Source organism: Sarcophilus harrisii, chromosome 4 (assembly GCF_902635505.1).
Source record: "Sarcophilus harrisii chromosome 4, mSarHar1.11, whole genome shotgun sequence".
NCBI classification, from domain to species: Eukaryota; Metazoa; Chordata; class Mammalia; order Dasyuromorphia; family Dasyuridae; genus Sarcophilus; species Sarcophilus harrisii.
In genome coordinates, this window is record NC_045429.1 from 97,831,666 (window position 1) to 98,105,940 (window position 274,275).

General features: G+C 41.1%; 3 protein-coding genes across 15 annotated transcripts; all 3 read right to left on the minus strand.

Moving 5' to 3' along the window:
- Positions 1-318: 318 nt before the first annotated feature.
- KISS1 (KiSS-1 metastasis suppressor) lies at positions 319-10,825 on the minus strand. Its single transcript, XM_031937188.1, has 3 exons — positions 10,704-10,825; positions 4,464-4,579; positions 319-818 (listed from the first exon to the last, which is right to left on the minus strand). The coding sequence occupies exons 2-3, from the start codon at positions 4,564-4,566 to the stop codon at positions 523-525; spliced, it is 399 nt and encodes a 132-aa protein (XP_031793048.1). The 5' UTR covers positions 4,567-4,579; positions 10,704-10,825; the 3' UTR covers positions 319-522.
- Positions 10,826-14,453: 3,628 nt separating this feature from the next.
- Positions 14,454-33,723, minus strand: GOLT1A (golgi transport 1A). The gene is made up of 5 exons (XM_003770579.4): positions 33,587-33,723; positions 31,260-31,351; positions 25,286-25,464; positions 20,080-20,137; positions 14,454-16,650 (listed from the first exon to the last, which is right to left on the minus strand). Exons 1-5 carry the CDS (start codon positions 33,609-33,611, stop codon positions 16,612-16,614), a joined length of 393 nt encoding a protein of 130 aa, XP_003770627.1. The 5' UTR covers positions 33,612-33,723; the 3' UTR covers positions 14,454-16,611.
- An 8,493-nt stretch (positions 33,724-42,216) lies between these two features.
- Positions 42,217-222,969, minus strand: PLEKHA6 (pleckstrin homology domain containing A6). 13 transcript variants are annotated; one of them, XM_031937198.1, is made up of 27 exons: positions 222,905-222,969; positions 97,088-97,168; positions 95,130-95,244; positions 93,163-93,267; positions 92,447-92,519; positions 89,179-89,279; positions 83,792-83,994; positions 80,383-80,922; positions 76,099-76,612; positions 75,325-75,411; positions 73,925-73,978; positions 68,717-68,797; positions 67,543-67,611; positions 65,648-65,728; positions 65,219-65,368; positions 64,050-64,145; positions 61,325-61,436; positions 60,586-60,725; positions 58,897-59,046; positions 57,596-57,725; positions 56,950-57,056; positions 55,624-55,800; positions 54,587-54,754; positions 54,374-54,507; positions 53,359-53,504; positions 46,441-46,564; positions 42,217-45,845 (listed from the first exon to the last, which is right to left on the minus strand). In XM_031937198.1, exons 3-26 carry the CDS (start codon positions 95,229-95,231, stop codon positions 46,449-46,451), a joined length of 3,636 nt encoding a protein of 1,211 aa, XP_031793058.1. In that variant the 5' UTR covers positions 95,232-95,244; positions 97,088-97,168; positions 222,905-222,969; the 3' UTR covers positions 42,217-45,845; positions 46,441-46,448. The 13 variants fall into 13 exon arrangements, with proteins under 13 accessions (XP_031793058.1, XP_031793057.1, XP_031793060.1 ...); XM_031937197.1 differs by lacking the exon at positions 222,905-222,969 and adding an exon at positions 143,864-144,181; XM_031937200.1 differs by lacking the exon at positions 222,905-222,969 and adding an exon at positions 122,695-124,496.
- Between the last annotated feature and the right edge of the window lie 51,306 nt (positions 222,970-274,275).

A 274,275-nucleotide genomic window follows, 5' to 3' on the forward strand; every position in this document is an offset into this window, starting at 1 on the left:
GAGATGGAGAACAGCACGTCTCTGACTGATATGATGTACCAGCCTTCTCTAAAGCCTTGCCCCTTGGTAAATGTAACTGAGATAGAGGAAGTGACAATATCATAAGGAATGGAAAAGGTGGTAGAAATGATAGTGTGCCAGGCCTGGAGTCTGGAAAAGTCATCTTTCTGAGTTCAAATCTGGCTTCAAAAATTTACTAGTTGTGTGACTGTGGACAAATCACTTAATCCTGTTTGCCTCAGTTTCCTCATCTGTCAAATAAGCTAGAGAAGGAAATGGCAAACCATTCTAGGATCTTTGCCAAGAACACCCTGAATAGAACCCTGAAGAGTCAGACGCAACAGAAAAATGACTAAATAACAATGGAATGAGCCACAAAGCTCATAAGAAGGAATTGATATAATTTCTTTTATCTCCTTAGGACAGTGAACTTTTCCCCTTCCCTTCCCTTCTCCCTACCCCAAAGAGCCCACCCCCCTTGCTTGAATTTCGTTTTAAATCCCAGGACACACAGGGTCTCCCTCAGGCCTTAGCCCGGGCCTTCCCCATCCTCGTCTGTCGCTTTCCATAACGCAGGCCGAAGGAGTTCCAATTGTAGGCTGATAGGTCTTTCTCCCGCTCCACCAGCAGTGCGCCTTGGGATGCAGGGATCAATCGGCTGCGAGTGGAGCACAGACCTGGCCACAGCGGGTCAGGGGTCTCATTTGAGGGACAGAGTAGCGCCAGTCTCTGAGTCTGTACTGTTTGTTCTGGTTTCTCAGAGCACCGGGGTCTCCGTCCCCAGGGAACCAGGTGGGCCAGGAGCCAACCCCGCTGACCTAGGGCAGAAAAGGCAGATGGAGATGTTGAATCAAATACTGCCTTGCATTTCAACCCTATGTGGCACTGAACCCCACACTGGATTCAGGGTACCAACACTTCTCCAGGATATTCAAAACCTTGCTGCTCCCCATCCCTTCTTGCTGTAGGATTTTAAATCAGAAGACTTGAGTTTAAATACCATCCCTGTCATTTACTGTCTGTATGGCTCTGGGCAAATTGTTTCAGCTATCGGGGCCTCAGTCTACTGTTCTGTAAAACGAAGGGTGGACTAGATCATTTCAAAAGTCCTCTCCTCCTTCCTCCTCACTTCCTTCCTGCCCTGTCCAACTCTAGTATTCCAAAATATGACTGTAATTCTGGCTGAGACCGGGGACCAGAGAAAGGACTCAAAACACAGCCATTTCCTTTCCTCTATTCCCCCCAAATACCCTGAAGGGAACCCTGGGTACATGTTCCTGTCTCAGAATATTAAGTATATAATCTATAGTCCCCTTTGAGGATCTTTCGGAAACCGGTATTGCCCAAAGAGGTCCTAGCATTGTATATACGGTAGAGGGAACTGGTGTGCTGCATTTGATTACCTCTGTCTGAAAACAAAGTTGCTAGGAGGCAATAGAACTCTGCTGGGCTGTAAAGTATGGTTGATAGCCCACACCTCCTATAGTACCTGTACATAGAAGGTGCTATTCTACAAATTCAGAAGCTATCTTGGAGCTATAGAATCATCTAGTACTTAAAGTCTAAAGGGATCGTTGAAATCACCTCACCCAGTGCCTTAATTTTATAGAGAAAGGAAACCTAGGCTCAAAGACATTAAGGACTTACAGGTAGAAGGGAAGAAAGAAGGAAGGAAGGGAAAGAGGGAGGGAGGGAAGGAAGAAGGAAAAGAGAGAGAGGAAGGAAGAAAAAGAGGGAGGAAGGGAGAGAGGGAAGGAAGGGAGGAAGAGAAGGAAGAAGGGAGGGAGAGGAGAGAGAAGAAGGGAAGAAACAAACATTAAGTTTCTAATATATGCTAGACACTGCAAATATTTACAGATATTATCTCATTTAATCCTCACAACATTCCTAACCAGAGTTATTATCCCCATTTTTCAGTTCAGAAAAATAAGGCAGATAGCAGTTAAGTGGCTTGGTCAAGATCACATAGCTAGTGTTTGAGATTACATTTGAACTCAGGTCTTTCTGAACTCTAGGCCCTGTGATCTATTCATTTTAACACCTACTTGCCATATGAGTCTAAAGTCAAATATTTTCACATAGAGTATTATAATATATTAATGTGTAGTTATATAAAGATTATATAGAGTCATATGTAGATTATAATATTTATCATGCCTATGTACAATATATGTATATTATATGTATAATACATTTTAATATAGTAATATATAAAGATAATATAGAGTAAGTGTTAGAATTGGGAGTTGAATTTGGGGTCATAGAAGCATAGAATCACAGACTCTTGGACAAAGAAAAGACTTCAAAGGCCAACCAGGCTAACCCCAACCTGAGCACTGATAAGCAGTCCTTCAGAATTTGCTTGAAGATCTCCAGTAAGAGAGAATTCTCCAGCTCAAGAGGCAGCCCATTTCCCTTTTTTTATCATTGGGATCAAGGGATGGATCAAGTTTTTATCATTGGGAACTTTTATGTGATATCAAATCTAATTCTGCTTTTCTGAAACTAATATCCATTGCTCCTAGTTCTTCCCTCTGGGCTCAAGTAGAAGAGATCTAATACCTCTTTGATATAACAACCCTTCAAATACTTAAAGAGCTCAATTAGTCCCTTAATTTTCCCCCCTATATACATGCTATATATTCCCAATTTCTTTAACTAATCCTCATACCACATGATTTCAAAGCATCAGACCATTTTGGTCACTTTTATCTAAATACTCTCCAGCTTCTTTAAATGTTCTTCCTTAAATGTGTTATACAGAACTGAAAACAGTATATAGTTTAGCCAGGCTACAGTGCAATGGACTTGTCACCTCTTTTCCACTTAATGCTATGCCTCTCAATGCAATCTAAGATCAGATTGTTTTTGACTCATATTGAGTTTGTAATTCACCAAAGTCTGCAGATGTTTTTCAAATTAATTACAAAATAGTCACTTCTCTTTCCCACCTCCCTCTATGTAAACTTCATTTTAAAATTATTTTTCAATTCAAAATATTTTTCCTACTTATTAACCATCCATTGAGAAGGCAAAAAATTCAATACCCATCATACATAAGAAATCATGAAAAATATATTGCCTATGTAACCCTGAAGTTTATTTTTTGAACCAATATATAAAATTTTACATTTATCCCTATGAAGTCATATCTTAACTGATTCATAAATTAACTGATTTAGATCCTCACTCTATCCTCTAACATTTCACTTAGCTTTATATTATTTGGAAATTTAATAAACATAACATCCATACCCTTAGCCAAATCACTGATAAAAATATTAAATATGAAAATGCCAGTCAAGAATCCTCCATCCCAGTTAACATTGAATCATTTGTAATTTCTACCCTTTGGGTCTGGCCATTAACCATCTCAAATCCATTTAATTGTACTATTTTTATCTGGCCTACATCTGCTTATTCACAAGAATAGCATGAAGGATTTTTTCAAATCTTTTGCTACGATCTAGATAAACAATTTTTGGAGCATTTCCCTGTTCCACCAATCTAGTAACTTTCTCAGAAAAGCAAATGAGCTCTGTTTAGCTTACCCTGTTCTTGATGAAACTAGGTGGGTTCTTTGAGTTCGTGAATTTCCTTTTTAGCTATTTACCAGTCATCCCTTTATGATCTAGAATTTTGCCAAAGTATCAAAGTCATATTCATGGTCTTACAGTTCTTATCATCCCCTCCTCCATAGAAATTTTAGACTATGAAATCCAAACTATTTTTTCTTTGAGCCCTTTGAAATCTTTTCTCCAAGTCTAAGCTGCACATCAGACTTTGGCCAGCCTTTCCTATCACAAGTTCTAAGATGATGTGGCTATTTTCCTTCTTTTCTCTCCCCCCACTCCCATTCCTATTATTTCTGCTTGAGCCACCTCCTCACGTCATCTGACTTAATTCAGAGATCCTTCTAACACAATACACTATCTAGACTTTTAGATTGAATGTCACTTTGAGTAAATAACTCAATCTTTATCTAAAATCATCTTTAAAAGAGAAATGATAAGCACAATGGCTCTACCACATCCCCCAAAGTTCTGATTACAGTAATTGCTGAGGCCCATAGGTGAGATCTGAGTGCCTAATGAATTGAATTATCTGGGTGACCTTAACTTGAATTCTACTTTCCTGCTCTCATTTTCCCATTCAGCTGATGAGGTTAATAAGGGACTAATTTAGAAGGTACTTCAGATCTAAGACCTTGTTAAGCTTCCTATGATTTTTGGCAGGAAGAAGAATAATATTGCCAGCTTTGAGTTCACACAATAGCTCTAACCAATTGTGGCAGATTAGTTGAAATGAGAATTCCATGTGGGGCAGGGGAGGGTGACTAGCTCTTGATGACTGCACAATATTCTGGTGGAAAAAGTGAGAGAATAAAAATGGCCCAGATTTGATGAAGTTTGGACTAGTATCCCGAGTTTCCTGAAGCCTTTCCTGTATCAGATAGCTTGTACCTGTGAATCCAGGGTTCCCAACAGGAGCAAACTTGTCTAAAGTCTCTCCAAATGGGAATACAGAGAGGAACAGTAGCAGCTGCCAACACATTGAGGTTCTCATCCTGCTAGGTGACCTAGAACAGAGACAGAAGGAAGAAGGAACAAAGTTAGCTGATGTCCTAGACTGAGGTTCCTCACAGGGTCCTGTAATGAGTGCTGGAGGGTAATTGAGAAAAAAAAAGATTATCAACCTTTTGGAAGATCCCACTTTGATGGGAAAGTTAGTTATTTTGAACTCCATGAACTTCAAATCTGATGGAGAAAGAAGAGAACCAGGAAACAGAATTAAGTACACTCAGAAAACAACTTTTAAAGAACTACAAAGTAGCTATGGCTGAGTCAAGGATAATCGCACTCCCAGACTAAAAGGAACCATTTTGCCCAGGTGAATTCCCAGCCCAGAGAGGTCCAGGAACTTGCTTAAAGTCACATAGGTGACAGAACTAGGTGTATCAGATCTTTTGACTCAAAATTCAGCACTTTCCTAGATGTCACACTATCTAAAGTACTGAAGGTGAATCAAGTGGGCTTTGCCAAAGAGAAAGCTACATCAAGCCAATTTGGTGGTGACGGGTTAGGATTTCCCAAAGGACTATGGCCAGAACAGAGTATCAGAGTTCTTAGGGAAAATATTCCTGTGTAAATCTTAAAGCACTATGGAAATAGGAGTTTCTTCTTATTAATATCAACCAAATTAAGAAATATTACTTAAAATCAAATAACAATATTACTATTAGGGTGTTGAGACACAGGTTTTCTTAAACCTGTATTAAACTGGACATTTAAAAGAGCTCTGGACTTGGGTCCAGGAGAAAGAGAAGAAAGTGATGGCTCAGGCCAGATTAACTCCCTTTAAAAGACAACAGAACTGAAATGCTTCCCTTTTTTGTCTGATTTTTGTGGAAAATAGAATTGTATGAGCATGTGCTCATAGCAAAGTCTGCCCACCCACAAGTGCTCGTTTGTATATGTATTTAGGTGTATGTTGACTTGTAGATTTTAGAGGGTCATATGATTGAAAGAGTACCAAGTGTGGAATCACTTACATTGGTAATCTATTTCCTGTGTGTGACCTTGAGTCAGTCATTTAACTATCTCATCTATAATATAAGGGCTGGATGGCTAATTGGTTCCATAATGCATAGAATACCAGTTCTAAATTCAAGAAGATTCATCTTCCTAAATTCAAATCTGTCCTAGATATTTACTAGCTATGTGATCCTGGCCAAGTCATTTATACTTGTCTGCCTCAGTTTCCTCATCTATAAAACGAGTTGGAGAAAAAAATGGCAAATCACTGCAGTATCTTTGCTAAGAAAACCCCAAATAAGGTCACAAAGGTCAGACATGTTTGAAAATGACTGATCAACAATATACGGGTATTGGGCTAGATGATGTCCCTTCCAGTTCCAGATCTATGACCTTATTCACCTCTCAGTGTCCAGTTCTTAGGATTATGATTTAAAACTAAAATGGGATTTCAGAGACCATATAGACTAATACCTTAATTTTATAAGAGGAAATAAGCTCAGAAAAGTAAAGCAATTTTGACCAAGGTCACTTAGACAAGTGTTAGAGCTAGGATTTGAACCCAGGTAATTTCCTCTTGGTTGCTGGAAAATAAAAATGTTATTCAAGTATAAAAATATACCTAGCAATAAGGCTGTTCAGTCATTTCTGCTTCTTTGTGACTCTATTATAGGTTTTTATGGCAAAGATACTGGAATGCTTTGCCATTTCCTTCTCCAGCTCATTTTACAGAAGAGGAAATGAAGGCAAACAGGATTAAGTGACTTGGCCAGAGTCACACAGTTATAGTAAGTTTCTAAGGCTAGATTTGAAATCAGGTCTTCTCACTCCAGGCCCAGTGCTCTATCTGCTGCTTGCTGCCTCCTAGAGCTAAGACACACCGGATGAAAAATCTGTTCTCTAAATTCTCACTCAGAGTAGGAGAAAACAATCAAGGTGTTTGGTGCTGGGAGTGATCTGCCTGTAGTGGAAATAAGTTTCTTCATCTGTAAAATAATGGGATTGGATAAGATAGTTTATTAGCTCCCTTCCAGCTTTAACATTCTGGGCTTCCATGGGTCTGTCATATTTAGGTCTGGGGTTTCCTGTAGCAGAAATAACTATCAAACTGCCCCCCCACCACCTCTTGCTAGCTCCTTTCCTCATGAGACATCCTTTTCTTTGATCCAGCCTACTTTCTTCCTGCTACAGCATGAACCTATTTCTTTCTTCTTTCCTCTGTCTTCAGTGGAAATGAAGAAAATCCAATTTACTGGTAATAGCCTTTAATAGAATAAGGGACTGTCATTACTTTGTCTTATTATCTAAAATTCAGACACCCCCGCCCTCAAAAAGCCATTTCACCTGATTCATCAGATTAATTGTCTCCATTTCCCGATCTCCTAGAGCCCTGAGTGGGTGTAAATGGAGCAAGCAGCTTCTTCTTGAGGAAGAGGACTGCCTGCTCTTTCCTCTTGCCCTTCCCAGATAATGCCCAAATAATGGGTAGCTCTTTTCCACATTCTGCCTTTGGACAGTTCCCAGGAACAGCTCAAAAGATTTAAGAGAAAAGAAGTTGGGAAGAGATAGGAAAGAAGAGGAGTCTCTGTGGGCTAGATAAAGAGGAAGAGCTAGCAAGAGACAGACCCAAGCTCCAAACTCAAATTTATACTCAAGGTAACGGGGCTGAGGATGCAGGGTCAAGGGAAATGGCATGAAAATGACTTCTGTTCCCATGTACAAAGACCCGTGACCAATTGTTGCTCATAAGAAACAGATCCAGTTACAATACAGAGAATTATGGAAGGAAGGAACCTTGGATGGACATTGCTGGATCATGTGACTTAAGAGTTTAGAGGGAACAGGAGATATCTAGTCCAATCTTCATTTTTGGCAGAGTGAGAAACTGATGGCCAGAGAAGTATCAGCAATAACACTAAAGCTCTACTAGAGTCACCGAACAAAAGCACCCCCATACACGCCTGATGGCAGTTCTTCTTTGCTCTTCTCTCCTGGACTCAGTAAGCAGAGGAGACAAGAAATAGAGGTAGACTGAGAGCCAAGAAATTGAAATTCCAACATTAACTAGCTGGGGGCCCTTTAACAAGTCACCTCAGTTTTTTCATCTGAAAACTCAGTGTTGCACTGGATAACATTCGAGATCCCATGCAGCTCCTGATCTTGGACAGATACTGCAAGGGGCCAAGTGGTGTGCAAAGGCTTAGGGAATCCCGTCAGTGGACCTACTAAGCCAGTCCACAAATTTTTGGATGGAGGAGAGCCCTGGCAAATACTCCCAAATCCTGAGTTTTCTAAAGTTTGGATGATTCTGGAGTGGGAGTTAGTAGATCAGAAGAGGAAGAAAACAATAGAAATAGTGAGTGAATGAATATACTTTCTTCCTTCACTCCACTATGTTCATACCTGCATATCTCTTGTCTCTGTCTCTGTCGCTGTCTCTTTCTGTTTCTGTCTCTGTCTCTCTGTTTCTGTCTCTGGTGTGTGTGTGTGTGTGTGTGTGTGTGTGTGTGTGTACCCATTAACAATGAAACTGCAACTCCAGACTCCTTAAAAATTGATCACTGCAGCAGCCCCTGCACCACAATGAGGCTCATCAAAGGAAGGGAAAGACCTCTGCTGGAATATTAGATCAACTGGCAGTGACCAAAGCATATCAGGTCCAAAGAACATTACAGCCAGAAGGGTATATATTCATAGATCATCTTGTTTAGTTCCCTATATAACAGATAAGGGGACTGACAATCCTGAGTGGCTTCTTCTTGATTATACAGCTATTCAGGAAGCAGAGTAAGCTCTTAGTCTACTTCTAGATTTCTTCAAAGCTCACTTGGTACTATTGCCTCCTTTCCCTCCACCGAAGCTTCCATGGGATCCTAGACATGGCCAACTGAGACCAAAAAATGAAATATACTGTATCTCATCCCCATATAGATCTTATTACTTGCTGTATATATTTCACATAGCCTTCTGGCAACAGCATCCTCCCTTTCTGCTCAATCTCTGGCTCACTAGGACTCCCTCAGTGAATATCCAAATGAGACCTGTCTTCCCTGGAAGGACCTCATGCTACTGGATCTTCCTTAGACTTCATTTAGACTGATTGCTTCCATGCTTCATTGCTTTCGGCTGATAATAGTGGACTGAAGGTGATCCAAAAAGCCAAATAGAGCTCTGTTCTTATTTTTGTCCAGAATTTTCCTATAGGGAATTCCAGATGAAATAACTTTCTCTTAATTCAGATCACCATCTACTCTTCAACATATGGTCTCAGAGAGTTACCTGGGACACTGGGAAGTTGAGTCACTTGCCCAGAGTAACACAGTGTGGATGGAGAAAAACAATATGAAAATGTCTTTCATTTTTTTTACATGTTTTACATTTTGTTTTACAAATAAGAGTTTACATTAATTACTCTGAATCTCATTTTCATCATCTGTAAAGTAGGTTAATGATATCTGCCCTATCTTGCATAAGATTATCAAGGCTTAAATGAAAGCTATAAGAACTATGTAAATTTAAGAAGACATTATTCTTAAGTCTTACTTTTACATAATCAGGTCAGAATTGGGAGTTCCAAAATATTGATCAAATGCCCAAACGGAAATCTGTCTATAGTAGAAAAAAAAAAAAAAAAAAGCAGAGGTTTTGCTCTCTATACACAGCTCTGCTGATCTTCTCATTGAAGTATTTAAGGGGAGCTTCTCCCTCCCTTTCCCCAGAGTCAGATCCTCTAAACTAAAATTTTAAGGTTTTCCAAGGCAAACTGATGCTTACTCTCATTCCTTGGGCTCTGATTGGATGCGTAGGGGTCATAGGTTGATGAATTCAGGGTGGAAATGAATAAGGAAGAATCTAGTGTAAATCTCACTGAAGGACAGATCTTAAGTGACTTCCTCAGGATGACACAGCTAATAGGTATCAGAGGTCACATTTGAAACCAGATCTTCCTGATTTCAGATCTAGCACTCTAGTCATCATACCACATGCCTCTGCCCCAAATCTTCCCCGCCCCCCCCCCCCAGAAACTAATGCCTTTTCCTTTTTTGTGTGTGCTTTAAAGTTTTTTTTTTTTTAAATAGCATTTTATATGGGGCAGCTAAATTGGTGTAGTGGATAGAGCACCAGAAGGACCTGACTTCAAATCTGACCTCAGTCACTTAACATTTTCTGGCTGTGTGACCCTGGGCAAGTCACTTAACAACAAAATAAAATTAGTATTTTATTTTTTCAAGTACATGCAAAGATAGTTTTCCATATTCACCTTTGCAAAACGTCATGTTTTAATTTCTTCTCCCTCTCCTCTCCCCTTTCCCCTTTCCCCTCCCAAGACAGCAAGCAATTCAATGTAGGATAAACATGTTCAGTTCTTTTAAACATATTTCCATATTCATCATGCTTCTGCCCAAAATCTTTACCCAATTTAGTTTTCCCTGGTGGGCTTCAGATGGTGGCTTTGACCATTATTGTAGCTGCATGCAGCTAGTTGATTCTTGTTAAAATATTTCGTATCTCTTGGATTTTTTTAGGGGCAGGGGGAATTTTGATTTCATGGGTGAAGGGGGCTCTAATATATGTATATGTATGTATGTATGTAAAACCTTTCTCTTTCCTGGGAATTCCATTAACAATGAAATCACAAGTGCAATCCCTCTTAAAAGCTGATCACCCTAGCAGCCCCTGTGTCACCAATGCAAGTCACACCTTCTCTGCAATTTTTTATAGTTCCCTGAGGAACTGAGAGTCACATAGCCTGTATGTGTCAAGTATCTGGGTACTTCATCCCAGATCTTCTCTCCTCTGAGTATCCACTACTCCACTGATGTCAATTATTTGGAATTACTCTGGGAGGTATATGCAAATTTAGGCAAGTGAGTATTCTTAGGGGCAATATGAAAGAGAAAAAGTAACAAGGGATGCATTTGTAGAGCACTTTAAGGTTTTGAAAACATGTTTCATAAACAAATAATCTCATTTGACTGAAAGAGGACATCAGAGTCCCTACTAGTCCCCGTGGCCAGCTACTCAGTCCTAATCTCACCTGAGATCCCAGTTGACATGCTCTGACTTCACGTGCCAAACAGTTGCTCTGGGACCAACTCTTTCATTACTTTCGGTATCCAGGCACCCCCTCCCACCCTTCCCCTGTGTGGATGCTGAGATGTCACTTACCTTGGCTCAGCCTCAGGGCTGAGAACACAGCAGGGGATGTTGGAGCCTCAGATCACACTCCAGGGAAGCAGCTTCTGGATTAGTGAAAGGAGCTCTCCTCCCTTCCACTCCCCCTCTCTCTCTTTGTCTCTCCCTCTGCAAGTGGAGGATTGAGTCTATGTTTTATTAAGTCCACAATGACGTCTTCAAGCTTGGTCCCACCTCTACTTTCTGTCCCCTCCCTTATCAATTCTTCTTTTAAAAAATAATAAAAAAGCTCCTTACTCATAGCCCTGTTTTCTGCCCCTTGTCTTTCTTTACCTTTTGTCTTCCATGAGAGGACCAGCATCTTTTCTTCTCTCTCATTTTCCATCCTTTTTGTACGTTTCATTTCTCAAGTCTCATTCTCTTAGTCTCTTCTTTCCCTCTCTCCTAGAAATGTTGGCCATTAGCTAACCCCTAAAAAGGCTCAAAATGAGGTCCTAAAGTAGGTTCTGGTTATAGCAACTTTTTCCTCTCTCTGTCTCTTGGTCAAACAACCTTACTACAAGTCTACCTGGGCAGTGTTAGAAATAGTTATAACACCATTCATAAATTATAACTATTTATTATTATTAACTTGATTAATAAGAAATCATAACATGATTATTGATTATGATTAACTATGGAGTAATAATAAATCATTACTATTTATCATTAACTATTGAGTAATAACAAATTATGGCAATAAATTAGTACTGTTTATTATTGATTATTATTAACTATTGATTACCAATAACAAATTATTACTTTCAGAGGTAGCATGGTTTAATGAAGGAGTATCAAATTCAAATATAAATGGCATCATTGAACTATACAGAAAATCCTTCTAGCTGAAAATTGACTTAGAAAACAATTTATTAACATCTATTTTTTTTCCTGAGGCAATTGGGATTAAGTGACTTGTTCAGAGTCACACAGCTAGGGAGTGTTAAGTGTCTGAGGCCAGATTTGAAATCAGGTTCTCCCTGAAGTGCTCTAACCACTGTGCCACCTAGCTGCCCCTATTAACATCTTTATTGTTGAGTAATTTCAGTCATTTTGGGTGTTTTTTTTTTTAGCAGAGAGACTGGAATAGTTTTTCATTTCCTTCTTCAGCTCATTTTATAGATGAGGAAACTGAGGCAAATAAGATTAAGTGACTTGTACAAGATCACCCAACTAGTAAATATCTGAGGCTCTAGGATCAGCACTCTTTTCACTTTTACCATTAGCTGCCCCCTATGTTAACATTAGCCATGCTGTATTGTATTTTTATTTATTTTGTTAAATATTTTCCACTTCCATTTTAATCTAGTTTCCTTACTCCCGGGTATATTGTAGTGTCATTAATGACACTAAGGGAGGATCAGTGTCATCAGCTGTGTTTGATACTTCTGCCTTACTGATGACATGCTGGTCTTGAAGTAAAAAACAAACAAACAAACAAGCAAACAAACAAAACCCAAATTTTTAGTTCTGTTATTATTAGTTTTGTGATTCAGTTAGGCACTTAACTTTTGTGGCTCAGTTTTTTCATCTGTAAAATGGGGAATAATGTCATCTGTAATACCTATGTCACAAGGCTGTTGTGGGGCTTGAATAAATCAAAGAATATAAACTTCTTTGCAAACATTTCAGCAATTACAAATGTCAGTGGTATTGTTAGCATAAACTTTTGACGGATATCAAAGGAAGGGAAAAAGGCAAATTGCACATAGAGGCAATAAAGATCCATAGTCTCTGTATCTTAGAGACTTTGAGGGGATAATTTATGAAAGATTCATATTATCAGATTTATTTATATTAGACCCACTTAGGAGGCACAATGCAGGCAGGAGGACCAAGTTCAAATTCAGCCTCAGCTATTTCCTAATTGTTTGATCCTGGGCAAATACTTAACTTGTGCCTCCCTTAGTTTTCTCAATTGTAAAATGAAGACTTCCAGACTTCTTGTGAGGATCAGATGAGATATTTGTGAAGTATTTAGCACAGTGTCTTGCACATAGTAAGCACTTAATAAATGTATTTTTTTTTCTTTTCTACTTCTGCTTAAATACTTTTAGGGATCAGGATCTCTGATTCAGGGTCTGCTCTTTCTTTCCTCATTAGCATCCACCATGGAGACAGCATGGCCTGATGGGTACTGGGTCAGGAATATCCATATGGGTTCAATGCCCAAGTCTGACACGTGTTAGCTGTGGGATCTGGGTAAGTCACTGTTGGAACTGGCAATAAACACCCAGTATTATGAGTTGCAGAGAAGGCACTAATTTTCCCCAGCTTTGGTGGGGAAATGTCCTCATCAAGAAGGTCCTTTGGGGCAACTAGATGGCACAGTGAATAGCATGACAGTCCTGGAGTCAGGAGGACCTGAGGTCAAACACACTTAGACACTTAACACTTAGTAGTGTGTGACTCTGGCCAAGTCAAACTCAATCGCCTCATAGAAAAAAAAAAAAAAAGCAAGGTCCCTTTGCCAAAGAAATTATAGGTCAAGTCCCTATGTCAAATCCCATGAGAAAGCAGTTTTGTCTCTAGCCCTCTAGTTCCACTATGCCTTGAAGACTTGCTATGATCTCCAAGCTCTGTCTCAGGCTGCTTCAAAGGTCTCTGCAAAGGATTTAGTAACATGTCTGGCATATAAATAATATGCAAATATTTATATTTATATATAATAACATATATAAATATATAATTTATATTTATATCAAATATTTATATTTGATTGCTGATTGAAAGTCAGTAAATCATATAACAAACATTTATTAAATACTTATGTGCCAGGCACTGTGCTGAAGGTAGAAAGGCAAAATCATAGTCTCTACACTAAACGAGCTCATATCCTAATGGGGAAAGAAAAAGGAAAGAAGTATTTATTAAGCACTTACTGTATATTGCTAAGTACTGTGTTAAGTGCTTTTTAAATATTACCTTACCTGATTCTCAGGGCAAGTTAGGGTGCTGGTATCAATCCCCATTCTAAGGAAATTAAGGCAGTCAGGGGCTAAGTAACTTGCCCAGGGTCACCCAGTTAATAAATGTCTGAGGCTGGATTTGAACTCATGCCTAATCTAACTTTGTAGTCCAGTGTTCTATCCACTGCCCCAATTAGAAAGCTCATGACAGATTAAGATGGAGGAAACAATATGCAACACCAAGTTGGTGTGGTTTGTAGACATGTGGAGGGGAGATAAGTAAAAGAAAACCTGAAAGGTAGGAGGAGACCAGGTTGTAAAAGGTTTTAATTTTTTGTTTGTTTTTTTGCTCTTTGGAAGCAATCAAGGTTAAGTGACTTGCCCAAGGTCACACAGCTAGTAGTGTTTGAGATCAAATTTGAATTCAGATCCTTCTGACTCCAAGTCAGGAGTGCCACCTAGCCACTAGTAAAAACCAAACACAGCATTTTTATGTTGCTACGGCAAATAATAGGAGCCACTAGTGTTTACTGAGCAGAGGACATGATATTAGCAGTCCTAGTGCTTTAGATATTATCTTAGCACCCAAGTGGAGGATAGATTGGAATTAGAAGAGACTGGAAGCAGTGATATCTACCAGAAGGCATAAGCAGTTTCTATTTTTGTTATTTTTACTAATTTTAAGGAGCATGAGGAGAAACCACAGAGTTGTGTTATTTTTCTTATTAGTGATTTGGAACAAATCATTTTTTTGGCAATAATTTCCAATTTTTCTTTTGAAAATGGCTTGTGATCTTTGATCATTTATCTATTGGGAAATGGTCTTGATTTTAATTATTTCTGCTCATTTAGAGGAAACTGAGGTCCAGATAAGTGACTTATTTAAAGTCACACAGCTAATAATTAGCAGAGCTGTCTGGTGTGAAGACTTTTTGGCAATTGTCTATCTGTCCCTTCTGATTGATGAAGGCCCAGAGGATAGGATGTTTGCAGGGTACAATATAAAAGGCATTAAAATTGGACTCAGAGGATCTGGCTTTGCTGCTTACTATCTAGATAACTTTGGATAAGTCATCTGACAAATTGGTACATCAGTTTTCACATCTGTGAAATGAAGGATTTGGATCAAAGCTTCTTAAACTGTGGGTCACAAACCTCTGTGGGGTCTAGTAACTGAATGTAAGGGGTGTGAAATTATGATTTATTAACAATAAATGTTTGATTTGTATACCTATTTTATATGCCTAATTCCCAGGGTCAAATAAAAATTCCTTGGGTGAAAAGGAGTCAGCAGTGGGAGAAGTTTAAGAAGCCCTATAAATGACCTCTGAGACTCCTTCAAACTCTGAGCACCCTCATTCTGTGGGAGAGAGGTCTCCCAAAGGAAGGCAATTGAGGACCACCTTTGGCCCCAATATCTCTGCTCAGAGGAAGGGTCCTCCTTGAACATCCCAAGAGGAACAATTGCAGCTACCCCCAGGGTAAAAAGGGAGGAGAGATTCTGGAGAATACCAAAAGTCAGGAGGGTGGACTGAGGAATATGGAGAAAAGCCCCAGAATTCAGGTGAATATCCTACTCCTAACGCTCCCAGATTCAAAGTAGTCATTTCCAGGGATTTTCCTTCCTTGAAACACAGACCTATTAATATCTCCACCAGTGTGAAGGGCAGTGCCTGAAACAAGTGAAGACCACAAAAACATAGAAAGCTCATCCAGAGCAGCCACATTTGTTCTCCTTCCCTCCAGAGAGAAAGATAACTCAATATCCCCTGAGAATAGATCCCTTATGAACATTTTTTGTCTTCCCAGACACATGGAGGTATAGTGGGGAGCACTTCTGGAGTGAGAAGGCCTGGCTTTGAGTAGTTCTGGCTCTGCCACTAACAATAGGTGATCTTGAGTAAGATCACACAGTCAGTAAGTGTCTGGGTCAAAATTTGAACCCAGGTCTTCCTTCCCATTATACCAAAATGCCTCTCTGGGGAATTATGATCTGCATGGATATGGAGTTCCCACACTGGGAATTCTTGCAGCTGAAATGACCATATTTCTTAGCATTATCTGAGTATTATTTTCAATCCATGGACTAATAACGTTGATGACATAATTCCTCTTTCACAGTTTTGCTTTAGGATCTTCTGTCTGTTTTTGGTGGAAAGGTTAGAGAGGTATGGTCTGGCTTCTTCCACTACACAGCAGCTCCTTAGTGGTAGTTACTCCCATCCCACTACCTCACCAAATTCAAAAGTCTCTGAAAAGAGAACCTGTAGAAGCCTGGGCAGTTGTCTTTTCCTTTCACTGGATCCTCTCCATCTTTTACCCTGTCCCACATATACATCCAAACACAATCTGTTACCAAGTATAGGATTCGGTACCCAAGGGATGCTCAATGTCATGGATTAAATGACATAAAAGTGCTTCTTTCTAGCAGGCAGGATTGAAGGTTATACAGGGAGGGAAAAGTTCTACTTTAAGAGTTGTCAGGTACAAGGATAAAAATTGCAGTACTCTTAGACCAAGACTGTCATTAATTCATATCTGAGAAGGTATAGGTATAGTCTTGCCTAGAGGCTGGGGAAAGGGAAATGGAAAGGAAAGGGACCAGGATGGGGAAGTGGTGGGGGGAGAGTGGGTGGACAAAATGATCTCCCTAGACCATGAAGACATTAAGACTAATTTTTAGACAGGCAGCTTTTTTTCAATCTGGAAATGTACTTTAAAAGTCTTTCTCTTTGTTGTCCATAAATACAAGGCAGTCTGTTCCCCATGGGTCTTTGTTCTGAGTCACTCCTTTCTCTTAGGGTTTCCATGGGTCTGAGATTTTGTCAGAGCTTATATTAAGCACACTGGAAAACACTAGATTCAATCACTCAGCTTCATCCTCCAGCCCAATTCCGAAGGAGGATTGGAATTTGTCAAGCAAAGCATGTGGGGGCGGTGTCCAATCTTCCCCAGGTACAACAGTCCAAGTTCAAGGAGTCCGCCTCTGCTGATCAGACCATGGAGCTGGTGCCTTGGAGCCTCTGGAACAGCTGTGGGAGCCAAGAATAATTATTGCAGACAATGGCAAGAGAGTGGATTCAATATCCAGGTTATTATCAAGGCTGGCCTTGAAAGTCAGCTGGAGTGCTAGGCACAGATGGCGAGGGGGCAGAGAGAAATGGAAACCCTGGCTGGATCAAGGCTATGGCATTCTCCCTATGCCTCCTAAGCACTCAGTCTGTACCAGGTGCTACAGAGAAGAGACTGAGTCCCAGGAACTGACTGTAAGATAAACCTAAATTATTCTCTTCTGAGGAGCATCTAGGATTGTTTTTAGGTGAATCCATATAGGATTGTGTGCTATAGAATTTCTTATTTCCAATCACATATGGGTAAGCTCCCAAACCATAACTCTTCTCATTGATTGCACCTACTCTATTCTTTCTGTCACTCTACTTAGAGTTTAGTTAAATTATGAATGAGTGAATGAAGTGAATCAAAAAAAGTCCTCTTTTCTCACCTTGTAATTAGTACCAATTTTTTCTGTGATTACTGACTATCTTTCCTTTGTTCTCCACTTTGAACAAGTGCTCTAAACCCTATATTATTCAACATGTGGACATGGAAAAACCAACTCATAAATCAGTTCTATCTGCTCAAAGCTACTAGTATCAGCCCATCTGACTCCTATTACTTCCAAAGCAGCATCCAGTGTGGCTCTGCAAGACCTTTCTTAGTCTGTCATCAAATCAACTCCTGAAATTACATCTCTCTCATGAAAGCCTTCTCTGTTTAACTCAGCCCAAAAACTGAGCTCCTATAGTTGCTCTCCCTAGTCTCCTTAACTTTCTTAATCTTGATCCATATAAAAGCACAAAATAAAAGTAAATTAAATGAATAAATATTTCCAAAAATACAAAATACCTAGAATAACAGACTAATAAGTAGAACATTTAAACAAATCAATCTAAGAAACAAAAACTGAACAACATATAAATGAATTCCCAAAGGAAAACCAAAAAAGGTCCTGATTAAATTATAAACAGACTCAACCAAATATTCAAAGGACAATGAACTATAATTTTAAATAAATAATTTGCAAAAATTTGCATAGGAGATCTTACCAAACTCCTTCTATGAGACAATTATGATCCTCACCTCAAACCAGGAAAGGATAAATCAGAGAAAGAAAATAATTTATATTCTTAATTAATATCAATGCAAAAATATTAGCAAAGAAATTACAATAATATATTTAAAATATTATTCACTATGACCAAGTTAGATTTATGCCAGGAATGAAAAGATAGCTCAATATTAGGAAATAATAAACATAATAGACCACATTAACAGCAAAACCAGTTGAAAATCTCAATTGTATCAATAAATTTTTTTTAAAGGTTGTTGACCAATTAGAGTAGTTATTTGTGTTAACACAAAAAGCAGAGGAATAAATGGACTTTTCCTTAATGAGACAAACAATAGTTAATAAAAGAGTTAGTATTATTTGTATTGGAAAAACAATGAAAGCCTTTCTAATGAGGACAAAGGCAAAGAAGGACTACCATTGTCACTGCTATTATATGTTGTAGTTGTAAGAAAAAGCAACCTTAGCATTAAGAAAAGGAAAAGAAATTGAGGGAAGAGACATTGGCAAAGAGGAGACAAAAGTCATTTTTGTCTGAAAATCATATGATAAGGGGAAGCTAGTTGGCCCAATGGATAGAACACCGGCCCTGGAGTCAGAGGATGTGAGTTCAAATGCAGCCTCAGACATTTAACACTAACTGTGTGACCCTGGACAAGTCACTTAACCCTAATTGCCTCACCAAAAAAAGAAAGGGGGAAAAAGGTAAAAAAATACTATATAGTTAACAAAAAATAAAAAACCAACCTATAACATCAGCAAAGTAGCAGAATATGAAATAAATTCACAAGTCATCAGTATTTCTATTTCTTATACTACTTATACCATTAACAAATATCAGCTGGAAAAGGTAGAAAAAGAAATACATTTAATGTATTAAATACATTAACAAATGGGGATCAAAAACTATATAACACTGCATAAATAAAGGAAAACAAATAATTGAAGAGATTTTAATTGTTTCTATAATAAAAATAATGTTACTACCTAAATTAAATTATGTGTTAATGCCACGTCAATTAAACAACCAAGTTATTTATAGAGCTAGAAAAATATTAAACTCTCTTAGGATCATAGATATTGTATCAAGAGACTATCTGATCTAGTACCAACATTTTACAGATAAGAAAATTGAAATTCATGGGGGTTAAATGACTTGCTCAAAATCATAAATGTAGCCAGTGTCAGAGGTTAAATTTGAATATGGGACCAATGACTCCAAACCAGGGATCTTTTCTATCATGTTCATCCTCCCTCCCTCCTCCTCCTCTTCCTCATTTTTCTCCTCCTCCTTCCCCTCCTCCTCCTCCCCCTCCTCCTCCTCTTCCTCTTCTTCCTCTTCTTCCTCCTCCTCCTCCTCTTTCTCCTCTTCCTCCTCCTTCTTCTTTATCTCGTTCTCCTCCTTTTCCTTCCCCTCCTCCTCCTCCTCCTCTTTCTTCTTCTTCCTCTTCTCTCTTTCCCTCCCACCCCCTTTCTCTTTCTTCTTCTCCTTCCTGTAAAGTCAATAGAGCATTATGAGAACTAGAGAAGACAGGTTCTGGAACCAGAAAGCTTGTGATGAGGCAGAAACACTATTTGCTTTGAAATCAGAGGACCTGGATTTCAGTCTTAGCTCTCCATTTTGCTACCTGCATTTTACTCTACTGACCCCTCTAAGCCTTAGTTTTCTCATCTGTAAAAGGAGAGTAGACTAGATGATTCCAAAGGTCCTCTCCAACCCTACACTCTGTATATTCATAGTTCTTGTTCTGCTACTTACTATCTGGATGACCTTTGTCTAGCCAATTATCTTTTCTGGACCTATTTCTCTGCAAATAACCATACCTGCTCTTGTATGTCAATAAGATAATATGGTTAACAATCTGTAGAGTGTCAACTTTAAGATTTCCTTCCTTTCTCTTCTTTAATGGCCTCTACTTCTGGCCTCCCATCAAATCTCCCTGTCTTCATGAAGATCCTAATTTCATCTCTTTCATGAGGCTATCTTTGGCTGATTGAAAGAAATAGAATGACATTCCTGATGCTACCCTGGAGAGAAGTGAAATTCCCAAGATGGACTTTGCACCAGCCACTGTCACACAAAAAGAGTTAGGAAGTGGCTTATTTATGTTTATGATTCCATCGGTCCCCTACATCACTGAAGTGACAACTCCCAGAGAGAAGGGTCACTTTAGTGAACAGTCTAACACTGCATGTATTTTAAATCTAATTGGTTTCTGGGTGTTAAGGGAAGTAATCCCAGGCCCTGGGAGCAGGGACAGAGGTAGAAGGAGGTGGAACAGGAAAGGGAAGTGCTTCTTTGCTTGTCCAACCATTTAACTATGTGACTTACCGAACTGAGAAATGGAATGTTAGAAGCTAGGAATCCAAAAGCAACTGGGAAAAAACCCCTGAAAAATAAGAGAAAAGAGTTAATGACAATATAAAAGGATATTGGGCAAGAATGGAGAAAACCATAATAGAATGGAAAAGCATTAGATTTAGCATTTAGATTTAGACTTGAAGAGTTGGATTCAAACTCAAGTTGTATTTCTTCCCACCTATAAAGTAACTTGACATCTCTGGCTCCTTGTCCCCGTGTGTAAAAATGAATGTATGCTGGCAATGATTATTCTACAGAACAAATAATGAAACATTCTCAATCCTCGTGGCAGAAAGGCAAGGGGCTGTTATGACAAGAGATTGAATAGCTTGAATAGGACTGAGCATTGTGGAGAGCATTTTTGCTCATCTTTCTTTATTACAAGGGAGAGTATAAATCTGGTGGTAGTGGCAGCGGTGATGATAGTGGTGGTGGATGGTGATGATGGTGGTAGTGGTGAAGGTTGTCTATAGGTATTTCCCTGGAGAAAAGACCCTGAATCAGGACTGGATGTTGCATCGCAGAGGGGATGTATGCAGCATCCAGATATTGGGCTGGCTTGGATATCCAATAAGATTTACAGCTGGAAGGGGTCTCGGCATATGATCACTAGCTCAGAGATTTAAGGTCATAGACTGTAATTTAGAGCTGGAAGAGACCTTCAGAGCCATCTAGTCTTCCTTTTCCAAATAAGGAGACGGGGCTTCCAGGGGTTAAATGATTTGCTCAAGGCCCCTCAGCAGCAGAGAGGGCTAGACCTTGGGTTCTCTCACTCCAAACCCAGGGCTCTCTCCTTTATATATTCTGCAATCCACAGAACCCCAAACTCAGACTGCAGCAAACACAGTGGTTCCCATGGAAACTTAACCCAAGAAAAAAAGAGAAAGGAGAAAGTCCGTTGCTCTAAGCTCCACTCCCTGGGGTCTGGTGGCTTGGTATATGAGGTCCAGTGCTTTCATTTTCAATATCAGCACTAGGAAGCCAAAGATCGATCTAGGAATTCACAGCCCCATCTCATCTGGGGTCACCCAGCTTCTGGTAACTTTCCCCACCAGTATCCCTTTTACCTCCTCACTCAAACCTTTCTGTTCCAGGTAGACCACTTTCTCCCTGTCCTGTAATTCTTAGATATCAAAAACTGCTGCTTTGGGGACTGTTGGTCACTTAAATTCTCCCAGCTTGTTTCCTTATGTGTAAGATGAAGGGGTGGAAGTTAGAGGAATTCTAAGATCCCTTGCAGCTCAAAATCTATAGATTTTTATGAAGGATAGAAGTCCAATTCACTGATATATTTTATGGAGATTCTTCATTCTTCCCTTTTCAGGAAAAAAAATCAATATATTTGCCCTCCTTGTATTCTACACCTTTTCTCTTCCCCAAGATTTTTCCAAGATTGCTGACTGAAGCTTAGCAACCACATGGTCTTTTTAAATTTTTATTTTTTTCTTTTTTATCATCTGTGCTTGTGGTTCGCCTGAGCCAGATGGATGACTAGAGTTTCCTAAATGTCAACTAGTCATCAACTCATTTATCCTGGGATTCCATTCCTACTGGCCATTTTTGTACTATCTTGCCCAGACCAAAGAGGATTCTCATTGGCAGAAGAAATAGTGGAAAAACAAATAAAGTAGTTTAGCTTTCTTATCATCATCCATAATCATTACTCTATTCACTATAAGAAGTGGTTCCATCTCTTTTTTCCTTCTCTCTATCAATTCTGTTTGTTTTGTACAAGGTTTAATTTCTTAGTCATGAGTCCTATTCTTCTGAGTCTCACTGATAACCATGAGGTTAAATGTCTGTCCACGTCCTAGGCTCTCTATGAGTAATTAAGTGGCACTGTGGATAGAGAGCTGGGTCTAGAGTCAGAAAAACTAGCTGGGCAAGTAACCCTGGGCAAGTCATTTAACCTCAGTTTCCTCATCTGTAAAATGAACTAGAGAAAATAAATGTCAAACCATTCCAGTATCTTTGTAAAAAAAAAAAAACCACCTCAAAACCCAAATGAAATTATAAGGAGTTGAACCCAACTGAACACCTAAAGTCTCAAGTTTACTCCATTTACTATTCCATACTTTGTACATTTGTACATAGACATCTAAGGTCATAGGTTTTACTGATGTCTCTCTTAAAAATTGTATTCTATAATTTGGAACTCAAAAATTAAAAAAATGTTAAAATGTTTTTGTTTATGTATAACTGAGAAAAATAAAATTAAATATAAAAATTATATTTCCTACTACATTGGCCTGCTCTTCTGTTTTCTTCCAATGTTGTTGCTATTTTCTAGGTTAGCTAACAGCAGATCTTTTCTGGGCAGTATTAGCCCTTCCTCCCTTTCTCTGCATAAAGCTCTCTTGATCAGATTTGAAAAACTCTTAGTGAATGTTTTTAATTGGCCCTTCTCAGATGCATGCCATCTCCATACAAAATCCCAGCATTTCTGTGTCTTAAATATTGATCCAGAAATGCAGATTCCATTTTCTGACACTGTCTTTTTAGTCCAATCTGTGGTTCCCTTTCAAAACTGCTTTTTTTTCTTTTGGAGTTCTTTCCTCTCTATCCTACTCTTTTTTTTTTTTTTTTTTTTTTTTTGGTCAAGGACTTAGTTATGCTTTCTGGGTTGCCTCTAGTGATTCTTGTGCCCCCATCACTAGATTTATTTGGAAAGCCTCAGAAAACTCCTGTGTCATGTTCTGAATATGTTCTAGAGAAACAGCAGACTCCCTATGTATTTTCATGTTGTCTCCTCTTGAAGGATAGGGGCTCTTCATGTTTTTAATGTGGGACGAGGCTCCCAGTGGATGCCTGTATTGCTGATGGTTTGAATGAGCAACTGCATTGTAGGACATTGTAGTGCCCTAGAAAGAGCACTAGGGACTGGGAGTAAGAAGACCTGGAATCTAGCTCTGTCTCTGCCTCTCACTATGTATGTGACTATTAAACAATCCACTTCATCTCTCTGAGCCTCAGTTCTCAGAGCTATAAAATGGACATCATAATCCTGCCTTGCTTATCTCATAGGGCTAATACTGGTGAGAACTATTATTTTGATAGTGCTTTAAAGTTTGCAAAGGAGTATACATATATGGTCTCATTTGATGCTTTTAAAAACTTCATAGTATTGTTATATAAAATAAAGGTTTATTATTCTTGTCTTATAGTCAAAGAAACTGAGGCCAAGGGTTGCCATGGTTCAATTATTATTTTTATGCTATTGATTCCCAGATCTGTAAATCCAGCCCTGGTATCTTTCCTGAGCTCTAGCCTCACATCAAATGCCTTTGGAACACCTCAAACTCAACACATCCAAATCAGAACCCAATCTCCCCTCTTCTAAATATCCCTGTTACTTCTGAGGGCACCATCATCCTCCCCCAGACTCACTATTTAAATATCACTTTTTTTTTGCTCATCTCATATATCAGTGATTCACCAAGTATTAAGGGCTTACTATGTATAGTGTGCTAAGTTCTGAGAAGGCAAAAAAGGCCGTTTTCAATGGCCTCATATTCTAATGGGAGAGATACCATATAAGATTTTTTACATCTAAAATAAATACTGAGTAATTAGAAGGTAATTTCAGAGGGAAAATGATGAGAGGAACTGGGAAAGAACACCCCTGGAAGATGGGACTTGAACTTAGTCTTGAAGAAGATCAGGAAGGTCAGGAGGTAGAGATGAAGATATGGGAGACAGGAAGGAGAAATGTCCAAAGTTGGGAGGTGAAGGGTCTTGTGCAAGAAATGGCAAGGAGATGGGTGTTGCTAGGTCATGGAGGGGAATAAGGAGTAAGAACACTGGAAAGATAGGAAGGAAGCAGGTTGTGAAGGACTTTAGAGGCCAGATGGAGAATTTTATAATTGATCCTGATGGTGCTAGGGAGCCAGGGTATGTAGCACTCAATAAATGCATGTTGACTGACTGACTCAAAATTCAGCACTCTAAACAAAGCACTAGGTCACCTGTTTTTGGTATTATCAGATGAGAAATTGGGTAAAAATGCTCCTTACTCAAAAATAACATGGAGATACAGGCTATCATAGACTGATTAATTGATTGAAATGGGGCTTGTTCTTCTACAATTTTGTTGTTCAGTTACATCCAACTCTTCATGATCTTATTTGAGGTTTTCTTAGCAAAGATGCTGGAGTGGTTTGCCATTTCCTTCTCCAGATCATTTGCCTGTTGAAGATATTAGCTTGAAAAAAACCAAGGTCTCCCATGTCACCCAGGGCCAAGATCTCCAGTCATCCTGATCTATACCTGGCCACTGGACCCAGATGGCTCTGGAGAGAAAGTGAGACAGGTGACCTTGCACAGCTTCCCTCACTTAAATCCAATTCACTTGCATGTCCTAGCGTCACCTCCCTGATGTCACGGTCCTTTTAGAGAACAAAGGGCAAATAAAAACAACAGATGAAGAAACTGAAGTAAACAGGTAAAGTGACTTGTCCAGGGTGACATAACTAATAGGTGTCTGAGACCAAATTTGAACTCCACTCTTCCTGCACTCTAGCTAACTCTACTTTTTATAGTGTTGCACAAAAGCTGGTAGTTGCTTTTTGATTCTTAGTCTAAGTCTAAAAGAGACAGACATTGACAAAGACACAGAGAAACACAGGGTCAGAGACATAGATACAGAGACAGAGAAGGTGAGACTTCAGTTACCATCCCTATCTCCTCTGCACCAGAAATTTGGACTCCATACCAGGAAAAGCCCCAGACTCTGAGAAGTGTGAGTGTTTATTTTCCCAAGTCTTCATCTTCCTGGCTACTAGCTCCAAACCATGGCAGGAACATATATATATATAGCTATCTCTTTTTTAGGTCCCTTTTATCTGGGGTCTAGACACACTAGAATTAGCTCCTTGAGGATCGGGGCTATCTTGTTTGTATTTGGAATATAGTGAACACTTAATAAATACTTTCATCACCTATCACTTTCTCTCTGTGTATGTTTGCCTGCCTTCTGTCTCTGTGACTCTCACTCTCCATCTCTCTGTCTCTGTCTCTCTTTGTCTCTGTCACTCTGTTTCTGCCTCCATGTGTCTCTGTCTAAATCGTGTTCTGTCTCTGTTTCTGTCTCTGTCTGTTTCTTTATGTCTCTGTCTCAAACTCTCTTTGTCTCTGCCTCCCTCTCCCCTCCAATTCTTGCCAGGAAAAGTCCACTCACCTGAAAAGGTTGATAAAACCATAAGTCTCCAGGGCCATCCCCAAAAGAGGCCAGCGCATGAGGACAATTATCACACCCCCGAGGAAGAAACTTGTCCCCTTCAGTTTGTGCCATTGGAAGAAAAATCCAAAAGTCCTTCTCAAACCAATGATGAAGGAGAGACCACAAAGGAATAATATCTATGGAGAAGAGAGAAAAGATTCATGGAGTGGGGATACAGAACAGATCACTGACGACTGAGCCTTAGCTTAGGGATTGTACATCAGGATTTTTTTTTGTCTTCTTAGGGGCAGAGGGAGAAAATACTGGAAGGACTGAAACAGGCATGTGGTAAAGTCCTAAAAAATCTTTAGGAAGAGGAAAAACCTCAGTTGGACTGGTCTAGATGGGAGGGAAAGACCTTTTTTGCATCAGGGAAATGTACAAGATAGCCTTTTAAGGGTTAATTTTTAATAATATATGTATTTTATATATGTCATATAATACATATATCATATATTATATATGTCATATAATATTATATATATATTTGTTCTTCCTAATTCTTCCTAAATTTTCACAGATAAAATTTAATTGCTCATTACACGTTCCCTAGGAAACAGGTGGAGATGTTTCTACTCATTTTATAGAGAAGACAGTTGAAATTCAGAAAAATTAAATAATTTTGCCAAAGATCACCGAGCAAGCAAATAGCTGAAATGGGTTGGACAGCCAGGTCAGACTTTTGGTAGAAGGGAAAGCGCTTTGGAAGAATGAATAGATGATTGAACTTGCTGTCAAAAAGATGTGATGGGTGTCAGATTCCATTCTGTATGATTAATAATCAAATCATTTAACCTCTCTGAGTCTCAGTTTCCCTATCTTTAAAATGTCTAATGATTCCCACAATATCTGCCTCCTAGGAATATTGTATGACTCAAATTAAGTAATGCATAGTTCCTCTACAGTGTTGCCTTTTTTATATAGAAGAGTATGATACAGAAAAGAGCAGGAAAAACTATCGTGCAAAGAAAAAGATTTAAATCAGTTGGTAAAAGGTGGAGAATTGCTTCTGTCATAAATGATAATTTAGATGCCTAAAAAGAAGAGGAAATTAACGTCAGTTTAAAAATGTCAAATGTGAATAAACAGTTTTCAGATGAAATTTAAGCAGTTTGGGACCGAAAATAAACTGTGAGTAAATATTAAGATTTAAATCACCTTGTAAAAAATGTAAGACAATGATTCATTTGCATTTATTTAATATGATGTTTTAAAGAATCAAAGAAAGGGCTTTTCTTATTAAAAACTTATAAAAAATCTGGATTTTTTCAGTTTTGTGTTCAAGAACACACAATAAGATGGAAGACTATTAGATAGTTTGAGCTGCATTATAAACCCTCAATCATTTAAATACAGTGGATTTAAGACTTAAAAGGGTAAAATTTTAAAAAATGAGAAATCATATAACTCTTTAGCTACTTGGTGTATAACTAAATAAACTATATATATATATATAAACACACACACATACATATATATATATATAACTAAATAAACTACTGTTTTCATAGTAGAAATCTGATGAGTTCTTACTTTTAAAATGAAAAATTAATTAGAATACAAGAAAGCTGTAGTTTATGCTACTGAAAGATAAAAGAGAGAAGATCTAGAAGACTGTAGCTAATGAGGGGAAAAAATGGCAAGTGAAGATTGAAGAAAAAGTTAGATTAAAAGAAGTTCTGTTGTAGCAATGTACGGAGCAGAGTCAATCAGCCATCAGGTGACAGAAAGCTTCAACTACATAATTCTTGATTGCTTGAAGAGAAACTCAACCTCTGTGGACAAAAGGGTCTTTAACATCCTCTAGAACTTCAGAGGGGTGCAGCCTCTCATAAATCCCTGATTTCCTTTACTGAAGCCATCTGGTTTGAGAGAGAGGAGCAGAAAGAAAAAAAGAGTCTTTGGAAATGCAAAAATCCCAGAGGTGTTAGGACTTAATTGGACTAGGCAAAATTCTGATGAGTGAAAAGCTGGCTAGGTTGGTTTGCCTTGCTGAGGCAAACAACATCAACATCATCTATTTGCTGTGAGTTCTTTTCTGACTGGATTCTGTAGCATCCTGATGGATGAATAATTGGCTATGCTGGGCTGGATAGTCCAAAGTTAGCTAGCTGATGAGTTTTGCAATTCTCTGTCTTAAATAAAAAGCTACTTCAGAGGAAAAACTGTCCAAATTAAGCGGTAACACTTTCTCAACATCTTTTAAAGGTGATTCTAATTTTAAAGGGCTTGTTTTGGTTCAAAAGAAGAGATGAGGGCCAGCAGAACAAGCAATTATCAGAGTAATTCTGAAGTCTAGAGTTGTGAGTTATACCAAGGAATGGGTTTTCCCCCCTTCATGTATTTATTTCCCTGCCACATTGCTCTAGATGTATATACCCAATCTTTCCCACACACACTGAGCACATTTGTGGGATAATCTGAACCAAGTTCATGGGTAAATTGTGATATATTTTATTCTTCCTGCATTAGGTTTAACATTTTATTACCTGTGATGCCATTATTATTTCCTTGTCTTATTGCTAAGTAAATGGTTATTTTTTTTTTTAGATCTAAGTGTCATTGTTGTGAACCTCAAAGGGGGCTCAAACGATAAAGTCGTTAATACAAGCAGAGTATTTATTAATCCTTCACAGGGACACTGAGAGAATTTGAATGTAAATGCAAACTGATAGAACTTTTCAGAAAGCCTAGACCTACCAGTGTTAGAGCAAGTAGAAGTGTTGACACCAACACAGAGAGTGAGAAAATATCAATCCACAAGACAAGTCAGAGGTATGAGGCTCTAGATAAATGGGTGGATGGAGAGAGATCCCATGAATATCCATGGGTAAAGCATTTTGAAAACTTTAATATAAATTAAATTTTAGTTATTATTCTTAATAAATATAAAAAATGAATAAGTGTAAAACAGTGTAGTGGTATTGTGGGAAAAGCATAGGTCCTTAATATCAAGGGACCTGACTTCTATTCTTGAATCTCACATTTATTAGCTGTGTGACTTTGGATCAATTACTTTTGTTTTTCTGAGTGTCAGTTTTTCATGTGTGAAGAGAAGATAATAAACCTTTCACTATCTATCTCATATTTTTATTGTGAGGAGAATCTGAGTTGCAGCATTTTTATTAGTGAGGACCATAATGATAGCTGTTTCTAAATATATGAAAAGCTATCTTTCGAGAGAGAGATTAGACTCTCAGAGTGAGTAAAAGTAGCAGAGAAGCTGATTTTGATGTCTTTAGCATCTTAATAATTACCATTATACTCAGATTAGAATGAGCTGCCTCAAGAGGCATCAAGTTCCCCATTCTATTCTATCATGAAACAACTAGATGGTGTAGTGGATAGTGCACTGGACCTGTTCTTAGGATAACTCTGTTCAGATCCAGACTTAGGCACTTTTTAGCTGTGTGCCCCTGGGTGATTCATTTAATGTCTGTCTGCCCCATTTTTCTGGTCTGTAAAATGGAAATAACAGCACCCATCTTCCAGGGATGTTGTGAGGATAAAATTTGTAAGATATTTAGCAAGCCCTAAAGTTTTAAATAAATTCTAGCAATTAATATCCTCAGAGGTCTTCAAGTGGAAGTTGGATGACCTCTTGTGGGGGATATTATAGAGAGTTCTTGTTCAAATACAGGCTGGACCAAATTAATCCAACATCCATTCCCATTCTAAAGTCCGATAATTCACTTATTTGTCTATACCACTTACTGTTCCTGTCCTTACCACTTTCTGGATTCCCATCCCCAGACCCAAAGATTACCAAATTATTTCCTTGGCAGGCTTAGTGGAGGTCAGATCCTCAGGAGACATGTTAAATCAAACATTCATTAAGCACCTACTGTGTGCAAAACCATCATGCTAAACTCTATGGATGCTTCTCACAGTAATAGCCCATGTCTCCAGTGGATAATAATCCTTGAAGATTAATCTGTAGATTCACAAGGTTGATAAGGACTAAGAAGCTGCCAGAGCCACAGAAAAGCTGAACAGTTTGGCCCCAGAAAACACGATCTGGAAATGTTAGAAGGGGAATGATAAGCCATATTTCACTGACATCCTACCCAGCACCATGTCTGCTCAGCCATTCTGCCTCAATGAATAAGGATAACCATTTGTATAAAAGTTGGTAAAGTACTTTTATCGTCTCTGATTGTGAGGAAGGTACTAAAGATCTACATACATCAAAGGTAAGGAAATAATGACAAAAAATCCTAAAATTATAATAATAATGAGCATTTATATATTATATTAAAGTTTTCAAAACACATTCCTTAAGTTACCAATTTGATTCTTTCAATAACCAGTGAGGTAGGTGCTGCTATTATCCACATCTTACAAAAGAGAAAACTAAGGCATGGAGAAACTAAGTGATATATACTTCAAATCAAACCCAGGTTTACAGTCTAACAGGCATCCAGGGATATGCTAGAAGCCAGCTCGAACCAAGCTGATTATTAAATTTTCAATGAGCATCTATAGCTGGGAAATAGCCAAAAGCTACAAATTTGGGCTGGATTTATTGTTTTGTTGGTTGTTTAAACTTAAGAAAATGATGGAGAAAATGTTGAGTGCAAATTACATTTTAAAGTGTGTTATGGGTACAGAGTTATTGTTTGTTGTTAAACATTTACCAACATACTGCTGTAGCATCCTCAACTCTTCCCAGTCTTTCACTTCCTCCATTCTGTCAGTTGCTAGGTTAATTCTTCTTCCTTAACACCTCTTGGATCTTTGCCCTTCTCTCCACTGATACCACACCTAGAACCCAATCTATTGGCAAGCACCTCTGAACTAATCTCTCTGTACTCTCAGGCTGTCTGTTCTACAATCTATCTGGCACAGAGTTGCCAAAATCATATTCCTAAACAAGAGCAGGGTACTAGGTGGCATAGTGATAGAGCACTAGCTTTGAAGTCAGGAGGACCTGAATTCAAATTTGACTTGATACAGTTACTGACTGTGTTATTCTGGGCAAGTCACTTAGCCTTGATTGCCTACAAAAAAATTTTTAAAAGCATAGGGGAGGTTATGTCACTCTATTTCTTACCCCCCAAATTCTAGCTATAATCTATTGCTTCTAGGATTAAAATACACTGAAATACATTGAAAACTCTTTACAATCTGAGCCCAACCTATATTTCCAGATTGATTCCATTTAATTATCCCTTCACACACTATACACTTCATTTAGACTATTTACTCAGTTTCTTGTATTCAGCCTTCTATCCCCCACCTGTGCTTTTGCTCAGTCTGTCCTCTATTTCTGGAATGCTCTCTCTCATCACTTCCACCCTTTGGACTTTCTTGCTTCCCTTCCAAGGCTTGGCTCAAATGTCATTGTCTTCAAGAGGTCTTTCCTGATTCCCTGGATGTTAGTGCCTCCAGTTAGCCAATATCTTTGTACTTGATTTTTATCTATGATATATTTGGGGCAGATAAGTGGTTCAGTGGAGAGTTCTGGTCCTACGATCAGAAAGATTCACCTAGCTGAGTTCAAATCCACTTCAGACTCTTACTAGCTGTGTGACCCTGGGCAAGTCACTTAAACCTACCTCAGTTTTCTCATCTGTAAAATAAGTTTGAGAAGGAAATGGCAAACCACTCCAGTTTATTTTTCAAGAAAAAGAGCTGAACACAATGGAAAAACAACTAAATAACAAAATGTTGTGTTTCCTTATCTATTTAAAAGTGTTAATTTCCCCCCCAGAATGTCTTGCTTTTATAGGGGTATTCTATTTCTAACTCAGTACCTAAAGCATAGAATGTACTGAGTAAGTACTTGACGATTGACTGGTTTGATATCTCTGTCTGTAGCAATAGATTAGCAGAATGTCTTTGGATTTACTTTCTTGGTTCTTGGACAGGAAGGGAATGGGGTAGACTTGTTGGGAGTATTGGGGAAGAGTTGTAGGGAAGGGTGACTTACATTTCCGAAGGCCAGAAGCACAGAGTCAAAGTACAAGAGGATCCCAAAGAGAATGAAGAAAATGCCAAAGCCCATGATACCCATGCCAATCTCTGCAAACAAGAACATAAGCAGATGGAATGGAAGAGGTTGTCAGAACAAACAAAACATCCAATTGCAGGATGATTCCAGGACATGAGGGGCTGAATCACTGCTGCTGCCTCTCTAGACTTTTTCCCCACTGGACAAAAGGTACAAAACAGGACATTCCCCCTTTCCTCACAAAATTACGCCCCTTTATCAATTACTTTCTTTACCTCAAAATTAATGCTTGGGATGTAACCCAAGTCTCAAAAGCCAGTTGTATGGTGAAGACTGATGAACCACCCTCACCCATGTGATGGGTGGGCTAGGGATGGCAAGAGTGGGAGAGAAGAACTTCAAGATCTTCCTTTTCCCAGGGCATAAATATACATATAAACATAGTTATTTATATTTATATGTAGCCATTTTTATACAGTTATTTTTATTTAGATACAGTTATTATATTTAGATAGTTACATATATATGGTTACATGTAGTTATATTTATATGTAGTTACTTATATTTATGTATAGTTACATACAATTATTTATGTTTACATATATTTTATTTATATATAGTTATTTTCATTTATACATAGTTATTTATATTTATATGTAGTTACATAGTTATTTACATTTATATACATTTGTTTGTTCCACGAGCAAAGCAGAATTAAATTAGCCCAAAAGAAATGTGAAATGAGCAAAATTAGAGAAGCTAGCACAAATGTTCATATGGACTATTTGTGGACTACCTATAGCAGAGTACTCTGAGTTCGTATTAGTCTGATCAGCTATGTTGAACACATTCTAACAGTGATGTCATTTTGGTCCTCTTTAAGAATAAGAAACAATAACCAATCATTCCTTTCATAGTTGTCTAGAACTCTACCTAGCTCTTGCCTTAGCTTTGAAAAGCAGGTTTTCCTACCACTGGGTTAATCCCCATTGTATTTCTGGTGGATACCCAGTCACATCCTGGTTCAGCTGAATCTCAGGGGGTAAGGAGTTAAGATAATACTAAACATGTCCACAAGTCACAGTTCTTAGACTTATAAACCTTTCATTGACTGCTGCTCTTCAAAAAAAAGTCAGGAATAGAGGGAGATCCTAAGTGGGAAATGCCAGAAGGGTCTTCAGGATGGGTTAGATACTTATTAGAGTTTGTTGTGGGAAGTGGGAAGACCTCAGGCTAATTAATCTACCTCAGACTTGTTGGTCCTTCTCTTGTCTCTGAGGTCCCCTAGTTGTGAAGATTCTGAATGATAAAGTGGGAAGACTCAATCGATGTAATACCCAGGAATGTGTTGTACTGAAACCACACCAGCTCCTAATGCCTTCCTACTTTGGATTACATTCATCTACTCCAAGGGTTCTTAATCAGAGGGCCCTGAACTCTTTTTTTAAAATTTTTCACAAAGGATTAAGGATGCTTCTCTATATATCTTGATTGTTCATGTCACTAACCTATTAACTACCCACATGAGACTGTGAGCTTCTTGGGTAAAGAACTGATTTTCTTTTTCTTTGTATCTCCAATGCTTCACACTGTGTCTGACATACAATAAGCACTTAATAAATGTTGTTGCCAGATTGGTTGACTCTGTTCAGCATTTTATCCACTACACTATGTTACAGGTCTTTCTGACTGAATGACTCCAAAGACTCAAAGTTACTAGCTGTATGACCCTGTGCACTTCATTTAACCACATTTATCTTAATCCACTGAAGAAGGAATCACTCCAGCATCTTTGCCAAAAAAAACCCAAGGACAGTATGGATGTGCTATGGTCCATGAGGTCCTGAAGAGTCATACATGACAGAATAATAAAATGCTGCCTTTGTTTTGTATAATCAGATATGATAATATATTTAAACAGGCGATTAATATACTCCACACTCATCTCTGCCCTATACTAGCATCCCATTTCCCAGTCTCCTTTCCACCAGGCATTCAAGCATGAGCTTTGATCTGTTCCCTTGATGTCAGCCTAGGGATTTCTGAGGGCATAAGTCTAAGCCAAGGGATGGATGTGGAGGACCCCTTCCTTTTGAAGGCACAAATGCCACACCCAGCCTAGGTCATCAAAGCCTCTCATATTGCCAACACATCAGCCTCTTGCCTCCCAGCTCCAGAGGTCAGTGACATTTCCTTGCTTCCACCCCAGCCCTGTCCCTGGGGGTGGAGGGTTTCAGCTTCTGCTCATGAATCCAAAGTTTCTCTCCCCAGGCCCCACCTCCCCTTTTCCCCTGTTCCTTACTCACTCTGCCATTCCGACACCGAGATCATGGCTACAGCCTATGAGGGGAGCTCTTGGAGGGTCGCCCTGGGGAGCCAGTGGGTGGTATGAAGCCTAGAGCTGCCTACACATGCTGTTGGAAGAGTGAACCTTGGCAAGGTTGTGAAATCTCTTCCTGGACAAATCATTAACTTCCAATCCTGGAGAAGGCCACTTAAAGACACAGTCTCCTTCCTCCAGCCTCTTCTCAAAGAGTCCTTTCCACTAATGACCCAACTTCCACCATAACCCTACAGGTCTTGTTTCAGGGCACATAAATTGAAAATCTGTCAGTCTTCAGCAGGATAGAGACAACTGGGCTTTGCACCAAGTTAGCAAAGAACAGTCAGTTCAAATAGAACAATTCCTTGGGCCAACCACACCTCTGCAATCAGTGTCCCCAGCAGTGACCAAGTGTTTGTGTCCTATATTCTTGCCAATGTCCCAGGTGCCAAAATAATTGGTGACGGCTCTTCCAGGACCTGCTTAGATCAACCAGTATTCAGCAGACAAACAACATTCAGACTTTTGGTTTCACATGGGCCCTTGTCCCCTTCTCGAAGAGGATAGATCCTTTCTTCTCTCCTCCGATCCCTCCATCTCAATTACACTATCCATTCCTCATGTTCTACTCTCATCCACTTGAATCCTGTCCCTGATATGGGTGTTCCCCCCCCCCCCCCCCCCCGCAACCGTGCTGATCCCAGCCCCTTCACATTTTAGTAAGGTGATGTTGGTCATTTGTTGTGGCCTTAAACATTCATCAGCCTTCTTCAGATGACCATCTCCATATTTACCTTGATTGATCTTAGCCCACATACAATGACCTATTGTTGACTTCCACATGAAGTTTTTTCCTAACAAAATAGGACCACCAGAGTTTGGACTCCACTGACATAGACTTCAAAAAGCCAGGTCATTTTCACAAATAATCTAGCCCTCTCCATCAGGGTGGAAAGTAAACCTTGGACTATAAACACTTTGAGGAAGTTCAAAGGGACATATGTGGTACAATGGGAAGGGCTGTATTTCTAGCCAGAGAGCCTGGATTCAAATGCTGGCTGTGCCATCAAGCACCTATGTGATCATGATCAAGTCACAGTCTCTATAAACCTCAGTTTCCTCATCTGTAAAATGAAGGAATTGGTCTAAACCAGGGTTTCTTAAACTTTTTCCACTTGTGATCCCTTTTCATCCAAGAAATTTTTATGCAAACCCCAGGTATATACCTGGTATATAAAATAGGTGTGCAAATCAAACATTTACTCATTCTAATTTCACAACCCCCACATTCAATTACACATCCCCATATGGGATCACAATGCCCTTTGAGATCCTTTCCAGTAGTTATGCTTCCATGAAGAAGAAGGAAAAAGAGGAAAAAGGAATCTCTGAAACTCAGAAATCTTACTAGTCTTTCTCCCTACCCTACTCCATACTTTGGCCCTGAGTGAGAACCCTCCTCCAACTCAATATTGGTTACCCTTCTCTGGAGGCAGTCTCTCTAGCTTGTACGCCATTGCCAAATTCTTCTTCTCCCATCAGTTCCAACATCTTTGTTTTAGATTTTGTGATGAGAGGATGACCCCTACAGACCCAGTTTAGTGGCCCCTTGTTGATACATAGGCAGTGAACCAATAAGATAGAGAGAGAGAGATGGACAGAGGAAAAGAGAAAGGAATAGGAAAAGGGAGGCGAGAGGGAGAGGGAGAAAGAGGGAGAGAAGGAAGGAAGGAAGAAGAGAGGAAAGAAGGGAGAAAGAGAGACAGACAAGATAGAGACAGAACCAAGTCACTCTTGTGTATCTGCACTGAAGAATTGATTTATTCTCCTATTGGTCTCTCCTCTTTTTTCTTTCCTTCTCATAAAAGACCATTTAATCCAATACCCTCATCTTATAAATGATAAAACTACTAGAGATTACTTTGGAGCCCCAAGGGTAGGAAGAATGGAACAAGGTCAAAACCCTCACCCCCTCTACTGAGTCATTAGTTTTCATTGTTTGACATTGGACAAGCCACTTAATTATTTTAAATCTTAATTTCCTTCTCTGTAGAATCAGCAGGTCAAAACTAGGATCTTCAAAATTCTTTAAGCTCTACTATGCTATCCTGTAACAGGAATTTTACTAAGCACCTACTCTGCACCCAGAACTGGATCTGACCCTGTGGAGCTTTCATAGTTGCATTATTTGAAGCATGGTCCCTGCAGGCAATTAAATGGCAATGTAGATGTAGTGCTGAGCACAATAGAGTCAGGAATTTCTGAGTACAAATATGGCATAGACACTTCCTAAATGTGTGAGCCTATGCAAGTCACTTAACTCTGTTTGCCTCAGTTTCCTCATCTGTAAAATGAGGGGGAGAAGGACATGGCCAGTCATTCCAGTATCTTTGCCAAGAAAATCCCCAAATGGGGTCATGAAGAGTCAGACATGACTGAACAATAAAAATGGTCCCTACTCTCTTAAGAACCCCAATTCCATGGCAGTAACAGAGTATGGAGTATGGAATTCTTCCATCCATCCCTCCCTCTGGACCATAATCACCTTCCCTATTTGGGAATAGCAGAATATCTCAAAGTTGGTGTAATTCATTTGTCCTCTCCCAGATGCCAACTGGTCAGGTTGGGCCTTGGATATAGTGACCCCTAGTGCACAAGGAAACCTTATTCCATCATACTTCTTCCCTAGCCTCCAACTCTTGCCTAGGCTTTCATAAAAAAAAGCCTTCGGGCCTTCTAAAAGAATAAGAATTCTAGTGGCAAATTCATTTGAAGGAATCTCCAACCTTCTTGTATCTGTAAGCCACTGTCCTGGAATACCTTTGTATTTTATTAATCACAACAGCATCCCTCACCCTCTGCAAAAGTGTTCAAAGTGTTCTTAAGAAGTATCAGGATACTATCTGTTTTCTTTTTGTTTTTTTCATTAATTAAATACAAAATAAGAAAAAGAAAAAAAAAAACAAAACATTGTAATGTACCCAATAGAACTTCAGGGAAGATTCAAAATATGTAACAGTAAATTTCTATTTCAAGAAAGCATATATAACAATAGAAGAGATTATATTCATTACTATTCATCTTTTCTTTGCTTCCTTATAGATTATTCTTTTGTTCTCTGCTGTATATTTTTAATTTTATTCTGCGGTTAGGCTACAGTTAAGCAAGGATATATTTATATATACATACATGTATACACATATACATAAACCTACATGCACACATACGCACACATAGAGAGAGATTTAAAAACAATATTAATATGGCTGACATATAATGCAGATTTCTCTCTTATTTGAATCTTTACATTTGACTTGAAGATCTGAGATCAATGATCTACTTTTTTTTTTCCTAATAAATTCTACTCCTGATCCTTGTTATTGTCTTTGTGTTAAATCTCTTATTTCCTCTCCCTGCTAACTCTTCTACTTTTTTTCTACTCTGTAACTTGCCTTCCTATTATTTAAATCCTGTCCACCCATAGATCCCTCCTTATCTTCTCCACCCCCCACCTTTTGCCTCCCTCTTTATTCCATTCCCATTAATCTACTTTCAAAAGTATATAATCTCCCTATCTACACCTACTATCAAATGAAAAGATCCAGACCTGGAAACAGACTGATTTGGGGATTAAATCTGATTCTGGAGGGGACATAGCTTTTGACCATGGGAGGAAAAGCATGGAAATGTCACAGGCAAACCAAGAGATTCAGTCCTAAGGGTAGTAAAAAGATTTTATTTTAATTCTCTTTCCCTAAGTAGCTAAAAACTCACTAATTTTTCAGGTCCTTGTTTATGGATACAAATAATGGGATTACCATAATGATTGATATTTCTTTTACACTTTATTGGTTACAAGGCACTTTAAATACATATATCTTCATAAGATCTTATATAATCTTCACAGCAACTCTGTGAGGTAGGTAATTTATTATCTCTGGAAAAGAAAAATGTGACTTGGAGAGCTGAAGAGATTTACTCAAGGTCCCAAAATTAAGTAAGTGGTAAATCTAAGACTGTTAACACAAGTCTAACATTCTGCTACAGCTAGAAGGGACATGATATTAGTTTTACTATTAGTAAAACTAATACTATTTACTATTAGTATTAAAATACTATTAGTATTAAATACTAAATTAGTATATAATACTAAAATTAGTATTAAATACTAAATACTATTAGTATTAAAACTAATACTATTTACTATTATTACTATTAGTAATAGTAATCACTGTTATGCTTGAGAAAGCATAGTGACTAGCTACTATGAGCTCAGTAGAGCATTTAAATGCACTTATATTTTATTGATCACAACAGCATTTATATGCGCTTGAAAAATAATAAGCTATATAACTCTTGTTTCCTCCTCTAAAGCATATTTTAGATGAGTTCTCACTTCTTTTAGCTTTAGTTTGTTGCTATCATTTAGATAACCTAGGAACTTCAGTATTTTGTTATAACAAACAGGAATGTGTAAAAGTCAAAAAAACCCCAAGACTCATAAGATCATGGGATCACTGCTTTATGGATGGAAGGCTATCTAATACAAATCTCATTTTACAAATGAGGAAACTGAGACCCAGGAACATTACCCACCTGTGAACAACCTTCCATCAAGAATCTGACCATCGTTGGCTCCTTACAGTACTGCTGGGGGTTCTTCTCCACTGAGATGTGCCGGGAATTGTTTCTCCATGTTAGTGTTCCTCATCATGGTTCCTCTGACTATCTGCTTAGCATATAAGTTTAGCAGAGCTTCTCTTGAAGCTCATGCCTGCACTAACTCTCATACTTGCAGTTCTCCACGGCAGTCCCTTCTTCAGTTATGTGATTCATGCTCTGTTGCCTTCATCTCCTGCAATGCCCCTTAACTTCCAGAAGATGGCATCAGTTGTTCCCAGTTATATTCCTTTCATCATGTTCACTATTAGGTCTGCGATTTTCCTCTGCTCCCAGTAGATAGCAGTTATTCCTCTTCTCAGAATACTGTTTTTCCACTTCCAAAATTCGTGGCTCATTGGTACTGCAGCTCAGAAACATAATTCCATATGCCTATTTCTAAAGCCTTCTTTCATGCTATGGTTCTCATAGCTCTCATAGATCTCCCACTGACTAGTGGAAGCCTCTCTCCTTGTACCCTATGAGCAGGTCTTTTTATCCAATTTCATGTTGGTTCATAGTGACATCTTAGTTTATGTCCTCTTTCTCCTAGTTCCTGGGTTGCATGCCAGCCAAAAAGATCAGCAGAAAGATAATAAAATATGTTATAGTCGGGTTGATTAAATCAGATCAGATTTCTCAGTAAATGCTTTTATTTTATTCTGAACAGTGAATTCATTTGCAGACTTTCCTTGAAAACTTAGGAGGAACCTATTTAAAAGGCTGAAAATATCTGCTAAGCATACCAATTTACTTAATGATCGAGGGTCAGCTGACAAATGTGTGAAATGAAAATTAGATTGACACAGAAAACTTAACTCACCTCTAACTTGAAAAGGCAACTGAGGATTTTTCCATGAGAGAGCCAATGGAGCTGATGAATGTTCTTAAATTAAAAGGGTAGACTCTAATGAAATGAACAGTTTTCACAGATTTTTCTAGAGCAGGTTAGCACTCAGCAGTCTTTTCCTTTGTTGCCAATGATTTCCCATTCTTGCTGCAGCTCATAAATGGTATATATTTGGCATCTGGTGACAGAGCTTTCAAGTAAGCATCACTGCCAAAATGTGGGCTTGTCATGCTCTCTCTACTGATATCAATTCTGACTCATTTTGACCAGTCACTATTGTTCTCCTTCTTGAAACCATTTAAAACTCTAAAGGGAGCATCTGAATTTTCTCCTCAATACTACAATTTAGAAAATATGCCTACTGCATTTGTATTTTGCAAAAATCACAGGACAATATAGGTTTATAAACCAAGTCAACCAATCAATCAATAAGCATTTATTAAGTGCCTTCTAAGTGTCAGGCACTATGCTAAGTACTGGGAATAAAAAAAAAAAGACAAAAGACAGTCCTTGTTCTCAATGAGCTTACAATCTAGTGGAGTGTACATGTAAACAGTTATGTGCAAAGCAAGTTAGTAGTAAATAGTAAATAATTAACAAAGGAAAGGCACTAGAATTAAAAGGGATTGGGGAAGACATGGGAGACAGCCAGAGAAAATGAAATCTTAGCCGCAGAAAGAAAAAAAAATCTTTCCCAATCCTCCTTGAAGTTTGTACCTCTCTGGTAATTATCTTGAATTTATTCTACCTCCACCTTGTTTGTACATAGCGGTTTGTATGTTGTCTCTCCCATTGGATTGTGAGCTCCTGGGAAACTGGATGATCTTTTGCCTTTCTTTATATTCTCAGTGTTCAGCATAGTGCCTGGCATATAGTATGTGCTTTTTGATTAGTTTTCTGATTTGACTATCCAAACAGTATTTATTAAGTGACTATTATATGAAAGACATTTGTCCTAGGGATATAAGATAACATAAGATAACACCTACAAGCCCAATTTCTTCCCTTGAGATACTTACATTTGACTGGGAAGATGCAGCCTATAAATGGATAAGTACATTAGAGAGAAGACTTTATTGGGGAAATCAGATTCCTACAAATGGAATGTAAGCAGTTGAACTGAACCTTAAAGGAACCTGAGGATATTAAGAGGTAGGAACAATAATCTGTTTATGGATGTTTAATAACCAGTTCTTTGGGGTAGGGAGTACTCTTGATACACTTTTTAGTTTAAACTGAATTATTACCATTTTCTCAATCACTTTCTTAATTCTAGACAATCAACAAAACAATGAATCAAGCCCTGATTGGTTGTAGCATTTGCCAATTTCCAAGGTATAAATAGTCACACTGAAAATATGTTCTCAAAAGCTGGTAAGTCAACTATCATTTATTAAGTCCATCAAATAACATTTATTTAAGCACTTTCTGCCAGGTGCTGTGCTAAGCAAAGGTCAGTCCTCTGCTCTCAAGGATCTTACAGTCCAATGGACTGTAAAACAAATTCCTTAAAGGGTTTCACTTTTGCACTTACATGTCACGGCATCACCTCCCAGCTGTCATGGCCCTCTTCAAGAAAAAAAGGACAAACAGCAGCACAGCATAGTGCCCTGCACATAGGAGGCACATACATGATGGATGAAAGAATGAATTTTTCCTAAATCTATATTCTAATCTCTCTGATGAACTCTGTTCTTGCACTAATTCTTTGATAGACATCTTTAACATCTCTATCTATATATCCTAGAGGTATCTCAAAGTCAATAGACCATATCTAAAAACAGAACCCATCATCTCCCCTGCCCCCAAATCAACTCTTCCTCCAAATTTCCCTATTTCAGTTGAGGGCATCATCACCTTTCCAGGCACCCAAGTTTGCATCATAAGTGTCATTCTTGACTCTTCTCCCTCCTTCAAATTTGACATTTACTCAGTTGCCTCCACATTTTCTCTGGCATTTATTCTTCTTTCCAATTACATGCCTTTTACTTGGACTATTTCTAAAGCCTTTTCATCAGGTTCCCTGATTTCTGTCTCTCCCCTTTTCACACAACTCTCAAGTCAACATTTAATGACAGCTCAGATCACATCATGTTTCTCATCAAAAATCAGTAGGCCAAAACTTACTATCATTTGACCTTAGGAAAGCTAATCTCCCCCAGTTTGGGGGACTTGGAACTCAGAATTCAAAAAGTGGCACTCAGTTTCTTCATCTATAAAATGAGGATGTTGGATAAAAGTACCTCTGTTCAGTTTCAGAGCCATCCTTTCCACTTCTATATCAATGATTTCATGAGCATATGAAATGACACTGGCTCAGGAGCCAGAGAACTTGAGTTCAAATCCCACCCCTGATGTTTTGAGTAATTCATTCAATCTCCCTGGGTCTTAGATTCCTTATTGTGAAACGAGGGAACCCAAATTATGCTTTGTAAGGAAGATGCAACACCCCCCAAGAACAAGTAGGGGGTAGAATCTCCAGACTTTTTCTGGGGTTCAATAATATCTTGTCTGGCTTTGTTCTAACCCCATTGCTCCCACAGTCAGGGAAATCACTCCCCTAAAAATCTTCCTATTTTTTATCATCCCACTCTTTCTGATGTCCGGGCCTGATAAGCCTTTATTCCACTAGATTATAAATTCTGTGAAGGCAGTTGTCCTATTTTATCCAGACCTTATCTAGATAGATGCTCCTTTTATGTCTTCCCCAGTGCCTAAGCACTGTGCTCTGATTACCACAGATACTTAACAAATACTTGTTGAGTTATTGCTAAATGAATTACCCTTGCCCTCTTCCCAGCACAGAGTTGGAGACACACCATATGTACAAACCATGAGTTTTATTTCCTGTTTTGGTTTTATACAAACTTATACTTATACAAATGCAGTTCCCCTTAGGAGCTAAGACTGCTCTAGTAGTCGCTACATCTAAAAAGAATGTCTGCTGAAAGAAGGAAGCAAATGATCACCGGTTCCAGGGACGCAGGATCTCCCCCCTTCCTGGGTAAGAAAGATGCTATGGGGATGCTACAGCTTCTTGGAGTTCTCTCAACTTCAAATCATCTCCTAAGGTCACTTTGATATCAAATAAAGACACCAACATCACAGGTTTCCTTGTTAGGTTTATTGTCTAAATCTAGCAAGATTAAATTGTCCCCAGAATGTGCATAAGTATAGTTCTCTCCTGTGGAGTTTTCTTGGTTACAAGAGTGACCAGGTGGAAGGTGTTACAGAAAGACAAGGGAATCGATTCCATCTCAACCAATTGTCATTCCCTCCTCCCTCCCCCAGCCCCTTCTCTCATAAAGAGCAGGATTCTACTTAACCCCTGGGCAAGGAGAGTCCATTATAATGGGAATATAGAGTGACCTTTGCAACGGGTCAGTCCCAGACATGACATGGATGGAGGCAATTATTGACTGGGGCAATCCTACGCTATTTTCCCTGCATGGATAACATCATTGAGATTTCCTCCAGATCATATCTCTGAGATGGGAGTGGGTGGAGGCAAGTTGGGAACCAAGTCTCCCATCTCATTTGCTAGGAGATAAAGTTCATGCTGGGCTGGTTAAGTAAAGCAGCAAGCACCAAAGCATCTCTTGAGGTGCAAAGTCAAGTTCTAAACTCCTACTGAGAATCATGAGCCATTCCATCCTATGGGTACAGAGGCTTGACACAAGATTACAGAGACCTCCTGATTGTCCATGCCCGCCCCACAAAATTGTTCCTTGTCTGCTTATCTCATGGTAAGAAAGCAACTAGGACTGTTGCTTTGCCTTATTTCAGTAGAGAAAATCAGTGGATGGGTTGGGTCTGAGTTCTCTTGGCAAGGCTGAATGGCTACATCATCTGTTGGAATCTTTCTTGGCACACGACCTTGTTTGGCAGCCTGGATGCCAGGCTGAGGGTACTGATCCCAAGAGTTGTCTAAGGGACAGTCCCCCAGGAGAGGGAAGGAACACAGTTGGAGATGCTTTACAGATACATGGGAATGGGAGAAGGATTGGATCAAACCAAAACAGAAGATCCAAAATGTTTTCAATTCTCCATGCTACAGGGAGAGCAGTTAGCATCAGAAATCCCCAAATCATTTTTGTTTGGCTTTGGAAGACATATCATGGTGCAGCAGTAGATTTTCTTTCCTGGTTCTTTTTAGCTTTCGCTGACCCAAGTCTGAATTTCCAGGCTGGATGAGAATCGGCTGAGACTTACAAATTCATCTGCACTCAAGAAATTAACCAAAATATCAAGTTCTCTGAAGACCTTCAAGAGAAAAATCTCCCAGAGATTTCTTTAACATCTTTTTAAATGAGGTTCTTGCTTTTTCTGGACTGGGAAATATTCAGCAATCCATAAACAGGAAGAGCTTTATTTCTGTGGAAGGGGTGGTGGTGGTGGTACTGAGACTTCTATTCCTAATCACCCCATGAACTGGCAACTACATCAACTTGGACATTCTACAATTTGAAAATAGATTTGCCTTTAACAAAAGCAGAAAATAGATCTATCTTAAAAGTCCTTTCCCCTCTACTTTTGAATAAAAGGGGGACTAGAAGATGGAGTGGAGAGGTCCACTTGGGGGCCATGACCTGAAACAGTATAGAAGATAAGGGAAAGAGAAAAATAGTTAAGGTCAGAGGCTCCAGAAATGGATAAGACATCCAAACAAATATATATTATTTATAATATGTATACTTTCCATAAAACATATATTAAGGCATGTAGAGAAACATAAAGAGCCAGCTTTATGAAATAATAGGTGAGAAAGAGATGGGAGAGGCGCAGACGTTATTTCCTAGTATTTTACATGTATTTCTTTTGAAAATTACTTTTTTAAAAAAGGGAGTGGGGGAGAGGAGACAGAGATAAACTCCAGGAAGGATTGACAGTCCCCAGAAATCCATTCAAAGTGGGGGGAGAGGGGTTTCTTCACAGAGAGTTAAATGGGGCAAGAGGAGCAAGATTCTAAAGAGAAAGATCACCGGATACCCTTCTTTCTCCACATGCACCCTCATTCCCAAACAGGAAGGACAAACCAGGTATGTTTCAATTAGGCTTAGAACAGTATGCAGAGGTGAGATCAAAATACATGAAGAAAATTGATACTAGCTGTCATCTTTGAGCAATGAGGTGTATGTGTATAGGAGAGTCCTTTAGGAGGCAGTGACTTATTTAGGAAATTTATATGGGCATAGCAACTATTCTAGCCAGTAAGAAGGGAAAGGAGTTGGACAAGGGCAAGAGGATGCTAAAAAGTTGCTGTTTGCAGCTCTCCTTAGGTTTGAACTAGGTTATTGGGGTATATGGGAGTGCTCTATATCAGTGACCCTAAGGCTAGTAATTATGGCAAAAAGATGGCATCCAGAGACCAGACTTACTCTTTTCTAGCTGCATCTATCTTATATTATTGAATAGGAAAGGATAAGATGACCTGCTCATCTCTATATATCCTCCTCCTCTGTATTGGAAGTGCCAGAAAAGTCAACATATTAGAATTCCGTGGTGTCTGAAACCTGGCGCTGATTGGGAATTTTCTGCAAGAATGAGAGTATGGATTAAGTGATGGATTGGGCTTTTGGATTCTGGCATCTGTCTGCAGGAAACTAAGGGATTGGGACCAGGGAACTGTCACTAAACTGGCTAAGTAAAGTTTTCCCCATTTCACCTTTGCCAGCTGCCATCCCTACACTTGGGACATCCATCTATCCAGAGCCTCTTCCCAGGTTCTCATCAATGACCTCCCAATTTGAATAAAAGGTATGAGACTGAAGCAGCACCTGCCCAAGCAGGTCTTCCTCAGGCTAGCTTGGGGGCAAGGGGTGCCCAGGAAGAGGGCTTTTGGGAGTGATAAAGTTCTCAGAAACGCCAGTATTGTTTCCATTACTGAATGGTGACTTCACTCAGAGAAAACAAATTTTGAGCTTCTTTTTCAGTTCTTTCTCCCTCCCCACCCCCCAACTTGCAAATCAATGTGGGAGAAGGCTCCCCAATCACTTTCCTCTGCTTCCCCATCGCTTCACCCTCTTTGACTTGTTCTTAGACACTACACAGACCCGCTGGTTCCCTAACCACTAACCCCACCACCTGTACCACCACCACTGAGCCCTGTGACTGACATTCACATCCTTGCATTCTTCTCTTGACCCATTATACTTGTCTTTGGCACAGTCAGGATGACCAGTCCCTCTTCTGTCCCCAGAGGGCGTCCGTGAGCCGAGATTGGTTAAAGCTGAGGGTTTAAATTGAGAGCTAGTTGGGGAGAATAGTAAAGGGAGACTGGGGATTCTTCCCTTGGTGTCAAGGTTATAGGCTAAGCAGGACTTTTCTGGGGTTGGGGAAGGAATAGGTCCATTCTTCCACCTCCTGGCCCATGTGCTCCCCTCCACAGCGGGTTCTGATGTACACTTGCACCAGCTGTAGGAGTTCCTTTTCATTCAGTGCCAGGTGGCGTGCTGCACCCCATGCCAGTCCTTAGCCCTGGTCCGGTGACCCTCACGGAGCAGAGCAACAGGACCATCTCTCCAGAATGGGGCCATGATCCAAGAGGCCATGAGGATGCATGTATTCTTGAGGTATCTGTGCTCCTCTCAGCAGCCAAAACCACCCCAGGCCAGGCTCCCCACGGCAGTCCTGTGGGTGGGGAGCATGGTGGAGGTGAGATAGTATGGCGGAGGACGACTTCAGAAGGTGGCTCTGTGGAACTTCACAGCATTGACCTCAGCCAGGGCTTGCACTAGAGAGAAAGAGGGACAAAGTGAGACAGTCGTCGGCATGGATCAGTAGCTATCCTGAATCCACCCATGGCCGTGGGTCCCTTCAGAATAGCTTCTCCAAAGAACATAAAGATTTCTCTAGGGAGTGAGTCTGCTGGGAGATGGGAGATGTGCTCCTAAGATATCCTGACAATAAGGACCCTCCCCCCTTCCCCCAGCAGATGAATAAAAACCAGTGATCTGTCCACTCCCCTCACGCTAAGGGCTAATAGTGCAGTAGACCAATGACACCTAGCTAAAGACGCCCAGTGAGGTTCATCTCTAATGCGGCTTGTGGCCCGGGAGTGTCTCTTGCGATCTGTGCACGGGCGGCTAGTGCATTCTAGGCTAAGTTCACTTCCTCCATCGGACCCGAGATCCAGGCCCAGGCCCAGGCCCAGGCCCAGCCACTGCATGGTAGCTTGGTAAGCTCAAGCAGATGGATGGACCAGAGCAGAGCAGCATGAGAAAGGGGGAGGGAAGGAAGCAATGTCTACATGAGGAGAGGAGACGGCTCTGGAGGTGGGGCAGGGACACTCTCGGGGACGGATCAAATACAGTAGAAAAGATGCTTACGTCACAGCTCAGACCCGCATAGAATGGCTGCTGTCGGTTCCCCGCGGGGGATCAGACGAGAGGGGGTTGGCTGGTGGAGTCGGGGAAGCAGGGGAGGTGGGAGGGCTTGGGGTGGCACATTGAGCTGGAAACAGAAATGAACAGGCTTGTGAATGGCAGGGAGATGGGGGGCGGGCAGGGTAACTGAGGGCGCCAGGAACAAGATCCCTTCCCAGAGGGGAAAAGAATGAGGGGCTCGAGGCAAGCAGGGAAGGCGAAGCTTGCGGCTGGCGAGCCAGCCCAAGCACAGGCGAAGCCCCCCCGCTCTCCCGGCGGAGCACGGGAGGGCGTGGCTGACGTTGCTGGGTGATGGCGGGAGCCAATGAGGGCCTGGGAGGCAGGAGACCTGATGTCCAACATCCCAGCTGCCGCGGCAGCTTTCCGGGTGACTTTAGCTAGGTCGTCCGCTCTGCGCGCCATCATTCACTCATCTGTGAAATGAGGATGGGCAGGCACGGAAAGGTTGTGATCCAGAAGAATGGAGGGAATATCCCTCCCCCACTAATGGGATCACAGCTCCATCGGACTAATGGAGCAAAATGGGGAGCTCCGCATCCCCTGCCCGCAGGGCTATTCCAGGGATACAATGAGGTAGGTAATCTCTGCAGGCGCTTTTAAATGACACATTTTGCAAATGAAAAGTCAAAATAATAATATTTGCAATTATGTCATATTTGCAATTATATTATTTTACAAAATATAGTGAAATTTCACTAATTAGAACCTTTTCTTCTCCCTCACGCCCAAGATGAGGGCCTAAGACAAGTCAACCTAAATTAATGGAAAAATGAATTAGACTGTTATGTTAAAAATTATTTTCAAGAATATTGTTGATTTTCACTAAGCTAAAAAAAAAAAAAAAAGTGCACCTCTAGCAGAGGCACAATGGGTACCTGCTTGAATGAACTTTCCCAGAGATTAAAGACTCCAAATTATGTTTTTATCTACATTCTGTATCTCACCAAACCTATTAACACTCAATATTTGTAGAATGCAATTTGTGTTTATATGCTATTAATTTACATATAAAAAACCAGGCATTCTTTAAACAGTTGGACCCATGACTTTTAAGGGTCTCTTTCCAACTTTGGCAACTTAATAGTTTAAAGCAAATTTGTAAATATTTCCCTTATGTTCTAGTATAGGCGATCAATGAATCTATTTCTGCCTCTTTTCAGGACCTGTGTGCGCACACAGCACAACCTTCTCCCTGAATGAAGTTCAAATTAGTGAGGTTTCACTGCATCATTATTTGGCTAGCACAGTGAAAAGGGGAAAGCAGGATGGGGTGGAATTTGAAGCACTTTCCAGGCCCTTATTTTAATCCCAAGGGACCAGGAAGAAGCTAGGAACAGGTCTCCCTGTTTCACAAAGGCACAGAGAGAGAGTTAGGGTCTTTGCCAGGGTCACACAAGATATCATCCAGAAGTGGAATTCCAGGTCTCACCACCTTCCTCATTGGACCTCAGTGCCCCTTCCTGCTCTCTGCTCAGCAGTCAGGAAGGGCAACCTTAAGGAAGGATGGGTTCCGATTCTGCTTTTACAACAGTTTTACAGGTGTGGTTATCATGAACATGCAATAACCATTTAGCACAGATAAGTTTTGGGAAATTCACCCATCTCACATATACGTGGCACTGGATTCTCAAGCAACAATGAAAATATTCATCAAATGTACCCATGCAGTCACTCCTGTCCACTCTCACATCACACATATTCCCTATACTTACACCTACACCGTGCATTCACCTAAGTGTATCAACAGCTTATCCAACTCACACTCATCCTAATAATTATGCCTCAAAGTTTTCTTCCCTTCCCCTCCCACCCACAGCCTCCCCCTTGAAATTAATTTATGTTGCTTTTTATAAATATATTGAATGGGTCCATGAACAGTTGGGGTTCTGGTCCAAGTGTTACTTGGGACCCGCTCTCTATTAGGGCAAAGTGATTCAAATAATTGGCTCACCATCTCCCTAATTGTAAAGACATATTTGGTAAATTCGGGATAAATTCGATGGAGAATGCATCCAAGAGAAGGCATTTTAACTCTACTATTTATCCTTCAACAATGATTTAAAGACATCGAAGTAAATACTTCAAAATAATACAAGCTACATCCTCCCAGTAAAACGTGAGCTCCTGGAGGGTAATTTGTTGTTTTTAAATTCCTAGGACCTTACAAACAGTGGATGGCTGCTAAATATTTGCTAATTCGATTTATATTATTTAGAGGTCATTTATCCAATAACTTTGACTAGCTGGGGTACAAATGAGAACAAGAGAAGTAAGCTAGAAAGATCCATGAGCAGCCAAAATTGATGTTAGGAAGTCCATGTTCTCAAGTTAACACCCTTTATCTGGGGACTGATTCGGGCCTTCCAAGCAATAGTGATTCAATAAACACTTGCTGAGCTGGATCAAGTTTACTGACAGATAAGCTCCTCCATCAGAGCCTTGTCCACTCTTACACACATAACTCCAGAAAAGTCTGTTGTGGTTTCAGGGATAAGGAAAATAAATTAGACTCGTAAAATTTAGGAGGAAGATGGGTAAAAATGGGCTGTTAAGGCAGGGATGCTGAGTAGCAAAAAGTCACAGCTCACAACTGAATGAAAAAAAAAAAAAACCTAAAAGCAGGAAGAGGAATTAATAATGTGGCAATAAAAACATTTTCCCCCAGGAGCCTTTGGGGCAAACATCCCTATCTCAGGGATTCATCAAGTCATCTTCATGAAATAAATGAGCCTGAGTTAAGCAAGGCCTGCCAGTATACTCTAAGAGGCAGGTACGGTTATATATAAAAAACTGATCATGTCACCACCTCTGTCTGATCTCAATTTCTTCAGCTGTAAAACGGGGATCATTACAGCCCCTACCTCCCAGGGCAGTAAATAAGGGGTTTGTAAAGTGCTTAACGCAGTGCTTGGAACATAGTAGGTGCTTCACAAATAGTCATTTCTTTCCCTTCTTCCCACAGACAGGCAAGGATATTTGTGTCTCCACCACCTAGCACAGTACCTGGCATCTAGTAAGTTCACAATAAATGTTTGCTGATTGATTGATTGGAAGGATGTGCTTTGGTCATCTGGGAAAGGGACTTAAGTGGAACCATTGCTTCTCTGCTGCTGCTGCTGCTGGGTAAATGAGGTCCCCCTGCACATCTCCCCAGTCACACACACAGAACATAACATGCTAGGCTCACAGGACCGCAGGATTCTGAGCAAACCCCTCATTTTGACAGATAAAGGCAAAGAGGCCCACAGAAGGAAAATAGCTTGGCCCCAAGACTACAGTCCATGAGAGAAGGGCAAAGATTCAAACCCACAACTTCTGATACCCACTGGGGCTCTCTTTGCTCTGACACACCCACGTATACACACACACACACATGCATGTCCCAAACTGCACACGTGTGCACCCCCTTCCCCCACGCAGTGTATAGGGCTCCCCATGGGACAGCTCCCGCTGCACACCGGCTACAACCATCGGGGGCTCTGGGCCCTGGAACCCAGAGCAGCAGGGCCAGCGAGCTGTGCCTGAGGTTTGGCAACATCCGAGTCATTCTTTAAATAGTTGGGGTTTGGGCAGAGCCCAGGTGGCCGCTTGCTCCGGGTGCACGGGCTGAAACCTAAGCCCGTGTGTGGAGAGAAGGAATCGGATAGGTCTGTTCAGGTTTTGTTTTCATGGAACCTCTGGCTGGAGGCCTGTGGCAGAAAAAGCAGGGCCTTGGGGCCAGGCTAGGGAAGGGTTTTTCAGTAAAAGGTTTTGTTTTTATTCCCTTTGAATCAGGAAGTTGCCTTTTGCCCAGAGCACAGAATTTGACCTTTAGAGGTTCAAGTTCAGTTTGTGAAAGAAATGTTGGCAAGTCCTGCAGGAGCCTTCATGCCCAAACCAGTTCTACACAGTCTCATGCCCTGTATTCCTGATGCTGGAACTGCCTTGTCCCCACCTCATCCCGCCCTCCGTTCCCCAGTTCTTATCCCATCCATCCCTTTGCCTCCCAGATATGTCCAGAGTCAATGGACAATGATCCTCGGCCCAGACGATTCATGCCGTAGTGTGAAAAGTGAGAGCCTGAGTTCAAATTCTGGCTTTGACATGAAGTGTGTGACCAGGGCCATGGAGCTGAAGCTCTGGATCTTTGTTTCCTCATCTACAACATGGGGAGAATATTATTTATGCTACCTAGCTGCTGTATATTATTGTTGGGAAGAAAGTGCCTTTTTTTAAAGCATGGTATTAATGAGCTAGTATTATTATTCTGTGGCTGGAGTCAATGTATTCATCCCCATCTTCCCGGAGCTAAAATTCCTCTTGCCTTTGAGAAGAACCATGTTTGTGATTATTAAGCATAAGGATGAATAGTTCTTATTTATGTATAATGGTGGTACTTCTTTCCTACTGAATACTGAGCTTCTTCTGGGGCCAAATACCCAAGATTTCCTGGGAAGTGCCCCAGGCAAAACATTTTAGACTCCATGGGATGACCACGGCTACACATATAAAATCATCAGATCCTATTGTCACAGGCTGCTTGTATGTCTAGCCCTGTTTTCCTAAAGGGGAACTGGCTTCTCTCATCTCTCTCAAAAAGGTCCCCAAGGCCAGGAAAAAATCTAGTGTCCCCCGTCTCTAGTGTAATCGAATCTAGCTTTCCTTATTTCTAGGTTCAAGTCACCATGATCAGCTGATCGGCTCATGGGGACCACCCTTCCTTCCCCTTCTTTCATTAGAGTACTTAAAACTTTCCACACTTACCTGCCTTATTCACCTCAGCTCTTGCTATGTTTTCCCTACTCTGCAGTGAAATAAGTCTTTTAAATGTTTCCCCAAATCCCTTCAATGAACCTCCTTCCTTCCTTTAATAAGAATTACACATCTTACCCCTTCCATTCATTAAACTTTTGCCCACCCCCTAGACCTTCCTAGACAGAATTGTCCCCATTCACAGCTAAATGCAGTCACAGCCTGCTCATCTGCCTCAACCTCCTTGTGTCTGCATCCAATCAACTTCCAATTATCCATGTTCTTCCTGGAAAACAGGAAATTTTTAAGCTCTTGCCAATAGGTCTGGGCTGGGAGACAAGCCTGCGCGGCTTTGCTCTCCCTCCTTAGATAACTCCATGTTCTCTGTTTACTCTTGCCTGTTGCCTACTGCCCAGCAGAAGCTGGAAGGGAAAGACTGGACATTCCCTTCCCACACTGGGGATCGGCTCTCAGGAGCAGCCTTTTAAACTCAGCCAGTGAAGTACTTCCCTTGGCGCGGGAGTGAAGGTTGAAAGATAAGAGGGACTGCTAAGAGATGGCGATGTTCGCGTCCAGTGGGAAGGAAGGAAGCGGGGCATTTCTGGAGTCCTGTGAATTCCTAAATCAGACACTCCCATCATAAAATGCACAAAGTAAAATCTATGCCCCCAACAAATGAAAAACTTTGATTATTTTTGGATTGGGACTTGGGGGGCTTGGGAATTATCTGTGCTAGGGTTCTCCCACTTGATAAACACGAATAATTAGGAGCTGACAGGATTCATATGCCTTCTATGTGAAAGGAGGTCTCAACTGGCAAACCCACCAACGATACTGTCTTTGTTTTAGTCCTTCCAGTCTCATCCAATTGATCCTTTTGGGGAGTTTTCTTGGCAGATACTGGAAGTGGCTCTCCATTTCCTTCTCCAGCTCATTTCATAGATGAGGAAACTGAGGCAAGCAGGATTAAGTGATTTGCCCAGGGTCACACAGCAACTGGATTTGAACTCAAGCCTTCTTGACTCTGGGCTGCCTAGCTCTCTAGCAGGGGTTCTCAAACTACGGCCCACGGGCCAGATACGCCTGGGACAATTATCCCCCTCACCCAGGGCTATGAAGTTTCTTTATTTAAAGGGCCACAAAACAAAGTTTTGTTTTTACTATAGCCCGGCCCTCCAACATCTGAGGGACAGTGAACTGGCCCCCTATGTAAAAAGTTTGAGGACCCCTCTAGAGTCTAGAGTTATAACTTGGAATGTTTGCATCTGAGGCAAGTACCAAAAACCAGGCTTGGGGCACAAATTGTTCCCTTTGTCGGGGTTTTTCTTCGGAAGGGGGTGAGGAGAGGGAGAATTCAGATACCAGCTCATGGGGAAAAGGTCACTGCTGGAGAGATTGCCGCCATTAGGTAGGAACAGAGGGGCTGATGGAGGGGCTCATTCCATCCCGCCACTGAGCAGTTTCCTATTTTAAATATTTATTCTTGTTCACCAGCTGCTAAGGCCCTGAAGTGTCATCCCTTCTAAATGTGGGTCTTGGGGCAGTGACTCCAGTCTGGCTGGGGCTCTCTCTGCATCATTCTTTTGTGGATATGAGCTCCCTGACAGTAATAAACTGTGTCTCTTCCATGAGGTGTAAGAGTTTCCCAAGAGCAGAGAATATATTTCTTCTTCCATTAAACTGGATGTTCCCTGAAGGCAGGGCCAAGCCTCCTCCTCCCTGCCTACCATGGAGACTCAACCTCTCTTGAGGTGCACAAGCTGGGGGGCTGGCAAAGAGGTGGCAGATAATTGAAGCCAATGGCGGGAGATGCAGAACCGGGCACAGAAGCTGGTTCCTGCCAGTTACCGCCAGGCCTGCCGATCTGACTCCGTCATTTGGACTCCAAGGGACCTCCACTTGGGGAGGGGAGCTAGGGATTGGTCACCTCCATGGAAACTGGTGAGGGTGAGAAGGAAGCCCCTCTTCTTTATACGCTCGATGGTAGAATCCTACCCTGGAGAGCCAGCAGAGGTGGACAAACCTTAGTAATTCACCCTGAGCTCCATTCCTCTGTGCCCAGGCCCAGCCCCCAGCCCCGGGCCAGACCGGGGAGCCAATCTCGCTGGCAGAGTGGGCCCCCCCTCTCACCAGACAGCATGCGGCCCCTTCGGGAAGCCTCAGTCGCCAGGGTGCAGGAGATTTCAATCCTCTTCTCCTGCTCCTGAAGCTGGCTCTCGGGGTCCTGTGGCACGTCCACCGAGTCGCCCTCGCCCACGGGCACCACGTTCTGCATACTGGGAAGCACAGACACACACCCCCGGAGGGCCAGGGTGATGCAGGGGCCCCGCAGGGAGCTGTGTCTAGGCTAGCCTCTACGTGTTTGTAACCCAGGGTTTACACTGTTTTTTAGATACTGTTTTGATAATAACTGTGTCCCGATATAATTAGCCTCCTCTGCCATTCTAAGTATCTCATGCTATGCATTTCAAAACATGGTCTTGAGAAGGGTCCACAGGCTCCAGCACGCTGCTAGAGGGGCCCGAGACACCGAGAAGGTCAAGATCCCCGGGGAGAGGGAATCAGTAAGTGCACTTCCCACGGTTACAATCAATCAAGCAGCAAACCTTTACTTGCACCGACTATGTCCCAGGCACTGTGCTGGGTGGTAGGACAGAAGCCCTAGAATGAAGCAGACCTTGTCTTCGGGAGGTTTCCATTTTATGGGAGGTGAGCTCTCCCTAAAGGAATATGCTGATGGGGAAATAGGCCGGCCTGTCCCCCCCAACATCATTATCTGAGTGAACCCTCAGGCTCAAACGAACAGGCTCTTTCAAGGAGAGCAAGGTCTTTCCCCAGGGGGATGGGTGGGTGAGGGGGGGACATAAGCCGGGGTCTGTGGTTGGCTGTGCTGGGGGATGATTTTGGGCAGACAGCCCAGCCCCCAGGGGAGCCCGGAGGTCCCCGTAAGTCCCAGCCAACACAAGTCACAGCCTTCTCTTCTCCCAGCCCCAAAGCGGGGAGCGTGTGTAGCTGACAGCCCTCAGTGAGAACCAGAAGATGCTAGGGACAAGTGGACCTGAAAAGCACTAGCTCTGGAGTCCCCTGAGCTCTGAGGGCAAGAATACAGGTGAAGGCACCTCCTCCCACCCCCAAGGCCAGTCACCTGGATTTGGCAATGAGAGTTTTGATCCTTTCCACTTTTTTCTGCTTCTCTTTCAACTCTTCTGGACTCAGGGGCGTTTCTGGCTCCAGCTCAATGTACCGCTCAGGGATGAAGACTTTGTCGGGTGTGGAGAGCTACGGGCGTGAGGATGCCGTGATTACAGGTTGCTCCCCGCCCGTGGCCCCCGAGTGGGAGGCAGGGGTTGCCGCTTACCTCCTTGGTGATGTCCACGTCGTAGTGCTGGGGCTCCAGCTCCATCTTTCGAAGTCGGGCAATCTCTTCCTGGGGAGTCTCGTAGGTCTGCCCGCCGGGCTCCTCCGCCCGAAGTGCCGCCTCCAAGTTGGAGATATCTACCTCGTGGATACTGCGGTGACGGCGCACCTAGGAGCCAGCAAAGCCGTGGCCACTGGGAGCCGGTGGCCCCCTGCCCCAACCCTCCCCTGTCAGCCACAGCTGGCAGAGACGTCTCCTGGTTATTAAACTCCAAATCCACTCTCTGCCGTCTTGCACAATTTGGTCCCATCCCGCCTAACCACTTTCCCCCCCACTACGCTCTGAATAGGCAGGTTGGCTGCTCGGGGTCCCAGAAAGAGACCCTGCCCATGACTTTGGGCCAGTACTACAACGGACCTCAGTTTCCTTGTCTGAAGAAGGATGGAGCTGAACTAAATGACCTCTGAGGTCTCTTCCAGCTCTGGAATTGGGTTCCTATAATTCCCTTCTGGCTCTGAAAGCTCCCTCATGCCTTCCCCCTGACTAGAATATAGCCTTCTCCTCTCCTCCTGTCTGAATCATATCCCTCCATCATGGCCCAGCTCAAGTCCCATTTCCTCCAAGAAGCCTCCCTGATACCTCTGGCCAGCCCTTCTCCCCTAGGACTCCCCACATGATATCATCCCCTAATTCTCCTTTGCCTCACAAAAAACCCTAAATGTCTCCCATGAGTGTCCTGTCTTCCCAAACAGATTGCGAGCTCCTTGAGGCAGGAACCATATTTTATGTTTTCTTCTCTGTTCTTTCTCCTTAAAAGCCCAGCGTGGTGCTGCTCTACATCTATAGGCCTCTCACAAAGGCCTGTTGAATTGCATTGAACTCTGTTTAAAGGGACCCTTCTGGGCCCCTCAGAAAGGCCTCTCCCAGTCACCCCCTTGAGGAGCTTCCCACCCTTCTCCCAACAACGCCCACTGGCTGGGCCAGGGGCAGGGGAGTCTCATGCCCCTGTGCCCACGGGGTGGCTGGGGGAGTTTTACCACTTTGTAGGAGGGTCGGGCAGTGGGGTCAGGGGATGGGCCAGCTGGGAGTTGTAGGCTCCGACGCTTCTCCTTCATGGAGGTGCTCTGATGCCGCCTCATGCGGTCGATCTGCTCCTCCACACTCATCTTGGCCTTCACCTCGTTGGGAAACACTGCACTCTTGGGACGCTCCTGCTGGGAGGGGGTGGGTGGGCGTGTGTGTGCGTGGAGGGGAATGGGAGGTGCGGATGGTTCCCTTAGTTCCCTCACCCACCCCTGGCCATTCCCAACTCCTGCCTTGGCCCAAAAGCCACCTCCTTCCAAGAGCCTTCCTGGACTGATCCCATCAACCTCCAGTTCCACTCCAATCCCTGCTCTACTCTGCATCCCGGAATACGTCTACATTATGTTCACCTGTACTTTGGGGAAATTCTCTGTGAATTTTCCCATATCTTTTTAGAATGGCAGAGGTGGAAGAGACCCCAGAGGCCATCTAACCCAAAGCTTCTACATTGGTGACCCCATGTGGGGTCCTGTAACTGAATGTGAGGGTCATGAAATCATGATTTATTGTCAGTAAGTGTCTGACTTGTATAGCTCTTTTATATACCTAATTCTGGGTAAAAATTTCTGGGATGAAAAGGGAGCATAAGTAGAAAAAATGTAAGAAGCTCTGCTCTAGCCTACGGCAGGAAGAGCCTCCTTTAAATCCTCCCAGACAAAAGCTCTGTGGAGCCTCCACTTGGAGAGCTCCTTTTACATAGGGAAAGCCCTGATTTATCACATGTAGCTTTCCTGTCTTCCTCATCAGACTGGCAGCTCCCTGAGGGGAGCAACTGAGTCCCTCTCACTCCTGGCAGGCTGTGAGCTCCCCAAGGAAGGGGACGAAATCAAGAGATGGGAATGTCAGAGGCAGACTCAGACGATAGAAGGAAGAATTTCCTAATCTAAGAGAGAGAGACAGAGGAAGAGAGACAGACAGACAGAGAGAGAGGAAAAAATAAGAGAGAGAGAGACAGAAAGAGAGGGAAAGAGAGAAGAAAAGGTAGAGGGAGAAGGAGAGAGAGAAGGAGAGAGGGAGAGGAAGGGAGGAAAGGGAGAAGGAGAGAGGGAGAGGAAAGGGAGAGGAAGAAGAAGGGAGAGGGAGAGGGAGAGAAAGAGACAGAGAGAGATGGAGACAGAGAGACAGAAGGAAAAAGATCACTTAACTCCTCTGGTCTCAATTTCCTTATCTGTCAAATGAAAGGCTGGACTCAGTGAACTCTACATTCCTGATCTTAAGGTTCTTGAGCTGTGCTCTCCTTCTTCTTCCAGCCCTCTCCACCTGCCAGGCCAGGTACTTACCCGGGAGAGGGACCCGTTAGAAAGCCCACTGGCACTCCTCCTCACCACCGTCGACGGTGCTACCTCCTCATCAGTGGGGGACTTTGTCCGAGGGGGCACGATGCCAACTAAGAGGAATTAGAAGGGAGAGGATTCAACAAAGAAAGGTGCCTTGCTGAGGGAGCTGGGGGAGAGCAGGATTTCCTGCAGACAGAGGGAAGAGAGACTCAAGGACATCCTCGGACCTTTTCACAGGACCAACGGTCAGACTAAAGACCAAGACAAGTGGTGTGGAATTCTAATAGAAACAGTTACATGTTGACTTAGAAAACCACAAATTAACATTATCTGTGCTGTATTTTTATTTCTTTTGTTAAATGTTTCCTGATCACATTTTAATTTGCTGCTTTTGAAAATGACTATAGTTTGACCCCTCTGGGATAAGAGATGCTATACATAGGCTGTACCATACTACACATCATTCAAATCTGGGGCAGCTCAGTGGCGCATTGGGGAGAGCACCAGTCCTGAAGCCAGGAGAACCTGAGTTCAAATCCTCCCTCAGACACTTAACACTTCTAGCTGTGTGACCCTGGGCAAGTCACTTAACCCCAACCACCTTGGGGCAGGGGTAGAAGTCCCAGGGAATGATGTAAATGGGACCTACCTTTATTGAGAGCTGCCTGCTTATCAGCCTCCAGTTCTTGTCTGGTGGACATGAGACTGATGTCTCTGGAAGCCTCCAGGGGAGACGTCTGGTGAGGGTCCTTCTTGCTCTGCTCATAACTTCCCTTTGGCTGGGGAAAGACGACAGAAGAGTTAGGGTTAGGTTGGTTAGCACCAACATAAAGGTCCCGCACTTCTTATTCAGTACCATTCTTCTCAGTATCTCCTTTAAAGCCCACTGAGCATACAGGGAAAGAAACAAGGACCACCAGCCTGTCTTGGGATATAATGGGGGACTCTGGCTTCTGGGGGACTTCTCGGTCAGCAGCAGGCTCGTACCCCAACCTGTCCAGTCACTCTGCACAGTGCTGACATTCTTATTTAGGACGTCACAGGGAGAGGCTGGCTGAGGGGCACGGGACCCCAACATGTGAGGGAGGAACTTTCAGAATTCCATCACAAACTTGAGTCAACAGGGGCCAATGGGAAATCCTTAACAGGATCCCAGAAGGGCAGAATCCTCTCAGTTTATGGACACGGAGCTCCTTAAAGGACAATGGGGTTTCAGATTTAGACCGGAAAAGACCTTGGACAATAGAGGCCCAAAGAGATTAAGTAATTTGCCGAATGTCACACAGATAATGTTTGGCAGAGCTGAAACTAGACTTTAGGTATCCTGACTTCAAGTATATTATACTGTATTATCTCTCCAAAACTACTTCAGATCTTTGAAGATTGGAGGGGACAGGGGAGTTCCGGGCAAGAATTGAAAGCTAGAAAAGGTGGTAGAGAAAAAGATTATTTAAGTACTTATTGCCTGGAGAGAGAGACCAGGCAGTTCTTCATTAGAAAGAATGGAAAAGAGACTGAGAGGGAAAGTATGGAAACCGAAGCAGTCTAGGAATGGGCTAAGAATGGGATGGTAGTACTAGAGAGGAGCTGTCCTTTCTCCAATGGCTGTCTACCAACCAGTGGTATAATACCATCATCCTTGGGTGTCTTTGGGCTTCAAGCTGGGGGCAAGGAAGGAGGAAACGCAGGAGAGAGCTCATGTTCCATCCTGTCCAGAGAGGACAAAGGGGAACGAGGACCTGGGTTCTCTGGCCTGTCTCTCTCCTCACCCTAGAGATGGTTGTGCACAGATTCAGCTGGGCAGGAAGCCCCCCCAAATTAAAGCTGTAGGACAGTTAGAATAAAAAGGGAGCAAAAAAGCAACTCCCTTTTCTATTGCCTTGTCCACCCTCACCCTGATTCCTTTCCCCATTTGCACCCCCTTCCCTTTCCCCTGCAGAGAGTGGGTACCTGGCCCCTGGCTGTCTCGCCACTTCGTTGCCATGAGGGAGAGTTGGGGTGCGGCCAGAAGCGGCTTTCACTAGGGAGCGGAGGGACTGTTGGAGGAGACTCCAGGGGGACATACGCTTTGGGGAGGGGAGGCCGAGGAGGGCCAGGTTCCTGAGGCAGAGAGGAAGCCAGAGTGTTATGAGCAAGAACAGCCGCTGAGAAGAGGACAGAAGAAAGTGTTAGTGGAACCATGGAATTGTAGAGTGTCAGCTCGAAAAGGAACCTTGTTCTTATTGTGAACCAGTCATATCTGACTCTTCATGACCCCTTTGGGGTTTTTGGCAAAGATACTGGAATGGTTTGCCATTTCTTTCTCCAGCTCATTTTGACAAATGAGGAAACTGAGGCAAACAGAGTTAAGTGTCTTGCCCAGGATCACACAGCTGGGAAATGTCTGAGGCTGGATTTGAATTCAGGGAGATGCATCTTTCTGACGCTAGGTCTGGTGCTCTTTCTGTTGTACCACCTAGCTGCCCCAAAAGGGACCTTAGATACCCACTTGCTCAACCTCCTCATTTTCCAGTCAGGAAACTGAGGCACATGGAAGTTAAAATGATTCACCCAAAGTGGCAGAGCTAGAACTAATGCCCAAGCCTCCTCCCAGATCACTACTCATTCTCCACAACAAGCTTCTAACAAAAAAACGGACCATGATCACTTTTGGCAAGTCCTGGGATACTAACAAAGCTAAAACTCCCCTTCTAGTAATCAAAACTTTCTATCCAATGCCGCTGTATCCCTCCAGGCTTTTCCCTCGTGACTTCTCCACAAAATAATATTTAGATAGCATTTTATGGTCTACAAAGACTTTTACATAAAAGTATCATTTCAGCTCCTTAAATGACTCCATGGGAGACAGGGATCCATCATGTTACTCAGAGTCTAAGTGACCTGGCCAGGTAAGCCACAGAGAGGTGTAAGGTAAGCCCGGCACTGTTCCGTGGTTGCCTTATCCTCATTGCCGTCTCTGAGCTGCTGAACCCATGTGGAACGCCTTCCCTTTGCTCCTTGGCCCTTCCAAATCCTGCCTGGCCATCTCCTCCCTGAAACCTTCTCCGACATCTCCTGTCCAGAGAGATCTCTCCCCTCCTCTCCCAAACATGCACATGCAGCTTTATACTTCCTTATGTCCCTACTTATACTGTTCTCTAATTGCTTCTTGTGTTTTAATCTTCAATTGTCCCAAGAGTATTTTATTGCTTTGTAAGCCTCCAGTGACCAGCAGACGCCAAAAAAGGCAACTGAAGAATGTCAAAGCAGGTGAAGAAGGCGCTGACTTATCACATCATGGTCTCCTAGACCCTTTCACGCTCAGAAGCTCTGGCCCCCAATTCTGGTCAAGGTACCAAGGTACCAGCATGCTTTGCTTCTCAAGTTAGGACTCAGGAGTAACCCTGAGCTCAAAGCCATCAGGAAAGGGCTCTCCCTAGGAAGGGATCTGAGTGAGGGTGAAGAAAAAAGGTGAAGGCGAAAGACAGAGGAAAGAACACAGGGTAGTGGGACGAGGGGCAAAGACAGACAACTGGAAAGGAATAAGTCAGTGCTTAAGAGGAGTTAGAATAGATGGATAATTTATGCAGCCTAAAGATTTCCTCTCCTCCGTCCTCCTTCCCTCCCAAAATCTGGAATTCCATCCTTTTTTTTCCTTACCTCATGAGGCCCAGGCTTAGTGGGAGACCCCTGGGAGCCAGAAACCATGGAGAATGGGCTCAGGGGGCTGGTGAGGCTGGCTGAGCTGAGGGGGCTTGCAGGGCTATTGGAACTGAAGGTGGCTGAAGGGCCGAGCCCTCCTTGGGAGAAGAAAAGAGGAGAAAGATAAGAGTTGGTGGGGCTGGTACAAAAAGGCTGGACATGCGGGCCCAAAGCCGGTGCTTGGGATAGTTAAAGGGATAGGCTCGCCTGTCTCTTCTAACAAATAATTCAAGACTAGTGGAAAGGTCAATGGAGTACATTAGGGTCACAGAGAGAACAATGGTGTCCCAGGGATGACTTAAAAAAAAACTAAACCAGAGTTCCATTTGGGATAGGATAAGAAAATAACCAGAGGGGAAAACTTATACTTTTTACATTTTATCAAGGAGAAGGGGAATTGTAACCAGGAGCTTGAGCCCTTAGATATTCTGTTTAGGGAGTCTACCCCTCTGGAGCCCCTCACCTATCTGGGAGAGATAATTAAACTTTAGGGAAATGGGGATCGCTCCAGCGCCCTTAGAAGGCACTGGTCCCAAATGCCCAGGAGGCCCTTAACAGGGCAGGAAGTCATGGCCACCATAAAGATGATGCTCAAGCCGGGGATGTCCAGGATTAGGGTCAGGCCTACAGTGGGTGGGCTTGTGGAGGTTTAAGACACCAGACGGGCAAGGCCAGGTGGAAGGGGGATGAGTCCCACCTCGGTGCTTGGCAGTATCTGTGCCCCGAGATGAGTTATTCTTCCGAAGGCCCTCCATCACATCCTGGATCCTCCAGATCTCCTTCTGGATTTGCCGGTTAAGGACATCATTCTGAAAAAGCCACAGGCATAAAGGCAAGGAACCAGCTCTGAGTCTTCCTCATCCAACCTTCTCTGTCCTTCCTCAGTCCTCCAGCCCCATCCTCCATCATTCATCTCTCTAGCTTAAGATCCCTTTACCATCTTCTCCTTTCAGTCCCTAAGCCTAGAACTGGGAGCAACAGGAACCTTCTGATTCTCTAGGAACAAATACTAAATTCTCCTTTCGATATTTATATTTCCTTCATTATCTCCAGTTTTCTTATACTTTATTCCTGTTCATTTACTCCCAAGGTTCCAACTTAGGGCTTCTCATTTTTCCTTGCACACAAAGTTTAATTTTTTTTACTTCATGTCTTTGTACTGATTGTGATTCCCACAATGTCCCTTCACTTCCCTGAATTCCTTTAAAACAGGGGTCCTCAAACTACGGCCCATGGGCCAGATGCGGCAGCTGAGGATGATTATCCCCCTCACTCAGGGCTATGAAGTTTCTTTATTTAAAGGCCCACAAAACAAAGTTTTTGTTTTTACTATAGTCCGGTCCTCCAACAGTCTGAGGGACAGTGAACTGGCCCCCTATTTAAAAAGTTTGAGGACTCCTGCTTTAAAAAATCAGTTTAAAACCTATCTTCTGCAGGAAAACTTGCCTAGTATATCAAGCCACCCATAGCAAGTGCCCTCTCCCAGCTATTTCCTTCAATTTCTTATTGTTGTTTAATCAATTAATGGTATCTGACTCTGTGACCCCAAATGGGGTTTTCTTTCCTAATTTGCCATTTCTTTCTCCAGCTCATTTTACAGATGAAAGTGAGGAAGTGACTTGCCCAGAATCACACTGCTAGGAAGGGTCTAAGGCTCTTCCCGACTCCAGGTGGAGTCACTGTGCCATCCATCTGCCTTGTATATATTGTATGCTCATGGTTCTTTATACATCATCTTGCCTACATTGGGGAGGGGGGGGGCAGAGACTGGCTATGACTTTCTTTGTATCTCCAGCTCTTATCCCAATGCACAAAGAAATCCCTCAAGGTGACTGACTGACTCTCATGGTGGGGGCTCCAATGTGGCTCTTGGCTGGATCCTCACCCTTCCCCTAGGCATTTCTTCTATAAAATAGCTTCTCATGGAGCATGTTGGAGAGTGTAGGGTGCGGAGACAGAGTTCAATTACTTTGAACAAACTGGAAAAAAAAAAGGGCTCAGACCAGATTTAGGACTATGGTATTTAGCCCCATAATCTAACCTGAAGATTCCCTTATCTGGCTCCCCCATAACTAATTCAGGTACAAAAAAATGAAATAACTTATCCTACGTCATCTAACTTAGTGATAGACTCTACATTCAAACTCAGGTTCTCTGACCTCAAAATCCAGGGCCAGCCCCATCGTGTCACCCTGTCTGTAAGCGAGGGAGTACCACATGAGCAATATTCTACCTTCAATTCCAATTTATTCCACATTCCTCTCTCATAATAAAAGCAGATCACATTTCCCTGATCCCATATTTACAAGAGTGCTGGAAGATTACATGCATTTTGGGTTTTTTTTACTCCTCATAATAGATAGCACTTATGTAGTGCTTAAGGATTTATAATGTGCTTTACAAATGTATCTCGTTTGATCCTGGAAAGTGGGTATACTTAGTATCCCTATTTTACAGAGAAGAAAACTGAACTAAGTAGCAGCTAAAATCTAATTTGAATTCAAGTCTTCCTGACTTGAGCTATAGCACTTTATCCACTCTACTACCAGCTGCTTTCTGAGCCAACTTAATAATTTATACTTCTATCGTGCTTGAAGATTTAACAAAGGGCTTTTCTCACAACAGCCCCATGAGGTAGGCAGGGGCAGTGTGCTGAGACCCAGATGGAGAAGCTGTGCTCAACACTCGCTGGCCCCCCTCACTTCTAGTTGAGGGCTTTCCCTTCTTGCAGAAGAGTTACACCCAGACTTAGGACTAGTGACCGAGCCAAGGGCCACCGCATGCTTAAGCATCTCACGAGTTAGATGCAGCAGTGGCTTGTGCCTTGGTTTTTATTTTTTATTTTCAGTGTTCACAATGTATCTCACTAGGGCATTCTAGGCCCACTCTTCTGAAGAGGTCATGACTCACTGTTTTCATAATTAATCAGCTCCACAGTAAGGGTAGAGATTGAGACCAGGGGAACCAGAGAGAGATGGGAGAGAGGGGCAGAGTTGGTTAGAAGGTGAGAAAAGTGGTTTGCAAAGCTAGCTAAGGAAATGGTAGGCTTTTGTGCAAGACAGAAAGTGCTACAAAGCTTTTGTGGTGACAAGGCCAGAGGTCACCACATTCATCCCCCTGCCTCCAGGCCAGCCTACAAAGAAACCAAACTGACAAATGTCTCTTCTATTCTTAAATTCAAAAAAGGAGATGACACATTTTCTTCCATTACCTTCCTGTGTTCTAAAAACATTATAGTCAAGAATTTTTTCTTGAATCTGAATTGTGCCCCTAAGACTTGAAGTCTACTACAATCTTGTCCTTTAGCTTTTTCTCTTTTGCCTCCTTAACCCTCCTGGGCTTTAAGGCAAGTGAGAAAGCTGACAAGATCCCTTTTGCCCTAGATTGAAGGAGCCCTCCCCCTGTCCTAGGGCCCTGCTCACCTGGTTGTCCAAGTTGAGCTGCTCCCAAAGATCATCATGCAGGGCAGAGACCTCCCCCTCTAGAGTTTCATACTCTATCGTGCTGTTAGTCAAAGCCTGTAGCAAGTGGGGAGGGGAGGACAGCTGAGAAAGCCTTGTCACCAAGCAGTTCCCCTTCCCCCCAAGTCCCAGGAAGCAGGAGCCAGGTGGTCCAGAGATGGAGGAGAAGATGAAAAGCTGGGGGATGTTCCCACTTTGGGCATGGAAAGTGCTTGGAGGCACATGGAGAGCAAAAAGAAAAATAGCCCAGGGAACAAATCTTGGTTAAATCAAGGTGGCAGTAGAATACTTGCTCCTTCCCCTTCCCTGCTCCCCCTGTATATACAGCCTCTAGAAACAGAAACAGAACAGAAACTATCCTTTTCTCACCAGAGGATATTAGTCAGAAATAAGAGCTTTAAAGTAAAAATCAACACTCTCCATCAGCCCAAGCACATGGATGGGCAGGAGGAGGTTAATTCTGTGTCCTCCCCCATCAAAGACCTGATCATTCCAGGTGGCTGGAAAGCAAAGGAACTTAAGCAGGGAGAAGGCAACAAAGACCAGGGCCTGTTAGTAAATTGTGTCCCAGCCAGGAGGAGGCTTCCTTCCCTGGGGTTACTGACTCATCCAAGGTGGGGGAAGGAGGAGTAAGTTCCCCTAGAAAGCCAACCCCCCTCATTTTACAGATAAGGGAATTGAGGCTGAGAGAGAGGAAATCATTTATCCAAGACCCTACAGGCAGGAAGTAAGAGAGTCAAAACTCGTCAGTGCGAGCCACTAGGCTCTTCCATCATCCTCCTTCCATCTCTCACTAGAGATGGGCTGTATTGCCCATATGGAGCAAGATGGGCAGAGCTGCCCCTCTCTCTTGGTCTCGGTGAGCATTGGAAATAAAGGCATTAAAACAGCCAGGGAAACAAAGTCCTCTTAGATCTCCTACTTCCCCACTTTGCCTCAGGAAAAGTGAGTCCCAGTGTCTATCTGGTTAGTGGGAAAAGGGATGACTTTATTTATTTTACTCTCCATAAGCTAGCATGTTTACCACAGGCCACGAGGGGATGCTGGTCCATCACTCCCCTCCAAGGACAGGTGGGTTTCCTAAAAGGCCAAATTTCTGGGAATTGAAGTTCCCCTCCTCCCCCAGTTACCGTAGTGGCCTGGGACAACTCGACCCGAATGTTGATCAGCTGGTTCTGCAAGGATTCCTTTTTATGCAGTAGCTTCTCAGGATAGGCAGGCTGACTCCCAAACATTTCCATCTCCTGGTGGGTGCCCATCAGAGCACTCTCTAGGCTCTCCTGAGGATGGGGAGAGGAGGGCTGTTGAGAAGGGTTTGGATTCCCCCAGAGGGCAACATGTGGTCTGGTTTCATGGGGACTTAACCAGCTTACTCAAGGAAAGCTTCAAACCTGCCTTGTTTTCCCCGGGGCACTGAGTGGATGAGAGCCCAGGTAAAGGTATAATAGAAACATTCATTCCTCTGTTATGGATGGATAGAGATGGCAGCCCCGATAGCCTTTGTCGGACTACCTCTCTGGCCCGTTCCATTGACCTTGGGATACCTTCAGGATCCTCACCTTCTCTGCCCGGAGCTGCTGCACAAGCCGGTCCTGTTCCCTCACCACCTTGTTCTGCTCACATAGTTTACCCAGGAGCTTCTGAGGTCCAAAGAAAAAAGGGAGGAAGAAGAAAAGAGGAAGATGAACAACTTAAATCATGGAGCCTAAGTTGACTGGACTCATTCACCAGGTATTACCTGCTGAGATCTACAATATCCCCCAATATCCCAGGCTGTCTAAAACTCTATAGTTACCTAGGCAACAGAGAAATTGAGGGATAGGTCCCTTCATTTTGGAAGGGACCCTGCCCAAGATCCCATTGGAAAAGGAGGCACTAACTTGTTCCTGAAGTGAGTCAACTAACCACCAAGGGACTGAGAATTTTTTTGTGCCCAGCAATCCCTCCTACTTTTCCTTGGTACTCAGTTTAAAGTGACTGGCAGAGCAATGGAACTGGTACAAGGCGGCTTGGGTTGAAGGCCCATTTATGTCTCTCACTAGCTATGTGATATTAGGTAACTTACTTCTCTGATCCTCAGTTTCTTCATCTGTAAAGTGGGATAATACTTGCAATAGAGTAGGAGAACACAGAGGGCTAGCTTGGGAAGTCCTATCTCTACAATATATTAGCTGTGTGACCAAGGACAAATCACCCTGCTCTCAGCAACACCATACAACTCTTGTTATTGCTAATCTCTATTAAAACAGAGTGGTTTCTGCACCAGGAATTCTCCTAATTAATAATTGTTTAGTTCTGGATTTCACTACCTCCTTTGTATGATTGTAATCAGATATTACTACAATGTTACAATCACTGAGGGATCTTTGGGATCACAAAATGAAGAGGCTACTAAATTAAGGCTAGGTTCTCTGTGTTACTCTTTTCTTTCAATAATAACTCACATTCATACAGGACTTGAAGGTTTCTAAAGAACTTTCCTTATAATCCTCTAAGATAAGGATTATAAGCATATTATTTTCATTTTACAGATGAGTAAACTGAGGCTTTGAGCAGTTTCATCTTGCTCAGAATAATAATGCTAGGAAATGTCAATAACGTCAATAACAGGATTTAAAACCAGGTGTCCTGATTTCTCTAGGCTTCAATGCTGAATTTACAGAGTAAGAAAGTCAGGTAGACAGGTAAATGAATTGTCCAGGGTCATATGCTAGCAAGTAACTAAAGCTGAATTAAAATTCAGAGCTTCCTAACTCTTAAGTCTGCTGTTCTCTCTATTGTATCCCTAGCTGCCTCATTAGAGGGCAATTTATATTTCCATATCCGTAGCATTATCTTCCCTACTAGGATCAGAGGGTCTATTTCTAGAGCTGTACAGGACCTCAGAGACCATGTAGTCCAAGCCTCTCATTTCTATCCTAGCCTATCACTCTCAAGTTACAAATGAGGAAACTGAGGTCCTGGAAAGTTAACCGATCTATTCCTCATCTGAGATGACACAGGTAGTAAGTATCAAAGGTTTAATCTCAGGTCCTCTGGCTTCAGAGTCATTGTTCTTTTCCCTGAACCACACTCCTGGAAGACTATAAGCCCCTTGAAAGCAAGAATTACAGAATAAGTGGCCAATAAATCCCAGCTAATTGATTTTCCCTTTCACTTTCCCTAACCCTAAGCCACGTCCCACAGTCAGGGGAGAGCCACGGGGCTGAGGATAAGCCACTCTTCTACCTGTGATGGGATCCAAGCCTGGGAGATGTGTCCACGTAAACAGGAATAGGAGGGTAGTAAGAAAAAGGGGGCAGCTGGTTAGGACAAAGTGTGTGAGTCAAATGGATGGAAAACCAATAGAAAGAGAGATGGATGGGAGAGAACCTCCAAGGAGGAGAGGGCGGATGAGGGACGACAGCAGGAAGAGCTTGGACTGGACAGAAGAAGTGGGGAGAGCTGCTCTTACATCGGTATCTTGCTCGTTTAACTTGTAGGTATGGAGGCCATCCCGAAACACCTCTGAGTAAGAAGGAACCTGTTGAAGAGAAAGTCGGTTACTATGGCAGAAGTGATAAAGTGAGAGATGATGGGGATGCTGACCTCCCAGCTTTCATCCAGCTGTTGTTCAAGCTCAACCTCCATCAGCATCTTTGTGGTTCCAAAATGTGGGTTGGAGCCAGGGTCTGTGCTACTAGCTGAAGGGCTAAGAAATCTCAGTCCTCATTCCTGGGATGGGGGACATCCTTGCCTCTTTCTCACTCTGTACCGAGTCCCCATCCCTGAGGGGGGGGGGTGCCCCTGCCTCTTTCTCACTCTGTGTCTCAGTCCCCATCCCTGAGATGGGGAATATCCTTGCCTCTTTCTCACTCTGTACCTGAGTCCCATCCCTTTTCCTCTGAAGTCAGGTGGATTTTAGGGATGACTTGGAGATGTTACATTCACCTTTTGGACCCTCCCCCTGTAATAACCTGTCCCCTACTTTCCGAGGTCCATTACACTGCTGAGATGGAGGGAAATTAGAGCGGCGTGACTTTGAATGATTCCCTAGAGTGGCAGCAGGGACTGTAAACTGATTGTTTGGGGTGAGGGCACATCTGCAGCGAGTAAAAGTAGCCACGGAGGAGGAGAACGTTCACGAGCCAGTTCTGCTAGACAGAGCTCAGCCAGAATGAGGAGAGCTCTGTGGCTGGGATGTCCCACCTCAAGGAGGCCATATTGCTCCCCTAGGTTCCTGGCCCTGGGATGGCTCCAATACTCCTATCCAAATCCTTCGTCCAATCTGCTCTTGTTAAGAATGGAACCAATTTTTCAGACAGGAGTTCTGGGCAACGAACGACAGCATCTCCCACCCCCGAGCACTGATGACCCTGGGGCAGCATGAGATGTGGCATTGGCCGGGCGCTGCATGGATGGCTTGGATGGAGTGACAAAGGCTCTGATGTTCCCCATGTGAGTGAAGGGCTCCAGAGCTGGGTGGTGCTGGCAAAGGGGAGCTGGGCCAAGCGCGTTTTGATGGAGATGACACTGGGGAGGCAGGCGCATGGGGCAGGTGGAGCCCCAGGTCCTGGATGAGTTGGTTCTACCATGCACAAGCAGCTGAAATGACATTAGCGGTGAGCGCTGCCAGGCAGGGGTCTTACTTGCATGAATAGCTGGGCCCTGGGGGAAGAATTTTCCACCATTCGGTTCACCATACTGATGAGAGTCTCACTCTCATTCATCTGCAGCAAAGGGAGGAAGGGACAGTTCAGACAGACAAGCCCCCAAGCGCGCACGCGCGCGCACACACACACACACACACACACACCCCTTCTCATTGCCATGTTCCCCAACCTCCGCCACTGGACGTGGCCTTAGGTTTGGTTTAGGGAACAGCGGCAAGCTTTCTCTCGGACACCCAGCCACCTCTGGTGAGATTCAGCTGTATTTTTCTTCTTTTAGTTTCTCTTTCTGAAATTTGCCTTCCAAGACACATCACACTACTCTACAACAGGGGCTATACAGAGGCTACCGTACCTGTGCAGACAAAGGTTTAACAAACAAACAACACAACAAGAATCCCAGCCCGCAGGCATCTCTGCCACTTGTGCCCCAAGCCACGTTCCCTGCCCTGTTTCTGTCTTCAGGTCCCCACGCGGCTCAGTTCCAAGGACACAAGAGGCAGGCCCTGTGAGGTGACTGAGACCTGAGCGGGCTCGCTGCTGACATGGCTACTCTCCTGAAATTTGAACTAACTCAAAAAGGGGAGAGCCAGAAACCAAAGCCCTGCCGGGCAGGCAGCCCTTCCAGCAGCAGATGCCGGAGCTTGCTCTCCCCATCCCAACCCACCTTCCCTAGCTCTACAGTAAAATGAGATTGCTAACTGCAGTTTCCAGAGCTGGGCTGTTACTGTCGCATCCAGGGAGAGCTTGGATGAGGCTGCAGAGCAAATAAGGAGGCTGAACCAAGCAAGCTTTGTTAAAGGGACAACAGAGACTGGTGGAAATTCGGATTGGGCCGCGGAAGGTCATCCAGATGGCCTGCCGTGTCATGACCGAGCATGAGGAGACATAAAATAACACGGAACAGGACCGGGGAATGAATATGCAATTAAATGGCATTCTCTGGTTAGGAAGAAACTGAAGGCAGGACTCTTGATTTTTTTACCTACTGGATTTCTAAATTTCAAGAGCATCGAGGACACAAAAGGGGAAAACTTGCCGAATTTTTTTTAGTGGTAAGAGCAGCTCATGGATGCCTTCTGCAAGTCTGCAGAGCAGGAACATCAGATGACAAATTAGGAAATATCCTTGACTGTGTCCCTTTAACGCAATCATTCCAAAGGAGAAGACAGCAAAAGACAGAGGAGTTTTTTAGGGAGGTTTTTAGGCAGGGAGGAAGAAAGCAGGTCTAGGAGGCAGCGTAGGCAGGTTAGGAGAGGCAGGTGAGGAGATTTCAGAAGGTCACACAACTAGCTCGTGGCCAAGCTGGGCTTTGAGCCCAGGTCCTGACTCCAAATATAATGTTCTTTCCACAGAATCACGTAGCCGGGGCTGGTGGCAAGACTGTAATCATGGAGAAGTCCTCCTGGAGATTTATGTCTCCCCTTCGCATACCCTTTAACACACATGTGGTCCTTAGTCCCCATTCCACAGTCTGGAGGAGTTGTATTTGCCTGTCAGCTGAGCAGGCAGAAATGTGGAGACAAATGTTTGTCCTAGTCTTAAAAACCTTAGCCTTGGAGCTTCCTTTTCTTCTCCAAGATCTGCTCGTAATGGCCCTACTAACTTACCTCACGTAAGTCTTTTCACTCAACTCTGCCCCTTGCCTTTCCTGGCCAGATGTATTTGTGGCAAAGTGCAGGAAGTAAGTGATTTTAGAAGTAAGGGACAAAAGTAATTTTTTAGTTACGGCTGATGATTTGTGGCCCCAACTAGGGTTTTCTTGGCAGATTCTGGGCTGTTTTGCCATTTCCTTCTCCAGTTCATTTTACAGGTGAGGAAATGAGGCAAACGGGACAATGACTCACTTAGGACCACACAGCTACTACGTGTCTGAAGTCAGATTTGAACTTATGAAGATGAGTCTTCCTAAAAAGATAGTGTCTGGCCCTCTATCCCTCACTCCATCTCATTGTCCCTCCTGTCAATGAGTCAATCCAATTAAAGATGTTCTGATTCTTCTCTTCCAGCTAGATCAAGTCAGAAATCAACAGGCTTTCATTAAGCACCCATAATGTGAATACACATATAAATATGTATATAAGGGAAAGGAAGGGAGGAAACTTCCATCCCCTTTCAGAAGTAACAAATAGCTTCAGAGACATCCGGTGTATGTGCTTCCAGGCATCTGTCCACCTCACTTCTCCTCCTGAGTAAGCTCAGGAGAGAAGGGGGTCAGAGCTGAAGGAAAGATATTGGATGGGTATTGGAATGAATGTCCAGAGACTGAGGCATTCAGGCCCAGGTCCACTGTGCCTATTATTCAATTCACAGGCTCTTTGGATCCCTTTCCCCTTCCTGAGGGAGATCCTCTTTGGCCCTCCTAGTCCTTTAAGGATGATGTAAGGGGCAAATGAGGTGAGAAAAAGGGATCACGAGATCCAAACCTGGAAGAAACGTTAGGAGTCATCTAGTCCAAGCTCCTCACTTTACAGATGAGGAAACTGAGACCCTTAGGTGACTTTTACGGCAGCAGAGCTGTGACTAGAATCCAGGTCTTCCTGATTTATTATTTCCTCCATTATATCTGTGCTAGCTAACACAATGCCTTGCAAATATAGTAGGTGTTCCAAACATACTTGTTGATTGATGGAGTCTGGGAAATAACAGTGAATGTGAAGCATTATTCTAAATGATTATCTCATCTGTAGGGCAGCCATGTGAAAAGTCAGTTTCTGAGAAGCATTCAGGTTGTCCTAGGGCAGGAAATATTGCAGGAAGGGGCGTAACTCTCTCCTTGCAGAATCCCAAGCAGGTTTGGCATCCTGGGGCTGGGATCAGAGAATGGAAGCCAGGGGATTCTCTCCAGGTGATTCTAAGATTTAAAGCTGGGAAAGCACTTGGAGAAATCAGCTTGTTAGTTAGTCCAGTTGTAATCAAAGTTTGGTTTAGGAACTTACCTAACTCTTTAAGAGTGTCCACAAGGACAAAACTACTTTCGTAATAATTCGAAGGTGTTTTGATTTCTAATGCAGTAATATAACCCAGATAAACAAAGCTCTTTAGGTTAGGGTATTTGATCATTTTTAAAAGCATAAAGGGGTCCTGAAACCAAAAAATCTGAGGCTCTCAGATCTATATTTTACAAATGAGGAAGCAAGTCAGGAAAGAGAAAATGTTTTGGCCAATGCCCAGCTCTCTCCCTTGATGTAGCAATGTGAGCCTCTGGGGGAAAGGACCAAGTCTTCTTCAACCCCACAGTGCCTGACCCTAAGATGGGCACAAATTAAATGCACATCCACACTTGAGGGTTCTGAGATTTCATTGTAGAAGAACTTCCTCCATCACCCAGCTCACAACCCTTAAAGTTTGAAGAAAAACCTTTAAGTCTCAACAAAATTCCATCTTCTTCAAGCAGACTTTCCTGATCCCCCTTAATTCTAGTTCTCTGAGGTGATCTCTAATTTAGTTTTTCTATATCGTACTTAATTGTTTGAATGTTGTCTCCTTCGCTAGAATGTAAACTCCGTGAGGGCAGGAATAATTTTCACTTTTCTGTACATTTCTAGTGCTTAGCACAAGCTTGGCACATAGTAGGTACTTAATAAATGATTATTGACTTGACAACCCCTTTTCAACTTTGTAAAGGCAATGGAGAAAGTGCTTGAATTATATTCAGGAAAACATCTCTCCCTCACTTCAAATCCAGTCTCAGATAATAATTAATTGTGTGACCCCGGACAAATCACTTCACTCTGCCTCAGTTTCCTCATCTGTAAAATGAGCTGAAGAAGGAAATGCAAACCCCCTCCAGTATCTCTGCCAAGAAAACCCCAAATGGGGTCACAAAGAGTCAGATATGACTGAAAAATGATTAGACAACCCCTTTTCAACTTTGTAAAGGCAACTAGATGGTTCAATGGGAAGAGTGATGGAACTGTACTCAGGAAAACATTTCTTCCCTTAGTTTAATCCACTGCAGATCCTAAATAGCTGTGTGACCCTATACAAGTCACTTCACTCTGCCTCAGTTTCCTCATCTGTAAAATGAGCTGGAGAAGGAAATGGCAAACCCCTCCAGTATCTCGGCCAAGAAACCCCCAAATGGGTTTTCTGAAAAATGACTGAACAGCAGCAGTCCTCCTAAGGATTCTCCTCTCTGCCCTTTTTTAAGTCTGTCTTTGAAGGGCAGATAGGCAAGGGTGAGTCAGCGATGAGCAGAGAGGTAAACAAATTGACATTATCTCTAGAAAAATCTATTAGGGCTTGCCTGCCTCTGGCATAGACTTCCAAAAAAACAAACAAACCAGGAAGGGTTTTGGGGGAGCTGAACTGAAGACAAGAAGAGTGGGTCTTATTACCTCCTCAGCCACCAAAGGTAGGGAGTCAAGACCTTGCGTCTCAAACCTACTTCTGCTAAACTTGACTCAAAACAAGAGCCTTCATTTTTACGTATGACAGAGTCCACCCTTCCTGGGATATTTTGAAGACCCGAGATTTAAGTCAGTAAAGACCCTTCCCCCATAAGGACTGAAGCTCCATGAACTGTAGCAGGTGGTTTTTAGCCGCAGTCAAAGGTGGTCATTGTCTGGGGGTCACTATTATGCGATGAACTTTGCCCAGCTGGTCTCCTTATTCTAGACCTTTCCAACTTGGGAAAACTAGCTACAGTTCGTGCTTTTTGAAAATCTGACTGAAGCATAACCGAAGGGACAAAGCCGAGCTGACCCTCTCTGGACAATAGGAAGGGAAATCTGCTGTCACTGCGACTCTGCCTTGCCCCTGGAGCTAGGGCACGGAAGGATGAACATCTCTAGGGCAAGCTGGGCTCTGCTAAAGCTCAGCTACAGCTGCTCCCTTCTCTTCTCCTGGAAAAATACAAATTCCCATCTGCCTTCTGGGGCTGGTCTGAGGCTGGGTGATGTAAAACAGGAGGTGGTATTCATTATTCATGTTGTCCTTTATGGTTCTCTCTCTTTCTCTCTTCCTCACCACCCCCTGCCCTAAAGGGCTCCAAGAGGAAGGGCGTAGGAGCAAACCAAAACAAAACCAAACAAAAAAAGACCAGCCACTTTGTTGTATGGGGACAAGCCAACAAAGATTATAAAATGGGGGGGGGGGGGAGATGGGGATGGGTGGGTTGGGTAGAAGGCAGGGCCAGGAACGGGAGGGATGGGGATGGAGAGGGACGCACCAGCTCTGGCCTACCTGCTGATCCAAATACTCTAGGTTTCTTTGCAAGTGAAGATCTAAAAGTTCGTCCTACCAAGAGGCCCAGAGGCCCCCCACCAGCAACACAAACAAACAGGAACAGGACAAAAGAAAACAACAGAAAAGAAGAAGCAAAGCAGTTAGGTGTTAGTTGGGCAAGGACAAAGGGAAACCTCTCTGGGTCCTGAGGCATTCCAAAAAGGGGACTGCCAGTGGGGAGGAAAAGACGAGGATGTGTAGATAACTGGTTTTGGTTTTAGTTTTCAGCAGTTCCCTGTAGGACTCCCCCCACCAGAAGGGTGGTCGTCCCTTGAACAATGTCCTCTGGTCCATCTTCCCCAATCCAGGGGTACCCACGCTGCCCCTCGCCTGGGGGATGCTCAGGTTCTGAGGGAACAACCCCCTCCCAACTGCTCCTGGGTCTCCTGTGGCTCGGCTGGGAGTGAAGGGGAAGTGAGCCTGGGGGCTGGGACAGGGGAGGATCCTGGAATATCTGTGGGTCTGTGGTACCATTTAAGGAGGAAGCAGGAGGTAAAGGCCCAAGGGGGTGGCCCCCACTGTCTTCCCCTGCAGCCTATGAGTTCTGCTGCTATTCATCCAAGGTTCCCAAAAAATTTGAGAGAGGGATTCTTTCTGATATCATAAGGGACGCTGGAACTTCAAGCTAAGGGGAAAAGCCAATGAACCCAACCTTGTCATTTCACAGAGGAGGACACTGAAGTCCACAGGAGTGAAAATTACCTGATGACAAAGCTATATTCCTTTGGGTAAAAGACCTGTTCTACTGGATGGGCAGGGAGAGAGTAATAACGAGATCAGGAGGGAGATTTCCATGGGGGAGGCTTCCCCAACAGCTATGGCCCTGGAGCTCCTCCCTTGGTTAATGTGCCCTAGAAAAGTATTAGAAAATAGTGGGTATTTCTGGAGCACATAAATCTTAGGAATATACTTCAGAGAGGAGCTGAAGAGCAGCTAAAGTCTTTACAGGGCACCACAGCAAGTTACTCATTCCCTTTGCCCCAGACCAGCTTAGCTGTGGCCCTCGAAATGATCTTCCTGTCTCTCCTCACCACCAGGAATCCTGGTCTCTGCCCCCCTTCTCCATATCCTGGAGAGGAACTATCAGTCATGGTAAGATGCCTAGAGTTCAATATTCCCTAAGCATTTCACTTGCTTATTCATCCAGAGCACGGTGGGCTGTCCAGGGGCAGAGTGGGACCTTTGGGCTAATTAATGCCAGGCTCAGGTGAGGAGGTAAGCAAACATGATGTCCCATGGCTACTTTCTAAGGAAGCATCAGGCCCCCAGCATGTCTGACCACTGTCCCAACTCATCCTTCAAGGAGGGAAGGAGGGAAAGAGATCCCGAAAAACCTACGGCGGGAAGAAGGAACATACCATTTTGTCATGGACTGTGGGAGATGGTGGATAGTTGTAAGGGAATATTCCTGCAGGGACAGGCCTCCGGTCACCCAAGTAATCATACTGGAAGACAAAGCAGATGAGGCAGTGAGGTGATCCTGACGCGGACTCCCACAGCAATGTGTCTCACCGAGCTCACCCGCCTATTTCTCCCAAGAGCGGAACCCAAGCTGCTCTCTCCCTGGCAATGGGGCTCAAGACCTGAAGGAATAAGCAGCCCCTTCTCCCCTTTCCCATATGAACAGATGTAAGAGAACGTGGTTTCAAGCACAGCAAATGGGCAGCCCCAAGGGCAAGGTCCTGCTGATGAACAACCAGTCAGTTAACATTCGTTAAGCACCTATTATGTGCCAGGCACTGGACTAAGTGTTGGGGAGACAAAAATAGTTCTTGCCCTACATTTTAATGAACAGATGGGCTAAATTTGATGGAATGACAGAAAGCCATTTCCCCTATTGGGCTGGCTGAGTGTCTCGTAGACAGAAAAACTGGAGGAGACTTGGAGATGATCCCGTCCAATCCCCTTATATTTTTAGCCCAAAAAGGCAAGTCCTAGGGAAATGAAGTGACTGGCCCAGAGTCAGAAGGTTAATGAAAACTAGAGCTGGTAGGAAAATGCAAACCTCCCCTTTCACTGGGCTGTCCTCTCCCACCTTCACAGACCCCCCTCTCTCATTCCTCCCTGAGAGATTCCCCCTGGACTCCTGGGGGGGGGACATTGAAAGTCAGGACCAGAATGAGGAGATTCACCTTGGGGGAGCTGACAGATCTCCTCATCACGTAGGCGGCGGGGTCGGCATAGATGTCCTCACTCCGTGGTGGCAGGCGCTCAAAGCGGGCACTCGGGGACCGGGCCGGGGAGTAGACGCGAGCCCGGCCGTAAGACCCTTGGCTAGGGGACCGTGGCACAGAGTGGGAACGCGGCTGCAGGGAGAGGCGGCGGAGGGAGGCCGAGGCGGCGTCCAGTTCATCGTAATAGACGGGCTGCCGGGCAGGGCTGGGGATCCAGACCCCGTCCTGACGCCCGTAGCCAGGGGGCTCCTTCCACTCGCGGAGCTGGTAGGCGGTGCTGCCCCCATTTCGGAAGGAGTGGCGCTTCTCCTCCAAGGCCCAGGGCGGGCTGATCCGATCATAGGCTGGCATGGAGCAGATACTGTCTGGGCGCACCCCTGGGGGGTAGTACTGGAAATCATCTGGGTACTGGGGGGAGTACGAGCCATAATAGTCGGGGACTCGTCGGGACACAGGGTAGAACCTGGAGGGGCTGAAAATCAAAAAGAGCGAACAGAATCACAAATCCATGACTTGTTGACAACATTGAAAGAAACCTATTTAAAAAGCTCTCAACTTAAGGTTATTGAGTCTCTGGGGTCCTCCCAGTTATTCAGGGGTCTTCAAATGCACATGCAAATCCATAAATAAGCAAATATCTCTTTTACAGAACAAGTGTGGTCCTCCCAGTTATTCTAAGTCAGGGGTCTTCCATTGCACATGTAAATCCATAAATAAAAATACCTCTTTTACAGAATGGGTTAATAACATCTCCACACACGCATATTATTACATAAACTAGTTTAAGAGGGATAAAGTGGAAAGATGGAAATTCTAACTCTGGCATGAATTGTATAACCCAGGACTCTGTTTCCTCCATTGTACGATGAATCATGTCACTTGAACTACATCTTAGCCATGCAGAACTGTAAGAAAAGAACAACACTAATAGAAAAGCACAGAATACATTTTCTTTTGGAGTGAACCTATGATTTCATCCACATAGGGAATTCCTAATGAGGAACCTCTTTTTCTCCAAGGCAATCAGTACCTTCTCTGACCTGCAACCAGAGAGTTGCCTGGGACACTGAAACAGTAAATGATTTGTTCCAGGATCACACATAATAGATATCAGAAATGGAGTTAGGAATATCTGTACCCAGACTTTACTGACTCGGATTTCTATCCCCTACATTATAGCTCCTGTTGTCGAGTCATTTTGTCATGTCTAACTCTTCACGATCCCATTTAGGGTTTTCTTGGCAAAGATGCTGGAATGGTTTGCCATTTCCTTCTCTAGCTCAGTTTACAGCTGAGGAAACTGAGGCAAACAGGACTATCTGGCCCAGGGTCACTAATGAGTGTCTGAGACTAAATTTGATGCTTTCTCGGCAAAGACACTGCAGTGGATTACCATTTTCTTCTCCAGCTCATTTTACACTTGGGGTTTTCTTAGAAAAGTTATTGGAGTAGTTTGCCATTTGCTTCTCTAGCTCATTTTACAAAAGAACTGAGGCAAACAGAATTAAGTGACTTGCCCAGTATCTGAAGTTTGAACTCACAAAGATGAATCTTCCTGGGTCCAGATCATGCTTTATCCATAGTACTACCTAGCTACCTCCTTAAAAATCCACTGCAAATAAGTTATTCTTCTACAGCTTCCCCAGGGACCTATCCTAGTGTTTATTCATCAGCTTCCCCGCCAGAAAGTTCTCTCCGAGGGTTAACTAAAACCTTTCCTGCTTTGGCAGAAGTCAGTGGTCTTTGAGAAGATCCATATGCTTTAGGAAAGTGACAGCTTTCCTAAATCGCTTAGTGGAGGATTGATTAGAGCGGGAATATTGGAAGCCAAAAGACCCATTTATGAGACTACTGTAATGGTCCAGGTGAGAGGCGACAAGGGCCTGAGCTAAGCCGGTAGTCCTGAGTCCCGAGGACGAGAGATGCTATCACTGTAAAGCTAACAAGCCGCTCATTAGCTATGGGGATGGGGAGCAGGGGAGAGAGAAGGCTTAAAGATAGCTCCCCATTTACCCATCTGGGTAACTAGAATGGTGATGTTCTCAACTGAACCAGGCAAGTTGGAAAGAAGGATGGGTTGGGGGTAGGGGGAGATTATGAGTTTAGTTTATCTCGCTACATCTATGAGACATCTGGGTGATGGTGTGTGACTGGAATTCGGGAGAGAGATGAAGGCTGCATATAATCATCGGTGTCCATCCAAAATCTGAAATCACCAGGCCTTGGAAGGCAGGGCCTACCACCTCAGCCAAAACCTCACCTGTCCACACCTGGGCATCCAGGGCAGAGCCACTCAAATAAGCAGAGTGGTTGGGAACTCTTTCTCAACACCTCATCCTGCCTCCAGCGGAGAGCCCACTAATATTTCCTCCTTCTTCTAGCTGAGGAAAAATATTGTTTCAGTAGCAGGGGGTAGACAAACTACCATTCTTCTGATAAAATAGGGGAGCCCCCAAGTACCCTTTGCCCGGCTACTGTGCCCTCCAAATCCTTGAGGCATTGTCATTTTCCCTCTTGCTGCCCCCTAAAGACTGCACAACCTTTCCATCCGCCCTGTGACTGCACTTCTCCTCTATATGGGGTCTCCTCCAATCAGAAAGTCAGCTCATCAGCATCCAGACAACCTTGATTTTCTGTTTCTATCCCCAGCACGCAGAGCTTGGCACATAATGCTTTTGCATTCTATCTTCTTTGAAGAGGTGATAATTGAACCAGTGGATCAGGAAAAAAAAAAAAGAGGAACACTAATCTCTGAGGCATTTTCCAATTGTAAAGCCATAATCTAGTCTAACAGCCTTACTTTACAAATGAGGAAACTGAGGCTGGAAGAATTCAAATAACCCTAAAGTCCCAAAGCCAATAAATGGTGGCTCTTTGTCCAGAAATCCAAGTTTTCTAGCCATAAACAAATAGTCTTTCTATGACATCACACTGCTGGGTATTTCTCCATCTCCATCCCTCGACCTATTCCATATCCTCTAAATTAGGAATAATAATAATAAATAGCTAGCATTTATATTGTTCTTTAAAATGGAAAAGACATTTTACACATGTAGTAATCCTTCCAATACCACTGTGATAGGTATCAGGAGGTGCTATTATTAATCCCATTTTACAGATGAGGAAACTGAGGCTGATGGTTAAGGGACATGTCCAGGATCATACAACTAGTAAGTATCCAAAGCTGGATCTGAATTCTGGCACTCGGTCTACTCTACTCGGTTGTTCTTATGTTCTAATCAACAAGACCTCCAGCAGCAAGGAATAAACAATTCCCCAGAGCTGTGGCGAAGAGCATAGGAAGGATCTGGAATCAGACTTTGCCATTTACCACCCATGTGATCCTCAATGAGGAGGTACAACCAGAGAGCCCCTAAAGCCCCCTTTTAACTGCCAATCTAGGATCCTCTTTCAGGAGCCAGGGAAGGATCTTTTCCCTTCCTTCTACCCTTTTCCCACACAGAATAGCAAAACTACTCACGTCTTCAACCCGCTCATTGCTGACTAAAATCCTGCTCTTCAAGTTACATCTTTCTGGCTTCTTTTTAAATGCAAAGTTAGTCTCCCCAGAGGATAGAAGCTATTTTTCATTTATACCTCAGTATAAATGGAAGCAGATCCCAGAATTCATACTAGAATGAAAGTCTCCAGGCAGAGTCTGAGGTCTCCTCCGAGAAGGTTATCCAGACCTGCTGGAGGCCAGACCACCCAGCTGCTCAAGGAACCATGCTGGGCGCTCCCTAAGCCTCTTCAAGAAAATGGTCCCACCAGGGTCTGAGGAGCAAAGACTTGGAGCTAGAAGAAACTTCAAGGTCTCTTATTTTTTCAGATAAGGAAAATTAAGGCAAGAGGAACTACTTGAAAACAAAGGTTATAGAACAGAATCAGAGAATCCTAAGTTTGGAGTTGGAAGTAAACTTAAAAGCTACATGTCCAGTATAAACCCCCCCCGCCCCTTTTTAAAGATGGAAAAGGTGAGGTTCAGGGGGAAAGGCACACAGGTAAAGAATTTAGGCTGGCTGTGTTAGCAACACTATTCCTGGAGAAATTAATGCCCCTCAGGGAGAGACCACCAGGGACAGGGATGAGAACCTCAAAGACAGGGAGGCCAGAAGAGAACAGGTCTGGGCGGAGCTGAGGGGGTCCGGGAGCCTATTTTACTAATAGCCCGGCTCTGTTCCCAGTGAGACACTAGTGGGTACCCTGCCAGCCCTTTCCTGAAGCTCCCCAGCCAGCTCTCACCTCCTAAGATCCTCTGGTGGCGGTGCTCCCCGACGCAGGTTCACCCACTGCTGTAGCTGGTTCATGGAGCTCTTCCGCTGAGCAATCTTGTCTGGGTTGGTTCGAGGAGGAAAACTGCGACGGTGACCGATGCTCTCCCCGTCTTGGGGGGGGAAAGCGGTGCTCCCTGGCCTGCTGGGAGAACTATATTGCCAGCCATTGGGTTGGGTCCCTCGCTCCCCACCCGGGGGCACCCGGGGGGCTTCTGGGTAGGGGCTGCCGGGCTCCAGTGCCGGATCGGGGCCATCGGGAACACCGTTGGCTTTCACCAGTGGTTCCTTCTTGATTTCTGGTTGCTCCAGCTTCCGCTCTGTCTTTTCACAGCCTCGGCCATCTCCTTCCCCTCTGGTCTTGGTCTCTGGCTCCGGTTTGGGGACGCTGTTTCGGGGCTGGTGGTGGTGATGGTGGTGTTTGCTGGGCGGGATATTCTCCGAGTCGGGCTTCTCAAGGCTGCGGGAGGCCGAAGGTGTGCCTGTCAGGAGATCCAGCCCCTTCCCGGTGCTGAACAGGGTGAGAAAAGGAAAAGAAAGGGGGAAGATGGGGACCAACAAAAACACAAATGGCCAGTGTAGCAAGATTTAAGCTTCCTGGAGCCCGCCCCACTCCTGCTTGGCTCCAGCCACACAGGCTAATATAAAAATACAAGTCCTTGCTAAGTCTATCCCAAGGGTTCTTAACCTTTTTAATGTATATCATAGACCTTTTTGGTAGCCTGGGGAGGCTGTGGGACCCCTCCTAAGACTAATGTTTTTAAACAGTTAGAGGTTTGTGAAAATAATGATTTTCTCAGGTTAAATATTACAGCTCTAGCACAGCACACAGTCATTCTCACAGGTCTCCTCCTCTCCTCTTCTCTCTTTTCCTCTTTACTTCTCTCTCCTCTCTTCCCTGCCAACCCACATTTCTCACACCCTTTAAAATATAGCTAAAAAAAACCCTACCTCCACATTATACCAAATTGCAAACCACTGCTTGCCATATTCGACAAGGCTCCAGATATGTTTTCTTTCTGGTATGCTCCTTTGTAAGTAGCCCAAAGTCTCAGCCTCTCAAACAGGAAGCTCCCTGAGGATGATGGTGATGTCTCCCTCAGTGATCCCAGAAGAAACCAACTTTTCCCTATCAGAATGGGAACTCTCCAGACCACAAAGTTTCTTCTATCAGACGAGGAATTCTCTGAAGGCGATCATATTAATCCCTCTCTCAGAGAAGTATGTGTAGCCCCATCAGGAAGAAATTGCCTTTTTGTCAATGTGGATACAGCTGGAAGATGGGAACTGACTTTTGTATTTGCAGCCCCAGCATTTAGCAGAGGGCCTGGCAACAGCAAGCACTTCAATATTCATTCATTCTCCAACTCCCAGACATCTTCCTCATCAGCTGAGAGCCGTCTCAAGTATCAAGATCAGTGGTTCTCAAAGTATGGTCTAGAGAATCCTGGGGATCTCCGAAACCCTTTTAGAGGGTCTACAAATTCAAAAATTGTTTTTATTTCCAATATAGTAAAAGTCTATAAATATAACCCAGATAAACAAAAACGCTTTGGAGAGATCCTCAATAATTTTTAATGGGATAAAGATACTGAAAACAAAAGTTTGAGAACCACTGGCAAGATCTTGCTTATGCTCTTCCACAAGATCGACATCCAATGACCAGAATGGTCAGAGAGCTCTGCCCAGAGGTTGGATTCAATAGAAGGGATTGACTTGCTTATTTAAGGAACAGCATTCTATGTTTCCACAGCCAATGGTCAGGCCCTGCTATACCTGTGAGTCAGTCCCACATGCTACCAAGTTAGAGAGGAAGTTGGAGAAGACAGTAAAGGTTACAGGTCCAAGCACTGAGATCAGTTATAGGGGAGACAAAGAGAGAGATCACAACATTTCACTTGTGAAATGGAGAGGGATAATGATCTCTATTAAATCAGAGGCAATACAGTTACAAGGAAGCAACAAAATAAATGAATGAATGAAAATAATCTAAATAAAATAACCCAGTGAGCTTCCTGAATGTCAGGTTTATAGGACATTAGACAGTGACACAGAAACTCCTTCCTCTCATCCGTGGTACATAAATCCCTCTTCTTTCTCTCCACTCATGCAGAAACTACTCTAGTGCAGATCTTTAACATCTTTTGTTAAGACTATCAACCAACCACTAAGTAAGTACCTAATATACCCCCAGCATTGTGCTAAGTGCTAGGGATACAAAAAAAGGGAAACGCCTGCTCTTGCCTTCAAAGAGCTCACAACTAATGGAAGAGAAAACAAATACATATATATTTGCGTATATGTGTGTATGTATGTACACAAACATATATATAAAACACATATATAAAAACAAATTATAGACAAGATTAGTTAGAAATAATTAATGGGGAAGGCACTAGAATTAAGAAGTGTTAAGGAAGGCTTCCTGTATAAAATAATACTTTAGCTGGGAATTAAAGAAAGCGTGGGTGGTCAGCAATTTAAAGTAAAGAAGGAAAGAGTTCCAGGCATGAGGAACAGCCAGAGAAAATGCAGGGAGCTGAGAGATGGGGCGCCTTGTTCATGGAATAGCCAGGAGGCCACGTCACTGGGTGGAAAAGTACCTGGTTAGGTATGAGGTATCAGAAGACTGGAAAAGTAGGAAGGGGCTAGGTTATAGAGGAATAGCTTGCTGGCTGGTCTCTCACCTCAAGTCTCTCCCTGTTTCATTCAATCCATCTTATTATCCACTACCAGAGATATTCCTAAAGCATGGATCTGACCATGTTAATCCCCTGCTCAATAACTGAAGTAGCTCCCTCTTAGCTCTAGGATCAAATAGAAATGTCTCTGTTTGGCTTTTAAAGCTCTTCCTAACCCGGCCTCTGCTTACTTTTCCAATAAGGACATTTTCCATCTTATTCTCTTCCACAAACTCTGTAATCTAACCATGCTGATCGCTTTGCAGGAACCCAAACATAACACTCCATTTCCAGTTTAGTTCATATCTACCTCTCAATGTACATTTGCATGTATGTTTGTGTGTGTGCGTGTTTTGCCTTCCCCATCAGGATGTAAACTTCCCAAAACCAAGAATTTTATTGTTTTTTTGTTTGTTTGATTGCTTTTTGAAGTCCCTAACATTTGGAACAATATCTAGGACATCTAATAGATGTTTGTTGACAAACCACCTCTTGGGAAGTAGGTTCTCCCCTGTCACTGCTAGGTCAGAAGTAGTGGAGGTGGGCAGACAGGTAAAATGACCTTTAGAGACCTCACTGGCAGTAGTGTCGGGGAAGTCAGGCAGGTGAGAATGAGGAGGATCCCGAGTGTCCTTCCTTGACACCTTCCCACTATCCTTCTCTCCTTCTCCACACGGGGTTTGGCCCAGTGGTGCTTACCTGTGTCGAACAGCTTGAGGGGCTGACCTCTGAGCTGGGGGAATCTGTACCCGGGCTGCCTCCCCCATGGCCTGGATCCAGGACTCCTGCTCCTCAGGGCTCTCCGCACTGAAGAAGTAGGTGCGGACCCCAGCATGCTCAGCCTGCGGGGAGAGGCAGTTCGTGGGATCAGCCCTAGGCTCTCCTGCCCAGCACACCGTCACCTGCAAAGAGAAGAGACCAAAGCCCACCAAACAGGCAGGCAAGGGGGTCATTCTCTGGCCACTTCCCTCCTTGGTTCTCAGGGTCAGTGATGGGGGTTGGGGTGGGAGCTATCCCAGACATTCCATCTAAGATCCAAGTGCTCGTTTCAGTCTATCTGCTCCTGAGGGAGCTGTAGGCAGCCACACCACAAGCAGGGCAATTAAGCACCCCCATTTCCCCCACTTTCCATTGGATTCTGTATTTTACTCTAAGGAAAATTACCCTGGATTTGAGGGAGATTCCATTGCCTGGAACCCTTGACTTTCAGCCTAAGAAACTGGCACCATTTCTCCAGTGGACGGGATGGGGTGAAGGGAAAACAATCAAGTCTCTATTTCCGCAGGCATGCAAGGGGGCATGCACTGTTAGCTGGGCAGGACATACTACCTAGTCGGTGGCCACAGGCAGGCACAGCGGGCGGGAACCCGGAGGAGAGCTCCTGTCCAGAGGAGGGGGATCCTCACGCGATGGGAAGGAGGAGAGATAGAGAACAGGTCAACCAACCACCAGAGAGGAGAAGAGAAACAATAGAAGGATGGATATAGAGAAGGAGTAGGGAAGGAAAAGGGGCAGGAGGTGGTCAACCAACCACCAGAGGAGAAAGAAGCAGTAGATGGATATAGAGAAAGAGTGAGGAATAGGAAAGGAAAGGAGGCAGAAGACAGTCAACCAACCACCAGAGAACAGAAGAGAAACAGTGGATGGATGGATATAGAGAAGGAACAAGGAGTAGGGGAGGAAAGGGGCAGTAAGGCAGCAAGAGGAAGTCATCTACAACCCTATTTTAGAGTGACACAGATCTCTTAGAGACTGTGTTTATTAGTTCTCTCATCTCCTGATGGATGAAGGAGCCAATATCAAGGGCGTTGGGACTGGCAGTTAGAACTCTTAGATTAGCTCTGCCTCCAATATCTTTTCATTAATGATTAGAGCTTAACTTACAGGGCTTAATATAGTACCTGACACATAGTATGCATTAATGAATGCTTCTTGAGTTGAATTATTAAACCAAACTAGGAACCCTCTGAAGACTGAGATTGCACCTTCCCCATCAGAGTATAGGAGTTTTCCCATAGCTTGGATGGGGGCTTCTCCTAGAGACTAACCATCTTTTTGACAGTGCCTCAAAAATAAAAAGGTTCTGTGACCAAATAGTCCAGCCAAGAATGGAACCCTAAGCAAGCACCAGAGGCCCTTGGATCAGAAGAAAATTCTGAAAAGCAACATGACTAATATGGAATTATTATAATATGGAATAAAATTATTATAACATGTATAACCTATATTACATTGCTTGCTGTCTTGGACTGGGGAGAGAAGAGAGGGAAGGAAAAATATTGGAGCTCCAAGTCTTATAAAAATGAATGTTGATCTGGTGGTTCAAGACAATTCCAATAGACAGGGATGGAAAATGCCACCTGCATATTGAGAGAGAACTATGGAGACTGAATATGGATAGAAGCATAGTATTTTCACTTTTGTTTCTTTCTTTCTTATGGTTTTTTTTCCATTTTGATCTGATTTTTCTTGCATAACATGACAAATATGGAAATATTTTTATAAGGATTGCACATATTTAACCTATATCAGATTACTTGCCATCTTGGAGAAATAAAGGAAAGGAGGGAGAAAAATTTGGAACACAAAGTTTAACAAAAGTGAATATTGAAAACAATCTTTGCATGTATTTGGAAAAAAATACTATTGAACCCCCCAAAAATGAATGTTGAAGGTATCTTTACATATAATTGGAAAAAATAAACTACTACTGAGGGAAGGAAACAAACAAACAAAAAAAAGATACCAAAAGGTATCTTAGTATTCCTAGAGGGTATATGGTCAGGGAAAAAGCAAAGCCGGGAAAATATTTGGAGGTTGTAGGAAGGAAAGACTAAAGGAATTAATTCACTATTTCAACAAATACTGTGGAGCTCTCCTGGGGGACAATAAAGGAGGAAAACAGGAGACTATGTTATTGTAGAACTAGACCAGTCAAGCTAGAGATAGAACTTGTCTATGTGAAACAAGTAGAGGACACCTTTTAAGCAAAAAGAACTGCAGAGGAAAGGAGTGGTCTTAGAGTATGAAGATTTATGTTGGACTCTGGTGCTGCCCGCTTTGCCTGCTCACAAAATCTCTGAGCCAGGAAGAGCATCAGAAAGCTTCCAGTTTTTCTATCTTTGTGATTTTGGGCCCACCAATTCAATTTGATTCAAATCAAATATTTATTTGGCACCTACTATGTATGGGTACTTTTCCTCTCTGGACCTCAGTTTCTTTATCTGTAAATTGAGGGGATTAGACTGGATAATCTCTAAGGTCCTTTCTACTTTTAATATTCTATGTCTCACACTGCTTGCCTTCTCAGCAGGTGGGGGAGAGCTGAGAGAGAAGGAGAGAATTTGAAACTCAAAATTGAAAAAAGTATTGGGGTAGCTAGGTGGTACAGTAGATAGAGCACCAGCCCTGAAGTCAGGAGGACCTGAGTTCAAATCTGATCTCAGACACTTAACACTTACTTCCTAGCTGTGGGACTCTGAGCAAGTCACTTAACCCCAACTGCCTCAGCCAAAAAAAAGGTGTTAGAAATAAATAATGTTTCTAAAACTCATTGTACACTCGTACAATGAATGGTTTTAAAAAAAAACCTTTCAATAACTATACATTAAAATAATTGGTTTCCTTTGTATCTTATTTTATACTTTTAAAAACTTTAATCAGAGAAGGGGTCCATAATTTTTACTAGACTATTCAAAGGATCCACAACCATCAAGAAAAGGAAAGACCCTTCACCTAGAAAGAAGGTGAAGCTTCAAGGGGTTTAGGGAAAAAGCTTAGGGAATATGACTGAAAAAACTCCCCAAATGGAGAGTGAGCTCAGCTCCTGAGATTTGCTCCACCGGCTAGGAAGAGGTTAACGCACTTGTCATTGGACTGGGCAAGAATAAACCTATTAAGGATCCAAGAGTTCCCTTGGTGGCCGCTGCTGGACAAGCCTCCTCTCTGTCTCTGTTCCCCTTGCCTCCCTGGGGAAGGGTCACTGAATAGGCAGTCACAGACAGGACCCTTTGTGGGCCAATGGGCAGAGCTCTCTCTGAGTTGGTGCCAGGTTGGGGGAAGGGAAGAAAAGAGATGAAAGAATCTGGAGCTTATGGCATCAGTCTGTCAGTCAGTCTCTATTTCTCCAATGCCTGCTGTCTCCAGTCAACTCTGCTAGGCCTGGGTGGGGTGTGTGTACCCAAGCGGGGCTGGTGGGGAGGGCGAGACAGTCTGCTCCAGCGTGTACACAAGTGTGCCTGTGGGGGTGTGTGTCTGTGTACATCAGAATGTCTTGTTTTGGGTTAAATAGCACATTCCCATTTCCCCAGACAGATCCAGGGCTCCCTGGAGTCAGGGCTCTAATAATTGTTCTTTCTATTCACACACCCCCTACACACACACACACACATACACACACCCAGGAGACTAGAAACTAATTATGTGCTATTAAATAATTCCTCCCCTCCTGCCTAGCACAGCCCCCATTCCTTTCTGAAACCCTGTGGTCACTAATCCAAGGACAGGATCCTTAGGATTCCACAACAGCACCAGGAAGGTCGGGGGGTACAGAATAGTACAGAATAGTCAAGAATTTAAAAATCTCGGAGAGTCTAAGCCTCGGGCATCTCTACCCAGGACCTGCCAGCGGCTCCCCCAAAGACTTGACTGTCCAAAGGTTAGTATTATGGCCTTGGTTTTGTATTCTACACAGAGCCAATGATCAGAGAAATCTAATGGCTCCATCAAGGCAAGAGGAGGAGCCAGGGACCTCAGGTGAACAAGAATTGTTAGACTAAAATCTTTCTATTAGAAGGAATTCACTTCCTGCTTTCCCCCACAAATGGACAATGAGGCTCTTGGGGCTCCTGCCTTGTGACTTTAGGCAAGTGCCTTTAACTTCTCTGGGCCTCAGTTTACTCAATTGTAAAATGTAGAGTTTGGACTAGAATCCCTTCTAGGGCTGACCTGGAATCACCTGTAAGGTCTCTTCCAGTGCCAACCTCCTGTGAATCTCTAAACAAGGCAACGGAGATGGAAGTTACAAAGGAGAAGATTCTAATTCCTATAACTTCCTCTCGGAATTATTGAATACTGGAGTGGGCTGCCTTGGGAGGATGAACAATTTCTTTTCGTGGAGGTGTCCAATGAAAGGCTGAATGGCTACCTAGAGTTTAGGAGGGGAAACCTGTCTAGATATGGCCTTTAAGATTCCTTCCAGCTCTGTAATTCTAGATGGCCTGAGGATGGAGAAAGTGACTTTTTAAAGAAACATCATAAGTTTCTCCACATCTCCTAGTAACTCACAACACAAACGCTGGAAAAGAATTGGAAAATTGGCTTTGCCAGGCTGGATCCCAACACTATTCTGGCTTTGCTCAGGTTGTTCATCCCAATGTCCTGGTACACGGCTGGGGTCTGAGAGCCTGGTCTTAGGATCCCCCATAAATACCACAAGAAAGACCAGTACATAGATACACACCAGGGGTGAAAGGGCGCAGGGTGGGATGCATAGCAGGGTTGGAAAACTCCATGGAAGAACTGTTCCCCAGGGCAGGGTTAAGGGAACAGAAGACAGACTGATAGTACTCCCTCCTCTCATCTCCCATTTCTGGGAAATCTGTAGGTCTCTTGATGTATCCGTATCTCAAGAGATCCTGGGAGGAATCCCACCAGAAGAGAGCCTTCCTGGAGAAGGGGGGGATCCTCGGCCACAACATCATCTCAGCCTTGAAATACCCTTCCCAGTGTTCTGGGTCAACGCCTAAAATGACTAAAAAAGTAAAGTCATCTTATTCCCTCCCAAACCCAATAGGGTATAAATATCAAAAGCTCTGGGTTTGGAATCCGAGAACCTGGGCTGAAATCCCAGCTCTGCTATTCACTGACTGTATGACCTTGGGCTTCCACTTCCTTTTCTATAAAATGAAGGGGCGGGACCAGCAGGTGTCCAGGTGTTTCTGAATCCTAAGATTCTCTTTGCTAATGCAGAGTTGACTTCTCCACACTCCCCACTACCTCGGAGAAGACCTGGCTGGAAAGCTAGAAAGGTAAGGAGGCAGGAAGTAGCCAGGATGACCTCTGCCCAGCCAGGGTGGCCCACTGACCTTAAAGGTATGTTTTCGGCTGATGTTATCCGAGGGCTGCACGGCTCCCACCCGGAAGCTCAGGAGTGGGATGCTTCCCAGGATGCTCTCCTCCTTCTCATCTGTAGAGGAATGATTGAGACAGGGAGGTGAGGCAGGGCTGGGGAGAGGGGACCCCAGGCAGGGGCCTCGGCTACTTTGTATGCCCTGGGGCCCCTGGCTGGTAATAGCTCCAATTCGCTCCCCTGCATTGCCTCCTACCTCCCAGCTTCCAGTACCGCCTTTCGGCGCTTTCTCGGATCTCATTGGGGATCCAGTTCACAATGCCCACTGTTGAATTATTCATCCTGGCTCACAGAGGAGCCCTTTGGATTAGCCAGTCCAGACCCCAGCTGCCAGCCAGAGGTAAGGCTGAATAAGCCAAACGGGGGCAGGGTAGGGGAAAGGCAGGCCTGGGCCTACTGTGGTAAAGACAGTCAGCTTCACTTTTCCCCAGCACTAAAACAAAGCATTTGTGAACCCAGATTAGTTTTTTTTTTAAATTGGGGCCTTCTGTGGGTTATTGGCTTTGAACTTTACCAAATAAAAATTGATCTATCACAAATTTAAAATCTTCAGGCTGTGGAAAGAAGAATGTTCTTAGATTAAAAATGCACACATTGATAAAAAGCCATATTAAAACAAAAACAGCCCCTTAGGGCCCTATACAATTGTTTAGCTGGCCTCTGCTTAGTCTACCTTGGGCCCTTTCCCATCCTACACTTTCCCTTTTTTTATCCTCTGGGTTGGAAACACTTCCAATCAACTTTAATTTCAGGCTGTGCGGGGAAAAGAAAAAAATCCAAAACACCTTTTAATGCTTAGAATTGTTTCTAGCCCAGGGGCTCCTCTTCATTCGGGTCCTTAACCTCACAAAACAATGGGTTTAAACCTCCTTTTTCTCCTCCAAGAGAAGACAAGGTCTCCGAGTTCCTTCCAGCTCCAGCATTCTAAATTCAAGAAGGCTTTGGCTGTGGCCACATTAGTTATGACCTCAGGGATTAATTATCAGCAGGGAGATTAGCTGGACCTTTTACAGAATGTTCTCTGGAGGCCCCAATGTTAGTTTCCTCTGGAAGTGTGGATAGGAGTGTTCACTAAAAGCAGGATTCTACCAAATATCTCAGTTTTCTTCCCCTCTGGAGACTTCCTTGATGTTTCTCATTGCCCGACAACTGGCAGATCTTGCAGATCATTCCCATCCTAAATCCTATACCACCCCAGGACAAATCCCACCTATCACCTTCCTACCCCCCTCCACACACACACTGAGCTGAAACCATAACAGCCTGGGGTTTAGGGATAGCTGGAAGGGGGTGGGGGGAGTAACTGGGTACAGAGTTTGTTTGCCAAGGTTAATGATTCACTGGGAAGCTCACAGGAGAACCCAGGAAAAACAGAAAGACAGGTGTCTGGCATCCCAGAGGTCAGGGAATGGAAGGAATAATGGCCTTTCTGGTTGCAGAGAGGCTTTGCTCTAGGTCCAACTCGTGTTTATGGCGTATTCCCCTGATCTCATCTTTTAGAAGTTGCTATTCTTTCATTTTGTTCCCATCTTTGGGAGGAAGTAAATAATGAAAGGAAAAAGCAACCCAGTCACTACTGGTGAAACACCCTCAAGAACAAGAATAATCTGGTCAAAGGTGACTTTAGTCCCTTGGGAATGGTGGCAGGATTCAAGCCAAGTGCTCCAACAAGCTTACTGCCTAAGGTTTTTGGATACAGATTCCCGGTAAAGCTGTGATCCTCAAGGGTCTAGAATATAACTTAAAATTAAATTATGCATTTTAAAATAAAATAATATATTTGGTATTATTTTAATATATATTTATGTATAATATCTATCATGTATAATACACAATTAAATTAAATATATATATATATATTTATTCTGAATGACCACTTCTTAAACAAGATATCCATGTGAGTCTACTGAAATGGCACTAATTATAGTCAATATAAGATCTGATTAAAGGCAAGACTTTAGGATCTAAATTTTCATTTTCCCTCTTTAGTTAATTTAATGTTATGTATTTATTCTAGTTTAGGAAAAAGGTCAAAGTTTTGTGAGTCTCATGAAAGAAGAATTACTTCTTATGTTAAAAGCACTTTTGTTCTTTTACTCCTGCTCCCTTCTCCTGTCATTTCCTACTTGTAAATTTAAATGTGAAAATTTACAATGATTGTATTATATTTATTTAAAAACCTTGATACTCGGGGACACAATATCCCTGCTTTGGAAGGAACTAAAAATTAAAACAAATTATAACTATTAGCACAGATAACCTCCCATAAACAATATAAATATCTTATATGTGCATAGGACAGAGATTTGTTTTAGTTTGTGTTCTGCCTTTCTTTGTATCCCTAGTATTTCAGAGACTCACATACAGTCGATGCTTAATAAATTCTTGCTGATTGATTCTTCAGTTGTTAGTGATGCTCACCCACACTCTGATTCGTATAATTTTTGGATTTGCTTCCCTATGTATAAGCTGTCTCCCCACCCCACGCTAAACATAAGCTCCCTGAAGACAAAAAATATTTTGTTTTCAGTTTTATATTCACACCACCTCTCACAGTGCTTTGCCGGTAAAAGTCTCTTAACTAAATGTCATTGAATTCAGTTGTATAGTGTTTCTGAGGGGAATTTTTATAACTAACTGCCCAGTCCCCAGAGTTGGTGAGATGCTATAATTCCCTGGAAGGAAAAGGGGGCAGTACCTTCTGTAAATCTATAGCTGAGGAATCTCAAGCTTTACTCTGAGGTTTTTGGGTATAAAATCTTTCATTTGATTTAGGTCATCTTACTCCTTTCTTCTTCTGCCCCACATCCAGTATCTTCTCCCAATGTTGTCCTATATCTTCCCTGAATCGGTCAACAAGCGTTTATCAAGTGCCCACTCTACATCATGTTCTGTGGATGGTGGTGGTCCTTCACTTTTGAAGAAAACCAGTTATCTCACAGAGTGATGTCTTGACTCAAGAACAAATCAGATTTAAGTGAGGCACAAAGTGGTCAGTCTCACTTTCTCTTCTGAAGTCATTAAAGTCCAATGGCAGGACAAAAGTCCAGACCACTGGTGATGACATGGGATGTGTGAAGGACCTTGACATCTTAAGGACTAAACCAGATTGTGTGTGTGGGGGGGGGGGTGCTCAGAAAGTGGGACTGGGCAGAGAAAGTATGGCAGGTCAGTCTGGAATTGTCCCTTTTCTGGGAGTGGGGGAGGAGGGGAGGCAAATTCACCTTTGTAGTAGAAGAGGCATCGGTCCACCAGAACAAACCAGCGTTTATTCCATTGCTTCACCCCAGAGCTGGCCTGAAGGACACATAGAGAAACAGATGGCTTTCAGCATGATACAATGGAGAGAACACTGAGGAAGGAGGTCTGAGGTCTGAGTTCTAGACTCTGTTCTGATGCTGATATACTATGGGATCTTTGGGGGGAATCACAACCTCTCAGGTCACTCAGAGGATAAATAGAAAGCAGAGAGCTCTGTCAGTCGGTCAATAAACATTTGTTAACTGCTGGGGATACAAACAAAGCTCTCAAGCAAGTCCCGGTCCAATGTGGGAGAGAAGAAGCAAACATGGGGGTCCAAACAAGGTGTAGACAGGATAAATTCCCATCAGAGGGAAGGTACTAGAATTAAAAGTTTCCTTTCTATAAGAGGTGGGACTTCTCTAAGACTTGAATGAAGCTAGGGAAGCCAAGAGGCTGAGGTGAGGAAGGAGAGAATTCTAGACATGAGGCAATGCCTGCAGACTGGAGATGGAGCTCCTCGGTGCAGGAATAGTAAGAAGGCTGGTGTCTTTGTCCATGGGAGCTAATAAGAACCCCAAGTGAAACAGGATAGAGGGAGACAAGATCAGGAGAGAACGCTGGGGGGGGGGCACCCACAGTCTCTTCAGAGGCACAAGGAAGATAGAATGGTGTCCCAGGGAGCACTGAGGAAAGGTACCTGTTTGAAGAGCCAGCCACTCTTTGTGACAGCGGCATTGGGGTTTCGCTTCATGGAGTTGGAACGTTTGCCAAAGGCTATAGCTTTGCGGGAAGTACGGGGTGCCTGAGGAAGAAGAAACAGAGAAAAAAATCAACTTTGCTCACCTCATCCTTTACCTGCTTGTTGCCATATCTTCCAGGATGGCTGCCTCTGCTTAGAGGTGCTAATCCTTTAGTTTTCTCCTCTCACATCTCTCCCTCTCTCTTTCCCCCTCTCTCTCTTTTTTCTCCCTCTCCCTCTTCTCTCTTTCTTCCTCCCCTCTTGTCTCTTGTCTCTCTCCTCCTCCCTCCTCTTCCTTCCTTTCTTTTTTCCCCTTTCTCCCTCCTTCCTTTCCTCTCCCTCTCTTTCTTCCCTCCCTCTTATCTCTGTATTTCTCTGTCTTTCTCTTCCTCTCCTCCTTATTTTATTCTCTCTTGTTCCCTTCCTCCCTCTCTCCCTTCCTTCCTGTCTCCCTCCCTCCTTCTTTCCTTTCCTCCCCCCAGCCCCGGACTCTCGCAGCATCCAAAGCCTAACTAAGACTAGGAAGGAGTCAGATCTCCAGTCCAGTCTGTTTCACCACTAAACAACTTCTGTGACCTCGGATAAACCATCTAGCCTCTTTCCTTAAAAGCCCAATAAATTTCTCTCGTGTATTTTAGGGGCGATCTGTATTTCAGCTTTAATTATTTTGGTTGTCGCAATCATAGGAACTGCCTGTACCTGTTTCATAGTTCCTTTTTTGTATGAGGAAAACACCTCAGATATCAGTGATTTGCATAGTAATTTGCGCAGAACATTAACCCCCCACCTCGCCCCACCCCCATGCCATCAGAAGCCTTTCCGATTGGTTGGATAAGCCAAGAGAATGAGCTCAATCCAGGATCTCTAGTGGATGAATCCCGCCCTCCATCTCCTTTACCCTGCACCCCAAAATAAGCCTGGGGGCATTTGGTAAAGTATGATACCATTCTTGTCTCTGGGCCAGGAGGAGCAGATGCTCCAGGCAGAAAGAATCCTAATGAGCCATGTTCCACCAGGAACTGAATATGAAGCTAGGCAGAAGTGAGGGCCCACCTAGATTAGGACCAGAGAGATTTTAAATTCACATTTCCAGTGACCTTATCCTAGTATACTATTTCTGAACTTATAAATTTTCTTCTCTGTAAAGAGGCCCTAGAAAATGTACTCTTGTGATGTGCGATGAGTGTAGCAGCTGGTATTAAAGAAAAAAAAAAAAGAAAAAAAATTAAGAAATGTCTCAGTCAGGCATTAAGGGATGAGGGGCAATGGCAAAAGGGGATGGGGAGAAATCCATGAAAGATCAAGATCAAGAAAGGTCCATGAAGTCTGGTTTCTGAGGTTAGAGTTAGAGATCAAGCAAATTTCAAAAATAGTAAAGGAGAGGAACACAAAGGTTTCTTGGATTGATTTAATCTTTCAGTGAAAAGAGCCCTGAACTTGGGACTGCCAAATGCAGAGTCACAAGATCTGAATTTGAATCCACTAAGTGATCTAAAGACCACATAGAGGTAGGTCACCTAAAAGCCTCTTAGGTCCCATCAATAATCTGTTCCTATAAGAGAGTGGGACCCTGGGAAGTACAATGGAGTACAAAGCACTGAACTGAAAACTTTATAGAGTTCTCTCATCCTTAAAATAAGGAAAAGAATATCTGTGATACTTACCTCACAGGGTTATTATGAAGAGTAAATGAAATAACAAAATGAAGTTTTCCTTTTTTTTTATTTTAAATTATATAATTTTCAGAACTTTCAGGAATTTTAGAACAATGGGAGCACTCAGATGAAGGAGGTAGAAGAAAGGGCCATCTGGATGTTTCAGATAGTTGGAGCTTGGGATTAACTGTCTGATTTGGTTGATTCATTTTCTAAACTTAACTACAGTCTCCCCAGACTCTGAATGAGACTCTTCAGGAAAAGACTTACCCTGACATTGGGCCGCTCTGGGGGGACCTCAGACACCATGTTGTTGTTGGCTGTGTCACTGGAGGTGGTTGTCGAGCGCTTTCCACCAGTTTTACTGGACATGTCCGAGGCAGATCTGAGCCCCAAGGAAGAGAAGAAGAAAACTTGTTATGGTGAAGAAGCAATCATTTTCCCCTCTTCTTCCTTTTTCTATCTCCTTGTCCTCCTAATTCCTGACTCATGGGCCGATATCAATAGAAAACTGGTACTCTGAACCTCCCCCCCTTTCTTTACAGAGGCAGGGAGTTATGAATATAGAACACTACATGTAAAGTAATGTTGATTGGTTTTGCTGAATTATGTTTTTCCTCATTTTTTTTTAGTTTAGCCCCAGCTATAAGGCAAGGTACTCAGGGGGAGAGAGGTAATGTTGGGAAATATAGGAGAATAAAAACAAAATATATTGACAAAATATTATCTTTTTTTAAATGAAAATAAAATCAGCATTTCCTAATAATCATAAGACCATCTCATTCTGGATTTGTGGCAGCCCTCTTTGTAGTGGCTAGAAACTGGAAACTGAGTGGGTGCCCATCAGTTGGAGAATGGCTGAATAAATTGTGGTATATGAATATTATGGAATATTATTGCTCTGTAAGAAATGACCAACAGGATGATTTCAGAAAGGCCTGGAGAGACTTACATGAACTGATGCTGAGTGAAATGAGCAGGACCAGGAGATCATTATATACTTCAACAACAATACTATATGATGACCAGTTCTGATGGACCTGGCCATCCTCAGCAATGAGATCAACCAAATCATTTCCAATGGAGCAGTAATGAACTGAACCAGCTACGCCCAGAGAAAGAACTCTGGGTGATGACTAAAAACCATTACATTGAATTCCCAATCCCTATATTTATGCCCACCTGCATTTTTGATTTCCTTCACAAGCTAATTGTACAATATTTCAGAGTCTGATTCTTTTTGTACAGCAAAATAACAGTTTGGTCATGTATACTTATTGTGTATCTAATTTATATTTTAATGTATTTAACATCTACCGGTCATCCTGCCATCTGGGGGAGGGGATGGGGGGTAAGAGGTGAAAAATTGGAACAAGAGGTTTGGCAATTATTAATGCTGTAAAGTTACTCATACATATAACCTGTAAATAAAAGGCTATTAAATAATAAAAAAAAAGACCATCTTATTCTGGAGAAGACTACATTCCAATTATCCCAGAATACTATTCTCACCTTTTCTGAAAAATTAGCAACAGCTCCTATTGGCTCAGTCCCCACAGCGATTCAGGGCAGGAAAGAGACTCTAAAAGCTCACCCTCCTTTTCCCCCTCTAGTCTAAAAGAGTAAATAAGAAGAGCTGTATCGTTTAATTGACTATGATTTCTACCTGATTTTCCTGTTTCCATTCTTCATTTGGGGAGTCAAAGTCAAAGGGAAGAGGTAATAAAAATTACTAGGACAATGGAGCTCCAAAAGAGCTCCCCATGCATCCCACTTACTCAAGAAGTGATTCTTCTCTGATTACATATTGAACCCTTTCTGATCACCAAGTGTCACATCAGATTTCCCTCTCAGCTCATACCATCAGAACTAAATCCGATGGATACATTTAACAGCATGTTACAAATACATTTAACAACATGTTACAAATATTAGTTGCCTAGTGTCTGATGATCTCTGTGCTCAGCACTGAGGGGCATTGCATGATAAGTAAGTATGGCTTCTGCCCTTTTGGGGCTCATAAACTGGCCTAGCTTTGAAAATTCTGGGGCAAGAAGAATCCGCACTAGAGAGGTTCCCAACACTTCTGCATTTTGGAACATCCTAAATACTTCCCTTAACTTCCCTTCTGAGGGAAGTAATGCATCTTCTGATACATAGACAATGGAGATTGAAGGAAGAAGGCACAGATGAAACCAACAGCATGAAAGAAAAGAGGGCAAACTTACTTTCTCAAGTCAAATCTTTTGTTTTCTTCGGGGATCTGGCCCGTCACTGGGTGCAGAAATGTGTTCCGTCTTTCATTGTGGCTGCAGGAATAGGAAAGATATATGAAGGTGAGAGGGATAGGAAGAAAGGGTGAATAAAAACCAAATAAATATAGATGATGGAAAACAAGATTGGGGACTGGTTATCAGGCCAAGAGCCCCCCCCCTTCCTCAATGGAGAGACAGTTTGTGTGGTGCAGTAGATGGATCCCTGGATCTGCAATTAGGAAGACTTAACGGCAATTCCTCGGGTATTTAACTTGCTTTGTGACTCCAGGCAAGTCATTTAAGGTCTCCATGCCCCAGTTTCCACATCTAAATACAAGGGTTGGACTCAATGACTTCTAAGGCCTTTTCCAGCTCTAAATCTATCAGCCTATAAACTCCTGAGGAAATGAGCAGGTAATGAGATCTGAATGAGATCCTAGCCCCTCCAGATCTACTCGGTCTTCTTCCCAAATCACCAGAACTCAGGGAAGTTTCTCTGTATCAATGTCAGCCTTTGACAGATACCCCTGATGATGGGATTAAAACAGTCAGACCCGACCCCTTCACTACTACTCAAGAATTGCAGTGGGAAGGAAAATAGAATCATTTCCCAAGCCAATCTAAAAGAAAGTAGGGTCACAGATGGAGCTGAATATCAGGATGTAAGGCTTCTTATTCCAGGAACAATTCCTGCCAACATGGAGCCTTGAATACAGGAGGCACACAATAGCATTGATGAAGGAATAAACAAACTCCCCTTTTTGTGCTCTCAGCTCCTCCAGCATGCCTCAGTCTCCCCTCTTTAAACAGGGCTTGGGATAATTCTTTGGTATTGAGCAAGATTCACTCATACCCCCAAACCAAAGCTCATTACCAAGGAAGAAAAAAAATCTTTCTCTGACCAAGGACTGCTCAATGAGGCCTGAAAGCCTGGGAATTGTCAAACCCTGGGGTAGAGTGAGGGCATAACAGACAGATCTAATTAAGGGATGCTGTGGACTGGGAGGCAATAAGGGTGTTGGGGAGAAAGCCTGCCAGGAAGAAAGCAGGAGCGGTGATTAACTAGGCACTGGGTCTTTGCAGAGACAGATGGGATGGCAACATCGCAGTTGCTATTCTGGGAGGCCCCTGTCTGGGCTCCCCTGGCCGAGTGAATGTCACAAATGGATCTAACTGAAAGTGAGCTACTGCACCGTACCAGGTAAAGGGGAAAGGGATAGGGGCATTCATTCAGAGGTAAGGGCTCTGGTCATCCTGTGTAATAGATGCTTCTGAGCAGCTGAGACAGACAGGGCAGGATACACTCCACCCTGGCACAGGAACAGGGTCTGATTTGGTTACGCAGTGGATTGCCCTCCTTTATTCCTCTCTACCTGAACCCATGGAAAGGTGCCCAATATTTTACTTAACAAGCTATGGGGCAATCGATTGGAAATGTAGATTAACCTAACACAATATTACTCTGCTGTAAGAAATGATAAATATAATGATATAGAGGATGTTTAGAAAGAGATAGGAATTCATGTAAAGTCAAGTCAGCAGAACCAAGAAAACCATATATACAATGGCAACTGTTCTGTTCAGTCACTTCAGTCATGTCAGACTCGTCATGACCCCTTTGGGGCTTTCTTGGCACAGATACCGGAGTGATTTGTCATTTCCTTCCCCAGTTCATTTTACAGATGAAGAAACAGAGATAAACAGGATTAGGTGACTGGCCAGGGTCACACAGGTACTACATGTCTGAGGCCAGATTTGAACTCAGGTAAACGAGTCACCCTGACTCCAAACCCGACATTCTATCCACCACCCCACCTAGCTATGCACGCACAACGGCTACAGCATGTAAAGAGAAAGGAAAACAATAAGAAAACAAAACCGAACACTGTGAAATTATAAGGACCAAGCTTCAGTGCCAAAGAAAACAGGTGAAAAAGCGCCTGCTATAGGATTCTTTGCAGAGGTAGGATACAATAGGTATTCAACATCAAGCATTTTCTAATGTGTTTGTTTTCCTGAACTATTTTTCCCCTCTTTTTTTTATTGTTAAGGAATGACTCTCTGAAAAAAGGAAGGAATACATTTGGAAAAGTAGGTAAAAATAAAAACTATTTTTAAAAATTATTAGTTCTTAAAATCTATGTGACAATTAGTTCCAGAAGAGAGCATAGTCATAGGAACGCAGATTTATTGTTGGAAGGGACCTCAAAGGCTACGTACCAGATGGGATGGCAACATCGAAGTTGGTTTTCACAGATAAGGAAACTGTTTAAGACCCAAGGTTACACAGAGAGTATGCAATAGAATTATTAAACTCGGATCCTCTCACTAAAGCACTTCAAACTTTGGTGCCTTTAGCCCTGGGAAGGTGACATATGTAAAGATCTCCAAGAGTAATATATTAACGCCAACAAGATCCCACCCATCCCATCCCAAGCTCACAGACCTCAGTTTAGCTGGCAAGACAGTTGAATTAAATCAAATTAGCTGAGTTCTGGAGGGCCTCAACAGCCTCTGGATGATTTGTTATTCTTACTCTAATTCACTTATTTTTAAGGAACTGAAGCAGGACCCAACTTCAAAAATAGAAAGATGAATAAGGAGGAGAGGGGCAGAGTGCTGATATGGATCAAAGAATTTGGAAGAATTATAAAAATTTACTGAAATGATAACCACAATCAGCCTGGTCTAGAGACCTGATCAGTAAAGAAACCTTGTTATATTAATGACTTTCCAGTCCAAACTGGGAAACTTCCCAACTAGGAGGCCAAATCTGGCCAACCTCTACTGCAATGGAAACAGGGTGTGATCTGGTGGTCCATTTTGGGGATCCTCTATTCCTTAATCCCTCCCTTCCTATATCCATCAAGGAATCTTTCCCAAATTCTATCAACAAAGAGTATTCGAGTCTAAACATTTCTGCATATCCTCATCCCAAGAATCACCCCAGTGAAAAATTTCTCCTTATTCCTTCCTCCACCAAAAAGGGGAGAACATAATAGCAGGAGTTCTTGGGAAGCGGAGCTCTCTATCATTTGCAGCACAAAGGAGCAACTTGGGACCAGTTTTCTCTGCCCAGGAGTTGTCTCCCAGCCCTTCCTGCTCTGCATATTCCTTATGGGAACACACACGAACACACACACACACACACACACACACACACACACACATCTCCTCCATTCTTCCTGAGCAGTTCAGAAAAGGACAATTCTCTTCGTACCTCTGACTTTCCCACCCACCAACTTTCCCAAGTAATGTCCTCTCCCTTGTCCCAGCTATACCGATTCCAGATGAAGTTTCTCCTTCATAAACACTGCAATGCAGCAACCATTGACCTAACCACCATCCTCTTCCCCGATTCAACCCCTACAGGCCCCCCACCCTCCTTTCCTAGGACCCAAATGGGCTGGGTTGCCCCCTGGGTCAGCCCAGCCCCCTTCAGCTTTCCTCAGCTCTGGCTTTCCCTCACACCAAGTGCAGGGAGGGGGGGATAAGCAAGCCCTACCTGACTCTCCGGTCAGCCCGAAACTTCAACATCTTCCTGAGCAGCTCTGTAGCCAAGCCGGCAATCTTAGTTTCACTGGCCCCCTGAGCCTAACAGCCCTCTGGGAGGGAAGTCCTCCAGCCACATGCCCTGGTCCACGGTCGCATTCCAGGGCCACGGGAGAGCCACATGGATTCTGCTGAATGGACCCCACCTTCCCAGCTCCCAACTCTTGAGGAACAGAGTGGGATGCTTTCCCTTGGTGGAGAAAAGGGGTGCTCAGGGGGTATTCTACCAGGCCTGCTGTTTTTTCAGCATTCTGCTTAAATGCCTGAAGGTTGGAGACATGCAGGAGGTACACCAAGAGAAAAGAGGATATAATCATCCCAGTTCAGGTCCCCAAGGAAAAAACGCTGAAGTAGACACACACTCACAAGTGCACACACACACACACACACACACACACATACAGAGCAGGTGTACAACTTCCAGGCGGCTGGACCTCGATGAGCTAATGACACTGAAAGAGGCAGGAGGGCGGCGGGGATAGAAGCTGCATTCTAGCCTGCATGGCAGAAACTCATGCCAGCTCTTTAACTGCAAGAAAGAGACGTCCTCTCCACCTCTTCCACCTTGGCCAGGATCGTGGCACCCCGTTAGGCAGGAAAACCAGGGATGCTTTTCTGATGTCTGGGAGGATCCTGGAGCCACAGGGGTTAAAGGAACTCTGGGTTCATTTGCTGCTGCTGCTGCTGCTGTGGTTGCTGCACCCGCCCAGGGAGATGGGATTGATTGAATAAGTCTCCCCCCTTAGTCTGCCCAGCCCTTCTATGGCAACAGAGGCTTAATTAATGAAGAGGCGGCTGTAATCATCTCCTCAATGACAAGTTCCCTTTGGAAACTACACCAGGTTGCTCTTCCCAAGACTTGATTATAGAACTAATGAGAGGGAATACCAGCAGGCTTCCGGTCCGGGAATAGGGATGGTGGAGGTTAGGAGTTGGTGGAGGGAACCCTGGTCCTGGCTTCAAGGAAAATGGATAAGAAGCTTCCTCCCGGAGCATCTAGGGGAAGAGGGGAGCAAAAGGGAGAAGAGAGGGAGACGGGCCTGGTGTTTATTCTTGAAAATCTTCCCAGATGCAAGATGAGAAATTCCAGCCGGTGATCAAAATCTACATAGAAGCAGGCAAGTTCATATGAAAGTCCTTTATTCCCCTGAATTCTCAGTAGTCCGATAATGGTTCTACATCCACCTCATTTTCTTGATATTTCCCAGATCCTTGGGACAAAAGCCCTTCTAAATCGATCCTCTTCCCCTGCCTCCAGATAGGACGGAGCACTCCCCTCCCCTGCTCCCAAGTATCTCACTGGTTCTTCATGATCACAGATGGGGCTCATAATGTCAGCAAGTTCTTCCTGATTCCCAATTTAAATCCATATTGACTCAATGTCAGCTCATCCCGCTCCTTGGGGGTGATGGGCCACAGTAGCTCCTGCTGGTTTCGGTTTTGTTTTGTTTTTTTTTTTCCCAACAGCATCAAACATTCTATTGACATCACGGACAGCTGTCAAGGTAAAATCTGTGATGACATAGCAAACATCAAGGGGGAGTCGCTAATATTATTCTTTGAAGATAGAAGTTGGTTCAGAGAACTTCATAACCAAGGCAGCAAAATGCCTGATTTCTCCCTGTCCAGGGAACGAGGTAGCCTGATTTCAAATGAGCTCAACCTTCAAAAGCATTTAAATTATACCCTGTTAAATAACTCTATCGAGCAGTTAATTCATCCTATTGTTGGGAGACTGGGGCAGGGGTTTTATATTTTATAACTGATTTATATAAACATTTTATAATGGCTTTACATCATGTTATAACTCTCTCTTCTGAGACGAAATAGTGTTATATATATGTTTTATGTGAGATGTTGAACTAAACCTAATTTCTGCCCTACTTCTTCCCAGTTATCCTAACAATTTTTGTCAAACAGGGAGTCCTTAACCTAGTAGTTTCTGGATTGAGTTTATTGAGTATAATGTTACTATGTTTTATTACTTTTGTGTATGGGAATTCATAATTAACAGCAATATTAATTGATATCATTTATAGAGGACCTATCATGTGCCAAGCACTGTGCTAAGTGTTTTACAAACATCTCAATTTGCCCAGCCCTTCTGGGAACAAGAGTTTAATGAATGAAGAGGTGGTTTTTACAATAATCATGTGAAGAGGCTACATTTAAATTCAAGTCTTTCTGATTTAACCCCCCCCCCCAGCCCCCACTCACCCTAACCATTATATCACCTATTTTGAAAAGGAACAAAGAACCAGTTTGGGGCTCAAACAGAAGGATTTAGGTAGGAGGAGGGAATGACAGTTCCAAATCAGCTTCAGCATACCATTCTAAATGGTCACAAACTACCTATTTACTTGGAGCATCTAATTCCTCAAAAAGGTCCTGCCACATACTATCTGTGTGACATTGAGCAAGTAAATAAATGTCTTGGGCCTCAGTTGCCACATCTGTAAAATGAAAGATTTGGCCTTTTGAGGTTCCTTTCTAAATCTTTGATCCAAATAACAATCTCTTAGTTTTTGCTCTGAGACCTTATTATGTTCTTCATTCAGCAAGAGCTGAGGGAGAAAAGGAAATACCACTGGCTGATAAAAGGGCCAATGTCCCCCTTAAGAATCCCTCCACCTTTCCTTTCCACAAATGCCTTATCATGAATGTGGGGCTGCAGAGGGCCCACTGAAGCCTGGATCTCTCAATACCAACTCCTAGCCCCTCTGTACTAAGAACTGGGTATCATATAGCTGGAGATACTTTTTCTTTGTTCTCCTTGCTTGCTCAAAAAGTTAATTACTTCCTTTCTATAAGAGCAATTCTGGTACTGCCATGTCACCCCCACACAAAGCTTCCTGGCCTGGTTCCCCCCTGAATATACAGCTTGGTTTTGCTCTATTTTCATTAGGAGGGGAAGAAAATAAAACTTATCTTCACAGAAGGAGGAGAACTAGGGCTGGCACATGAGGAAAATTATTTCTCTTCCCTTGAAAGAAGAAAATATCCTCTTTTCAAGTCAAAGAGGTCTCTCACAGCCTTTGGTTAAAGTATAAAAGTTAAATTACCTCTTCAATGGCCCAGAAAGGTACAGTGAGGAAAAAGAAAAAGAATCTCAGGGGTCTCCCTTACTAGTTATCTTCTCTCATTTAGGTCCAGGAGCCCCACAATTAAATTATCAGTCAAGATGGCTTATCCAGAGCTATTTGCAATTTAATTCCATAGCTATCTGTTAAGCAACAGCTAGTATTTATGGAATAATAGCTAGAATTTACACAGAGCCTTGAGGTTTGCAATGAATTTTATAAATATTACTTCATTTTTATCCTCACAACAACCTTGGGAACTAGGAGGTATTGTTATCCCCATTTTAGAGATGAAAAAATTAAGGAAGGCAGAGATTAATTGTCTTGTCCAGGCCTAGTGCTCTATCTCCTGAGTCATCTAGCTACATCTAAAAGCCTATTGTATACCAGGCTCCATGCTGTGCCTCAAGAGGCAAAGATGGAAAATGGCAGCTCCTCATGCTCCAAGAACTAAATAAAAGAGATGTAATAAGTGTACGAATAAGCAAGCTACAAGGTAGAATGTCATGGAGGCAAAGAAGAAATCCAGAAGAAAATTTGATCGAAGAAAAACTCTAAGGAAATTTGAGAAGAAAGATCACTTTCAACTTGGTGCCGGCTGAGCAAGAACCTAGTATTATCCCTAGAGCCAACTTTCCAGGCCTTGAAAGAATCATGGATGGGAATAGGATGGAAATGGAGATAGAGCAAAATGGATGCTGAGGATATTTGTATCATTACTGTAGACAAAGCTCTTATAGACATGAACAGGGGTTCTTGACTTCAGAGGGAAACTATGAGAGTCACATAGTCCTCTCTGAATCTTCTAGCTCTTTTAAAAAGGCAGGTGCAACAGATAAGGCACTAAGCCTAGAATTAAGAAGACCCGAATTCAAACTCAGCCTCAGATACTTACTAATAGTGAGCTTCTGGGCAAATCAATTAACTTTTTTTTGCCTTTCTCTGTACAATGGAAATAATCATAGCACCTCACAGGATTTCTGTGAAGATCAAATGAAATAATATTTGGGTTCTTTGGGCTTTAAAAAACATTTTAATAATAGCCTTTTCTTTTTCAAAATGCAAAGATGCAAAATGCAAACATTCACCCTTGCAAAACCTTGTGTTCCAAATTTTTCTTCCTCCCTCCCTTCTTCCTTCCTTCCCTAGATAATAAGAAATCCAATATAGATTAAACATGTACAATTCTTCTAAACATAAAATAATATTTGTAAAGCAAATAAAACCTAGCATCTACTAAGTGCCATGTAAATGCAATCTACTATTATAAAGAATTTGCATGCACAGAGTCAAATATAATAGCTTAGTGTTCAATAATCCCAATCCAGAAACTACTGGGTTAAGGACTTCTTATTTAACAAAAACTGCTAGAACAACTGAAGAATTCTGGCAGAAATTAGATTTGGCACAACATCTCACATATAATACATATATACCACAACATATACTATAAGAAGCTCCAGATAGAGGAGTTCAGTCAACAAATATTTAAGTAACCATGTGCCAGACACTGTGTTAAGCACTGAAGATAGGGAGGGAAAAAAAGGCAAAAGACACCCCCTATTCTTAAGCTTACATTCTATATGGAGAGACCTTAGACTGAGGGGAGACATTTCCACTGGACCCAGATGATTCTGGAGGGGAAGTGAGATAAGTAACCTTGTACAACCCTTCCTCACTTAAATCCAATTCACTTTCATGTCCTGACATCACCCCCCTGATGTCATGGTCCTCTTCAAGAATGAAGGGCAAACAACAAGGGGAGAAACTATGTACAAATGAGAATTAATTCTGTGATACAGGGTCAATTTGGGATAATTTCAGGGCAGGTACTTGCATTTGGAGATACTGCCTTCTTTCAAAAGGCAGGATTTGACTTGAGCTTTGAAGAAAACCAGGGTAAGACAGGAGCAAAGATAAGAAGGGAGGACATTCCAAGGGCTAGACATAATAACAGACGATAAATTGGTCAATGCTTATTACAAGATTGCCTGAGGAAACGGAGAATTGGGCATGGGAAGGAGATGAGAACTGCCTAATGGGAATATACTAAAAAGAAGCAAACAAGACAAGATAGGATCAGTTCAGTTATGGTTTCTCCTTCCACCATCCTTCTCTAAAAGGTTCCAAAAAGTGTTCATGACATGGCTGTTATTGTCACATATAAATAAATCCTTCAGCATCTAAAAATGGCATATGGATGAACTCAAGGTCAAATTGTAAAAATAAATGGAAATCTCCCTTTGGGGATTCCCATCTGGTCTTCAAGAAGCCTCCTGATCTGTTCTCCCACCTTTTTAATGTAATTCATTTCCTCTTTTCCAAAGAGCCTAGCCAATCACTAAATGGATGTGGCCTCAGTTGAACTGAAATCTGTTGAAGACCTTGGCTTAAAAAAGTCAAGGTCTCCCACTGCATCCAGGGTCATCTCCAGTCATTCTGATCTATATCTGGCCATTGGACCCAGATGTCCCTGGAGGAATTGAAAAATGGTCAAAGGATATGAACAGACAATTCTCAGATGATGAAATTGAAACTATTTCTAGTCATATGAAAAGATGCTCCAAGTCATTATTAATCAGAGAAATGCAAATTAAGACAACTCTAAGATACCACTACACACCTGTCAGATTGGCTAAGATGACAGGAAAAAATAATGATGATTGTTGGAGGGGATGCGGGAAAACTGGGACATTGATGCATTGTTGGTGGAGTTGTGAACGAATCCAACCATTTTGGAGAGTAGTTTGGAACTATGCTCAAAAAGTTATCAAACTGTGCATACCCTTTGATCCAGCAGTGTTACTACTGGGATTATATCCCAAAGAGATTATAAAGAAGGGAAAGGGACCTGTATGTGCACGAATGTTTGTGGCAGCCCTTTTTGTAGTGGCTAGAAACTGGAAACTGAATGGATGTCCATCAGTTGGAGAATGGCTGAATAAATTGTGGTATATGAAAATTATGGAATATTACTGTTCTGTAAGAAATGACCAACAGGATGATTTCAGAAAGGCCTGGAGAGACTTACACGAACTGATGCTGAGTGAAATGAGCAGGACCAGGAGATCATTATATACTTCAACAACAATACTATATGATGACCAGTTCTGATGGACCAGGCCATCCTCAGCAACGAGATCAACCAAATCATTTCTAATGGAGCAGTAATGAACTGAACTAGCTATGCCCAGAAAAAGAACTCTGGGAGATGACTAAAAACCATTACATTGAATTCCCAATCCCTATATTTATGCACACCTGCATTTTTGATTTCCTTCACAAGCTAATTGTACAATATTTCAGAGTCTGATTCTTTTTCTACAGCAAAATAACGTTTTGGTCGGGTATACTTATTGTGTATCTAATTTATATTTTAATATATTTAACATCTACTGGTCATCCTGCCATCTAGGGGAGGGGGTGGGGGGGGAATAAGAGGTGAAAAATTGGAACAAGAGGTTTGGCAATTGTTAATGCTGTAAAGTTACCCATGTTTATATCCTGTAAATAAAAGGCTATTAAATTAAAAAAAAAAAAAAAAGATGTCCCTGGAGGAAACAGTGAGGAAAGCGACCTTGCACAGCTCTTTCTTACTTAAATCTAATTCACTTGCATGTCACCTTTCTGATTTCATGGTCCTCTTCAAGACACACAAACAACAGCCAATCCTCACTTACTAATCTAGTAATAGGCATTATCCCTCTCATGAATATGTGCATTTTCGTAGACCCTCTCCTAACAAGAATTGGACAAGACAGACCCTAGCCCAAAAGTATCTGAACAGGAATCTTCTCTACAATATCCCTAACAAGTAGTCATTAGGCTCTTATCTGGCAGCTAGGTTGCACAGCAGATAGAATGCTAGGAGTACACAGAGTCAGGAAGCTCTGAATTAAAATCTGATTTTAAAAAATTAAAATTTGACCCTAGATATTTATTTAGCTATGTAACCTGGACACATAATTTAATCTCTGCCTCAGTTTCTTTAACTGTAAAATGGGAGAAATAATAGCACCTATGATCCAACTATGAGGATCAAATGGGATAACAATTGTAAAGCATTTAGCAGAGTTTCTAGATAGAGAGATTTCTCTGGAAAGAAACAGAGGGTTTAACTATTACACCTATTACTACTACCACCATCAGAGATTTCCAGTATTAAGGAAATTATAACCTCCCAAGGCAACCTATCCCACTTGTGAGCACAACTAATTGTTAGGAAGTTTTTCTTTGCATCGAAATAAAATCTTCCTCCCATCAACATCCACCCATAATCCTTAGAAGAAGGCAATTCTGCCTTCTAAGGACAAAAAGAACCAACTTCCCAATACTAAAGATGGCAGATGGCAGCTGTCCTCACATGGCATAGCCTCCAATGCTGAATGACTATTTCTGAATGAGAACCAGTTTTTCAACACACTTCTTAAAACATGGCTCTCCATTCACAACACAGATGTGGTCTGGACAGAGTAGAATACAGTGAGATAACCCAATTTTTCATTGTGGACATAATAATTTTCTTAATGCTTACATTTTTATATGGAGATCTTGAAAAGGGAAAAGCCTTCTTTAAACCCTAAGGAAATAACTCATTCCAGGAGCCCTGACAAAAAATGGAGGAAATTTATCTTTCCCTTTAGCTTGTCTTCCAGCTTGTAAAGTTGGCTTAGATTACAGTCCACTCCACTTAGGGATACCTATAATTCTCTGCAAAGTTTTCCTTACACTAAAACCAATCTCTCTGAAACTTCCACCTGGTTCTGCTGTCTTGGATCGAGCAGAATACATGTGATCTTTCACAAAGAACTGAACACAGCAATCATATCCTTCCTTTCCCCTCCCTCCTACTCCCTTCCCCTGATGTAATTCTTCTCTTTTTCGGGCTAAAACACCCTCAGTTTCTTTCACTCATCCTCATAAGATATAGTTTCCATCCCAATCACCCTCCTGAATGAGGTCCAGTTTAATCAATATTCTTCTTGATATATGGTAACCAGAACTCGGTCCAGATTGAATTCATCCTCCACTGTCTGCCAAAGCAATATCCCTAAAGCACACATCTGGCTATGTCAACCCACCTGTGACTCCAGATTATCTCTCAGGTCAAATCCAATCTTCTCTGGTTGGCAATTGGAGCTATCCAAGCCTTGCCTCCAAACTACCTTCCCAGAGGGATGACCTAGTGCTCCCCTTCACATGTTCTATAGTCCAGCCAAACCAGCCCCCTCGATATTCCTCCCATACTGCAGCATTCTTTCACCTGTCACTTTGCCTTTGCACAGGCTAGCTTCAGTGCCAGGAATGGATTCTTCAATCACTTCTGCCTCTCAAAATCATTAGTTTCCTTCAAACTGCAACACCATCTTCTACATGAGAATTTGCTGATGCCTTTTTCTCAGGTTGTTAGTGTAACCAGAGTAGTTATTTTATATAAACAAGCTGGGGAGGGGAGGAGGAAAGGAGGGAGGGAAGTTAGGAGACAAGTTCAAATTTAACCTCGGATTCTTATTGGCTATGTGAGTCACCAAACCTCCACCTTCCTTAATTTCCTTAACTGTGAACCAGTACCTACCATCCAGGGTTGTTGTGAGGATAACATTATATAATTTTTGTAAAGCACTTAGCACTATGCCTAGAACAGGGTAGGCAATAAATATTTTCTTCCCTCCACCTTCCTTTCTTCTTTCCTTTCTTCCTTCTTTTCTTCTCTTTCCTCCCTTCCTTTCTTCCTCCTTTCCTTTTTTTCTTCCTTGTTTTCTCCCTTTTCCTTTTTTCCTTCTTCTTTCTCTCCTTCCTCCCTCTCTTCCTCTTTTTCTTTTTCCTCTCCCTCCCTTCCTCCTTTTTTCTTCCTTTTTTCCTCTCTTCTTCCTTCCTTCCTTCTTCCATCCCTTATTTTCTTCCTTCCTTTCTATATTTTTACATGTGCACATCTTATTTCCCCTGATAAGATGAGCAGGAACTGTTTTATTTTGGCTTTTGGAAACCCACTTCCTAGCACAATACCTGGCACATAGCAGATGCTTAATAAAAGCCTTCCTTTCCCCTCCCTCCTGCTTCTAAAGCCTTCTAAAAGGAGAGAATTTGGACGAGAGATCTCTCAAGTTCTTACAATAACTCAGAATAGGTCTCCCCCTTTTCTTTTAACTTCCTAATTTCGGACAAATATCCACTTCTCTGCTTTCAACTTGTACAGTTAAAGGTCACAGATATTGGAGACCCTTAAGTCAATGACATTCCTCATAACTGAAATAATAACTATAAAGTAAAGAAACAGATATATGTGGGGGAGGGGGAGGGGACTTTCCAGTCTTTCCAGGAACTTATTTCTACCTAAGATTTTTTTTTGTATTAGACACCCTCAAAAATGTCATAGAATTACAGAATTTCAGAGAGAAAAGAGACCTTCCATGGTCTCTGAGTTTAAATGATACTTGGAAAAGAATTCTCTCTCCAATGTACCCAACAATTGGTCATGGAGGCTTTGTTGGCAAACTTCAAGTGATAAGAGCTCACTCTACCATCATTCTGGTATGATTTCAATTGTTGGGAATTTTTTCCTCAAAAAACCCCTCAATTTATCCTTTTGCAAATGCTTTCAAATACTTCTAGTTCTGTCCTTTGAAGTCAATCAGAACAGTTAATCTCTTCTCCACAGAAGAGACCTTGCAAACAGCTAATATTCCCTACCTTCAACTTTCCTGCAAGTCTTGTACTTTTTCTGTTTAAATATCTTCAATTTCTTTAACCAATCTTCATATGACAAGAACAGGAAGCTAGTTATCATCCTAGTTGTCCTACTGGAGATGCTCTCCAATTTATCCATGCTTTCCCCAAAATGTGATGCCCAGAATTGATCACAACATACCCTCTGTAGTCTGACCAAAGCAGAGAACAATGGGACTACCACCCCTTTTTCTTGGAAACTCCTTTGAGAGGTAGTATGGTGTGATGGCACACTAGGGAAAAACCAGGTGGTATAAAAGATAGAGTACTGGGCTTAGAATCAGGAAGACTCATTTTACTGCATTCAAATCTGGCCTCAGATGCTTACTAGCAGTGTGACTCTGGGCAAATAACTTAATTTTGTTTGCCTTGGTTCCTCATTTGTAAAATGAATTGAAAAAGGAAATGGCAACCTACTCCAGTATCTTTCCCAAGAGAACCCCAAGAGACCTATGCCAAAAGTCATAGGATCATGAAGAGCAAGACATGGCTAAAATAAACTGAAACAACAAATGGCATGGTAGAGAAAGAATCAGTCTAAAAGTCAGAAGATCCACATTCAAGTCAGAGCAAATCATAACTCTGACTGTTCCCAGACAATTCTTAAGTAAACTGAAAATACCTGAAAATCTGCATTTGTAGAGGGAGAGGAGGAGGAAGAAGAGAAGGAAAAGAATAGTTTTCTTCTGTGACTGAGGATTCTCTTTGCTTTCTTGGCTGTTCTAACATATTGTTGGTTTATATTAAGATTTCAGTCCACTAAAATCCCAATATTTTTTCCAAATTGCTATTTACCCATGTTTCTACCATCTTGTATTTGTAAAGTTAAACTTTTTTTTTATTGTGCTGAGGCAATTGGGTTAAGTGACTTGCCCAGGGTCACACAACTAAGAAGTATTAAGTGTCTGAGATCACATTTGAACTCAGGTCTTCCTGACTTCACCATGGCTGATGCTCTATCCATTGTACCACCTAGCTGCCCCCCCGGGGGAGTTGTTTTGTTTTGTTTTTAACGTAAGTGCAAGCCTTTACATCTTGGGAGAAGAGCTGTGATTTCATAGTAATAGTGAACACCCACTAGGGGAGCCCCTACAGCTGAAATGCATTGTCCCCTTCCCTTTAAAGTTTGTTGCCTAGAGTTCTAGGTTACACTTATTCTGAAATGTAGTTACTTTCTTGCTAAATTCTGAGGTTGCTGCTAGGAACGCTTTTGATTTCAACAAGCACAATACTAGAGAGATACGGACACGAGAACTGTTGAATGATTATGAAACAAATATAATTTATCTGATTATAAACAAAATATGAAGATGTGATTGTAAATCATAAAATAAGGTGGGGATATTTGTAGAGAGGATCTAGAATTTAAATCCCGGATACTAAGAAAATACAAGTGAAAGAGCAGATTTCAGAACTGCATCATCTAAGTTTGAAACTAAAAGTGATAGTATAGTTAATGATGTTTCTTTGAGAAGGGGGAATGATTGGAAGCAAAGAACCAGAAAAGTCACTTAGTTCTAATTGCTTTGCCTTAGACTTCATTCCCAGTGACTTGTCAAACTATTATGTGAATCAACTTATTTTAGCAGAAGTATCTGTTTAACACAGATATCTCCTTTATTAAGGTAATTTTATGGTTAGTTCTTGAAAGTGGACAACAAATATTATAGTTTCAGAGTCATGAGTTACTTTAAGCACATAAGCTTTTGGCATTCACATTTCCTTGGAAAGCTTCTGTAGATGTATGCCAGTCCTTCCCACAGATATCAAGGTAGAAAAATATATCTCATGGCTACACATAGTGTCATATTTTATTATTCATGCAACTACTGTAATGCATGTGGGCCAGTGGTAGTATAACACATTACTGCTTTTGCCTTGTTGTTATATTTAAGATCTAAAAGTTTATTATTATCATTGCTTGGTCATATAAATAAGTGAAATCAATGGGTGCTCAAAAACTAGAAGAAGCAGAAGTATATTTCTTCATAACAGGATTATCCCTAAGATTCTGAGAGAATTTAAATATAACTACCTAATTCCACATACATAATGGTGATCCTTCTGCAGGAACCCAGACTTTCCAGTGTGAGAGTACTTTGGAGTGATTAAACGAACTTAGAGAGTAGATAGGGGTCAAAACCCCCTATGAGAAATGGGTAAAGACACACTAGTCCATATATCCATTACACAGATCCAGAAACTTATCTGTAATTTATAGTCAGAGAGTTGCCAAGTGATATTAAGAAGTTAAGTGATTACGGTCACAAAATTCACATTCAATTCATATTGTCTGGACTCCAATCCCCCATCCTAAATGACACGTTTCCTCTCACTTTGCATTTATGCATTTTATATTTCATATTTTTCAACTTTATTCTAACTAATCAAGATCTTTTAGAAATCTAATTTTGTCACTGAGGATGTTAAATATCTCTGCCTTTTTTGTGTCATCTGTAAATTTAATAATTGTAATATTTCTACTTTTAACCAAGCAATTGATAAAACTGTTAGCAAAAGCAGAGCTTGGGCACGCTACTAGAGACTTCTTTGCAAACCAGCATTGAACCATTTAAGGACTCCTTTTTGGATCCAGACATTCAAACTATTTAACTATTTGCCTATATTTAACTATATGCCAAACTATATTAACTTTTACCAATGGACTTGATTTCCAAAGTCCTTTCCAATACTAATGCTATGATCATCTATTTTGACCCTTTATATATGTAACCATATATGTACACACACAGTGAGACTCTGGCCACATCTACCAACAGTTAGTTTTGTACTTTTCTTAGTCCAGATCCCATGAATATATGGTAAATGACTTGTGGGGATAGATACAAAAAAAATTCTTAACTGAGTTGGGGAAGAAAAATGTTCCCTACCCTAACAGCCTGCCCTTCTATCTCCATTTCCAACATTGGGGGCCTGATTTATCCCCAGCTGTTTCTTCTCTATAGTAACTGAGAAATTTGCTGATGAAGAATTAACTCTCTTCTGGCCTCTTGGATCCAAGGATAGTTTTGGCTGCTGAGATCAGAGTTCATTATATCTGGACCAGACTCAGGAGTGGGTGGGGACAAGGGCAATATGTCTTACCCCCATTTCCTCTTACTTCTCTCAATGGCAAATTCCAACTATGGACCTTCCCCAAAAAAGGATTTCTGTTGGTGAAGGAGTAGAATTGTAAAGAGGAGTAGGAGGAGATACATATCCCAGCTCCTCTCCTCCTGTTTCCTCACATCATTATGCTTCATGTTTCAGCAGTCTTATCTGCCCCTACATTCCCTCCCAATTAAAAACCAATTCTGTTTACATTTCTCCATCCAACATTCTGAGCAGACTGACTCCTGAAGCTCCTCCGGTCACTCCAAGCAGAAAACCCACTTCCCTAGCCAGTCCCCCACTCTCCAAAAGTCCTTCTGTTCTTGAGCTACTACTGCCACACCCAGATGTTGTTACAGGGCAATTTAAGTGTTGTCCCAAATATTCTGGGTGTCTAGATGCTTGAGACAGGGAGCAGGAAAAAGTCCCTTGGGTCTTCTTTTTCCTATGTGCTACAAAAGCTAAAACTAAGGGGGCTAGAAGAGGAGGCCCCAGCCCACATCCTGCCCGAGGCCATTTGTGTGGCTTCCACCCAGTCTTGTTCTTGGCTGTCTCCTCTCCTTTCTGCTTCCTTTCCTCCCTTACTCCACCCTGCTCTATCTCTACCTCCTAAGCCAAGAGTTATTTCTAGCACAGTTAGGGTAAGACAAGTTCAACTAAGAAGGCTGGACATACATCCCCAAGACCAAGCCTTATGACTGAGTTTCCAAAGGTATCAGGCTACCATTATCCCTTTACCTTTCCGCTATTCCTCTGTGATGGGAAAAGGAGCAGAAAATAAGTGTCCTGTTGTCACTAGGGAACAGTACCAACCTGAACTCATTCACTTCTCTGTTCCTTTTTCAGTAGAAAAATCCCTTGCTAACCATGGAATGGCTCAGGACAAAGAGAGGAGAGATTCAAATAATATATTATCTCTTCGGCCTCCTCCATCTTCTCCTTCCCTGAGTTCACAACAAGGAACAGGTTTTGTGTTTCAAAGAGCAAAGGGGAGAAAGCTATTGCCCAAGGAGTCTAAGGAGATTGGAGGCCTGGATTAGCCATGTTTTATCATCATCAGCTAACTTCCCTCTCTATTTTTCTCTGCATCTTCTCAGTCCTTGAAATGTGACATATTTGTTTGGATCCCCATGATCTAAGGTTCCCCTGATATGGAACCTGGAGGCTACCCTCATAAAGCCCTTTCTAACTCAAAATATATGAATCTATGATCGTGGGGAACCAAGCAGAGCTGGCAGAACCTCTCTCATCACATCATGAATCAATATCCGAATCCCGATTCTGATTTCTTATTAGTAACTGGATGTGAGGATTTCAAAATTATAATTTATTATCAGTAAATGTCCTACTCATTAGAAGAAGGATAATTAAATGTCACCTCCCTCAAGTCAGGGGCCTGGGCCAGATACATGATTTCTTGAGGTCCCTTGCAGCTCAGCTTCAAGTTCTATGACCTCAGAGAAAGCATCAGGACAGGCAGAGTTACATTCTTGACTTTCAGAAACTAGCCTCTTTACACATATTTCTTTTACTATGTTCCTTACTATATGAGGATGGGTGAGGAAACAGTCTATCTCTGGCTTTAGTTTTTCCTGCTGACATCTTTCTGAGCCATGTCCTGCTAGAGAGTTAGTTCCAACTTCTTGCAATCCTCTCTCACCCCTGTTTCTCTCTCCTGATGGTCAGGGACACGAACAGGGTCTCTCAGTTAAAAGGAGCCAGTGGTAGCAGGAACCACTTTGAGTATCCAGTTCTGGTTTGGGGCACAAATCATTGCTCTCCAGAGAATTTGGCACCTGAGCTGTTAACTTCCAGACTTTGTAAAAGATCATTCAAACAAACTCTTTCCACTCCTTTAGTCAACAGATTTGAAACTTGTGTCCTAAAAGCAACCCCACCCTATCCAGGGAAAAGGAATTCTGCAAAATAAGTGTTTGGAACATAACAAAAGCCTGAATTGGCTGACCTTCCTTTCATTTCTATTCCAAGAAACTAGCAAAATTCCTGCTTCTCAATCCCCCCTCCATTAGGTACAAGCTGTTCTCTACCTCAATTTCCCGATATGAAGAAATTCCAAGAAACATTTTCTTTTGCAGCTCTTAACTATAATATATAATATGATACAATGAGTGAGTATATTATCTGTGATGGGGGTCTTATCCCTCTGCTATTCCCCTAGAATCTTCTTGAACCAAGGACTATAGCTTAGCTAAATTCTATCTCACCCTGGGACAGTACTCTGCACAGAGTAGGCACTTAATACATTTTTTGTTGCTTTGAATGTGAATAATGGAATCAATTATGGTACCAGTGGTAACAATGGTGCTAAATAAATGGCACCCTGCCCAAGCAGAGGACATAATGCCCTTCCCCATCTGCTTAAGCAGCCATGTGGAGAAGGGAGAATACATGTTCTCAAGAAGCTACAGGAAAGGAAAGAAAGTGGGGGAAGGGAAAGTAGCATGACTGAGACACACAGTCCTAATATGGGAAAAGATTGCTAGATTTGAAATGAGTCTGAGTCCAAATCCAATTTCTACCTACGTGACTGTTTGGAGGAGTTTAGACTAAGGTCCCAGCTATGATCCTTTGCTTTTTTGAGTACTCTTCTGGAAGAAAAAGACAACCAATTCCCATTTCACAGATGGGGAAGCTGAAGTTTTAACACATGAAGCTAAGAGACAGTCAGTCAGTCAACAAGAATTTATTTGGCACACTCTACTCGGCTACATTTCTTAAAATCCTTCAAGGCCCAGTTCAGATGCCATCTAACAATATCAACAAGGAAACAACAAATATTTTTATGCTTAAGGGAATCAGTACAGAATCTAAGCTCTCTCTGTTTCCTTCAGGCCCCTGATGTCTGTCTACCCTGAACGCCTTATCCCCTTGAAGGAAAGAAGTTAATGATTCAGGATCTTTTAAGTCCCTCTCTGGATAGAGCATCTAAAAAAACTAATGAGGGCTGTCAGCCCCCTCCTGCTGAAACATCTCAAGCCCAGTTCTAGATTAAACTATAGTTTAAGCCCCCATATGGAATCTCCTAACTGAAAGTAGGGTTCACAAAACTATAATTTCTTATCAGTAACTGAATGTGGGGGTCACAAAATTATGATTTCTTGTCAGTAACTGAATGTGGGGATTGAAAAATTATAATTTATTACCAGTAAATCTTTGATTTGTATACCTATCATATACATATATACCCAGGGTCACATCAAAATTCTCAGGTGAAAAGGAGTCGAAAAGGAGAAAAATTTAAGAAGCCCTGACCAACAAAGGTTCTGATAAAGGCCTCATTTCCAAAATATATAGAGAATTGACTCTAATTTATAAGAAATCAAGCCATCTCCAATTGTAAATGGTCAAAGGATATGAACAGACAATTTTCAGATGATGAAATTGAAACTATTACCACTCATATGAAAGTGTTCCAAATCACCATTGATCAAAGAAATGCAAATTAAGACAACTCTGAGATACCACTACACACCTGTCAGATTGGCCAGAATGACAGGGAAAGATAACGCGGAATGTTGGAGGGGATGTGGGAAAACAGGGACACTAATACATTGTTGGTGGAATTGTGAACACATCCAGCCATTCTGGAAAGCAATTTGGAACTATGCCCAAAAAGTTATCAAACTGTGCATACCCTTTGATCCAGCAGTGTTACTACTGGGCTTATACCCCAAAGAGATACTAAAGAAGGGAAAGGGGCCTGTATGTGCCAAAATGTTTGTGGCAGCTCTGTTTGTAGTGGCCAGAAGCTAGAAAATGAATGGATGCCCATCAATTGGAGAATGGCTGAGTAAATTGTGGTATATGAATGTTATGGAATATTATTGTTCTATAAGAAATGACCAGCAGGACGAATACAGAGAGGATTGGCGAGACTTACATGAACTGATGCTGAGCAAAATGAGCAGAACCAGGAGATCATTATATACCTCAACAACGATACTGTATGAGGATGTATTCTGATGGAAGTGGATTTCTTCAACAAAGACAAGATCTAACTTAGTTTCAATTGATCAAGGATGGACAGAAGCAGCTACACCCAAAGAAGAACACTGGGAAATGAATGTAAACTACTTGCATTTTTGTTCTCCTTCCCGGATTATTTATACCTTCTAAATCCTATTCTCCCTGAGCAACAAGAGAACTGTTTGGTTATGCACACATATATTGTATCCAAGATCTACTATAACCTATTTAACATGTATAGGACTGCTTGCCATCTGGGGGAGAGGGTGGAGGGAGGGAAGGGAAAAATTGGAACAGAAGTGAGTGCAAGGGATAATGTTGTAAAAAATTACCCTGCCATGGGTTCTGTCAATAAAAAATTATTTAAAAAAATTAAGAGAACTTAATACATTCAAAAAAAAAAGCCCTGACCAAGAGTCAGTCCCACACTATTTCAAAATCCGATCCTTTTTGTACAGCAAAATAACTGTATGGACATGTATACGTATATTGTATTTAATTTATACTTTAACATATTTAACATGTATTGGTCAACCTGTCATCTAGGGGAAGGGGGTTAGGGGAAGGAGGGGAAAAGTTGGAACAAAAGGTTTGGCAATTGTCAATGCTGTAAAATTACCCATGCATATATCTTGTAAATAAAAAGCTATAATAATAAAAAAAAATCACTTTGGATGACAAAGTTTCTTTGTATTTATATTTAATCATGTGAAAATAACTGTGATATAAAATAAAGGACTAAAATCTGGAAGAAAAAAAAAAGTCAGTCCCAGAATGTTCACAGTGATCTTGATTGTGGGGATAATCCTAGGACAGTGTGAGGGGACAAAGCCTATGAATTTTGATGCTTTGAATCCCCGCTGGATATGTACCTGCCGTAATGGAAAGGACATGAATGTATCATCTGAGTAGCAACTCATGCTTAGATTTTCTTCTAACATTCAGAGTTCTCAACCTGGACTCTCTTCCTTGGTAGATGCTTAATATATATTTGCAGATTGATGGCTTGTTATAGATAGGAGGGGTGGAGAGATTCTTGCCATATATGGTGTGTGTGTGTGTGTGTGTGTGTGTGTGTCACACAAGTGAGCGTGCAAGGGAGGGCTGGGAGCTCTCTCGGCTTCCCAGGCATCTCACTGAGAGATTGGCCAGTTTCCATGGCCTCTGAGCCCCTCCTCTCCTGCTCCCCCGCCCAGCCAGGCAGCCACGACCCTGATAAGACACTACAAAGGGGAGGCTTTGTCTGGAGAAGAGGAGATCTCAGCTTCCCCAGCTGGGGGGGGGGGGAAGAGAGAAGGGGAAGAGGGAAAGTAAGGTATCAGACAAAGCTCTCGTTTTAGAGATACCACCTTCCAGGCATCTGCAAAAGGTCTGAAGGAAGGGAGAAGCAGGAGGGAAGGGCTGGATACCTATAGTCACCTCCATTTCTATCCCAAGACAAAAATTTAGACTCGCCTATTGCTAGTATGATTTTGGGCAAGTCATTTGGCTTAGCCACTGGACCTCAGTTTCCTTGTTTATAAAGTGAAGGGTTTAGATTAGACAACCTCTAAGTTTCCTTCCAATTCTGTATCTATCACCCTATGATATTCTTTAAAGTTATTTATTTATTTAAAACAAATACAAAATAGAAAAATAAAGAACAAACGTTGCCATCTCTACAGAACATAGAAAAGGATTCAAAATATAAAGCAAGAAATTTCCATTTCAGTAATAAATACTATACATTGTATTCAGAGCTATCCATCTTTTCTTTGCTTCCTTGTAGGCTTTCTTTTGTCCTTTATTGTGCACTTTTTAATTTGTTCTTTTTCCCCCTCTCCCCAAAAGGCTGTGATTAAGCATGACTATATTTATATGGACATATATTACATGTACTCATACACATATATACATGCATATACACAGATATAATCATACACATGTACATACAATCACATATTTATGTAAAACCATACTATATTCGTTTGTCCCTTTGTCTCTGAAGGTGGATACTGTCTTTCTTCATAATTCCAAGTCTTTCTACATTTTCCTAAATCCACCAACATCATATGATATTTTCTCTATCTCACCTGGGATCCCTTTCCCAGATCCCAAGGGATCTGCCTTATGGATTGGGAACAGGGGAGACAGGGTGATCACAGATGGGACAGTGGGAAATTTTAAATCTCTCCTGAAAACACAGAGGTTTCTGGAGCTTCCCATATAGTCAAGGGGGTGGGGGGGGTTGCCTGCCAAAGGCTTAGAATGACAGGAAACTCCTCAATTTACTGACTGGGAGGCCCCTTTGGGGGCAGAGCCAGAAACACTCTGCCAGTGGGTGGGATACAAACTGAAAATCCTCACAGAAAGAGCCCCAATTTTCCCAGGGACTTTGGGTCTTAGCTCTTAATTCTTCCATCTGTAACATGGGAACATACTCCTTCTGGTCCCACTTAAAGCCAAGGGTAGAAAATGAGGTCCAACAAGAAAAGGGAGCTTTTTGGAAAGGAAGCTGTGGTAGGATTCTAGTCACTCTCCGTAAATGTGTCTTTATAGGCCAACTTCCTTGTCAGCTGTAACTCATCAGGGATGATGGAATTTAGAGCCAAAAGCGCCCTCGTCCTGGGAGAGCTCATCCAACTCATTTTGCAGAAGAGAAAATATATCCAAAGGAAGAAAGGTAACTTGGCAAGGGTCACCCAAATAGTAAATGACAGAGAAAGGGTTCCATTCTGCAGCCTTTGATAGCAAAACCTGGGCTTCTTTCCTCCCCACCCTCATGGACTTCAGCCTGCTTTTTCTTATCAACAAACCAAAAAAAAAAAAGGAAAATATTTAGCCTGGAAAGGCCTAATTGAAATTATCCTGCATAATCTACAGTCTGGGACTTATTTTTACTACCATTTGTTCCACTATGAGATTGTCATTATCAATTGCCCAAAAGAAAGCAGTCCCAGTAGGGCTGGAGGAAGGTGATAGAAGGGCAAATTAAAGGGAAACTCAGAATGCTCCACCAAAGGGGCAAAGTAGCCATTCAGAGACACAGGAGACTAGTCCTTCCTTCTTCTCCTCAGTGACTTATTGAATTCCAGGTCAATTTGGGGAGCTAATAGGACCAGGCCTGGAGTCACAAAGACTCATCTTCCTGAATATAAATCCCGTCTCAGACCCTTCCTAGCTGGGTGAATCTGGGCAAGTCACTTCACCCTGTTTTCCTCAGTTTCCTTATCTGTAAAATGAGCTGGAGAAGAAAATGTAAAATTCTGTGTGACTCTGGGCAAGTCGCTTCCCTTCACCTTGTATGCCTCAGTTTCCTCTGCTGTAAAGTAGGGATAATAATATCAGTTACTTCCCAGGATTGTTTTGCAGGATCAGAGGTAAGTGGCTGTTGCTGTTGTTGTTGTTAGATGGTATCTGAACTGAGCCTTGAAGGATTGTAAGAGGTACGGCTGAATGTGCATTCTGGGCTAGGGGGCCTGCCAGCCAAGACAGTGCAAGATGTATCAATGCTGCCCCCAGGGACAACAGGGGTCATTGCTTCTTTCTTCTCCAGCCCCTCCTCCCCAGGGTTGATCACGAGAAAACAGCCTGTCCCTAAACAAACAGCATGTGACCCAACAGGGCACTAGGCTGCCCAGAATGCCCATGGGTGACTCCTGGCCAAAGGGAGGAAGAATAGAAGAAAGAAAAAAAGAGAAAAAGAAATCTCCCAAATCAGGGCTTAGGCAGAAAGACAATGCCTGTGGAACAAAAGAGATGATCTCCCTGACACTCCAGGGAAAGACAGAGGTGGGATGGACCCTGCTCCCCGCCCCACGGACCTAAGGGAGAAGGGAGGTGTGGTGCCCCGTGAGAACTGACCGACGGGCTGTTCCTACAGACCCCACTGTGCCATTGCTAGGGGAGGACAGACTGCATGCGCTGACCAGCAGTCGCCTGGCTGACAGGTTAGTCAGTTCCCAGGCACTGTCCATCTAGGACGGTCTGTGCTCTGGCTGCCACTATCCTCCAGGGTAGGGAAGGTAACAGACCTTTTGGCAAGGGGGGAGGGAATGGGGTTCAGCCCAAAGGCTCTCCAAAATGTTTGTGAGCCTTTTCCAAGCCCGTGGCATAAGCTCCTGTCTAAACTCATCCCTGACACAATGACTTGTAGAGGGAAGGGGGAGAAGGGTTCTTAGGCAAGGAGACAGGACAATCAGTGAGGAGATAGGACGGCTGATAGCAATAAGAGCTCTCTCTTCCTCCCCCAAAGTTCAGAGAAAGGCTCGTGTCTTCACATTATCCCATCATTCATCCCACTTCCTTCCCAAAGGAGGGGCAGAAGGGCAAACAGGATTCAAGCCAAGAGAGAAACAAGCTAGTCGTTTTGCTCTCCATGCTGCTCAATATTGTATCTCACACACACACACACACACACACACACACACACACACACACACACACGACCTTCTGCTGAGGGAACTAGCTCATAAAACTCCCAACAAAGAAGGGGGGAGCTGTTCCCATCCTTCCCGGGGCAGCTGGGCCAGTATATATGTAAAAGGATCCCAGAGCTGGGAGAACACCCGTGCTGGAGCAGACTATCTTCCGCTCTTCCCAGTTTCAGGCAGATCTCTCCACACTTAAGTTATAGGACTCTCTGCAGGCTGAGCCACCCTACTAATTCACACCTGTCCCACAAAGAGAAAGGAGAGCACAGGAAACTGCAGCTTCCCTCGTATTGCCCCCTATCCCAGAGGCCTAATTCCTGCAATGCTCCTCACATCTGGGGAACAATGCCCCAGTCACCCACCTACTCTACCTCATGCCTGCCCCCTTCCTCTCTGTAGACAATGGCTGACAAGGGGTTAAGGAAGGCAGCTCTGGCTCTATGTGTGTTACAGCCACTCAGGCCATTGTCTCTGTTTCAGGACAGAGATCTACAGCTCCATCTGTCCCTTTGCCTGAAATACATGCAGACAGTGACATCTCTTAACTTTATGTTAAAAAAAAAAAACATTTTTTTAAAGGGAAGGATTTGCATCGTTACAATAAAAGAAAAAGCTAGTCAAACACATTATTAGCATTATATCCCACATCCTCCCCCTGTACTCCTGAGCAGCACACACAATCGAACAACGGTAGACAGAGAGACTCACTCACCAGCTCTCCTGAGTCCCCTCTGCATCCTCCAGCCCTGACTTCTTCCACTCCAGGAATAGAGAAAAGGTTTTCCTTTTAATACTGGCCAGGTCCCTGGTGGGTAGCAATCATTAACAGCCACACATGTTGGCTGACAGGCCCTAATGCTTTAACCCCTTGGATGCTGCCGGAGTGGCTTAGTCACTGCCAGTGGACAGCCCTTTGCACTCAGGACCTCCAGAGGTAGCTGGAGAGAGGGAGCTCCCACCTTACTGCCATCTACCTGAGTAATCTGCTACCTCCCATGTGGAGAGGCAGAGTGTTCTAGTCCCACCCAGATCTCCCTACAGGATTGGAGAAGAGGCGCAACCCGAGGCAGCCGGCCCTGGCGCCGTGCCCAATTGGGTGAGCCACATTATGAAATATTTGCCCATAGGGCCAATGAAAGAGTAGAGATCTTAGGAGGGGATAAATATATATATATATATATTTTTATTTATGAAGAGAGGGAGGCAGAAATGGTCACAGCATCACTGAGTCTGGGTGAACCAGGGAGCAGAGGGGAATAGTCCCCAGGTAGATGACCACTCACCTTTTCCCATCTTAACCTTTACCTCTCTTTCCTTGACTGGCATAAGAATCCCTTCCTTCTAGACTTCCCCACTGACTGCTCAAATTCCTTCTGTTAGCTGCAGTATCAAAGCCTGGCTGAATCTCCTCCTCTGGGATCTCCCTGTCCCAGCCAGGAGTCTGAAAACACAACCTGCAGTTCTGGAAATTAAAAAAGGGGAGACCACTCCTGCACATATTATTTGCATAGGTCTGCATAAGCAATTAAGCCCCAGGTATGCTTCATTATGTGCAAAATATAGAAGATATGACTTTGAAATCTTTTAGAAAGAGACAGATGGAGGGTGGGCAAATACTGGGCAGTCAAACACCCTCTCTATCTCTTTAAAAATAGGCAATGAATTTTGGGGAAGTCTAAATGAAGGCAAGGATTATCTACTGGTATGATGAATGCAAATATATTTAGATTTATTCAAATGAATTGAGCCTGGTTTTCCCATAGCACACCATTTCCATTAAGATTTGAGGGACAACCAAGGTGCCTGTGTTGAATCAGAACATCTTCCCATGAGTTAAAGATAGCATGTCTTCCTCTCCCCATCTTTGGTACTGAAGCCTATGCCACCCTTCATTACCATTTCTCCTCCTTCTACAGCCCAAACCTGTTTCAGCTCTCAACACTGCCTGATGAGGCACAGAACCCACATTGTCAGTCCCCTTATGACCCCTGGCTCCTGTTTGCCTCCCAACAGTTTAACCAGAGGGACCAGAGCTGAAATCTCAAGTAATGGCCTTATCTTATCTCTCCCTGGGCCCCTTCCCAGACCTCACACTAGCTCTGGTCTCTTAAAAGGGCTGCACCCAATTCCCACCTGCACATTTTGCCCCCAAGGACATCTTGGAAAAGAGTGGGTGGTGGGAAGAGGGGGGTAATGAGAACTTTTTTTTTTTAGGGGTGGAACAGGGTGGAGAGAGCTAGGTGAATATAATTCCCTGCTCCTCCTTCCTTCCTAATAGCTTTACAATCAGGACCTGTATCCGTCTATCAAAAAAAAGAGCAAGAGAGTGAGAGAAAGAGATTCTATATGCTATTTAAGTGTCTCACTCATGTGACAATGCATAGTGATTCTTTTCTTTGCCTCATCTCTGCCACCAAAAGTCTCGGTTCCTATCTTTAAAACACTTCCAGCACTCATACTATGCAAGTTTGGGTTAAAGAAAATGACTAGTCCAATGATCTTATGATAAGAGCCATTTACACCCAGAGAGAGGTCTAGGAACAGAGTATGGATCACTTCTTTTGTTGTTTGCTTAAATTTTATTTTCTTTCTCATTTTTTCCTTTTTGATCATATTTTTTTGGGGGCAGCATGATAATTGTATAAATATGTATACCTATATTGGATTTACATATATTTTTACCATGTTTAACATAAATTGGATTACTTGCCATCTTGGGGAAGGGATGGAAGAAGAGGAAGAAATTGGAACGCAAGTTTTGCAAGACTCAATAGAGAAAAATTATCTTTGCATATGTTTTGAAAATAAAAAAAGCTTCAAAAAATTAATAGAGTCTTTTTTTAAATGCCTGGAGGCAAACCCAGTTGTAGCCATGTCTCATCAATGACAAGAGAATACAAAAAGGACTTATTCACTTCACTGGGCTGGAACACAAGTCTTTCACAGATGACAAACTTATTTAATTGTTTTCAGTCATGTTCAACTCTTTGTGACCACATTTGGAGTTTCCTTGGCAGATATATTTGCCATTTCCTTCTCAGCTCATTTTACAGATGAGGAAACTGAGGCAAAGAAGGTTAAGTGACTTGCCCAAGATCACCCAGCTAGTCAGTGTCTGAGGTCAGATTTGAAATTATGAAGATGAGTCTCCCTGATTCCAAGCCTAGTGCTCTATGCACTAAGGTGTCACTTAGCTGTTCTTGGCACTCTTGAAGATAACGAAAGTATTGATGAGAGTATATGAGTTTTTCAGATGCTCTGCTGCTTCTTATTTCAAAAATAGAAAATAGAATGAAAATAATGCTTACTCTGGAACTCAAGGATCTGAATTAAAATTCCATTTATGATGCTTATGACCTGTGTAACCTTAGGTCCCCCTTAACCTCTCTGGACTTTGATTAGGATTGGCTCTGAGATTTCTTCTAGACCTAAATCTCTGATCCTAATACCTGCATGCATGATAAATAAGTTTGTACGTAACTCATAAGGTTAGATCAGATAATATAAGTCCTTTCAAGATGACCCTTCCTTAGTGCTATTTTCTTCTGTCACTATGCCCTTCCCCACAACTATATTTTGGCTTCTTTTCTTAGGTCAGTGGATGCTACAGTGGTCACTAGAGCACTAGGCTGAGGCTTCTGGAATACAGCCACTAGCAGAGCCAGGAAGGGGTAGGGGGTGGGAGTAAGGGAAATGGAGAAAAAGATGAATGAGCAAAAGGAAGGATCTTAGATTAGAGAAATAGCATCCTGAGGAATGACAGGAAAGATTGTGACAGCTATTGTGGAAAAGGGCTTCCAAAAGTCTAATTGGGTCATTCACTTTGATGGGAGCACACATTCAGAAGAAAAAATCCCCAAACCCAAATCCCAAGACAGGAAGTCTGGTGGGTGCGGCAGCAGCTGGATGCTGTTAGTGAGCTCCTGAACATGAACCCAACTCAGTCTGACCGGCCTTAATCTACCCTTTTGTTTTCTCCCCCATCCCCAGTGTGAGAGTAGCAAATGGCTGGGAATCCAGTCACATTCACCCCTATCTTCAGGACAAGGAAGAGGCAGAAGGGGAACCCACCCTAGAGAATGGGGAAAACTCTGAAGATGATCCAAGAAGAGCTGGAAGGAGACACACACAGAGAGAGAATGAGATAGAGAGACCGAAAGAAAGAGGGAGGGAGAGAGGGAGGAAGAGAAAGACAGTCTCATTAAGCCTGGTCTATTTCCCACCAATCTACCCTGAAATATTCCTCCCTACCCCCATGAAGGAGACAGAGACAGAGAATGAGATAGAGAGACAGACAAAAAGAGAGAGGGAGAAAGAGAGGAAAAGAAAGACAGTCTCATTAAGCCTGATTTATCTCGCTCCAATCTAGCCCTGAGATGCTGCTCCTCCCTACCCCCACCCTGCCCTGGCAGCCAGAGAAGGCATAGTTCTAAAGCACTGCCCAGGGCAAAAGTATTAGCCAGCTAGGGATTTCCCCGACAAAAACAAGCACACACCAAAAGCTCTCCAAGTTTTTCCTCACCCTACTGCAGGAAGCCTTCTCTGGTTCATTGGATGATGGGTCACAATTTCTCTACATGGACAATTTACCAGACTTGTCTGTCTCTCCCCTACAAAATGCACTATAACTGGTTTCTGGGATCATGGATCTAGGCCAAGGGGGGAACTAGAGTTCATTTAGTGCAACCCTTTCATTTTATAGGGGGCCCAGGGAAGTTAAGCGTTCTGGTTACCAGACTTCATTTACAGAATATTTGTTTACATTCAATTTTGGTGCAAACCTCAAGGAAGCAGAGAAGTCTACTGTCTTGGTCTCGCAACCAACACAATGGAGAATCATATAGACAAGTCCTAATGTAATAAGGTGAGGTGGAGGAATTCAGATCTCCACAATTTAGTCAAATGCTGCCTCTGAACAACCATCTACCTTGGTTGGTCTTTTTAAGGAAATACCATTGTAGCTACTTCCCATAACTAGGATAATTCACTGTCTGGGAAATTAAGGCAGGGTTGAAGGTTTCTTTGCTCACATTTCAAAACAAATGCCAGTAAGGCTCCCAAGCCAGAATCAAGAGCAGTCAAAGCTGCATTCTGCAGATATTGTTCTTATCACCTAACAAGGGCTAGACCTATCATCAAGAGAGACAGATTAAAATCCAAAAACTCTGCCCCTCATTCAGTGGTCCTAGGTAATTCACCTGAATTCTGGATCAACGTTTCCTCACCTGTAATATGGGAGTAACCATCTAAAGCATCATAAAAATACGAGCTACCATTTCCATCATCCAATGGCTCCATTGAATGAGGGATGTGGGGTGTCTAATTCCACAATTGGATAGATCAATGAAGGCTTGAGTTGGATTGTAAAGGGTGGATGGAAAAGGAGCTGGGGGAGGTGAAAAAAGGTGGAGAAGGAATGAGGCTTATTGCCAGCCATAGAAAACAGTATGACCAGAGACTGAGAGAAATAAGAAGGTAAGAGAAACCTCTGTGTTAGAAGTCAAAAACAAAATAATCCCTGCCCTCTAGAAGCTTATATTCCAAAGAAGAATCTGAAAGTGAGCTGCCTTCTAGGCTTACACCATGGGAACACAAACAGTCCAGTTTTGAAACACCAAATGTGTACAGGGGGTGGAAAGAAAGGTTGGTGCTAGGCTATAGAAGACCTTGAATGTTAATTAAAATAAAGAGTCTGAATTTAGTGCTGAGAAGACAAGATGTTGAGTTTGGAACAGAGAAGTCAGTAACAAGATTAAATCTATGCATAATGATGTGGTACAGTAGAGAGTTGTCAAAAAAACCCCTTCCTTCTCCCCAGCCCCAAAACTCCTAGTGCTGGAAGCAAATTAAAATATAATTGGCCAATACCAAAATACATAAAATATATAAAAATACAACAGAACATAAAAAATGTTAACATGTAGTTTTCTAAGTCAATATGTAGCTCACAGGGATCTTATGTATGGTTTAGTAGCCCCCGTTTCTATTTAAATTTTATATCATCGGTGTAGTAGAGAAGACTATGGATTTGAAGGTAGCAAGACCTGAATTCATATCCTACTTCTGCCACTTACTAGCTGTGTGACCCTGGGCAAATTCCTTAACTTGCATTTGCCTCAGTTTCCTCATTTGTAAAATGGGGATAACAACATCTCCCCTGATGGGGGTGGAGGGTGGATGGATCAAGGTGGTAGCAAGGATCAAATATATGTAACATGTTAGCCATTATTACTATTAGAAATTCTGACTTGGAGAGGATAGAGTAGAAGCAGCAAGACCTCTTAGGAGGCAATTGCAATAAATCTACAAGAATTGGTGACAGAAAACCACTGTATATAAAGTCAGATCTATCATCTAGATGTCTCCACCCCATGCTCTAAAACTCAGAAAAGGACCACACCTATGAAAAGGAAAACAAACCAATGAAGGGAGAGGCCAAAAGGATCAGGGTGGATGCCAGGACAAATAGAAATTGGGAATAAGGTGATTTCCCCCTCTTCAGGCAGCTAGCCACCAGATAGACCACCCCGCCTGGAACTCAGTTCTTCTGAGTCTTCTTTAGAGAAGTAAATCTGCAGGTTTGGTCAGGGCAATTTTATACCTATAAATAGAAATTCTAAAAGCTAAGAGCTTTTAGAATATGTGTGTAGATTATGTGGGCATGTGAATGAGTGAACGAGTGTGTGTGTGTGTGTGTGTGTGTGTGTGTGTATAGGTATATGTACATGCCAGTAATGGACACGTGGAATGGATACAAAGCATGGGTTCTGAGGGGAAGGAAGGCAGAGAGATTGCCCTGGGAAAGTATGTATGTTGGTACCCAAGTGGATGACTGTCTGCCTCTGTTTGGTGGTAAACTTGTGGATGTATGTGTGTGTGCTGTCATATGTCACATGTTGATCTCGGTATTATTTCTCTGTCTCCTCTGATCCCTGCCCTCTTGACTGACAGGGCAATTTTCTAGAGCCAAAGAGAGGGAAAGTTCAAATCTCTTTTCATCTCAGGGCAGTGGGTGCATTGCCTATTCACCTGGGGTCCTGGTGTCCCCTCAGACTTACCCAAAAAGGAACTGCAGAATCTCAGCCCCTCCTTATCCCATCATACAGCCAAAAAGAGTATATGAAGCTCCAGTCCCTCCCCACACCCTACTCCCTGGCCCCTTGCATTCCAATCCTACAAGCAGAGTTTGACCTTTTCCAAAGGATGTAACTACAGATGTGTGTGTTACAGGAATAGATGGAATCCAAAGCCTATCTGAGACTTCTCTTCCTGTCACTCTCTGCTCGACACTCATACACACGCACACACACACACACGCACACACGCATTCTCATTCTCTCTCTCTCTTTCTCTTCCTCCTTCTCCCTTCCTCTCTCTTCCTTCCTCTCCTCTCTCTCCCTCACTCCTTCTCTCTCTTCTTCCTTCTCCCTCCCTCTCTCTTCTTTCCTCTCCTCTCTTTTCCTCACTCCCTCTCTCTTCCTTTCTCTCCTCTCTCTCCCTCACTCCCTCTTTCTCTTCCTCCTTCTCCCTCCCTCTCTCTTCCTTCCTCTCCTCTCTCCTTCTCTTCCTCCTTCTCCCTCCCTCTCTCTTTCTTCCTCTCCTCTCTCTCTTCCTCTCTCTCTTCCTTTCCTCTCTCTCCCTTTCTCTCTTCCTCCTTCTCCCTCCCTCTCTCTTTCTTCCTCTCCTCTCTCTCTTCCTCTCTCTCTTCCTTTCCTCTCTCTCCCTTTCTCTCTTCCTCCTTCTCCCTCCCTCTCCCTCACTCCCTCTTTCTCTTCCTCTTTCTCTCTCCCTCTCCTTCTTTTTTTCCCTCTCCCTCTCCCCCCCAACTCCCTCTCAGCTCTGGAGGCTTGACTGAGTACTCATCTCCCCAGGTACACCTCTATAGATCTTCCCCTCCTCTACCTCCACCCCATTCAGAGTCAGGTCGTACCTACCTCCTCTTTCCCTCCCATCCCTGCCGTGGAACTATCCCTATTCCTCCTAGGGATACAGTTAAGGCTCTATGGGGTAACTGAATTGTGGAAGAGGCTGGGAGTCAGGAGGGTAGAGAGAAAGAAAGTAGAAAATAGCATTGTAGAAGGAACAAAAGAAACTATTAAGAGAAAAAGCAACAAATTTGATAGATGAGGTACAGACAAAGATGGGTAATAAAAAAACAGAATCTTCCTCCATGCTTCTTAAAATAGGGTCCATGACCTCTAAGGACTATCAGTGGAGGGATGGGGAAATGTTTTTTTCCCTTTGCCTTTCAATGCCTGAATGACTCTAAGTAAGGGTGCTTGCCTATGTGATTGCTGAATATGTATCTCTCCCACCAAAATATTCTCAGTGCTTTGACAGGAGGAAATTTCATTTATTCCACAAACATTTATAGGGTGCTTCCTACAAGCTGAGTATTGTACTAGGTACCATGATAGCTTCTCATTTCCACCTACAGACTCCACTGGCTTCCTTTAAGACTCAGCTCAAATCCCATCATCTGGAAGAGATCCTTCCTGATCAACCTTGTCCTCCCACCCCTACCCCCACCCCTCAGTACCTTCCCTCTGAAAATACCTTCCATCCACTCTGGATATATCTTGAATATATGTAATTGTTTGCATGTTTTCTACTGCATTAGAATGAGCTCCTTGTGAGCAGGAACAAATGCCTGGAACATAGTAAGCATTTAATTAATGCATGTTGACTGACTGAATATCCTTAAGGAGCTAATAACATAAGGTAGCAATGGGAGACCAAAGAATTTTTTGCCCATCTCTCTAGATTCACCTGGTGTTCTCAAATCAGGGAAAGAAAGGAACTAAGACCATCTAAGTTTTTCCTCTTGGTGATTAATTATCCAGAAATTTGTAGACATTTGGACCTTTTAGCTCTTCCCCATGCTTCCCACGGGTGGGACCAAAATAATAAGAATCTCTTAAAACCCAAGCCCTCTGTTCTGCCAACTATGAACCACTCTGGCCTGAGATTTGGTGCCAAAGGTGATTAAGTGAGGTTGGGGATTGATTCTTTATGGTTTTCATTTGTCCAGGCTTTCCCAGGCCCATCAGCTGAGTCACTAAAGAGATGGCCCTAGATTTGACTGGCACAATTATTAGTAGTCCGATTCGGCTCTGCCCAATAGAGATAGAGGGCATGTGGGTAACTGGGTCCCTCCTCCCACCTCCCAGGATCCATTCCTCAGTCTCTAAAGTTTCTTGAACCATCACCCCTTACACACAGGCAGGCTGGTGTTGACCTTGGTCAAGTGAGGTTTGCTACTGAGAAAGACCACTCTGCAAGGGCTGGACTAGGTAGTATCAGCTCAGGCAGCCAAGCACACCTCTCTCTTTGAAGTTTACTTGAGTGGGGGCAAAGCTGAACCTGGTGGCTCTCAAATGAAAATATTTGGTGCTGGTTAAAAATGAGAGAATGAGAGAGAATCTCTTAGCTATCAAGCACTGACTAGAATAAGAAAGAGGGAGAGGGGAAGAAAGGAGGAGAGAGGTACAGAGAATGAAAAAGAGAGAGGGAGAAAGGGAGAGGGGGGTAAAAGGGGAAGAGAGAGAGAAAAAGAAGGAAAGAGAGGAAGAGAGAGAAAAAGAGAAAAAGAAGATGAGAGAAGGAGAGAGGGGGAAAGAGAGAAAGGGGAGGGAGGAAGGCAAGGAGGGAAGGAGGGAGAAAAGGTCAAAGTATGCTTTCTTCTAGAGAGCACAAGAAGAACTGACATGAATTAGAGGCTTTTTTCCCTAGAAGCAGAGGGAGGAATGATACAACTTCAAGAGGTCTCAATTCTATACCTAAACTTTTGAGATAACTGGTTTGGGGAGTTATAGGAGGTAGATTTAATTCTTGGCTGCTACATAACTGTTTGATCTTGCATAAACTACTTCACTTCTCTCAGTTCCTTCACTATACAAGGGTTCTTCCCTTGCAGTCCATGAACTTTAAAAAAAAAAGTGTTTTGCTAATGCTATTTCAGTATTACTAGTTTCCTTTGTGATCCTATATATTTTATGCATTTGAAAATATTATTCCAAGACAGGATCCATAGGTTTCACCAGACTGCCAAAGGGGATCATGATATAAAAATGGTTAAAAATGGTTTTGTCTTTTCTGGCTCTAACATTCTAAGATTCTATTTATCAGTTAAACAAGAGATAAGAAGGAAATCTGCCTAAGGAAGGTAGTAAAGAGTATTGAATAGTTGTTCTAGTTCGGACACAGCTAGATGATACAGAAGAAAAAGCCTCAGTTCAGGATTCAGAAAAATCTGAATTCAAATCCTACCTCAGACATTGACTGGCTGTATGATCTCAGATAAATCACTTCACTTCTGTCTGCCTCAATTTCCTCATTTGTAAAATGGGCTTAATAAAAGCAATTACTTCCCGGGGTTATGAAGGGAATCAGATAATATTTGTAAATCAATCAGCAAACTGTATAGCACAATATAAATAGTAACTATTATTATTATCAGTTTAGAAGCCAAGAGCCACAAAGAGGATATGTTTGAATGAATAGAATCTTCATAGAAAGCCAAGAACAAGAGCAAAATTCAGCCAGTGACCAGTTTAGGGGAAAACTTGGAGTCTGGAGGGAGGTGGTAATGGAGATGAGGGAGAGAACAGACAAAGCACACTGGTGAGGGAATGAATTTACAAATCCTTGGGGAAAAGCTGGATGAGGGAGGCTAATAGCCGGCACAGCTCTAGGAAGCGCACCCAGGACACAGGACTGGACATACAGCTGAAAAGCTCTTGCCTTCCTTTCTCTGGATTATTCAAAGTCAACATTAGCTCCTTGCTATCTGAGTACTTCACCCAAACCAAGGGGTCCCATCCCCATCTCCAGTTCCCTTTAGGAATACACGCCCTCCCCGTCCCAGTCCTGTGGGTTAGCAGCCCCTCTTAGAGGAGACAGCGTAGCCCCATCTGTTCTCTCTCATTGGCTAAGCAGATGTTTTTTGTTCCTATGACAACAGACCTTCAGCCCAGATCCTTTTTCTGATGGGTAATCTCCTCAGTGGAGGATAAAGCCCTGTCTTGGCCTTTTTCTCTCAGTGTAGTTGGCAGAGGTCTTAGACAGCACTGCCTGGAGCTTTCCTCTCACCCTTCAGGGAATGTCAGGAAAACAGATTCTTTTCAGCACTTTGCCTGCAGATTAGGGTTCAAATCCTGTTTGACCTAGAGATGACCCTACCCCAAATCAGAGGCAAACAGAAGTACCTCCATCACTGCCCAAACAATGGACCAGCATCCATCTCCCCTGTGCACCATTAACAGCATATCACGTGTCCCTGGGAGATTGAATTAACACCTCATTTCCAGACTATCCAGTGAAGAACAGCAGAAATCCCTAATAGGATTTTCTTATGTCAGGCTGTAAATTTTCATCCTTACATGAGGGCTCTCATCCTGCCAAACAGCACTCCTTATTCTGACATGGCTTGGGCTCACCCCAACCACTGGTGCATCCTGACAGGACAGAGAAGGGACAAACCCAAAACCTCAGAAGATGAGGGAGAGAGAGGGAAAATTGGAACAGAAGTAAGTGCAAGGGATAATGTTGTAAAAAATTACCCTGGCATGGGTTCTGTCAATAAAAAGTTATTATAATAATTTAAAAAAAAAAGAAGATGCAAGAAGCCATCTATACCCCAGCCATGCAAGATAGTCGCTATTCTGACAGCTGCTGGATATAACGCTTCTGTCAATGAGCCCAACTTGCCCCACATTATTTCTCAGGCCTCCTGGCCCCATACCAAACCAGCTGAAAGTTTTCTTTTAAACCACAAAGTGGACTGAACTTCAATAGTCCTCCTTCTGGGTCTAGCTTATTGGGATCACAGAAGAAATTTTTTAAAATGTTCCCAACTGAAATGAGAAATCTCTTTCCAGCTTCATAGTTAAGGGAAAGGCCAAGAAACCATTATTATGGGGCAGCTCAAATCCATCTTTCCTAAAAGATTCCTACACCTCCTCCTCACTAACACACTTTGTTTTCTTGTTTTTTAAGTTTTCAATAGTATTTCATTTTCCCAAATACATGTAAAGATAGTTTTCAACATTCATTTTTACAAGCCTTACTAACACATCTTTAAAAAATACTGAGCAAAAAGGTTAAAGCTGGAGAAATCAGATATCTACTCTTCTTTTTTTCTCCCTCAATTTGTATCGATTCCAATGTCCCCCCATCCCAGGGGGCTCTGAGAGCCATGAAGCTTGCAAAGCTAATGATGTCATCAGATCTTTCAAGAAGCTTACCTCATCCCTGGGCTGCAGTAAAAAGTCCCAGGGGAGATGTAACCCTGAACCAGCTTCCCCAGAGGAAGCCCAGTTTGATGAGGATGGTCCAAATCCCTCTCATCATTTGAATGGCTTCTGCTCTTCTGAGCTTGGCTGTATCTAGGTATCTAGGCTATAGTGGTTAGCTGGTGGGAAAGGTTCTGGTACAGACATGCCCTCCAGATTCCATACATGCTTCCCTCCCTTTCCCTTATCCCCCATTCCTTATAGGGCCACTGCCTAGCCTTCCTCACGCTACTCCACATCCCCTCCCCGCCTTTGGTGGGTACCACCTTCATTCCTGGAAGTCACTCCCATTGCTGATCTGATTTCTCATAGGCTTAGGGAAAGACTCCCGGAAAGGAGGAAAGAAGAAATAAGTAAAGATAAAGGAAAGCTGGTGTACCCAAGAATGTGTGGAGATAGGATATTCTGAGGCAAGACCTAAGCATGTCTAGGCTACAAAGGAATGGGATTGGTATGTTTCCTGTGGTCCCAGGTGACTTAAAATATGCAAACTCTGCCCTAGTCATCACTGAAATCAAATGTTTGCAGCTTGTCTTTAGGCATATCTGGGACCTTTTTATGGTGTTACTGACACCTTTTCTTACTGACCCTGGACTGCTAAGGAATACCCATCTTCGCCCTGTCACCTTAACCGAAAGACAGTCTTCCATGCAGGGATCTACCCTCTTCCTGAAAGGTCCATCCAGATGAGGTAGTCCGGTGAACTATTTTTCTCTGGAAGTCTATAGGTGTGGTTCTTTCCTAATGTCAGAGTGACAGCCACAGAGAACTCTGGGGAATTGCTTTGACTAATGGAATCATAGCTCAAACCTTATTTTCCAGATCTTAGAAATGTTGATAATGGCGGCATTGTTGAAATTCCCAGCCATGCCCTTCAAATGCTCTATCTTTATTCAGCAACAACTGTGGTTAAGCAGCCTATTCTATTTCTGATTTTAATTCAGGCAACAGTTCCTCTGTGAAACTGCTCAAAGCAAATGAGACCAAATAAAATGATATCTGTAAAGTGCCCAGAACATCATAGGAACTTAAATAATGCTTGTTCCGTTTCCCCTCCAAAGACATCTATAAACCCTGCCTGGAGGAGCAGAATACCCTTTGAGAAAGAACACTTGATTTGAGGCACACAATTTCAGAAACAGGATAGACTTTAGAAGTCAGAGGAACCACATTGAATCCTAGCTCTGCCACACTGCAAACTCTAACCTCAGCAAGGTCATCTCTATGATCTCAGTCAAGCCATTTTATCTTAGTGAACCTCAGTTACCTCATCTATAATGTGGGGGAATCAGATTAGTTCTAAGGTCCCAGCCCAATCTGAATCCTACAGTCCTATGGAATCCTACATTACCATGTTGGTAATGTGACTTTAAAAACCTTTGCAAACTTTAAAAGAGTTATACATAAATAGTGCATTAATTGCTTTGTTGTTTGTTTTTTGGGGGGAGTGCATAGGGCTGGACCTGCAATTTCATTAGGAAGAAAAAAATCACAGTAAAGATTAAGTACCAGAGTCACACAGCCATAAAGTGTCAAAGATCACGACCAGAACTCAGACCTTACTATCTTAAATGCTGGCTTCTGATCCCCAGTTGCTGCTGTCCCTTTTTATTCTTCCCTGATTCCCCAAGGCGATTTCAGATTTCTTATAAAGCTTTACCCAGATCTTTGAATTTCTCTCATTCTTTTATACTAAAGTCATCTGCATCCACATCTTTTCTCTTTAGATTATATGTTCCTTGAGAACAGAGGCTGTGTTGTATCTGTCTTTGTCTGCTGAGGGCCAAGTACAATGTCCAGTTCCTATCACACAGGAGATAGGAACTGGACCCTGGGATACCATTGCTATGGGGAACTCCCAGAAGAGGGAACTCCTTCTCCCACTGTAGTTTGGCACCTTATTGAATAAATGATTTAAATGCCCCAGCAGAGATTTACCCAACGATGACCCTGCCTGGTACACCCAGGTTCCATCAAGCTCCCACCACTTTTTGTAATCAGGCCATTCATCATTTCTATATCAGGACAACAAGCTTCATGTTTGACACCTCTGCTCTAGACCAAAGACAAACTGTGTGTTACAACTCTATTTTTTGTAGATCATAAAAAAATTGGCAACAATAAAAGGTATCAAATATTCCTACAAAATGTTAATTCTTTATGTAAAAATAAATAAGCACATCCAACTCATTAGTATGCCAAGTACAGTGATATGTATATCAAATAATTATTTTTTTAATTCTTTATGATTTATTATCAATAAGTTTGTATGCCTATTTTATATATCTATAAACTTGGGGTTGCATTAAAATTTCTTGGGTGGGAAGCGGTCACAAATGGAAAGTTTAAGAAGCCCTGATTTAGAACACATCTCTCTTTCTTACCCACAATGATAGGATGTAATACTGGATCACATAAAATTGGGGAAGAGATTAGAATATTTTTAATTTATTCACACAAATAAAATCAGTTATGAATCATTGTCAATACACTTATATCTCGATACCAGACCAAACCCAGGTTGAAACTGACAGGAAGACTGGAAGCCACAGAACATGGGTAAATCCTATCTGGGCATGAGCAGAAATAATAAAAGAGGACTTTGTTTATGTCTTGCTTTTGCCTATAGAGAGCTTGGGCAATTCTAGCTCAGAGTATTGTCTAGAATTTTATTCAGAGGCTGTACTCTGAGTTACTATTCTAGCCCCATCTTTGCCTCTGAGTGCCAATGTAAAAGTAGGTCTTTCACATATGATACAATCCATCCAAACCGACCTAATTTCTATCCTGTATTTTTATTCTTCTGCCTCCCATATCTAAGCCTCTGGCCCATCACACTAGGAATATGGTATAATTAAAACCCAAGTTTCCAGCCAATCCTTGATCATCTCTCCTGAGACTCCCCTAACTGGGAGGGAGAATGCTGACTTACAAAACTGCATGGCAGCAGTGAGAAGAGAAGGAAAAGGAGCAGAATTGACATTCTAGCTTTGAAGAGAAAAAACATTCTTTATTCTTCTTTAGAAAGAAACATAAGTGGTTCCAGATTTTCTTTTAAAACTGTCCTTTTGGAAATGACTCTAGAAAGGAGAAAGACTCTCTTAGAGGCAAGTAGAAGAATCTGGCTCTTCAACATATTTCTGATTCCCACTTGCCTCCCTAAACATTTTGGGGAATTTTCCCTTAAATGAGATTAGGGCCTCTCTCTGGTCTAATTTTACTTAAATCTAAAGAGCTCATTTACTCTGGTGTATTTTCTGTTACATTTTAATCTTATAACTTGATCATTTTCTGTTTGCTATTTGTTTGGATGAATAGGTTTACTCACAATTCATTATTTATGATGGTCTTTTGTGTAACTAGCATTTGATGAAAAAGAGTCAAGTTTGTGGGTATAAGCTCTTCCCTTTAAGTGATAACAACCAGAAAATAGCCCCTAGACAAGCAATATTTAGGTGGGCAGATAGATATCATTTTAGTGTGATGTCCATCTTTCAAAGAACAGACCAGCTAACTATTCTTTAGGTATCTTCAAGGCTGTGAAAGTTGCATTGTAAAGAAATGGGCAAGATTTCAGCAATACCTATCACTGTCTCCCCTTGAGCAGCCTCTCCAACAAACCACATGGACAAACAAATCTGACGTGGACAATGAATATCTTACACATTGAAAAGAAACATCCCCATTTCTGACATCTACTATCTGACTGACCTTGGGTACACCATTTAATTTCTCCAGACAGTTTCCTCATCCATAAACCTTCCCATTACTCCTGTTTCCCTCTACTTGCTGATAAAGTGATCCTTCCTTAAATTCCTCACAGCTCTTCTCCTTTATGTCACCTGTGAACATATTTATGATGCTGGAAGGTCACCAGGATGGGGCTTGTGTCATATCCATCTTTGTATCCTCAGAAGTGGTCACAGGGCTCAACATTCTTTCTTAAGTTTGGATTCATCTTATCATTGATGCAGAGATCCAGATTGTCATCTGCTCTGCAACTTAAACCTTAGGAAGCTGACTGAGTTACTGAGAGGTTGAATAACTTGTCCAGAGTTACATCTTCCATAAGGGTCAGAAGCAGGACCTGAAGCAGGTCTTCATCCGGAGCCCACTTCTCTATCCTCTACACCAATCTGCTTCTTGCCTTACATAAAGCAAGCACTTGATGCTTGCTGAATCAGAAAATAAATAGAAAGGAACAGATTGATCATTATCGTTATCAGAGACATGGGAAGCAAGGGGAATGAGCCTTTATCTAGAATCAGAAAAGCCTCTTGCTAGCTTGTGTGAACTTGAGCAAGCCACTTAAAATGCCTGCCTCAGTTTCCTCATCTGTAAAAAGAGGATAATTATAGTATCCACCTCCAGGGCTGTTGTGAAGACAAAATGATAAATTTTAAAGCACTTTATAAATGACAGCTATTAATATTATTATTATCCTTATCACTGAGAGGGAACATTCTTATTTACAACTGGGAAAATCAAAGCCCAAGGTTTAGTGACCTACCCCAAAATCACACAGGAAATGACTGGTAGACTAAGTACTAGAACCCAGGTCTCCTAATCCTGATACCAGGATTCTTCAACAGCTTCAACCCCTAGTGACTTATTTAAAAATGCCAACTTATTATTTATATACAAGTTCATTCTCCACCCCGTGCAGCTGCCCACATCTACTTTCATAAGGAGCTCCTAAAACAGTAATCAATAGAATCATATTGAAGACACAGGTTCATCTCATGTCCTCTCTCCTTTGGGAGATGGTATCTATAAACTCAACAAAATGCCACCAGGCTCAATTTCTACAAGGAGAATTGTGTGTATATCAGTTTCTTCCTCTCCTTCAAATCTAATTTGCCTACTAAGATTGCCTGGAAACCAGATGGTATTATAATGAGCTGATAGAGGTCATCCCCCGGAGCAGAGCATGAAGAACAAATCCTGAAGAGACAGCAACCATGGATTCATTCTGATTCAGGTGGTCAGTACAACATCAGTGTGGGATGACCTATTCATATCATTGGACCATCCTTTTAGGTTCCAGATTCCAAGGAGACTGTGGTGGCAAAGAAAAACTATATACAGATCTTAGAGTAGGGAAGGAAAATTTAAGCATAGGAAACATTATGCTTAACTCTGTGATTACTTATTATTTAGTTTCACCCTCATTGTTGTTATTCAGACATTTCACTCATGTCTGACTGTTCATGACCCATTTGGGGGTTTTCTTGGCAGAAATAATAAAGTTGTTTGCTATTTCCTTCTCCAGCTCATTTTATAGATGAGGAACTGAAATGACTTGCTCACGGTCACATGGCTAGTAAGTATCTGAGGTCATATTTGAACTCAGGTCTTCCTGATTCCAGATCTAGCAACCTATCCACTATACCATCTAGTTGCCCCATTTGTCTTCAGGATTAATGAGGATTGAAGTTAGGCATAAGGATGAACTTCCCCATCTTAAAAGTTGATTAACAAGAGGGGAAGTGATTGAGATAAGTCATTCTGGATCATTCTTGGAATGTAAACATTCTGATCATCTTGGAAATAGCTCTGCCTGGTAGTAGAAACGCTATTACACAATAACTGTTCTACACCCCTTTCTGACCTAGCTTTGAGAGCCTCACATTTTAAAAATGTAAAGGATATGAGCTAGATCAATTTATATTTGAGAGAAGGTTGAGGAAAAGGTAAAAATCAACAAACATAAGAATTTCTTTGTGGGAGCTGAGGCTAGGGCCTGAATCCTGAATGTTGGACTTCCTGAGCAAAGGCAGATGGTCTTATCAACAATTCACAGACTCTTTGAACAGATGTTATGGAGTGAATCACAGAGTGAGGGCAGCCCAGATTTCAATATGGATTATTGGTCAGGTCCAGGGCATCCTGATAGAGTGGAAAGAGCTCTGGCCAACTTTAGGCAAGTTACAAAGAGACCCAGTTTCTTATATAAAATTTCTAATTTAAAATAGAACTAAATCGCTTCTGCAATCCCTTCTAGCTCTTATCACTGAACTTAAACTTATCTAAACTGAACAAAATGGCGCCCAGAAACAAACTAGAAAAGCTGAAGATGTGACTAGAAAAGCTGAAGATGTGCCATACCATAAGGATAAACAATAAGGTTAGCAGCACAGGTAGGGACTTTAATTTTTCTTTTCTGAGCCCATCACTATTTTCATCTTAAATGAGGTCTAGATAGGTGGGCAATCATGTGGGATAGGGACAAAAATATGATTCAGTAGCAAATTCAGGAATGAATAAATGAGATCCAATCTCTAAAGACAGGAGTGGGAGAGGGGGTAGGAAGAGAAGAGAGATGGTTCTAGTCTATCTTGACTGGTTTCCATCATTATCCTGAATGGGAGTTTCCTAAGTGATATTATCTCTCCATGCCCCCATTGATACATTGCTATTACTCATCTTCATCTTACTTTACTACTGATTCTGAAATAAAATCCTGAGTTCTTGATCATTTATGACAGAAAGACAAAAAGAGAGCCATCATGGTAGAGTACAGAGGCAGTTAAGTGGTATAGTGGATAGAGCTCTGGGCCTGAAGTCAGGACAAGAACAGAGTTCAAATTCAGTTCATTAGTTGTGTGACCTCAGGCTAACCATTTAATCTCTTTGCTTCAGCTTTCTCATCCATATAAAGAGAGTCATAGCAGCATCTACCTTCCAAGGTTGTTTTGAAGATAAAAATAATGATATTTGTAAAGAACTTAGCAAAGAGCCTGGCACATAATAAATACTAGTTAATAATGCTAGTTATTAACTTGGAAAAATTATATGAACTGATTCATAGTGAAGTTCACAGAACCAGAAAACCATTGTACAAATAACATCAATATCATTCACTGAAGAACAGTGAATGACTTAGCTATTAATAATGATCTGATTTCAGAAAGGCCTGGAGAGACTTACATGAACTGATGCTGAATGAAATGAGCAGGACCAGGAGATCATTATATACTTCAACAACAATACTATATGATGACCAGTTCTGATGGATCAGGCCATCCTCAGCAACGAGATCAACCAAATCATTTCTAATGAAGCAGTAATGAACTGAACCAGCTATGCCCAGAAAAAGAACTCTGGGAGATGACTAAAAACCATTACATTGAATTCCCAATCCCTATATTTATGCACACCTGCATTTTTGATTTCCTTCACAAGCTAATTGTACAATATTTCAGAGTCTGATTCTTTTTCTACAGCAAAATAATGTTTTGGTCATGTATACTTATTGTGTATCTAATTTATATTTTAATATATTTAACATCTACTGGTCATCCTGCCATCTAGGGGAGGGGTGGGGGGGGGGTAAGAGGTGAAAAATTGGAACAAGAGGTTTGGCAATTGTTAATGCTGTAAAATTACCCATGTATATATCATGTAAATAAAAGGCTATTAAAAAAAAAATAATGATCTGAGACGATCTCAAAGGACTGATTGCTGAAACACACTATCTACCTTCACAGAAAGATCTGATATTGTTTAAATACAGAATGAAACATGCTATTTTTTACTTTCATTCTTTTTCTTTTATTCAAGTCTTCTTGTACAAAATGGCAAATATGGAAATGTTTTACATAATTGAACATGAAGAACATATATCTGATTGCATACCATCTTGGGCTAAAAGGGAGGGAAAGAAAGAAGGAAGGGATAGAATTTGGAACTCAAAATTTTAAAGAGTTTAGAAACAAAAAAAATAATGCTAATTATTATTTTTATTATTATTGTAAAGAGCAAAGGATTTGGCCTTAAAGGACCTACATTCAAAGTTTGGCTTTGTTACCTATTAGCTCTATAACTTTGGGCAAATTACCTGTTCTTTTTGAGACTGAGTTTCTTTATCTGTAAAACGAGGTGGTTTAACCAGATGAATTCTTCTCAAACAGCCTATAACTCTTAATGTGTAATCAATTCAACATTTATTACTAAATACAAGACCCTATACTATAGTACCCTGGTAGAAAAGAGGATGGAAAAAAAGGAAGATAGGAAGAAAGAGAGAAAGGGAGGGAAAGGAGGAGAGAGGGAAGAAAGGAGAAAGGGAAGGAGGGAGGAAGGAAGGGAGAGGGAAGAAAGAGGGAGAAGAAAGAGGAAAGAGGGAAAGGAAGAAAGGGGAGGGAGGAAGAAAAGAGAAGGAGGAAAGGGAGAGAGGGGAGGGAGGAGAGGCAAGGAAGGGAAGGGGAGGAAGGAAATTTGCTTTCATAGAGCTTACAAGGGTGCTACCCACCTTATAAGGGTGGGTAAGAATGCAATACTTTAATATTTTAACCAAGCTACCTCTTTTTGCTTTCTACAAGATCATACAGCTAAGTGCTTTGAGATCACTGGTTGCCAGGAGTTTGGGACAAATAGGTGGCCTGTATCAGATTTTGGACTCATACTATGCTGCCCAATCTCTTCCCTCCCGTCCTTAGACCATGGTCATCACTTCCAAAAAATGTGCTTTCCAAAAGCTACCTCCAGCTTCTTGCTGAACCCAATCCAAGCCAGCTCACCCACCACCCCTGGTCTTACAGAATGTACAATCCATAAAGCTTGTTCTTTCCCAATGAGATCTCTGCAATTGGGCCGGGACATCCACCCACCCACGGGTACTGGCATTGAATTTAGCAGGATCAATGTACAATATGGCTCACCGGCAAGGTCTCAGACCCTTGCTCCCTGATACTAGGTACCACCTCCACACAGTCCCTGACAGCAACACTCTTAACACAGTCAGACAAACAGCCCTCCCCACCCACTCCCTCTGCCTAAATCAGTCTCTTTTTGGCCTTAGAAAAGGCTGATTTTGCTGCCTCCCTCCCATTAAACTTATGAGCCCCTCATACTTTGTCTCCTAGAATCTCTGTTCCTGCAGGTAATTTGAGGCCAGTCATATATATAAATATTTATATATTAGATTATTAAATGACTATTGACTGACTGACAAATCAACTTCTCTACCCTCCAAAAAATGCTCTATACATAACACTACCAAGCTCACACTCAAGATTCTCCCCCATCAGAAAAAACAAAAACACAAAACACAAAATTAATCTCTTAAGGGCATTTCTAAGTTTCTCACTGAGAGCTAGCAATGTTCTAGTCTAAGGCATTTAACCTCTGGATGCCTAGCTCCAGCATAGGTCACCTGTCTTCAAAGCTTTCTAGTTCATTCTTCCCCCAGCATTTTGGGTCAGCTGGAGTCGAATGAATTAAAAGGTCAGACACTTGCCCCCTAGTGAGTTGGGAGGGAGAAGGAGAAGGAGAGGGAATACAGTAATGAGAAGGGTAAAGAATGGACATAGGGAGGGGTACTGATATCTACTTGGAGAGAAGGAAGTGTCCTAAGAGCAGATAGCTCTCCCTTCTCCTCCTCCCTCACCCTCCACCAGCACTGGGAGAAAGAGAAGGATATAACAATGCATTGATCCCTGCCCCGATTCAATGGGGTAACCTCCACTGCCCCCTCTTTTTTTGCATAACACAAGCCCTCATGTCTTTCTCTGTTCCCTTAAGAAGCTTTTCCCCCAATCATGGGACCAACTTAACTCCCATGGGAACCAAGCACCTGGATTTTACCTTTACATCAGCAGAGTGCCCAGGAGACAACAGGGAGAGATGCTAGTGAGGAAAGGAGCACAGGAGGAAGCAGTGATCCAAATCTGAATAAAATGCTGCTGTGGGGGGAGAGGCCCAGCAGCGTCCATGGAAGGGGAGAAGGCAGGGAAGAACTCAGGAATCCTCAGCTTCACTGTCTCCCAAAGAAGCACTAGGAAAGTGCTCTCTGCCTTCCCCAGCGCCAAGTAACAAAGCAGGGAAAACACTGCCTGATAACTGGGTCTGAAATCTGAAACTGCAGATTGGCTGAGTCCTATATAAACACGCTCACACCCCCAGCTCCGCATGGCTCCCCAGCCTAGCCCAGCCCAAACCCAGCCCCAGCACACTCGCCTCCTCTCTCCCATCCCACCCGCTCCCTTGGTAACATCAGACAGCCCTCTAGCTGTTCTTACAGGAACTCGATGGATTGAAAAGCTTTGAGAGAAACTGCCAAGAGCTCTCCCACCCACTTCCCTTAGCCCCTGACACCTTCTTTTTAGTGGAGAGAACTAAAAGGATGAGGGGGGAACCTCACAAATTAATCTTCTTCAGAACCCCTCTCCTGGATGGTCCTAGGATCCAGCATCAAGTATTTTTAAAGTGAATATTACAATCTCCACTGGAAAGAAACTCCCATTCTAAGGGGATCATGAGATTTTCACATGGAAAGGAGCTTAGAGGCTATATGGCCCAACTCTCTCATTTTATACATGAAGAAACTGTGGTTCAAATAAGTTAACTGAGCCATTTGCCCAAAGACATAGTTAAATTCTAGTTTAGTACTGGAGATGGTATTTGAACCCAGGCCTTCTAATTCCTGGCCGGTGTACTTTCCTTGACTCTATGCTTTCCTGCTCCACTCTCCATCCCTATTCCAAGCAATGGGGCTCAGATTAGTCCTGATCTCAGGAAGATGGCACTAGATAAAACATGCCTCCAAAAATAACTGGCCCTCCCCAGGACTTTAGAGTCCATTGGCAGAGCAGTTGACAATTGGGGATGGGGCTGAAGGAGTCATTTTGAAGTCAGTTCTCAATATGATAGGTTCTGTCTCTTCTTTCTGCATCTAAATATGGGATAATCACAGCTATTCTTCCTCATTTCCCACTCAATGCAGAAAATCAGGGACCGCTAGAGCTAGAGGTTAACAATGGGAATCAGCCATAGGTGGCTGCAATGGAGTGCAGAGAGCCACCACTCTGGAAGTCAGGAGACTTGAATCCAGGTTCTGATCTGACTTGATTTACTGTGGGTTAAGTCACAGCTTCCATGAATTCCTGCTATAAAGAGTGTAGAAACTTGCATTATCTATCCCCATAGGGTTTTTAGAAGGATGGATAGATAAGTAGATAGATACACACACATATAGATATCTATATCTATCTATATATTTGTTGTTCAGACATTTCAATTTTGTCTGATTCTTCATGATCCCCTTTGTGGTTTGTTTAGCAAAGAAACTAAAGTGGTTTGCCATTTGTCTTCCAGTTCATTTTACAGATGAGGAAACTGAGTCAGTCAGAGTTAAGGGATTTGTTCGAGGTCACACACAGCCAGTAAGTGTCTGAAGCAGAATATCAATTCAGGTCTTCCTAACTCCAACTTTCTATTCATTGTTCTATCTATTTATCTATCTATCTATCTGTATATATATAAATACTGTATGAATGTAAACTGTTATTATCTTGTCTAATCCTATCATTTGATAGATAAGGAAATTTAGGGTCAGAGGATGAAATGATTTAGTAGAAGACTCCACTCTAGTTCCCAGGTCAGCTTGCCTCTCAGAGCATTGTTCTTTCCATAATGACTCATGCATTCACTCCTGATCTACATATAGTATCAGTATGTTACTGTGCACTCACATAGTGTAAACAAATGTTTCTGTTCTGTTACCCTACTTACAAAGTCTCAAACTGTAAAGGCTATGAAAATAGGAACTATGTGTCAATCACTTTTCATACACTTGCTATATACACTTCTAAGCTGAAAAGCACTTTTTGCTATAGGTTAAGGTCAATAATTAGCAATATATATTCATAGCTTCAATGATCATGGTTGTGACAAATGAATCCCAAATCTATATGTCCAGATCCACCCTCTTCCCCAAGTCCCAGTCCTGAATCTCTGCTTCTTTAGCCAATTTGCTTTCTCATACATGACAATCAATATCTCCAACTCCACACTTTTTTGCTAATTGTCCTCTGTACCTAGAATGGTATCCTTAGTGTCCTTCAAGACAGCTCAAAACACCACTTTCTACGGGAATCCTTTCTCAGCTTCCCCCTCTCCCTCAGGGATACTAGTGTCTCCTTTTCAAGACTACCTTGAATATACAGTATCTATTGTTGTACATGTTGTGTCCCATTAGACCTTAAACTCCCTAAAGGCAGAAACCATCCTCCTTTCTTTGAATACCCAGTACTTGTTTGGACACATTTGGATGCCAAACTATCACCTGGAAGAGGAGGAGGTTGAGTTGAGTCTTAAGAGAAGGAAAGAATTGTAAAAGTTGGGAAGGAGAGAAATTCAAGCATGAGGACCACAGTTCAAAGGCAAAAGATGGAATGTCCCATGAGTTCAGATGCTTGGGGTTACAAATACAAGTATGAAAAAATCCCTCCTTATGAATAGGCCAGCGTGTGGAGGGAATGGAAAAAGAATGGAAAGTTACAAAGTATTTTAGCCAAATGAAGAATTTTATGTTTGATCCTGGAGGTAATAGGGAGCCACTTGACTCTACTGAGCAAGAGTATAACATCGTCAGACCTATGCTTTAGGAAAATGTCTTTAGCAGCTGTGTAAATGATGGATTGGAAGAGAAAGATTCTTGAGGAAGAACTTGAGCCTGCTCATGAGAGTAATTGTTCAATTTTCAGTACAAGTATTTATAGCTTGGAAATCAGCAAACACTACTAATCAGGGTTTGATTTATTGTTTTGTTGATTATCAAGATATAAAATGAAAGAGAAAATGTGAATAATGTAGGTGAAACTTAAAAGTTTGTCATGTGTGTACTTTTTTTTCTAAAGGGTTGGTTGCTAAATATTTACCAACTGAACTTTAGACAGATAGTGTAATAACAAAGTTATTGCAATAATCCGAAAAAATGATGAGGGTCTAAATGGCCTATTATGTACCAGACCCATTCTAGGTGCTGGGGTCCCAAAGACAAAAGCGAAAATAATCCTGAATACAATGTAAGGAGTTTACATAAGATTGGAATGACATATATAGATGAAATCCTAGATCCTTGAGGTACTGAATCATAATAAAGAAAATTTATGATATTTCTCCCCTCCAAAACATTCAAAGGGTTTTAAAAGATATGGAATCACTGGATCCTCAGACTGGGAAGGCTCCTAAGAGGTCATTTTGTCCATTCCCCGTCTCTAAGCATGCCTGCCTTCCATCTATCTTATAAAAAGAACACACAGTCATTTTGTTAAAATCTATAGAAAAGACCCCAACCTTTCCTCAGTAATGTGTGCCAGGATGTTAAGTCTAATTCATCCAAATGTTTATTGTAAATCTCTCTGGTTGAAGATAAAAGTAGTTTCTCTCACTTTATCCTATCAATTTGCCTTAGTGACAGGAGCTGCTGGTCACTGTGCCTTAGTCAGTACATAATCTTTGCTAATTTGTCAGTCTACTACATTGATAACCTTGGCTTTGTCCTCATTTCTTCACTTTCCCTCACCCCTCTTATTTAATCAGCTGCCAAATCTTACTGTTTCTTCATCCATAGCATCTCTCACATCTGATCCCTTCTCTCCATTCACAGAGTTACCATCTCAGTACAGGTGCTCATCAGTTCTCACCTGGACTAGCTTCCTAATGAATCTCTTTGCCTCACATCTCATCCTACTTCAATCCATTATTTGCACTATTTCCAAAATTATCTTTAAGCAAGAATAGGACCATGTCCCTTACCTACTCGATAAACACTCATAGTTCCCTATTGTCTCTAGAAGACAATATTAAATATTTGCTTTTTAAAGTCCTTTGCAAGCTGGTTCCAAATTCTTCAGTCTGATATATTCTTCCTTAACTTTATGATGCAATCAAATCAACTATTTCTCTATTCCTCTTACAATCCTCAAAGAATATCTCACTTGCTTTAAGACACAGCTCCAGCATCACCGTCTCTGGGAAACCTTTCTCAACACCCTCAACTACTAATATCCACCCTCTGCATTTATTTTATAATAGAAGCCTAAGGAGGTAAAGTAACTTGATTTACTCTCTGTGCTTCTAATCCCCAGCGCTTGGCACATTGCCTGGCATATAGCAGGTGACTAATAAATACTGATTGTTCAAGATTATACAGGTAGTACATAGTAGAACAGAGATTTGAATCCAACTCGTCTGACTACAAGTCCAGCACTCATCCCACTGAGTTTCCCTACCTCCTGTGGTTAGAATCCCCAAATCCCTTCAGCCACTATCACAAGGAGCTTCAGCAGCTTCCCAACAACTTCTGCTTTCCTGTACAAACACCCAAACTTCAAAGACCTCCTGTTGGAAAGAAGGATTCTGTCCAACATAAGAAGGGTAGAATCTCCAATTGTTTCCAAATGGGCTTTAACAAGGATAGGACCACCAACTATTTCTGATGGGTCCATCGTGTTTATGTCAATACTGAGATATGTATGTACTCTTCCACCAGCCACCACTGATTTCCCACAGAGTTCTCAGTCTCAGTTAATTTCTTAGCATGGGGATGGTGTTGGGGAAGAGGGGAGTTCACAGGCAGGGGAAAAAAACAATTGATTGGGCTCCACCTAGGGAGCTTAAACACAACTTTAGAAATATTTACATTCCTGATCTCATTCGCTTCACTGACCCTCTCAGCAATAGAAATGATTCCCACATAACCACATTTTACAAGTTAGGAAAATGAGGATCGAGGAAATTAAATGACTTTTTCAAATGGTTCACAGAAAGTTGGTAGTGGAGATGAGATGAGAAGCCAGGATTCACTCTCACTCCTGATTCTTGGGAGCAAATAATCCTTTAAACTCTGATCTGGGAACACGGACAAGGTTTAATTTTTATGACAAGAAGATGCAGCTTGCCAGATCAGTCAGGTTGGGCACCTACTAGCCCTAGAGGGAAGAATCTGTCCCACACCAAGGCTTGGGTGTGGGGAGACATGAGCCCCAAGGCAGCTCGCTTTCTTGGCTGAAAAGCCAGCCTCAAAGCCAAGATCTGGGTTCAAATACTACACTGGTTGTGTAATGAATGCCAGACCAGTCACTTGAATTCTGTTCTAAGGAACTCTAAGATGAAATTGCAAAGAATCTGCTGCTCTACACTGGTAGGAGTTTTCTCCCCTGGAAGTTCCCTCTACCAAAAAAAAACAAACAACCATAGGCCCATTCTCTATTCCTAGGAAAACCTGGTGAGAGAGGCCACCTGTCCTCCCCCTCCTCACACACCTAATCCAAACACATTCTCGTCTCCATCCCCAAATGAAATAAATCATTTGTTCTTACTGGTTTCCGGGCTCAGATAAGCCACTGCCCAAACAATTGTCCTCCAGGCTTTCATCAGTGAGTGCTCTGAAGCTACTACCCCCATCCCTCACCCCTTTATCTGCCATCTGCCCAGCTGATGTGATCATTAGCAGAGAGCACCATGTAGGTGCCTAATTAATCGGACACTAGCGACACAGAAACCTGTTCAAGCGCCCGCCACACCTCATTCACCCAGGGATCCTTTTACAGGCAATTCCCTCCCCCCCAGCTTCCTGGAAAGGTCCCTATTGTTTGCTGAGGAACAGAGAGAAGTGCCCTCTTCTGCCCTCCTCCTTATCTGCTGGCACTCACTTTCCTAGTCTGCCAATGGGGAATCGGAAAGTGGGGATGGGAGTGGAGGGATTCCCAAAAGGAAGGGGGCTCTCTTCTAAAAGGATGGGGGTCCTCTTACCTGGACTCCCTAGGGGAGCAAGAACTAGGTTCTGGTGTCGTGGCATTCTGGGATCACTGCACTGGGAGAAAAGCACCTGCCACAGACTGACAAGAAGAGGAGAGGGGTGGGAGGGACAGGTAACGAAGTGGGCTCATCTGTATTCTCCCTCACTCTAGGATCTCTTATTCCTCTTTCCTACACTGTACACTCACCTGTTTTTGTTTCACCCTTTAAACAGAATGTTCCACTCACCCTCAGAAGTCGGGGTGGGAAGAATCCATAGCTCCGGCTAAGCAGGCTTTGGGGGGCGTTGGAGTCTTTGGGATTCTTCCAAGAAGTCTTGTCTACGTCAGATAAAAGGTGATGGAGCAAACAGGGTGGCAAGGGGCAGTCTCTGAGGGACCAGGAAGGTTCTCATCATGATCACTCCCCCCCTTACCTGAGGAAGAGCCTACTCAGAATGGAGGGAGGGAGGAACAACTATAGGCTGTGGAGCTCACCTGTCATGCCATGCTCTCTGGTATCAGAAGCAGAGTCCAGATTCAACTGGGGATGAGAAACAGCTGAAACCACACACACACACACACACACACATACAACTCCTCCTAATTATATATTTCTCTTTCTCAGTCGAGTTTACTCTCCAGAGCTCTGAATTGTTTCTACCTGACAGACACCTGATAGATGAGAAAGGGAGGAGATTGAAGAGCTGCTGTCTGTTTTGGAAAGGGATATACTTAGGGGAGAGGGAGACGGCACTGTTAGGGACAAAGACAAGAGTCTTGACTGTGTGCTTGTTATTGGCTCTTCTCACTGACATGACCCAACCTTTCCTAAAACGTAGCCCCATGGGACTGGACAGGTGATATCAGGCAGGCAGCTGATACCGGTGCTGGACTTTCCCCCAACATGTGCCTGGTAGTCCTGCCAGCCGGGCATGGTACATTGACATATACTCTTTCTTTCCATCAACATCAATATAGATCTGTGTGCGCTTATGGGAAGGAATGAGAGATTGATTTCTTCCTTCGGGTGTTAAGCACCTTCTGCTTCTTTTGCACCTACTGGGACTCAGATCAGGTGGAAATAGATTGTGAGGGTAGCAGTACACCATTTAGGAGTACTTGTAGTAGATGATAAAGAGAGATTCTGAAATCTTCTTTAGGGTTATATATGTGTATTGCACACACACATGCACGCACATGCACACATATATGCATGTAACTAATACACATACATAAGTGTATGCACAGACATGTATAGGCACATGTGTGCTGGGTGTGTGTATGCATATGTGTGCATGTATAACGTACATGTATGAATTCCATCAAAGACATAGAGGAGAGGATTTTTTAACTGTGTTCTATGGAGCCTCGGTATTCCCTGCAGTGTGAAGAAGGGTTCCCTGAGAAAATATCCCTGCTAATGATCTGTTCCCTTTTAAAACATTGAATATGAAATTTGGATGTGACAACAATGCATTTTATACATGGCTTATTTGGGATATGAAACGGGGCTTGAATTTGTACCGATATTTCCTTGACACTCACATTTTACTCCTGCAGGTTCCATAGATTAAGAATGGGAAGAGGTCTTAGACTACCAAGTTCAATACTCTCATTTTAAAAATGGAAGAACTGAGGCACAGAGAAGTTAAAGAAACTTACTAGCATCTGAAGCAGAATTTGAATCCAGATCTTCTGGTTTCCAGGTCTAGTATCATATCTACTACACTACAGTGCCTCTGCATGCCTCATATTCCTTGAACCAATATTTATAGTTTCCATCAATGTATATCAAGCCTTAGAGTGTTTTGTGGCTAAACTGTTTTGAGAAACAGTGATTTCAATGCCGTCCTACCAGATACTGTTTTTATGACATCACTTTTTTTGCTGAAGCAATTGGGGCTAAGTGACTTGCCCAGAGTCACATAGCTGGGAAGTGTTAAGTGTCTGAGGCTATATTTGAACTCAGCTCTCCTGACTTCAGGGCTGGTCTCTATCCTCTGTGTCATCTAGCTGCTCTATGACATCACTCTATCTCAGAAATCTTCATTGGTTTCCCACTACCTAATAGATAAAGTTTCAACTTCTTAGCCCGCATTCAAGACCCTCTGCTTTGATCCCAATTCACCTCCCCAGTTTTATCTCCCATTACTTCCTTATATGGATCCTCTGCTTCCCCTAGATTGATTTACAGAAATAGCATGGCATAAGGGAAAGAGTGCTGAGAGGCTCAGGGTCACATAGTAAATGTCTGAGGTCATATTTGAATGCTATTTTTGTGCTAGGATATCACCTCACTCACCTCCAGCCTCCTTCAGAAACTGGTCCCTCCAAAGCCTCCTAATCAGCAGAGTTGCCTACAAATATGCCTCCATTCTTAAAAATTCCTCCTTCCTTTCAAAACCAGACTCCTGGAAACAAAGCCATGGGCACTAATAGTCTCTACTTCCTTTCCTCCCACTCACTTCTCTTTGCAGTCTGGCTTCTCAGTTTACCTTTCAAATGAAACTTCTCTCAGAAAGGTTAGTAGTTCTCTCTCCGGCTTAATCTTGGCTCTGCAAATAAATGGGGAAGTGCACCTCCCTCCTTCGGTTAGAGGAATGGGGGACTATGGGTGTGGAATATTGCTTAAACTATGAGATATGGCCAAGGTGTAGGTCACTTTTGCTTAACTGGTTTGGTTTTGTTTGTTTGTTTTTCTTTATCAAAAGGAAAGGCTCCCTATGGGGAAAGAAAAAGAGAAAAAGGATATTCATAAATACCTGATATAAAAACAAAATAACAATAACATCTACGTCCTCTTCATTCACTCTAACTTCTTCAGCTTGACACTATAGACTCACTCGCAGGGGTCCTCAAACTTTTTAAATAGGGGGCTAGTCCAACTCAGACTGTTGGAGGGCCGGACTAGAGTAAAAACAAAAACTTTGCTTTGTGGCCCTTTAAATACACTTCATAGCCCTGGGTGAGGGGGATAATCATCCTCAGCTGCCGCATCTGGGCGCTGGCCGTAGTTTGAGGACCCCTGCAATAGAGCATCCCCTCCTCCCTTGACTTCCAATGACATTGTTCTTTTTTGGCTCTCTTCCTACCTATCTGGTCATACTTCTCCTCAGTGTCCTTTGTTCAGTTATCATCCATCACCTGCCCTCCAATTTTGAATGATTAAGAAGGACTCTTTCCAAGACTTCCTCTTTTTGTATTTTCTTAGTGACCTCATCAGTTCTTATGGGTTCAATAATCTCAAAGATGGCTCCCAAATCTATATATCCATTTCCTCTTCAAATTGCCTGTAGGATAAAAAGTGAAGTCTATTACCTAATATTTAAAGTCCCCAAATCTGTTGCCTGCTTACTTTTGCAGATTTTTTTTAACACTATTCTCACCAAATTAACCTATTTGCTATTCCCTACACTCAGAATTGCATGATCCTTCTCAATGCCTTTGGACAACTTGCCCCCCAAGACTGAATGTTCCACCTCCTTATCTTTGCCTTTTAGAATATTTAGCCTCGTACCAGCCTCAGAAGTTTGGGTGCCATACTAGTCTTTGTGGATCCCATTCCTTGTCGGTGATCTCTCCCTCCTCAAATTATCTTGTATTTGCTTGTCTATTTACATGTTTCTCCCCAGAGAAAGAAGCCCCTCGAGGGTGAGTCTGTTTTTCTTTTTGTCTTCCTATTGTTAGTGATTAGCACAGTGCCTGACCTGTAATAGATGCTTAATAAGAATTGAATTAAATTGAATTAAAGAATTTAAAATTGTTAGAGATAGATAAACCCCTAGTAATCATTTACAGAACAGGAAATAAGTTCCAAAGAGGTCTCTTCCTTCAAGAAGATTTTTCTTATGCAGCATGATATAAGTAGAAATATGTTTGCACATGTGTGACCTATGCTGGATTACTTGCTGTCTAGGGAAGTGAGGAGGAGGAAGAAAAATTTGGAACACAAGATTTTGCAAAGGTAGATGTTTAAAACTATCTTTGCATTATTTTGTTTTATTTTATTTCTTTTTTTTTCTTTTTTTTTTTTTTTTTTGCTGAGTTAATTGGGGTTAAGTGACTTGCCCATGATCACACAGCTAGGAAGTATTAAGTGTCTGAGGTCAAATTTGAACTCAGGTCCTCCTGATTTCAGGGCTGGTTCTCTATCCACTGCGCCACTTGGCTGCCCTCTTTGTATGTATTTTGAAAAATAAAAAAGCAATAGCTTGTTAAAATAATAATTATTATTTAAAAAAAAGATTACCAGCTAATAGGGAAGACAAGATAGGTATTCAATTATCTGCACTTGTTAGTGGAAAGAAGAGAAAACATAGCTTCATATCCCACCTCTAACATTTACTATTTCTATGACCTTGATGAAGACACAATATTTTTGGGCCTCAGTTTTCCCTTCTGCAAAATAGAAATAATAGCTTCTCTCACACAGGGTAGTTGTGAGGACCAAATGAAATAATATATGCAAAAGTGCTGTGAAAGTTTTAAAGGGTTATATAAATATAAGCCATTTTGTAAGGGAGATACAAAATAAAGCAGTCCAGGGAAGGGACTCACAGCTTCCCCGTGGGAGGATCAAGGAAGACTTCATGGAGGAGGTGGTATTTGGCATGGGCCTTAATGTTGTGTGAGGAGAAAAAACTCACAGGTAGGAGGGCATGGAATGAACAAAGACACAGAATAGAAGATGACAAACTGACTAAAGTGGAGATTTATGTAACATTTTGTTCTATATCTCCACTTCTTTTTATAGCTAGACTCCTTGAGTTTGTAATAGATGCCTCCACTTCCTTTCCTCTCACTCTCTTAACTCTACAATCTGGCTTCTGATCTTATCATTCAACTGAACGACTCTCTCCAAAGTTACCAATAACATGATTCATAAAGAAATGTGTATTTTAAAAGTTAATATAGTAGACCACAACATAGCGTTTTCATTCCTTCTGTTGTTGTTTGCTTGCATTGTTTTCTTTCCCAGTTTTTTTTCTTGATCTGATTTTTCTTGGGCAACAAGATAATTGTATAAATATGTATACATATATTGGATTTAACATATATTTTAACACATTTAACATGTATTGGATTACCTGCCATCTAGGGAAGGGAGTAGGGAAAGGAGGGGAAAATTTGGAACACAAGATTTTGCATGGGTCAGTGTTGAAAAATTACCCATGCATATGTTTTGTAAATAAAAAGCTTTAATAAAGAAAAAGTTAATATATATGTATAACCATAAAATAAATAAAATAGTTAAATATTTTTTTAAGTTACCAATGGTAGATTCTTTTTCTTTTTTTTTCCCCAGTCAGTTGAGGTTAAGTGACTTCCTCAGGGTCACACAGCTAGAATCAAATACTTGAGGCTGAATTTGAACACGGGTCCTCCTGATTCCAGAATGGGTGCTCTATCCACAGCCCTACCCAGCTGCCCCCAAAGGTATCTTAATGGCCAAATCTAATGGCCTTTTTCAAATCCTCATCCTTCTGGACCTCTCAGTAGCCTCAACACTGTCACCTTCTCCTCCTTGATATTCTCTTTTCTCTTATATTTTCAAGACAACTTTCTTGTGATTCTTCTCCCACCTGTCTGACACTCCTCCTTTTTAGCTCCTTTGTGCTTCATCTGGGTCACAGTCACCAACCATAAACAGGCACTCTTCTCCCTTCATGGTATTTCTCTTGGTGATTTCATCAGCTCTCAAAGAATGTATTGCAAAAGAAGCTCTGAATTCAGCCTCTGCAAATTTGGGAATGCTGAGTTTATTACTGACTAGCTGAATAATCCTGGAAAAGTCATTTTATCTTTGGATTAAATTTCCCTATCTATAAAATAATATTCCGGCCAATTGCTAATGCCTTCTTTCCCTCTGAAATTACCTTTCGTTTACTCTATATAGATTTTGGTTGTACCTTGTTAAGATATACATATTGTCTCCCCCTTTATTTATATATGGTCTCTTTCATTAGAATGGAAGCTCCTAGGGGACCCTGCCTTTGCCTTTCTTTGTCTTCCCAGAATTTAGCATAGTGCCTAAAACATAGCAAGGACTTAAGAAATAATTGCTGACTTGAGTTAATTTCACAAAGAAATATGAGTTTTTATTAATCCTCTTTTTGATTAGATCATCAGACTTGCTGGCTATACAGCTGGGCAAAATAGCTCCTAATTATTGCCTTAATTTCTTTTTCATTGGTGATAAATTCCCCCTTTCCATTTTTGATGCTGGTGATATGGGTTTTTTTTCCCTTTCCTTTTTCTAATCAAATTAACCAAAAGGCTTATCTATTTTGTTTGTTTTTTTTTTCATAAAATTAACTCTTAGTTTTATTAATTATCTCAATAGTTTTCTTAATTTTAATTTTATTAATCTCTCCTTTGAGTTTCAGAATTTCTAATTTGGTATTTAATTAGGGCTTTTCTTTTTTTAATTAGTTTTTTTAATTTTCAAAACATATATATGGATAATTTTTCAACATTGACCCTTGCAAAAACCTTGTGTTCCAAATTTTCCCCTCCCTTCCCCTATCCCTTCCCCTAGATGGCAAGTAATCCAATATATATTAAATATGTTCAAATATATGATAAATCCAATATATATATATATATATATATATATATATATATCTGTTTATACAACTCTCTTGCTGGACAAAAAAAATCAGATCAAAAAGGAAAAAAACAAGAAAGAAAACAAAATGCAAGCAAACAACAACAAAAATTAATTAGGATTTTTAAATTGTTCTTTTTCTAGCTTTTTTTGTTGCATACCCAATTCATTGATCTCTTCTTTCTTTATTTTATTCATGTAACTATTTAAAAACATAAAATTTCCCCTAAGAACTGCTTTGGCTGCATCCTATAGGTTTTGTTATATTGTCTCATAAACAAAAACTAATCCTCAAAGCATACAATATAGACCTATATCCAGTAGATGTTCAATGAAGATTTTTGATTGATTGATGGACAAAATGATATTTCAAAATTTCCCTTTCAATTCAGAGTCTATGATCCTTAGGAAGTTGAGTCTTTGAAGATTATTTTCCTTATTTTTTGGACTAGTAAAGGAAATTTTTGCAAGGACTCCAGAGGGAAAGTCTTGCCTGACTTACTAAAAGATTGGCTTTCCTGATACAGGATATAAAGAGCAACAGTTGCTATGTTCAGAGGCAAGGCAATAATTGTTCCGTCCTTGAAAGAAACCTGAGCCAGATTTGAGAGGATAGTTGGCCCCGCCAGTCTCTGAGGCAACACTCATTCACACAGGAGGGATCTGAGAGATACGTTGTTGACGGATAGGAGCTTAGTTGTACCCAATCTTCCCTGGCCAGCTCCATGCTTCCAAATGCCAGGATAGGACAGCAGGGGTTCGGGAGAAAATGGATTCTGTTTCTGGGGTCATCCTCCCCCTTCCAGGCAAAACTGTACTGTATCTAACCCAAGTCAGACAGATGGGGGAGTATCTCCTACTCAAAGAGATTCCATAACCTCCCTTAGTCACACTTTCCCATTCCAGTGTCTCCCAGTGTGTCCAGCTGGCAAATGCTACCAGTTGTGTTAACTCAGTCTCTCCCATTGCGATTTTTAACACACTTCCTCTAATTCTGTCTTTGACCCAATACTAAAAGCAAACCCAGAGGGAAAAGAATGAGACATGAGTTAAGGGCAAAAGATACTAGCCTTTATTCCTCTCTCCTTTCAATTCAATTTAACAAATATTTATTAATTTGTAAGGCTTTGTGCTAGGTGCTGGAGGGGATTTATACTTCTGGTTGGGCTACATATAATAAGGTCTAGTGGCAGGCCTTGACTAGGCAAAGCAGCTTTGGTACCCAGCTGCCTTTATCAGCATTGAGAAGGAATCCCAAGAGGGACTACATGATACAAGATGGGGAGACCTGGGTCTAGTTCTAGCTTGGAGCAAGGTGACTGAACCTCTCTGGATCTCTGTTTCCCCATCTATAAAATGGGGAAAGCAAAATTTGAACTGTGTAGAAACAGAAGGACTTTCGCTATTGTAGTTATTGATTATGACTGTCTCTACCTCTTAGATGTCTCACATTTAGGGCCTGATCTTACATTTTGTGAGTCCTTGGTCCAGGTGCTATTTCATGAGCCATTCCTGCCATGATCGCTTTATTCCCAATTTAATTCACTCTCCAGACTTTCCCATTTTCTTATATCCACCCCTTTTTGTATTCTCTTCCTTCATTAGACTCTAAGTTACTTGAAGGAAGGGAATTTTTTTCTGCTTGTATTTATATCCCCAATATTTGACACTATGTTTGGTAAGTAGCAGGTGCCTAATAACTGCTTTATTTCAAATTATTTAACAATTGGAAAAGACTTTAGAAAACTAAAAATAAAATTATGATATAAACATAAATATTAATAACAATACAACATAAACCCTATGTTCCAATTTTCTCCCCTTTCCCCCACCTCCTCCCCTAGATGGCATCCAATATATGTTAAACATGTTAAAAATATATGTTAAATCCAATATAGAAATACATATTTAAACAATTATTTTGCTGCACAAGAAAAATCAGATCAAAAAATTAAAAAAAAATCTTTTTGTTGATCAGTGACAGATTTTAAACTTTTCTAGCCCATTGTAAACAGACTGCTGAGACCAGAGTACACCACCTTCTGTTCACATCTCATCCAGTCATCCACCTAAGTCACCTTGCCATCTGCACCACTGCACCCTCCTTCCCATCTCTTGCTCTGGACACAGTAATAAAATCAATACTAATATTGCTTGTGGAAACAATATAACTGTGCATTGTCCTATGGACAAGAAAAGTGCTGGGCAACCTGGGGGACATATTTTTAAGCTTATTCTTCATTGTCAGCATTTTCTCCATGGCTTTCTTAAGTTTGGACAATCAACAAAACAATAAATAAAGCCCTGATTTGGTTTGCTGATTTCAGAGGTGTAACTGCTCCCTGTAAAATTTAATAGTAGGCTCTTCTAGCAAGTTTCTTTTCCTATGTACCTATCATTCAATTCAACATCCCCCGACTCTCCACACGCAGGGAAAATTCTTTCCAAATCCACCATTCTCCTTTATTCATAGTCTCCATCTTTGTGAATATATGCTCCTTGAAGGTAAGAATTGTCTCCATTTTAGTTTTTGTTTTTCCTATCTCTTAGCAGTACCCAACACATGGTAAGCACTTAAAAAAATGCTTCTTTCATTCACCCATTCATTCATTCATCTTGGCTCTGTATTGGCTGGGAATGTTAAGAATGGTCTTTCTTTGCAAGATCATTTGTGGTAGATTTCAGATAAACCCATTTACAGACTGCTTGCGCATCTAGCTGTAGAAAGAGTGCCATCAGTGTGGGTGAGAGACAAATAAAAGGGTGGAAGGTTAAGGCCAGAGAGATTTGCTCCAGTTTTCCTTCACAATCAGCAGGGAAGAGCTAGGCTTACGGGTGGGGCGATCTCACCACTATTAATGATTCAACCTCAAGCTGGGAGTAATTTCATATATACCAGCAGGGTGTTGTAAGAAATGATAGTAGAGTTCTACCCCAGTAATTGATTGTTATAATCTGTTTTTACAATGATTTAGTGACAAGATTAATCAGAGTAATTAAAACTAATAATAAATAGAGGACATTGAGTATATTATACCTGTATTTCTTAAAGCTCAAAGCTTTTCCATGTTTGTTACCACACAATCTTCACATTAGACCAGAAGGATAAGCAAAACCTTGGGACATTCTCCTCACTATCCCAAATGGGGATGCTGAGGCTCAAAAAGGTTCTATGATGTTCTTGGAGTTCACAAAATGTTATGGAGTCACCAGGCAAAGGGCAAAAAGAAGATGAACTCAGAGAAAGGAGAGAAGAGGAGATTTTTTAAATTGTGCCCTAATAGAGTACCAAACCTGAAGTTAGAAACTTGATACTTACTAGGTGTGTAACCCTGAGCAAGTCACTTACCCCCAAATGCCTCACACACACACAAAATAATAATCTGCATCCTTATTTATGTCAGAGGCTCCCCACTCCCTATTTCCCCCTGATTTACAGGACTCGTTCTATTCCTAACTTAACAGCTGACTTTTCCCCATAAGACAAGGCTTTTAATTCACAGAGCAAACCAAGCCCAGCTGGTGACTGTCTTGACAGGAAAAGAGGGAGGAAAAAAAAGTAAACAATGGAATAGACCAGATGCAACTGTTCATTCTTGCAGCCGCCCACAGTCTCCATCAAGCTACAGAAGATTTCACACCAGAAAGCAAGAATAGGGTCTGATCGAAAGAATGAATGCTGCCACATATTCATGTGGTTCAGAGTAGACAAAGTTTGCCCAATGATGGGTCTTGAATGAACCCATTTCATAGATTAGAAACTTGCCATCCAGAAGTATTAATTCTTTACAATCACAAAGCATATCAAAATGAGAACTTTTAACCTCTGCTTCCCTAATCTACTCCACTGAGTTCTAACCCCCTCCTCAGTCTAGTGAGATATTTTCCACACGGGTTTGCCTTAAGGAGGAGAGATAAAGAGGATCACAATGGCGGTAGGACTAAGGATTGGTTGAGGTCCTCCCCGTATGACAAATAAATGCTCACTGACTATGGACTAGTTCATAGGAATGTCCTCCTTCTTTGTGAGCTAAGCTAGCCAAGACAAATGACTCTCCCTTTCTATTGTCTCAAATGGGACAAATGGAAACAGGGTGGATCTCCAGGGCCTTTCCTGAGGTATAAATGTGACAGTGGAGTTACCTCCATCAAATCAGTTGGACAATTCCATAGAAGTTCAGGTCCTTAACTGATTTGGAGGGATTCAGGCTCCTGCTGCCTTCTTTTTCTCTTCTTCCCTCAAAAGTGCAAACAGAACAGGTTCTACCTAGACTTCCTTAAGAATATGTTATGTCTTATATTTCTGCTATGTTTAACATATATTAGACTACTTGCCATCTAGGGAAGGGAGTGAGGGAAAAGGGGGAAAATTGAAACACAAGGTTTTGCAAGGGCTAATATTGAAGAATTGTCTGTGCATATGTTTTGAAAAACAAAAAGCTTTAATAAAAAAAAGTTATGTTTTTCCTGTGGGTGTCCAGACCCAGAATGTAGGGTTTCCATTAGAATAATGAAATTCCACTGTTTCTATCATGAACTGAAATAGCCAGACAGATCCCTCCCTTCCATCAACAACCTTTCACCACCAGAGTAATAAAAAGCAACCTCAAGATGGAATAAGCAAGGTATAGGTAGGATAAGCCAATATAATACAAATGGCAATACTACCCAAATTAATTTACTTACTCATTATCATACCAATCAAATTACCTAAAAATTACCTTATAGAACTAGAAAATATGATAATGAAATTCATCTGCAAGAACAAAAAGATCAAGAATATCAAGGGGATCAATGAAAATAAATGGGAAGGAAGGGAGTTAATAGTCCTAGATCTCAAACTATACTACAAAGCTGTACTCATTAAAAATAATTTGTTACTAGATAAGAAATAGAGACGGATCAATGGAACAGATCAGGTATAGAACATACAGAAACAAACGAACACAGTAACTTAGTGTTTGATAAACCCAAAGATTTCATATTGGGGCAAGAATTCATTATTCAATATAAACTGCTTGGAAAACTGGAAAGAAGTCTGATAGAAACTAGGTATAGATAAATATCTCCCACTGTATACCAAGAAAAATTCAAAATGGGTACATGATTTAAACATAAAAAATGACATCATAAGTAAATTAGTGGAGAATGAAGGAAATGGCACATCAGATCTATGGATAAGAGAAGAATTCATGATAAAAAAAAGATAGATTCACAGGAGGTAAAAATGAATAATTTTTGATTACAAAAATTATTTTGAACAAACAAAACCAATGAAGCTAAAATTAGAAGAAAAAAGTAGGAAACTGAGGATATGGAAATCTTTGCAGTAAGTTTCTTTGATAAGAATCTCATTTTAAAAATATATAGGGAACTGAGTCAAATTTATAAGAATAAGAACCATTTGCCAATTGATAAATGATGAGAGGATATGACTAAGCAGTTGTCAGGAGGAGAAATCTAAGCTATATATGAAAAAAATGAAAGTCATGAAAAAAGTTCTAAATCACTAATGATTATAGAAATTTCAATACTACCTCACACCCATCAGGTTGGCTAAGGTGACAGAACAAGAAAATGACAAATATTAAAAGGGTTATGGGAAAACAGATATATTAATGCACTCTTGGTAGACTGTGAATTAGTTCAAGCATTCTGGAAAGCAATTTAGAAGAATGCCCCCAAAGCTTTAAGTTATGCATACCCTTTAACCCGACAATACCACTAGTAGGTCTATACTACAAAGAAATCAAAGAAAGAAGAAAAGGACCCATGTGTATAAAAATATTTATTGCAGCTCTTTTTTGTGGTGTCAAAGAACTATAAAATAAGAAGGTTCCCATCAAGTAGAAAATAGCTGAACAAATTATAGTACATATGAATATGATGGAATACTAATATGCTTTAAGAAGTGAGGAAAGGGATGATTTCAGGGGCAAAAAAAAAGCTAAGAAGAATTATATGGATGAATTGAGTAAGGTAAGCATATCAGGAGAATGGTTACATAATAAGACCAATATTGTAAAGATTATCAACCTTGTCAGTGGAACAGGTTAGGTTCACAAGACAGAATAGTCAACTATAGCAATTTAGTGTTTGACAAACCCAAAGATCCTCACTTTTGGGATAAGAATTCATTATTTGACAAAAACTGCTGGGAAAACTGGAAATTAGTATGGCAGAAATTAGGCATGGACCCACACTTAACACCTTATACCAAGATAAGATCAAAATGGGTCCATGATTTAGACATAAAGAACGAGATTATAAACAAATTGGAGGAACATAGGATAGTTTATCTCTCAGACTTGTGGAAGAGGAAGAAATTTGTGACTAAAGACAAACTAGAGATCATTATTGATCACAAAATAGAAAATTTTGATTACATCAAATTAAAAAGCTTCTGTACAAACAAAACTAATGAAAACAAGATTAGAAGGGAAGCAACAAACTGGGAAAACATCTTCACAGTTAAAGCTTCTGATAAAGGCCTCATTTCCAAAATATATAGAGAGTTGACTCTAATTTATAAGAAACCAAGCCATTCTCCAATTGATAAATGGTCAAAGGATATGAACAGACAATTTTTAGATGATGAAATTGAAATCATTACCATTCATATGAAAGAGTGTTCCAAATCATTATTAATCAGAGAAATGCAAATTAAGACAACTCTAAGATACCACTACACACCTGTCAGATTGGCTAAGATGACAGGAAAAAATAATGATGAGTGTTGGAGGGGATGCGGGAAAACTGGGACACTGATACATTGTTGGTGGAGCTGTGAACGAATCCAGCCATTCTGGAGAGCAAATTGGAATTATGCCCAAAAAGTATCAAACTGTGCATACCCTTTGATCCAGCAGTGTTTCTACTGGGCTTATACCCCAAGGAGATACTAAAGAAGGGAAAGGGACCAGTATGTGCCAAAATGTTTGTGGCAGCCCTGTTTGTAGTGGCCAGAAGCTGGAAACTGAGTGGATGCCCATCAATTGGAGAATGGTTGGGTAAATTGTGGTATATGGATGTTATGGAATATTATTGTTCTGTAAGAAATGACCAGCAAGATGATTACAGAGAGGCTTGGAGAGAATTACATGAACTGATGCTAAGTGAAATGAGCAGAACCAAGAGATCATTATATACGTCAACAACGATACTGTATGAAGATGTAATCTGATGGAAGTGGATTTCTTTGACAAAGAGACCTAATTCAGTTTCAATTGATCAATGATGGACAGAAGCAGCTACACCCAAAGAAAAAACACTGGGAAATGAATGTAAACTGTTTGCATTTTTATTTTTCTTCCCAGGTTATTTCTACCTTCTGAATCCAATTCTCCCTGTGCAACAAGAAAACTGTTTGGATCTGCACACATACATTGTATCTAGGATATACTAGGACATATTCAACATATATAGGACTGCTTGCCATCTAGGGAGGGTGGAGGGTGGGAGGGAAAAATCGGAACAGAAGTGAGTGCAAGGGATAATGTTGTAAAAAAAAATTACCCTGGCATGGATTCTGTCAATAAAAAGTTACTATAATAGAATTTTTTAAAAATAAAATAAAATCCTTTATGAGCTCTTCCCAAAAAAAAAAAAAAAAAAAAAGATTATCAACCTTGAAAGACTTGGTAATTGATTAGCACAATAACCAACTACAATTATAAAGATTCTTGATGAATCATTATATCCACTTCCAGATAGAAAGTCCATGGAGTCAGATTACATATTTAAGCATATTTTCTTCTCTTTCTTCTCTTCCTCTTCTTCATCCTTCTTTGTCTTCTTCATTATCTTTACACGGCTAATGCAGCAATTTGCTTTACATGACTATGCAAATTTGTAATAGATTTTATATTTCTTGCTTTCTTAATGTGAATAAGAAGATTCAGAACAGGAAATAAAATAAAACTTTTTTTAAAGTACAGAATGAGCAAAGGAAGAAATGAACTCCCCCAAGTCCTCCTCTAATGGGAAATAGATCTCTGGAGCAGATCAAAGCATTGCTTTTTGTCCATGTGATAGGAGCACATGACCTATAAGGGGGTACAGAGTTCTGTAGTTATAGGTAGGAAAGGAGAAATATAGAATCTTATAAGAAAGGAAGTTATTCTGTGCATACCCTTTGATCCAGCAGTGTTACTACTGGGATTATATCCCAAAGAGATTATAAAGAAGGGAAAGGGACCTGTATGTGCACGAATGTTTGTGGCAGCCCTTTTTGTAGTGGCTAGAAACTGGAAACTGAATGGATGTCCATCAGTTGGAGAATGGCTGAATAAATTGTGGTATATGAAAATTATGGAATATTACTGTTCTGTAAGAAATGACCAACAGGATGATTTCAGAAAGGCCTGGAGAGACTTACACGAACTGATGCTGAGTGAAATGAGCAGGACCAGGAGATCATTATATACTTCAACAACAATACTAGATGATGACCAGTTCTGATGGATCAGGCCATCCTCAGCAACGAGATCAACCAAATCATTTCTAATGGAGCAGTAATGAACTGAGCTTAGCTAGCCTAGAAAAATAACTCTGGGAGATGACTAAACACCATTACATTAAATTCCCAATCCCTATATTTATGCACACATGCATTTTTGATTTCCTTCACAAGCTAATTGTACAATAATTCAGAGTCTGATTCTTTTTGTACAGCAAAATAATGTTTTGGTCATGTATACTTATTGTGTATCTAAGTTATATTTTAATATATTTAACATCTACTGGTCATCCTGCCATCTGGGGGGGGGGGTAAGAGGTGAAAAATTGGAACAAGAGGTTTGGCAATTGTTAATGCTGTAAAGTTACCCATGTATAAATCCTGTAAATAAAAGGCTATTAAATAAAAAAAATTTAAAAATTAAAAAAAAAGAAAAGAAAGGAAGCTATTTTATGAATTTTATGGGATTTCTTTCAAGTCCTAGTTTCTCTCTGAGCTCCAGTCCCAAATCACTATCTTTTGGACATCCCAGACTACATATGTCTTAATGCTAGTGTCTTCCCACTGTGATTATGTCATATTGATCCTGTTATATATCTTGTTTGTACATTATTGTTTGCATCCTGCCTCCTCCATGAGATAATGAGTTCCTTGAGGGCAACACAATTTTTATGATTTTTGCTTTTTTTGGTGGTATCTCTGGTGTTTGTCCCAGTGCCTGGTACACAGCAGTCACTTAATAAATGTTTTTAATTAACTTGTTGGCATCTCAAACTCAACATGCCCCAGTGAGATTCTTTATTATCCCTTCAATCCCCACCAATCTACTCTTCTTCTGAACTTCTCTATTACTATCAAGGGTTCCATCATCCTTCCCAGTCACCTAAGCTCACAGCCTTAGTGTCATGCTGGACTCTACAATCTCCCTCACCTCATGTATCCAATCACTCGTCCAGTCCTGTAACCCCTCATCAACATCCCACACAGCTGCCACAGTTATTTTCCCTAAAGCCCAGATCTGACCCCTTTACCAACTCAACCTACTCCAATATTGCCTCGTAGGAATAAGAGGGGTTCAACCTACTCAAAATTATATAGAAAGATACAGGCAGGACTCCAAAAAATCTGCCATCAACTGGGAAGCATCCAGATTGACCAGGAGTGAGCCTGAATGAATGAATGAAAAGTCTGCTTCTTTTTGTACAGCAAAATAACTGTTTGGACATGTATACATATATTGTATTTAATTTATACTTTAATATATTTAATATGTATTGGTCAACCTGCCATCTGGAGGAGGGGATTGGGTAAAGGAAGAGAAAAGTTGGAACAAAAGGTTTTGCAATTGTCAGTGCTGTAAAATTACCCATGCATATAACTCGTAAATAAAAAGCTATAATAACAAAAAAAAAAAAAGAGTTCAGCAAAAAAAAAAAAAAAAGAAGAAGAAGAAGAAGAAGAAGAAGAAGAAATGAATGAGTTCTGTCCCCAGTGATTCAATTTGGGTCTAGGTGAAGGGTAAGCCAGTGCTCTTGGTTTGGGCCGAGGAGGGAGCAACATGCTGGAGTGTCCAGTTCTAGTCCTAGGGAATATGACAGATGGAGCTTTATCTGGAGAATAAATCATTTAGCTGATTTAGGGGACAGCCAGACTGAGCTGGCAATTTAATTTTACATACCTGCTTTTAATTACCTGCAATTCTATTCTTGATATTTCAGTAACTACTCTTATCCCTTATAAATAAGACAGTTAGAAAAAGATGTCATGGGTGTTGGTGGTGTTCACAGGGAAAAAATACCTTGAGCTTTCTGAGAAAAAAATCTAGATTTAAACATAGTCCTGGCTCTGACACCAATTCTGTGACCCTCAGCAAGTCATATAATTAATTATCTGAGCTTTAGTTTCCTCATCTATAAAATAGGGATGGACAATTCCACTGCCTGTATCATAGGGTTGTTGTGAATAAAATACTTTGTGTCCCTAAGGCTCAAAAGAAATGTGAATTATGAGTTGGCAGAGAAGAAGATGGGGATGAAGGGATGACTGATAGAATGAGGACAGCCGGAGTTGGGGACAGAAGCAGAAGAGAAAAAAAACGAGGCAATCGGTAACTATAGATGTACAGAGGATTTTAGAGTGAAATGACCATGTCTAAAGCTCTCATTTTACAGGAAAGGAAATTGAGAAGGAATGTAATTTGTCTAAACTCATTTATGTTTCAACTGTATTAGACTCAGAAACCAAAAAGGACAAGAGCATGATACCTCAAGCCAGGGGTCAGAGGCATTATTATTGTCATTCAGTCATTTCAGTCATATCTGACTCTTCATGATTTGGAGTTTTCTTGACAGAGATATTGAAGTGATTTGCCATTTCCTTCTTCAGCCCATTTTATAGATGAAGAAACTGAGGGAAACAGAGTGAGGTGATTTGTCCAAGGTCACCCAGCTAGTAAGGGTCTGAGGCTGGATTTGAACTCCAGGCTTTAACTCTAAATGCCAGCTCTCTGCCCCATTAAAGCAGAAACATTCATAAAGGAGGGAATCTTAGACCAAAGAAAAGGAGTCTCCTTATTCCTCCTTCCACGGAAGTGGAGTGAGAACTTTATGAAGTATAAAGCTTATATATATGTTATTATTACATCATTCTGTTCATCATTTCTAAAAAGTAGTTGAAGCTTACCCATAGCCTAGATCCGATACTTTACGGTACTACTGGATGGGTCCAGTTTGGAGCAGCCTCGATGTTCACAGAGAATATGAAAAGTCTGAGATACTAGCTATACTGTGTTGAGCCCTCAGAGAGATGGGAAGGCTTCTTGCTGGCATGCCTCCTGGAAGCCAATCAGCAATCCCTTGGCTTTTCCTCTGGAATTTCCCCAAGGCAGGGGCTTTTGATGTTTCTACCAAGGATGGGATGACCTCTTCAAGGTCATCTGAGCACATCCTTAAGAGCCCAGCCACTCCCTCCCTCGGAAGGTGCCATGGGGGCAGGTCCCCTCCTCCCTCCACATATACAGGGCTCCCTTCTCATGGATGAGCCAATTCACTCATGAAGCAAGGTCCCACCTGTGCTGAACATCCCTTAGAATCCAGGATAAGAGAGACACATTGCATGAAAACTTTGGGACTATCCAGTTTGCCCAGAGAGCCCAGAATAATAACTTTACACTCTGTAAATCCTGTCTGATCTCTTCTGAAAAGAATTAGGCTTGGCACATGCCAGGCAGCTGGCAGGGAGGCAGTCGGCAATGGGGCATTTCTAGCAGTCCTGAGGCTTGGAGCAGGGAAGCCCAGAGCCCATCACCTCCAATCATGAGTGGGCAACGCCATTGTTACAAAGCAGAGAAAGGACAATATTGGTCAGGTTTGAGGTTAGACCTCTGGCCACTGGAAACACCCACAAAAAAAAGGAGTCAGACAGTGAATAACAGGAGAGTCCAATGACAAGAGCACCGGATCAGCTGTCAACACTTGGGTTCTCACTTTGGCTCTGCAGGAACACCATTTGAGCAAGGGACCTGATTATTCTGTGCCTCTTATTTGTAACAATTGACATTAATAAAGCGATCTCAGGTTTGCAAAGCACTTTACATACTCTCCTCTCTGCTCCCCTCTTTTCACTCTCTAAACTTTTCTCTCCACCATATTCCAGCAACCTTCTTATCCTGGAAAATCCCTTCACCCCTTCCTCTGATGAAACATTTCCCTGCATTACCTAGGCTATTGTCTGTGTTGTAGCAGGAAAACTTCAGGAAGAAATCCCTGGCATTAAGGAGTAGGAGACATTAGAACCCATTATCTAAGGAGATGACCAGATCTGCAGGCGTTTATTGAACATGAAGATGTGATGCTTGCTTTTCTGAACAGTTTTTAAGACAAGGAAAATGAGCCTCCCAAATTGCCAGGCTGAGGTGTATCCTTCCCTTCCAATCTTCTAGCCTTTCACTATATGGTCCTTGCCAGACTTTTCCACTCATGACGTCTCTGACATTCACCAGATCTCCCCTTCTCCCACCAAAAGTTCAGTTCCCAGCACTCTCTCACGCACCATAGGCTCTCCTCCAGTGAGCAGAATGTGGTCCCCCAGGCTACCTTCTGACACAGCTGGGGTTAGAAATGGGAGAGGCATTTTTTCCTTTCTTTGATCTTATCTGTTTTTGAGCAGCATGATAAATATGGAAATATGTTTAGAAGAATTGTACATATTTAACCTATATTGGACCACTTGCTTTCCAGGGGGAGGGGGGAGAGAGAAGGGAGAGAGAAAATTGTGGAACACGAGGTTTTACAAGGATGAATGTTGAAAACTATCTTTACATGTATTTTGAAAATGAAAAGCTATTAATTAAAATTTAGAAAAAAAAAAAAAAGAAGTGGGAGAGGGAGGAAGCAGAATCCTCAGGGAGTAAAGATGTAAGCTAGCTACCCAGCCAGTCTTGCTGTACCTTGGTGCCTCATCCAACCATCTTTTTGGTGGCAGCAAAGACTGATGGGATGGAAAGTGTCCTTGACTTGGAATCAGGAGACCTCAATTCCTATCATATTTCAGACATTATATTTGACACTGGGTGACCCTGGGCAGATCCACTTTGCTGTGGAACTCTGTTTTATGCTCTGTGAAATGGGGATAATAATACTTTGACTATCAACTTCACAAGCAGGGAAGAAAGTGTTTTAGATAGCATAAAGCCTGAGATTGTATCCAGAAATTATCAGGGAAAGGAAGCAGAGACATTCACCTTTCACTAAGCAGCAGAGCAGAAACGATGCTGATTTTAGGATCCACCCCACCCATTCCTCAGGCTTTTCCCTCACAGGCTCATGTTGCTCATCACTAGCTTCCACATGAGGTTTTGCCCAATAAATGTTTGACAAGTTGAATTAAGCAATATGGAAAGATTTATGTGAAGTGATGTAAAAAAGGAAAGAAACAAGCATTTATTAAGTGTCTGGCACTGAACTAAACACTACAAATATTAACTCATTTGATCTTCACAACAACCCTAAGAGGTAGGTGCTGCTATTACCTCCATTTTACACTTGGGGAAGCTGAGGCAAACAGGTTAAATAACTTGCCCAGGTTAGTAAGTGTGTGAGGTTAGATTTTAATCAAGGTTTCTCTGCATCTAGGGCCAGCTCTCTATCCACTGTGCAATCTAGCTGCCTCTAGGCAGAACTATTATAATACAATATATTTTTACCACAATTTTATATTCATATGTGATTTTATATATATATATATATATATATATATATAAGCATGCACATATACATAAATACAGTCAGACACATGTAAAAATATAGATATATGTATATTATCTTCTATCTATAAACACATACATATATACATATATTATCATATACAAGTGTATTCACATGTATGCATGTATATGTATGGTTTGTCTATGTTATTGTGTGTGCATGTGCACACATATATAATGTGTTATATATGTATGTACACAACATATCTAATATATAATGCACACACATATATAATGAGAAATATAATCTCATGAGCTAATGAGAGCCCAATCTTGGCAGGAGGATTTCTTGGGTGAACTTGGTTCTAGACATTCTTGACAACATGGAAGGGAGGGATCCAGCTTTCTACCTCACAGCATATGAAAATGTTTTGTGGCTATTTCTTGTAGGCAGAAAGGCCTGAGGAGGTAGGGATGGTAGAGTGAGTACACAAAAGACTGGGACAAAAACTCCATCTCCTTCCTGCTAGCCTCCAGGTCTAACGAGAATTCTGAAGCTTTGGAGATCTCAGAGTGGGTAGGAACGGGATTACCTTCCCCCCAGGTGATACCCTGTATCTGGTATATCCAGGATCAGATCTCCTCCTCTGGTGTCTCCTTCCCAGGGCATTAACTAGGAAAGCTGTTATTGGGTGGAAAGAGCAGCCGAGAAAAAAAGAGTTACCCGCCAAGAAGAACTGGGCCCACTTGGTGCCCATCAGGCTATATTCAGTCAAAATGAAACATAAAAGAGCTAATGAGCAGCTCTGCTGCAAAGTGCCAATGAGGCTTGTGTGCTAGGCTCTCAAAACTGATTACGATCATTTTATGATTCTTTATTGCTTAGCATTCCCTTTCTGTGCGGGATTAAAACTGCCTGTTCCCTACTCGAATCATTTATGTCCCTTGGATACCTTTTTTGTTTCCTCAAATGGCAGCCTCCTCCGCACACCCCCAGCCCTCCCTACTGGGGAGGACCCTTAGAATAGAGCCCAAAACAGTGAAGGAGACTGGAAGCCTGGATGGAGAAGGGCACCTTCAGAACAATGAACCCTACAGGGGAGACACAGGGCAGGGACTGGCCAAGGTTCCCGGTTTCTGTGGACGAGTACGCTTCCCAACATTGCTCAAATACCAGATGGAGGTTTATCTTAAAAGCAAGACAAGGACACTCTCAAGTTCTCTCTGATGAACTTTGGAATCAATTGTGAGACATAGGACTGCCCAGCAGGGCACAGTTGCCTCAAAGAAGCCAAAGTAGCTCCAAAGAAACATTGAGATGCACAGACTTGGAGATATCTCCGCTCCAAATGTTCATGTGGACTACTTTGCCCAACCTTGATAGAAGATTCTGAGCTCCTGTTGGTCTAATCGGCCACAGTCATAACAGTGCATTCTGACTCCATCCCAGTGATGTCATTTAGCATGAAAGACAGAAACTGCATGTAGAGGGCTGTGTGAATCCCACCCATCTCTTCATTTGCCACCAGGCATTCTCTTTGGTTTTGACTCAGGCATCCTCATCACCATTACTTTCCTTCAGTGGGTAGTAGTTTCTGGTACCCTCTCCTTCTGTGTCTTGTCTTCCCCACTAAATTGAAAGCTCCTTGAAGGAACTATTTCTTTTTCTTATTTATATCCCCTAGTGTTTAGTATAGGGTTTAGTACATAGTAAGCACTTTAGAAATTTATTTATTCATTATTATATCACACCTCCTTCTTTCCACTATTCCATATCTATCTATTTCTTCCTTTAAAATCCACATCTGAACATCTCACCTCTAGTAAGTGTCTTTGATGAATCCTACCCAACCAACTCTGATCATTACTTTCCCTCACATCCCCATTCCTTCTGCTACAATTAAGTTTCATTCATTTAGATGTTACCTTATAAAATAACTTAAGTTGCTTTGGGTTGTTTGTTCTGTCTTCTCTGTTAGATGGGGAACTTCTCCATGGACTCTCTTCCTTCCTCAGCATTAATATTCTCATTAATCACCATAGCACCTGATACTTGGATGGAGTTTTTAATCTTTAAAAGCATCCATTATTTCATTCAATGCCCACAACATCCCTTTGAGATAAGCACAGCAAATACTATTATTGCATATGGCAGATCAGTACTCTGGTGCCAAGAAAGATTATTGATCTTGTCCAGAAGAGTAGATGGAACTCAGAATGACAAGGAAACATCACACTGAATCAGAACTCTGAACTACAATACTGACCACCACACCAAATAAGCAAGAACCATAATGTCAGAGTTGGAAGGAATATAAGAGATCATCTAAGTTCAATTGCTTTTTACAAAGGAAGAAAAAGGCACAAAGAGAGCCAAAAAAATCATGACTGGACACAATGTCCCAAGGCTTTTAGCCCAGTATTTTGGAGTTTTCTTGGAGAAGATACTGGAGTGGTTCACTATTTTCATCCTCAAGTCATTTTACAAATGAAGAAACCAGAGGCAAATAGAGCTAAGTAACTTGCCCCGAGTTACATAGCAATAAGTATCTGAGGCCAGATTTGAACTCAGGAAGAGGTAAGCTGTTTTCCTGACTCTAGAGTCAGTGCTCTATCCACTGAGCCACCCAGAATCATAGAATCCTAGAGATGGGAGGAATCTGTAGAGAGAATCTAGTGATGAGAGATTATGTAGTATAATGAAAAAAGCATAGAATTTTTGAGTTACAAGATCTGGATTGAAGTCTCAGACTCAAGCTATTCGAGAGATAGTTCAGCCGACATTATTAACTGCCTAAGTTGAAGGAATCAATCAATTAATCAACACAGCACAGTGCCTGACACATAGTAGGTGCTTAATAAATGTTTATTGAGTGACTGACAAGCATTATTATTTTTCCAGTATTTACTAGACACTATGTTAAGACTAGACACAAGAGCTTACAACTTACTAGGGAAGAAAACATGTACACACACAGAAATAAATATAAGTAATTTCAGTTCAGAGGAACTGTGGGGAAGGAAGCTGAAGTATCAATAGAGACTGTGACAGTCAGGAAAAGCACTAGACAGAAAGAAAACTTGAGTTCATATCTTGATTTTATGAATTCATTTTGTTACCTCGGGCAAGTCATTTGATCCCTCTTAGGCAGCTAGATGGGCAGCTGGGTGATTCAGTGAATAGAGCACTGGCTAAGTTAGGAAGACATTTACCTCTTCCTGAGTTCAAATCTGGCCTCAAACACTTAGTAGCTGTGTGACTCTGGGTAAGTCAATTAATTCCATTCGCCTCAATTTCTTCATCTATAAAATGAGTTGAAGATGAAAAAGTGAACCACTCCAGTATCTTTCCCAAGAAAACCCCAGATAGGGTCACAATGAGTAGGAGATGATTGGAACCCTAAACAAAAACCGACAGCTAGATGGTAATGGAAAAGGTGGAGTCAAGAAGATCTGAATTTAAATTCTTCCTCAAACAATGACTAGCTGTAAGATCCTGGGGAAGATACTTTACCTCTTTTGACTTCAATTTTCAATAATAACATAATAGCATATTAGCATAATAACAGTATCTACCTCACAAGTTTGTTTAATAAAAAAAAATTTAGCTATTAAAGTGCTACATAAATGTTAGCTCTTATTGTTATTGTTACATTTCTGAACTGGAGTTCTCCAATAGGTAAAATGGGAACACCAACATTTGTATTACTGATCTGGTGATAGTAATATGAAGAAAACATGTGGTGAGATGTAACACAAGAACAATCTATGATCTCAATAGTTCAGAGAACTCCAATGTGGGAACTCACTCTACTAGTAGAGATCACAACCATCTATAGTCCACAAATCCTAGTTAGAATCATACAAAATTAAATGACTTGTCCAGGTTCAACCTAGTTGGATTTAAACACAGGTCTTTCTGACTCCAGCCCCAAACTCTTATCTACTATACGCACCACTGTGAACTAGAGAGTACTACATAAATAAAAATGAATTATTACTGCGCAACTTGAAATTTTAATGGCTTTCCATTGGAGGCAGAATAAAGGAAGGTATAATTAGTCAAGCCCAGTTCAAATGTCTAAGTTTCTCTGGAACTGATAGCTATTAAGAATTAGACTTGGAACTCCTTTTTGGACTCACTTGAATGAGTGTTCTGAGGGCTACTGAGCTGTTAAGTCACAGACATGACCCACTCTTGAAGTTCCCCCAAGAATTGTAGTTTGGATGAGTCAACAATAGTCATCAATAAGCTATTTAGTGGGTATGTATCCCGATGATAAAAGGGTTTTATAGCCTCCTACTCCTCCCTCTCCCTCATCCTACTATCTCTACCCTTTGAGGGTGTTCCCCAAAGGCATTCTTTCTCTTTCCTTGCTTCTTCTATCAGGGAGAGTTCTTTGAAGTACAGTATGGGGAATATTTCTACCATCCCCACTCCCAACCAAAGCCATGGCTTGAGAATGAGAAAAGAGGCTGGGTAACAAAGAAAATGTTTATTATTAGGGTCAGAGACATGATGGAAAGGAATTCTCATGAGGATAAAGTAAGACTGAGGAATAGCCTTTATGGGGTTAGGGTGGGGTGAGGAACAGCCAGTAGAAAGTTTCTCAGTCTTTAATTGTTTGTTTAAGCCCTATCTCAGGAAGAGAAATCTAGAGGAAAAGGAGAAGAGGAAGAGCCCATCACCAAAGGAGAGCATTCCTCCCTGGGGCTCGGCAAGAATTATAGGTGGCTCACATCCATGTTACAGTGGAAAGAATATTGTCTCTGAAGTTACAAGGCCCAGGTTCAAACCCTGTCTCTGATGTTTATAACTTATGTGACTTTGGGTGTCACCTATTGATCTCTGAGATCCTATCTAAGTTTAGATCAATGACCCTGTGACACACTTCCTGGGATTGAAGGGGACCTAGAAAAAAGTAATGTGTGCTAGTGGACAGGGTCAGAATCACAGAAGCTGTTTATTATGTGGCTAGAGGATTAGGTTGAGAGTTAGCTATGCCCTTAAAATGCCTTTAAAATAACCTTAGCTATTTGTCGAATGGGAATTTGTCAAATCTCTCAAAGGGAATCAAAATTTTCCAACATTTCTCTGGATTAGGGTCTAAAGGAAGTCAGAGATGAGAAGTTGCTTTTAGTTAATTGGAAGAAGGCTATAAGATTTAATGTCTAATTAGTGTTCTCATCAACAGGGTGAAAGGAATTATGAGTTTCATATTCACCGCTATGCTATATGTAATTAATAGACTAATAATTTAGATTAAATCCCCCATTATTCCTCAGTTGCCCTATCTCTTGATCAGAAGTCCCAGCCTCTCTATTGGGAAGACAAAGGGAAACTCATTTATTTTGATACATTCTCTATTACTCTTTCTTTGGTGAGTGAAAAGGTGAACTGAGGGTATTTGACCGGGTTGTATTTTCTGTCCACTGGCTGTTCAGTTACTTAAACGGCAATGGTTCTTTCAGAGCTTCCCACTCACCACCCACCCCCAGAGAAAATGAATGGCAGAAACCATCACTCTATTTTATGTAACAGAGAAAAGAAAACTGGGTTTGAAGGGCAGGCAAGGGGAGAGTTACTCCCAGAGACTCACATCCAGGGTTCTGCTTTGCCAAAGAACCTGACTCTTACAGAATGAGATCTCCATCTGCCAGAACACTGAAAACCTTAGAGCGCGGGGTCAGAGAAGTAAAAGATGGAGATTTTTTACTCAGGTAAGCCTTTAATATAGTACAGAACCTCAAGCACAGCTCTTAAATCTTTCTTGATTGATATTTCTATACAATAAAGATTGATTTCTCTTCTCCGCCCTAATTAGCACTTTTGAACGTCAGGATCAAATAATAAATCCTTAACTCAGTATCTGAATCAGTTCCATAGCAAGGACTTGGCTTCTTCAGCCTCCAGATGAAGGGACCTTTATTTAAACATTTCCATTAGCCTGATACAAGTCTGCAAAGAAGAAACCAAACCAGATTCCTGGCTCTTCCCAGAAGTCAATTCATTCTGAACCTAGGTCCATCTGAAACAGGGGCACAATACTGGTCTTTTCCCCAAGTCTCCGAAGCCAACTGGACTCTGAGTAGGGCTGAGCATAAAGGGAACCCCCACTCCTATTGAAAAGAGTAAATCACCTGACCCACCATGCACCCCAACTGGGAACCCAGCACAGCCCCCTCCCTGGCAATCCAGGGCAGCCAGCCGTGCTTCCCCTGGCTAGGATCCACTTAATTTTCTCCTAAGCTGCTTTGCCCAATAAGCTGCTGAGTTCCCAACGTGTCCAGTCCTGCTGTGACCGACTTCTTCTAGGGCCCTCAGCAGCATAAGCTACAGCTCCCCCAGAGTCCAGTTTTGACCCACGTCCTTCAGTTGGAGGGCTTGAGTAGACCCTTCTCTGACCTTCTATAGAAACCCTCCACATCTCAGAGCCAAGAGGAAAAGAATGGAGCCAAAGAAAAAGCTCAAAACTGGGGGAATCGTTCCCTCCTAGGCTGCCAAGGGAAAGTTAATGCTACATTCATTCATTTATACATTCATTTAACAAATATTTATTGAGAACTACTGGGCAAAGGATTAAGCTAGAGTCTGTAGAGGATGCAAAGGGGAAGGCATGATTTCTGAACTTGTGGATTATATCTTGGGGGATTATAGTCTAGCATTTAACTATAGTATAAGACTGAAGGGCCAAAGGCCAGAGGAGACACAAAGCCTAAAAGCATTTCAAGGAAGGAAAAAGCAAATATTTACTGAGTGACTGCTAGGTACAAGGTTCTAGGAGGGAAATCCCTGGCATTTCTATAGTCCTTTACAGTTTTCAAAGCATTTACAAGAGTGTGATCCTAGTACGCCCTCACAATAACTATAAAAGGAACAGAACGGGTACTAAGATTTACAAAAGATGATCAATGTATTCTAAAGATGGAAAGACAGGAAACATGGAGAACTGAAATGCACAGCTAAATCCCTAATCTAATTTTAATCAAAAATGGCATCCTCTTCCCCTTTTTCTCCCAACTGCCCTTCTTACCTTCCCAAGAGAAAGCACAAATGAGTTGTGAGAAGGGAAACTGGGTAAGAAATCAAGGCCTGGATGATGCACCATAACAGCAAAAGCTAATTTCCCCCAATAGATTACCTGTCATCTCTGTGTTTGAATAGGAAAAAAAAAATCACTTTTATTTTCCACTAACCTCTAATTGAAATTTAACATTTTCTCTAATTAATTAATAACATTATTCTGAGATGAGTTATTATTCTGAATAAGTTTTACCAAACTGCCAAAGGAATCTGTAGCATGAAAAAAAAAAAAGTACAGAATCTCTGATCTAGGGCTTCCATTCTGCCCTTGAAATCTAGGCTCCATTTAGCAGACCTGGGATGAGATGTTTCCACTCAGAGAAGTAAAAGATGGAGACCCAAGTCTCAGGTCAGCCCTTAAGATGGTACAGAACCTCAAGCATGGCTCTTAGTTTTTCTTGACTAAAGACTGATTTCTCTTCTCCACCCTAACTAGCACTTTGGAATGTCGGATCAAATGACAAATCCTTAACTCAGTATCCAAGGGATACTCAGAGTCCCCCATTTTTCCTGGCAGGTCCTGAGCAGGTCTCCTCCTCTCCCAAAACAGGTTGTTAGGCTAATTGCCTAATTGCAGATTCCCATCTCTGATCTGCAGGGCCAGATGGGGCCAGCAGCTGGGACAGGCCTCCAGACACCTCGGGCTCCGAGGACCATCGTCCACCTGGCTCTGTGGACCTGAGACTTTCCAGAGCCTCCTCAAAGGCACAGGTTTTCCATCCAAGATGGAAAAATACAAGAAAAGGAACCCAAAGCCAATTTGAGCCTGATTCTTCAGAAAGCCAGCTGGTTTAGGGGAAAGAACAGATGTCAAAAAACCGGGACGACTCATTTCCCTGTTCTATTTTCCTATTTGGTGGGTCTGAAATTCCCACTGTCCCCTCAAATACCTGGACAGAAGTTGGCCATCTATAAGACGTCCCAGGGCAGGAGTAAAAAGTGAGGAGGTCCTTAACAGGACTGCCGGATGGAACCCTCTGCTGACTGAGGCTCACAGGCTACTCTCTTTAGTTAGGAACAGACTTTTCCCCTGCAGCACCTGGGTGTGGGTGGAACCTGGAGTAGCCAGAGGCAAGTAGGTAAGAGAATGGGCAAGCTTGTGTAGGAGTAGTTGGGCTAACTGTGGATGTGCTCTGAAAGGCACTACTTGTCCCAGCCATATATATTTTACAGTCCAGTCAAACTGGTCTATTCTTTGCCTTCTACATAAGGAGTATAATTTCTCGCCTCTAAGTCTTTGCTTGCGTGGTAATCTATCTCTGGAATGTCCTTCCCTCTGTTACTCCATTTTGCCTGTTGAATTATTGTTGATCGTTGTTGTATGGTCATTTCAGTCATGTTTTTGCAACCCTATCTGGAGTTTTCTTGGAAGAGATCCTGATAGGTAATGTTAGAAGACCAGAGACTCTCATCTCTAAATTTATCTTCCCTAGGCTTAACACAATGCTCTGTAAATTGAATTGACTCTCTAAAAGATTAGAACCAGATTAGATGTATATTTTGGTGGGGGAAGAGGACAGGGAAATGAACACTTGGATCTGTGATTTCATCAATGTGGGGAACTCAAAGTGAAGATTCCCTCCATTGATGCAAATAAACTAGTCATTCTGTATGTAGCTTGATTGTAGGTTCCCTTAGAGCAAAGTTCTGTCTTTTTATCTTTCTTTATCTCCCCCAGTGCTTAGCACAATGCTTAGTCCATAGTAGGTTCTTAATGTTTATTGACGTATTGACTGTCATTTCATTTAGGAGTGTTTGCCTGCCATTAATACAGATAATTAAAAATTGACTAGACTGATATTCAGGAAGTTCCTTCCAACAAACTTCACAAGTCATTGTAACTTGCTCACAAAGTAGGTCCAGAAAGGAAGGGGACTGGACTAGGAATGTATCAACTCTATTAATTGGTGGGCCCAGAAACTCACCAAAATGCAAAATGGGGATGGGCAAACAGCTCCTTCAGAGTAATAAGGCTCCTTGAATCCAGGATGAAAGCAACAGGATCCCAATTATATCATGTTTTAATTGGACAATTAGATACTGGTAATTATTACGACATAGACATGAGGAGGAGGACAAGAGAGAAATGATTTCAAAATAAAATATATTGGACTAGAAGGGAAAGCAAAAAATCAGTGAAAATAAAAAAGTGATTTTTAAAAAAATTCCTTTCCAAGTTCACAGAACTCCTGAAATCTCTCCCAGTTTAAAAATCCCAACACCAGATAGATGTCTCAGATCCTCTGTTCCTACACTATGGTAATTACTTAGCTGGCCTGTGCTTATATAAGAGTAAGTGGGCAGTTATTTAGATGGTGATTATGGTGAAAGGCTTGGTAAGAACAGCCCACGTTGACCAGGAGATTTCTTGATTGGCTGAGGATAAGCCTATAATTTTTCATCCAGAACTAAGGCCAAAGCTCAATCGGTGGTGAGTATTCTGGGGAGAAAATTGTCATTCTCAATCAAACAGGGAAAGATGTCCTGTAGCCCTTATGAGGGCTTTTCCCCTGTATTTAAAAAAAAAAACAAACAAAAAAAACAAACCTTATTTGTGGTTTAGCGTGGGTAGTAGAGGGCAAAAGAGAAAGAGGGGAATGGACCTCTGCCCCCATATCTAGGTATGGTAACTGAGGGCACCACCATCATGCTAGGACAATCTGGGGGCTTAAATGCATCAAGCCAGAGAAAGCAATTTTTCACTGGTCAGATTTAAAGATTTCAGAATCTCCAAGCCCAAGGCAAGGTTCCCCTGGTCAGTGTAGAGAAGGAGCTGGTTTCCTCCCTTTCAGGCCTCAGGCTAAGTCAGTTCCTTACAGAACCTCAAAGAGTTTCTAGTATCTGGCTATCCTTCCCCCAGATTAAAAAAATAATAATGGAGAAGTGAATTAAAATTATCCAGAATGAAAATAGCATTTATATGGTTCTTTAAAGTTTGCAAAATGATACATATGTATACATCTAATATATGTATATATAAATTTATGCATGCATATACACATATCAAACATACACATCCATGTGTGTATATATATATGTGTGTGTAATTTATTCTTTTTTTTTTTTTTTTGGCTGAGGGAATTGGGGTTAAGTGACTTGTCCAGGGTCACACACTAGGAAGTGTTAAGTGTCTGAGGTCAATGTGAACTCAGGTCCTCCTAATTTCAGGACTGGTGCTCTATCCACTGAGCCACCTAGAGCTGCCCCCTATAATGTAATCTTTAATTTTCACAATAAGCCTCCACCTCAGAGATGAGAAACTGAATCTGAGAGTAGTCAAATATCATACACTCAGTCAAATATCACACATGATACAAATATCATATACAAATATCATACATGATACAAATATCATACAGTCAGTGTGACTCAGGGTCACGCTGTCTGAGACAGGAACCAAACTCAGATTTTCCCACTCCCTCTAGCCAACCCAAAGGACCTATATTAATGAGAGAATTAGGGTACAGGATGCTGAGGTCTTGGGAGACCCCAGCAGAAAATTTGACTGTGCCTAAGACTGCTTAGCCCCTTCCACTGGAGCAATAAACCGATATAACATTCACTGACATAGAGTTATTGCTCTCTCTCATATGCTGATCTCTATATTATTGGTGTGAAGTAAGCAGAGCAAATATTATAGTATTCTCATTTGACAGATAAGAAAATTAAAGCAAAAAGAGGTCAAATAGTTTGGCGCGGTGGAAAGAGCATTGAGCATGAAGTCAGGAGGATCTGAGTTCAATTATGACCTCCGACGCTTGCAAGCTGTGTGACCTTAAGCTCTGTGTAAGCTCTGCCTCTGTTTCCTCATCTGTAAAATGGGGGTAATAATAGCATCTCCCTCCCATGATAATTGTGAGGATCAAATGAGATAATTATCGTAAAGCACTTAGCACAGTGCCTAGCACATAGTAGGTGTTATATAAATGTTAGTCATTATTATTATTATTATTATTATTATCATATAGGTAATTATTGGCAGATCTGCTCTAGATCCCAAGTCTCAAGCCTCGGTTCATTGTTCTTTCCGCTACAACATCCCACTTCCCAGTAAAAGTTGCCCGTCCATCAGGCAGATACTTGACAAATAAAGGATGTGGGAAAGAGTAGCTAATTTCCAAGAAGCAGTCTCTGGACCTAGGAACCCTGCTGCTTTTCTGCCCCATTAGACAAAGAGAGATGGAAGCAAGGCTACTGAACGGCGTCAGGCGGTCTCATACCAATGCCTCAGTCCCTTGCCCAGGGACTCACCCGGAGTCCAGCTCCACCTTGGGCAAACAGCTCCAGTCACTCTGGCTCCCTCCCTGGGCAGTCCTCACCCCAGTGCTTCCTGGTGCTCCCGCTCGCCGAGCCTCGTGGGAGAGGAGACAAGCCCGGCAAAGTGCCAGGGGGAAGAGAAAGCTCCCAAGAAGGGGATGAATGCAGTGAGGTGCAGAAGAAAGGGACCGAGAGAGATTTGGGAAGGGTTGGTGGGGAGAGGGGAAAACCTCAAGGAAAAGACAGAAGAAAGAAAATGGAGAATTGTGTGATAAAAGAAAACAAAATGAAAAAGAAAGAAAAAAAGTGGGAGCAAGAAATCAAAGAGAGAGAAGTAGAAAGGGAGGAAGAGACAAATCAAAAGGGAGAAAACAAGAAAAAGAGGAAGAGACAGAAATTAAAGGGAAGGAAAGAAGTTGAGGGACGTGGGAAGGAAGTGGTGCACAAGCTTGATGACATTGGAAGACAATTAACACATGAATGACATCAGCTCATCAGTCAACAAGGTTTCCTCTCTTTCTCCCTTCCCCCCTCAAAATAAAAAAACAAAACCTTCCAAGCCTCCAGGGACTCCCAGAGCCCTTCCAGAGTGCTCTTACCTGCCGGGGTGGAACACACCACAGGTAGCTCGGCTCACGTTCAGTTTAATCCCCTTCCCTCAGCCCCGCAGTCCGCTCCAGGAAAAGAGACAAGTGTAAATAATTCACCTGGCTACTGAGGGATGGCGTGCCCGGGAGCAGGCAGGGCGGGACTCAACTTTGGCACCCAGCAACCAATCAGAGAAGCCGCGTATCCCGGCCCCAAGCTAGCCCTCTTGGACGTTTGGAGGAGGAGAAAGAGGGTTAACGCTCTGTTAAAAAGTTCTAAGAACTTGTTCCATATTCATGTCCCTGCTGGGCAGTCACAAGAATGATATAAAGCATTTCTGCCCCTTAAGCCCTACCCTGCTTCTGCTCCCCATGACCCATAAGACTCAAGTGACTCCTGAGCCAAGTCACAGGTGGCCCATGCGTACAATGGGAGGAATAATAGTGGTATTACCTACCTTGCAGGAAAATGCCTTGTAAACTTTGAAGGGCTGCGGAAATGTGAGTTATTAAGTAAGTGGGTTAGGGCAGGAAAACTATTGCATCTGGAGAACAAGGACTTGGAAACCCCACTTCTGCTACTTGCTGTGCCTATGACCTTACACATCTAAGTTCATCTCCCTGGGTTTCAGTTCTCTAATCTGTAGAATGAGGGAGTTAAACTTGATGACCTCTGAGATCTCCTTCAGAATCTAATTCTGTCATCCTATGATTTTTCTTATCTGTCACAAGAAGGATTGAACTAGACAACATGACATCCCATCCAACTCCGAGAGTAAGAAAACGGGAATAGGGGCTTCCTGAGAACAAAGTAAGGGAGCTATTGTGCAATGCTACCTTAGAATCAATAAATCTGGGTGCTATTCTCTGTTTAAATGGCTAGCACAACAGTCTCAGTTCTGAAGTCAAAGAACCAGGGTTCAAATATGCCCTTTGAAGCTTGTTACCTTTCTAGTTTGGGGCAAGTTTTCTAACCTCACCCAGCCTCGGTTTCTCATCTACAAAATGAAAGGATTGATGAGAATCATGATAAGAATGGCTTCTGGGACCTCTGCAAGCCCCTTCACCAATAAAATAAACAGAAGCAATTCAACTATCCCTCTTTCCTTCCTCAGAATGATGGGCCCATCTGTGGAAGTAAAAAAAGGTTTGAGTTCTCTGGGGAAAAAACAAAAGCACCACCCCCATAAAACCAGAGATGTCATTACAGTAAATAGGGGCTGCAGGCCACACCTAGGAGAGGTTTCTGTTAAGCTCTGAAGTTCAAGGATATGTGAGCCACACACCAACTCAAAGAATGAAGCACAGAAGCCCCCAGGACCTGGGCACGGTGCCCAGGACAGCCAGAGGTCTCCCTGAGTTCCTCCCCCTCAATCATCTACCGCTGGAAGAAAATTCAAACCGGCTGCGTAAACAGAAGCAGGCTCAGGGTCAGAGAGGGTCCTGTGAGGAAGGGAGGTCTGGCGCTGGGACCAAGCATTTGCGGATCTACTCTGGTTTCTCCAGCCCTCAGGCTCAGCAAGGGCAGGAGAGACAAGGGCTGCCATGCTACATTCTCCACCTCCCACCCTGACTTTGCAGGCTCCATATCCACTGCTCCTCCTTTTTCCCCAACCCCACCACTCCTCCTTTCCCCCATCCTCACTGCTCCTCCTTTTTCCCCATCCCCACAGCTCCTTTTTCCCCATCCTCACTGCTCCTCCTTTTTCCCCATCCCCACTACTCCTTCTTTCCCTTCCCTTTCTTTTCTTCCAGAAGAAATTGATATAAACAGGATTTCATCATGGTCATCTTGGAGACCACAAAGCCCAATTCCTTCATATTATAGAAGAGGAAGCTAAGACCGCAAATACATCAAGTAATTTATTTAAGATCACAAAGGTGGGAAATAACAGACAGGTGTCGGACCCTGGTCTTCCACTACAAAGTGACCACCTCTTTTATGATTTCTTCTTGAAATGAGAATTAGAACTGAAGATTTGGTCCCTGAAGCCTCTGCGTCCTTAATCCTAAAACTAATAATACCAAGGAAAGACCTTCAGTCAAAAAGGTCAAGTTCTCCCACTGCTCTGGGGTCATCTCCAGCCATCCTGATCTAGATCTGGCCACTGGACCCAGATGGCTCTGGAGAAGAAGTGAAATTGGTGACTTTGTACTGCCCTACCTCACTTAAATTCAATTCCCTTGCAAGTCATGACATCTCCTTCCTGACGTCATGGCCTTCTTCGAGAACGGAGGACAAAGAACAACCTGAGTTGGTAAGCAATTTGATATAGGTTATACATGTGCAATCATCCAAATCATATTTCCATATTAGTCATGCTATGCAAGAAGATGCAGACAAAAAAATACCCACAAAAAAGGAGGTAGGGTAGAAAGTATGTTTCAATCTCCCTTCAGACTCCATCAGTTCCTTCTCTAGATGTGGGAAGTATTTTTCATCATGAAATTGTCCCTTGCTGGGAATAGCTAAGTCATTAGTAGTTGATCATTTTACAATGTTGCTGTTCTCCTGGTTCTGCTCATTTCATTTTGCATCAGTTCATATAAGTCTTCCCAGGTTTTTCTGAAATCCACTTTCTCATAATTTCCTTATAGCACAAGTGTTCCATCACAACCATATACCATAACTTATTCAGCTATTCCCCAATTGACGGACGTCCCCTCAATTTTCAATTCTTTGCCACCCCCAAAAAAATGCTGCTATAAATATTTTTGCACATAAAGTCCTTTTCCTTTTTCTTTGATCTCATTAATATACTGACTTAGCAGCAGAATTTCTGGGTCAAAAGATATATATATATATATATATATATATACACAGTTTTATAGCCCTTTAGGCCTAGTTCTAAATTGTCAGCAGCATATATTGAAAAAGCTTGGAGTTTAGAAGAACTTAGTTCAATTCTCAATTCTAATACTTAACAACTGGGGAAAACAACCTAAATTTCAGTTTCCCTGTCTATAAAATAGTGCCAATAGAAAGGCCTGGAGAGACTTACACGAACTGATGCTGAGTTAAATTAGCAGGACCAGGAGATCATTAAATACTTCAACAACAATACTATATGATGATCAATTCTGATGGACCTGGCCATCTTCAGCAATGAGATGAACCAAATCAGTTCCAATAGAGCAGTAATGAACTGAACCAGCTACACCCAGCGAAAGAACTCTGGGAGATGACTAAGAACCATTACATTGAATTCCCAATCCCTATATTTTTGTCCGCCTGCATTTTTGATTTCCTTCACAGGCTAATTGTACACTATTTCAGAGTCCGATTCTTTTTGTATAGCAAAATAACGGTTTGGACATGTATACATATTTTGTATTTAATTTATACTCTAATATATTTAACATGTATTGGTCATCCTGCCGTCTAGGGGAGGGGGTGAGGGGAAGGAGAGGAAAAATTGGAACAAAAGGTTTGGCAATTGTCAATGCTGTAAAATTACCCATGCATATATCTTGTAAATAAAAAGCTATTAAAAAGAAAAATTTTAAAAATGGTGCTGATAACTAGACTTGGGAGTAGCCTAGACTGAAACCATAGGATTGGATAGGAACACCAAGGAAAAAAGTATATGGAAAATTTTGGTTTTAAATCCCTGGACTTTGCCAATAATTATTTTTAAATGAACATAGAATCCTAAAAGCTCCATTAAGTTAAAGTATTCTTTCTTTCTTTTTTCTTTGTGTATACCCCACTACCAGGCACAACATTTGGCATATAAGAAGTGCCTAATAAACCCGGGAGGAATCTTAGAAGTCATCTAGGTCCAGCCTGATTTTATAATTAAAGGAACCTGAATTCCAGAAAAAGAAAGTGACTGTGCAGAATCATACAGGGAGTAAGTACAGCTGGGATTTAAACCCAAGTCCTTTAACTACAAATCTAATAACAATACTTAATAATAATAATAGCAACTAACTTTTATACAGACTTTTAAAGTCTATAGAGTACTTTGCATATATTATCTTATTGGAGTCTCACAACAACCCTCTGAAGTAAGTGCTATTATTATCCCCATTTTACAGATGAGAGAACTGAGGCAGAGAGGATAAGTGACTTGTCTAAGACAGGACTCAAACTCATTTGTCTTGTTGCCTTTAAGTGTAGTGCTCCATCCAGAGCTTGCTAGCTACCTGAGCGGCTGAGGAGAGGAAGAAGAATATAAATAAACACAGTGAACCTTGCTGTGGTTATGGTACTACAGAATCTGGATCTGAATCCCCTCTGGACCCCAGTCCTCTCATCTAAAAAATGAGGATTATAATAGCACTTTTCGAAGAATTGCCCTGAGACTCAAAGGAGATATTATTTAAAGTTCTTAGCACATACATAGGAGGCATTTAAGACTCATTTTCATGAACTCAAATGTGAGCTGTGCGACCCTGGGTAAGCCACTTAACCCTGGATGCCTCAGTTTCCTCACATGCAAAATGGACTGAAAAAGAAAATGACAGTGTCTTTGCTAAGAAAACAAAACATTTTTTTAAAATCCATAATCAATACTGTCACATATTTAAAATGTATAAGACTGCTTGCCATCTTGGGGAGGGGGTGGAGGGAGGGAAGGGAAAAATTGGAACAGAAGTGAGTGCAAGGGATAATGTTGTAAAAAAAATTACCCTGACATGGGTTCTGTCAATAAAAAGTTATAATTATTTTAAAAATCCATAATCAAAATGAAAAAATATTAAACCTCTATCAGTAACCCCTTGTGGAAAAAAAAAAGTCAAAATCACTAATAATCGGGATTAAAAACAACCCTAAAATAACAAAGGCAAGACACTGGAGATTTTAAAAGATAAGAAAGTCAGTGTTGGAGGAGGTTTGGGAAGACAGATCCACATTGACTGTAGATGAAGCAGTGAAATGGTTCAGTACTTCTGGAAAAAATAATTAAGAAGTATGCAAGAAAAACTACTGGACTATTTATGACTTTTGACCCAGAAATCCCATGATTGAGGTTCTATCCCAAGGAGATAATTAATAGAAAAAGTCTCAAATGTACAAAAATGATCATGGCAACATTATTTATGACAACAAAAAGCTAGAAACAAACCTTTCACCCAAAGATTGGGAAGTTGGTTTAAAGAAATTATGGTATATGCATGCAATGGAATATTACTGCTCCTTAAGGAATGACAATATGAAGCATTTTTTTAAAAACCATGGAAAGGGTTGAGTAAAATACTACCCAATGAAGAAAACAGTCAAAAGAACAATATACACAATGACAATGCAATGTAAACAGGGAACACAAAACTCTTCAAATGCCAAGGTCAATGTCAGGAGCATGTCTGTCTATGTTAAAAGGAGACATCCCTCTTTTCTGCTTACAATGCTCTGGAAGCTTGTTCCCCAGCTCCCTTCAGGGAATGTGCTTTGTAAAGGGAGTTGTTTGTCTTAATTTGGATTTCTCTAATCAATAGTGATTTAGAGCATTTTTTCATATGACCAGAAATGGCTTTAATTTCTTCATTTGAAAAATGGTCTTTGACCATTTATCATTTGGAGAATGGCTTGTATTCTTATAAATTTGAGTCAATTCTCTACATATTTTAGAAATTAGGCCTTTATCAGGAAAAAAACACCCCAGTTCTATGATATTCTGATCCTCTAAACCAGTTAAGATGCCTGAGAATGACCGGCAAGAGGCAGGAACAAGATCCAGGCAAAGGAGAGAATATCAAGTGACTCCAAGGAGATGGTCACCAGGTTCAAATACTAAAAGTCCAGGCGGATGAAAGCTGAGGAAAGGGAACCTAATATTACTTATTTGTCTGGAAATTTAAAGTTTATAGGAGAGAATACGTGGCATATGACATGAGTGGGAAAGACCTGGATTCAAGACTTATCACACACAGGTGATGGGATGTTCCTGGCTATGGGATGGAACAAGTCAGCTACCTTCTCTTGGTTTCAGTATCCCCCTCTGTAAAATGAGTGGGCTCAGACTAGTTGGTCCATGAGACCTCCTTCAGCTCCAGGTTTGTGCTTCTGTGCCCTGGACTAAACCACTCAGTGTCCTGAGACAATTCTCTAAGACTGTAAATTACAGAGCAAACGCCAACTTGAATTATTAGCAAAGGGAATTTCCTTACCTTATGCCAATAAATTGGGCAGCTAGATGGTGCAAGTGGAGTGACTGCCAGGCCTGCAGTCAGGAGGAGCTAAATTCAAATATAGCCTCATAGATGTTTGACTTCAGGCAAGTCACTTAACCCTACTGGCCTCAGTTTCCTCATCTGTAAAATGGAGAAATGCCAAACCATTCCAGGATTTTTGCCCAAAAAACCCTTCAAATGTGGGTTTTGGATTTGACTGAACAAGAAGATTCTCTTTTCTAACCTTCTCTCTACACTCCCCACCCCTCCACCAACTCCCTAAAGAAATCAATCGAAAAAACTAACTTCACAAGCTATCATGAATGAGTATTTATTTATTAAAGCTCCTATGTGCTAGCCATTAAGGATGCCAAAAAAAGTCCCCAAAGAGCTTACTTTCTTTTTTAAAAAATTATTTCACATCTTTTTTTTTATTTTTTTATTGAAGCTTTTTATTTTCAAAACATATCCAAGAATAAATTTTCACTCCCAACCCTGGCAAAATCTTGTGTTCTGATTTCCCCCTCCCTTCCCTCTATCCCCTCCCCTAGATAGCAAGTAATCCTATATAATTTCACATCTTTTTAATTTTTTTAATTAACAAAAGCTGATCTCTCTCTACCATCCATTCCATCACTGAAGAACAAAAATAAAACCTTTGAGACAAATATGGTCAAGCAAAACCTATTCCTGCACTGACAATGTCCAAAAAATTGAAAAATGATTACATCCTCTACAGAAAAACAACAATACACATCTTTAAGTATGTAAAATAAATAAAAAGTAACTGGGGTAAAGGCAGCAGCAGTTTTGGGAATGAGGACAGGTTTCCTGTAGATGGTTCCAGAGCTGAGTTTCATAGGACAGAAGGGATTCTAAGAAATGGAGGTGAGGAGACAGGGTGTTCCAAGCACGGAGGACATCTCAGGTAAAGTACAGAGCCAGGTGAAGTGTCCCGCGTGCTGTGGAGGAGAGGCACAGGATGATAGTTTGAGGAGATGGCAGAATCCAGGAAAGGTTTGTGGGTTTTTTCCCCAGGGACAAAGGAGACTTGGGGGTGTTTGTAGGTGGTCCTGAAAATATCAGTAGATAAAGACTGAAAACTATTTATAGAGAGAGCTTTGGAAAGAGGCACAAGGCATGTGGTTACATCTGACCCCTGGCACTCCATCCCCCAAACACAGACAGCCTGGAGGAGGAGCAATGCAAGCTGGGAGCCCAGCCTCTGATAAATCACCCCTGAAAATGGACGCAGAAGAGACAATCTTGACAAGATCAGTCCTTCCTAAAAAAGACCCTTCCTTTCCTCTTTTCTCAGTATTCCTGAGGCTAATCATCTGTCTGTAGTACTCACTCCCAGACTGAGAGGGGACAGGAGACAGGGAGCCCAGGGAGAGAGTGTCTAGTCTGGGACTCAGCCCATCTGGATGGCCAAACTTGGTAAATCTTCATCTGCCCCTCAGGACAGGTCCCTTAACCGAGTGCCCTGATCCCCTACTCAGAGAGGGGGGATCTGGAGAAAGTCCCTGCCAAAAAGGTTCAAGGTTAGGGGGACGGGCATCCTGGAGAACCTAAAGCACTCTCCCCCTTTCCCCTGCAACCCAACACAGATGAGGTCACCCCAGGCAGCTGATTCCTTGCTTTGGACTTCTGCGAATTTCTAAGGCAACTGAAATGAAGGAACTGGAGATGCTGGGGAAAGCCAGGCAGCCTCCAGCTCTGGGGCTTGTGAAGCCGGAGACAGGACGCCAGCCATTGCCGGCAGAGACAAAGGTGACCCTGGGAGAAGACAGATACACAAAGAGACATGTCTTTTTCACCTACTTTTCTCATTTCATGATGACAGACTGAGTTCCCTGGAATGCAGAAAGGACGCCAGATGATCAAGGACAGGACAAAGAAAGGGGTAGGAACAGGAGGGGGATGTAAATAAATCAACTTGTCTGGCTTTAAAATCATAGAAAATCAGAACTTGAAGGATCTTTGGAGATCAAATAGTCCCACCCCCTCATCTTACAGATGAGGAAACTGAGGACCACAAAGGTAAATCAACTATGGCAAAGTCACTCAGCTCATTAGTGCCACTAATGAACTAGAATTCCCCAGTTCAGTGCTCTTTCCACATCATGTGGCTTTCTCTTCTTTCAATATATCCTGTATTTTTTGTTGAAAATTGTTCAGTCATTTCAGCTGAGTCCAATTCTTTGTGATCCTATTTGGGGTTTTCTCAGTAAAGACGCTGAAGTGATTTGTCATTTGCTTCTTCAGCTCATTTTACAAATGAGGAAACTGAGACAAAGAGTGAAATGACTTGCCATCTAGCTGTCAAGTGTATTGAATTCTGGAACTGAAGTCAGGAAAATCTGAGTTCAGTTCTGGTTTCAGACAATTATCAGTTGTGTAACTCTGGGCAAGTCACAAGTTTTATCTGCCATTTCTTCCTTCCTCCCTACTTCCCTCCCTTCCTCCTCCCTCTCTTTTATTTTCTTTTTTTCCTTCCTTCCTTCCTTCTTTCCTTCCTTCCTTCCTTCTTCCTTTCTTTCTCCTTCCCACCCCTTTTCCTTGTGTTCTTTCTTTTTTAATGAGAGGTTATTTATCTTCTCAGAGTTCTAGACTAGAAGGTTCAAACTCAAAAAAGAAAGGAGTCCACTTATCTGTACATAAGGACTTCTCAGGCAGCCAGATGGCACAGTAGATAAAGCACCAGCCCTGAAGTCAGGAGGACCTGAGTTCAAATCTGTTCTCAGACATTTAACACTTCCCAGCTGTGTGACCCTGGGCAAGTCACTTAACCCCAATTGCCTCAGCAAAAGAATAATAATAAGGGTTTCTTGTGGGTTACATATTGACTTAGTTTTAAAATGTTATCTTGTTTAATTCTATTTTTTAAATTTATTTTGTTAAATATTTCCCACTTTCCTTTTATTTAATCTAGTTCTGCAACATGCCTAGTATGTATAACATCTCTGGTGTAGATAAATTGCCAATACTGTCAGTTGCATAGAAGGTGCTAATCCGTACTTGGGAGCGAGAACTTGGAGTTCCCTGGATCAGTGAAACTGGATGTCCACCCCCAGACTCAGAGAACTTAACAGAATAACTGTCAGGACTGGAAGCCAGCTGTCTCTCTCTAGCACGTATCCTGCATCGATGGATCTGCATGCACAGATCTGTCACGTGTGGGTATCAATCACCACGGGGGCTTGATATGACTTTGTCCCCATCCTGGAACTTGACAAAAACAAACAAACAAACAAAAAACCCAGGCATCCCAGTCTATGCCCGGGAGCAAGAGCGGCCATGACTGAGATGAGAAAAACAAAAAACAAAACCAAAATCCCCTGTCCCAGCAGGCACCGAGCTGAAGGTGACGGATGAGAGCCAGACCAGACTGAGCTCCCTTCCAGACTCTCTGACAAAGCGGACTCGGTGGGAGGTTTTCTGCTTTACACGCCGGTGATCTGCAGTCCTCTTCTGCAGGACTAGAAAAATAAGGAGAAGGAGAGGAGGAGAAACGCAGGGAGGAGCCCCGTGGGTCTGAAGCGTTCAGAAGCTCATCTCTCTTCAGCCTTCCCGGCTTTTCAGTCTGGAGAAAGGGAAGCATTAATGAGAATTCCTGCCTCTTTTGAAGTTGTCAACTGGGCACCAAAGATTGGTAGCCAGGCAGGGATGGGAGCTTCCTAAGAGCGGGGGAGGGGAGGGAACAAAACCAGCCGCCGCTCAGAAATTCTGGGCTTCCCCAGGCGGTCGAGAAAGCTAGAGTGTGTTGCGGTAGAAAAGAAGGAGATGGAGTGACAAAGAAAGCAAGCGAATCAGTGATCAGAATTAATTTACCAAACACACACACACACACACACACACACACACACAAGACCAAACGTGTTCAATATGACCAGGAGATTCCTGGTTTCAGTTGTATCATCTCTTCTTCTGACTCCATTTGAGGTTTTCTTGGGAAAGATACTGGAGTTCTTTGCCATTTTCTTTTCCAGATTTTTTTTAACAGATGAGGAAACTGAGGCAGACACACAATAGCTAACCCATAGTAAATGCTAAATAAATAAATAAATACTTGTTGACTAAGCAAGGTTATGACTTCTTCTTGTCGAATCTTTCAGTCATGTCCTACTCATTGTGACCCCATTTGGGGTTTTCTTGGCAGAGATATTGGCCATTTCCTTCTCCAGCTCATTTTACAGATGAGGAAACTGAGGCAAATAGGGTGAAGTGACTTAGCCAGGGTCACATAGCTAATTACTTGTCTGAGGCCAGATTTGAACTCTGGTCCCAGCGCTGCATCTACTACCCCACCTAGCAACTCTAGAGTCTAGATAAATACTTGGTGACATTATTATTATTATTATTCCAAATGCATATTGAAGTACAGTAAAAGTAATAGAAATCCTGCTAAATCATGGAGAGATAGAAAATGATAAAATCTCATTGGGAAAGATTACAAAGAGATTTTCTAATCCTTTAGAGAAACCAGAAGTGTCCCATTCAGGCAATGCCATATTGCACAGAGCACTGAAGTCAGAAAAACATGAGTTCAAATCTATCCTCAGGCACCCAGTAACTGTGTGATCCTGGGCAAGTCACTAAAAAAAGCTGGAGAAGAAAATGACAACTCCAGTCTTTTTCATAAGAAAACCTCAAATGGGGTCAGAAGAAGAGTTGATACTATTGAAAATGACTGGACTACAACAACAAAAGGCTCTCTCTAAATACCCCCAGGATCTGGGAATTCATTACTTTCAGAGGCAGAAAGCCCATTCTATTTTGGTATTACTTCAGTTGATAGAAAGTTCTTCCTGCCCTCAAGCTAAAATGAACTTCTTTGTGGGTTCCATCCATTGGTCCTAATTCTACCCTCAGGGAGTCAAATAGATTAAATCTAATCCCTCTTTTGTATACCAGCTCTTGCAATACTCCAAAACAGACCTCACATCCCTCCCCAATCCACCCTATACGTATACCCCAGCATTTCATACAAGTTTGTTCTTAGAATTGAGCATCCCCAGTTCTTTCAATTATTTGCCCTGGAAAAGGATTTCAGGTTTCTTCCTCATTTTAATTGTCTAAACTCTGGACATTCTCTGGTTTGTCCCTCCCAAAATGCAATTCCCAGAACTGATCCTGACAGTCCTAATGTGTTCACACCAAGACAAAAGGAAGCAGTACCTCCTTTGTTCTGAACCCTTGGCTTCTATGAAGGGTTTTATTACAGAGATTGTGTGGAGTGTTGCCTTTTGGCTTAGTTTAAAGCCTAGAAGGGGAGATAAGGAAAAATATCCAGATAACTATAAAACAAAGAGGAATATATCTGGTACTACCAGAAAGGGCTGCCAAGAATTGCTTGCTTCTATGTGAATTTAGAGAATGGAGCTCACTGCTGGTTAAGGAGAATCAAGGAAGGCTTCAAGGAAAAGTGGGCATGGGGATGGGCAAATAGAGATGGGTAGGATAGGAATTAGGGTCCCTACCATGTAGGCTGAGCTAGTTTTTCCCTAAAAAGGCAGAGAAGCTGTCCTTAAGACCCAGCTGGTCCCAAGGACTAGAATTTAAGCTGGAACACAGATTCCCAGAGACTTCATATTCAAAAGACCAGTGTCCCTTCAGATTTTCAAGCTGTCCCATTAATGAATGGGTCAATATATACTTTCGACTATTCTCCATCTGGAGCCAAGAAAGACCACATTTACCTGAATTTAGCTGTATCCTTATGCTTAAGTAAACTTCATTTTTTACTTTATTAAGTAAACTTTACTTATGTAATTAAGTAAACTTGGCTTATGTGATGTTCTAAGGGATGTCTCATTTCATTCCAGTCCTTAACTTGACCCTCCAGACGGGTTTTTTCTGACAGAAGGGAAAGGGGAGGGGATGGCAGGACCTAGCTTCACCTAAGAGTAGCTCTGGTAATATGCAAAGAAGTACCAGCCCATTGGCAATTTTAATCTGCAAATCTCCTCCCCAACCTGGAGAGTGCATGGGAGAGGGAGGGAGCAGTAAAGGGAGAGAACAGGAGAGCAAGATTATCATTTCAAAATCTCCCAGAATTCCTAAATTGCCCACCTCCCACCCTACAAACTCCAATTCACTCTTGCTGTACCCAACAGGACATAGGGTCAAAGTGACCTAGACTAGATTGTTAGCACAAGGAAATAACCAAGTTTGGGGGGGGGGGAAGTGGAGAGAAGGGGAGAAGGAGGATTGAGGGAGGGAGGGAAAACACAATTTACACAAAGATGCCTCTAGCTAGCAGTGTGACTCATAAGACAGAAAAACTGGAAATCATCCAAACGTCCCAGAGAAACAGCTAAACAATATATAGCATATTAACAATTTTGCACGCAGAAAAATGACATCTACGTGGACTATGATTAATAAATGTCTCTTACATTGCATTGCCGGGCAGAAAGGGATTGGGCATCAGAAACAACACAATAAAAAAAGCAGACGAGGCAGCAAGGACACCCTCATGGCAACTATGTAAAAAACATCTCCATGACTGCGGAAGCAAAAAAGATGGAGCTGTAAAAATAACTAGTCTCCTTTTAATTGATTTCTTTGTAGGCAAAAATGATTAAGCATGAAATTAAAACAATAATGACCCAGACACCCCCTTGAACCCACAATAGTCCTGAACTCGAGGGGACTGGAGGGAAGCGGCATCCCCCAGGATTCTAACATAATCTATCGTCCCCTAGGGAATGTGGGCAAGATCCCAGGAGAGGGCAGGAAGGATGAAAGAGTTCCCCGCTGGGGGGAAAGGGACCAGGCAAAGGATAGTGGGGAGGGGGGAGAGGGGAACAGCATCCACCCAGCAGGGAGAAGGATGTTGGGAAACAAACCCATAGTGTTTGCTGACATGGTAGGGGGGAGATAGACTAACACAAAAGCCACCCATTATCCTGTAATTATTGTCTCTCTTCTGCCTGCAATTAACGCCTGTCTGAGAGGCGGCTGTTGGGGTAAATAATGTTCGCAGGCATTAGAGTCAATCAGCCAGCTGAAGCACCAATAAACGTGCCCACTGCCGAGAGGCTCTCTGGGTCCCAGCTGGCAACTGGGAGGGAGGCCCAGGACAGATAGACAGACAGACAAGAGTACAATGGCCTGGCTCCTTCCTTTATCAGACCATCAGTCTTACCCGGAATAAGTGGAAATGAGAAGAGAAGAAAACAGGGGACCCAGGAACTATTTCTCTTTCTAGTCTCAAAATGGAGCGAGATATTGAAAAAAATGTGTATACCCTTTGTCTATCCTAGATATGTTTGCATGTGGTATTATATATATATATAATATGTATATTACATATAATATCTATTCCATATATATTGTATAGATATGCCCCTATATATACTCTGTGTGTTGTATATACACATATATCTCCTATATGTATGTATTTGTGTATATGTATGTATATCTTTATATACATACAAAAATATAAAAAATGTGGATGTGGATGGATGGATGGATGGATGGGTGCATAAATGGATGGATGAATGGATAAATGGGTGGATAGAATGGGAAAGGAAAATTCCTTGGAAACATGGGTGAGGGCAGCCCTGTGCCTCTGTGGGGACTTTAAAGATGGGAAGTGAGTGGGAGGAGTGATACCTTCAGAGTTCGGTCACCTTTAGAGATGTAAGAAGAAAGAAACAGCAGGATCCAGAAGGGTGGGAGGTGAACATGAGCAAGAGGAGCACTCAGGAGGAATAGAAACAGCAACTGCAAGGGTTGGTCAGGCTGTGGGACTGACTATTTTTCTCCAGCAGCAGATCACAGCTCTGGGAGAGAAGCCAGTGCCAGAGATAGCAAAAAATAACTGTCTCCCCACCAGAGGAAGAAAGGCTGGAAAACAGCCAATAGGAGCCACCCAAACCCTTGCCCCCGGGGAGGAGAAAGGAGGAAGTGTCTGACAGTCTTTCAAGTCCAAATCCAGACCCTGGTGACTCACATGGAAGCCAAACAGCCTTAGTCCCTCCTGGCCACAAAGTGCAGAAAGGAATACCCAGTGTGCATAGCAAGTGATTCTGGAATAGTCTGTGACAGAAGGGAGCCATGACTGGGAGAGAGATTTTCATATCAGGAATACCAAATCATAATATTTTAAAACTAGAAAATAATCTGAGAGTTTAGGGTTATTCTGAATATTAAGAACAACATTTTACAGATGAGAAAAAGGGAGCCCATAGAAATAAAGTGACTTGCCCCAATACCACCCTTGGACAATGTTCACCACAGAGCTAGGACTAGAACCCAGATCTGCTTGCTCCACAGTTCAGTATTCTTTCCACTTTCCCATGCTTTTGTTATTTTTAATTCTATTCTATATTCACTAGTGTGACCTTGGGCAAATCACTTAATCTTGATTGCCTCCAATATTAATTATTTGATTGATTTTTAAAAGTCAGGGGAGGTCTTCCTTTTCTTTTTGTGTCCTTAGCACTTAACACAGTCCTGGCACATGTTAGGTACCTAATAAATGCTTGGTGCAGCTAGCTAGCACAGGAGATAGAGCACTGGGGTTGGAATCAGAAAAACTTATCTTTCTTTTTTTTTTTTTAAATAGCCTTTTATTTACAGGATATATACATGGGTAACTTTACAGCATTAACAATTGCCAAACCTCTTGTTCCAATTTTTCACCTCTTACCCCCCCCACCCCCTCCCCTAGATGGCAGGATGACCACTAGATGTTAAATATATTAAAATATAACTTAGATACACAATAAGTATACATGACCAAAACATTATTTTGCTGTACAAAAAGAATCAGACTCTGAATTATTGTACAATTAGCTTGTGAAGGAAATCCGAAATGCATGTGTGCATAAATATAGGGCTTGGGAATTTAATGTAATGGTTTTTAGTCATCTCCCAGAGTTCTTTTTCTGGGCATAGCTAGTTCAGTTCATTACTGCTCCATTAGAAATGATTTGGTTGATCTCGTTGCTGAGGATGGCCTGATCCATCAGAACTGGTCATCATCTAGTATTGTTGTTGAAGTATATAATGATCTCCTGGTCCTGCTCATTTCACTCAGCATCAGTTCGTGTAAGTCTCTCCAGGCCTTTCTGAAATCATCCTGTTGGTCATTTCTTACAGAACAGTAATATTCCATAATTTTCATATACCACAATTTATTCAGCCATTCTCCAACTGATGGACATCCATTCAGTTTCCAGTTTCTAGCCACTACAAAAAGGGCTGCCACAAACAAAAACTTATCTTTCAAGTGTAGGCTCAGATACTTCCTAGCTGTATGATCCTGGCAAGTTTTTTGACCGTTTGCCTCAGTTTCCTTCTCTGTAATATGAGTTGGGGAAGGAAATGGCAAACCATTCCAGTATCTCTGCCAAGAAAACCCTCCAAAATGGGGTCATGGAAAGTCAATCATACCTGACTGAATAAATAACAATAAATGCTTATTGATTGATGGATGGGTCAGAGAGAAATCTCTAATGGAGACTGGAGAACATTGTCCTTGGTTTAAGGAGGGACCAGCTAAACTCTCTCATTTTACAAAAGAGAAAAATATGGGGCAGAGAAGTTTGACTTTACAAAGTCACACAGGTTGAACTATCAAAGCTTGGATTCTGCCCACAGTTACTTTGATTCCAAGGCTAGGGTCCTTTCTATGGATTTTGGATGATATCACAAAAAGCAAATTTATAAAACCTGCAGGTGACACAAAACTGGGAAGGGTGCTAGATTTTAAAAAATCAAGAGTGGAAGAGATAGTGACAAATTGAAGAACAGAGGTAGAAGCAACAAGCCAAAATTTAGTGAGGGGAAAAAATCTAAAATCTTGTATTTATGTAAATAAATAAACTGAAAGACACTGTAACAGTGTTTATAGGGATCAGATGTGGAACTAGAAAGACATGGGTTTTATTTCTACCTGTGACATATAATACTAACTATATGACTATGGACAGGCCCTGAACAACTCTCTAGGTCTCTAAGTAGAGCAAGTATCCATAGCCAGAGTGGACCACAAGAATGAAATCACAGGTGAGGACAGATAGATGGGTAAACAAATGGTATCTTGCTTCCAGATCTCAAAGGAGCCTTAGGTGATCTAATCCAATCTCCTTATTTGACAAAGATAAAAAATGATGCTCGAGGTCACTGTCCAAGAACATAGAGATAGTAAGTGCCACAAGTTCATATGACGAAAGGCTAGAGGATTTTACCTGACTTCAACTAAATATGAACTAGGGGCAATTAGGCAGTGAAACAGATAGAGAGTCAGGCATGAAATTAGAAAGTCATTTTCCTGAGTTCAAATCTGACTTCAGACATTTACTAACTGTGTGATCCTGGGCAAGTTACTTCACCCTATTTGCTCATCTGTAAAATGAGCTGGACAAGGAAGTGGCAGATCACTATAGTATTGTTGCCAAGAAATGGAGTCACAAAGAATTGAACATGACTAAAAACAACTAAACAATAATTAATATGAACTAAGAATATGAGTGGCTGCTTTAAAAAAAAGTGAATTAAATTTTAGGTTTATAATGTCCAGACCAAAGGCAACGGTAGTCCCATTATATTAATGTACACTAATAGGGGCAATGGACCTGAGTTTAAATCTGGCCTCAGACACTCAATACACTAGCTGTGTGATCCTGGACAAGTCACTTATCCTCAATCTTTAAAAAAAGAAAAAAGAAAAGAAAGAATGTACACTAATAGATTACATCTGGAAGGTATGTTGAGTTTTAAGCATTGTATTATTTATATTTTATGTTACATATATGAATATTTTTCCATGCAGTATGCATAATATTATTATCATATTAAGCATTTTATTATCCACAAACTGAAGTATCTCTAGAAAAAAGAGACCAGAATGACGAGTCTGAAAACCATGGCGGTTCAGAAAAGCCTGAAGAAATTGAAGATATTTGTTCAGCTTGGGGAAGAGAAGAGGTAAAGGGAGGTGAGGAAGCTGGCTTTAAATATCTGAAGGACTGACACATCGAAACAGGATCCCACTCATTCTGTGTAACTCCAAAGAGCGCACGTTACAGAGAAACAGATTTTAGCTAAGTATAGGAAAGAACTGTCCAATAGACAAGGCTGGCTATAAATACATTGGGCTATTACAAACTAATGCCTCACAAATTAACGAGCTCTTTTCACATTTACTGGAAGTGTAGGAGGAGAAGCCAAATGACCACCTGGCAGTGGAAGTGGGTAAGTCAACAATGTGCAGGCACTGTATTAAGTGCTGGGGATACAAGGAAAGGCAGAAACAGCCCCTGCCCTCGAGGAGTTCACAGTCTGATGATTATAAATAGAGAAGATTCTGCTTTTGGGGAGGGATGGGGGAGGAATAGGGGCCACCCCAGGGGGTGAAGGAGAAGTAAACTGAATGTCTTCTAAAGTTCCACCCAAAGCTGAGTCTATGACTCTGAGTCCTTTCTGTCTCATTCTCTTTGGAAACTACATGGAGCAGAATGTTTACAGTGAGCCAAGTTGGGCCTAGACTTGCCTGCTGATCTTGGGCGTGGGTGATGGGGAGAAAGTGACTTCGATGCCCAGACAAAAACTTGGCTGTCACCGCTCTGAGCTGAGCCAAAAAGGGAATTGTGGGGAACATGCAAATGAGTTTCCATCACCATCTTCCCTTCCCATCCTCATTGACCCAGTACTTTCCCAAGACCTTATGCTTAATGAGTTTCTGATAGAGTCAGAGCAGAACCTCCTCTGCTTGCTTCAGATTGATATCTCTGCCTGTCAAAGAAATATTAAAAATGTATAGGAGAGAACCGCAGAACAATGGAGAAACCTGGCGCATTCTGCCGCTTCAAGGGAGAATGGCAAATGAGCCACTTCGTTTAAAGGAAGAAGGCTGAGCCCTGGAAGGGCCCCAGTTCTGTGGGTTATCCCACCTTCAGCAGGGAGCCCCTGGAAGCAGCCTCAGATGTCCTTGGGAAGCAGCCACAGAGCGGTCTGTCAGACACGCAACAAGCCTCTGAGTGGCCGTCATCAGGAGTGACAGAGACATAGAAAGTGGTCGTAGAAGACTGATCCATCATCCAGGTGGAAAAACAAGGCATATATAGATGGAAAAGGGGCAAGGCTATTTCTCTTTCTAGCTCCCTATCTGTGGGACACACAGGAAGCAGCAAAAACCAACATAGAACCTCCATGGATCCTGATGATATCGGATGAGATTTAGTCTAGCCTAGAGTCAGTTTTCCTGAGATCCTCTCTGGTGAACCTCAGAGGATAAAATTCTCAGGATAAATACAATGATCCAAATGGAATCTGAACAGGATCACATATTCAGAGATGGAAGGAATCCAAATTATATAGTCTATGCCCCATCAATTAATTCACAGATGAGGCCCAGAATAGCAAAGGGATTCTCCAAAAAACACATAGGTAGAGAGCAATAGAGCCAAGACTGAACCAGGGCCCTCTCATTCCAAAACCAGGGCTCTTACCATTATACCACACAATGGATCACCACCTTCTGATTTGGGACTCAATACTCTATGAAAATAACCTAAAATTACATTAACTTTTTTGGTAGCCACATCATTTTGTTGAGTCAATTATGCTTTCTTCCAAGGTTCTTTTTTTAAAATGTTTTATAAATAGCCTTTAACTTTCTAACATTTCTTTGGGGCTAAGTACAAAAATCAGTCCTCAACCTATAGATTGAACTCTCCCCATGTATCTAAGAAAAAAACAATAACCAAAAAAAAAATCCCTGATATCATGACTATATGTGTATATGTATGTGTAGACATGCAGACATACACAGACACATCATTCTCAACATTCTACCTAGAAACAGCTTCTGACATAAGAAAGGTGTTTATGGGGCAGGTAGGTGGTGTAGTGGGTAGAGCACCAGCCCTGAAGTCAAAAAGACCTGAGTTCAAATCTGATCTCAGATGCTTAACACTTCCTGGCTGTGTGATCCTGAGCAAGTCACTTAACCCCAATTGCCTCAGCAAAAAAAAAAAAAAAAAGCGTTCATGCTTCATTATATGTACCCCCAAAACATCGCCGCTTTTTCAGTTACTTTGATTTTGACTATCCTTGGGGTAATCTTTTCGTTTGTGTTCTTTTTGTTAAGTGTCTGAGCACAAATTTGAACTCAGGTCCTCTTGACTTCAAGGCTGCATTTATGTTCTTATAATCATTGCGTATGAGAGAAGACCATTATACGTATAATAGTCTTTTGGTTCTGTTAATTTCATTCCATATCGGTTTATTCACATCTTCCCATGATTTTTTTTTCTGAATTCTCCATATTTCATCATGTCATAGCACAAATAATATTCCATTACATTCACAAGCTACTGTTTCTTTATCCCTTTCCCAATTTTAGTGTGTTTGTTTCCTTTAACTGCCTTTAGTTTCTTTGTTTCCAAAAGTTCTTGGCTATCTCAAAGACCATTTTTCTCCAATTCCTTCCCCCTCCACAAACACACACACACAGAGGAATTATTATTAAGCCAGATCTTCCCTATCCTGCATTATAATGGTTCCATGACCTGCCTCCCTTCACTTAGGCTTTCCCAAATTAGATAATAAAAAGACCCTCAATTGGTTTCGGGACTTTTAGAAAAGTAGGAAATATCTAACATCTACCTTTTAGCTCAGGCCTCTTTTCTTGACTTAGACTATTTTCCTCCACACCATTGAAAACCATCCTGTCCAGTCCCCCTCAAGCCCAGGAGGGGCAACTCCAATAGAATCCTGTACAGATCTTGGAGATCGGTATCTGGGGCAATGGTTCTTCCTATTCCCTCTGCTGCCCTCCACATACCCACCTACCAAAGATTCCCTCACAAAATCTAAAGTCCTATCCTAGCAAACCACAACACACACACAGGGACAGTGATAATCAACAGGCATTTATTAAGTGCCTACTAAGAGCCAGACACTTGTATCACAGGGATATAAGTATTAAGAAAGAATAAAATAACCAGAGACATCCTCTCCCCTTTCCTCCTTCCCCCATATATACAAATTACAGACACAAGCAATGGCCACAGTTTCTTGGAAGAGAGCAACAAGCTAAGAAATGGATGACCACTTGTCAGCTCTTCTGTAGAGCAGAAGTTGGGAACCTTTTTTTTCTGCCAAGGCTCACTTGGATATTGATAACATCATTTGCCGGTCATACACAATTATCAGCTTAAAAACTCAAACCTTGGGAACTTGTTGTACCTAACTCTCACCTCATCAGCTGTGATTGCTTTGGCAAGGCCAAACTCCCTGTTGAGGACCAAACTGTTAAGATCTGAAATCTTTTCCAATTCTGAAATTTTGAGACTGGTGAGTAGAAGAATGAAGAGATAGGATGGGATTAATCTCACTTTTCTGCCTATATCTAAGGGTTAACAAGGGAATAATTAGGTATTTATCCTATCCCAAACATTGTGCCAAATTCTGCAGGCACAAATCCAGAAGCAAGTTCCTGTCTCCTAGGAGCTTACATTCTCCTCCTCCTCCTCCTCCTCCTCCTCCTTCTTCTTCTTCTTCTTCTTCTCTGAAGTAATTAAGGTTAAGTGGGTCACACAGCCAGGAAGTATTAAGTGTCTGAGATTAGATTTGAACTCGGGTCCTCCTGACTTCCAGCTGGTGCTCTATCCACCTGACTGCCCGAGGAACTTACATTCTAATAAAAGCAGACAATGGATTGATTTTCTGGACTAACAACGGATTTAAGCTGCAGTTAGGTCTTGGCTTCTGCAGAGGCTTCTGGACCCCTTCCCCATCCCTATACACCCCCTTCTATACCAGGTCATTTGTAGGCAGGTGAGCACAAACATAGGGAGAAACTAGGCATCCTCTCCACACCCTGATTCTCCTTCCCTGCCTTGTCTCAGCTCCTCAGAGAAGAGGTTTGTCTTTCTGCACAATTTGGAGGCTAAGTTGGTCCTGGAAGCAGCTGGCTGTCTCTCCTCTATTCCTATTCCCCACCAGATTCTCCAGGGAAAAGAGGCAATTTACCACCTGCCTGGGATCTAGGATCTAGTGACATGGGAAGGGGAGACCAGCTGGAGGACACTTAGCCCCTTTGAATGAGCCATAACTCTATGGAATCACTTTCATAAAAGAAGAATCAAATGAATAATTTTCTTCCCCTTCCCCTTCTCTCTTTTTTTCCCTCTGTTCCTCTCTCCATTCTGCCCCCTCCTCAGCTGAAATCTACTATACCTATATCTCAACAAGGTGGGCAGGGGGAGGAATTGAGAGGAGGGAGAATAAGAGGATGATAGTCAGAAATAAAGACACTCAACTTGTATGTGAGCTCACAGCTTACTGTGACCTTATGCAAATAATCAGCCTCTCTGGGTGAAGGCTTATTTAGCTGTTTAAAAGAAAAAAGAAACCCTAGAAAAAGTATCATACAGTGAAGTGGTCAGAGTGATGCAGGGGAGCCAAGAGATCTTAAAACTTTACCTTTTGAGCCTCAGTTTTTTCATCTGTAAAATGGGGATAATAAATTGTACTTCACAGACTTATTGCAGAGGAAAGACATTTGTAAATCTTAGCATGCTAGCTGAATGGGATGGCCTGCATCCTGTAGCTTCACTGGAACTCCCAGTGAGGAAATTTTCTCTTCCTGTGCAGACTGACCAATGTTCTGCAATTTATAGTCTAAAAAGATTCCCTGAGGAAAACAAGAGGTTAGGTGACTCAGTCACACAAGTAGCATGTGTCAAAGGCAGAACTTGAACTCAGGTCTTCATAACTCTAAGCCTTTCTCCCCTTCTCCCTCCTTCTCTCCTTCCCTCTCTCCCTTTCTCTCCCTCTCCTTTTCCCTCTTCCCTTCCTTCTCCTTTTCCCTCTCCCTCTCTCATCTCTCTCTCTGTGTCTCTCTCTGTGTCTGTGTCTCTGTCTCTGTGTCTGTCTCTCTCTCTTTCTCTCCTTCCCTCTCTCTCCCTTCCTTTCCCTCTCCCTCTCTCTGTCCTCCATTATTATTAGGAATGTGATCTTATGAAACAAATCTCACCTCCTTCCTCACAATCCTCAGCTCTCACTCATGACTTCCCTTCTTTTGGAAAGGCTTTGTGATGCAGGAGAGCATTGAACTAATAGTTGGAGGTTCATGATTCAAATCCCAGATTAGTCACTTACTACTTGTGTGATTCCCTGTATTCATAAAAACGAGGGGTTGGAGCTAAGATCTCTTCCAGGCCTAAATCTAAGCCTCTGTAACATTAGTATAAAAATATACCCAATAATATTTGAATCAGACTACTGGATTATCACATCCAGAAATACTACATAATGAAATGATCTTTCTCTTGTATGGGGACAGGGGAGCTTTATTCCTTCCTTTATACATACATACATATAAATATTCACATTATATATTATACAATATACATATATATGGTTGTATATTACATGGATAGATAATATACGTGATCTATACATGTATTCATTATATATTTATATGTTATGTAACATGTTTATGTGTATAGATTGTAGCATGCACATTCATATATTGTTATAGATTATATAACATACCTATATTTATATATTTAGTGCTATATAACACATTTATTTATATATATACAAATACAAATATATTTGAATGTGTTACATAACATATGCATATTTATAGATGTATATAAAGAGAAATACTATATATTATTATGAGCTAAGATTGTTTAAAAAAAAAAATTAGGTGAACTTTGCATAAAGCACTTCCCTGAGGGAAAGGGACTCATTTCCTTGCAGCTAGGACAGGTGTGAAATATTTAATTGGACCCCAAGGGTTTCACTTCACCCATGTCTGCCCTGCAGCAGTGAGCCAGAGGCACCCTGAAGCTAGAAGATAGGGACAAATTAGTCAGGCTGTGGGATTGGAAGCATAGGGAAAGTCGTCAGGGATCTTCTTAAATCAACAGTTCACCTCTACTAGCAGAGTCCAGTGGGTTAATAGATAAAGAACCACCCTCAGATTCAGGAAGGCTCTGGTTTATCTTTACTGTATCCTGCCTGTGTAACCCTGGGCAAGTGATTCAACCTGTCAGTGTTCCCAGTCAATAACCCTCTAAAGAAGGAACCCTCTAAACAAGCATTAATTAAGCACTTAATATGTGCCATATGGGGTTGGGGGGGGGGGATACAAATACAAGCAAAATGAAAGGCAGTACTTGTCCTCAAGGAGCTCACATTTCAACGGGGGAAGACAACATACAAAAAACAACAACAACAAAATGTGGAGAAGGGAGAAAAGAGGATGAAGGTACCCAAAACCCTCTGCCTAGGGTTTGAAATTCCATTAAATCAGGGCTAAAAAGATGATAAAGGCCGACTGGACCCTGGATCCCAAAAATGGATGCTTCAGGAGGAATTCACCAATAGGAGGAAGAGGACGGGCCTCATGGAATGCTATTCCAGGATGAGCAGCCCCCAAGATGTCTGGCTAGTCCAACAAGAGGCCCGGGTCCAGAGAGAAATTCTAGGATAAGCCAGCAGGAAGTCCAGAAAGTAAGGAATGAGTCCAGAAAAAGAATGACCACATATATAAGACTATAAATTACAGAACAGGTGGCAATCGCATTGGGAGAGGGAGTTTCTTCATTGGAGTGTTTCCTATGCCAAGAGAATCATAAGTCTGGTGCAAACAAATAAGTAAAACTTGATGTGTCCAAGAGAAAGCATCACACAAGTTGCTGTGGCATAGATGGGAATATGAGTCACCTTAGTCCCAGAAAGTTGAGCCAGATATCTCTGGGTAGATTAGGAACATTTTAGAATTGGATTCTACACTATCTGCCTTGTTCTATTTTGCCTTTTTCCCTATTAGAAGGGGAAAAACTTAACTATTGTTGACATTTAGTTAGTGCCATTCAATTTATATATATTTTATTTGATTCTTATTAATGATTCCCACTAGATTTTTAAAGCTTCTTAAGGGTAGGGATTTTACTTCTTTCTCTAACTTCTACATTTATCATGGTGCTTGACATACAGGAGGAGCTTCATAAATGTTTATTGATTTGTTGACTGATGATTGCAATTCTGTGAGGTAGGGAATGTGGGTATTATAGTCTCACTTTACAGATAAAGAAATGGAGGCTTGAGTTTTCATAAAGTCATAGATTGACAGCTGGAGGGGTCCTTAAAAACTATTCATTCCAACCTTCCTCATTTGATAGAAAAGGACATTGAAGTTCAGAAATGGATTAACTCATTTGCCCACAGTCACACAGCTATAGAGTAAGTACCAAAGTTAGATGATTTATCCATATGCACCTTCCTAAGAAACATCAGGGCTAGAAATCCAATTCAGATTTTTCAAAATTTACATCTGGCATTGAATAAAGTCCACTTGCAAATATAGATTGTTTTGGAAAATCTGACTTTGATCTTGGAATTGAGAGAAGTCATGGTAATAGAAAAGCACTGGACTTTGGAGGCAGGGGGTTAAAATCCCAGCTGCCCCCACTTAATAGCTGAGTAACATTGGGAAAGTCATTTGATGCTCCTGCTTCAGTTTCCCCACATAATGTAGAAGTAATACTTTTTGCACTACTGCACAAGGTTGTTATAAAGGTGATATAAACAAGAACTAGTATTAGTATTGCCCTAGCAAAGCCCAAGTTCTCTGGGGCTCATAAAGTGGCTTGTTTAAGTTCCCTGAGCTTCAGTTTTCTTGCCTATAAAATAAAAATAATAAACATCATGATACCTTTTTCATGGGGTTATTGGGAGGGCAAGTGCTTCACAAACCTTCAAATATCATATAATTCGAGTCTGGAGGAGGCCACGAGAGCTGGGGGAATCCTGCCAGTCCAGAGGCAGCGGGAGAGAGGACTGTCATCTGCTGCTTCTGTGCTGGATTACGCAGTAAGAGGTAGCATGTGGATAATAGCTAGCATTATTACATTATATTATATTGTATATACAAACAATATTTAGCATTTATAAATCAGTTTAAGGCTTTCAAAGTCGTTTACAAATATTATCTCATTTAATCTTCACATTGACCCTATGAGGCAGGAGCTATTTTTTATCCCCACCTTACAGATGAGGAAACCGAAGCACAAAAAGGTCAAGGAACATATGCAAAGTCCTAATTAGTCAGTGTCAGGGAGGGTTAGGATTAGAACTCAGAACACCTACATTTCTGATCTAAAGTGTTATGATTCCACATATACTCCAATTCCCCACCTCCATTAAAGTATTTATTCATTCATGCATTCAACAAAGCATTAAGTTCTTATTATGTGACTGAAACACATTCTCACCAATTGATATAGTCCTTTAGAGTGTGATGAGAGCCAAAATGTAGCAGCAATTTTTCGTTTTCTTTTTTTAATAGCATTTTATTTTTGCCAATTACATGTAAAGACAACTTTTAACATTCATTAAAAAAAAAATTGATGCAAATTAAGACAATTCTGAGGTACTACTACACACCTCTCAGATTGGCTAAGAGGACAGGAAAAGATAATGACGAATGTTGGAGGGGAATGTGGGAAAACTGGGGCACTGATACATTGTTGGTGGAGTTGTGAAGTAATCCAACCGTTCTGGAGAGAATCTGGAACTATGCCCAAAGGGCTATCAAACTTTGACCCAGCAGTGTTTCTACTAGACTTGTATCCCAAAGAGACCATAAAGAAGGGAAAGGAAGCCACATGTGCAAAGATGTTTGTGGCAGCCCTTTGTGTAGTGGCAAGAAACTGGAAACTGAGTAGATGCCTATCAATTGGAGAATGACTGAATAAGTTATGGTATATGAATGTTATGGAGTGTTATTGTCCTGTAAGAAATGACCAGCAGGATGGATACAGAGAGGCCTGAAGAGACTTAAATGAACTGATCCTGAGTGAAATAAGCAGAAACAGAAGATCATTATACAAGGCAACAAGACTATACGATGATTAATTCTGACAAATGTGGCTCTTTCCAACAATGAGATGATTCAGGCCAGTTCCAATGATCTTGTGATGAAGAGAATCATCTATACCCAGAGAGAGAGGAACTGTAGGAACTGAGTGTGGATCACAACATAGCATTCTCACTCTTTTTGTTGTTGTTTGTTTGCATTTTATTTTCTTTCTTTTTTTTTCCTTTTTGATTTGATTTTTCTTGTACAGCGAGATAATTGTATAAATATGTATGCATATATTGTATTTAACATATACTTTTACCATATTTAACATATATTGGATTATTGCTATTTAGAGAAGAGGGTGGGGGGAAGGAGGGGAAAATTGGAACACAAGGTTGTTGAATGTTGAAAATTTTTCCACGCATATCTTTTGAAAATTAAAAAGCTTTAAAAAAAAATTTGAGTTCTTAATTTCCTCCCTCCCAAAGATGGTGTGCAATTTGATATGGGTTATATATGTGTAACGAGCAGCAGGTTTTTGAGACTAATAAGTGAATTGGGATAATAAGTGAATGAATAGGCTTCAGCATCCAACCTGAATGGAAGCATCTATTGGCTATGAAACGCCTCACCTGATTCCTCCAGAGCAAAGTCTATGGCAAATTTAGAGGAGGGAGTCATCCTGAGGTGATCACAAGTAAAAAAACAAGCTCATCGAGATGAAAGAATGGGTTAAAAAAAAAAATTGAACATAAAGACTTGGTCATGGAATGAGATGAAAAGGATCTTAGAAATAATGTAGTCAAACTCTTTCATTTTACAGATAAAGAAAAAGAGGGGCCAGAAAAATGGGATTTATCTAAAGTCACACACAAAATAAAAAGCAAGATTAGGTGCTTTAACTCCAAACCCAATGTAATCCAGGAGTCTGAATGAACCCCTGTCCCTTTGCTCTTTGTTCCCCACCAGAGTAGTTTTTTCATTGTTGTTCTCTTCCTTCTCCAAGAGGACCATTGTTATCTGAGGGTCCTATCTCCTCATGGGGATTTATCTCAGTGTAGACAATGTAGACACCTTTAATTTATTGGTTTATTGTTGTAAACCTTCCAGCTCTATTTGAATATCAGTTTCTATTATTAACTTATTTCATCCTTCCAACTCACAATCTCAAGAGAGGCACTTTAAAAGCTTTGGGAGTGGGGAAGGGAGGAAGAGATAATAATAAAGTCTATCCTTTACCTGACAATAATCTTTTATCATTTATCTTTCCCTAAATCTTATGACCTTTAACCCTTTTCTTGACCTCTAATTCTTCATGCTCTCTCTTCCCTCCAGTCCTCCATTCTTTCCCATATCAACACATCTATTGCTGGCTGTGTTCTCCTCCGCTCTCCATCTCAACCTCCTGATAACCTACTCTACACTCTCCTCCACCCTCCATCCTCTTGCCCCTGTGTTATATTACTGATCCCAACTTGTCAAACCCCAATTTTGGATGACTCCCACTATCTCCCTTGTTTGCTCCTATTCAACCAAGTGGATTTAGAATCATATCATTGATTGGGTCTCACTACAAATCTGCATTTGAAATAGATTAGTCTCAAATCTCAACTAGGCCCAGAATGCATCAGAAAATCATTCTATCCTTCCTCAATCAATTCACCACAGTTGTCTCTTCCAATCTTTACATCCAGTCTCCATAGTTGTCTCTTTTAATCTTTACATCCTCAAAATCTCCATTAGTACACCTCCTCCTACCCTCTCAGTTGAGGACCTCATTTCAAACTTCCCACAAAACACACACACACACACACACACACACACACACAACCAAGGCCATTTATCAAGAGCTCCCTTTTCTTCCATCTCATATCTCACATCACTCAGAAATCTTCCTCCACAGTCTCCTTCACCCTTGTCTTATACAGAAAGGTAACCTTCCTTTTTGTCAAGGCCAATTTCACTATATGCACCCTTGATTCAATTTCAGAATATTCTTTATCATCTTTATTATTTAATTTTCAATCTCTCTTGGCTACCTCCTGTTAACACATCCATGTCTCCCCATCCTTAAAAAAACAAAACCTTATTTATTCAATGATACCAATTTATCTCTCTCCTTCTGGACTAAATTCTTTTAGAAGGGTTTCAGAATGAAGAACCTTCACTTCCTCCACTCTCACTCCTCTCCAAACTCTCTTCAATCTAGCTTTTAATTGCATCATCCAACAGAAACTGCCTTCTCCAAAGTTATCAATAATCTCTTAATTGCCCAATCTACTGATCTTTTCTCTTTGCCCATCCTCCTTGACTTCTTTGCAGCTTTTGATATTGTCAATCACCATCTTCAACTGGATGCATATTCTCTCCTCTCTAGGCTTTTATGACACTCTCTTCTTGCCTGTTTGACCCATCCTTCTGGCCCAAAGTTGACTTTTGCTGGAACTGCATCCTGTTCACACCCTCTAACCAAGCGTGTCCCCCAAGGTTCTAGGGGGTTACTTAGCTCTTTTTCCTTCTAACTCTATATCATCCTTCTCAGTAATCTCATCAGCTCCCAATTACTATATCTATACAAATTATTCCCAGTTCATTTTTTTGCATTTCTCTAATAGTGATTTTTTTGCCATGCAAAAAGTCTCATAATATTTACTGACAGATATTTAAATACAAAATAGTAACTCGTAATTCAGATTGTTCATCATGACCTCCCTCTTCTTCTTTTCTCTTCATCTTAAAATGCCTTGTTTAACATTACTCATTTTCTTCTTTCCTCTTTCTTTGATCTCTAATAATGAGATAACCCTTCTCCTTGCCAAGACAGGCCCGTTTACATGTACCCTTCATCCCATCTCAGAAGATCGCCTCTTTAATCATCTCTCTTCTCTCCCTAATTTTCTTTTTTTCTTTTGTTTAGTTTATTTATTTTTAATACACATTGTTTTATAAATTATGTTGAGAGAGAAAAATCAGAGCAAAAGATCCCCAGATTATTATATCCAATCTAAGCTCTCTTTGGATCTAAAATCCCACATCACCAACTGCCTTTTAGACATCTTGAACTGGGTATCTTTTAGGCATCTCAAACCCTACACATCTAAAACAAAACTTATTATCTCATCTTCCCAAATTTTCCATTCCCATTCCTATCCTCCAAGTCTAACAGGCCCACAGCTTCAGTGTCCTCCCTGATTCACCTGCATCTCACACATCTAATGTCAAGTTCAGCCCTTTCTTCTCTCTACATTATATTGCCTCCATCCTAACGAAGGCCCACTTCATACCTCAACTGTTGAAAGTGCTTTCTGGGCCAGCTAGATGGTACAGTGGATAGAACACCAGCTCTGAAGTCAGGAGGACCTGAGTTCAAATTTGATCTCAGACACTTAACACGTCCTGGCTGTGTGACCCTGAACAAGTCACTTAACCCCAAGTGCCTCAGCAAAAAAAAAAAAAAAAAAAAAAAAAAAAAAAAGTGCTTTCTGGTTCTTCTCCCTGCCTCAAGCCTCTCTCCTCCGTTCAACTGCCAAAACGAGTAAATTCTTAGTGGCTTCCTATTACCACCAAAATAAAGTATAAAATCCTGTTTGCCATCATTTTGTTTAAAATGGGTGAGTTCATTCACATTCATCATTATGATCACTAACTGTGTATTTCCCGCTATCCTATTTTCTTCTGTATATTCTTCTCTCTCCTTTTTACTTTTTACCCCATCCCTCCTTAAAAATCTATTTTGCTTCTGACCATTGCCACCCTTAATCTGCCCTCCCTTTTATCACTTTCTCTTATTCCCTTCCCCTCCCATTTCTCAGTTGGGCAAGACATATTTCAATATTCAATCGAGTATATTTTTCCCTCTTTGAACCAATTTAAATGGGAGTGAGGTTCAAGCACCCCCCAACCCGCCATTATTTTCTCCTCTACTATTAAAGCTCTTATATGTATTTGCATCAAGGGACCAAACTAGCCCTTTCCTACCTTTATAGTCTTATGTTTTATTCCCTCCCATTGACTCCAGCTACACTGAGCCTATTTGCTGCTCTCCAAACGCAGCACTCATCCTACCTCCTGAGTCTGTGCCTTTTTACTGTTTCTCCCCCATGTTTAGAATGTTCTCTCTCCTCCTCCTTCAAGAGCCAGCTCAAATGTCACCTTCTGCAGGAGGCCTTTGCTAGCTCCCTACCTTCCCACTCCTGGTGCTTTCCCTCCATGATTAGCTGGATACTCCTTAGCATACAGAAGATCTCTCTCCCCATCTTCTGCACCTCAGGTAGTCAGCAATAACTACGACTTTAAGCCAATAACGCCTCTTCCCCAAGGGAAAAAGCCATATTCACACTTGCTGTACCCTCTGCATGGCCTTGACTGTCATCCCCGTGACAATATTCATATAATCAAGTATGGGTTGCACAGGGAGTAGAATTTGAGGTTTCTCCCAAGGGCCTGATGCCCCCAGGCAAGGCCTTAGGATTCTATACATGAGCTACAGTGAGTGCTATTCCTGCTTGCCTTCCTCCAGTCCCCTCCACAACCAGAAAAACCTGTTCTGATGTTTGAGCCAAGACAGCCAGTCCGATACACACACTGAATACACTTAATACTTAAGTTCCCATTTTAGCAAGAGAACAGGGCTGGGCACTCAGGTTTGTCCCTACCATGAGCCTTTATGTGACTTTGGACAAATCATTCAACATCTCAGAATCCAAACCTTCCCCAGTTAATGTAAGGACATCCAACACACCCTTCCCTCTGATGAAAATAAGGCTGGTGAATACATTAATTCATCTTTCACTCAGCATGTAATTATTCAGAGCTAATCCTTTGCATGACATGTATCCGATGTTGTTTGGATACAGAGCAGTTTAATGAGATATAAAGAAGATAATGGGGTATCATGGGGAAAAAAATTGGTGGATTTGGTAGGAAAGGACCTGGTTCAAATCTCAGCTCACCTGCTAGCTGGCTGTGTGGTCTTAGCTGAGATACTTCTCTACTCCCTTCCAAGCCTCAGTTTCCTTGTCTGTAAAAATTGAAGGGGTTAGATCACACGGTTGCTAAGGTCCCTTTCAATTCTAAACCAATCACCACTAATTAAACATCTGCTGTATACCAGCCACTGTGCTAGGTGCTGAGGAGACAAAAAAAGGGGGCAAACCCTGCCCTTGAAGAGTTTTCATTGTATCAGGAGCAATCTCATTTAATTTTTATGACTGTCAACCTTGACTTTAAAAGGCTTAGTCTGCTAGGGGAAAGGTGGGGGATAGCCATGAGAGCTGCTTATGAGTTCATCTGTCCTCTATTCTTGGCTAACAGGATCAGAGATTTAGAGGAAGACAGGACCTTAGAGAGTATCAGTTTCAACTCCTGATTTTATAGATGAAGAAACTGAGCCACAGTTAAATGACTCACCCAGAGCCACACAGCTAGCATGTATGAGCAAGGTGGACGGCATTTGAACCCAGACTTCCTGTCTGCTGCCCTATCCATTGTATCCTGTTGGGAAATGCCAGCCAAATTGAAATTGCAAACTCCCTGAAGGCAGAGGGCAGCTTTTTCCTCTTGGCTGTCTTCCACCTGTCCCAGTTGCCTTCTACCAGCTAGTTCTGTGTACCACAGAGGCCAGGGCTGCAGGGGCCTGAAAATAAACCATCTGAAGACTGACCAATAAGTGTTATTTTTATTGTGTCTAAGACGCTCCATCCTGAACTATGCTCCCAAACCCCAGCCACTTTTGACCATAAGCACTCTTACCAGCAGGAACCCCAAAATGAATTCTTCCCTACCTGTCTCCCTGACTCTCTTGATCCCTAAAGAGAAAAGGGAAGAGAGCTAGAAGATGGGATGATCAGAACATCAGGGGCTTCTCTGTCCTCCCCTTCCCCCAAAAACCCCTTTTCTGCCTTCCTTAATCCTTCATTGGTTCTTTTAATTCTAAGGCTGATTCCCCTAGCTGACCCCCCCCCCATCTTCTCTTTGGTTACCATGGCAACCCAGCTGGGTGGCTGCCAGTTACTATGACAACCCAGCATGGCCGCCAGGCTGTCTTGCTTAAGGAAGGTCAGGGGACCAACCAAGCTACTGAGCAGCTGGAAAGTTGACGGCAGGATTGGCCCAGGCTGGGGGTCTACATGAATGAGAGAACTAAATTCCCTGTTGTCGCCGGACTACCTCTTAAGATGTTAGCTTCCTGTGAGACAGACCCTTTAAGCCTGGCCTATAGAAAAGAGAAGCAAGCAGCTGATTCTTTCTACTTCTCTCTGCTCATCCTGATTGCTCAATATTTGCCAGTACTGCTCCAAACATCTGTCCTCTAGGAAGCCTTTCTGGACTACTTTGTTACCACTAATCCTCTTCATTCTTCTATTTTCCTCCTAAGAACCCATGTTTTGCTGTGCTGTTAAAGGAAGGAAGGAAGGAAGGAAGGAAGGAAAAAAGGAAGGAAGGAAAGAAGGAAGGGAGGAAGGGAGGAAGGAGAAAGGGAGGAAGGAGGGAAGGAGGGAGGGAGAGAGGGAAGGAGGGAAGAAGGAAGGAAGGAAAGGAGGGAGGGAAGAAGGAAGGAAGGAAGGAAGGAAGGAAGGAAGGAAGGAAGGGAGGGGAAGAAAAGCACATTTTGTATTGGACTTGTAATTTTTATAGATCTGGGTTCAAATTCCATCTCTGATCTTTTACTAGCCAAGTGACTACTCAGCCTTAGTGTCCTCATCTGAAAAATGGAAACAGTACCTCTAGCATCTTACTTTAAAGGGCTGTTAGGAGGATCATAGGATCAAAAATATAGAGGCTTAGAGGTCACCTACTCCAAATTGTTCATTCTATATTTGATCAAACTCAGAAGTGAAGAAATTTGTCCAATGTCATATAGGCTATGTAAGTGGCAAAGGTTAGGTTTGAATCCTGATCTTTCTTTTTTTTTTAATTTTTTTTCTAATTATAACTTTTTATTGACAGAACCCATGCCTGGGTAATTTTTTACAACATTATCCCTTGCACTCACTTCTATTCCAACTTTTCCCCTCCCTCCCTCCACCCCCTCCCCCAGATGGCAAGCAGTCCTATACATGTTAAATATGTCACAGTATTTCCTAGATTCAATATATGTGTGCAGAACTGAACAGAATCCTGATCTTTCAATAAAATTATATAAAGAGATTATATAATTACACATTTGTTGTTTTGTTAACTTCAAAGCAAAATTTAAACAATTATCATTACATGCATACAAGCCTAATCAATATATATGAATAAGATTAAGTAGATTTACAGAATCACAGAATATTGGAACCAGCAGGGAGTTTAGAAATGTCTAGTCATTCATTTAATTAACATTTATTAGGTAGGCACTGTACTGAGCACCGGGGATACAAAAAAAGGCAAAAGATAGTCCTTGTCCTCAAGTTGCTTACAGTCTAATGGAGGCACTTAAAATCAAATAATCCAGAACCTTCATTTTACAGAGGAAGACACTGAGATCCAAAGAAATTGAGGGACACATGCATGTGACTCAGGCTGCTTGTTATATACAGATATATTCCCCCTGAACCCTCTCCCAGTATACACACACAAATACTTTCTTTCTTAACTCTCTCTAGTGATGTTTTCATTCAGGCTATCTTCCCTAAGTCATGAAACCATAGAATTTTAGAGCTAGGAAGGACCTTAACGAACACTGACTCCAGCCTTCTCATTTGACAAAGGGGGAAATCGAGGCCCAGGCTAATCTGATCCAGGACCACTGCACTTTCCAATACTCCACCAGCACACTCTGCCAGATTACAGGCACATGTCACCTTAACAGGTACTTAGCCAAAACATAATATTGAACAGCTCAATTCTATAATGTGGCCTCAAACCAAACAGAAGCGACTTTGGTGTATATGATGCTTCCTACATCAGTGCTACTGTGGAGCACGGATGCTACAGGTTGAACTATGAATATTCCAAACCTTTAGCCAATGTGAATCTCATTTTTCTTTTTGATTGTAACCTCCCTGAGGACCAAAACTGGATCTTTATGCTCTCTGCCAAGGAGAGAGTCTGTCCTACTTTCTACAGGTCTTTCCTAGGCCTGGATAGCAGCAGATGGGGAAGAGATTTTGAATCAACATGGGGAAAATTAAAATTAAATTTTTAATGATTAAAGTTATCCACAAATAGAAATTACTGCCTCTATCGAGAGGGAGTCAAAGAGAAAATTATCACGGGAGGCAGCAAGATCACTTGCCAGGAATATTAGAGAGGGGATTCCTTGTCAGGACATTCCTAAATCAGGACAGTAGATAGAGCTTCTGGCCTGGAGTCAGGAAGCCCTGAATTCAAATGCAACCTCAGACACTTACTAGCTATGTAACCCTGGGCAGGTCACTTAATTCTGATTGCCTCAGTTTCCTCATCTGTAAAATGAGTTAGAGAAGGAAATGGCAAATGACTCTGCCAAGAAAATTCCAAATGAGGTCATGACTGAAAATGACTAGACAGACAATGATCATTTTTCCACTCCCCTTTATTACAAAGCAATGCTTAAGGAGAAAGTATCATGAACAAGTGCTCAGAAGTTCTCAGGAAGCTGAGTGAGAAAGTAGAAGGTTTTAAGCAAAGTAGGGATAGTCAGTGAAAAGGCAGAGAGCATGTTTTGTGGAAGAAACATACTTGAAGTAAAAGATAAAAATATGGAAAGATAGGAAGAAGTCAGGTTGTGAAGACTTTAAATGCCAAACAGGATTTTATATTTGATCTTATGGGTAATGGAGAGTCACTGGCCTTTCTTGCATTGACCTGACAATTCTTTTTTTTTTTTTTTGGTGAGGCAAGTAGGGTTAGGTGACTTGCTCAGGGTCACACAGCTAGTAAGGGTACAGTGTCTGAAACTGGATTTAAACTCAGATCTTCCTGACTACAAGATTAGTACTCTATCCACTATGCTATCTAGTTGCCCCCATTTATACTTTTCAAAGAGTTTTCACCTATGGAATGAAAAATCAGTAAGCATTTATGAAGGCAACCAGGTGGCAAAGGGAATGGAGCATTAGACCTAGAGTCAGAAAAACCTTAGTTTACTTGCCTCTATTTCTGCATCTGTAGAATGTGGATAATAATATCTACCTCCCTAACATTTTTTTTTCTTTTTGCAAGGCAGTTGGGGTTAAGTGACTTGATCAGGGTCACACAGCTAGTAAGTGTGAAGTGGCTGAGGCCAGATTTAAACTCAGATCCTCCTGACTTCAGGGCTGATGCTCTATCCACTGCACCATCTCGCTGCCTCCAATATCTACTTCCCAAGTATCTGTTTTGTGAAACTTATAATAAATTACAGCTATTATTATCACTATTATCATTATCATCATTAATATCACTATGTGTAGACAATGTGGTAGGGACTGAGCATATAAATACAAAGAATAATTAATTTCTTCTTGCAAGAAGCATCCATTTTAATGAGAGAAAAAAACAATTCCCTAAAAAGCACATACAGAATAAATACAAAGTAGTTCAATCTCAGGTTGTCTGAGAGGATGAATACTGACTGACAGAGATCAGAGAAGGCTACACATGACTCTTGAGCTATGTTCCAAAGAGAAGGATTCTATGAGGCAGAGCTGAAGGAGGTGTCCATCAGGCATGAGGTACAGCTAGTGCAAACGTGCAGAGAGGGAAAATGGGGTATCACATCTGAGAAAAGACAGGACAGTTCAGCTGGATCACCAGGGTAGTAGCCAGACTAATATACAATGAAAATGAAAATATATTTTCTGACCAGGTTGTATTTGGCTGTGAAAGTTAAAACAAGAGAGTTTTTGATCTTAGAGCAAAGAGGAATCATTGTAGTTTATTAAGCATGGAAGTACCATGGGCTGATCTACACTTCAGGAAAATCCCTTCAACAGCATATGGAGATGGCAGGGGTGACCTGAGGAAGATCATTCAGAAGTGTACAGAAATCATGGAGCTAAGAACATCAGTCCTGGAGTCAGGAGGACTTGAATTAAAATCTAACCTCATATATTTGACACTTATTAGTGGTTTTATTGGCAGATACTGGTGTGATTTGCCACTTCCTTCTCTAGCTCATTTTACAGATGAGGAAACTGAGGCAGAGTGAAGTGACTTACCTATGGATACATATCCACTGTATTACCCTGCTGCCCTTTAAGATATGCATAGAGCTTTACAAATCTCACAACAATTATTAGATATTCTCATCACAACCCCATAAGGTAGGTGCTATTATGAACCCCATTTTACAAAGGGAGGCTAAGTGATTCATTTGCTCAGAGTCACACACAACTAATGTTTGAAGCAACATTTGAACTCATTTCTCTAACTCCAAGTCCAGCTGTGCTATCCTGCTGCCTCCAAAATAAAGGGGCTGATCTCAGCGGCCTCTGAAGCTCTCTCCAATTCCAAATCTCCTGCTTCTGGGATCAATGCTCTTCTGTCACCAAAGGAGGATTGTAGCTAGGGTTGGAAGAAGGGGGTTTGAGTCTCAGTTTGATCAATTGCTAGTCATGTAAGAGTGGGCTCGTTCCCCTCCCTAAATCCTGGTCTCTTCACCCATAAAATGGAGACTCACATTCCCTCCCTCCCCGGGGGGGTGGGGGGGGGTGGTGGTGGTGAGAAAAGCTCTTTGTAACCCATTTAGTGCTTCAGCTATGGAGGTACTAAGGGCATCCCCAAAGTCTTGGTGCAAGTGTAAGCTTTCATCATGAAAATTCTAAGACTTTGGGGACACCCTCTGTCATCACCACAATTAGAGCTGCCTTAATTCACAGACAGAGTAGGAAGCTGCCTGCCCAAAAATATACCTTCCCTGCTGATCGACTGCCGTATCTTAAATTGCTATCATTAGTCACCCCCTTTAAAAATAGACCCTCATGTTCAGAGATTGCTTTGCAATTTTCAAATCGCTTTCAAATACATTATTTCAGATGGTCCTCAAATTTACCCTGGGAGGCAGACAGGATGGTTATTATTACTACTATTTTACAGATGAGGAAGCTGAGACTTGGAGAGGTTGTGCATGTGACTTGTCCAGGGTCATACTAATTGTCCTTGAAGGGAGTAGGGCTAGAATGGAAGTCTTTTGGCTCCCAGTATCATGTGGTATTTTATGACATGATCCTCCTTTCAGTTAAAGCATTGATTCCACAGGTATATTACTAAAATAGCACATGCTTCTTGACTAGTGTTGGAGAATAGAGGCTAACATCTTTTTTGGAAGAAGTGGGGGGCCACAGGTTTGTCATATTGAATACAATGTCAAAAGTGGTTGGTCTATCAATTGGTATTGTTAAAGTTGTCGGTTAATGTTTGGTTTTTTTTTTTTAAACAAGGAAGAACTCTGTGGAGAAGTAGGATATATTAGAAAAGCACTATTGTAAGAGAAAAATTAAAATATAATTTTAAAAAATTATAGATGGGATGACTTGTATGCTCTAGTCTTTTTCTTATATGCATTTTTTTAAACAGACCTATGATTTCAGTGGTATAGAGAATCCCCAGTGAGGAAACATGCTCTACCAATGCAAAATAGCACCTATTCTGCAACTTATATTCTTCAAGAATGGCCTAACAGGGATGTGCTGAGCAGGGTTATGTAGAATCCAGTTAAAAGTGATAGCTCCCTAGAGCCAGTTGTTAAATTTTCAGTGTGAGCACTTACATCTTAGAAATCAGCAAACATTATAAATCAAAATGATTTATTGTTTTGCTGCTTGTATAGATTTAAGAAAGGATGAGGACAATGTGAATGATGCAGATAAAGTGTTAAAGTGTGCCCTGTATGTGTTGCTCATCCCCCAGTCCCAAAGAGTTAGTTGTTAAACTTTTAACAACACGTTGCTGGGTGTCTAGGTTACTGAGAAATTAAAAGATATGCCCGGGATCACAGCTAATGTTTGACAGTTGGACTTGAACCTTAAATCTTTCTAACTCTATCCATGTTACCACATTAGCCCAGATTAATGGTAAGATGAGCTATGACCTTGGAATAAAAACCAAGCCCTAAAAAAATACAACATAAGACTATGAAGCTTTGATTTGTTGTTCAGTCATTTTCGGTCATGTCTGACTCTTCTTGATCCCATTTGGGGTTTTTTTGGAAGAGATACTGGAGTGGTTTGGCATTTTCTTCTCTAGCTCATTTTACAAATAAAGGAACTGAGGCAAATAGAATTAAGTGACTTGCCAAGTGCCTGAGGCTGAATTTGAGCTCAGGTTTTCTTGAGTCCAGGTCTAGTGCTTTATCCATTGCACCACCCACTGCCCTACAGTTTCAACTTGGGAAAGAAAATTCTAGAGAAAGGATAATTTTGCCAAGTGAAAATGGCAACGTGCCAAACTGGATTCCAGGATAGTAATAACGATAATAGTTTATTTATATAGTGTGCTAAACACTTCAGAATCATCTGATTCTCACAACTACCTTGGGAGAAATGGGTGCTACTATTATCTCCATTTCACAGATGAGAAAACTGAGGCTAGGAGAAACTAAGTGACCTGACCAGAGTCACACAGAGTCCAAGGCTAGATTTTAACTCAGGTCTTCTCCACACCAGGCACAGGATTTTATTTATCTCATCTAGCTGCCCTAAGTAGCCAGGGAAAGAACTCAGAAATGGCGAATGGAGCAAAAGCTGCTAACCAGTCTTGTGGAATACTTTTTTATCTCTTTCTAGGCTCAGCCCTGTCCACAAAGATTCCCTTGTATTCTTCTCTCCCTAGATTTTTTGTTAAAATGATTTTTTAATCTTAGAAGATCCCTGCAAAGGCCATTTCATCTATCTCTTTAATTCAAGACAGGATCATCTATTATGCAATACAGACAGAGAACATCTGATTTTTAAAAGACATCTCTAGAGAGAAAACTTCTGCAACCTCCTTTCCTTACAAGCTCAGAGGTTCACATCTCTGGAAGTTGGGAAGTGCTTCTTGCAATCTAACATCAGATTCTCCTGCTGCAGATGCAGCTTCCCCAAAGAGAAGGATTGGGATAGAACTACTGAGTCCTCTTGGAAAGACTCTAGCTCTGAATAAATTCCCACCTTTTCCCCCTTCCTCACTCTTTTGGGGGCCCCAACGCTGAATGGTTCATCTAGTACGGTCAATCAAAGGGATGGGCTCTCTCCCTTGAAAGAAATGGAGCCATACTATGGGGAGCAGAGAGGCTGGCTTCTTGGCTGGCAGCTCTGCTCTCACACATGAGCATCTTTTGTAATTATTTCATTCACACTGAGAGGGATGGATCCAATTCAATAAGCCAGACAGACATGCAGAGAAAATCAGAGCTCACTCCACCTTCTTACAATTGGAGAAAGGCAAAAAGCATAACCTGGCAGCAAAGCCCCTATTGTCTTGCACTCGAGTAATAACCAGCCAGGATTAATTACACCTCAGTAATAACTCGCTTATCACATCTCTGCTGACTGGAAAGCCCGGGACTTTCAGCAATTTATATTCACAGTTCAGCATTACGTGCTGTTGGGATGAGACAGAGAAATCGGCTCAAGATATAGGTTTAATTTAGAGATGCTGGCTAGGGTGATTGGAGTCCCCTTCCCCTCCCCCCATCCCCAGTTGGCTAGAGTCTGTCCCAGCTTCTGCCAAAGAGCTTCCACTGTGTTTCAGTGGTACCTCCTCATTCCCTCTCCAATGGCATCAGAGCCTCTGTGGTTACTGAAATGCAGTTGCCTCTGGGGTGGAACACAGCAGCTCTAATGATTATGTAACACAAAGTAGAAATTCTTCTCTCCTTCCCTCCCTCCTCCCCTTACCTAGCAGAGCAAAGCCTCTAGGAAACAAATTCTGCCTCTAAATCCTATAGTCTAGGGATTTCTATAACAGGTGCAAATCCCAAATTTTCTAGGACAGATCATACATGGTAGCCCACATGGAAAATAGTCTCATTAAAGCTGCTAATGACCCCAGAGTCTTGCCTGCTACCCACATGTCAACCAAATTTCCCATCCCCCACACCAGGCAAGCCATCCCCTTCCCAGCATCACCTCTTCCATGGACAATGAGGGTAAAGAGAGTCACTGGGGATTTAGGAAGGCCTGGCAAGCCCTATGACTGACTCCTTCAAATGCTATGGAGTCTAGGTCTTCTCTACCTTCCCTTCTACTTCTACTCAAATTCTCTACCTCTCTATTTTTGCATCCTGGGATTTGCCTTGTCCCCTGTTCCCATAAGCTTTTTTCTTTCTTTCTATGGGTCTCCTGATCCCTAAATAAAAAAGCCTCTGTCAGCCTCTTCTCTCCCACTCTTTTTTTTCTCTTTCCCTTTCTTCTTGGCTTCTCTCCCCTTCCCTTAAATCCCTTCTGCTATCACCTTACAACCCTCCTTCACTTCCAGTCTCCCCACCCAAAGAACCCCAAGGCTGCAACCAGCACCCCCACGACTTCATCAGATAAACTCTATCCCTTTACTTGTACCCCAGTCCCAGCTGTCAGTTCCTCCAGGAGCCCCTCAAGGGAGGATGATCAGGGCAGATTGAGGGAATTCATGAGACCTGGGTCCTGGCATTAACAAGTCGCAGGAGGGATATTCCCTCCCTCGAATGCTGGAGGGGGTCACCTCCGGCTCTTCTCGAAATGGTCTCTGGGCACTGGGCCCAGCCCAAAGAAAATGGGCACCTGAGCCAGCCTTGGAGGGCCCAGCTGAGGACCCAGGAAGCTCCCAGCCTGAAAGCCCGCCTCTACCTAAGAGCTTACTATATTTATCGTGTCTTCCCCCAGGGAGCTATAATTAGCATGATCCCCAAGAAAAGCTGCCAGGGATGAGAACCCGGCAAAGTGGCATGTACCGCAGTGCAAGCAGTCCAGTTCGCTCCTGCCAGGGAGCTAGCTGCCAACCCAACTCGGTGCTCAATCCTCGCCATCCCCCCCCCCCCCCCCCCCCCCCCCACACACACGCCACCTCCCTTTTAATGCATCAGAACAGACTCGGACTCACCGGTTCTGAGGTGGGAGTACGCGCTGAATGAATCTTTACAGCTCTGCAAGCATCCCAGAACCCCCCCTCCCTCAAGCTCGCGCCAGCTTCAGCTCAGCTCCAGCCAGGGTCCTCCTCCCCCACCCCCACCCCCCGCCCCCCGGAGTCCCCTCCCTTCGGAAGAGCAGAGCTCAGGCTCAGAGGGCTGGCTAATCAGTCATCTCTGTCTCCCGGCGGGTCCCTGGCGCGGCGAGAGGATGCTGTTGTGGCTGCTGCAGGATCCAGCATCTTTCCCAGGCTGAGGCAGCTGGGCATGCTCATGGGCCCCCAGCGGGGATTTGAGAGCCACGTGATTCTCCCTCCCTGAGCTGTCACTTAGGATCAGGAGTAAATAGTCCCCCGAAAATGTTTAACTCTGTCCAGCCCGGCCCGGTGATCAACCACCCATGTTATCTAGGGAGAGAATTAGGGTGGATCACCCGCGGCAAGGTCAGGGGGGTGGGGGGGCTGGATGGCAAAATAAATTGTTCTCTCTGACCGCAGTGAGGGTGTCCCACAGAGGGCTAATAATTAATAATGACAGTGATAATACCACGCATTTATGCAGTGCCTACTATGTGCCAGGTGCCAGACCAAGAACCTTACAAATATTATCTCATTTGATCCTCACAAACCTGGGAGGCAGGTGCCAGGAAGCAAACTGAGATTAAATAAGCCTGGTGTCACATTGCTGGCAAATTCAGGCGTTTTCTGAGTGGCCAGTGGAATCAGCTGCATTTTTGCATTTTCTGGTGAGAGAAGGCAGAAATCTGAAAATTGCCTGGTTGTCTGGCACCATGGGAATAGACCCAGTCAGCTATGCTGATCATATAGCCCTGCTACTGCCCACCTCAGATAAGGGTACCTCAATGGATGCCAACAAAGCTTAGCACCAAGTATCTGAATCCCTAGTGACCTCCTCCCACCAAAGAGCTCTGCTGCCCCCATATTCAGGAGGTAATGGTGCAATGGTAACATTCCTGTGCTTGTTAAAATCTTCATTCAGCTATTTACTCTTTCTGTGTGAGCTTAAGAGAACTAATTTTTTAGTTTCCTCATGTGTAAAAAGAGGGGGTTGGTTAAGATTGCCACTCAGGTCCTCTTCAGCTCTAAATCTGTAATCCTATGACTCCCTAGTCCGCATAAGTCTTCATCATCTAAAAGAGAAATGGTAGTCTAGTTTTCACCAGAAGTATAAAAGAAGGTTCTTAACAAATTCTGCTGTTTACTCTTTCTGTGTGAGCTTAGGAGAACTAATTTTTTAGTTTCTTCATGTGTAAAAAGAGAGGGTTGGATAAGATCACCGCTCAAGTCCTTTTTGGTTCTAAATCTGTGATCCTATGACTCCCAAGTCATCATAAGATTTTATCATCTAAAAGAAAAATGTTAGCCTAGCTTTCACCTAGGTGAACTAATTAAGCTCCTGTCCCAATCTGTGCTTTAGACTAAAGATATCAAACATATAGCCCATACCATAGCCAACCTAGAATAAAATGCAATTGAGAAAGATTTAATAGAATAAATAAAAATATAATAAAACATAGATAACATTAGATTTTTAAACTAAATTAATATGCAGCCCCCAGGGCTGCTTTAGAAAGACTGAAATGGAAACAAGGGGATGGACTATAGCACTTCTTGGAGTCATTTCTGACTTTGGGAATTGCAAATTATGAAATAATTTTCAAAATAATGATTTTAATGTAATAATAACTGACATCTACATAATGCATTATATTTGATTTATAAGACAGCCCTGTGAGAGAGGCAGGAGAGATTTTGTTATCTCCATTCTATAAGTGAGGAAACAGATTCACTCAGGCGAGATTATTTTCCAAAGATAATTCAGAAAGCCCTGGGATTCAACCCATATCTCCTGACTCAAATTCCATTACTGTTCCCAGAGACAGAAGCTCAATGAAGGGCCATCACCACCTAAAGGCACCTAAGAATTATTTCATTTTCTAAGAGTGGTACACAGTAGAAACCTTTTGGACTTCACTACCCACATCTAGCTATGGCTGACACAGGGAAGGGCTCTGAAGGTATGATGGAGAAAGGGGAGGAGAAGACAAGAACAAAACCTGGAGCCTAAGAATCTATATTATATTACTCTGCTCTGTTACATTCTATCTATATGACTCTGAATAAGTTATTTCACCTTTCAGGGACTATTTCCTTATCTATAAAATGAGGGGATTGGCATCAATGATTTCTCAGGTTCTTTCCTACTCAAGTCCTATGATTCATTTCCTTCCAAAGAACAATCCCAGGAGTGAGTGAGGAACTACAGAAAGGATCCTTAGAAAGGAAAATGCTTTCCGGGCTCTAGAATTAGAACAGGCTTGATGCTGGTGAGTGAGGAACTACAGAAAGTATCCTGAGAAAGGAAAATGCTTTCCTGACTCTAGAACTAGAACAGTTTGATGATGATGATGTTGGTGCTGGCTGCATGGGAGGGATTCAATGAGATGTCCCTCATTCACCCTCCCCTAAGTCCAGCTCTTAGCCATCAGCTCAGTGGAGATTCCAGCCTGGAACTTCACCAGCTGCAAGCAGAGCACTCCACTGAAAGGAAAGCAGAGTCCTAGGTGCAGGAGATGGGTCAGAGACAGTCAATTAAGCCCAACCTGACTGCCTGGTCTCCTCCAGGAGCTAGAAGGTATTGCGTAATCTAGATCTCCAGAAAGTGACGGTGGAGGTATCCACAGATTCATGTCCACAAAGATCGGTCTGGCATTTTTGTGGGGGAAAAAAGAGAGGGATGGGAAAGGTAAGTGAGAAAATAAATCACTCTTTAAGGACAGTGACAGGGAAAGAAGGGACAATCCAATGCCCCAGAAACTCCTAAGCTCAAACACACATTTCTCAGGCAGCTTGAGAAGATCTGACAGACGGCCCCACTGAGAGGGTTTCCTCTCTGGCAGACAAGGAAAGGGTAAGGATTCTGAACAAGTGCCTGAGTTCCAAAGGGGAAATCAGAGTCACACTTATTAATAATTCTGTGGAATTTGGTTTGTAACAGGAAGCATGAAATAGCAAAAGTGAAAAGCAAGAGTGGCTGTGCAGTTGCCAGAAGCTTTAAGGCCTTCATTGGAAGAGGAATAAGTCACAAGAAGAGCTAAAGAAGAGTAAAGATATTACATTTGGAGCTCTAGACAAGAAAAAGCCACTTGACCTGCTAGATTTTGGATACAGGAGACCTGGGCTCAACTCCTAAGTTACTTCTTACTGCTTGGGTTACCTTAGGTAAGTCACTTCCCATCACATTTGTCAGGTGTTTAAAAAATGAAGAGGTGAGACTAGATAATCCTTAAGCATTCTTATATAGTTCTAGCAAAATGAACTGACCACATTCTTTTCCATTACTGACTCTGTATCATGAAAGTGGAAAAGTTATATTTTATGATCTAAACAACCAGTCCAAACAGGACAACCTTGGAGGGAGAAGGGGTTGTAAATGAAATAAGCAACCTAAAAGTGCTTTAATAATGTCACACCCACTCCAAACATTTCTCTGGCTCCCCATTGCCCACGGCACAAAGGTCATGCTCCTAAACCTGATATACAAGTCTGTCAAGTTCATCTAGACTCCAACCTACCTTTCCAGACTTAATGTCCACACACATACACACACACCCTCAACAGTTGCTCTCTGCCCCATCCTCCAACTCCATGCTGACTTCCAAATGCCACACCGTTAATCACTCTTTGCTTCTCTCACAGCCTGAAATGCCCTTCACCCTGCTCTCTATCCATCCAAATCCTGTCCTTCCTTGAAGCCTCTGTTTCATGTTCCCCATTAAGACCTCCCTGATGGCCCAAAGTAACTTCTCTCTTCTCAGAATAAAAAAAAATAAAATAAAATTGAGATGGGATCTCCCATGTTACCCAGGCTTCAAACATGGTGTCACTCAATAAGTCTGATCTCACTGTTAATTGGCACAGAATCTTTGGAACTGCTTCATTTTTGACCCAGACAAGTTTACCCCTCTCCCCCCTTAGGTAGCCTGGAAGCCCTGCCCATCCCTGAGTTACCAGACTGATACTGTACTTAGTGTGGATAATAGATTGGCTTATCCTATGACAAATCAGAACTTAAAAGCTCAACAGTCTACCCAATAGCAGAGATTAACTGGGATGTTCCACCACACCAGGATCAAATTTTCAGATGACATGAAGCTGGGAGGGACAACTAACTTCCTGGATGACAGGATCAAATTACAAAAGAATACCTGAAATGACAAGCCAAATATAATATTCTGACATTTAATAAATAATAATTATAGCTAACATTTGTATAGGGCCTACCATGTGCTAGGTATTCTGCTAAGTGCTTTATGGTTATTTGATCCTTATAACAATCCCAGAGAGGTAAGTACTATTATTATCTCCATTTTAGATAAGGAAACTGAAACAAAGTTTAAGTAGCTTGCTTTGGGTCACACAGGTCTGAGGTCAGATTTGAAGGAATGACAGACTCCAGGAAAAATGTCTAGTCCTGTCCTAATCTGATCACATCTGGCACATTCCATATAATTCTAAATGTTAGCTTTGATGTAAAATATTGACAAGTTAGAGAATATCCAGAAAAAGACAACCAGGTTTTCCTGACTCCTAGATCATCCTCTCTTATTCTTTTATATTTAATATTCAGCACAGATGAATAAAATAATTTTTTAATCAAAATCTAGGGATTCTACCAAATGTAAAAGTGTAAAAAATTTACAGGCACTGGAAGCATCCTCAGGACAGCTCTGGTGACAGATAGGATGACGGGGGTGGTCAGTGTATCTCATCCTGTTTCTCCATAATTTTGCTTCCTTCTGCTAGGTTTTTATGTTTTGAAACAATTTTATTCCACATAACTTAGAAATTATGAGAATCTGGTGTGGTGACATCTGTTAAAAGTGTTGTCCTTAAATGTTTACAGATCAATGTCAGATCTGAGCAACTGTGGACAACAATTATGTCTGTGATACAGTTCCCAGTTCTAAACAGTTTATTTGCAGAATAGGCAAGAGTTTTTTGAAGTCATTCATCATGCATGAATTTGTCCTGAGTTAGTTTTTGAAATTTTGAGGGCAAGAATCTCTCAGACAATCCTGATCACTAGGCTGTGCCTTCATGGGTATTTGGAAGGCTCTTAATTTGTGTAGTTTGAAGCAATGTATTGCTCAGGAAGTACCATTTCCTTGCATAACCTGAATTGATCAATAAGTCAGGACTCCTTAAAGATAATCTGTCTGTAATGTTTAGTAACAATGACCTGTTTATTGTTATTATTTCAAGTATGTGTTAAACTAAATGGCCTCTGAGGTCTCTACACATTTTGAGATTTTATGTCCGTCTCTGATTCTGTGAGCTGGAAATGTTTATCCTGGATAAAAAAAAATTTCACTCCAGACCTGATAGCTTTCATCAAGTATCTGAAAGTCTGTCTTATGGAAGAAGAATTAGGCGGGTTTCACTTGGCCCCAGAGGACAGGACTGGAATCAGTAGGTGGATGTTTTAGAGAAATAGACTTGGTTTAATATAAGGAAAAACTTCCTGACAAATACAGCTATCCAAAAAAGTTCCTGGAAAGGGGTGGGTTCTCCCTTACTAGAATGGAAAGGCTGGATGTCTATTGGTCACATATGTTATTGTCAGGATTCTTGTTCAAGCAGGGACATGCAAAGGATATGAACAGACAATTCTCAGATGAAGAAATTGAAACTATTTTTAGTCATATGAAAAGATGCTCCAAGTCATTATTAATCAGAGAAATGCAAATTAAGACAACTCTAAGATACCACTACACACCTGTCAGATTGGCTAAGATGACAGGAAAAAATAATGATGATTGTTGGAGGGATGCGGAAAACTGGGACATTGATGCATTGTTGGTGGAGTTGTGAACAATCCAACCATTTTGGAGAGTAGTTTGGAACTATGCTCAAAAAGTTATCAAACTGTGCATACCCTTTGATCCAGCAGCGTTACTACTGGATTATATCCCAAAGAGATTATAAAGAAGGAAAGGGACCTGTATGTGCACGAATGTTTGTGGCAGCCCTTTTGTAGTGGCTAGAAACTGGAAACTGAATGGATGTCCATCAGTTGGAGAATGGCTGAATAAATTGTGGTATATGAAAATTATGGAATATTACTGTTCTGTAAGAAATGACCAACAGGATGATTTCAGAAAGGCCTGGAGAGACTTACACGAACTGATGCTGAGTGAAATGAGCAGGACCAGGAGATCATTATATACTTCAACAACAATACTAGATGATGACCAGTTCTGATGGATCAGGCCATCCTCAGCAACGAGATCAACCAAATCATTTCTAATGGAGCAGTAATGAACTGAACTAGCTATGCCCAGAAAAGAACTCTGGGAGATGACTAAAACCATTACATTAAATTCCCAATCCCTATATTTATGCACACCTGCATTTTTGATTTCCTTCACAAGCTAATTGTACAATAATTCAGAGTCTGATTCTTTTTGTACAGCAAAATAACGTTTTGGTCAGGTATACTTATTGTGTATCTAAGTTATATCTTAATATATTTAACATCTACTGGTCATCCTGCCATCTAGGGGAGGGGGTGGGGGGGTTAAGAGGTGAAAAATTGGAACAAGAGGTTTGGCAATTGTTAATGCTGTAAAGTTACCCATGTATATATCCTGTAAATAAAAGGCTATTTAAAAAAATAAATAAATAAATAAATAAAAATAAATGTAAAAAAAAAAAAAAAAAAAAGCAGGGACATGATGGTCTCATTTGAATTTGATCAGATGCCTTGAGGTCTCTTCCAACTCCAAAAGCCTGTGAACCTTTTGGGCATATGTGTCTTTACACCTAATTTCATAATATTTGGAACTATTTCACATAGATACCTCTATAGATCTGTGGAGTTTTTAAATGGGAGACTCGTAGAGGTCATTTATTACAATCCCCCCATTTTACAGTTATCTCCCTAAAATTTGCTATAAGTGATTTTGAGAGAAATGACTCTATCTTGTTTATCTTTGTGTTTTTTCATAGGTCCTAGAACTAGGCTCTGCAATTATTCTATACCCAATAAATATTTATTGATTGGCCAAAATCAGAGAGCAGAGGCATGAGAAACCACAATGATAATTCCTTAAAAAACACAATTAGATTTCTTTAATTCTAACTGCCCTGGCAGATATGAGGGCATAAGGAAAGCTGGGGCTATAACTAGCAAGTCTGATCCTAGGGGTATTACAATAGATATACTCTAATCAACTTTTTAAGACATATTTAATTGAGGGAGGAAGCTCAGAGAGGCCTTGGACTTTGGGACACAAGGCAAAGTAGCAGGAGAGCTAAAGTCACTATTGTTAGGGAAACAAACCCAAATATAGGAATACATGAGGCTACTACGAAGGTAAGTGAGCAGAGCAGGACCCACAGGAGAGGAATTAACCCATAATAAGGCTGTGAACTGGATGAACTGGGAGGACATTCGGCATCATTTAAATTTTGGCACCCTGAGGCAAAGTCTTGATTGCCAGCTCTAGTTTTGCCTCTTAGAAAAGGAAACAAGTAGTAAAATAATTCAGGTCACTATTACTGCATACACAATCTTACTGCTGATAATATTGGGGAGGAGTAAGAAAGAGCATGAGAAAAAAAAAGGAAATATTATAGGCAAATTCTATGATCATAAAAATAAAGACAGAGTAGAATGTTTGCTTAAAATATCCAATTTACATTGAAGAGAGGGAAACTGTTTCCTGTTCCTCAGAGACTCTTGGACTTGAGTTCTTAGGTGTGAGAAAAAAAGCATCATCCAAGCCAAGCCATACTTTGAAAACTGTATCACTATAATGCAATTCAACAGTAAGTATTTACTGTGTGCAGAATATACGCTCCTTGAAGGCAGAAATAGTTTTTGTACTTCTTTGTATCTCCAGAGCTTAACACTGTTCCTGGCACATAGCAAGAGCTTAATAAACGCTGAAGTTTCTGAGAACACTGTGCTAAGGACAAGGGAAAATACAAAGTTTAGATAAAACACAGACTATGACCTAGAGGAGCTTACAGTTTAGTAGGTAGATAAGACATGAACAGAATATTATATAAGTGCATTAGAGAATTACAAAACAAAAAGGTAACGAAATCATCTTTTACTCCCATTGAGTGAAAACTACATGTTATTAGTATATTTACTAAACTGGGACAGCTAGATGTTGCAATGGATAAGGTACAGGGCCTGGAGTCAGGAAGACTGAGTTCAAATATAACCTCAGACACTTACTATGTGACCTTGGGTAGGTCACTTAACCCTGTTTATCTTGGTTTCCTCATCTGTAAAATGAGCTGGAGAAGGAAATAACAAACATTCTACTATCATTGCCAAGAAAACACCAAATAGGTTCACAAAGACTCAGACATGACTGAAGAACAACAAGAAGTAAAGTAAGTTTTAGAAGGGCACTTTTCCGGAGGTAGGACAGAGGACTCATCACCTGTAAACAGTCAAGAATCTTAGAGTTGGTGACCATTTCATGTCTGAATCCTTCACATAGCATCTTTGACATGAAGACATCAAATTTTTGCTTAAATACTTAAAGTCACAGGGAACTCAGCCTGTATCAAGACAATCTATTTGATGGACAGCCCTAATTGTTAAAAAGTTTTCTTTCTAAAAGAGTACATTGAAGGGAAATTTGCCTCATTGTAACTTCTATCCATTGGTCTCTAGTTTTGTTCTCTGGAGCCAAATAGGAAAAAATCTAATCCATCATCCCTGTGATAGTTCTTTAGATGTTTGAAGACCTTGGTCCTGTAGCTAAGATCTCAGAAATGAGAGTAGCTGGCAGGGGAGCAAAGGCAGCTTGGTTTGTATAAAAAAGTTTAACTTTACAATCAAAGGTTCAAATCGTATTGTGATCTAGGAAAAAATCACAATCTCCCTGGCTCTCAGTTTCCACATCTTGTAAAATGAAAGAAGTTGTACCAAATGGTCTTTGGGGTTTCTTGTAACTCTAAATGCTTAAAGCCATGATCCCATGTACAATTCCCATGTGGTGGGGCCCTTTTCCTTCAACCCTAGAATTAAGCATTTTAATAATGCTTAATAAAGATATGTGATATCTTTATCAGATTTTTATAAGATATTATCAGAAATACATAATTACCCAAGCCACTTGTGAATGAATAAGTAGGCAAAAGATAAGAACAATGTTCTAAAGAAGAATTATAAAGTGTTAACAATCCTATGAGAGAACCTGCCAGATCACTAATAATAAAAGAAATGCTAATCAAAACAGAAGTTTCATCTCTCACCCAGCAATGTGATGAAGGTGATAAAAGATGTGAATAATCGATATTGGAAGGGTTTTAGAAAGGCAGTACATTAATGCACTGTTGGTTGAAGCGTAGAAAGCACATTCTGGAAAGCAATTTAGAGTTATGCAAAAAAAGTGACTAAAATATCCATATCACTTGAAGCAGAGATTCCACTGCTAGTTTTATATTCAGGAAAGCCAATGGCAAAAAGGCTCCATTAAACCAAAACATTCATTGTTGATTAGTCACGTCTGATTCTTCATGACCTTATTTAAGATTCTCTTAACACAGACACTGAGATAGTTTGCTATTTCCTTCTCCAGTTCATTTTAAAACAGAGACAAACAGATTTAAATGACTTGCTCAGGATGACACTGCCAGTAATTGTCTAGGGCCCATTTGAAGTCAGGTCTTCTGGACTCAAGGCCCATACTCTATCCACTGCACCACCACCACCACAGCAAAGTCCAGCAAAACAAACAAAAAATGATATGGAGTATAATATCCAAAATATTTATAGCAGTACATTTCGAAATAACAAAAAATTAGAAATAAAGTGGATTCAAACAGTTGGGAAATGGCTAAACAAATTTGTAGTATATAAATGTAAAGGAATGTTATGGTACTGTAAGAAAATAACAAACATGATAAATACAGAGAAGCATGAAAAGAATTAAGTGAAATAATATAAAGTGAAGTAAACAAAGATAGAAAAACAATATATACAATGATTACAATGATATATGGGAAGAATAGCAAACAATTGAAATTGAAATGCTGCAAAATTATATTGACCAAACTTGACTTCAAAGAAGAGATATAAGAAGGCACCTCCCTCTAACCCCCCAGGCCTCCCCACACTCTTATTTGCAGAGGGAACAGAATATGGATTATGGAATATCACATATAATGTCAGATTTTTTTTTATGTGCTACTTTTGCTGAACTGGTGTTTTTCTTCTTTTTGAATTTTTGTTATAAAGGCTGAGACAGGAATGGAGTTAGAGAATGGGGAAGGATACTTTGGAAAGTGCAGGCAATGTAAAAACAAATTATATTGAAAAATTTTATTTAAAAAAACAAGAGATCTACAAAGTTTTATTTTAAAAAAATATTCTTAGGAGACATCAGTCCAGACATAAGAAAGGGGCACCAAAAAAAATGAGGAAGAAGAGAAAGATGAAAACTTTGGATATTTGACATCCTATTTGGGTTGTTTCAAGAAAGCACTATTCAATATGACATGGCAGAAGAGAGCTAACAACACAAAAATCAAATCTGAAGATATGGGATTAGTCTTCTGCAGAGTGAAATTAGAGGTGTTCCCAACTATCATTAATAGATGGACAAAGGATAAAAATCACTGAAATGCCAGATGGACTCCATCAGTAATCATACACAAATAATTGAAGCTGGAAAGGACCTTGAAGATTATTTAATTACATTTACTCCTTTTAAAAGATGATGAAATTGAGGCTCAGGGCAGTTTGACCATTTATATAAACAGCCTGTCCAATATAGGTTATTTTGGCTTATCCACTTTTTTTTTTAAGATAATGCTACTAAGTTATCTTCTACTCTGATCCCTTTGCTGTTAGTGCTATCTACCCCCTCAAATAGTCTTGTATTTCATAGATTCCTTAAAAGCATTGAGGTCATCTACACTAATGCCCTATTTTACAGTTTTAAAAACTGAGACCCACAGAAACTAATTAACTTGCCTGAGGTCACACAAGTAATAAATGGCAGAACCAAAATGAGATCCTAGGTTCTCTGCTCCAAATCTAATCAATCAACATTTATTAAGTACCAGTATATTCTAGGTACTGTGCTAGACACTGGGGACACAAAAAAAAGCAAAAAATACTCTGTCTTCTAGGTGCTTATATTCTAATGGGGGAGATAACATTCAAACAAATATATTAAAAGCAAGCTGTATATAGGATACATAAGAAATCATTAAAAGAGAGAAGACACTTAGAATTAAGAGGAGTTAAGGAACGCTTCCCAGCAGGTGGGATTTTTGGAAGGGTTTAAACCAGGGAGTTTAGTAGTCAGAGCAGAGGAGAGAAAGTGTTTCAGGCATGGGGAACAGGCTGAGAAAATACCCTGAATGGAGAGATGGAGTGTCTTGTTCATGGAACAGTCAAGAATCCAGTATTACTGGAACCATCTTTCTACATGTTCTATATCCCAAAAGATGATAAGCTTGGAAAAGGATTTGTCTTTGAATTCCTATCACCTACCATAATGACCTGTATAGAGTTGGTACTTCACAAATGCTTTTTTAAAAATTGAATCCTGTGTCTTCCACCTCAAATTTTTCTACAGTAATCTGAATTTCTGTGATTTTTAATATGTGCTGCTTTGTTAATCGTTCATGAATATTAGTATTTTTTACCTAGCTTAATTGAAAGCTCACTAAGGCAAGAACTGGTGTCTAACACTTCTTTATAGACTCAATACCAATGTTGGCCATGGAGTACATGCTTTGGTTACCAATTTGGGCAGAGAGGGTTTTCTCTGTGTCCAGCTGAAACCAATTCAACAACTCAAAAAATATATATTTTTTAAATTCTGAACTTCACAAGTATAAAAAGAGAGAGAGAAAAAAGAACATTTCCATAAACAAATATAAAAAGAGAATTACCTATGAAATTATAAATATTATATATAGCTTGCTTTTAAATATATATATAATAAATTCAACATGATACTTTCAGAGCTGTTCTCCGTCTCTGTCTCCTTCTGAACTTCCTTTTGTGCATTTTTAAAAGGCGTCAATGACACTTTTTCTTTATTTCCTTTGTTCTGTTATCACTATCTTTATCTCCCCTCTACGTTCCAAATGAAAAACACAGCAAAAAAGATAAGCAAAGTCTAGGGAAACAAACCCACACGTCATATCCAAAAATGGTCATCTCATTCTGCTCCATCTGTCAGGAGGTATGTAATATTCTGCATCAGTGATCCTCAGGAATCTTCAGCTCATTGCATGAATGAAAATTCTTAAGTCTTACAAAATTGTTTTACTGTACACACTGCTGTTGTTATTGTAAAAATTGTTCTCCTAATCCTGCTTACTTCACTCTGTATCAGGTCATAAAAGTTTTCCCAAGTTTCTCTGTTACTGGGCTCCTAGTCATTTCTTATAGGCCAATATTTTTTATTACTTTTATGTGCCATCATTTATTCACTCATTCCCTGATTCATGAGCACTTTGTTTCCAATTGTTTTCAGTCCTTTGCTACAACAAAAATTGCTGCTGTGGATATTTGTAAATGTATGGGTCCTTATCCACTTTCTTTGATCTCTTTGGAGTATGGATCCAATAAGGGTCTAAATAGGATGTAGATAATATAGTAATATTTGGGACATAATTACACTTTGCTTTCCAGAATGGTCAATTCTCAGTTCCATCAACAATGCATCTACTTTCCTGAAGCCTCTCCAAAATTTGTCTTTTTTTGTGGGGTGTCATCTTTGTCAATCTAATAGTTGTAAGGTAAATATTCAGAGTTGCTTTAATTTGCATTTCTTAAATAGTAAGTAATACAGAGCACTTTTTCACATAGCTATTGATAGCTTAGATATCTTCCTTTGAAAAATTCATCTTCTTTTTGCCATTTATCAGTTTTTGGATATCACTTACATATTTGAATCAATTCCTTGCATGTTTTAGCTAGGAGACCTTTATCAAAGAAATGTATTTGGTAGATTTTGTCCCAGCTAATTTCTTCCCTCTTAATTTTAACTACATATATTTTATTTGGGAAAATCTTTTAATTTTTACATAAACAAAACCATCCATTTTCTTTCTTGTGATCCTCATTATGCTTTGTCTGGTCGTAAACTTATCTATAGTACCAAAAAGCATTTTCTTTCTTGCTCCTCTAATTTGTTTATGATATACCTTTTATATCTAGGTATATATCCATTTGGAGCTTATTTTGGAAATTCTTCACCTAAATCACGTTTTACCAGACTGCTTTCAGTTTTTCCAGAAGTTTTTATCAAATAAGTATCTTTACACATTGAGACAGCTAATAATGCAATAGATAGAATTCTGGGCCTGGAATCAAGAATTCTTGAGTTCAAATCTGACCTGAGACACTCACTAGCTGCATGATCCTAAGCAAGTCAATTAGCCTCCGTCTACCTACATATCCTCAAACTGTAAAATGGTAATAATAATAATCACACCTCCCTCCTAAGACTATTGTGATGATCAAATGAAAATAGTATCATAAAAAAGTACTTAGCACATAGTAGGTGCTATTAAAAAAATTATTCCTTTCTCCCTAAACTAGTTCTTGAAAAAAGATCTTCTCAAAAGAGAGGATATGGGATACCCATCCTACTACACACCTTACAAGTATTAATACTAGGGGTCAACACACTTTACAAATATTAATACTAGGGGTCAAGAGGAAGTTAATGAGATGAGAAACACTAAGGAAAAGAATTCAAGAGAAGCAGAGAAGATACCCAAATAAGAATAGAATGAGAGACTTATAAATGTTCTTAATAGAGAGAGAAAGAACACTGAACTATTTTTTCTCCTTTGGAAGCAAGACAGGATTTGGAAGTTGGTGAGACTTGCTGAGGGTGAGAAGATTCTTTGCATGACAGACAGGTGGTACCTGGCAAAGAGCCTCTCTCCCTCGCTATGGGGAAGGGCATTAATGGTCCCAAAATTGGACCTCTTATGTTCAGGGATGTGGACTGATGGGGAGAGACTTCTGCTACCCACCTCCTCTATCTCTGTTTAACGTAAGGAACTAGGGGAGGGCAGGGCAATGGTTATAGAATGGTCCAGCAACCCAAGAACAGACCTTGCCTGGGTAAAAGCACAAGGATGCAGGTTATATCAAAGAAAGAATTTTGTGCCTCTAAGGAATGGTAGATAGATCAGGTGAGGGAACGGGCAGATGGACTCTCCTTCCCGTGGAGATCTTTATTCACAGGAGAGAAAGCCATTATGTGTGGGTCATGTGAAGAATAGCCCACCTAGGCTTAGAGAGATCCATCCAACTAAGAGCAAGGGCATCTCAAGGTTCATCATGTGCACTTTTGGTGCCCTCTTGTGGCATAGATTTGTAAATATGGTGTTGGGATGCCACTAAGATGCTAGGATTTAAAGCCAGGAGGGAAAATGCAAATGAAGAAATCAGAACCCAAGATGCTGAGTGGACCAAGGTTATCTGGGTAACAAATAGTAAAGCTGAGATCCCAACCCAAGGCCTTTACATCAAATCCCTTGGTCTTTCTGCTTCTCACCAAATAGTCGTGGGATGTTCAGTCTCAAAAGGACCTTAAGTCCCATCTAGATGCATTCCTACATTTTACAGATGATAAAGCTGAGGAGATCGGAAAAATTACTTGCCCAAGTTCACACAAGTAGTGAATGGCAGAACTAAAAATCAGGTCTTCAGTATTCTAGAAAAATTGCATGCAAGGAATGAGGACAGCCTGTGGAAAGGCAGAAAGGCGGGAATGCTAAGTTCAGGCACAACGAGCTGGAGCCAACTCAAAACAGCTCTGAAGGCCGTTATTAAATTTTCATCATGAGCAATTACACCTTGGAAATAGGCAAACCTGCAAATCAGGGCTTGATTGTTTTGTTTATGGTCTAGACTCTAAAAAATAATGGAGAAAAATTTAATAATGCAGATTAAACTTAAAAATTGTCCTGTGTACTTTTTTTTTTTTGAGAGCCAATTGTTAAACACTTATCGGTTTAATTGGAACATCAAATGCATAGAAAGTAGTATGTGAAAATTCTGCAAAAGCGAACTAGAGTCAGATTGTGAATTGCCAGGCTAAGTTTATATCCTAGAGGCAGAAGGGAGTCATTGTAACTTCTTGAGCAGGGGAGTAACAGTTTGTCCCATACTTTTGGAATATCAATGTGCTAGTTGTGTAGAGGAAGGAAAAAGAATAGAGTCAGAGGTTTTTCTACTGGGCTTGTATCCCAAAGATATTATAAAGGAGGGAAAGGGACCCACATGTGCAAAAATGTTTGTGGCAGCCCTTTTATAGTGGCAAGAAACTGGAAACTGAGTGGATGCCCATCAATTGGAGAATGGCTGAAGAAGTTAAGGTATGGTATATATATAAATATGGTATGGAATGCTATGGAATATTATTGTTCTAATAAGAAATGATCTGAAGGATGATTTGAGAATGTCCTGGAGAGAACTACATGAACCAATGCTAAATGAAATGAGCAAAACCTAGAGATCATTATACCACGGCAACAGCAAGATTATATGATGATCAATTCTGAGAGATGTGGCTCTTTTCAACAATGAGATAATTCAGGCCAGTTCCAATGATCTTGTGATGAAGAAAGCCTGCTGCTCCCAGAGAGAGGACTGTGAGAACCGAGGGTGGTTCACAACACAGAATTTTCACTCTTTTTGATGTTGCTCACTTGCATTTTGTTTTTTTTTTCTCTTTTTTTCTGCTTTTTGATCTGATTTTTCTTGTGCAGCATATTTGTAGAAATATGTATAAAGGAATTGCACATGTTTAACATATATTGGATTATTTGCCATTTAGGGGAGGGGGGAAGGAAGGAAAAAAATTAGAAAACAAGATTTTGTAATAGTTAATGTTGAAAATTATCCATATATTGCTTGCTATCTAGGGGAGGGGGTGGGGGGAAGGAGAGGGAAAAAAAGCAAGGGTCAGTGTTGAAAATAAAAATCTTTAAAAAAAAAAAAAAAAAGAGGGGGGGGCAGCTAGATGGCACAGTGCATAGAGCACTAGCCCTGAAGTCAGGAGGACCTGAATTCAAATTTGACCTCAGACACTTAAGAAAGAAAGAAAATATATATCCATGTATATATTTTGAAAGTAAAACAACTTTTTAAAAAAAATAGAGGCAGAAAGACCAAGATTATCCCAGTGTCTGGCACATGGTGGGTGCTTTGCAAATGTTTACTGATTGTAAGCTATGCAATATTCCAAGCAAAAAGTGGTGACATTCCATTTGATTTCATCATTTTTTTTAATCAAAATTATTACAGGTTCCTCAGTAAACTTAAATTCTTCAGACTAACAGTCAAGGTCTGCCATTATTTATTCTTAACCTTTCTTTTCTTCTCTCTCACTGCTGCCCCACTATGCACACCTAAGCTGGACTGCATTACTGTTTCCCAAGGGTGCCACAGAGCTGCCCAGCTCCACATCTTGGTTCACACCCCTCCTATTTACTGCATTGCTCCTCCCCTTTTGAATTCAATTCAACAAACATCATTATTAAGCACCTACTGTGTGCAAGGCACTGTGGGAGATACTGGGGAGAAATAGAACCAGAATAACCCCACTCATAAGGAGCTCAGGTTTCACTGAGGAAATACAATACCGACACCTATCGATCAAGTCAACATTTGGACAAAGAAAGATAAATTATCGAGAAAAGCACCAGTGATTGTGGGGATCTGGAATGAGATTACACCTTCCTTGTTCTGCCCTCTCCCACTTCCACATATTTTCAGAAGAATATTTTCTCCCTTTTTCTCCCTTGCCCTCCCCTCCCCATTAACCACATAATAAGACTTTGAACTTCAGGATGTGAGAAGCTCTGTAGTTCCCATTAGCATCAGTAGCATTATCTACCAGCACTGCTAATAATGTCTTGGAACAGTAATGGGCAGTAGCATTAATGTACTGGGAGCCAAGAGATAAACTTGGGACAAAGAAGATGCCCTGATGAAAGTCATCTTCAGGACTTGGCCCTAACTTTCAGAGTCGAGCAGAGCAACCCCTAAGGTGAACTTCTTAAGGATTTTATGAAGCGAGAGCTCTGAGTTCACTCTTTTGTCATATTGATCCCACCTTTCCCCCATCCCATTCACTGTATAGGGAAGGGGAGAATGCACCCCCACTTTGGGGGATGTCTCCAGAACAACTGTCTTTGCTCTATTGGGCCATCGTCAGTCATTTTGACCTTTGTTCTGTCACTGTACTTCCAATGACGCTGCCCCAGGCATCTCCAATTCAATAACAAGTCATTGTCCTCTTTAAGAAAGAAGGATGAAAAAAATAAAAATAAAAGAAAGAAGGTTGAATGTGTGACCCTGGGCAAGTCACTTAACCCCAATTGTCTCAGAAAAAAAAAAAAAAGGATGAACAATAGAAAAACAAAAGTGTATTATGTGTGTTTATATGTATTCATGTGTGTACATATTTATGTATACACCCATATGTATGTACACAGGCACATATTTTCCTTTCCACCATTCCAAATATTCCTGGATTGGTCACCAATACTTGGAAGCCTGACTATGGGCATCCTGTTCATACCTATTCCCCAGAACCTTTGTACTTGGGAGATCTTGTTCCCCTCGATCATTTTTGCACTTCAGGAAACACTAGAGGCATGGAACAATAAAACGAGGAAATAAAACCACTTTACTTACTTAATGAAGTACACAGCTCCTTCCTGGGTAAAGCCCATCTCCCAGCCCTTGGGCAAATCTGAAAAGACACAGTCACACGGTCAGAATCCTACAACAACATCATTATCATTGACCTAACGCTTAAAAGTTTACAAACCACCTGGTTGCAAAGCACTTTATAAATATTATCTCATCTGACCCTCTAGGAGATAGGGACTATTATTATCTCAATTTTATAGTTGAAGAAATTAAGTCAGATGTTAATAATAATAGCTAACATTTATTTAGAGCTTACTAAGTGCCAGGAACTATGTGAAGTATTTTATAATTATTATGTCATTTGATCCTCACAGTAACCCTGGGAATTAAGTACTGCTCCTATCTCTATTTTACAGATGAGGAACCTGAAATGTATCTGAAGCCAGATTTGAACTCTTACTGATTCCAGACCCAGTACTCTATCCACTGAGCCACCTTGCTACCTCCAATGGAAATTAAGTCCCATGAAGTCATGAAATGTTTTTTTTTTTTTTTGCTTGTTTTTATATCCCCACCCCCTAGTATAACCCCTGTCACATAATAGATCATTAAGCTGGTTGACTAACTGATCCCTCCCTGTCCTTCAAAGGTACTTAGAATCATGGGACTAGAGATCTGAGACCTCAAGACCATCCAGCCCAATTTCTTTAATTTACAGATGATGAAACCAAGTTGATAGCTTTCAGCAAAATTGTTTTGCTGAAGGTAATACAAGTAGTGAATGGTAGGAATAGCTTTGAATGCAGGTCCTTGAGCTTCTAACCAGGGGTCCTCAAACTAAAGCCGCAGGCCAGATGCAGTAGCTGAGGATGATTATCGCCCTCACCCAGGGGTATGAAGTTTCTTTATTTAAAGGCCCCCAAAACAAAGTTTTTGTTTTTACTATAGTCCGGCCCTCCAACAGTCTGAGGGACAGTGAATTGGCCCCCTATTTTAAAAGTTTGAGTACCCCTATAATCTAAACCATGACCCTTTCCTTGTGGTGGTTAAAAAAATCCATTACATGGTGAAGAACCCTTCTGCTCTCCGACGTCCCTAAGCTTAGCTAGGCTAAGTTCCCCAACAAAATTCATCATGGTACACCCATGCTCAAAGCCTTTACAATTCAGTAAGAGTTATTTAGAGCTTAAGCTTTGCTAGCCTTTGAAAACCCACAATCACCTCTATACTAGAAAGAAGTAACAGAATCTAAGAAGTCTCATGGAGGCTTTGCCCATAGTAGGTGCTTAATCAATGTTTGGTGAGTTGATTTACCCACTGACACATCCTCCCAGCTGGGCATGTCGTTTCCCCTGTATTCCAAAGAACATTTATTCCAGAGGGCTTGGGCTGGCATCCTGCCCTAATCAGAGAGAATCCCATGAGTCAGAAACACAGTTCTCTGTCCTTGGAACCTGCCAAAGTGATTCCCTTCTCCTTCTATTCCTAGGGCAGCTCTCCTCAGAGCCTTCTCTGCCTCAGCATCACCAACCAGCCAATAGCTGGCATTCAATACAGGTATCCTTTTGTTCTCCTATATCCTGAGGTATTATTGAGACAGCTCCTCTCCCACTCCCTGCAATCAAGTGTAGGAATCTGCCTTCTAACCTTGGGGAAGTAGAGATAATTCACTTAGTAGATCTCTGGAGCACAGAATAGACTGAGTTGGTTTTGTTAATTGGCTAAAATCCAATCTAGAATAAAAAAAATGACCCTTAAGGAACCAAACCAGTGTCTTTATACCCAGGACACAAAGAAATCAAGCAAATGAGAATCTAGATATAAATAGGTTGGTCAGGCAGGCAGACAGCAGGCATTAAATGATTACTATGCTCCAGATACTGTGTTAAGCAACAAGGATACAAAGAAAGGCAAAAGTCCCTGCCCTCGAGGAGCCTATAGTCTGAGGTGAGAATGACATGTAAAAATGGAAGACAATTTGAGAGGAGAAACACTGGCAGCTGGAGCACCTTTAAAAAGTCTTCCTGCAGAAGGTAGGATTTAAACTGAGTCTCGAAAGAAGTGAGGGCAACTAAGAGGTAAAGGTACAAAAGCAGGGAGCACAGTCAATACAAAGAGAAGAGATGAGAAATGGAGTCTTATGTTTGAGAAACAGCTAGTAAACCCGTGCAATGAGATCATGGAATTTGTGGATGGGAGTAAAGTGTAATAAGACTGGAAATGTAGGAAGAGAGTGTGCTATGATGAGCTTTATATATCAAAGAAATGACTTTAATTTGATCCTAGAGATAACAGGGAATTAGAAATCATTAAGTAGTGGGACTGTTGCTCCTGTGGTAATATTTGACACCTGTCGTCTAAATTAAAAGTACTAAGGGTTTGAATTAAAGTTGTGATTGTGTGAATGGAGAAAAGAGAATATATATAGCAGAGATGTCAATGACAAGGTTTGGCAATGGGTTTGGATATGAGGGATGAATAAAAGTGAGCAGTGAGGGATGACACTGATTTTACCAGCTTGGATAATGGAGGATGGTGGTACCCAGGACAGTAATAGGAAGAGGGAAGGGATTCAGGGGAAAAAATCTTTATTTTGGATATGTCTCAATGATTGATTGCTTCCCAATAAATTCTTCAATTCCTATAGTATCTAGTGTCTGGTTTTATCTTATGAATAGCCAAGGTTCATGGTATCAAACACTTATATTCTAATCAGAAAAGAAGGAAACCGGAAGGAAATAATCTTAATCTATCAGCAAAATTTCTTATCTTCAGAAAGATATAATGAAAATGTCAGAAACCCTTCCTAATTTCACCTGCTTTCCTTGTTATCCCAAAGAAAAGTTACAAGCAGAGCTCTTAGAAGGGATCATTTCTTCGCTTCATATCTCTTAAACTTTCTTTAATAGTTTTGTACATGTTTAATTTGCATTTGTTTGTGATCTCATCTTTTTTTAATCTTTATGCAAAGAGATGAAACATTTATCAAATATGTTGATTATGTAAACCCAAACAGGGAGGGACAGCTAACCATATCTGATAAAATAATAAAGATCCAAAATGATCTTAACAGACTAGAGTAAAAGGCCAAACCTAATAAAATGAAATTTAGTTGGAATAAATATAAAGTCCCATCCTAAAATTTAAAAAGTCAACTTCAGGAATATAAGCTAGAGTGACAGAGCTAGACATCAATTTTTCAAATTGCTCTCTATCTGGGGATTTCAGCAGAACACCAGTTCAATAACGAGTAAATATGAAAGCAATGGCAGCCAAAAAAGCTAATGCAATAATAAACTATGCTGAGAGGCATAGTGTCTGGTCCTATTATACTTTGTATTATATTCAGTCCTGGGAATTACAAGGAAGCATATTGACAGCTAGAAAACATTCAGATGAGGGTAATTAGGATGAGGAAAGGACTGAAGAAAAATCAATCCATCAATTATTAAATGCCATTACGTTGCAGGCATTATATGATCATATGAGAGAAATTGGATTATTTAGCTTGGAAAAGAGATTTTTCTTGGTCAGTCATATCCAACACTTCATTCATGACCTCTTTGGGGGTTTTCTCAGAAAAGATAGTACAGTGATTTATCATTTCTTTCCCCAGTTCATTTACAGATGAGGAAACTGAGACATATAAGGCTAAGTGATTTGCCCAAGGTCACACAGCTAGTATTTGAGGCTGCATTTGAATTTAGAAAGATGAAGTCTTACTGGTTCCAAGCATAGTGCTCTATGGCACCACCTAGCTGCCCCCTACAAATGGGCAGGGATGGCAAAGAGGCTGATTTAGGTGAAACTTCCTAATGAATAGAGCTGTCCAAAATTGGAACTGAACGGGAATAAATTCACAGGCTCATAAATGAAACTTTAAAAACTGTATGGTCCAACCCCAAGCCGAGGCTCCAGAGAGGTTATATAGCTTCTCCAAGGTCACACAGGGCAGTAAGAAAACACATAGAATCTGAATCCAAATCCTCTAACATCAAATCCAGCAATTCAGCATTCTTCCTACAATTCTATATAGATTGGGGACTTTCTCTCTCTCTCTCTCTCTCTCTCTCTCTCTCTCTCTGTCTTTCCACCTCTCGCTGTCTCTCTATCTCTCCCTCTTTCTCTCTCTCCCTCACTCTCTCTCTCCATCTTTCTCCCCATCTCTGTCTTTTTTTCCTTCCCTCTTTTTCTGTCTCTCTCCTCCTTCTCCTTATCTTTCTGCTTCTCCCTCTCTCTCCTTTCTTTTTTCCCTTTCTTCTTTTCAAATAACGTATCATATCCTTACCCGAGAGCACTAGGTCCAAAGGAAAGTAAATTTCTAGCACTAAAACTTTTTGACTCTCACTTATTTGTCAACATGTCCCAGGCCAAGCCCCACTTAGTCATGGTTTGGGCTCTGATTGGCTAAGAGTGAATGTAAATAACAATTATTTTTATTCTGGCCAGAAACCCTGAGGGTCTTCCCTAACCAGATTAGATTTTTTTTTTTTTGACTAGGTAAGAGGCCTTTTTTTTTTTTTTTAACCTCAATTCTTACCAAGTCTTAATCACTGAATGGGTATTGCTTCAATCAAACAGAAACCTCGTTAAAGACCTTAGCTTAAAAAGGCCAAGGCCTTCGATTGTATCCAGGGCCATCTCCATATGTCCTGATCTATAAACTGACTACTAGATCCAGATGACTCTGGAGGAGAAAATGATACAGGTGACCTTGTACAACCTCCCTCACTTAAAATCCAATTCATTTGCCAATCATGGCATCACCTCCCTGATGACATGGTCCTCTCCAGGAAGGAAAGACAAACAATAACTGGAGACATTGCAGATTGGGTTCTTGCTCTGTTTTGGATCCATTTCAGCAGTCCTCTAAATGTAATCCTGGGACCCCGGAGGGAATCCTAAGGTCCTTTCAGAAGAGTACTGAAATCAAAATTATTTTCATCATAATACTAAAGTTGTTTTAAATTTCTAATATAGTAAATTTCAATAGATAGAACCCACAAAAACAAAAGCTCCTAATGGATAAAGAGTGGAGGTAAGAGTGGGGAGAACTCTCCTCAATAATTTTTAAAAGCATAAAGAGGTACTGAGACCAAATAAATAATGGCTAAGGTCCTCCCAACTCCAGGTTCTGGAATTCTTTGATTCTGTATACTAAAACTATTCCATTCTCTTTTTGGAATGGGACCTCCCTAAGGACAAGGACACAGTATCCCCTTCAGACTGGAAACTACCTAAGAGAGGGCAAGGACTGTTTCCTTCTTTGTCTGGATTCTTCCAACACCCCCTCCCCTTCAAGACTGCACAAGTCATCCTCAGCAAAAATAGCTTTTATTCTTTGGGGAGGGAAATGAGAATGCAATGAAATGACAAAGACTAGTATTTGTATAGGGACAGCTAGGTGGCACAGTGGACAGGGTACTGAGTTTGGAATCAGGAAAATTCAACTTTTGTTTAAATCCAGCTTCAGACACTAAATAGCTGGGTGAATCTGCGGATGTCACTTAAGCCTGTTTGCCTCAGTTTCTTTATCTGTAAAGTGAGCTAGGGAAAGAAATGGCAAACAACATCCCTATCTCTAGCAAGAAAACTCCAACAGGATCACAGAGTCAGGCAGAACTGAAAAGATTCAACAACAAAAGGATTTATATAGAACTTAAGGTGTTCATTTATCTTCACTACCATATTTGAACCTCATCAGACCCTATAAATTCTATAGAATTTAGTAGAGCAATTTCTTTATGGACACACAGTTGTAAGTGTAAGAGACAGGATTTGGGTCTTTCCTGACTCCAAAGCCCACTACTCACTTCATTATAGCCTGCTGAAATCTCTGTGATTGGAGCACATCACTGTGCCCCAGGATGAATGACATGGAAGATCATCTAGGGATAAAAGAAGTCACGGGCAAAGATGGGGTGCTTTTGCAGTCTTCTTGTAAGCTACTGTCACGGCTGAAGCAGAGACAAATGATGAAGAGGTAGGGACAGACTCATTTCTTACCTGGACTGGAGGCTTGTCCGCTCTGGATAGGAGAGTTTGTGCCTGGATGTACCCAGCTTGTTGATTGTTTCTCATCACTGCAAAGAACCCCAAAAGACACATCAGAACCAGGAGAACACTGTACGCAGTAACAAAATTATGTGATGATCAACTACGATGGGCTTGGCTCTTTTCAACAATATAGCGATACAAGGCAATTCCAATAGACTTGGGATGGGAAATGTCATACCTATCCAGAAAGAGAATGAATGTGGATAAGAGCAAAATATTTTCAGCTTTTTTGTTTGTTTCTTTCTTTTTTTCTTATGGTTTTTTCCCCTTTTGGTCTGAATTTTCTTTTGCAACATGACAAACATGGAAATATATTTATAAGAATTGCACATATTTAACTTATATTAGATTGCTTGCTGTCTTGGGGGTGAGAGGCAAAAAAGAGAGGGAGAAAATTTTAGAATACAATGTTTTACTGTATGTATATTGAAAATTATCTTTATATATATATTTGGAAAAATAAAATATTATTTTAAAAAAGGACATAACATCTCTATATAGAGATATTTTAGTTTTCCAAATATATATATTTTGTAAAATATTGTGTTCTAAATTTTTCTCCCTCTCTTTTTTACCTCCTCTCCCAAGAAAGCAAGCAATCTAATATAGGCTAAATATGTGCAATTCTTTTAAACATATTTCCATATTTGTCATGTTGTGAAAGAAAATATATCCCTATGCCTACAGATATCTTATAAATACATATATAGATAGATATCTTGTATATACATATATGTATACATTTCTCTCTTTATAGATGTGTAGGAGGAATTTTTGTCTAAGTCTATAACTTGCATATACTCATATGTGCATAGGTCTCCCTAAATAGAATATAAACTCCTTGAAAGACAAAGATTGTTTCTTTTTTTTTTCATTCCCAGTAGTAGATATAAAAATGCTTAATAAATGACAATTAATTGAATGTCAATTCACCACCAGGCAATACCTGATCTCTCCAGATGTTGGTGCTTCCTTTTCCCCCTGAAATATGTAACATATTATATATATAATTATTACATTACATATAATATATATTATATATTATATATACATTGTTTATATTATATGTATATTTATATGTATAGCATATCAGTGTTGTATCAGTGGAGAGAAAGAATTAGATTATATATATTATATTACATATAATATATATTATATATTATATTATAATTATATTATATATTATATCCACTATATTTTATGATACTGCATATTATATATATATATATAAAGTATCATAAAATATAGTGGATATAAAATACATATAAGTGTGTGCCTATGTACAATTATGAATCTCACATTTCCTTTAGGCTGATTAAATTCTGCTTTGCTCATAACATATAGCACCTTCTCTGATGAGGGCATGCCATGCTGGGCAGTCCTGTGCCAGTGTTTCCCATGTCATACAATCAATTCTAAAGTTTTTAAGTGCCCTTGTGTTACTTTTTCTGACTACCTTGTGAGCGCTTGCCCTGTATGAGTTCTCCATAAAATAATTTTGTGTATAAACATTATCTATACACACAGACAGCATATACCTATATGTATAGATATGTATATTAAGTCAGATCATGCAGTAGCTAGAGCTTTGGCTATGGATTGTATATATAATACATATAGTGTGTGTGTGTGTGTGTGTGTGTGTGTGTGTGTGTGTATTATCCTGTTCCTGGATCACTGCCTTGTCATGGTAAAGAAACTTGCATAGTTCAATGAAACAATGAATTACACCATGAAAGATTACCCAAGACAGACAGGTCATAGTAGAGAGCTCTGACAAAAAAGTGACCTACTAGAGAAAGAAATGGCAAAAAACTGCAATGTCTTTGCCAAAAAAAAAAAAAAACCTATGGACAGTGAGTCTGGTATGATATGGTCTATGGAATCACAAAGATTCAGATATGACTGAATAACACCTCCAAAAAATACAATATTCTGTGTGTGCATTATACATATACATATGTACATATATATGAATATGTATATATATATATAATATATAACATATATGGTGTTTAGTTGTGTTGCATATGTTTATATCAAGGCAATTAATAGAGTTCTGGGCCAAGGGTCAGGAAAACCTGATTTAAGTCTGACCTCAAAAACTTGCTATGTGTGTCTTATGTGTGCCCCTAAGCAAATAACTTAAACCTGTCTGCCTCAATTTCCCCATCTGTAGAAATGGAGATGATAATAATAGCATCTAACTCCCAGAGTTGTTGTGATAATTGAATGACATACTATTTATAATGCACTTTGCAAACCTAAAGGTGCTATGTAAATGCTAGTTATTACTATGTTCTTCTTCCCAGATAGAATGTTAGTTATTGGAGATAAAGAAGTATTATTTCATTTTTATCAATGCATCCTTAGCACCTGCTATAGAGCCTGACATATACAGAATGCTTAAAAATTACTAGTTGATTAACTGACAAATAGAACCAAACTTCAGTCTTTGGAATAGATTAAGAGGTAGTCATCTTAATGACTCTTCTCAGAAACTGTAGACATCAAGATTGGGAAACCACTCCTTCTGACTTAATAAAAGTACCTCTCACAAAAATCTAGATTTCAATCACTTAAAAAATCTTAATCCATCTTGGCGAGGATCCAGTCCAAGTGAGCGGAAAATACCCAAATCTTTGGGTTTAAGGAAGACCCTTTGAGAGGTAATCTGCCCATCTTCCTGCTTCAAAACCAATTTTTACCCCACCCTCCTTCCACAGAAAAACCTTCTATGTTTAAATACCTTCTACAAAAGGAAATTTCCCAGCAGATTTGAAGTTATTTCTAGAAGAGAGCTTACCCCTCAGCTTCCTGGGCTATTGAGAAGCTGACTGGATCGTCTCCCTGTCTCCTGCCTCTTTTCATTCCAATTCATACTTCACTCACCAGTGAAACTGATCTTTGTAAAGCCCAGATTTGACCATGTCAAATTGTACAACACCCCCCACACTCCCATTCAATCAATTCCCAATTTCTTCTTCTTCTTCTTCTTTTCTTCTTCTTCCTCATCTTCCTCCTCTTCTTCTTCCTCCTCTTCCTCTTCCTCCTCCTCTTCTTCTTCTTCCTCTTCCTCTTCCTCTTCTTCTTCCTCTTCCTCTTCCTCTTCTTCTTCCTCTTCTCCTCTTCCTCTTCTTCCTCTTCCTCTTCCTCTTCCTTCTCTTCTTCTTCTTCCACCTCTTCCTCTTCTTCTTCCTCTTCCTCTTCTTCTTCTTCCTCTTCTTCCTCTTCCTTTTCCTCTCCTTCTCCTTCCTCTCCTTCCTCTCCCTCCTCTCCTTCCTCTCCTCCTCCTCTTTATTCTCTTCCTTCTCCTTCTTCTGGAGGCAATTGCAGTTAAGTGATTCCCAAGATCACAACACCTAATAGGTGCATAAGGTGGATTTGCATTTATTCCTCCTGATTCCTGAAAGTCCAATGCTCTGTGCATTGCATCACTACTAGGTTCAGCTTTTAAAACCATTCACAGCCTTTTCAATCTTCTCATTCTCCTTTATACAGTCTTCAATCCAATTCTAGCCTCTTTGCTTCCCAAGATTGTACAAGATTCTACCTCATCATCTCTTAGCATTTTCACTCCTTTCTCTCATGCCTGGGAACTTTCTCCCTCATATGCCTCCAAGCTTCCCTGGCTTCCTTCAAATCTCAAATAAAATCTCAGCTCCTGAAAGCAGTCTTTCCCAGTCCTCCTTAATCTTAGAGCCTTTCAGCAGTGAACTGGAACAATTATGCTAGTAGCTCCCTAGAGCTGTTGGTTAAATTTTCAGTGTGACTGATTCTAGATGAAAGGCATTTCTTTTGGTTGTATTTTCTTTATATATCACAAACATTTATTTAAGTTGTTGCAGTTTAAAGTAAAAAAAATTCCAATGTGTATGCTCAACAATAATGGTTAAAATGTTTGCAGCATTAAAAAAAAAAACTTCAGTGTGAGCTTTAGCACCCTAGAAATGGGCAAACTCTACAAATCAGGGCTTGATTTATTGTTTTATTGATTGTCTAGACTTAAGAAAGTGACAGAGAAAATGTTAACAAAATTAAAATCTGGTCTCAGATACTTGGCATTTACTAGCTATGTGATTCTGGGCAAGTAATTTAATTCCAATGGCCTCACCAAAAACAACAACAACAAAATAATGCAGATTAACTATAAAAATGTGTTGTGGGTATAGGTTTTTTTTTCCAGAGAGCTAATTCTTAAACATTTGTCAACACACCAAAAGCCTCTTCCATTAAAATTACTCCCAATTTATCTTATATATCAGAATTGTCAAACACACTACTGCAACACTCCTGAGTACTTCCAACAAGATTAAAATATAATTGAGAAGTATTTAATAAATCAAAGAAAAATACAATAGGACATAATAATGTTAAATTTGGGTTTTCAAGTCAATATATAGCCTTCAGGGATATATAGCTAAATATACGAGAGAGAGAGAGAGAGAGAGAGAGAGAGAGAGAGAGAGAGAGAGAGACAGAGACAGAGAGAAAGAGGCAGAGAGAGAGAGACAGAGAGGAAGGGGGAGGAAGGGGGAGAGAGAAAGAGAGGGGGGGAAGGGAGAGGAAGGAGGAGAGAGACAGAGACAGAGACAGAAAAAGACAGAGAGAGAAAGGGAGAGAAAGAGAGAGGGAGAGGGAGGAAGGAAGAGAGAGAGAGAGAGAGAGAGAGAGAGAGAGAGAGAGAGAGAGAGAATGTGTGTCAGTAGATATAGCACTGGACCTGGAGTTCAAATCTAATTTCAGATACTATATGACCATGGCAAGTCACTTCACCCTGTTTGCCTCAATTGGAGAAGGAAATGGCAAGCATTCCAATATTTCTTCCAAGAAAAGCCCAAATAGGATCAGAAGAGTCAGACATGACTGAAATTATTGAACAACAACATATGGTTTAATGGCCCTGCTTCAGTTTGAATTTGACACCACTGTTATATAAATCTTATTTGTATATCGTTGTTTGCACGTTCCCTGTAGATTGCGAAATTCTCTAGAGCAGGAGTTGCTTTATACCTTTCTGGGCAGTCCCATTGCTCAGCACAGTATCTGGCATATACTATAGTAGGTGCCTAATATAATGCTTATTGATTGATTAGTTGATCTCTAAAGTCTTTGTGAGTCAGAGGAGAGCAGCCCTTCACACTCCTATGGAGAGGGAGTGCCAGTGCTGGGACCCAGCCAAACAGTAGCCTCCCAAAGCTCTGGAACTGCCCCATGTCCAGTCAAAGACAGAGCCCATGAGGAGCCTTAAGAGGAAGAGGGCTAAGCTAGAGGGAGATGTCTATTGCCCGAGTCGATGGGAAGACAACCCCAACCTGGGAAGAATCTCCGAAGCTCCAAATCCCTGATCTTGGCTCCGGTTCCAGGAGGAAGAGAGACACAAAAACTGGGCAAGATCTCTGAGCTGGCATGGTTCAGACAGACACCCATAAGGAGGTGTGGGAGAGATGGGATGAAGAGGAAAAAATGATTAACTCTAAGTATGTTGGTGTTTTGAGAATAATAACTCATATTTATCGAACGTTTTAGGGATTTCTTGCCAAAGAAGCTTTTAGCAGGTGACCTCAGAAGCTAGCCCAAGGCCAAGGACTTCAAAATAGCTCATTTCAAAGATGATATAATAACAGCATTAATAGAGATGAGGGTGATAATAACAGCAACACAAGAGCTAAAGTTCAAGGCTCAGCCCAACAGAGCACCACCCTCACCTTCCCTGCTTTATCTCCTCAGTGTTCCAGCCTAACTGGCTACTCCCTGCTCCTGAGGACACCAGGTGAGGATTGCCTTCACCTGTTCCCTGCCCGGTCTCTGCCCCAAACAGCACTCCTGCTTCCTCCCCAGGCTATATTTCTTCCCCTCCTCTCAAATGCCAGCTCCTCCACAAAGTCTTCCCGATCCCACCATCTTGAATTGGTTGCTTTGAATCTACCCATAAAATTTAGTTTGTTTCTTCCAATTTTGTTGATATACAAATATCAAGCTTCTTATGCTGTGAGTTGCAACTCCATATGGAATGACCTAACTGAATGAGGGGATCACAACAAATTTGCAACAATAAAAGATTTCTGAATGCAACGGCCAAAAATTAGGTAAAAAGTAAACGTGTGACGAATGCAAGGTGTTCATGGCAGCACTTGCCTGGGCTGCATCACACTTCCACCACAGTCTTGGTTCTAAACGCACAGCATGTACACTTTGCCCGGCACCTGCACACACACACCTTGCACTGCACAGGCACCAATGCTTCCAGAAACATCTCGGCTCAGATTCAAGATGAGATCACATAAAAATTTCTTGGGGTGGCAAGTGGAAAGAGTTTAAGAAGCTCTGATATTTACTATAGTTACCTGTGTTTGTATCTTAGCCCCTTATGAAACTATGTAATTATAACGCTTGGTCTCAAGGAAGAGAAGAGAAAAAGAGCCGCCCCTTCTTTGTTTCTGTTCTATGTTATGGGAATGCTTGTTTTATTTCTTAAGTTCAGAATAAAATACAATTTTTTAAAAAGAAGTGGAGAACAATAGGTGAGGAACATACAAGACACTACAAACCTGATTGCTGTATTATTTTTGCTGAAATCATTTCTCCCCCTCTCTTTCTATTTTTTTTAGTCTTCTATTCATGAGGTCAGGGACCTTCTGAACACAGGATTCCCCCAGGACCCAGATCACTGCTCTGCACTGGGAGTTACTTAATGTTTGCTAACAGAAGAATGAATGAAATATGGAGACTGATGATCACAGCCAAATCATTCATTATCATGGTAATTGTTGAGGCCATTTATTACTGGAGAGAGTGACAGCCTAGGAGTTAGAAAACTAGGACTCTAGTTCACACTATAAGTAGGGAAGTGATCTTGATTGAGTTATCAAATCCACCTCTCAGACTCTTACTGACTTTGGGACCCCACATTAGCCAATTAATCTCTCTAAGTTTTAGTTTCTTCATCTCTAAAATAGGCATAATAAAGCACTTATCTTTCAGGGGTTCTATGAAGCCCAAATAAAATAATTGTGCATATTTATAAATTTATATATGAATATAGTGTATATTTTTATTTGTTACATATTTACATGTGTATATGAATATATGTATATATAGATATGTTTATGCACAGTTATGTGTGTATGTAGACAGAAAAAAATTTATATATGTGTGTGTATAGAGATATTTGTAATATCAGAACTATCTCCCTAAATCACACTCTCTACTTTTACAATGAAAAAACTGAACTAGAGGATCCTTAAAATCCCTTTCAGCCCTTTAACATTTTCTGGTTCATACACAACTAACTAATGGATGTTTTACAGAACCAGGTACCTGAGATGTCTCAAGATTTATATAAATTAAGTAAAATTATGTGTTGTCAATAATGCTTCTTCTTGTTATTTAAAAAACTTCACACATGATGAGGGTTTCTTATCTTTCTCCCAATTCCTCAAGAACAGCAAGGGGGAAAAGGTGTATTGATTAGCCCCATTTTACAGCAATAAAGGAAGATCTTATTCCTAGATGATTAAAGTTCTCCTGATAAATTTTCTCTACTTTCCTTAAATGTTTTTTTTAAAGCACTGAAACACTTGCAAAAATAAATACTTTATAATTCTATCATTCTTTTTAAAATGGCTTCAAAAAAAATAAAAACAGCAGTTTAACTCTACTTCTCCTAGGAGGTAGAATTATCATACCCTTCTAAAGACCTATTAGTAGGTGAGTGAATGAGTGGGGCTTTATAGAACTTTGAACTGTTGGGAAAAAGGCGGGAGAGATGTTCAAACAAATATTGTAATAAACTTAGTCACATTTTATCACCACCTTCCCCAATCTCTGGGTCAAATCCCTATCCCTACCCCCCAACCCAGTCAACTAAAAGATATTTGGGTGGGGGGGAGAGAGTGGGGGGATTTTTTTAAAGGAATTTTTAAGAGGAAAAAGAATTAAGAAATCAGCAGACATACTTGATGAAGAAGATTCTGCCATCACAGTCGACTCCGTAGGTCCAGCAGCCTGGCAGATCCAGCCAATCAATCTCATCAGCCATCTTACTACTCAAAAATCCTTTCCCACCTCCTCAGGCAATAAGTTTGCTTTGGGCTCCTCTCCTGGGATTCTCTCTTTCCAAGAGCCTCCAGTCTCCACCTCCTTCCAGGAAGATCAGGGAGTGAAGTCAGGCCAGCCTGGCCATAAGTTCCAATCCGCCTCCTGGATCCCCTGGGCAGCCAGGTGGGTCCAGGTGAGCCTGCCCTCTCATTCAAGGAGTACTCACTGAGAGCAGTCTGGGAGTCCACAGTGGGTAGAGCCCTTCACACAACACAGACCAGCTCAACATCCAGGCGCGAAAATCTCAGAAGCCACACCAGACACCACCTGCCTGGAGTCTCCCAGAGTCTGAGTCCATTGCTTTCCTTCAGACTGCCTCCTTAACTTTAATTACTGACAATTAGTTTGGGGTGAGTAATTATGACGCTTATCTTGCATATACTGTTATCCAGAGCAGATATTCCTGGGCACCGGGGCTCCCTGGCTCCTCAGTTCTTGCTCGTGGAGGGCAGAAGTCCTCCGACAATTCCAAACAGAAAGGAACCGTCTGTCATGTATGGGAAATGGGTGTTGCCTTCTAAGCTCAGAGCTACCAGTCAGCCAGCCCTTAAATTTACAGGTGCCTGGGAGAAAGGAAGGAGGAGTCAAGCCAACACCTAGGAGAGATAGTCACAGGCACACTGAGCACCCCAGAAGCCTGGCCGAGGTCCCATGTTGGGGTGCAGGGGGAACCAGTTTGACTAAAAGAGACTTGAATCACAGGGTAGGAAAAACATGTCTAGTCAGTCAGAGAAGTGGGGGATGTGGTCAAAGCCTGGGTCAGCTTGCTGGGAGGTCAGGTGAAGATCAAAGGTGTCCAAGAGTCAAGGAAAAAAGGGTCCCTACACAACCATCCCTGCCCCACAAGAGATCCCCTACCAAGATGCCAGTCTGACCAGCCAAGTTAATCCTCCACTTGTCATTCAACCATTCTCCTCCGGGAAGCCTGCCATGACTAAGCAGAATCGGGACACTAATAACTCATAATTCATCCTGATATCCCACTTTAAAGTTTGCACAGCACATTCCTCACAAAAACCCTGTAAGGCAGGAAGTATGGGTATTATTATTGCATTATACAGATGAGGAAACTGAGGCGCAGGTGAGTTAAGTGATTTATCTTTGCCATGTAAACAGCTAGCGAGGGTTGGTGCTGAGGTTTGCTTGGCTCCAAGACCAGCATTCTTTTCATTAAAATATACTTTCACCTTATGACATTTTACCTACATCAATCATCATCAATAGTCCTCTTCCCCCTAGTAATACCCTCATTTGCACCAAGATTGGGAAATAAGGGGGAAAGACTAAGAGTCAGCAAAGCTACTTTATGAATGTTATAAGATGAATATTTAAACATTGTTTCTCCTATTAGCATCTCTCGGAAATAGGAGCCATTTCATCTGTCTCATAATACATTGGGCAATTATGGATGGATGTTGACCTATGTGTATATGGGGTATCATACAGAAAAATCAGGTGTGATCAGGTGACTAAAGGAAGTGATAACAGAAAGAGAGCCCTAGAACTGGCCTGGATCCTATTAAATAAATAGGGTAGATCTTCTCTGACTAACTATGGGAGAACATGAGCAAGAGTTACATCAGAAAAGAAGACTTGGATAGGATGCAATCTATACCAATAGAGGAATACTCATATCAATGAGATAACAGATTCATAAAAGTATAGGTTTTGAAATATGATAATGCTTGTGGAAGACACATAATGTGTCTGCTTCTGTGTCAGAGATAAAGTATCACCATCTGCTTGGAGCCTGTACCTGAAAGAAAATAGCTTTCACTTCTTGCTTCCATTTGTTGTACCTAAAAGTAGGATGAGCAGGATTATAGATGATAGGAGAAGAATTCAATGGCCATGGATCTGATTTTAACATAACAATAAATCAATGAGTTGTGGATTGTTAGAAGTGGGAGTCCAGCATGAGATGATACATTGATATTCCACTTAAGTCAACATGTTTTCAATATTGAAAAAGCATTTTCAATAATGCTTCAAAAATGAAAAAAAAAATGGCAATCCTGATACTATTATGTATTGGAGAACTAATCTCAATTCAGTCTATAATATATTTAAATTCCATTTAGGTGTGAGACTTTACAAGTTGATACTGAATACAACCAAAGGAAATTTTGGAGGTAGCTAGGGAATAGGAATGGTGAGTATTTTCATTGCTGTCACTTAGAGAAGAGCTTCACTTCCGCCTGTGTCTTTCAGTTTTCCCCATCACAATGGGGGAGCTAAATTTTCTACTGTCCCACAGTGCAGAAGAGGATATGGACCTAACTGGTCTCCCTGGCTCCAGCGTCTATCTCTCCCCCATCTCCCAGATGTCAAATTGATTTTGCTAAAGCACAGGTCTATAACCAAATCACCATTTTGATATAGAAACTTAGATGGTTCCCTATTGCTCCTAAGATAAAATATAAACTTTTCTGTTTGGCATTTAAAGTCTTCTGCAATCTGGCTTTTGCTTATCTTTTCAGATTGATTTCATATCCCTGACAGACTTTATTTTCCAGATAAATTGCTGTTGCTTGAACATGACACTCCATCTCCCATTTTCATTCTCTCCCTCTTCCCCTCATCAACCAGAATCTCTTTCTCTTTCCAAGGCTCAGCTCAGACACTGCCTTCTATGAGAAGCCTTTTATTATTTCTTGGTCCTAAATGTTCTGGATCACCATTCCAACAATTACTTTGAACTTATTTTATCCGTGAATCTCATTTGTATGATGACAGGGATTATAGTGCAATGAATGGAAAGACTACCTCCAAACTGTAAAGACCTATCTGTACTCATGCCCTTTCACTGGCACATAGTGTCTGTGTGATCCTGAGCAAGTCACTCAACTTCTTAGACATGAACTTACAGAGTATATGCAAGGCGGCATTTTTTCCTCATCTGGGAATGAACTGCCAGATCCAATCTTTGTTCCTATATTTTATATTTACTCAACAGTGTGTATGCTGTTCATTCCAGGAGAATGGAAGTTTCTCAGAAGCTCTTTTTGTCTTTGAATCCCTAGGAACCTAGTATAATGTCTAGTAGATACCTTGATAAATGCTTGCTGAACTCTGAGGTACCACCTCACACCTCTCAGATTGGCTAACATAACAGAAAAAAAAATAATGATAAATGTTGGAGGTTTTGTGGGAAAACTGGTACACTGATGCATTGTTGGTGGAGTTGTGAACTGATTCAACAAATCTAGAGAGCAATTTCGAACTATGACCAAAGAACTATAAAAACTGTGCAGACCCTTTGATTCACTAGTGCCACTACTGGGTCTGTATCCCAAAAAGATCATAAAAGAAGAAAAAGGACCCATATGTGCAGAAATGTTTGTAGCAGCCTTTTTGTAGTGGCAAAGGATTGGAAAATAAGTGGATGCTCATTAATTGAAGAATGACTGAATAAGGTATTTAAAAGTAATGGGATATTACTTATCTATAAAAAATGATGAACAGGATAATTTGAGAAAAGCCTGGAAAGATTTACATGAACAGATGCTGAGTGAAGCAACAAGAACCAGAAAAACCTTGTACACAGCAACGAGACTGTGATAATCAACTATGATGGACTTGGTTCTTCTCATCAATTCAGTGATTCAAAGCAATTCCAATAAACTTTGGAAAATGCTATCTGCATCCAGAGAGAAAATTATGGAGACTGAATGCAGATACTATTTTCACCTTTTTTTCTTCTGTTTTTCTTGTGGTTTTTCCCTTTTGTTCTGATTTTTCTCTCCTAACATGATTCATATGGAAATATGTTAAAAATAAAAGTACATATATAATCTCAAAAAATAAATAAATAGAATTTAAATAAATAAATGTTTGCTGAATAACAAAAAGACTTAATGTATTATAAACTCCATGATATAGGAACTGGGACCGTTTTCATCTTTGTATCATTAGCACCCGGTAGAGTGCTTTCACCATGCCAGGTAATAAACACTTCGAATTAAATTGAACAGAAAAGGGGCCTAGTTTTTCCCATTCAGAACCTATGAGTCCTTTCTGCCTAAGTATAACTAGAAGTAGTATCTGTAGGGGGATAATAAAAGAGCCTTTAAACCTTTTGTTTTTCAATTGGGAAAACTTAAAAAGTAAAGGGAACAGATTTCTCCATGTCCCATCATATGGGAGGGAGCACTCTTGTGAAACACCTGTGAGACTTATCCTACTGATAAGGCATGGAACAAATGGGATAGGCTCTTCCACCACTGAGGACCTAAACCTTCCAGTGTCTCAGCCAAGATGCCCCCAGGGAACATACCAATAGCCAGAAAGAGCCCAGATTAACCTGAGCAACCAGTAAGGGCTGTCTCTTAGAGTGGAATTGGGAAATAAAATGACTTGTATTTTTAAAAATGTATTTGCTGTGGAAATGTCTTACATCATTGCACATGTATAACCTACAACAGATTGCTTACTGTCTCAGAGAGGGGTAAGTGAGTGAGGAAGAGATAGAATTTGAAATTCAAAACTTTAACATTTTTTTAAAATTGAAAAAAATGTATTTGCTTTCTCTCTGAAGAATTTTCTTCACAAGGCCTAGATTGCCTTTATTTTATGTCAGTTCAATTAAAGCTCTTGATATTTGAGGTAATGTGCCAGTACAGGAGGCTAAGAAATCTTGAAATGAAAAAAACGATCAATTTGTTTGGGGGCAGTGACAATACAACAGAGAAAAGCTGACTTGAAAATATATTCCTAACAACACTGTCTAGCATCGTTTAGGACACTTTCTTTCATCAGTCATTTTCAACAACAATTATATTAATAAATTTAAGTTTGCTATGTTTCACCCCCAAAACCTAATCAAGTGCTTCCTAACTTTCTTAACTCTTAAAAATTTACTAAAGTAGCTGTAATTAGATTTAGTGAAGAGAAATCACAGGCAATTGAAGCACTATGTGATGGGCTATTTGCTGCTAATATATTGTTTCCTTACTTAGCAAAAAAAAAAAAAAAATCTGCTAAAAGAGCAATGAATTTTTATTGGCCATATGTGGACATTCTCCTTCCTTCTTCAATGAATTAAGTGCCTAGTTCTTTCTATCCCAACCCTGTCTTCATACCAGTCAATTCATATTGAAGTCTCCTCAAATACTCTTCTAATTTCTTCAATCTACTCATTTCCTAAAACCTACTCCTCATCTTAAATATAGCATTGTCTATACCATCTTCTACAAATGCTCCACTTCCATGTTTATGAACCCCAAAATTTCTTTATCTGATCATAATCTCAAATCATTTCATCTTTCCTTCTGCCATAGAATCTCTAACCCTCAACCTGACTTTTAATCCCCTGCCCTTCATTTACTTTCCACACTATCATCCACTTCATTGGCTATTCTCCTCAGTTTCCTACCTCAATTCTTTCAGTAAAGCAATTCATTCCATAGAATCTTCTCCTGGATATCCACTCTTCTCTCTTTTTAAAGAAAAAAAAGTCTAATTTTACTCCAATTAAATCTAATTTTATTCTGAACTTCAGAAATATAGAAAGCATTTCCATAACAGAATAGCAAAAAAAGATGATTGTACATGAAATGACAAATTATTATGTGCAACTTATTGTTTGTCTTTCCTTCTTGAAGAGGAATATGACATCAGAGAGATGATGCCATGATGTGAATGTGAATTTGATTTAAGGGAGACTGTGAAAAGCCACTAGCCTCTCCTTCAGAGCCATCTGGATCCAGTGGCAAAATATAAGTCAACAGGACTAGAAATAACCCTGAATGTAGTGGAAGATCTTGGTCTTTTTTAAGTTAAGGTATTTAAGAGGTCTCAATTTACTGAAGCAATTCTCAATTAGTGATTAGCGAGGCAAGAAATGAGGCCGAGAATGGCTTCTCTTACCTAATCAAATACACACACGTATATATACAGAGTTTCATTCTGAATCAATCAGAGCCCAAACAATGACCAAATAGAAATTGACCTGGGACCAATTGTTGGTCAATCAATGAGAGCCAGAATGATTTGGGTTTAAAGCATGGTCCTAGCCCCTAAACCTCAAGTTATCTAGGAAAGTTTCAATAATCAAAATTTACATTCCTTCGGGCAGGGCACCCACAAGTAAGGCTATTCTGGGGCTTTACTATTCCACAAAGTTGCCCCAAATTATTACATCATAATATAATTGGTTTCCTTTGGAATTCTATGCATTTAATTTTACATTTAAAATTGTGTTCTGAGAGTTTGTGGAAGTGTCCCAGACCAGTCATGCCTTACTCTCCAGACTTAGCCACCATGCCCCTACTTTCCTTCCAACTTATGAATATTTTCCCCCATTGGAATGTAAGCTCTCTGAGAGCAGGGGCTGCCTTTTTGCTTGGATTTATATCTCCTATGCTTAGAACAATGCTAATAAATGCTTGTTGATTGACTGAGAAGGGATTGGAGGCTTCATTAGTCTGTCAAGGGAGATCCATATTATAAAAAAGTTTATGAATTACTGAATCAGATGATCTCCAAGGAGTCCATGATCCTACCATCTTACCACGGATGACTTTGACATCAGTGGTACAAAAACATCATATGCTGGCAAAAACAGTCACATGGTGATAGGCTTTAATGTCCAAGTCAGTACAATTATCCTAGAGTCATTTGGAAAGCTACTGAAGACCTAAAATGGAATGATATGGTCTGACCTCTGATTTAGAATATCCATTTGCCAATTGTATGGAGAACATGTTAGAAAGGAGAAAAATTGTCTATGTGTGTGTTTTAGTTTTGACCTGTGATTTCATCCTTATGAGGAAGTCCCAATATGGAGGTTAGCTACATTCCTTTGAGATGAAATACTCCTTTGTAAATTATTGTTTTAGCTAAATTGATGAGGTCCTGAATGGTGTGTTGGACCAAGAGAGAAATTATAAAGAATTGATCCCTCAGGCAAGCAGGCAGAAGGCACTGATGGGGATTCAGTTTAGCTCCATGGTTCCACCCTGGGCGAGGTCATCCAGTCTGAAATCTAATTTATGTCACCCTTGAGATCCACCCTCTGTAGAGGTCTTAAACAGTTTCACCTTACCATGCCCTGTCAGGAATCCCAGTCATGTCCCTGAGGTTAAATTTTCTGAGTCATCCCCTGGCTGCCGCTCTCCTTTGGGTCAGTCCGCCATGGCACTCTGCCTTGTGGTGGCTGTCTCTTTACCCTCCCTCCCATGCCATGTACCTCCCCTAACTCCACTCTGCTTACAAACCCCCTCCCCCTCCTTATAGCTAATTCTTTTAGGGGGCTAAGTCCCTTTCAGGATTTAACCTGCCAGCTAAAGACATGCCTGAGCTCATGGAGTGCTCCCTTTCTACTGTAATTGTGAGTTCCATTGAGGAACTTGTCTTTCATATGCTTTCTCAACTCTATTTCGTATTTACTATTTCTGGTGTCTATGTATCCCTTCAATTTGTTTGTAACCTTTTCCCCTAAATAAATCCACCTTTTGCCAAAGAGAATGACCATTGTAAATTCTTCATATGACCAAACCCTCACTTTTGAGACCACCATCATCTGGTGTCTACATCACCCACATCAAAACCATGATTCCAGACCACTGAAGATAATCCTGTTATCCATTTCTTTCCAGATCTCTGGATTTAACATGCAGAAATGAGACTTACATTTTTAGATGTGACCAATGTAGAAACTTATTTTGTTTGACTATATGTATGCATTATAAAGATTTGTTTTTCTTGTCTTTTCTGCTCAATGAGAGAGAGAGGAAGAGAAAAAAAAATAATCATTAAGAGTCAAAATAAAATTTTTTAAAAAGATATGCAATACTGAGAAGAGGTCTAGTAATGGTAATGTAAGAGACGGTTGTCTCTTGTACCTAAGTATAGCATTTGTGGTCACATAATATTAAAAGAACCAGAGGAATGTCTGAAAGGTATTAGTGGGATCTGTAATAGTGGATTGGGGGAAGATACAACTAGAATTACAGGGAATGAAAAAGTATGGTGGAGTTACCTTCTCTCTGAACATCTTTCACATAGTTTGTTCATGTTATCTAATCTCACCTGGGCCTTCATTGCAATCGGGCAACCTTTTATTTTTTTCCAGACTATTCCCTCCTCAAACTTTCCACACCATCTTCTCCTACTCTCTCAACTGTGGATTTTCATTCTTTTTTTTTTTACTGAGAAAATAAAAGTCATTGACTGTAAACTCCTCGCATTTTATTCTCAAAATTTCTTGATATCTTCATTTTTCCCTATTCCTTTATTCGAGTCTATGCTAAAAATGTGGCCCTTCTCATGAAAGCTAAGCCCTTTACTTATACTCTTGATTCTCTCCTCTCCCATCTGCTCTTGCAAACTGCCCCTCCACATTCATCCTCTCCCTTCCACCTCTAATCTTCAGGCTCTTCGGATCCACTGGTTCATTTCCTGCTTACCTACAAATATCTCCTATCCATAAAATTTCACCTGATCCTGCATCTTCTCAAAGCATATGATTCTTCTCCTTTCACAACCAAATTCCTACAAAAAAATTCCATTTGATGCTTTTATCTCTCCTCTTGTTGTTCACTTCTTACTTCTCTGCAATCTGGCTTCCAGCCTCTCTCCAAAGTTACTAATGTCTACAATTTGCAAAGTCCTATGGCCTTTTCTCAGTTCTCACCTTTATGGATTTTGCTGTAACTTGACACTGTTGATCACCCTTGTTATTCTGGATCCTCTCTCCTCCCAGGGTTTCCATGACAGTGTTCTCTTGGTTCTCCTCCTACCTCTTGAACTATTATAGTAGGCGTTGCTGGAGCATCATCCCTATCCAGCACCTAGTGGTGGCTATGGCCTGAGGTTCTTTCCTATGTCCTTTTCTCTTCTTTTTCCACATTCTCCTTCTGAGAGACCAATCTCTCTGCAGATAATTCCCAGATGTTCATATCCAACCTCAGTCTCTCTTCTGATCTTCAGTACCATATCACCCCAAAATTGAACATCTCGAATTGTTATATTCCAGGCTTATCTTGTTTTATTGCATTTTGCAGATATCATTTTTTGGTTTGGGTTTTGTTTTTTTGGGGGTATTTTTTTTTACAAATTGAAGGTTTGTGGCAATCCTTTCTTAAGCCAATTTTCCAACAATATATGTTCACATAGTGTTTCTATGTCATATTTTGGTCATTCTCACAAATTTCAAATATTTTCACTTTAATCCTGTTGGTTTTAGACTTATTCTGTCTGATTTGACCATTTTCTTCTATGTTGTTTGTTAGTTTTTCAGTCATGTCTGAATCCTCTGTGATTCAAATTGGAATTTTCTTGGCAAAGATACTGAAGTAGTTTGCCATTTCCTTCTCCAGTTCACTTTATAAATGAAGCAAACAAGATTAAGTGAATGACTTATCTAGGCTCACAGTTAGGGAGTGTCTAAGATCAGATTTGAACTCAGGAAGAGTCTTCCTGACTCCAGGTCCAAGAATAGATCCACTGTGTTACCTAGCTATATCCTTCCTTCTACTCCCTTCTTAGAAGGGTGTGAACTGGATTGTCTCAAAAGAATTCATCAGTGTGAGGCACAAACATTTCTAAATTTCATTTCTTTTACTGCCAATGGCAAAAGTTCAAACATATGGCAGGTTACCGGTGTCCCTGTTCAGTGACAGGAGAAAGGGAATAAAAGCATTTTTATAGCACTTACTATGTGCCAGACATTGTGCTGAGTGCTTTACAAATATTATTTCATTTGATCCTATTATTATTATTACCATTTTATAAGTGAAGTCACTGAGACAACCGGGTTAAGTGCTCAAGCTCACACAGCTAAGAAATATTTGATTTATATTTTAACTCAGATCTATTCAAACTCTAGACCCTGACACTCTTTCTGCTCTGCCATCAAGGATCCCCTGAATGGCAGGACAATTCAAAGATCCTTCAAATAATTCTACCCCAGGCCAAGCTAATGTCCAAATATTAATTCCTAAGAAAACACTAATGCATTGTTGCTGGAATTGTGAAATGATCCAACCATTCTGAGAACAATCTGGAGCTATGCCCAAAGGGCTATAAAACTGTGCAAACCCCTTGATCTAGCAGTGACATTACTGGGGTCTGTATCCCAAGGAAATCTTAAAGGAGGGAAAAGGACCCACATGTGCAGAAATGTTTGTAGCAGTCTTTGTGTGGTAGCAAGGAATTGGAAAATTAGTAGATGCCCATCAATTGGGGAATGGCTGAACAAGTTGTGGTATATGAAGATAATGGAATGTTACTGTTCTACAAAAAAATGATAAACAGGTTGATTTTAGAAAAGATTGAAAAGATTTATATGAACTGATGCTGAGTAAAGCAAGAAGAACTAGGAATATACTGTACACAATAACAGCAAAAATACTTGCCTCTTCTCAGTGGTTCAGTGATCCAAAGCAGCCCCAATAGACTTGGGACCGAAAATGCCGTCTGCATCTAGAAAAAGAACTAAGGAGACTGAACGTGAATCAACACATGCTATGTTCCCTTCTTTTTTTCTGTCTTTTTCTCTCTCTCCCCTGGTTTTTCTCTTTTGCTCTGATTTTTCTCTCCTAACATGATTCATAAGATAATGTGTATTAAGATAAATAAATTTACTAGAATTCCTAAGGGAAATGACTTGATTACAAACCAGCCTAGATTTTCTTCCTGTACTCTGTAAGCAGCTCCTGGACTATTCTAGCCTTTTTCTATATATTCCCGGTGAAATGGTGTAAAACTATATTAAAGTATCCTTTATGTGAAAAACCACAAGTGCAGACCTGTGTGAAATTCCTGACAAAGTGGTTATAAACCAGGTGCTTTGGTGATAGCAATACTTTCTTCTTCCTCCTCCTCTTTCTTTAAATAAGCCAATAGGGGTTAAGTGATTTGACCAGTGTCACACAGCTACTAAGTGTTAGGTGTCTGAGGCTGAATTTGAACTTAATTATTCCTGACTTCAGGGCCAGTGCTCTATCTGCTTTGCCATCTAGCTGCTCTCAATGCTTTCTTCTAAAATAAGAATCAATGATAAGAAAGAGGGGCAATGTCCTTCCTCCTTAGGTGGTAAGTAGTGTGCAAGAGTTTCTAGAGCTATATATCCTAAAGCTGTTTTTAAAATATAGCAGAAATCAAATACAATTTTTAAATTTTTTATTTCCTTTTGCTTTTATAAATTTTGATGCACTGATTATGCAATTTGTCCTTGATTTCTATATTTGTAAACAGTTTCCGATATAGTTATCATAACATTGTACTTCTTTTCCCCATTTCAGTCTCTTTCTAAAGTGGGGAAAATCAAAATAAAGGGTCCATTAGATTTGTTTTTGCTTAAAAAAAAAAATATATATATATATATATATATATATATATATATATAGCAGAGTAGAAAAGTCGAAAACAATCTTCTAATAAGTGCTTCAATATAAAGTATAAGAAAGCAGATTAATATTAGTGATTCTTAGAAGTTACATTGAAGAAACTAAAATGTTTTGTTAAGCATGTAGGTAAGTAATCTTAAAGAGGAATGATGTTTTTGCAAATTTAGAATTATCACTAGCTATATGACTCTGGGCAAGTCACTTAACCCCAATTGCCTCAGCAAAGAAAAAAAAATGAGAATTATCAAATTCTAAATTAAGTATTGTTGTAAGAACATTTTATACTATGTTTGTAATACAGATTATATTCCCATTTGAATAACATAAACTATAACAAAGAAAAAATAATATTTTCTTTTAGGTGTATATTGACTAATAAAATATATAATTTTTTATAAGTGATTACTATGTGCCAGGTACTATGCTAAGCTCACAGAATACAAATATAAGTAGAAAGAAAGATAGTGTTTACCCTCAAGGATCTTACATTCTAATGGGGGAAGACAACACATTTTTTTTAAAAGAAATTGAAAAAAGGTTGGAGAAGGAGAGAGGGAAGTGGAGGCAATGATATTGGATACAAGGGCATGGAAGACAAAGTTCATTCTAGAAAAGAATGAGACATGGATGCATTTATGTCCATTTATGATTCTAGGAAGAGTCATCCAATCAAAAGGAGAGGCTGCAGAGGAAGTGGTACTCCCAATGATGGCAAAATTCTATGACTAAAGTAAAGCTTCTGGATAAAGAACTGCCATGGCATGGCAGATGGGGAAGGAACAAGCATTTTACTGACTTACCTACTAATATCAGACAAGTGCTTTACAAATATTATCTCATTTGATCCTCACAACAACTGTGGGTGATAGGTTATTATTCCCATTTTATAGATGGAAAAAATGAGAGATTAAATGACTTGCTTAGAGTTACAGAGCTATTAGGTGTCCAAAGCCAAATCTGAATTCAGGTCCAGCAGCCTATACTCTGTCCCACCTCGTTGTTTGTCATTTGTTCTTGAAGGGGACCATGATTATCAGGGAGGTGACACCATTGCTTCAGGAGAAGCTTGCTTCGGAATCAGAGTGAGAACACTTGCCCAGGATTCTCTTTAAATCAAAACTTTAATTTGACAAAACTGAATGGCTATTAGGGTCAGGGGAGGAAAGCTCATGTATCATAATTTTGGCTCTAAGCCATGTTAGGAATACTAAGACTAGTAAAAACACCATCTTTTTCATACCATAGCTTAGCCACAGAGTCTGTTAAAAATAGTTAGTCAAAACAGAAACTTGGTTACCTGGGTTCGAGGAACAGTTTACTGGATAACTGGTCTTTCTGTGGGCCCAGCAAGTCTAAATATATTCATGTTAGCGATTTTAAAAAATGTTTCTTAGTCATTTTCATAAGCTAGTCTAGGGCCTGGACCCAGGGTTAGGGTCCAGCAGGTCCTCCACACCATGGCATGCAAGTGAGTTGGATGAGTGAGGATGGGCTCTGCCAAGTGGTAAACTATAGATCAGAAAGACAAGAGATGGCCTTAAATGCAGTGGGAGGCTTAGGCTTTTTTTCCCCCTAAGGCAATTAGGGGTAAGTGACTTGCCCAGAGTAACACAGTTAGGAAGTGTTAAGTGAATGAGGTCACATTTGAACTCAGATCCTCCTGACTTCAGGGCGGGTGCTCTATCCACTGCACCATCTAACTGCCCCTAGGCTTTTTTAAACTAAGGCTTTAATAAGTCCCACCTAGCTGCCCCTAGGCTTTTTTAAACTAAGGTCTTTAATTGGTCTGTTTGACTACAGCAAGATCCATTCAGTAATTGAGACTAGATAAGAATTGAGGCAAAGAATGGTCTCTTTTACAGCATCCAAAAAAAAAAAAAAAAAAAAAAATCTTATCTTGAAAGGGAAAACTATCAGGTTTCTGGTCAAAACAGAAACGACTGTTATTTACATTCAATGTATTTACATACATTGTAATTTACATTACAATCAGGATCCAAACAATAACCAAGTGGAGTTTGGCCTGTGATCTATTGCTGGCCAATATCTAGAAGAGGTAGAGAATAAGTCAGCTGAAAAACGTAGTACATGGTAGGTGCTTAATAACTGTTGTTTGGTGGACTGATTGATATAATTGGCAAGGAGACATTTGTAGTTGGTTGTGGGATTTTTTGTTTGTTTTAAACAAGACTATGAGTGAGAGATATCCCCTTAAACTAGATGGGACATCTGTCCAGAAACCTTGGCTTCAGGAGACCTAGAAGCTCAGTGTTTCCTTCTAATATATTAAATAAGTTTAGTGTATCTAAGTAAGGCCAGAACAAGCATGTGAGAAAGAAATAGTGCTAATGGGAGGGCTGAGGTTGGGCTGGGTTCTGCCTGAACAGGAAACAGCCTGTATTTTTCTGTAAAAAAGGGTGGAGACAAAGGTCTGGGAATGGACCTGGGGAGATTACCTCTTCAGTTTAATGATCACTTATTACCTGGTGGAGGTTAGCCCTGAAAGAATTTCCTCCTCTCCCCTCTCTTACATATTGTCATACTTGACAATTCCATTTGCCTTCAACTTCTCTTGGGGAAAACTCCAGGTCAAATCATTTTAGGAGACTCTTCATACCAGAGACTTCCTGACATTGGAATAAGAAACCAGAATCAATCATCTTCCAGAAAAAAAGATGGACAAGAGCAGCCTGATGATAGAGAAGGGAAAGAGAAATCAGCTACAGGGAGTGAAGTTCTGCTCTATTATTTACAAGCTAGATAGAGCTGGTTCTTTCCCTGTCTTTTTTTCTGGCTCCTGGCTTCAGCAAGATTGTGTTTATTGGGACCTTAAAAGTTTTCCTCTATCCCTGTCTTGGGCAGCTGCCCTTTAAAAAGTACTGGATGTACCCATGCATGTAACTTGTAAATAAAAAGCTATTAATAAAAAAATAAAAATAAAAAAAATTAAAAGTACTGGATGAAATTTTGGTCAGAAACCCTGAGGGTCTAACCCTCCCAGCCTTATTTATTTGAGGAGCAGGGGATTGACTAGGTCAAAGAGGCCATTCTTTCCATCGATGGCTACCTACCCATATTCACTGAATAGTGTGGACTCAGTCAAACTGAGACCTTAGCTTAAAAAAGCCAAGGTTTCCCACTGCAACCAGAGCCATCTCCAATCCTGATCTATATTTGGCCACTGAATCCAGGTGACTCTGGAAGGGAAAGTGAGACAGGTGTCCTTGCACAGCCTCCCTCACTTAAATCACCTCTCTAATATCCAGAAGGAAGGATAAACAACAACAACCGGAGAGTATGCATTACTTGCAGGCTTCCCTAAGAGGTTTGGGAGAAGTATCCGTCTGAAAACAAGATCAAAATTGAAATTTTTTTCCATTTGCTCCCAGGACAGGCTGATAGTACTCAACATCCCTCATTCTAATTCCCATGCTCTGATACTCACCTAGTAACCTTGATTGAAGTCCTGATTTAATCATAAGATTAACCCTGACTCCAACCTGGATCTCAGATTCTTTGCCTTAATATAAAGGGACAAAGACCTGTTGCTCTCAAATACCTTGCTTAGATGGGGAACTCATGATTGGTTCCTAATGAATGGCTCAGAATCAAGAAGGATAGACTTTTATCTGTTATGGTCTATAAAAAATGAGTTGTAAAACAGCTTGTGATTCCAGATTTTAATACAATTGTGATAGGAGCCTGGACAGGGATGATTTCTTTCCCTTCATTCCCAGGAGTAGAAAATGGCAATTTACAAGAGACATACACCACTAGTAGTGTATGAATCAGGTTTCTAGATCCTATATTGCTGACTACTGTCTGCACTTGTTTCCTTTCCTGGACACAAGTCAGAGAGACCAAACTTCGTAAGAATGAACTTCCCATGTCTTTCAAAAAAGGAGTAGGCTAAAGAAGGCTGAAGAAATAAATTTATACAATGCATGGCCAAGAGAAAGACCAGAATTGTTCAGAAAGAACAAACCTGCATGCGAGAAGGAACGCTTAATCAATAGTCCTCTGAGCATGTTTACCTTGGAGTGAAAGGAAGTAGACTGAGTGGACTCACAGCTAGTTGAGTGCTTCAATTTTTATTTGCTCAAGAGCTTCAATGAGTCCTTCCCGTTATTCATTTTTTGCAAGAATTTAAATAAAGTCTGAATGCCTTGTTGGAGATCCTGTTACCTACATTTGGGAAAAACATAGATACAAGCCTTATATCAACTTTATCTAGGAAATTTCCCTGGAATAAAATCCTGGGCTGGAGGCATGAGCCAGGGAGATGAAGACATTCTGTGCTGAGCCAACTGGACCAAATCTGCTCCATGTGAACCCAGAGTTCTTGATAGACCAGGGCCAAAAGGGACAGTCTGTCCAGGTTCTGCTTTTGCCATACAGCACCTTGGTATCAGGTCAGAAGCCCAAAGCAGTAAGTAGCCACTCACAGACTATTTGAAGCTGTTGCTGTACCATTCTAACACGTCTCAAAGGTGCTCTAGTTTTAGACAGGCACTTCTTCAAGATTGAATTATAGTAAATGAGTGCTATAAACCAACGAGAAGGAATCAGGGAGTTTTCTTGATTTCTACTAATATCTCTCTCTCTCTCTCTCTTTCTCTCTCTCTCTCTCTTTCTTTCTCTTTCTCTCTCTCTTCTTTCTTCTGTCTTTTTCTGTATCTGTCTCCATCTACTTCCTCTCTATCTTTTCTCTATCTTTGTCTCTCTGTCTCTCTCTCCCCCAGACCCTCTCTCTGTTTCTCTCTTTCTCTACACACACACATACACACACACACTAATCCTGCCCTTGGAATAGGTAAAAAAGTAGAATTTCTATCTCAGCAAATGGATTTAGGAAAGGAGAAAAATTAAGCAAAGGTAAAATTATAGAGTCAGAGTAAAACATATAAGAAGCATACAAGTCAACATATAACTCCAAAAAAGTGAATTGAAAAATCATTGGTATTAGAGATAGGTAAGTAATAGATGTGGAATGAATGAATGAATGAAAATGCAATTATTAAGAGGCATCTGATAGTGGAGAGTGCAGTCAGGAAGATCTGAATTCAAATATGGCCCCAGACTCTTATTAATAGTATGACTCTGGGCAAATCACTTAACCTCTGTCTGCCTCAGTTTACTCATTTATAAAATGAAATAAATAGCACCCAAAAAAAATTTTTTTAATTAAAAAAAAAACAGTAGCACCTCTTATGGTTGTTGTGAAGCTAAGATAATATTTGTAAATACTTTGCAAATATTAAAGTGCTATATATAAATGCTAACTTACTATGTGCTAAGCCTTGGAGATACAAAGAGGAAAAAACTGAGACATTACCTGCTTTCAAGGAACTCACACTCTAATTCGAAGAAACAAGGCTAATAAAATATTGAGCTTCATTGAGAATGGAAGGTCCCAAAAGTCCTGAGGACACAACATAGGGGATGGCAAAGTTCAGGGATCCTTAGGATGTGATATGGCAAGTTAGACAATAGTGCCTGGAGTCTAGAGGACTATAAATTTTAAAGAATAAAACACAGAAACTGTGCCCTGATTCCTCACAAAATAGGTGATGGCGACAGGAAACAGCTCTGGGAATCAGGAGAACAGATTTCTACTACCAGCTGCACACCCCTTGGGCATGTAACTTAACAATTAGTAAGCTTCTGCCACAGGGAAGCTCCGTGTTAGATGCTAGAAGTGATACAAGTGTAAGGAATATAAATACTATATATTCCCTATCCTCAAAGATCTTACATTGTATGGGAATGAGACATGCATACAATACACATAATAACTATATTTTATGTCCCCAGATTGAATAGGAGCTCCTTGGGAAGAAAGATTTTCATTTTTGCCTTTCTCTCTTCAGTACCTGGCACATAGTAGGTACTTAATAGATGCTCAGTGATTGACCAACAAGAAAGGTTACAAGTATAAGAATATCAAGGAAGGAAAGATAATTTTTAAGTTGGAGAGTTGGGATGGTAACTGGAAAGTCCTTAGTGAAGAAGGCTAAGACATCTGAACTCAGCCCTGAAGGATCAATCAGATTTTAATAGGCAGCTACATGGGAGATAGCCTCATCCTTCTTGACCTCCCAGTAATAATATTATTGACTCCACTCCTCCTGAATATTTTCTCCAGTCTGAGTTATCACGACTCTGCTCATTTCTGGTTTCCCTCTTCCATTTGGGATGGCTACTTCTTAATTTCCTTTGCTGGACTATTATCCATATCATATCCCTACTTTGGAGTATTTCCCAAGACTATGTGCCAGGCCTTCTTCTTTCTCTCTGTCTCTTTCTCTGTCTCTCTGTCTCTGTCTGTCTCTCACTCTCTCTGTCTCACATATGCACACCCATATATATATGTATAAAAAAACAGTGATATTATTTTTGATGCTCTTCAAGAACAAAGGACAATAACCTAATGTGTGTATGTGTGCATGCATGTATGTATAAAGAATCTCTTCATATACATATATACACACACACACACATATGAATATTCAGACACACACACACACACACATTTGGATTTTGGTGGCTCAGAATGAGTATAAATAATTAGTTCTGTTTTGGCCAGAAACCCAGAGGGTCTTCCCCTCCCAGACTGATTTTTTGTGTGTGACACTAAGTAAGAGAGGCCATTTTTTTGCCACATTTCTTACCTAACCTTAATCACTAAATGGGTGTTGTCTCAGACAAACTGAGACCTGGGAAAGATCTTAGCTTTAAAAAGGCCAAGATTTCCACTGCATACAGGGCCATCTCTAGTCATCCTTATTTAGATATCTTCCATAATGGCTCCAGAGGGGAGAGAGGGAACGGTGACTTTGCACAGTTCTGCCTCACTTAAATCCAATTCATTTGCAAGTCAAAACATCATCTTCCTGATGTTATTAATCCTCTTTGAAAATAAAGGATAAACAATATATAACATATCTATATCTGTACACATATATAGCTATAGCGATGAACATATAGACTCACACACATACATACATATATGTACACAAATATCTCTTTTCTCTCTTGAGGACATTATCAGTTCCTGTGGGTTCCCTTATTATCTCAATTCTGATGATGCCCTGAGCTATATATTCAACCCAAGTCTCTCTGTTGAGTTTCAGTCTTGTAACACCACATACATAATGAACATTTTGAACAGAATGTCCCATTTGTCATTCAGTCATTCAGTTGCTTCTGACTTTTTGTAACCTTGTGTACCATAGGCAAAAGTATTAGAATGGGATTTCTTGGATTAAGACACGCAGTCATTAAATGATTTAACCAGAGTCACCTAGTAAGCATCTGAGGCTAAGTTTGAATTCAGGTCCTCTACTGAGCCATTTAACTGCCTGTCTCATAGGTGTATTAAATTCTATATCCAAGGCAAAACTTATTATCTTCCCCCAAAATCCAGCTCTCTTCCAGTTTCTTTGCTGAAAACACCACTCTCCTTCTAGTCACCTAGATCCAAAATCTCAATCGTCTTCAAATTCTTACCAGAAGTATCCAATGAGATGGTTAATCTTATCAGTGCTAGCATCTGTCCCATTTCTCATGCCTTACCTAGCTACCTTCCTTTCTTTGGTAACTTTGGAGATAGCAGATTAAATTTAATGAAAAGGTCAGCAGCCAGATTGCAAAGGATTTAAGGACTAAATGAGAGGAAAGGAAGTATAGGCAACAAATACAGAAAGAAAACTTTTCCAAAAGAGTTTCACTGAGAAAAGGAAGAAATAAATAAAAAATTTTGAGTGGATAGTAGGGTTAAATTGTGGGTAGTGGTGATATATGGGATCATCTGAATAGGTGGCTGAGATGGAATTTAGGAAGATACCACTAGATTTAAGAAAGCCGAAGAATTGGGATATTAGGCAGCTTAAGGTGGGTATAAAAGGTAGGAGAAGAAGATGGTAAACCAGGTCTTTTCTTTGAGAAAGTAGTCTCTTCTTCTAAAACAGAGAAAGGGACCTCTAAATGGAACAGTGGATAGAGTCTGCATTTGGGAAGACCAGACTTACTGGGTTTGACATTTATTAGCTGTGTGACCCTGAACAAGTCACTGATTGCCTCAAAAAAAAAAAGGGTAGGGAATATGATCTGGGGGTGTGGGGATTAAAATTATCCAATGTGGTGTT

What these genes read in the sequence shown, in the direction of transcription:
- PLEKHA6 (XM_031937190.1), bottom strand. Translation starts at nt 100,651, where the DNA reads ATGTTGAAGTTTCGGGCTGACCGGAGAGTCAG. An exon ending in GATCTGTCAGCTCCCCCAAG is followed by an intron (nt 75,412 to 76,098) that starts GTGAATCTCCTC and finishes TTTGTCTTCCAG; the next exon opens with TATGATTACTTGGGTGACCG. An exon ending in ACTCTCATTGCCAAATCCAG is followed by an intron (nt 53,505 to 54,373) that starts GTGACTGGCCTT and finishes TGTGCTTCCCAG; the next exon opens with TATGCAGAACGTGGTGCCCG.
- GOLT1A (XM_003770579.4), bottom strand. Translation starts at nt 33,611, where the DNA reads ATGATCTCGGTGTCGGAATGGCAGA. An exon ending in CTCGGTGTCGGAATGGCAGA is followed by an intron (nt 31,352 to 33,586) that starts GTGAGTAAGGAA and finishes TCTTGTTTGCAG; the next exon opens with AGATTGGCATGGGTATCATG. An exon ending in ACATTCCATTTCTCAGTTCG is followed by an intron (nt 16,651 to 20,079) that starts GTAAGTCACATA and finishes TGGCTCCCACAG; the next exon opens with CTGTTCCAGAGGCTCCAAGG.
- KISS1 (XM_031937188.1), bottom strand. Translation starts at nt 4,566, where the DNA reads ATGAGAACCTCAATGTGTTGGCAGCTGCTACTGTTCCTCTCTGTATTC. An exon ending in TGGGAACCCTGGATTCACAG is followed by an intron (nt 819 to 4,463) that starts GTACAAGCTATC and finishes TTTCTGCCCTAG; the next exon opens with GTCAGCGGGGTTGGCTCCTG.